The sequence below is a fragment of the Pieris brassicae genome, chromosome 8 (assembly GCF_905147105.1).
Source record: "Pieris brassicae chromosome 8, ilPieBrab1.1, whole genome shotgun sequence".
In the NCBI taxonomy this organism is placed as follows: Eukaryota; Metazoa; Arthropoda; class Insecta; order Lepidoptera; family Pieridae; genus Pieris; species Pieris brassicae.
The window spans coordinates 15,250,045-15,463,867 of record NC_059672.1 but is presented as its reverse complement, the minus strand read 5'-3'; the positions used below and the strand labels follow the sequence as shown (position 1 = coordinate 15,463,867).

Genomic DNA, 213,823 nt, shown 5'->3' with positions numbered 1-213,823 from the left:
GACCTCCTACCGCACTCTACCTCCTAGCTCCTACACGGTTCTTTCCAATTGTTACGGCTACAAAAACTCGCTGTAAAACTGAAATAATTCGTCCCGCTGGGTTCACACTCAACGTTACAACCGTAAATATTGAGTTATAGTTGATTTTGGTTTTTACAATAGCGTACTTGCATATGGTGTATTGTTTAGGAAGACAAATGCATACTTTTGTTATTGAATAATAAGTTTCACGATAAAGAAACTAGGAATAATTTTAAATATACTCGTAGTAAAAACGCAGTCATCAATACTTATTTCAACCTTATTTACCTACTTGTGTAAGAGATGTAAAATTTTGTCATTCTATTTGTCAATTGTTTTTTAGAACTCCTAAGTCCATATAATATATCCTACGTATACCGTTTTAATATTATTTTTGTATGTATGTAGGTACGTCTATTTGTTTTCAATAGATATCCTGTTTGTCCTAGGTTTGTGGTCCATATAAAAACAAATTTACTTCAAACACGAATCTTCTGATTTTCTTAAAATATTTTTAGGTACCTCCTGAACTCACTGTTATATATATGTACGACCATATTTTATATAACATATTGAAAAAAGTAGATAATAGAGTAACAACTATTTATTTAAAAAGACCGTCTGTAACGATAGCAGAAAATAAAAAAAAGCATAATCGTTTTTTAACCGACTATGAAAAAAGCGAAAGAGATTATTTGTGATAATATTTTTTTCAATAAACGAAATTAACTCAACAAACGATTTTGAGACTGTGAAGACCTAATTATTTTTAATTCTCAGCGATTCTGTTTTGATAAAATACTCAAGATTTATGTAATTAGGTCCATATATATATATGGACCGAGGTCTTGAAAGGTTTATGAGCAGAATTAAAATGCACCCAAATGTATGCATGAATTAGTCTTCAGATAAATATTACTAATACCATTAGCAAGGTTCCACTAAAAGCGTTATAATTTATAAAATAATTATACCTACTAACCATAACATAAAAATATCAGTCAATCATTTTTATTTTAACTTATTTTTTACGTACATTAAACTATTAAATCACTTTATAATGTTTTTTATTATTTATACCTTTAGTGAAAAAATATATAAACATCTGGTATTTTGTAATAAATAAAACAAATACTTATTGATAAACCTTAACAAAATAATAATCTATGGTAGGTTTCATGGAGTCTGTTAAAAAGATTTTTTTAAATCTACCATAGATTATTGTTTGAATAACATTTATGAAAATGTTAAAAAATAATAGATTTAAAATATATAGTAGGTACCTAGCACTGTAATACTCTAAACTCCTGTCTTCCCGTCTTCCCTGTCATCCATGCCTGTTTCTTCAGATTTTGAATGTTTTACATCTTTTAGTTTTCATATCTCTGGCTCATAGACAGTTTTATTCTATAAACAGAATATTTAAAAATTAACTAATGGAACGTGTAACCCAGTAACATTATTTTAAAGCGCCATCTCTTAGCGAGTAGAATTAAAATATCTATTGGATATCAGATATTCTATTAATTTACAAATATATCAAAGGACAAACATAATTAAGAAGTTAAGTTAGTAAATTGATTCATAATTCGATTAAAAAGTGTAATTCTGGTAACTCGACATATTTAAGCATTATCATTGATTCATCTTCGATCAATGTAATACATATGAAGCAAAAATGTTTGTATCTTTGAAGACACTCATTTTTCGACTACTGGCTTAAATTGAAAAATTATTTGCTACAAATTAAAGCCAGCAAACTGTAGAATATGAGTGTTTTTATTCAATAAAAAAATAATTACATTAAAAATAATTAAAAAATCATCGCAGATTTGATAAAGTTATTGAAAATTTTAGTTTCAAAAGCCTGGTTCATGAATCACCCGGGACAAATGATTATATATATTTATATAAGGATACGAAACATTGGTTGAAAAACAAGGAAAAGTTCTAAGTACAAATTCTAGACTATTCTTTTTTTACGTTAATATAACATAGTACACGCAAAATAAATGAGAAAAGACGAACAAAGACAACTATTCTTATTGAAAATGACATGTCATTTATTCGAGTAACTTACAAGAAACAATTTGACGATATAAGTATAACTCATAGACCGTCGGTTCTTTTAAGAGGCTCGCCTGAAGTTAAGTCATGGCACCCATAGCCAGAAAACAGTGCGTTTTACCTTTTTAGAGTTGCTATGCTCCATTCATAAACTCTCGGATTACATCGGAACTACCTTGAGGAGCGGTCGGGGCGTGTGTATGTTCAGCTAGGAAGTAACGCAATACCTGGTAAGTGTGCCACAGACATATTGAGATAAGGTTATTTTCTAAATAAAAAAGGCATTTATTGCTATTTTATACCTTGTACAAAGTAGTTAAAAACGATATAAATATTTACAATTACAATGAAAATAACTTCATGAAACGCTACATTTATAAGTAATTGAAGACCAAAACACTTTAAATCAGACACCTTCCCCATCTTATAACCGAGTTTCCTTGAGCACTTAATATCATCCACCCTCTTTAGAGACATGGAACCTTGTCAAACGAATCAACATAGGAATACTCTCTTCTCAGAAGTACCCGTTTTCTTCGACAGAGTTCTAATCATTTGAAAGGATGTATTGAGCGGTTTTTGAGACGACAAAATTATTGAATATTTTCTCATCAAAAGGAAATGCGGTAAGCGAAGATTTTATTTAAATTTCGAGGGTTGTTCCCAATTGAACCATAGGTATGACTTGTTGTGTTGAGTTCTTATTATGATAATGATTTATAACTTCATAAAAAACATCCTTAAAAAATCCTTTAGTGATACGAAGTATCTAAAATTTGTCTTTACGTTAATCAAATAATAAAATTAAAAAGAACTATCCATCCCAATGTTTAGTAGATACCACATATACCTACTCGGAATTATAAGCTTGTTAAATTGAACGTGGTTATCTCAGGAACTGCTAAATTGAAAACATTTGGTGTTGTACATTGAAGGAAGATATTGTAATTGAATTAACCCAGGTAAACCACAGGGTACAGATATAATAATTGTGTTAATCGCTTTGAGAGAATTCTTAAAAATATTTTCAGAAAGAAAAAATCGGTTCGTATAGACCTTCTTCATAAATCACTATTCTTCATAAATAACTGTGTAGTATAGATCTAACAGACGATGGAGGGTTTTTTGAAAGTACAGATAAAACATTAATATTTTTTGGGTAGCTTAATTAATCGACAGTCAGCCTTATAAAGATAATATATCGCGCGTAAAAATATTAATATCAGATGACAAAAGGACACACGTTAACTCATTTAGCTCCGGACCTATATTTAAATTCACTTTATTGCAATAGGAAAGAGACTGCATTGTGCAAGCTTTATTAAAATATCGCGATCTTTTCCAGGCAACACTAAATTCCAAGTTTATTGTGCCAAGATTAGTAAACTCGGATTTACCTAGTCATTATTATTATGTCGTATTAAATCCTAATCGTAATCATTAACATTTACAATGCGTAGTAAGAGTACGACTTCTGTGGTGTATAAATTTTATCCTTTATTCTTATAAGCATTTTTATATTAAACTTATGATACGCTTTAGTATATGACACGAAAACGACGGTGCATTTCGTTTGATTGTGATTGGTCCAACACACCAACGCTACATACGTTATAGTACGCCTGTTTTGTCAACACAAACGCACTTCGAATCTTGCGCTTATATTCTCATCCCCTAGGATCGGTTGATTTGGCCACGAGGAACGACTCAATACAATGCAAATGTAATGTTTAGGATGAGGCCAGAAAACCGTCGCTTTACTACGATTAATTCCTTAAATCGAATAGCTATAGTAATAGAAAAGACACATTGTGTGGAAAACGTAAGTACTCCGGAGTATTTGAAACTTAACGAACATGGTAAACTATACTAATTGTATTGAAAGGCATAATTACGATTGTCTTTTGTTAACATAGCTTTTACACATTAAGAAAACACTTTTTAAACGGATTGAAGCTATGTATTATTAGAATAAACTTATAATTATTTACATCTTTCTTCTTCTTCACAGCGTGCGTGGTCACCGTGACCTTAAAAAGTGTTTTCTTAATAATTACGATTACTTGAAACTCCGCTGAGTTTGTCGAATTGTCTAACTCCAATGTATTACTGATCGGCTTGATTCCCTCTACGCACAGACATTGCGTTTCTTTGCGTTTTCTATAAAGTGTACTACGATGAGTGTTCTAGAATTATTTGGTATGATCCCTCCTGCCTCGTTTCAACACGACACGAGCCGTATCAATTCAAAATTTCATAAACATCACCTTGATAGCTGGAAGTTCTTTTGCGAACTAGTGAACTATGGAATCGATTCCTGGTGGGGGTCTTCCCTGAAAGACACGATCTCCACCTATGCAAAGTGCAAAGTTTTTGTAATGGAGGCAAACGGGCAGTAGGTTCACCTGATGTTAAGTGATACCGCCGCCCATGGAAACTCAGATTACCGGAAGGCTCGCAAGTGCGGCTATTCAAGAATTGATGCGCTCTTTTCTTGAAGGACCCTAAGTCGAATTGGTTTGGAAACACTTCAGTGGGCAGCTGGTTCCATGGTACTCTCTCTCCCTCAAAGGCCGGCAACGCACCCACTAAAAATGGGCGTCCATGGGCTGCCATGACTGCCGTTTTAGGGCGTCCTATAGGCTCGTTTTCTGGTTGGCTAAGTGATTATTAATAGTTTAGTGCGCTCCATGTAAAACCATAGGAATAAGAGTAGTAGAAAAGTTACTACGCTCCGAACCGTGGATACTATGAATTTTTTGAATTGAATTGATTTTTTTTTCAATTTATAGACGCGATTAGAGTTTTCCGAAAATGCCTAATTTTACATTACTTCTATAACATATTACTCTGGCTAATAGAGGTGCCTAATTGTGTTACAAAAAATGCGTTAAATTTTGTAATAAATTACCGCATTATTTCTTCACGCTCCAAACAAAGACGGTATATAATAATTGTTTCTTGTTTATCAGTATTGCATTAACACTACATTTTTTGTTTATAAAATTGTTTTCATATAAAAAACATTATTGTGTAATCATTAAAATAAGTGGCATTTTCGTCCTTTAGCCGCTTCGTTTGTTATGTCAAAGTGGCTGGCGTTAATATAACAGCATCTTATTGCGTAATATCGCTAACTCCCCGGCTTCGGGCGCCAGCCTGCTTCATACAGCCGGATTAGAAGCCCTCTAAATGCGACGATTTTAACCAACACCTAATTTGATAAATGAACACGCAACATAATTATACTTTCTAATTAAAAAAACATTTGTTAACGCGTAGAACATAGTTGCGCGGCACTCTGTAACTGTGTATTCTGATATACTTTTTTCCCCTGTTGTAGTTGGGATTGCTATCGGTGTGTTGGGTACTCTGCAACTCCAACAGCAGTGATCCTGCTATCAACTTCAAGTTCTTGTATAGATCTAGTGCTTTCAATATTTGTAGCAATGATATTGCTATCTTGTGATCACGTAGTTCGAAAACTAAAGAGACATTTATATCATTTCGTTATAATCTTGCAGTGTGATGCATGTTCTAAATTGCGAGTGCTATACTAGTTAAGGCTGTTATTTCAACTAACATGTCATACAATATTTACTTATAAAAAAAAATATCTTCAAACTTATTCCGGCTCGACGTTATTTGCGCAACAATCTTTTATAAGTAAAACGTTTAGTTGAACTTAGTCCAGACCAACATATACGTAATCATCGTACGTACGTACGTATCATCTCCGTATTAGGATCCAAACGAAATTACCAACATGCATCGCTTAAATATACAATACATCCTTAGACAGAAGGAATCGATTATGATGTCTAATTATGATTGTAGTGTATGTGACACACAATAAGGAGAAACATTAATAATCTGTTTTTAATATTTCTAAGAACTAGACGCCTGTCTTGACATTTATAGTATGGGAAAAATGTCTATGAATAATGTAGCATTCTAATGGCGAAACGGTCCAGCACTTTTTCAGTTTATATGTCACAAACGTACCGTAAAAAACTTCAATTTTTGTATGAGTATAGAGTAAGTCAAGGGTGTATATAAGCATCTGTTTCGCTATATAGGTGCCATGGCACAATAGTTTCCTGCAGAAGAAGGTAGAATAAAACACTATCTATTTGTTTATTTAAGACAAAATATGGTTTTTCGTCAAATATGTTAGTGCTGTGATAAAACGAAATCTCTAAAACGCTTCATTAACAGTGCATAGTCTTATGTCAAAGGTGGCTTGTATCTTGCAGTTTATACTAAACAGATACTTACATTAACAATGAAATATTCCTAATAAACAGTAATTAACTACTGAAATAAGTCAAATCTAACAACAACTTATTCGGCTTTATGATTTTGTCATAGGAGAGTTTGTCTCAGTCCGGGCTGTTTCGACTCTGAATCTTCCTAAGGAGAAGCGATGAAATTGAAAAACCTCGTCTCTGGGTCGCATTTGTAACACACAAACGCCAGGAACGGCAATAATCATTTCATTAACAAGTATTAATCGGAGCTTATACGCCGGCTTGTAAGAACAAGTTATTTTTATACCGGATTTTCGAAGAAGCCTCTGTGGGTGGGCTTAGATATTACCATCTTTTTTGCGTATCGCTGCAACCTTATATCCTCGTAATAAGGTATACATCCGCATGATTTGAGGCGTTTCAATTGGTAATATGCGTTTTAGAGCAATCATCAGGATTTTATTGATAGGATAAAAACGCTGCAACAGAAGTTATGGGAGAGTTAAATTATGTTTTGTGAAAGAATAGGTCTTGTTATATGACCTAAGTTAAGTCGAAGTTTCGTGGTACAACTGATGATAACCAAATATATTTAACAGATCTATTACTGAACAAAACGTATACACATAACTAAATAATTAACATAACATACAATTTTGTTTACCATGTTTTTAAAATAACACGTAATCTTTAATTAAAATTTTATTAGAGGTACTAAATTAGTAAAGTTTACAATAGCCAAAAACAATTGAAAAAAGTTGTCGTAAAATTATAATTGGTTTCAATTTACAATGGTATCATATATCACCTTACATCATATGAATGATAACTTTATATCACCTTATTTAACCACATTTGAGCTTTATATCTCTCCATTCGCGGTTTTATTTTTTTCGTCGTTCGTCTAGAACCGTGAATCTAGACTAGTCTCATTGTTCTCAACAAATGTTGTCTGCATTAGAGGTACTTATATTCTTTATGGAGTCTATCATTTGACGGCTTTGGTATATTTAGGGTTCCAATTTATTGTTAGCACTGCTGGCTTGATTGTTTCAGCGCACGCCTCTCATCCCTGAAGTAATAGGTTCAACTCTCGGCTGGGCACCAACATAAATCTGAGGCCCAGACCTAAAAACGTTGCAGCGATACTGATTTATTTATTTTAATATAATATCATTTTGTCTTTGGTTTTCCTAAAAAAGATTTTTATTCGTTACTATGTGTATCTAAAGGTAAAAATATGAAAACTAGCTTTTTATACTTCTTTAATTCATTTTTTTAATTTTTTTCAACTACAGTCGATATTTGATTTTTGTAATAAGTATATAAACACCAGATGACCAGGTTGACTTCGTATTTTTAAAAAAGATTGGACTTCACACTACAACTATGAAACAGAAATGTCTGCAGGCATATGTTATGTTATTTCTAGCTAGGAACAGTTTTCATTTGATTATTTTATTATATTTTTAATGTGTATATGTATTTTGTAATATAACGTCTTTTTGTATGTAGGCAACAGATAGGTTTTAGCTTAAAGTTAGTCCCTGACTTAATAATATATTTGACAACTTTTTTTGAATTGAGACTAATAATTAAAATAAGCTGCAATAACTACTATTATCTGTATTTTTTCTTGTTGTGGTATTTATTGTAATCATTAGAGATAATTATTTTTTGGTAATTACTATCCTATACTATTTATAAGATATGTTTTGGATTCTTATATCATTGTGCAAGTTGCAACGTTATATATATAAATTTTGTGGTTATATTGACGTTTGTAATAATATGTTTTGTATACTAGAACATTATTTATTTCTCCCAGTACAATACTTAAAAAATTGACTCATCTAAATGAATCCACAAGCATCTTAATATTGATAGTACAGTCCTAAATACGGCGACATTGATTGCCTTAGCTCGCTTAAAGGACTACATAACCATGCGAATGCAATCCAACTTATTGATACAACAAGAACAAGACGCCTAAAGGGAACTAAACCTTTTGCGTTAATAAACCAAATGTAGTGAAGTGCCAGTGCGGTATCTTAGACACCCGAACATAGTTGCAAAATAATATAGAACACTAAGACTCTTAATGAATATTACCTTAGTTTAATTCATTAGTATTGTAGAAAATTAAGTCATAATATTACTTATTAGCCCATAACTATTGTAAAGGCTAGATTGTAATTCATGTAAAGTCGCACTCTTTATAGTGAAATTTATTTTAGGAAAAATAATTATATCTTAGACTAAGCATCAGAAAAAAATGGACTATAAAATATTTAACATCTAGATTACTAATTTACACTAACTAGGAGCTTAAAGATAGGACTGTGTTGGGATGTCTGCACTTTCAAACGGTCCTATTATTATCTTACTGTCAGACCGGCGAAGGCACCTTTTACGTCAATGTGTAGTTTTGTGTTATAACATGTGCGGAACTAAGCGTTTATACTTACTTATTTAAGTATTTGTCAATGTAACTGTCAAAGCGTACCATAGAGTAAGTATGTATATATTAATAGGCCCTGCAACTTAAATCAGCCTTCAAGAGCTGTCGACTCCTATTTGACATATTTGAAAGTGTTCAATACCTATTATTATTTATAATGTTTCAATAAATTGATCTTGGTAGCAATAAAATAGGCAACAATAAATCGACTAAAGAAATATTACTTTATTTTGAAAAAGGTATAAATTATCCTTTAAAATCGATATATTTATTTATTAACACTTCGTTACATTACAATTTAAAGAAAATGAACATAATTAAATCAAAACTGGCGGCCTTATCGCTTTAGAGCGATCTATTCCAGGCAACCACTATTATAGTACTAATATTAAATTACTAGGTACCTTACGAGGTGCACTTAAAATAAGTTCTAAGTCTTTATTATTAACGTTGCTTTTATCTATCCTAGTAACTTCGTGGTTTGGGAATACAATGTAAGGAAACCGGAAACGAGCAGTTGTCTGCCTTCCTAAGTTCCTAGAGATTAGAACTAGGCATATCATATCCAACTAATATTACTTGTATAGTACAAAAATATGAATATACCCGTAATGGGGCAAGATGAATTATCATGTATCTTATTGGCTTAAATTATCAAAGATTAGCATAGGTATTGATTACATTGCGATCTTCTTTTACCTAAATGGATCGCGATCGAAGAAGGCGTTAAAACACTATTTCACCAACAGACCCTTTGGAGGTCTCGGTTTGTATGTCGGTGTTAAAGTAAAATGTGTTTATTTCTATAAAAACATGACACGGGGCGATAATAATAGGTAGTACAGTACGCATTTCTTATTTATACTAAGACATGGACGACCAACAGAACGTACAATCGAGTTTGAATTAAATTAACACTCAATTCATAATTCTCTTCATAACTCCCGTGTCGAATTGATGTTCTGCCAAGAGGGTACCACTTCAAGCGGTATAATGGCGGATAGTATTACGTCAGATGTACGGAAAGGAGGTATAAGGCGCTTTCTATAAAAAAAAACAATTACGTCGTTCGTTCCGTATTTGATTTTTTTATATCTAATGTTCCTAAATCAAAATTTGTTATATGCATGGTTAAAACCTCATAGCTCTTGATTTTCGGCCTTTGTTCTCTATTAACTACAAATAAATAACTATAATAAAACGAATCAGATGTCGAAGTTTTAAAATAATCTTATCCCTAATATATACATTATATACAGTTGTAATTATATGTGTAAGATTTCAAAATAAGACAGTGTGTTGTAAAAATAGTAATTGTAATTTATTTTTATCGTAATGCGCAAAAACTTTGTGGTTGAATAAATATATATGTTATTATTAAGTATGAAAGTCTAATTGAATATACTCTTCACTTTACTTTTAAAACATTGCCACAGATTTCTGATTATCTAAGTAACTTAAAATTACCTTAACTGACAACTGAGGCTTATTTATATAGTTTTATATCGTAATAGTTTTTGTAATATAAGATTTAAATTTTGAGAAATTTATTTCGTTATGTCAGAGGGTGGGGCTTTTAATTATTCTTAAAACGTAATTAAGCGGAAAGTGTTTTAGTTTAAGATTTTAAAAAGATACATAAATAATTCAAAAGTAAAATAAATAATACTTAATTATCTTTTCTTTCGTCGGTTTGATGAAATTTGCCTCCCTTTATTCGTTTATTATACAAAAACGAACCACTATAAACAACTCTAGTATTTAAAGCTGTTTGCAGTGTTTTCTGAAATTCAATCTATAATGTACCTTGAAGCATGCGTCGTTTCATATGAAGACCTCTCGAGACCTAGGGGAGACTTCTAAGAGAAAAACCCATAAGTTATAACCAAGTAGTTCCTAATTTAACACAATTATAGTTCATATTACTTTGGATTAAAACTTCTTTTTGGTTATATATGTGCAAAAAACTATTTCAGGCGTAAGAATTTGTTTGAACGTGTTTTGTTTATTTGAATTATAAAACGGCTGTTGACTCCCATTTCCATCAAACTAAGCTTAAAATTAATATAATAAAATATATATTGTTCTGCAAGTATTATTATCATGGAGTAAAAAGATCATAATACTTGAAAATATTGATCTTACATTGTCAGCGCCATCTTGTGAAGAGTGGCGCACAACTAAACAAGAATGATTTATAACCGCGGTCGACATTTAAGTTTAATTAAAACATTAGCAATTAATGAATATTTATAAGTAAACATGACATCTCAAGGTCGATCAAGATTACTATAAATAGTTTCCAATAGATTGTATCGCATAGTTACTATTAAATATACCTGCCTATAATTAAGACAAAAAATAACTGAATAACACTCTACGCTTACATCTTAATAATCGATTATAAATATAGTTGAAGTAAGTGGAATATGCTATTTATACCTTTAAGTATAGTCTTCAGGCAGATCTTTTGATATATGATAGTAAGGTTATCACTCACATCTATTTTAAAAAAAGAAATTAAAACTATCATGAATAAAAACATTCAAGTTAGCTAACTCGTGACGAACGAACCTGCCTATATACTACTAAAACTTTTTATTAATTAATTGATTACCTATAAAAAATTACTTCAGTATTAATTTGAATAAATAGTATTTAACTATTTTTTAGTAAGTACTTTATTTCATCGATCTAAAATAATAATTTTAACAAAACACACACGCACATAGTGCAAAACACACATTTTTGGCGTTATAAACTCAACATATCTACTATAGAATTGGACTTTTATTTTACACAAAAATCATGCGATACAAATATTGCACACGGTGACAGCGTAAAAAACAAAATAAAAACCAACTCCATTCTATTTTATTTTGCTGTCGGAAACTGCGCGCGCATCGTGGCCCGGCGCCCGCGCACAAAACGAACAAAAACTGACGTCATACAAGTGAGCGAGAGAGACAGCCGTCACACTCAATTGTATGCGCAAGAATGAGATAAAGGTATTATGGGCGTTTCGCTATCGAATTTCTCATCCAATTAATGCTCAGTGGGCTTCCATATAGGCGTGGCATTTGTGATCCACGCTAATAGGGATCGAGCGAAATGATCTATAGATCTTGTGCCACCGTTGCATATTGCATTGTTATCGTTAATATTTAAGGTTATTTAATTTTAAAATGATGTCTGAATATATTTTCGTTAAAATAATGAATTGTTTTTATTTTATTAGTGATTTTATTGATATGGCGCTTGGGTATCTTTGGACTTGGAAGTTATTTAATATTTTGTCACTCTTCAAGAATGGCAAAAACTTACCAGTATGTATTGATTTTATAAAATTCTGCATTACTTATGACTTTTTTACTAATAATGATTATTAAAAAAATCGATAATATTCCCAATGAATAAACAGATACTTAAATTGGTTTAATTAACTAGGGAATAGACTAGTTTAATGTAATTCATATGCAAAATTATATCGTTTGACAGATGCTAGGGTGGGGGATGTGTTGACGCAATTCAAATATTGATGTAAAATGTCTATACATTAAACCCAGAACATAAAGTGTACCTATCCAAATAATTGTGTAGGTATATTCGGATAAAATTAATGGGAACTACGATTGGCCTCACAATCAAAAATTCAAGTTATTCGAAGTACCAATAGTGGGAGCGCTGCAACCACAATAGTATCGATTACCTCTTAAAACAATTTTTTGCTGGCAACATTCATTTTCCACATCTGTCGTCACTCAATAGCTTAGTATTGTCACTGGCAATACTAAATTACAATAGCATTCGGATAAAGGACCCTTCGCGAGGTTTGCTTATTAAAAATGGAAAAATCCGATCGGTTTTATGGATTACCAATTAATTGATATTTCTATGAATATATAGAGAGGTTTATGATTAAAAAAGATATTATTACTTCTTCATAGTTAAAGTAAATAAATATATTTATTCCGCACATTTATGGCATAATTTTTAAACAAGTTAACCAGCGGAGAGTCTTAATAATATAGTCTTTTCATCTTCATGTATTATGTTCTAACAAACATGACCGTTTCGGATATGTACGGACGGGAGGTTTGCCAGATGACATCGCCACCCAAGCTCACACAGCCTAGACTAGAATAGATAAACGAATTAATAACATTCAAAATAATTTATTAACGTATAAAGCAGGCTCTTAGTGTACGTATAAAAGGCAGTAACAAACTGGGAAAGACTATTTCTATTTTGTGGTGCATAGTTTTCATAGGGCGGTGTCAGTTTTAAATTTCATAGGTCCCTGTGGCCTATTTAACCTTAAGTATCAAATATCTGTGCAGCCATATAGTAGCAAGGGTCTTGCTAAGAAATTATGTTACCTATGATTTGTAACATAAACGGTTTTAGAATAGTAAATCGAAACGTATAATTACATTAATATGTCGTGTTTCAATGACGTATACGTGTTAAATTATAAGTAATTTACAATACCACTAATGTGGACGCTGTACCTAGATTAAAGAATTTAATAAAAATACAAAAAACCCATCCACAAACTAACCATGCAAGTGTGTTGCATTTACAGTTTCATAGAAGACTCAACGACGAAATTTACTTCAATAGATCGTACAGAAATTTGCATAGGTATAAGAAATATGCTATAGCGTAGGGGTTAAGATGTAATCGAAGTATATTAGCTTTATCGAGGTATCAAACTATTTTTATATTTATACTGGATTGGGTACTAACGAAACATGACGTGACTAGACTGTCAGGAGAGCGGTTGAAAATGTTAGATTTTAGATTAACGTATTAATTTAAATTATATTTAAAAGCCGATCGACGAATAATGTGTAAAAAACTAGTCATTTAATTCAGAATATTAATTGTTCCCGTAATATATGTAGCCATTTAAAATGCTAAATGTTGCTATGTTAATAAGTTTGGTTTACAATTTAGTTTATGTAAGCCCAAGTAGTGTGTAATGAATAAAATATTTTAGTTTATAGTCGTTAATTAATAATAAAATATCGGTTTTGTTTAGGTAAAATTTGTATTAAAATAACCCAAACAAAAAGTTTTATTCGGTATAATAATGGGGGTTGGTAGGCTGGTGTCTTAAAATAATAGTAAAATAAAATCCATTTGACCGAAGAACCTCCATATTCGGGATTATACCTAGGTACTTATCATTATTTCTTTATCCCTGAGTTACACGTCACACGGCAGAATCCATTTAAGATGATATCTGAATATATCGTCTTTAGAATGAATTCTTTCATTCTTTAAAGGATTTTGTTAATCTTTGAACTCGTCGTTTTAGTTATATTTTTATATTTAGTTATATTTTCTTACTCTCGAACATGGCATGGCAATCTTGCATTCATTTTATTTAGTGATGATATGTTTCAATAATATTCATGTATTGTAGATAGAATAATCTCTGTAAATTAAAAATATGTCGTGTTATTCTACATTAGCTAACATAATTATGGGATAAGGATTAGTATAAGTCTTGGTCAAGTAAATGACCGTGGTTTCGCTTAAGATTTACAAGATTATCTTGGCCGAGAAAACTAGAGAAAGTGTTACGTCGGCTAACGCGTATAATTCAACTCATAAACTCTCCAGATTGTTAATAAATTAAAACCCCAGAAATACATTACACAACAAGTGACCCAATTAGTAATTTATATAAAAACCCAGTGGTATATTTCAAATACTTACTTCGTGGCACTAGATGGCGTTAATATGACAGCATATTTATTTAATATCAATACTAATTATAATAGTATTGTCTTTTGTTAAAATAGCTTTGACACATTAAGAAAAACACTTTTTGAACGGATTAAAGTTATGTATTATTTTTAAAACTTATAGTTATTTACATAATTCTAAATTTTAAATTTTTGAAGAGGAAAGGTGTTAAATGTCAATGTTCAGTCACCGAGACCACGCACACTGAAAAGTACGCGAAACGTCGGAAAAAAAATTAAAATTTAGAATTATGTAAATAACTATAAGTTTTAAAAATAATACATAGCTTTAATCTGTACAAAAAGTGTTTTTTTTTACTAATTATAATGTCAAATAGTTATGTGTCAACTAGATGTAACAATAAAGCCTCATGTAGAGTCTTATTGCCTCCGGATGTGAAATGTGTTTATATAAAATGTTTAGCTACTTTTTCTGTACTTGGATATTCTCCTTAATGTATTACTAATAAAAAGTTAGTGCTGACACGTAGTCTAGGTTCCAAGTAACACACGGTCTTCAGAAAATCCGTACGCAGAGCAGCACCGGTGCGAAACATTAAACAAAATTAATATTTATATTACCTGAAATTCTCAAACGGCCGCCCGCATAGGGAACAAATGGTTCCACTTCCCGTAATTACGTGTAATTCTATACTCCACACTAACAGCCGCTTAATTACAACTTGTCCTGTATTCATTTGGGTTTATAATGCGATCTAATACCTAAGAAAGCGTTGTGTGAAAGCGTTTTTGGTATATATTACTATTTTGTTTTGTACGTTGCGTTTACGAATTTGCTAATAGCAGCTGTGCTGATCTTTTTATTATCTAAGCTGATAAAATCTTATATATTTTTAATTATTGGTAATAACATTTTAAGTGTAAAGTGAAAAAATGGCTAGGATAGATAACATGGGATTTACACCACTAACATCGGTGACCATGGGCTGAGGCAGCTGCCTTTTATGGCTGCCCGTAACCTCCTTTGCCCCTCTTAATTATTTTTTTAGTTTGTCTATATTAAATATAAACTATTGGGTAATTTTGGAAATTATCGAAACACAAAAAGATTGTTTGCCCTAAAACATTAACACGACGTCCTTGATCGACACATTTAAACAATTTCGGATTCTCGAAGTATAATTTCATCTATTGATTTATGTATAGCGTGAACGGAAAATTTATTACCTTGTAATGGCTCTGATCTTACCACGACATAGGTATATGTGAAGGTTTGATAAAACCATTTGTAACCCATGAAATAATGTAATAAAACTATCGATTTAGTTATCAATCTAACGCCAAGAGTTGTAGCACCACTGTTCTATTTTTTACTATTATATTCCATACTATACTCGTAATAGTTGTTTAACTCAAAAATTTATAGAACTATTCTGTGCTACTTAGCAGCGATTTGTCTCAATTCTGATATCGAATTTTACATTCTTTAAAAGCTTATTAAGGGAATCACATTGTAGATAGATATCTAATCATTGTTCGTTAGTAGGTACTGAGTCATCAATTCTTTTACATCTACTTTAGCTTACCGAATTACCTTATTCATAAAGGAATTTTATTGAAAGATTTTAACGAATTGTCTCTTTCTATTAAATTGTCTAAACGTTAGGTTTAAATAACTAGTTAAATAAGTGTTTGCCCCAATAATTTCTCGCTAATTAATAATTGTAATTACGAAAGTATCTAAAAGAGCAAAAGGATTTGAATTTTAACGATAATACTAACTTAAATCTCAAAGTTACATAAACCAATATATACGATTTATCTAGTGTTAAATACGTTTTTTTATATATTGTCATACAAAGCGCTGTCTTAACTCTGAATATTTGAGGATTCTATACGATGTCACAGAGTTACACGATCTAAGTTAGTTAGTGAAAGTACAAAAATTTGAGTAATCGAATATATCCATACATCAATTAAGCAAGGGTACCTTCCTTACTTTGCGGTTATTAACACGATAATACATCTAATCCATTAAAAAACTCTCACCCACAGGAACTTTACAAAAAGCTAAATTCACATTGAAAAACTTACCGCAGCTGTCAATATATTCAAATCGATTAGTTCCTCGCTAATATTCAAAAATATAAACACAACAACGGGGAAGGAAGTTGTAACCGCAAGGAACAAGCGAGGCACATCCCTAATTACGATTTAACTGTAATTTTGCGGCATCCGAGGGCATATTTAAAAAGATCACGGCATTGTGACGGCAGGATAACTACAAATCAAACAATATTTACGGGCTACTTATCCTTTGTGCTCCCGTGGGCTCGTTGAGGTTCTAGTAAAAATTACCTAATAAGCGGGAAGTGGTTAGGGGTGTATGACCTCTCTTTGTAATTTTTAACCAGATGGCGTGAATGATGACAATAGCGTACTGACAGATTATGATTTGAGACGTTAAAGAGTATAATTATATAATATCTAACTACTGTCCCATTTCTGCATCCGTCTCATTCAAGATTTTACTCTAAATTAAAGATCTAATGGGACTTATGCCGATGCATGTTTTTGCTCGTCCTCATTCGTCGATGTTCTTAGTGTCTTTATCTTACGAAGAAAATAAATGATTAGTTAGTTAGTTGAGAATCGCACGTTTAACTACTAAGCTAAAAGTGTGTTTGTGTTACATACTCAATAAATGAAGGAGTTAATACAGTTCGAGTGCTTTAAAGCGTGTGTGGTCACGGTGAAGCACGCGAAACGTCAGAAAAATTTAAAATTATGTAAAATAATTATAAGTTTAACATAAAACATAGCTTCAATCCGGTAAAAAACGGTTTTCTTTCAATGTGTAAAAGCTATGTTAACAAAAGATAATACTATGAGTTAATACAATTTACGCATTATTTTATTGTCTAGGCCTCAAATTTCTGTATCTGTTTCATGATCATTTGTCAATCTAATAGGTAGGTCATCAGCCTCCTGTGCCTGACACGCACCGTTGAATTTTTGGGTCTATTACGCAAGCCGGTTTCTTCACGATGTCTTCCTTCACCGTTCGAGCGAATGTTACATGCCCACATAGACAAAGTCCATTGGTGCACACATAGAACCTAATCTAACCTTAAATTAGAATTAATTAAAAATATTTATGAATGAACTCTGTTATAACTCAATAAGTATAACATGAAACCCCTTGAATTTAAATTATTGAAACGTATTTTACCCTGTTTTAAAAAATATAATTTTTTAAAGACTGACGTGGGCAATGGTTAACATGAGTCCTGGTTGCTTTTTCACAAGCGTTCTTCAACATGCGTGACGATTCTAGTGTAGGTACTTAAGAAAGCAAACCGTCATTCATTCCATTATTTTTATTATCTAGCTGACTTCAAATTTCAAGGATAGTTATAAAGAAAAATATAAATGAAGCAAAAATTATAATATAAAAATATGAAATAATTAAAATACAAAATATATGAAATAATATGTAATATACTTACTAGAATTACGCAATATGTTACTACTACCATGAATGAGGTTAACTGGTAACTAGTCTACACTAATGTTACAAAGACGCAAAGCTTGCTCTTCGGTAAACGTGTTAATATCAGAATCCAGTATAGGTTATATACATATAATACTGGATTCGAATGTAGGTCTCGAATTGAAAAGTTAATTTGTATTGTAGTTCATTCATCAATATTATTATACGCTTCAACGTAAGCAATGCTTGTTAGTGTAAAATTCAAAATAAATCCAGTGATTATCGTGATGGCATAAAAATATGAACGAGGCTGTAAAGAGAATTGTTGGGAAATATTGATAACCGCTGGAGGGGTGCTGAGTCGATGGTCAATTAATATTAACTTGGAATCTGTGGGATTCCGCGCCGCTGTCCGAATTTTATAGCGGCGGGCGCCACCCAAGCCGCGGAAAACAGAAATATATGGAGTCTGTATTACAATCTTATCGGAGATCAAAATACCATTATTTCTTTGTAATATTATCTGAAGTAGAAGTCCGAAGTAAGTTTAATTGTTCTACAAATAGCTATAGGGCAACATGGATATAGTAATGTATTTAATTACGCCGATCTCAAAGCGGATTTTGACTTGAATTTTGATGCCAAACGTAATATATATCATTCTATTGTTATAAACTAACCTAAAAGTAGTTACATTGGTATGTTTATAGGCAATTCGGAATTTACTGGACTGATTTTAAAATATCTTTCACCAATAATAAACTAGATTCCTTCCTAGGGTAGAGAAAGTAGGTAGGTGAAAGATATATTTGTATTGTTGTGATTAATAATTATTGTGTTTTCAACATCCTGGTGAAGAGATTTATTAGCTTTTTATTTTTCTCAAAGAAGAAATAGACATTTATTCCTTATAATGTAAAAGAGTACTATTTATACCACACTTTTGACAACTATTATAAATACCTTAATTGTTCTTATTATTATGATATTATAACATTTGCATGCGTATTTTTATACGGCTGATTGAGCAGCTTTTTTATAATTAATCAATCTGAATGTAACTCGTTTTTAAATAAACGGTGTATTATTATTAGGGATAGAAATGCTTTGTTTTTTCTTAATATAAAACAGTGCCTCCACAGCACTACTGTCCGGTCTTCGGCGCCTAGGCCTCAGCGAGCGGCGTGCTGTTAGTCCGTGCTCCATTATTTATACACGTACAACATTAAATATTACAAACGTACCGCCTCAACCACGCACGATCATCGCACGACCGTCCATCTGCCGTTTTCATGTCACGACGTATTTAAGCTCCTCTTAACTCTCGAAGGGCACCAACTTCAGACTGAAAATAATTTTTTTTTTGAAAACTTGAATAATTCAAACTATAAGGACCCATGGACACTCTCAATGACAGAGGGCTCGCAAGTACTTTGCCGGCCTTTCCAGAATTTGTACGCTCTCTTTTTGAAGGACCCTAAGTGTACGCAAAAACTGTCTTAAAAAACGTTCAGTTATGATACGACGGTCGTCGAGGTGATACGGGGGGAATTTCGTACTCTACCTCGACTTTCGATGATGAAACTCAGCAGCAGGTATTAATCCGAACAACTCCTCTACACACCTTTCTAGTAAATGCGGTAAAAGATACAGAAAGAGTCCACATCTCTACGCCAAGGGATCAGGCCGCTCGGAATTGTTTTTAGGCCTATTTGTTTTAACTGTTAGGATCATTTTGACTCTTAATTTAAATATTAATTACCTAAGGAATGTAATTTACATATATTTTGTGTTTGCCAAAACGTACGACCTTGTCCATCTTGATATTTATCTGCGCTACCGGACTGTGACAGACATATCTACCCCAATCTTACAAACAGTTTTAGGCTAATGTTATACAGATATTATTAACACACACTTTTGCGGTATATAACGTACTTAACACAAACATAAAACGATTTCATAAACTGTTACACTGACTGTGTGGGCCTATATTCAGGATGCTCCCTTCCCTCGGTGAAATAATATGCGCTGGTTCGGCTGTCGCGTGTCAGTATAATAATAAAAGGAATCCTATAATCGATAAAACTAAAACTAGCAGTTACCATCAACGGTGGCGTATCACACTCCAAACACTGGATCCTTCAATGATGAATCTAAAAAAAGTAAATGCTATACGGTATACGGTATATATTTAGTGCGCACGCTACAGCTGTTACAATTTTACTCCCTTGCGCCATTACGCCGGGACACCACCTCCCATCTCCGGTTCGTGTGCAAAGTCAAATCGATAATTGTCATCCTTCCTTGATTATGATTAGCGCGAACACTGACAATGTAACACAAAGCCACAAACATACATTATAATAGACTAGTAGATTGGCTTATAACATCTAATAAGTGTAGCTATTAAGCAGCATAATTTATGTATTTTTGACATATTTTTAATGATCACTATGTAAACCTTTTTTTTAAACTAAAAATGCAACTTTTGCACAAACAAAGCTGATCTATGGTCCATATTATTTTAGATAAATTCTTTGCAAATACCGCAAGTGTTGGCAATTAAAGTTTTCAACATGCAAGAAAGTAACACAGGTAGCCGTTCAAAGTTATTCGATCGTAAGCTTACACAATCAAGTAACGTTACTAAAATGTAATTTGAGTTGCACCGACAAAGGAACAACATATAACGGTTAGTTGGATGAATAAGTAAATTAAAAATAACTTTAGGATAGCCGCCATTTTAAATCTCTTTCTATTAATGCTTACAGCGAATATATTAGGCAACTTGCCTGAGGGCGAAAGTCCGTGCCCGTGCTAAGGAATCAAAAAGAAACCGTCTTATACGCCAAAGAGTGTGGCAGGCGTAAACGCTGATTTATGTTCCTATATACCGCCCTTACTGATACCTATTATCTGTGTAATATGAGACATTATATCTATACATGACCACAAAAGCTAATTTGAAAAAAGATCAACCCATGTCAATGTCAAATGTCATGTGGGGAATGAGTTAAAACTTTGTAAGTTAATGAGATAAAAGAGGAATCAGAATTGTTGTGTTATACAAAATTCATTTTCAAAGAAACAGGTGAAATTTGTGTTATGAATTTCGTCTACCTATATCACTTAATTGGCTAACTGAAGTTATTAATTTGAAAAATCTCAAATTAATTGAATTTAAAATGTAATTGAAATTGTAACAAATAAACTAGTAGAGCTACAACCTTTTGAGGTTTGAGACTCAGATTTCTGTAACTGTTTCGTGATCATTTTTTTTTCAAGGCAACTGGAATAGGCCAGCCTTCTGTGCCTGACACACGGCGTCGACTTCTTGGATCGCAATGTACGCACCCGTAAGAGCGAGTGTTAAAAGCACAGTCGTGGTTTGAACCTACGACCTTAGAAACGGGAACCAACTCAAGAAAATGTAACAGGAAAAATACAATGTTTAGCTATTGTTATTTTGAGTAAAATAATGTGAATTTAACTTTACTGTATTATTTAGGGCAATTCCTTTTTCAGTATAAAAATTTAATTAGGCCTGCGTTTAGGCCTAAACATTACCGACTGTAATTTTTCTGGGAGCCCTACAGTATTAGCAAACATCCAGAAATGCCTAAGATTTGGAACACGTTTCTCAGATAGTTTTATTTGAAATATTCGTAACTACTTGACATGACTAACACATAACAATCGTCCATTTGATTCAGACTGCTGCACATCATAACTACTTTAGGCGTATCTAATATAATTATGCAAATGTGTGTGAATTTTTGATAGACACAAAGCTGTGCTACTAATCAATAACTATCCAGTGATATTGTATGGATATTGTTTATGGAAGACAGTGTCGAATTTGCTTGGCAAATTTGCAAATTGGCAAATTGGAAAGTGAAAAACCAAGACAAAAATAATGCATCATCCATATAAAAAGTATTTCATGTCTTAATGACAAATCTAATATTTATATAGTTAATAATTTATTTACTGCGTGACAACCATGAAACAATATAAAAATATTTCTTAATACATCACCATCAAAAAACATTGAAAAAGAAATTTCATTCACGATTCAACAGCTGTATGTTCTTAATTTAAATTTTCATGTTCTATCAAAATTTAAATTATTTGCAAAACAAGAGCAGCCTCTCGTTATATAACCTATAGAACCTAAACTAATTATATTAGAATAGATGGTTGTAACGTGACACACTACGCCTACTTGTTCCTACTATATTTAACTCTTATCGTATATTGAAAGCCCATTCTAATCCTCAAATAATCTTACGCCGACCAATAGCAGCATCGATCGATCAAAGAACACTGGTTAGGTGTTAAATTTAACACCTAACGTATTCACATGAAAATAGGCCTTAGTTTTATAACGTTATGTTACAAATTCCCTTGTTATAATAAACACAATAGAATTTTTCACACACGCGAAATGACGTTGTATCCAAAGTGAATAGAGTTCAAAATTAATCACATTCTTTGAGAATTACGTTACAGTCAAGGCGTCAATTTTCACACCTTATTCACGCAGCCGAATTTCAATTCTCTGTATTTGCGAGAAGGTCTATTATTTGGGAACATATGTTAACTTTTATGGCTTTTCAGTTGGAATACCAAAGGTGTCGAGTTTCTCGCGTCGGGTGTGAAGGGTCGTAATGGCGGAATCTCATTGGTCATCCAGACGTTGATTATTGAGATATGGACTATGTCTAGTATCCATTGGGCACAGGATTGCAATTCAATAAGCTACTTAAAAACACTACCATGGACCTTAAAAATATTCGGTTTTATTAAAGACCTATGTAGGTAAGTGAATTAGATTTTTTTTTAGTTTTTAAAGCGATAGACAATATCTTAGCACACTTATATTAATGTAACCTCTCAATAACCGCTTATAATATTATTATATTGCTCATTATATTTAACGTCAAATTAAATTAAATTATAAATTTTCTTCATTAAAATGCTAAACCTGCATCTAAAATATCTGAAGGCAAGTCTCACAAAAGGAGAACACGAAATCTGTCGAGTTTATATCTAGCCTCTATAAATACCAGTTCTCAGTAAGAGTGCGATCAATCTCAGTCATATCTTCATCTCACGTTTGTCGTGTCACGACCGCGGCACTAGAAATAGGCGGCAATTCGATGACATTTGCGTGGCCATAGATTATAAATGTTGTTTTTTTAAACGTCAAGTTTAAAGTGCCAGTATTAAAAGCACATGAGTACTTTTTATTTTTAATTTAGACATGTTTATTATCTGCTTTAGTGTCTTAATTTACATCCACAGCTCAGGTAGATTGAAATATAAATAAAAGTATGTTAGTTAGTTATAAATTAAAGTTTATTACCTTTATTTTGATTATCATTGGAATACGTTATGTTACTGTTGAAAATCCTTCCATGAAGGACTAGCTTACTTAGCAGTCATATACGAAGTTTAACTCGGAAAAATACAAAAAATATTATTTATTTAACTACGTATAAATAAAGCCTAGTAAGACCTAAGTATTTTAAAACAACTAATACCTTCAAAGTTCAACCGACATTCAGTACATTTAATCAAAAGCACTTCCATTCATTCCTCTAATGCCTTAAAATTCCCCTTACAATATCCTAGTAGTAAGTCACGCTTACGAGATAAAGGCACAAAGGGGGGTGGATCAATTTCCAGGGGGAAGGGGGCGGTAATCGTCTTACCGGACCTCAGTGCTACGTGGACAATGCTCAAAGCTATCTACTATATTTGTAGGAATCTCTTAAATACTCAGAGCTAAGTACAAATGGTTAGGTGAATTGCTATGGTTGAATAAGTAAAGATATTAAGAGGATGTTATAATGCGTCATATCAAAACCATTGTTTCATTGTGTTTATACAAATAAATAAATATACCATTGAACATTTTTAATTTTATGTAGAGGTGTTGAGTCTTCTGTATCTACAGATCGATTTTTTCCTCACCATGTATGCCGTCAACGTACGTGCAAGTGTTAAATGTGCACAAAGATAACGTCCATTGGAGCACGCCGGAGCCGGAGTTCGGACCTGCTCAGGGATGAAGATCGAATGCTCCTATTTACAATAAAAACTACGCAAGCTTAGGTGTAATAAATATATGTCTATAAGAAACTTATTTAGAATTGTTCCTGTTATTCCAATATAATAATCTCAAATTAAAATGATTAAATAAAGTACTAAAATTGACACTCAAACACCCGTGAGACAGTCGCGTACACAATTGTATAGCACATTTTTCGTAATTCGGAAGAAACGCGTTCATGTGGAGTGTATCTCTAGGGCTGGTAGCATTACGTTCTTAAATAGCATTTGAAGATTATGTCTAAGATTACACTATTTGCCAACAATACATTATGAATTTTAAAATAATTTAAGAGAAAAGCCATTGTAATATAAAAAAGCTTTTCTACCTAAAAGTAACTTTTGAGTTTAACAGGAATGTTTCTATTAAATGCGTATTGCCCTCTAAACAATATTTCGAATCAAGATAATGTCCTATGAAATTGAAGTAAAAAATATTAAACGAACAGAACCATGTTGTTTTATAGTATAATAGTACAACCTGTGGAAATAGAAATACTATGTTCATTTATAAAAAAACTGAATATACTGATTTGACAGCCCTAAGCTTACACAAGCCACAAACGTGCGGAGGAATCCAGGGGGAGCCACCCATACGACGTCCTGTCACTGACAAATGGCCCGGAGGAGGACTCGACCCCAACACCCTCTATATGTACGCTATATCTTTACGTACTAGTTGAAAAACCTGGCTTTCGATGAGTATTGAAACATTTCGATTCACGAAGGTACTGTACAAATAATATTATTGGTACTGTAAAAGTATGAAGAAAAGAATAATTCCTTGATACTACCTCCCTAATCGTACCCAAAGGAAACAGGAAAGGTCTTAGAATATTTAAAATTGGAATAAAGCATGTTTTCTTGATAGTGGTATCGAGAGATTGTCAGTGACTCGCGCTAAGTGACTAACGCCAAGGAAAATTTAAAAATGGAATTTATTTATCAACCGCGATTGACACAATTTTGAAACTCCAATTTTCCCCTATTTGCGTCCTCTTACTACTTCTATATATACATAGTTCCAAATACGAATATTAAATTATTAATGTAGATAAACGAAGCTCAGTAACATACAGACAAATTCCCAAAAACATACATACAGAGTAGGGTGCTATAATTTCATAGGACGGGCGTCGGTCGTCGCTTATCTCGGGCGCTGGCTGCAGGCGCCGCAAACATCGCCTGTGAACCACCCCCACCCACAACCCCCAACGGATATTGGGAATTCCGATATACCACATATTTTAAGTTCCAACAGACCGATACTCGGCTAAGTGAAATTAATCGCGTCTCATGTAACACCAAAAACAAAACAAATATCCAATTAAATTCCAGTTTCTACTGATTTTGTTGTCTTCGTATTTGTAATTTGATAAGGGTAAATGTTCAAACTGACGTAACACGAAGTAACTATCTCTTATTTTTCGGCTTAATAGTTCTAGTCACGGTCATATAAACAGACAAATAGTTAAAAAATATATAAATACATAAAGGTATCAACTATCTGCTGTATCTAGAATGTGTAACAATTATGTATGTCGAGCATAATTATGGTATTAATAAAAAGTATTGTATTAAAAAACAGCGTCCTTGCTAAACAGTACTATAAGTACTTACTTCTACTAACCTTTTTAAGACTAATCCTATAATTAAAGCCAAAACTTACGATTGTCTTTATTATGATATGACAAGATTATGCATAAATAGTACCATAGATATTTCATATTTTACAAAACACTTGTAATCTTGATATTAAGTTGCACTCTCCCTAATACACCTCCATCAAATATTATTGTCTTAGATATGTGGACGTATATATCTAAAAACGCTGATATCAATACAGTATAAAACGTCTAGCCAATATAAAATATGAATGTAAAAAAGTTGATTATTCTATATCTGTGGTGACTTGGTGCAAAATCTTTCATTTTTCGTCTGTGGTCCTTTTACGATTCTACTATCTATAATAGACCCGTATCTATAATAATAATTAAATAGTTATAAGAAATGACAGCCACGATAAGAAAAAAACAAGGCGTTGATGATTTATTTATCGTGTTTAAAACTATCTATGAAAATTCTAGTAAACTATTATTTATTATACTAACAAGTTAATATCAAAATAAATGTTCTAATGAATGAGGTTCTAAAGTATACACAAATAACCATTATTTTTGATAAAGCATTTACGATACAAAAATATGTGAATAATGTGCAAAAGTTAGGATTCAACAAAAATCTATTGAATATTTTAATAGCCGGCAACGCATTCGCTAACCATTATTGACTATTGTATGAACTTACTAATCTCTGCTCATACTCAGAATACGTTGGAAGTAACAATCAATTTAGCCATCGTAAGAATTTAAGAAAGTTAACCGTACATCGAAATACCATTACAAAAGAAAAACACTAATCAAAAGGTTTTTCACTGATACATTCAGTCTAAAACTTATTAAATTAAAACCGAATATACGTTTCTATTAATCCATGATTAATTATTTTTATTACTATGTACGTAAATAAAATTAAATATTGTAAATACAAATAAATATTTCGAACGTCATTTGTTATTCATAGCGTATATTTTATAGTATACAACGTAACGGGTAAGCTGTTAAATCGTCAACCGATTGAAGATAGCCCTTGACAATGGAGGAAATCTCAACTTCTCAAGGAAGAGGGTAATTAGGAGGGTTTTAGAGATTCAAATAACCCGCTGTCTCCCCTCAAACCATTGAAACATGGTAATGACATTGAAGGGGCTGGTAATGACGTTTTAGAATTGGAAAGCGTTTGTTTTTGATAATAGGTTTTGTTATAACAATCTGTTAGCTAGTGATGTTGTTTGATGTCCGATAACACAATGGTGCACGTTCTTTGCTTTATATGACGAGTAGCTTATATAGCACTGTTATTAACCACTAAGTCATGTAAGCAAAATAGTATAAAACAGGAGAAAAATAAAATATATGATTACAAGGGATGTAATGGCGGTCTACCTCTAAAAGCAGTTTAATCCAAATATAAAGAAATTCGTTTGGTCAATAATACAAGAAGTCGTATGTCGTATAGACGAAAACATATACTAGACTATCAAAGAACGGTCACCATGGCGTCATTTGACAAGCTGATTCGTTACTCTTAAGATTACCTCTTTATATTAGTTTGATTTTGAAATAAGTCTATCTATACATACATAACATCTGTAATTTTATTTTTAAAATTTTGTTTCACTTTACCCTAAGAGCTTTGGTTGCCTGGAAGATATCGCTTGTTTGCAATAAGGCTGCCCATGGCTACCTTGATTTATGCTATCTGAATGTATATGTATCAAATTTGTTTTGCGACAAAGTGTTAATAAATAAATAATGTATGAATGTAGACTAAATACAGTAAGACATTTTACAGGTCCAAGATATGCCGGTTTCCTCTTTCACCTAGCGAGTGCAAAATTCAAAATGACAAAGAGTCCATAGGTGCAGACAGGGATCGAACCTACGACCATAAGGATGAGAGTATCTTAAGCTATCAACTCACTCAATGTGAGCAACACACAGTTACAATGAAAAAGTAAAACTTTCACAATACTTTGCCAAAAGTACTTCAAAATGTTCTAAATAAGAAACTTTACTCACATAAACCACATTCCGAGATCGATGTGTTAATTTTCCTCAGAAAACCCTGAACTGTGACGTCATCACTACGCTACTTCTACTTGAGCCATCAGCTACGTAAGTATGGAGTTGATTTTTGGGAAATTAAACCATTTTCAGACAAGCTAAGAAGAATGTTGTACCTATTATTGACTAGAAGAGACTAGTTCATGACCATGCATTTCTCAATCGTAAAAGAAGTGATCAACAAACCGTTTCATAGACATAGTTAAAAGTTTAAACTAATAATAATCAATGGCGCTACAACCTTTTTAGGTCTGGGCTTTAGATTTCTGTATCTGTTTTATGATCGTTTTTGAATTGAATAGGCAAGTAGGTGATCAGCCTTCTGTGCTTACCTTACACACACCGTCGACTTTTTGGGTCTAAGGCAAGCCGGTTTCCTTCGCCGTTCGAGTTAATGTTAAATGCGCACATAGTAAGAAATTCCATTGGTGCACAGCCGGGAATCGAACGTTTAAACTATATCAAATAAAATGAAATAAATACTTTTTGTGATTACGGAATTATTTAAAATAATTATAAGATTTTGTTTAGTATAAGAGAACTACATAGAAACCACATACAAAAATAATTTTGTGGAATCGAATGAAAGAAGTATAAACTTCTTTCGTTCGATTCCAATACGTTTCAGCACGGTCATGGTATGAAAAAATGCGATTGAATTTAGGAATCTAAACTCATCAGCGTCTCAACTGGTATTATTAACCGTCTGTAGTACGATAGATACAAGATTATTTAAATTTACAATATTTACTACTGTCCGTATCAAATTTTAAACTCTGTGTAAATACTTACTTTAATTTATTATAACACTTACATGACAAAAAATGTTCAGTCTACCTAATTTATCTTTGAATGTTCAACGTCTTTAACATTTTTTCATTAAATAGAAAACCTACTTTGGTTAGACACCTATATTAATGTTTTTTACTAATATTTTGGTATGTAAACATCACTCGTTATTTATTATCATTTAATGGTTTACGTTTTCTATTTAATGAAAAAATGTTAAAATGCTAATACTTAATGCAAATCCTAATACTTATTAGCATTTGATTTGATAAAATTGACAAACATAAGGTCTTTTTAAGACTTTCAGTAGCGATCCCGATCTTGACAACGTATTCCACGCGTTTTCAATGATGCGATATAAGCGCTACGGATATTAAGAAAACTACGTCGGACTTAAAAAAACCTCGGGATTGGTATCGCTGGCGCTGGATGTTGAAGAAGAAAGAGTACGGACGCAGTTATAATATAAATTATTTCATCATTTAAAATAATGTAGCTAGGGGATCGGATAATCGTCAGTCTCTTCAAGATCTCATTTTAAATGATTCAATAAAGAATTTAATAGTAATCACTTGTCACAATATTTGCACTCTCTCGTAATCGTACTCAAACTGAATTGTACTGTTTAGTCTGGCTTCGAGAAGATTCCGCTCTACCCTCTCTTTGCTTTTCAATAACCTAGAAAATTCTCTTCTATTCTGAATCTTCCTTAATAATATGGGTATAACCAGTACTGAAAACGGGTTTGCCTGAAAACTGTACCATTGGACTATACTTGCTCTGTAAAAGCCTGAAAAAATGTTTGACCCACCTGAAAACGAGGGTAACAATTTTCTGGTAGATATGTGATAGACGCTCTCTTGAAACGTCAAAACGTCATAACGTCTTTAAGCTGTATAAAAATCGAGAAACATTTCATTCAACCTCGGAAATACAAGCCTCGAAATGTTCGTAACGATAATAAGATCCTTTTCCATACTTGCTTATCATGTTTTTTCCGTGATACTAACTGCCGCCAGTTAAGCGAAATTACTTTATCTCCTCACCTCGGATCACGGTTTCACACCCCCTTGACCCCCCCTTGGCCCGCCTCTTGGTCATTAATAGGGCTTAGGGGGTGATTCTTCTTAAGTAAGGTGGAAGAGACGGAATTCTAACCCCAAAGTCAAAAGCCTAAGAAACTCATAGTTGTTTTTATTACAATGATAATTGTTATGATATTGTTAATTTCGAAAATAATTAGCCTATTAGTTATTGTACATTGTATATTTATGCTTTTTCGTGTGGCGACGTAGAGATGCAGATAAGGCAAAGAGAGAAATACTTGGAGTGAAAATGTAAATCTCAAGACTAAACCCGATGGAGGCCCGCTGTGTGTCTGCCCCATCCAGGGGTCATTAAATTCAGTAAAAATTCAATGTCGCGACGAGTACAACATCTAAATTTCATACAAAAACGTCTGGATCGGTATCGCTATTGGAAATTACAGAGTAAGGGCGCTGTTTTTTGTATTTATCCTTAAAATCTTGAAAAAATCCCGACTGCCACAAAAACAAAAGTCAGCGCCAAACTATACTCAATTAATGCAAAAATGTTTTGACTTTAGGTACTTACGAATACTTAAATTTCATTCACTTCTTGAATTACATAAGCAAAACGACAAGAAAATCCTATCACAATATTGTCTTACATCACTTAAGCGAGCTGGATTTTAGACTTTACATTTACGTTACAAATGAAGTTCAGTGACTCAGAATCATGAACTTTATTTAATCACAAATTACAAAAAAATATTTATGTAAATGCATTGGTAGGCAACTATAATATATATATGGTTATATATTATGTATACAGAGGAAGGACATATAGGAGGATTTATATAGCAAAGAAGTAGTATTTAAATGTGTATTAACACACACATTTAAAGAAAGTTTCAAAACAAATACAATTCAATGTATGTTTAGTAATTACTTAAAAACAATGCTTTCTTAGCTGGTAAGGATCTACCTCGTATGTAGTGTTATTAGTTATGCCAATACGCCCTCGGTAGCCATTCTAATACGGCCTTGTGGGAACTACCTGGGGTGATGTAAGTGAGAATTGATCACCCAGTCTCTGAATAGGAAAGTCCTTGGTGTGGGTCGCATCCTAAATACTACTTGCGGGGCGTAAATGCATTATATTCGGGGTGGTAGCCCCAAACATAATAACAATGTTAGAAGAATAATAACATTTTTAAATTGAAATTAAACAGTCCTTGATAAGTAGACATGCATACATTATTAAGTATAAGTATAAAAATAATAGAATATTATTATAAAAATTTCCGTCGTTGGAAAAATGCTTATAGCATATAGCGGAAGTCATAGGGTCGATGCTTGGAGAAAAAACAGCACAATGTATACTAAGTACAGTACAACTTTTGAGCAGCGAAAAAGGTAAATTACCTAGTAAAATGTTAAATTAGCTTAAAAATAGTAGTATAATATAAAAAAACGCCTATCTTGGGTTTTGAATGTATTGTGGGTAGTACACTTTCTGTACAGTGGTGTGATTTTCCGAGCAATTTCTCTCAGTAGCGGGTCAAGAGAGCGTGCTAAAGACGGCTAATGTATGAGCCTCAGCTGACGTCATCACACATACAGGATTTGATATTATAGAGATAAACTACGATTTATAAATGTTTAAATTAAATGTTATTTAAAAAATAACCCAAATAGAATTCTCTCAGTTCTGACGCTCTTTATAGTATAGTATATATTAAACATCACTGCAAACTTACAAAAGTTAACCTGAGGTAACTTAAGATAACCTCGCAAACATCACCTTCACAACATTTAATACAGAACTGCTTTCATGCAACAAGGTTTAGTAAAATGGCGGGCTGAGTCCATTATCATTTGATTTCTCTCTCAAATTCAAGATTTAACATTAGAGAAAGCGGCCAAACTGACTAGCCGATAGGCGAACGAAGTGGACTTAAAGATTCATATTGACCTCGTACACTTATCGTTTTTAAACTTAGGATAATTCTATACTTGAAATACTCGTAGAGCTCTGTACGAAAGTGGTCTTTACGTGAAATAAAGGCTGGAAGCTGCCTACGCCTCAGTAAGCCCAAATAACAGACATGTCTTACGCGATACTCACATTGCTCTATATAAAGGTACTTAAATATCATTTTAACTTTTCGCTCACTTTATTCTTGAGACAAGGCCAAGAAGTTAACTACACCGTTATCATTTCATTATCTATATATATGTTGTTTATTTCTATATATTTATCTTAGTTAATAAACTTAGATTGTGTAACTGTCCATCAAAGTACAGCTGTAAGATTCGACAAAAAAAAATACGTAAAAAGTATTTTTTGTTAAGTAATATTTGTAGTAAAACTTCTTTATCGGCGCTGTTAAAAAATTTACTGTCACATTTGTCGGTTACGCGTCACATTTTTCCGTTACACATATTTTTCTTGATTGACCACGGTTGATTCAAAGAGATACGGAGCCATTTATAACAAAAATATATAATAACGTTAACAATGATAGTAATAATTCCATTACAATTAATGAAATTCTGTAATAATCTTAGTAGTAATAAGGTACAATGAAATAATTGTATTATTTGTATTCATGTCTATGATAATAAAAGCCTTTTGTTAAATTTTATCTTATTTAACCAATTCCTGTAATGTTGCATATAGTAGATCATTAAGATCATAAAGAAGTTTCTCTTCTTACGTGTGTACACTACTACACGCACACATTTTTATTTACTCTCAATACTATGGCAGTCGGACGCTAATATCTCATAATATAATTGTTTTAGGTAACGTATGTATATAAATAAATATATAAAACAAAAACACATCGTTGTTTCGCTAAACAGTCTCAATTATCTTCGACTATGTACCCTTTAATACATCAATGTATGAAAATTGTCTACCTACGTAATAGCAGAAAAAATGTCGCAAACCCAAGCAGGTGCGTTTAAATTCAATTATATAAGTACAAATTGAGCAAACTCATTTTTTCATCGAAAACTGGTCTTCAAATGACGAATTAATCTCTCTAGTATTTTTAAAAGCAACGAGCCGTTACAAATTGTAACGACGTTTCGGTAGTTTGTATACAATTGTCCACCGGAACGAATATATTATAATTTGTGCGCTATAATAAATAAATTCAGTAAATGTTAGAAATTAAGAAGAACAGACGCGTTGACCTGTCTGTCTTTGATAAATCTTATTAAACCAGTAATATTTATGTTTTTAAAATTCTAATAGGAAGAGATAACATATTTCTGCGTGTCTTTCATAGATAATATAGGATTAGCCTGCTGCGTTTGACACATTGTCACTGTCAGGTATAAGATATCCTGCTTTGCTTCATGATGTTGATGTTGTTGGCCGTATTTACATTGGTGCAGGATCAATAGGGTGTTATTTGGAGAATTGCTAAATGAACATACACACTGTTCGAAAACACTAAGAATTTTAGTATTTCTATTTCTATAACGGTAGAAATTTGGGGTTGCTTGGTTCTGAGTCTTCAGTCATCACTGTTGTTGATAAAAGGGTTTCCAAGATATACAATAATATGATTTTGTAAATAATATAGAGCTAGTAATTCAAAACTAAATAATGTTTTTTTCATGTACGTTCAACTTCTCGAACGATTTAAACAAAAAAGTTTCAAATGTCAAATTGGCCATTCGATCGTTCAACCAAAGGTACATTAACAATATTTACAGATGAACAAATAGACTTACATGTTTAAATATCCGGCTAAACTGTTTTTTGCACGGCTTAAACCAATTTTACAATAAAAGGCGCAGATTAGAAAAGGTTGCATTTGTCAAATTGCTAATTCAATCGAACGCTGTGTGACAATTCCAAAGTCGCCATTTTATCGTAAAGGGATCAGTGCAATTTTTTGTTATGGCAACTGTGTGCACTTAATTTGAAGTCAGAATTCTCTTACACGAATTCACAATGTCTACTGAAATATCTACACTCTTATATATTTACAATAGATAAGTATGTTGAAAAGACGTCTAAGCCTACAGATACAATATATTATAAATTGTGATTATCTGTCTCGTGTATAAGACACTAGCAAAAAAATTTCAAACCCTAAAATCTAATTGATACTATAATCATTCAAAGGACTAAATATTTTATATCATGACAACATTGGGAAATGAAAATAAAAAAGTTACGGAATGTTAACAGACATTTAAATAAAGAACATCGCGGGCGCGTTGGCGCCATTCGTTTAGTTTTTTAGAAGCCAAGATTCAATTTGCTGGTGATCATTCTTTGACGGTCCAAACAACATCAGGTTATCATTTTAATCAATTTGATAAATATGTTAGTGATTCATTTTGATTTATATCTAGTCATGTACGCACTTTTACAACAATTAATTTTATTGACTAGATTCAAGAATTAAAATCTATTTTTCAACATCAAAAGATTTCCCGCTTTAATGTAGCACTCAATGAAACTAATTAAACATTAAAATTAAATTTCACAAGCATTTCATAAGCCAATAAAGATAAATACATATCATTAATAATACACTTTTATATCTACTTAGTTTGAATAAAATTGGTACTAAATGCGTTATAAATAAGGATGTTACTAGAACAAACATTTTGTATAGTCTGTAATTTTATTAGTGCTTCATACACTTTACAAGGTATTTTATCGTAGTATGAGACCGGTATGTGTGGACGCAGCAGGATACGATATATTCTGTAGACCACCCGTTCATAATGTAGGTGTTCGTACGAAAATATTTAATCTATGCCACTAGATTAACTGATATAAAAGTCTAATTCTAAAGGCATTTACCGTGACTTGATATTTCGGCGATGTAAATTCTTGATCCATTTATAATGAACTGCCAAAACTGGCTAAGATTGGGACAGAGATTTTCATACTTAATTTATTTATTTTCAATCTTTATAAATGTTACAATATACATTTTTAATTTGTAATATAATATTTTTTTCTTGTTACTCTTTATCCGAACTTCGTTCAATATCATTGATCGGGGACCCTTCAAGGATAAAGGTCTTCTCCAGCTTTTTCCACATTTCTCTATCCATAGCTTTCTTTGTTCATTCGCTTTTATGCCTTCTGTCCATCTTTTTCTAGGGCATTTTCTTCTCCATTTTCCCCTTGAAATTTTCCTTAATTAATTAATTAATAAAGAACGAAGTCAGAAATATAGAAAATTTGGCATACTTCATTGTCTTATATAAATGTGTTCTCTATAAATATCTCCTTAGTTAGTAGTAGTAGTAGTTTTCATTAATCAATGGTAACAAGAAACAAGGCCTTTAAAATAGGAATGTGGTAAAATACCGGCGCCTACAGTCTAAAAACGCCATTACTAAGCAATTAAAGTGAAATTAAAAAATCGGTTCTTTGAAAATTCTAAATTGTCCATTTTGCTATCGATCCGAAAAACGAGTTCCAAGTATCTATGTTTCCCGAAGCTTAGCGCGCGTGACTTTTGATTTGCCGACAAACGCATGCCGCTCCCACGTGGCCACAGATTATGCATATCATAACAGTTTATGAGCACGACTTTACAGATTATTCGAACATCAGTTTAAAGTATATCATTCGTTTGTTGATTTAATGCTTAATGCCATAAGATTCAGAGTTTATAGTCGCAATGTTCCTACGCATAACACGAGAGTAGTCTGGAGTAACTATCTAAAAATATTGACATTGTGTAACCTACCTATAAATTTTTAAAGGGTTATGTAATATTCAGGTATTAATCACTAATATTATGGTGAAAACAAAATCTTACACATTTTGCTTTCCTTCGTTATTTCTTCTTCGTAAAAGCAAAGCCGTGTGGCTTGGCTTTTACTTCCTTGGCACCCCTAGTGGTGATCTTTTAGTCCAATTATAACTCAATTTATTGTTAAATTTAGCAGGTCACAGAAACCTTTGTAAACAAGAAAACCGCTTGCATTCATAGGTTGAAAATTAGATTTTATTAGAAAATTGAAGTATTTTATTTTCTGTTCATTATTTTATTGGAAACTTAAACTGTATAGTGTACTTAATATTATGTATAGAGAGGATGTCCGAATAATAACTTTTAAATTATATATGTAATAATATATCAGTATAAAGCTATATAAGACACTTCAAAGTTTCTTCGTCTAGTGTTGGAAATAATTCAAATTTAGAACAACTAAAAAATACTTGCCAGAAACATTGACACGACTACTGTTGGTGTTCGAATGTAGAAAAATGAATAAATACATAAATAAGTTCAAGTCAGACGAATAGAAATAAATAAATACGAACGGAGGCTACTGGCGCCACGGACACCGCCGCGCGCGCTTTTCTTGTTGTCAGATGTGTGGACAGGAAAGATTGTAGAGAGGCCTTATAAGAAATTAACGTTTATAACTCTAACATTTGAAGTTAAAAGATGATTTTTCAAGTTAAGAATTTTATTAATTTCGGGGTGGTAAGAATGTAACTGCATATAGGTTCTTATTTCGTAACAGAAAAGGCTGCCCGATAAAATGTATTTTTAACTAGGTATTCAAGTATTTTTATATGCTCAATCTACTTTGATATTGAATAAATATGGACATAGATGAAAATCTTGGTATTTTTTTAAATGTCTAAGCCCTGCTTAGAAATAGCTTGTATTAATAAGACCGGTCCATTCAATGAAAAAACATGACGGCTCCATTTCCCCTCTGTCCAACACAAGTTCATCCGATTTATAATCGCAATATCGTATTTGTATAAAAACAATAGCCTTATTATTGGTTCAGAGTCGTGTAGACAATTTGGTTTTGGTTTATTTTGACGGGCGACCATGATACTTCTGCTAAAAACTATAGGATTTCGCTTAACACGCATTCTTTTCAAATCTTAAGATCTAGCGATGAAATGATAATTTTTCGTGTATGTTTCTTTAAATACAATACTAATTGGACTCCCACTGAAACCAATCTGTACATAAGGTAGGGTATCAAGTAATAAAATATTTACGGTTCAAGGTACTTATTATAGTATAGATTTGATGTTTGATTTAAAGGCCACACACCTTAATGGCCAATATATATATATATGGTAGCATACATAGATTTTAGCTAATAATTAGAAGCGCAAACCAAATGTCACACACTTGTAGCCAAAACGAGCCCTTTAGTTTTTTCCACACGAATATTGTAATACATCTGCTGATGTCATGTAGAACATGGTGTTATGGTTGGAGCTTCTTACAAACGTTGTGTAATCCAAAAAAAAACTTGGCGATTAAAAAGAGTGGCGGAGAGTTTATTGCCAGTTCTTCTCTTCCGTTCTACGTCCTTGATTTGAGAATTGGCAATAACTGTAAAATTAGAAGCATTTAATGTATATTCATTTCTTATTGACGTTCATAAGTGTACATTGTGTTACCTATATGAATAAATGATTTTGGACTTTGACTACATTCTTGTTCCCAATGTCCGAAATGTCCACTACACTATTAGTGTCACTTATATTTAAGAACCCTTGAATAAGCCAAGTTAGTTTTTTATTAGCGTCGAAACCCCACTACTCCTAATTTTGAAGCTTATGTCTTAAACAATTAAAGTTAGTTGACCAGCTTGAAGCAAAGAGTTTATCAAACAGCCGCCACCAAAATTACTTTTAGCTTGACCTGACACTTACGGTGAACTTACGTTCGTTAATAATTTTTGTCTAACATCGTATATGTGGAGGAGAAAAGTAAATACTTTAAAAACCAGACTTAGCTTTGACTCAGGGTTTTGAATTTAGTCAATAAAACAACTGAATATTAACGACATTAATTATCATAACTTCGATTAATTCAAAGTTCAACAGTAATAAATAAGTGTAAATATTTTGTTACTCAATTATATAATAATTTGTGTTTTATATTCATTAAAGAAGTATATTTTTTTATTTAAAGAAACTTGGTTACTTTTAGGAGTCAAATTAATACTATAGATTCACCACTAACAAAACACACCTAAAAATTTGAATTATAAAATCGACGGTGCTACTAAATTATTGGGGTCTGGGCCTCAGATTTCTGCATCTGTATTTATGATATTCATTTGTTAATCAAATAGGCAAGTAGGCGATCAGCCTTCTAAACTTGGCACTTGGCTTTTTTAGGTAGGTAAGGCAAGCCCTCGGCCCTATGCGAATGTTGCGAATGCGCACATAGAAAGAAGGTCCACTGATGCACAGCCGGGGATCGAAGCTACGACCTCAGGGATGTGTGTTGCAATCTGAAGGCACTAGGCCTACACTATCACACCTCTTCACACATCTATAAGTACATCAACACAATTCTAATTTAGAAGTAACTATGACGGTATACGTTATCAAATCACGTCAAGTTTAAAGATAAGCTGTTTGTACTGACACTGTGACTGACATTTTAAAAGGCTTGTTGATGTAGTCATGAATATCGACTAATGCAAACGTCAATAGTTCGGCCATTTTTACATTAATAATAAAACACTATCGCGGTATAAAGTACACCACTTAACCCTACCGCAGCAACCCTTCATCTATAATTCTACAAACCCACGGGCGTTAATGTCACGCCTCTACTACTTATTAGAACAACGCTTAAGACCACCAAACAGAAGTAGCAAAATGCACTCTATTTCAACGATATAAGGTTCATTTTCCAACATCAAAAATATGGGGAGAATGGGGTAATATCGCACATGAAGAATGAGTCGTCAGGTGCAATGATTTTGTTTGTGCTCTATTACAAGGTGGTAAGGTTCGCACGTTCCGATGTAAATTAAAAAAATGCCTAAGCATAGGTGACAATCGTGACGCCATGTTGTTTTAGTGGGAAGGGGGGGATGTGGGGTGTCTAAGAGGTTTAAGCCGCTAATTGGCTCAAGTTAGTTAAACTATAAATCGATACTTAGTTTTTATTCATGAAGTCGACTAAGTTGACCGTTCCAGAATAGTTATTCGAGAGATTTACTGTTCTAGGTTTTAATTAACGCGTGCCTTAGTGCATTGGCGTAATTATATTTATTAAGTAGATTTATTGAGCACTTTCAGCTATTTATGCTTTGAATAAGTTTATGGCTCGTTTATATACAATATCCATAATAATTATACAATGCTCGTCTAGTTAATTGAACTTGTACTTTAAACACAACTAGGACTTCATCTGCTTCAATATTGTAAAATTACGAAGGAGAGATATATTTTAAGTACCTGTATAAACGCCTTCATCTAAAACAGGAAGGTAAGATAATTTTTAATAATCAATTTCATTACCATATGTTAACAAGTCTATTTAACAAGGGCACAGATCATGCATATATTTACTATAGTTAAAGAAAATGAAAGTATGATATAAAAAAGTAACATGGATGCGAAGTATTTCGAGTACTAATTTGAAGCTCAAGTTGGGTCGGCACTTAAAGGCAATCGGCTGTGCAAGCCTCTATATTAGGCTATGTTAGCCCGCCTCACTCTCTCGACTCCGTCGCCATGACACCTCTGCTGTCCAGTCGATACTACGAATTCTCGATTTAAAATATGGGTATTCTATGTTCAAAAACCGCAATATACAAGAACGATTAACATTTTGAATATAGAACGTAGGAGAAGATCGAAAAAGTTCAGTCGCTTGTGCAATGGTACACATATCTTTAGACTGTGCAATTGGCTGGAGAAAAAAACGAACGTGAGTCTATGCGGTATGTTAGATAGACCAGCCAAGCCGGAAATTGAATAATATTAAGAACTCTGTCGTATTTAAGATAGCAATAGCGACTAATTTAAATGCCTAAAGGCTAATTCTAGCCGAGCACGTCTATATATGAAATGCTTTAAAAACTAATTATGTTAAAACATAACTGGTAAACGATTAAAGGTATGTAAATTTAAGCGTAAATAATTGACGTGTATAATGCATACAGATGATTACGAAGTGATTTTTCAAAAGACTTCAGAATCAGCACCAGCTTAGTGGGATCTGTTTAAATTCAAAATATAATGTAAATTTCATATATTCTAAATCTACTGCAAAAGCGATAGAAATGTTGAAATTCAGTTATGTGATTTTCCGTAGTAATTTAACACGGGTCAGCAGGGGGTAAGACGGGGGTGGGTAGGGGTGAGTTGTGACCCAAGGCACGGCGTTTGACAGTCCGCATTGCTGCAGAGCCCTCGGAGTTTATTGGAATTGTACCGTTAATCTTAGGTGCTATTGCTGTTATTCGCTCTTGAACAAATCCCTATTATTTAGTGGTAATGAAAAACGATACAAGTAGTCCTTCTCTTTACAGTCAGAATACTAAAATTAATAAATATATTTCAGATAAAACAATTTAAACGCACTATTACAGTATCTATGCCTTTTTTGGCAAAGGCTTGAAATACTGCTTATTCTGCTCTGTGTAACTCCATATCTTTGTCATTTAAGCATCGTGGTGTTACAGACCTATATGGGTCTTTGTTTCCACCAGTACTTTCCGTCACCAACAAGTCTTGGCTTTTTGAGATTTTCAGGCCCTGGCAACGGAGTTTCGGCCTTCCTCTTTTTATAGGATCACATAGTTTATATATTATTTAATAGTGACTTAAATTTACACATTGACGGTTTTATGAATATATATTCAATACTTAAAGAATGTTTAAACACTTTTATTTACTTTCAAAGTTACTAGTTTTATTATGAGTAATTCTTCTACTGCTTCCAGATGAAAATCTATCGAGTTATACAAAAACTGTGTGTGAGAGAATGTTAAGTAGCTTTTAATATTATATGAAGCTTATTAAAGTCTTAAGTCTTGTATAGCGACCTCTAGAATCACCCAGATTAATAACTGATGCATCCTACATAGTACATGGGAAGTACATGGCATAATTATTTTTTATCAGTGATCAGGTGTGTCTTTAACGTTTTAACATTGTCTGAAATCGACAAAAAGAAACGGGTATAAGTATCTCTTGTGCTTGTTACAATTTGATTCTAGATTTATATTTAGAGGAATACAATAACAATATATAAACCTGTACTATTCAAAGTCATTGCAAAATGCGCAATTCTGCACATTCACACACTGCGGACCGTTTGACCTGTTAATTGTGGCAGTCAACTAGTAATTGACCGCATCGCTTCCTACTTAGCGTGGACCACCCATCCCGTCATACGTCATTCAAAGCCACATTGAGAATACCAATAGGAATAACTAACACGCAGATATCTCTTTCACTAAAGATTTTAAGATAATACATTTTGAAGAAAAAAAAACATTTTTTCTACTCTGTTGTTTTTTGCAACATTTTATATGGCCAACTAACTAAAAAATAAAAATAGTTTAATGATCATTCCAATTGTGTCAATGTAATATGCAAGTTTGTGATCAGCTTCCTATGCCTGACAGTTGCCGTTGACTTTTTGGGTCTAAGCCAAGCCTGACGATGTTTTCCTTCACCGTTTGTTCACACCGTTAAGTTTACTGCGCACATAGAAAAAACGTCCATTGGTGCACAGGCGGGCTCGAACCTACGACCTCAGAGATGAGAGTCGTCCGCTAAAACCACTTGGCCAACACTTCTATATCTAACTAACTGATCTGAAATTACCGTGCTTCATGTGCTCTTTTCTTCATCATGTGTTTTTTTTACTTTGCTTTGTTCTATTAGTTTTGTCTAAGTGACATTATGTCCTATGTAGTTTTGCACTTCTTGCGCTCATTTTAATTGTACTGTAATTCTACTGCAACGAATTCTTTATAAAATTAAATAAATTAATATGTTTTAAGGTGTTTATAAGATAATTCATTTTTGAACGAAAACTTCGAACGAACGAACAAATGCATTGCAAAAATGTTCAGAAGATGTTTTACATTTAAATTAATTATCTGTTACTAACTTGAATAAAAGCAGTGTTTAGAGCAGTGTTGGCCTAGTGGATTCAGCGTGCGACTCTCATCCCTGAGGTCGTAGGTTCTATCCAGGCTGTGCACCAATGGATTTTTTACTATGTGCGCATTTAACATTAGCTCGAACGGTGAAGTAAAACTTCGTGAGTAAACCGGCTTGCCTTAGACCCATAAAGTCGACGGTGTGTGTCAGGCACAGAAGGCTGATCACCTATTTGCCTATTCAATTAACAAACGATCATGAAACAGATACAGAAATCTGAGGCCCAGACCTAAAAGGTTGTAGCGTCACTGATGAACTAGAATAAAATCTTCTAAAACGACTCGTTATAAAGAATAGATCAGCGAGCTTATCACTTATTTTCAAATCCTACGAAGATATATGTTTCATAAACTATAGAACATCACTTTTTGAATCACCGAACTGTCATTTCCCATCAGAAGTATATCAAGAACATGATAAAATGTCAATCAAATAACCAAGTCGGCTACCAATTAAAGGTAACCGGTGTAGTTTACACAATCTAACATTTTGTAATAGGAAACTGTTTATGATATCTGTGATGATACAACCTTTTTTTTGGTATCTTAAGAAGCTGGAAAGATTTGGTTGACGTTTTGACAAACCAATTAACTATTTCTTTTTTCCTTTCTTAGATTGTGTCGATGTTTACGAATGTTACAGTTTATGTATTTCAGTGACTATCGACAAATGTCGAACTGTATTCAGCTAGACTTTATTAACTCAGAGATAATATTAGATTATAATTAATAGTTTTTGAGTTTGTTACAAAAATAAAATTCTTTCCTCTTATTAGTATAGATCTATAACGCTTCTGTGGCTTGGAAGGTACAACAACTGACTATAGTGTTACACCCGAAGAAACTTCTAAAGACGTAACGATGATGACAAACTTTCCTCAAAAATTTATCAATGTAGCAAAAATCTTATTATTCCACTAGAGATTAATGACTTCGTACAAAATGTTACTAACCCGTGACATTGTTTGCGTGGAATTAGAATAATGTAGTATATTATTATTACACAACATTTTGTTTCTTGTGTATCTTGCAATAAATTCGTAGTTTTTGGTATATTGGCGAAAGAATTGTTCATTTAAAATAGTAAACACATTGCGTTTAACGTACACTCTCAAAATTTGTTGAACCCAAATAAGGACGAAGTTAGTATTTAAAATACTCTGAAACTAAAGTAAAATATTTAATTCTTCAAGTACGACCTTTTAAAATAGATAATCTTGCACACAATCTACACGATATTTTATAGAAAAAAAATTAACTTCGAAGTTAAAAAGCTATTAAAACACACAACAGATGTATCAAAATAATGATCTATCCACAGATTAAGTTACGTCAAACGTCACCGCATCGAAAAGAAGTATCTATATCATTGAAAGCGAACAAGCGTAAAGAGTACAGTTTTGGTGAAAGGACCTACGTTTGTTAACAGTCGACTTGATAATCCGAACATCTACAAGATGCCGCCCTTTGATTTATTAATGAGGTTTGGGCGCCGCTTGGCGCCATAAAAGACTTCAAACTGGGAATGTCCAAATGTAAAGATAATCTTAATTATCAAGATTTTGCTATAACATTATTAGCGATTTCTTGCTGATCATATACTTATGGTATAATCTTTTCATTTTACATTTAAAAGATTACGTTTAAGTATTTGAGACTATATTTTATTGCACACTACCTGAATTTACAAGGGTCATAATTTAATTTCTTTATTCATAATTTGTTACAAAAAGGATCTTGTTTTTACAGATTTGGCATATGTAAGCATTTATACGTGTATTCAATAAAACGAGTAGTTCTAATAGAACCCTAAATTATGTATAAGGTTTGAGAATCTCAATCAGGAACAAGATAAAGGAGATAGTTGCATTGATTCGACTGGATCTTTTTAACAAATAAACGCCGACAGACGGTCACATTCCTACTGAGCCATGGAATGGCGGACATATTCATTAGTTCCAGCTCAAATTTGTCACGCAAAAAGTGGTATTAGTTAAAATTCGTGTTTTCGGAAATACCTATTGTTTAAAGGAATTTACATGTTTTAGTTAAACGTTCAGTTTCCAGGAATAGAGTTAATTTAGTTTGGTTTTGCTCTTTATCTTATCTATAGATTTATAGAAATACACAACACAGGTGAGGTTTCTGGTATGGCTGTTATCTTAACGAACTTGCTATATTTATATTAAACTACCGAACCTGTCAAAAAAGAAAAACTGTATTGGGTTTTCTGAAGTCGTTTCATATATTTCGCCAGTCACATACGAGCTTAGTTATATGATTTAGGAGGAAGTTAACAAAGGCAGGTGATATCAAAAATACCACTAAATGTTCAATTTACTGTATAATTTGCTCTTACATTACATATTAGATGTTACTTCAGATTAGGTCACTTAAAAGTAGCAATGTAATCATTTCGCATACAAAATATCGCTTATTCATCGGCAACAACCCAATAAATTCCATCGAAATATTCATCCGAAAGCTTTACCATATCGGTGAAGTGAGCGAGACAAATACTTTTCGCCATACAAACGAAAGAGATAGATAACATTAAATTTACCCACGCGAAAGTAGACTAAGATAGCGTTATATGGAAATTCAGGTGTGCGAATGAAATAGTGTAAACCTGGGTGGCCACCCCCCATGGCTGGCCGATGACCATAAAAATGAGTTTAAAATTGAAACATCAATATAATAAGCAATCAACGGACTCTGAGCGGACCTAATTATAGGTACAGGGGGAATATAAATTACTTGAAAAGATACAGATTGATTTGAATTGTTGCGATATTTGTTTTCACTAATTCAAGGGAAATAATGATGCTTATCCCTTTGAATATTAATTTTCTCATAGTTCCAGTCGCCTGGCATATTATTGTTATTTTGGATTTTTAAGGATCTACTCAAGATGATTTCAAGACAAAGAAAAACATGTATTTCTCATTAAGAAAACACTTTTTAAACGTATTGATGCTATGTATTATTATTACAAAGTCACCGTGACCACGCACACTGTAAACCACGCGAAACGTCGGAAAATTTAAAATTATGTAAATAATTATAAGTTTATAATCATAATAAATCCGTTTAAAAAGTGTTTTCTTAATGTGTAAAAGCCATGTTAACAAAAGACAATACTATGTATTTCTCATTCATAGTAATTACGATAGAGGACGCTAGTATTATTATTACTTATTACGTTTACGAGTATAAAAAGTTTGTGTTGCCTTATAAGCGATTCTCAATGGTATGTGATTGATAAGTGATCCAAGTGAATAGACACGTATTACTGTGAAACCTCCTAGAGCGACCACTAGAGTCAATCATGAAAGCTTTAAATTCAATGAAGAAAAAGTATCAATACAAAAATCTTTCATTGAATAGGACAGGAGACAAAAGTGCAGGTCAACTTAACTTAACTAGAGTTAAGTGAGCACCATCGCCCATTGTGAGCATATAATGCTGAAGAAGGAGGCTGCTGAGTGATTGAGGAAAAGGTCTGGGGGTTGTACGTAGACTGGCCGGTGGTTCAAGGCTGGGGTATCGGTCTCGAGTAGCCCGGAACTACGGATTGAGCTCTATGTCAATTTATAAGAGGCCCCTTGGGTATAATGCCTTGGCGAACCCTGCGGGCCTATCTTAAGGGCGTGTCTTGGGCTGAGGCCTTTGAATGTAGACCCAGCACCAATTCCCAGCGTCAGGCTCGACATCCAAGGAATTTTTACCTCATTTAAAGAAAGAAGCACCGCCGCCGATAAAAGCCTGTACCTTCAAGAAAGTGGTCCGCTCTTCTCCCTTAACAGTTCGGAAGTGCTTGGAGTCGCAGCTGGTGGATAATGCGCCAAATTATTAACACAGTAGATAGAGAATTACTGAACATGAAACTAACAACTGCTCATAACAGTGATCTTAACCTACATTTATCCCTAAAGTTGCCAAAGGTATAATCAAATGTAAGGAACACCCTATAAAGTGTGGCCGTCATAACATAATCTATATGATTTGTAACCCAGACAGTAGGTGATGTCTTTTTTCACCATTTTGACTTAACGAACACAGAATATTGTTTGAGATATGATTTATTATCTTATTTCCTATTTGAAAAAACCTTTTTGGGTGGTTTAGTTGTGTAAATATTTATGCGAAATATTAATTGGTATTAAGCAGGTAGAACGCGTTTCGAACTCTGACTTAGCTAAAACTTTCAACTAAAATATTCTTTCGTCTCTTTCTACCATTTTTGTCTTTCGCTATGATGAAAAGGGAGAGATGTGTACTTAAGTTATAGGTAACCTTGATAAATATTAACATGCTTTTTCATAGTCTAGTGAGGTGGGTAATGTTTACTTAAGTTACGACACACAAATGTAGTAAATTTTTGAACTAATATTATATATATATTATAATAACATTAGTTATTATTTATACGCAAATTTAAATAAAACCATGGTTACGTCACACTGTTTTTTTGGTATTTGCCGGATTTGTTTATAGTTATTAGTTATTAGTTATTATAGTTATTATTTGTTATAGTATTAGTTATATAGTTTTAATTAGTTTATAGTTTTCTAAGTTTAATGTATAGTACAGAATTCTATTAAATAAGTTTTCAATAAATTCGGTTTATTTCGAAAAAAAATGACCTACAATATTATTATTATTTGTTATTGTCACAAGGACTGATATTATTCATGACTTCGTCTTGGTTATGTTTCAGCGACCCGTCTTCCGACTTCGCATGGGCAACCGTGACCCGTAAACCTTAAAAAAATATCCCTCATGAATTATTCTAGATATTAGTGAAACCCGTAATAAGCAGCTTTTGAGTTTATCGCGAGAATTCTCGACAAGAACAGGTTTCTTGCATCGGCTATCTATGGCGCATCAGTGTTTAAATTTGTTTACGACGTTTTACGTGCAATTTTAAATCGTTTGAATGGTTTGATTGTTATAAATTTACAGTTTATATGTCACTGGCCTTAGTATATATATATTTGTGTTAATGATTTAATTATGTTCGACGTCCTGGTGGTTAGAAAAACTGTGCACAGTTTGTGTTTGTTTGTTTGTTTGTTTTTTTTTTTTTTTTTATCAACTTCCTTTATATTAAGAACACTTATACAACAATAAATAAATAAAAAATCTCGCGACATTTTAAAGCTCTCTAACTCAATCGTATAGCTCTCAACATTAAAGCAGCGATCGTAAGAAATGTTTTCTCTCGACTCCTTTTTCTTAGAACCAAGAAAAAGTATATGTATATATCAGATAGCCTATGATATATAAAAATACTTACTATACTCAGAAATAAAATGGCTTCGTTGTAGTAAAATCATCATCAAAATCGGTGGAGAGATGACCCGAGATGACCCCCTACAACCTCACAAACTTTGACTCTTTTTAATATTAGTACAGATTTACTCATTCACTTTAAAGCATGGATAGTCCTGTTCTTAATTGCGCTGGGAACAGTTCTAAATGTTAGGATTCCCATAAATTATATTATCAGTGATAATAGCACGCTTAGACCACCTCTGACTTTGAGATAAGATGTTTGATATCCTGGGTGGCGGAGCAAATAGTCTAAGAGTACTGAACAATTTTCCGAAAAAAAAAGATTTGTTGTCAATTTTTTTCATCTTCATCTTTTCGTTTACTGTATCACTAGAGGTTGGTCGTCAATGTCGTGAAGCGTGTCTTGTCTTGTGCCAGGAACAGGAACTCTTCTGCGCTTGGAGTATCTATGCACGCCCTAACGATTCAAAGCCGTGATTAATTGTATTTTTAACATGCATTAAAAGAATCAACTGACTGTATGTTTTTTGGATTATTTAGAGTATATTTGGCAACTGTTTGTTTGTTATATATTCAATAAATAAGAATTGAATATACATAAGTTTTATTTATTATACATAGTAAAGATGAGTCTTCAAAGGACTGTAGCAAGTGTCTCTTAGTCTCTTTCTACTTCGTCGGGAAGACGTCATATTATAAAACCTAACGATCTAATCGTTGCATCAAGATATTTACTGAAATACTGTATAGTGTTCTAACTAATACTGTTGCTTATTTATAAATACTACTGAAATTGCTAGGAGATCCCGGTAGAACAAAAGGGGCCATAAGTATTACGAGAGCTTTGCTTACTTTTGCTGTCAAGAGGAAGGGGTTGGGGGGATAAAAGGCAGTAAACCTGCTTACATAATACTTGAACGGCCCCAAAGACCTTCAGAGGGTCAGTGTGGGGCATACTGGTAGTTGGAGGTGGCTTTCGTTCAGAAATGGATCATAAAAGAGACTGAAAACGATTATGACTTCACCTCAAACCTCTTGTGACAAATTAAATTGAATTCATAAATTATTTCAATCCTAGTCCTCCCAAGATAATTAAAAGCGTTAGATATAACTATATCCACAAAACAAAACCATAGTAAAATTACATTGTCTATGTCTCTTGTGCTATAAATGAGTACCAATGTATGTCGATGGATATCAAAATTGCCGACTCGTGACTTAACCAATAGTAATGTCTCTTTTTGTACCGAGTTTACAGAGCTTCGTTTCGCTACGAGCATTCGTTATGGTTAACGGCCAATTCGAAGGTATGTGATGATGTCATTAATGAAATCATCAGATAAAGGATTACAACGATCGTTCTAAATCTATTTTAAGTTACGATAAAATATTAAACGTAAAATCAAATATTAAAAACATATTATTCGAAACTATACCTTATAGACAAAATGCGTAATTTTGCACACATTGCGCGCTTCCGCTTCTACCTCACGAAGACAGGGTTGTATAACTACTAGGCCAACACTTGCTCTTTAAGCTTGTACGTATATAACAAGGGCACATTTCTATAACATTCACACAGTTTTAAAACTTAAATTAACTCATTCCATTCAAGTTCATAGCAATATCAATTAAGTTCTTATCCCATAACTAGCTTTCTCAAGCAATAAGAGTGAATATAAAATAATATGTATATAATTAGTGCACATAAATCACGTAAATAGACGTCGATAGAGCCCACAGCGGTGGCTGGGAGTAATCAGCGTATTATCACCTGCGGGTGGAACAGGAAACATTAGGAGAGGCTAAAATGCCAAATTCTTATTTTTGTGAATTCTTCTAACTGCTTTAAATTATTACTTATGAAATAGTTATTGGGGGGTCAATCTGCCGATCATTATGTGATATATTTGTATTTTATTTCAACTTTAACATAAAGCTACATATAGTAAATTTTAACAATAATATTGAACTATGTATTTCTCTAGTAGAAAATTCGTTTCAAAACGTGTGCAATATCATTCGTATTTTAATTAGTTTGGATATAGAGAATCAATCGAATCCAAATCAAGATCAGAATAAAATCGAAACCCAAAACAAAGTAGAGAATTGCTCCTCAGGTAGATTCTATGATATATCTTTTTATTTTGCAAACTAAAACATGCTTTTTAAATTAGGTAGAGGCTAAATGGACATTTTTTGTCTTCACTAACATAGTCTGCCAAATATACTTACTAAGCTTTAGAAACAATAATTATATTTGTTAACAAATCGTTTTATTTAAAAATTATGGAATGTGTATTAGATGCTGAACATAATAAATTATCGGTAATCATAATAAATATATTGCGCAATGAAACAATTGTTCAAGGAAGTCTCCATTACTCTGTGCGCTTAAACAAACTCTCGTTCGTGACTCAAATCTCATCTCATTATAGTTTGGTGTGCGTTTTAAAAGAATAAATAATTTGTAGAGCGCGGCAAATTGACGTGTAATCATAGTGTTAGGATTGTTAGCGGGAAATACAGATATTATAGCTCGCTAGCTGGGTGTTCGTGTGATTTGTTGTCAATTGTCGAAGATGAGATTTCACAGCTGTCATTTGTTTTTTGGATTAAGAATAACTTTTACGTGAACATTTATTTTGCTATTTCAAATATCATAAACATTATTTTATTAAACTAGACTCAGTACAACTCTTACGAAAGAAAACACTTTATTATACATTATAAAACAAGATTTGTATTTCAAAGAGAAAGTGTCCTAGTCGCCTACAAGATTCCCTGTGTCGTGGACTAGTCCATTTGGCATATTAATGTTTTTAGGTACTTGACGTAATTATATAACTAAACTACTCTTGCACGAGAGGAATGCTTTCGGCTTTCGGCATAGCACAGGTTGAGATGTTGTTTTAGTTTGTAAGTCAATGTATAAAGTTTTGAAACGACAGTGAAAATTATGTTTTTAAGTAAGTGTTTAAAGATGAATGTGCCTCTGAAAGAGGACAAGCGCTGGCCGTTACAATTAGTGCGTTGTTTATATGTCTGGGTTGTGTTGTTTTTATACATATTTAATTTATGTAATGCAATGCTAAATCAAATTAATATTAAATATCTCAGCACAAATTCTATTTATGAAATGTAAAATCTACGATCTGATTCGTTTTTCTTCCTTTATTTTTTTGCGTTAAACGTAGATGTATTAATAAACACACAATTCGGCTATTAAAATACTTTTAAATCGTAAAATATATACGTTATACTTGTATAGCTGATTCAACTAATCATAAAAGGCAGTAGCAGATAGAGGGAGGCCTGGACGTAAGCGTGGTTGAAGAATCTTAGACAATAGTTAAATTTACTTACTAAAATATACTTAAATTCAAAATTCTTTAGTTGCTTAGCTATGTACTAGCAATTCAGATTGAGGCCACCCTAGCAAGTCAGAGCTAAGCACAAAACCATTGTTCAGAGGCATGGTATCCCAAATTAAAGTAGCCACGATGACCACCAACCTTCGAAAGTAGATGGCACTATAAGAAATATTTTTTATCAGGGCGTAGGTATATCTCATGTCCCAACTAGGAGTATAATGTGCTCCTCACTGTAAGTTTGCGAGGTCAGGGGTGGGCACTGGGCACATTGTTCGCACGACACGCACTGACGGACCATTACGCACTACTTTATGTATGGACAGCAAAACAAGCCGTTAGTTAAACATTATTAATGGGTGTGAGTGGGCTCTTTACGAATATAAAATTCATACATTCGTAACTTATACTAAATATGTTTGTCTTGTATGCAAATATGATATAATGCTATTTACTAATGAATTTATAATACATTACTTCACATTATTTATTTACAATATTCAATTCAATCGACCCGTTGTGGTTCAGGTATTGATAAAGATATATAATTATTTAAGATAATTACGATACATTACACAAATATGTTTAAGGGTGACGAAATAAAACTTAAGTTAGATTTAATAATAACAAAAGAAGAATTAAAAAAACTTTGATTAACTTGTTTTGCTAACGATACCCTGCAATCGCCGCTTATTTTCACTTACATTAGTTTAGTGAAGGATAGTATAAATGAAATATGTGCGCTGTTCGCGTGACGTCTCCATCCCTTTGACGTGAGGGCCGAAACCCATTTAGGTGATTGGATTTTTTTATTATCTAGTCTCTAGTGCATATGGAGCGTTCTCTATTTAAAATATTGAGGTAAAAGGTCAAAGAGGTTTTATATGTTTTATAATCTGTGGCGTCGTAATGGCGGCACGTTCTTACTCATTGACGGTTTTACGGATAAATAAAATAAATATTAAGTTAGCTTAACTTTATTGGTAAAAACCTAAGTACTAAATTTTCATTTATATTCAATATAATTTAAACAACAAAAGTCATAAATTTAATAATAAAAAGATGATTTCTCTATTAACACATTTAATATCAAAATTTCGCAAATTAAGCTTCTCCCTACGGTCCAATGTTTTCAAAATTATCTGAAAACTACCAATAAATTATATCCAATTGTCGCAAACCAGTTTTCATTTGTAAATATTTATTGCGTTTACAAAATGAAAGGGTGTCTGTCTGACACGTGACGAGCAAACCCTTACCACCAGAATCACTTGACCCCTGTCACCCCAAGCAAATAGTCCAAAGAACGAATACACTCATGACTATGCATCATAATATTCGAAATATCGTGGTTATTTCATTATAATTTTACGTCTAAAACTATAAGCTCAAACTTCTTGTAATCCATTAGAATTGCGTGATGTTAATATGTTTATAAAAAAAATACATTAAACTTTGCAAAACCTTCGTATTATCTATAGGTCAATTTACGCTGGACAGTGTTAGGAAAGATTTGCTTTAATTCGTTTAAAATTTATCACTGCTTGTTTGGCTTTGGTGGTCTTTATGACAGGATAATAAAGTTTATGATTTCTGGTCGTTGTAAATCGTCAATTATCGTGTTCTTGTTGTAACACGAAATATCCATTTGACAAATGCTTTTAAAATGTTAATTTTATTAGTTTATGTACTAATTAGTACAAGTTTGAGAACTGATTACTAAATGGTATGCTAGACTACCTGCTCTTCAGACACTTTCTTTGGTGCTTTTGTATTATTATTATATATATGAATTTAATATTTCCACCAGGACTAGTGATGTTGATAGTTATGGAGGAATGAAGTTACTGCTCTTCTACTATAAGGAGGATCCTCAACCATTCTGGATTGACGGAAGGTCGCAGTGTTAGCCACGAAGGAGAAGTTGTTTTATTATCCTTAGTGGTAATAACTTCGATAGCGCGTTTCAGGGTATGACGTCATTGCATAAATGTAGCTGTAGATTGCTAGTGTAGGCAAAATCTTTATTTCATTGCTTCAGAAAGTATGTGATCGATAAATGAGATAAAACCAGTTGTCTTCTGTTCTATTTCCTGTTTGACCTATTTTGTGTGTGATTTTAACCTCAAAACAATCTCAACTTCTTTCTCAAAGAAACCAGATGATACAAAAGGGCTTGGAGTTTAGTTAGGGAAAAATATATAACTTGATTTAAATGAATACCTCCTCCAGGCTACATGGAATAACTGCGGGATTTATTGATTTATTCATTAATAGCGATATTGCAACTCATATTCCATAAAAAGTTGGGGAATGACAAGTCGAGGGGAGACTAGACAAATTATTTTTCATAATAACATCAGCGTCAACGGCGCGTGACCGTGTATTATTTTTTGCACGTCCACCCTTAGGCGCTGTCTGCAAGGAACTGAGATACCGGAAGTTGTAAAATAGTGATTTGTTACGCACGCGCCGCGGCGTCTGACGGTACATCCGGTGTGGCTGTAATGATGCTAGATGCGAATTGCCGCCAAATTTTTAGCAATGTCACCCTTCTTCCACAGATTACTTACATTAGCAGTTATTCCAGTTCCAGAAATCGGTGTTCACTGGTGTTTTTTTAACGCTGTAATTTCAAATACTACGACCCTCATTTATTCAAATATCCAGACCTCCAATATAACGCCCATAAATAAATGCTATGAGCACTGAGCTACTGAGATGGTAGGACTCTTGTTATATAGTACGTAATTGATAAAACCTGACCTCTCGTTTTGTATCTACCGTGTTGTTTATAAATCCGGTATGTTTCAACTATCAGGTGACCCCACTCACTCATTCACAGCACGTCACTGCGCTTTGTTCCCCAAAATATGTGCTTCCAAAACGAGGAACTTCCAGTATTGCCGGTCCTGTGCCACTTGCAGCCAATTCCTAGCTTTCAGCTACTTCAGATCGTCCTCCAATTTGTCGATCGAGGAGTATGTGAGGCGGCCTACTGAACCAGCTGACCGCAGTAAAATGTGCACGTAAAAAACTTTATCGTTACGTGACCGAATATATACTATAACCGAGCGGGTTGCGTACAATTTATATTAAGTCTGCGCTTGTGTCTAATGTATTGTATAAGTGAATTTTATTCCAATACGATCAAGCATGGTTAAAATATTCAGTTTAAACTCTACATAACGACACTGAAGGGACTGTTCATATTTTGACGTCACAAAGAATTCTCGTTTAATGGAAGAAAGGAAAATATAGACAAAGTATTTATGAAATTATTGTTGGGCACTTAAAAATGGGACATTTTTGAATCTTTGCAACACTGTTACATCTATCAAAGTAATTACGTACACTGTTCTTCTAATTTTCTTATTAACGGGCTAAAGAAGTTCCCACTACAACCAAACAAGTGTAATTGATAATGGTATGATTGATACAAAGTTAAATTTAATATCTGATAGGTAATCTTGGAATGTAAATTAGTCGGTCTTTGAAATTTAGGTTGGAAAAATCTTTACTTTATTTATAATAATACCATATCAATAATCTTACACTTAGATTATTTGGAATTATGCATAACAATCTCCAATTTTAATGTTTGTACTGACACATAAATTACCATCTATTTATACTATTAAGATCGGAAGGCTGTTTTCTAGGAATTAGTAATGTTAGAAATGACTTCTCTGTTAATTAAACTTTACCGTAACTATTGTTTATATGTTATTCCAAATCTATTAATTCGTTTAACGGCCTAATAGCTTTTATTACTCGATTCAAAGATTCCGAACTTGTGCTGCCGGCTCATCAATCTAAGCATTTATAGGATAAAACCGGTGAACCTCGCCTCCATTCAATGAGTATTTAAAGTTCTTATAATTAAATAATTGCTAGAAAATTAAAAAGACCTTTTACTCGCTTCCTATTTAGCAATCAGCATTTAGCAGTTGACAAAAGTACAATAAGAGTGAAATCTCAAGCTTCCGTTTTATATTTACATGTAATTTGTTGAGCAATGTTGGCCTAGTGGCTTCAGAGTGCGACTTTTATCCCTGAGGTCGTAGGTTCGATCCCCGGCTGTGCACCAATGGATGTTCTTTCTATGTGCGCATTTAACTAATGTTAACTAAATAAAATCGAACGGTGAAGGAAAACATCGTGAGGACCTTAGACCCAAAAAGTCGACGTTGTGTGTAAGGCACAGAAGGCTGATCACCTACTTGCCTATTCAATTCACAAACGATCATGAAACAGATACAGAAATCTGAAGCACAGACCTAAAAGGTTGTACCGTCATTGATTTATTTAATTTGTTGAACAAAACAACAGATATTTTCATAATTCAGAGATAACAATCATGTGTTCTGTTTGTGGCGGGACCCAGTTAAACCCTGGACAAAAGTTATAACACTAGTTACTGAGACCAAATAAAGGATACATGTCACAATTAAAAAGTTTCCCTCCATTTGCCCATAACAAATAAGCAAGTGATGTCAGGGTTGCGCAAATAGACGAAAATAGGAGATTATTCACATAATTCTATGTTCTGTGATTATAGAACCTGCATATTGTGAATTGATTTTATGAACTTAGGTATAACTAGACACGAAGAGATCAGAAGACTGCGATTGTTTTTTTTTCAATTCTGTGTTGATAAAAACGAATCACTATATAAAAATATAATTTACGCATTCATTGTTATGCATGTGTGTGTGCCTGTCATATCACACACATATTTACGATGAGTTAATAAAACTATATTTGACTACGGTTTTTTTATTGACACAATTTATCAAAAATAAAATGGAAACAATAACAATTCTAAAAAATTTTTCAAACGTTTAAAAATATACGATTGTATTTTCGTTCTGTTGTGTGAATAAAGATGCTTTGTGTTTACGTTAGCGGTTGGGCAAATAGCAAAAATGTTGGGTCAGTAACGAACCAGTAATCCGATTCGGAATGGTCAGTTGTGAAGTTTCGATCGGCAATCAACTGAGACAACAGATCTGTTTCGTGGGCAAACAAACACACACTTGTTTGTTCTACGTATTGTAACTGATTTACCAGTTTTTCGTATAAAGGGAATTGTTTGGTGAACAACTTTTTGATAAGAGTTTATGCCACAATACATTGTTTTAACAACGTACAATGTTACAATACTGTTCGTATAATTAGTAAGATATGGTGTTCTTTAGAAAAAAAATTACAAAACCGGCTCAGTACTTTTTGAAGGTAATTGTCTGGAAGCTTTTATAGGACGGCATCCGCCAAGTTTTTTAGGACTGTAGCAGTAGGTAGGTACCATACCGATCGTTTAATTAGTAAAATATGATGTTCTTTAAAAAAAATAATGAAACCGGCTCAGTACTTTGGGAGCTTTTTTAGAAGGTCATCAGCCAAGTTTTTTGGGATTAGATACCATACTGATTGTTTAATTAGTAAAATATGGTGCTCTTTAGAAAAATAATTAGTAAAACCGGCTCAGTACTTTTAAAAGGTAAGGTCAGGAAGCTTTTATAGAAGATCATAAGCGAAGTTTTACTAAAATGTTGACTATAGCTAACTTCAGGGTGTCGGATTTTTGAGACGATGTGCGCGCGCATCGTTAAAAATTACTCTCTTAATTTTTCCCTAACGCGCCTAAAGAAGTATAACTTCAAAAATTTATGAAACTTACTACTTTTAGAAGGTAAAACACTGGTAGTATTTAGTTAATATTGTAGTTAGAAGTTTAATATATTTATTATTTTTGTTTTATTTTCGAATATAAATATTGTAACATTTACTGCAAAAAATGCATTATACTATAAACTAGTGCGTTTATTGAGGAGAAAGCAGACCTAATCCTTGGTACCTGTCGAGTAGGAGATTCTGTGATGGTAACTCTTTTGCAATACGGCAGAATCATTTTGATAAATTGTAAAAAGACTTAATTAATAGGACCCTACACCGAGATTGTACTCCTATAAATCTACAAATTTGACAAGCACTTTGAAGAATCTTAAAAACAGCATTCATTTACAATTTTTTTCTCCGTACACAAAACATTGCGTATTAACTATTCATTGGGCGGTATAGCAAAGAGACTCATGCAAAAACACAAATACAGCGATTGATATATCCGCCTAATTTGACTATAAGAACCGCGGGAATGTCATATCGCATTCACTAAACAAGCCTTTGAGGCAACGACGCGTATCCGGTAATTCATCGCAGACAAAACGAGGATTTTTTTAAGATCTTTCCAATTAAATGCGAACTAAAGAGCTTAAGTGATGGGGGTCTGGAGTGGCAGTAAATCAGTTTAGTGGGTTTTAATTATCGTAATCAGGATGCTCGTTTTACTCCTTTGTTGTTTAATTTGCGTGCTCTGGAATTTTACCAACTTTTTTTCTTCTTTAGAATACAGTCTTTTTCTATGATAATTAGCACGGCGGGTAATACGCGTTTCTAGTTTAAAATACTAATAGACTAGATATCTGCCAGCCACACCCAAATTCATGTTTCTTCCACAACCATTTTTTTTTTAATTGACTTACTCTGCTGCCGCTTATAGTAAACTATATCAGTTTATATTCAGGATAAAATTGGGGTTTCCGAATATTAAGTATTAGAACCTATAATTCGATTAAGAGCAATCAGCATTCGCGAGTTGGTGACGAACCTCGTAGGAAAACACAGCATTCCTTCAAAAAACTGCGACTTGGAACTGGTCATCTTGTGCTGAAATGTGCGTAACAGGATAATGTTCTGTCCGTGAATTATATAACTATGTTTGCTCTCTCTGCAATAAAGGTAAAATTAAAGTCAACAATGAATATAAATGTATTCTAACAATAGACCTCCATAGCATTCATTACAAGCAAATTATCACTAAACGAGAACAAAAGCCTTATAACACTACAATTATGCACAATTTACTTGTTTTTCTAGTTATAAATTAGCATTAGCGTTAAAGCTATACTAAACTGGAATATTATTTTTAGTCACGATTTTTTTAAAACATTTGTGACTTACTTTTAATAACATCAGATAATCTCAATAATAATTTTGGTAGGATAAGTTGTGTTAAATTCAAACGTAGAATCTTGTTAGTTTAACTTTTTTTCTTTTAGGTTGTCAAGTTACTTAATTACTATAAAACCAGGCTATTTACTCTAGGTATATTGAGATTGCTCGTCGTATTTTACTATAGAACAACCAATCTAACAGCCAATACGTAGGTCCTCTTACTTTAGTTAAGTGTGTGTTTTTCTTAGATGTTCATCCAGTTTTGTGTGTCCATTAACTGTTTTGGAAAAATCATTTCCTTAAATCTATTGATAAATAGATGCTGACTTCATGTGTTTAGCAAAAACAGTAATTTTTATTTATTACCTATATCACGTTATGAAATAATTTATCTATGTAAATTTCAAGTTCGATTAGACACTTGTCGTGATTTAATTCAATCCATTAAGTAACGTAATTCACAAATCGTTTTTCCATTGTATTTTTATCTGTATCACGTTATGAAATCATTTGTCTATGTAAATTACAAATTCGATTAGAAACTTGTAGTTTTTCACTTTACCTGCTTCCTATGATGATACTTTAATGTTCTCAATACTAGGTCTAATTCACAAATCCCAGAAAACTAAAAAGATACATCAAGCTTTTATCATAACCCTTGTTCGCTAGCGCCTTAACGTGTTCTCTCACGTGCGACTAATATACTTTCAGAAGTGACGGTTATGGCTCAAACAGAATGTATGATGTTTTTACCTGTTCAAGCCGTTTCTTTGAATCGACCTGTTTTATACCTACTTGGAATAAGTAACTGGTGTAGTGATGGCTTGTGATGCGTCAAATAGGCTTCTATTTTAACCAGTTAGTATCAAAAATGTGTGACTTTATTAGCCGTAAAGTAAAGATTTTGGGGGTTCAATTAATCAAAAATTATCCTGGGAGCAGCATGTTATTGATGTTAGCCGTAAATTGTACGGTGCCTCCAGTATCCTTCGAAGTAATTTTGGTTCTAAAACCTCACTGGCACAATTTCCCCTCATACCACTACTAGATTACGCCGATTCTTGCCCTCCCGTTTCAACGGAATTATTTAATAAACTGGATAGTCTCCCAAAATTTCTGTACACGTTTTATATTCGGTCGAAGAAAGTACGCCCGTATATCTGCGTTCCGTAATCGGCTAGGCTGCTTATCCATTCGTCAGCGATGTGATGCTCGCGTTCTGTAGGTAACTCTTATATTCCAACCCATTCTTGGTGAATCCTATAAGGTCTCTGCAGTGAGGCTATGATATTCACTTCCCGTAAATCGTAAAATATAAGTCAAAACATTTGGTATGTTTTGACTCTCTGGGTCAAGGTCTCTGGAGTAAAAGTAACCATTTCCATAAATCATCACCCTTGTGGCTTTCATATTAGGTTTAAATACATTTTTATTTACAATATTAAAGAACAACTTATATTAATCGAGACTTATTTACTTGAGTAGAGACTCAAGGGCGGTTTAAGTACACAGGCGCCAATTAAAGAATTAAGTTTACGCCTAATTGATAAAGCCGGAGACCCCAGAGCTGGTAGTTTCTTCGCTCAACGAATAAGTAACGCAATCCAGCAACCAAATGTTGCCAGCATTAAAGGTACACTGCCACAGGGACCAAACTTTTTAAATTTATTTAAATTTTCTATTTATTAATTTTCAATTATTATTATTACCTAACCAACCAAATATATTTAACACCCAAGGAGATGAATTAGCAAATAATCTTAATAAAGCATGAATGTATGGCAAATTAATTTTCGGTGTCTAAAATAATTGTCACTCGTGAGAATATCAAGTGATTGTACAAACGCAAACAATTCATCCCCCAAGATAATTTATACGAAGCTCCCTAGCGGAAGTAGCCGGCCGCCATTTTGGCTGCACGCGGCAGGAAGTGAGCGCACGCGCATCGAACGTCATATCCGGTTGACATCTAGCTGTTGTGAAAGATTTTGAAAAATCACAAATGTGTCGTTAAATTTAGTGTTAAATTAATGGATATTAGGGATAAGTGGCTCTACGATTTGAAATATTTGTCTACTAGGTTAATCTTTAGTAAATTACGTCCTTATTACTTACCAGTTGTATAAACAATCTTTAAATTATTGGTATTAATAATGTCTTCTTTGTTTATCTATATTAGAATTGAGAATATCTCATTCACAATCGAATCATTCATTACGATCCTATACAATCGAATGTAGTAGAATAAATTAGATAGTTAGCGAATCAGCAATCATTCTCTCGAATATTGCATTATCATTATTGTGGTATTACGATAGCCTGATTGAATTCCATCTGTTGCTTGGCTAAGGCGATTAGGTGTGAGGTAACAAAAATACGAAATGCTAATATAATACAGCTTTATTGTAATTAATTATATTTTTGCTCGTTTATTTACAAAAGAGACAGACCGGAAATGATATCTACAACTCCCAACGTTTCTTACACATTGATGTAAACATAGAATAAAAGAATGACTAAAAAGCTTTCCTCCTGAACCCTCGCACTTTCAGTTGAGAGCAGTTTATCACAGTATCTACTATCCACAAATTGCGACGCTGTACATTCCAATATAAATCTTCTATTGAAAGAAACCTACCCTCACATTCAGAGGTCCTTTCAACGGGGACAAACATACAGACGGTAAACAAACACTCAACAGTCAAGAGATCAAAGCGCGATATCATAGAGAACACGGTTTAATTTGGTGCCAATGCCAACTGTCAGGACGCCATTTTGTAAGTTTTCGCGGTATTTTTACATGGCCAATTTTTGGATGTCGCAAGTAAATTCGAGTTAAGAACTGACATTTTGTATTGATTGATTATTATATTTTTAGATAAAAGTTACCAATATTATCTAATTAAGAATAAGATGTATGATATATGGATTGATCTCTGGATCACTATGGTTTAATACATTGATAATATAGTTTATAGCTTCAGGCTCCACACAGTTTTTCATATTAAAAGGAGGATTTTTTTAAGAATTTTGTAATTTAAGAATACGTGCAAGAGCATGACTTCGTCCTCGCGAAGTATACTAAAATATTCAGTATCCAGAATGAGGCTGCAATTCACTGTTAGTGTGAATGTGTGCTTTTCACACAAAAGCTGACACAAGGAAGTGCTAAGTGTTCATTGACTGTAGTGTTAATGAGTTTTAACTATTTAACACTAGGGAGACAAAATTAGGGATGAATATTGTGCTATTGAAATACCTAGGTAGTTTTTATAGTTTATACACAAAGACATACATATTTTTAACATTGTTTAGGGATTGATCCCATTATACTTAACTATTTTTCGTTTAAAAATAACTCTTAATAATACCATATCCAAAGGACATGTAATGTAGAATGAAAATCGAGGTAATATTATCTAATTTCAGTACACAATTATATAATATGATATTATAAGAATTCAGAAAAATTAACTAACAAATGACACTGTGTAAATTAGATTTGCGTGCACTATCTATGTATTACATTTATAAGGTATCGGAAGTAAAACCATAGAAAATCTAAAACCTATGTAGCCATTTTTAAAACTGCGTAGACACAATGTTAAACGTCAAAATATGACAACTGAAAATAGTTACGTATGTGAGAACTATGTATTTAAAACTGGTCTGGCCGTAAATACTGTTACATAAAAACTACATTTTTTTGTAGTTGGCAGTAGAATAGTAGAAAAAAAATATTGAAAACTTCTGCCAAAGTGTAGCAAAATACAGTCTTGGATAGTGTTGTAAAATCTCTCTGCAATACACTTTTAAAAATATACATTGGACTTTGCAGCAGGATTCTGTACCTGGTCACAAGGCACGAACTACCCAAGCCTTGCTTGAAACCAAATTTCCGGATAAGAGCTGAAAACTGGACCTCACCTAGCCCAGACCTCAACCCTTTACACTTTAAATTATGGTCAGTTATAGAGAACATGACCTGCTCTAAAGGACGACATTGAGTCTCTTAAAAAATCTTTGGAGCAAGCAGTGGCGAAATTTCCCTTGGAAACAGTGCGTAAATCTATAGATACGTGGTCAAATAGATTAAAGGCCTGCCTAAAAGCCAAAGGTGGCCATTTCGAAAAGAATATTGTTTTATTTTTACTGAGATTTTATTAAATATGTAGGTATAAATTTTAATAATGTTACATTACTTCATTTAAAAAAATGCATTTTCGTTTGTAACAGAAATTACGGCTGGACTGGGTATAATAGAAAATATCTATATGTCTTCCGCGCCAAATTCTGTTTCTGTCTTAATAAACTCACTCGAAAATCACACTTTAATTAGTTACGATGATTCGATGTAACGAAACCATTGTAAAATAAGAAATTCTAGAAAAAAAGATTAAAATGGTTTAGTTTTTATGAGCTATGGCCTTGTTAGAGACAAAGGCTTTCTTTTCTTTCTTTTGTACAACTATAAAATATTCAAAAAGTACCAATTTGTTCGTCTTACATTGTAAAAATATGCTGTAGAACTAAGAACTACGAACAATTTTTATGTCTTTTGTGATTCAATTCAAGTTTTCAGCTAAAAATAGTGTCATTTTCTATTGTCTATGAGTATTCTTGAAAAAGTCGTTTTTAGTTCACCCCTAGGGCGCTAGTACCCGTAGCTTTTCAGTAATTGTAAAATTTCTAGGTGACTATAAAGAAACTATTAAAATAGATCCAAGCGATGTTTTAAGTGAATATACTAATCATAAACGTTACTACGAAAATTACATTACGCGTATTTTACAGACTGTCAAGTTAACATTTAAAAAATCAATATTTTCTTTACTTAACATTTTTTATTATTTTAACTTGTATTTATAATATTATCTGTTGTTTTCTGAATAAAAAAATAATCTTGTTACATGGACATGTTTTTTAAGTTCACCTTAAAAAGCTGTAGCATTACTACACCGTTAATTGTAGGAAGCGTTTTCCCTCCAATTAACTTTCTTTTTAATAGCGCCATCTAGTGGACCACTTCAACTGCTATCTCAATTTCAAAATCCAATTTTCGAAATCATTCTATTGAATTTGGAGATGTTAAAATTGTCGAAGCTACTCCTTGAGAGACAATATCCCTTTTAAAATTCACAAATTCACCGAGTTAAGAGGCAATTAGTTATGAAATGTTACTCTTTTTAAAACCCCAACTTGAATGCATCTTCCAAAATACCGAGACGCTTGACATAAGTGTCATTCTGTCATTCTGACAATGGAAGCCATCCAAAAATTCTGCGCCTCAATTCATAACCAACCCTTTTTCTTGGACGAGTGTTTATTAGGGAGTATACATTATCAGTAATTGGTTTTTCGATGGGTTTGCTTTTGTGTCTCAGAAAAATTAAGCATGTCATACATTTGTCTATGGATCGTCGCTTTAACGTTGAATGCGCTGCGTCAAGTTGCGTGAGTCTTTTATCTGTGGAGATTTTAACGAAGGCTCCATTATATATGGTATTTAAATTGCAACATAAATTCTAGATTACCAATTAGGATAAAACTCTAAAGCTGACTGAAAACTATCTATTTGCGTCAAGTGGTAGTAGTGCAAAACATGTTATGAAGTGCTACTTTGGTGCAGGCTATTGAGATGGCTTCCATAGAATTTTTCTAGCTTATGAAATTTATGTTTACATTATGCTCGTTGATAGTTATACTAAATTTATTGTTACGTAGCAAATAAATAAGTAGGAATTAAGCGCTGTGATTATAACAGCACTTGAGGAGCATAGACAATTGTCGATTGACACAATTGACAAGATAACCTGCGAAAACCTTTTGCAATAAGGATATAAATAAATCGATCTAACGTCAAATTATTATAAAAGTTATAATTTTATTTAACTAAAAGTGGATTAATAACCAATTATTACTTTGTTATTTTAAAGAAGCTATATTGCAACAATAGCTATGTTTAAATCTACATGCATCGATTGTGACTCTCCCATACTTGTTACGATAAAAAATACCCATAAATGTATGCATTAATTTGTACTTCACAAATTTCTATACCAATAAAAGCGGTCAACCCACTATAGGTACAACAGAATGTATTATATAACATTCAAAACTATTACAGCGACAGACCACATGGTATAACATAGTTAATCGCACAATATATATATATATCAAAAGAAGCCATTATAAATAAAACCAAATTTTTTAATACAATTTCTCATTTACATTTTTCCCAATTTACATATGTCTTGTATCGATTGCTTTCTACTTGTAAATTTTAAAAACAACTTGCAACAATTTCGCATGTGCCAGGAAAAAATAACTGGTATAAATTAAAATAAATAATTCTTCGTACGACCGAAAAAAATTTGTTATAATTAAAATCGTTCAGCGACATTAACCTGGTTACTCGCGTAATTAAAAATAATCTAGGGTTGTCGAAAATTGTTAATATAGGATAAGTACATTTCTTTCTGAAATAATATAATGTATATTTAAATACAATTTCGATATTTAATTAAATATTTAATATCAGATTATTTATTTGTTTACAACAATTTGGCTTCTATAGTAAATATAAATTTTAGTAGAAATCAATAATAACCTTTGCTTGAATAAATAATAAAAAATACTCTTCAAATTTTTAACCACTACCTTCGTTTTTTTAAGTAATTTAAAAGATTCGATTTGAATTACGAAAAATGAACCTATAAAATTTAGGAAACGATGAAACGTCAAGTGTTGTGTTATTCATGAGCGCAATACCCAGGATAATTGAATCTTATGCTTTTATTTTAGGACTTTGGCCTGTAGATAAACCTACACCCTGCTTAAGACTTTAAAAGGCGACAACCCTAAGCATTGCCCAAGTACACATGTCGAGTTAATAAATACCGTGGAGTAGAGATAAGAATCCGTGTTGAACTGACATGTGGTATTTATCAGAATTATTGCCACTAATTGCGTTTGTATGAATGTATGGCGCGGTGGTATGTGTAACGACTAACAAACCCATACGATTTGTCTAGCCATTGATTTCACAACCCTACGAACATCTTATTTGTTAATAGATTCATCTTGCAGATTCGACTTTCGTTTGCTGAAACAAATGTACTGTCGTAAATCTTAAATGTTTGAAATGAGAATTTACAGTTCATAATAAGTGACTCAGTGAGATCTCTGTAATAGGTGAATTATTTTTATGACAATCGAGTTGTTGCAATATAACAATAGTAGTGGCTATTCCCTAGACCACACACATAGCGCCTAAACTATGGTTAAATATGTGTATTGGAATTTTATTCTACAAATCAGTAATAAATTAAATCTATTAGTTAAATAGAACTCTCCTTTTTATAGTTTTCTCACGTTATAAGACTCTCAGATCTATGACCAAGTACGTAATTTCACGTATTACACGTAAACACTTAGAAAAACAATACATTTTTACATACTAAGTCTACGAATCTTGATTAACAAACATTTTAATTACACTTCACTTTATTTGTAGAATATTCATTAATATACCTAAGAAGATGCTAAACATTATGTAGGTAAAATGTAATATTTACAGTATTGTTAACATAGTAATAATAATAATGAAAAATCGATAAATAGAAAATTAAATCAAATTTAAAAAGTTTGGTTCCTGTGGCAGTGTACCATTTATGATGGCAGCATTTCCCTGCTGTATTGCGATATTTATTCGTTGAACAAGGTCTACGGTACTACCTACCAGGCGCCTAGTTAAATCTTTAAATAGCTAAATTTGATCGCAATGTCAAATTAAATGCTTCTGGTATGTCATACCCATATTCCAGTCATTACGCAATTTATTCGTAATATTAGCGCGTTTAACAAATTCAAAAGGGCATTAAAGATACAAGTCAGAGTTAACTGACATTGTGACTAAAATTGGGACGGCTAAGGGCGACGTGTATCTCGCTCGTATATATATACATATTACATATTTGAAATGAGAAATAAAATTATTACAAAATAATACCGGATTTTTTAAGTTTAAATGTCCTAGATATGTATGAGGCCTTTTGTTTTTTATTAAAAGTTATACTCATCTGATCTTAAGAGACACCGCTGCCCATAGACACCCACATTTCCAAAGGGCTAGTTGCCGGCCTTTTATGAATCGCTCTTTTCTTGAAGGACTCTACGTCAAATTGGTTCGGAAATACTAAAGTGGGAAGCGAGCGGATTATTACATATATTGTAATGTAATTATCTAGTAACGCTCTAACTCTCATTTGTCTTAGCCTTAATTTTCTGCTTCATTCACTTTTCTTGGTTGGCTTTTTTCTGATTTTTTGGAACATATACATGTATATCAACGTACGATTTGTTGCGCTGAAAAATCCATTAACACAACCGAGGTTTGAAGACACGACCTCTGTGTTGAAAATCGCACGATCAACCACTTACTTATACTGCATACAATATTTACAAATTATATATAAAATATAAATTTGGTGGACTGTCTATTGCGAAAGCGATATTGGTAAAACAAGAGAGACTTTCGAAACGTTGGTAATGAAGGTGGCTCAATGAGTTATTGTAATGTAAATACATAATCTACAGTTGTTTGTGATTTATAACTTCTGCTATATAAAAACGGGCTTTAAGCTTGTAGGCATTTAAGTCATTATGAAGTTCCTTTTAAGCGTTATTACTTTGACCTACTAGAATTATATGAAGTTAAAAGCTCGTGTAACTAAGTTATGGCTATGTTACAGCGCGATCATATAATCGGTCACTTCATTGCATGAAAAAAATATTTCATAAAGAGAAGGATTTGGTTTTAACACATACTATTGGGTTAGATATTAGATTCAAATGTCATTAATTCAAAATTGTCAGTTGAAATTATCTGGGCATTTCATAAATTAACCAATATTTTCATGAATAAGTTTGTACGTTCACGACAGCTGTATTTGCATAAAGATTTCATTTACGTTTATGGCAATGTGTTGTTACTTTAAAAACGGTGCTATCTCTCTCTCACTTTTATATAATTATTATAATTTTGATTCATATAAAAAGTTATTGCAAAGTCGTCATACTTCATTATAAATTCCACGACAAAAGTATAAAATATTAAGGGGAAGGAGTCTAAATCATTTAATATATTCTAATTAGGATAATCTCCCCTGGTTTAGTTGATTGTAGTAGGTTGGTCCAGCCCTCTTCAAGTTTTCAAATAAATGTCGATCAGAATTTACAATTAATTATTTTCTAAATTATTTCACACAATTAACAACTCTGCCAAGAATTAATAAATAATGTAAACGAATCAATCATATTTTTATACTGTTACTAAAGTAGATTATAAATTAATACAATTCTTGCTAGTACTTGTTATCTATATAAGGTCCAACAAATTAATTTAACGCCTTCAAATGTGAACACAAATATATAATTATTGTCTTGGTATATATTGTTTATCTAATTTGATCAAAGTTAATAATTAATATATTGTAAGGCACTGCCGGTCCTTAACACCGCGACCGGCCATGTCGTCCAGCAAGTCATGTCCCACTCCGAATCGTCTGAAAAGAGGGCGTGTCCCGCACGCGATATGAAAAATTACATAAATCATATTGCTACCGTGAGTCAAGAATATTAATAGCTTTCCTTTATAATTTCTTGGATATCAAAGGTAATAAAGGACTATAGGATTATATAATGCTTAATACTTGAACCACACTGTATTATATTTAAAACATATTTTGTTACATAGACTGATTTTTGTTCAGTATTGTTGATATATCAGCAAAATTCGTTAATTCATGAATAGGTCGTGCGTACCCATTGCAGTGAGGATTAAAAAATAATTATAATATCATATTTTCAAGCCTAATAAACGTTTTAATTAAAATAACTTCTTTCATTTGGAACCAAGTTTAAATCCCAAAATAAAATACAAGTTAAATAAATTTTATAATAACAGAGATTTTTTGTTGTACTTACTTATATTTAACCTAAACGATACATCAATTTGACCTTTTTCTCGATATGTCAATGTTAAACCACACAATGACGCGACAATTTTTAACAATAACTCGACGAAATGTAACCAAAACCGCATCCTGATACAAATGTAGCAGGTGGCAAGCGGAACTCTTAAGTAATTTATGTCATGAAGATTATTGAATATATACTAAAGACATACATGAATTATTAGGAATCAGTAGGAAAGTTTTTTTCTACAGTTAGAATAAAAAATAATATCGTGTGTCACTATCTAAGGTGTTGTAATATTTAACAAAATTGACACAAATATGTCTAAAAATGCACGCCCCATAGGAATCCTGGGGATAATAAAATACGTTAAATACAACGCAACTGCACGTCCTCTTAGACAATTAGATTAAAGTTTTAACTTTTAAGATTTAAGCTGATGCTTTCTCCGCTCAACGAATAAGTATCGTAAGGAAATGCTGCCGGCATTAAAAGTACACTGCCACAGAACCCAAACTTTTTAAATTTGTTTCAATTTTTTAATAGTATTATTACTATGTAGATTAAGAATATTGTAAAAACTATATATTTGTGTGTTGGATATGTATCGATTCCCTACATCAAGTTTTAACGCGTATGTTCAAAGTGTATGAAGGAGGTATAAGACTTATTTGTGAATGTTTGTTCCAAAATGGAATTCATTTTGCGAAGCCAAAAGACGCAGCACCACACTTGAACATTCAAAAATTATTATATATTATATTTCTAGACATATAACTTTACTGAGTAGTGTTGGTTTTAACGTGTTACTCATCCCTGGGGTCGTAGGTTCGAACCCCGACTGTGCAGCGGACTTTCTGTCTATGTGCGCGTTTTAAACTCGCTCGTACAGTGAGGGAAAACTTCGCGAGGAAACCTTTTCGGTCTAAGTGTCTAATACATCTTATCAATCGATTGAAAGATCTCGCAAACGTCACCAATTTCCAAGTTGGTGCTTTTGGGCCGATCCGGCTTAAACAATAAGAGTCATAATTCACTTTTGTTTATTTAGACGTCCCGTCTATTTGCTAAATATAGCGCTAGAGGAAAATTTTGCTCAACAACCATCGATATAAGAAAAGCCGTTTAGGAAAGTATCCTCTCTTAATCGTAATATACTATCCTCAATATGTGTTTAAATAACACCACAATAGCAAATCATAGAAACTGTTACTGCTGGAGCACGAGATAATAAAAATTGATAAATCGTTAGATAAAAATAATTTAGACCCTCGCAACACAGAAGTAAAGAGCTAAAACTAGAAACGGCATAAACGCCCAAATACCAGATTCTTCCTTTTGACCACAGTCAGCGAAGGGCTTGTCGAATTGTCAATGATTGCTGATCGGCTTGATTCTCTTTCAGAGACTTTGCTTCTCTTTGCTTTTTGTACAAAAAGTACGTACTATAGTGAGTGTTCTGAAGAATTATTTGAGTTGATCCCTCCTGCCTCATTTCCACACCATACGAACCGTAACAATGCAAAATTTCATCAACATAACCTTGACATAACATAAACTTCTTCCGCAGTTCCTTTTCACAAAACACTTTTTCTTTGAACTTGCGAACTGTGGAATTGACTCCCGGTGATAGTGACTGCCTTGAGAGATACGACCTCCAACTATTCGAAGTTAAGGGTTAATGACTGCCCTTTTTTGGCGACCCGTAGGCTTGTTTGCCCCCTTATAAACAAAAAGCACAGACGACAAGACATATTACTTATATATAAACAATAAAAAGGCTTAATGGAATTCTCGTCATTTGTTAAAAAAAAACAATATTTACCAAAGCCGATACACAATTCTACTTTCCCTACGATGGTACACCTAGCATTCAGACTTAGAAGATCCACCATCTAAGGATGATGGATTGATCCCTACGACCTCCTTTTCGCACAAGAATTGTAAAAGTAAGACCTTTGGCTTGAACAACGTTTCATATGCGTATTTGGAATTAAACGAATGTACGAACATACATCGATATCATAGATAGATTCCTATAGTATGCATTAGAAATCGTATTGGCTTAAAAAATCAAAGTATACTTCGTGCTTAGAGTACAGACGTCCTGAATAGTCAATTGAGCCTAAATACATACATACATATACACCATAGAAAGAAGCAAAAATGAATCTGTCTAAAATAATCTACATTCCATATGCTATATTTAATATTCAATTTAAAGAACCAAATATAGCGGAGTCTTCCAGCCGCATTAAATCCTTGTATTTGGAAGATAATAGCCGAAGCAAACAGTGCAGTTAACAAACATACATAGAGCGAGCCGCGGATACACTCGCAAACCCAATAAGGGTTGATTCGCTTGATTGCAATCAACCCCGCGTATCGGACGTGATATGAAAGAATAAATTGCTTTATTTCGCTTAAATGTTACCAGATACAACACTATAGCAACATCTGTTTTATTATTCCATATTATAAGCTGCATTGTTTTTACTATATTTCGCCTTGAACATGGGTGGAATCAAATTTCTAAGATTTCAGATTGGTTAAAGATAAACATACTCTGTCTATTAGATGTATTTAATCTACACCGCAATGTTTGAGACATTGAACTCCAGACAAAAGGGCCCCTAAGTAATATATTTGCTAATATCTTAAACTTAGAACCTGAAAACTTTAGAAGTTCGACATTCGACTTCAATAGGCACTATTTTCGATGGCATAATTCAAAACGAAGCTTTTATTTGTATAAAATTGATGATTTCACAATAACTTTGTCTTGCTTCCGTTTACTTAGTAAAAAGTATAACATACCTATAAGGTTTAATGGCAAATGAACAATTATTTTACGTGGCATATAAGGGACTGAAACACTCCGACGCAGCGAGTGTTTTACAAATTTATAGAACATTACAGCTAATTGTTACTTAGACAAAAAGGGTTAATTGAAAAAGCCCATGTTCAACTATCCATAACTAAAATTCTACGAATTTCGTAATACTTCGTGAAGGGAATATCAATACTCCTTGGTAATTACATCTTTCGAGAATTTTCTGCTCCGCAGTATTAAAAACTTAGTACTACTGGAGTCGGTTAATGCGTAAATAATGGTAAAAGTTAATTCATCAACTTTTATTTGTTTGGTTAATTATTTGCCAATTCGATAGTCCAAACATAAGAAAATTGATTAACTCGAGTAAATTCCTAAGTATTTTTGACATAAGTCAAGTACGTGGGAAATAGATATAAAAATAGAAAAAAAAAATAGTGTAATTTCTTTTTTCATTAAAGTTTATTTTGTTCATTTTTAAGAAATAAAAAGGCTTTTTTATTTTTATTTTTTATTATTAGTACTAAGTGCACGTTGCCATGGTAACTTGGGCTTATATCAATAAATTTAAAAGACCATAGTAATGTTTATACATACCTATATTTATAGATATTATGAAATGCGATCAAGTGATTCTATTAATTTTATTCTTAATATAAAAAATGCCACTAACTACAGCAATCAAATGACATTTGTTCTATGCAACCTATAATTTGCTATTAATTCTTACAAATTACGGACTCTTTTACAGTTAATTGTTTTCGCAACTGTCTTTGATCGTATGTCGCAAGATAATTGTTATTGTCATTTTGCAAGAGATCTTGGGTTTATTATTTATAGGTTTAGGGTTGTTTTTTATCATAAACAACTGACACGAGACAAAAGTAATTTTCTTTAAGAAACCCTGCCCCGTATGCGACAAGATATTCACAATTGTTCCATGTACCTCGTACGAACAAGAATTATCTTCGTAATTCACCAATATTTCGTGTTTTTACTAACTACAATACCAACTCACCAAAGAGGGCATGTAGAAATATTTTCGTAAGCGGTTTTTCTTTTATTTAGCAGTAATAAAAAAAATCTTTTAAATATTAAGTTATAGTTTAGTTTCATGATATTTATTAAAAGAACCGGTTCTTATTATCAATATTCTTGTCTTCAAAAGAGTTACAAGAAATTAAACTTGATAATTTAGATATAGCATGCTTCGGTATCAGATTTTCTTATACCTACATATGTATACCTCTTAATTCATGGTATATTAAATGTTCGACTCCGAGTAAGATATTCAGTGCGTAATCTAATTCGACCAACCAAGCGTATGCCTCAAATCAGCCGCGTTAAAAATTACACGCAATAAAATTATCAGCAAAAACTCCTCGGGGTGGAATTTTTTAGAGATAATAGGGTATAATTAGTGCTTGGCACGTCAGTGTGGTTAGGCATGATCGCCGTGCCTTGTGGTAACGTCAAATTGGTTGCATATGTCGTGTAACGGACTGCTAGCGCTATTGTCTGGCGTATTGTTACTTGCCTTTACGCTTTAACGTCAAAGTATTTATTGATTAAGCTTCGAACTAAATGTAGTATAAACTGTTACACTATATATAGTTCGAAGCTAGGCTAGGTACATAATTTAAGAGTTAAACTTTCAGCGAGTACACATTAAATCAGTAAAACATTTATTTATTTACAAAAATGCATACATTACAGTATCAGACCAATACAATAATTATGTTATATGTTCCCAATATATAAATATAGATTAAAATCTCTATAAATAACTGTATGAGCCAAGGTGTAAGCTTATTCCAGCTTTCTTAGTTTTATAAGTGTTAAATAAATCATCGGAGTTGTATGTCGCTCCGAATGTAAGCATTTATTATTTTGTTGTTGGTAAGTAGTTGATAAATAGTGAAAATAATATCTTCAATTATGTAACGCATCACGTTGACTCAGGAACCGTACAATGTTGAATCAATATTGAATAGTGTAATGGTCATTTGGTCAAATATTTAATTCTTAAAGCTTTACAATCCTTCCACAGTTATAATCTGGTGCAGAAGACAGTGTTCAGTAGAAGGAACACGCCAACAGTTCCAGTGATAGAGCCAGCATACTACTAACACAGAACACATCAACGCAAACAACAAATATCAACGGAATATGTAAATTGCTCTGATGCCTCTTTGTTGTACGTGTTTGTTTCATAGAACACGTTAATCGCAGGACTTATTTGTACTAGATTTGTTGATTTATCGAAGATTAGGTATATACACATAATAGTTCTAAATAAAATGAGTAAACTGCACATACATAGGTATGTAGAAATCCTTTGGCGATTTCTAATTTGTTTTTGACAATACCTCACAGCAAGCTGTGCTTCGAAATCGGGTTACAATTATCGACTTAAGGTTCTTCAATAAAAGAACGTACCAATTACTAAAAGGCCGTCAACGCACTCACGAAACCTCTGGCTTTTAGTGTCCATTGGCGCTGGTGTCACTTAGCATCGGGTGACTGTTTTGCCCCGTGTATTATAAAATATAAAAACAATTACAGTTACACGTTTGAGTCACATTTTCACAAATTTGGCGATTTAAATTACATATATTATATTTCAGTGCAATCAGATAATTAAAAATCCAATATCCCCATACAATCATTTGGTCAATTTGACAATTCAAGACCCTATTTTGAAAACATTTGTCGACAGGACCGGACCAAACAATTTCATAAGTGGCCAATGTTGCTCCCCCAAAATAAACTCAATTGAATAATATGTAGAGCTATTATTTGGGATGTCTGTTGTTTAGGTCAATAGACAATTGTTTAGATTAAAAAATAACAAATACGCAACACTATTATTTATATTCAACTAATTTAAAAATTGTATTTATCTTCACAAAGACTTTCAGAACAAAAATATAGTTTAGATATCAAATTGGTTACTAGGTAACTCTCCAGCTAAAGATAATGGTAAAAACATAAAAATTTTATATAAAATTTAGACAGTTGACAGGAAGAGATAATATCTAAACGTGACAAGGCCGCTCGATGCACACGTTTTATAATTTGTCGTTTTGAAAAAAGAACCCAATAAAATCAATGTATTTCCGAACCAACTCGACTTAGGGTTTCCCAGAAACTCCACAGAGAGTCTCCATCGTATTTCACCTCGCTTCAAGTCTTTGCCTCATCTGCAACTGTACGACGCCGGGTTTGCTTGGGATGGCCACGCCATTCCGCTTTCCTTGCGGGTTCTCTTCGGAGTGAATGGCCTGGGTTATACATTTCCAGTTGCGTCGCGTGATCTGGCTAATCGGGGTTCCTTGGCAGCGCTCCCAAAATTGTCGTTAGAGATCTGCTCGGGCCAGTAGATACCCAGAATACGGAGAAAATAACGGTTGACGAAGACTTAATGCGATGCGAAATGTCTTTAGTGACTTTCCACGTTTCACACCCATAGAGCAGCACAGATTTGACGTTGGATCCGAATAGTTTAACCTTGATTTGTTCGTCTTCTTTTTGTACCTACAGTTTGCCAAGGATCCAGCCTGGAACGATCGTATATGGAAATTATAGGTTTTTGTTTGCTTTCGAGTATAATTGGTAATTAATGGTGAAGAGTCGTTAGCTTTTTAAAGAAATTTCTAAAATAAACCGATTAACATTTTTCTTTGTTAAATAATCTGTAGGTACTGTCAACCCTTAACACTTAAGACCAGACTTAAAGAAAAGACTTAAAGAGGAACAATTTGCATTGCAAAATAACTCAATCAGTGAAGATTAAAAAATATTAGGTCTCAATCTATTCAATTTGTATCTGTTTAATATTCAAGTTCCTGTCTTCCTTGGACAGGGCACAGGGCGGCTCCTTTGATGCTATGGTACGAGAAATATATGGTACTGGATACACAGAAATTTGTAATATTCGTTTGATATAGGTTAAATATAAAGATAGTTTTCTATTACTAGCATTTAAATAGTAATTATACGTACTATGTTTACAATTTTAAAAAGTATGCCCAACACTTGAAACGTTCGAGTTTGTTTTAGATAATATACTTGGTACTTGATTGCCTTTTTATAATCGAGTACAGTATAATAAAGGGAAATTTAACGTCAAAGTATTTAGTAGTAGGAAATTTTAATTGGAGTTTTCTTTCATTAATTATTGATTTGATTTATTGTTCTAAATATAAAAATAGTATTTCAATAATAATGTAATTGCGTATTACAGTTTAAGAATGATGAAACATTTTTGATAGCTTTCAAATTAATTTAATATAGGTCCATTGTGTGTATTGTGAATCCTATGCAATAAAGTGTATATTAAACTTGCAACAAAGTATAAACAAGCCTTTGAATAATAATTTACTAGTAATTACATATGGATAACGTAATTTCATATAGATTTACATACCGTCTATTTCTTTTCCATGCATGACATCCTGACATTACCACCTGTATAGGAAACTTTGTGGAAACCGCCTGACATCTCGATAGGTAATGAATGTATGGGAGCAAGAATGCTTGTTAATTCTATGTTTACATAAATTAATGTGCATCAATAGTGATTTATTCATTGACAATATTTTTGATTAGTTGACTTCAGGAATAATTTGTTATCTCGAAAGTATACCACAGATAAAAAATGCCGTAGACCTCTTACGTCACAGTTAATGTCGAGTGACTATATTAGATAGTAATATTTGTAAGCATTGTGTAGTCTATTTTTATCTCTATATATATAAAATTCTCGTGTCACAATGTTTGTTCCCATACTCCTCCTCCTCCTTCAGTTCAGTAATTCTGAGAATCGGCTACTATCTGTATATCCACCTCAAAATATTTTTTGTGTATTTCTAGTAAAAAAATTTATATGTAATAGGATGCAAACGGCAAGGAGTCTCACCTGTTGTTAAGTGATACCGCCGCCCATGGACACTCACATTTTCAGAAGGTTCGCAAGTGCCTTGCCAGCCTTTCAAGCATTGGTACGCTCTTTTCTTGAAGGACCCTAAGCATTTATATAGCATACAAAAATATATACAACCCTTAATTGTCACGATCAAAACCTATTTTTGATTATAGTAGATAGGTTATTTTTATTGAACTAAAAAAATGTTTCCTCGAAATAATGCACATGGCAAAACGACGTTTGCCGGCCAGCTAGTATTCCATATCTTAGGATTTCTGCGAATAATGTCACTAATATTGTTTAAGAAGCGAAAGTAAATAGTAATGAGATGTTAAATTAAATATAATTAAAGTAAAGGCATGAATTGATTAATCAGCCTATTTCTAAGTTTATTCTGGATTATCTGCATACCTTTACATTTGGTATGGCTTTGGTACATAAACTAATAAACATTATTATTCAGAGATGGTTTTAAGCGTGTCTTCATTTAAACATGTAGCACCCGTTCTTGGCGAGATCACGATCATTAATAGTATATATTAGCAATCTAAAATATGCCTTAACATTTTACAATAGAGTCTAATATCATATGAAAACATCCAGAGCTACTTACGGTGTTTTATAAATATGTCATCACGTTTTGACCTTAGGGTAATTTTTATAATCTGTGACAATATAATAATGCTTATCTGCGCAAGACACCAAAATCGTGAGAGATAATGGTCAGTGACCATTTTAAATATAATAAGTAGTGTTTAGGAACGTAGCGATCACGTACGTTTACGAAATTAAAACAATACTGTTATTACTAAAAACTACGGTAAGATTTGGACTAAGAGAGAACTCTTACGATATATATTAAATTTCAACACGTTGACGTTAGGAAGTCATTCTTAGCGGTAACTCTCAATACTGTGACAAAGTGCTCATTCGTCCTGTCAAATTGTTCTTACCTTGTGACTCAGTTCAAACAGCGAGTGTTCCGTTAAAACAGTCACCGTAATAAAACTAATTTAGTTTTAAAACGAAAACGAAAAGATGTCCAACGGGCTGGACTAAACTTGAGATCTATAGTGAAGAGAACACCGGACCAGGACCATTCTGAAAAGAGTAAGCAGAGAAGAATATAGTTTTATACCGACATGTTTTTTACGTGTATGAGGTACCACAAGACACCACCTCCTCAATTGCCAGCGTCTACCCAATGTTTGATATACCTATAATTAATATTTAATTGAGTATACACAATCAGAGCAGTGTTGGCCTAGTGTGTGGCTTCAACGTGCGACCCTCATCCCTGAAGTCGTAGGATCGAGCCCCGATTGTGCTCCAATGGACTTTCTATAACATTCCGTAACACGCCTGTGACATTGGCTCGTATGGTGAAGGAAACCATGGTGAAGAAACCGGCTTGCTTTAGGTCTAAAAAGTAGACGGCGTGTGGCAGGATCAGGAGGTTGATCACGCACGTTATTAGATTGATAAATTATCATGAACTTCTTCTGCTTTTTCTTATCCGGTACACTCTTCACAGAGCGGTCGTGATCGCTATGTAGTAGTGGTATTAGAAGGGGCAGGTGTGATGCGCTTCACGAAGTATCGCCATTGTTACCGATTAGGGGTCATCCTGCTGCACTCATTGAGTGAGCCTTCTACGGCAGACTTGATCTGGTCAGTCCAACGCGTTGGTGACTTACCGCGCGGTCTAGTGTCTTCCACCTTCCCTTGGACAACAAGAGATTCTATGGACTGATCACCACGCCTCGTCTGTTATTTTAAATGCTCATCTTCATTAAATAAATGCATCTTATACTGCGTCCGCTTTTTAGTATATCATAATGGCATAAAAGTTATAAACAATATAAGTTATTATTATAGTTTGTATTTTGTTGTCATATTTATCTGCTATAAATAATCATTAAACCTACACATAAACAATGTACGTATTGATGGAAAAAATGCTATAGAAAATCCAGTTTCCAAAACCAACAATTTAAAATAATAATATGCAGTATAGTTTGCACACACGGGTCTTCTATATTCTTGTTGAAATTTAATATAACTAATTTAGGGCTGAAAATTCATCACAAGATAGCTTAAACATTTGAATCAATGTATCGATCCGTCAACACTGTAGCGACATCTATTGTTGAATAGATTTAAAATAAATGTAATTCTTAATATGAAATGTATTTGTTTCCGAATTAAACGACATAGACCTAAATTAAGTGATCTTATAGTGTGATTTTGCATTAGTACATTTTTCAGTCCTGAATTTGCTTTCTTTAGCTTTCCTAAGTAAACACTCAATCTCTTTTTAAATCGTGATCGTGATCGTGATGTAGATTTATTTTTGCTTTAAGTAGGTACATTGGTATAAGGATATTTTTCAAGACCTATATTCAATCGGTAACCTGATCTCCCAAGCTTTTTTAAATATATAGTACAAGTGTAGTATATATATATACTACACTATATTATTATATATATATAATAATACATTTACTACACTTGTTGTACTTAATGGCAACAATACCTATATACCTGCTACATCCAGGAAGTTCTGCATTTTCTGCTTTAAGGCAATATCAAATTTTTACTTAGGTATCTGGTACAGCACTTTTTTTGGGCTTTGACATATTCTTGTTTAAAAGTGTTTTGTTAAAAATTTTACTTTACCCAATATTTACTACATAATACTATTGAAAGCTTGAAAGAGACCATTTTCATTCTATCGATCTCTCTCTTGTAGAAATATTGTAGTTATTCTACTAATGTTGATATACTTAAAAGAAAATGCAATTAATTGATTAGCAGCTGTAAATGCTAGTCATTATTTAAGTAAAAAATTTATAAGTATATCAGAGTAGGCACCAATTCGCTAATATACTATTAAATATAGCGACATCTAGTGACAAATTAAAACAACGTTATTATATTGTAGAATAGCGCATGCGCTGATGTAGTACTAAGTGTAATTATGTCTGCTAGATGTCACTACTAACTATGTTATAAAATCGTTTAAAAAGCTGTCCATAGATGTCTGTAGTATACATATATACATTTAATTACGCTTATTTACTATACAATAAACAATTTAGTCAAGCTTGTTAACTGTTTTTATTTATTCAATTATACTGTTGTTGGGTATTACACCATAACAAACCCACATTAAATTGGGAGGATGTCGTTTATTCACTCTATTAACTATATAATTGACTCGAATTTGGCCAATTCAACTTCTTAAAACAAAATTTATGGGGGTTTATAAACATACATTCCATAAATTTTGTTGTTTAATTTTACAGATTTGTGCAAAAATGATGCGCAGAAGTAACTATGAAGTCTACTGCTAAAAGTAAGTACATGCGCAAACTTTCTTTAAACCACGCATCAATCTACGTCAAGATAATCGTATTTGTTTTCATTAGTTTTCCATACAAAAAAAACAGTTTTGATATTAAAAAGAGCGGCAGAGAGTTTTGCCAGTTCTTTTCAAACACTCAACAACTGTGATTTAAGAACTAGCAATCTATTTATATGAAGTTATTTATATAAAAAAATAACTACAGGAATATTATGTAAACTAGTTTAACAGTAAGCTAAGGGTACTAATAATAATAACAAAATTACTTTCTTGTGTTCATTGCACAATATTGTTTCTAAAGTGTCATAATACAGTCACAATTTTTTACGTAATTATTACACAGTCTAACAGGCCAAATCATAGATAACCTTACGATCGATTTCACTGTGAAAATGTTCTAGAAAAATCATTGGTCTAAATTCTTAGTCGTACTTCTGTATCCCCTTAATCATTTATTAATTTTGTAAGAAAAAGCTAGTCCTATAAAACAATTAGAATTATTTTAGCAGTTAAACGAGCCTTTGCATAGTAATCCAAACTATATCTTTAGGTATATTAAAATGTAGCTTTCGTTAAATATTAATCGGTTAAGGTAGAAATAAAATTAAATATTGCCAACTTATATTTTTATGATTCATTTATGATATGTATGTTACTTAGAATAAGTATAATAACTAGGTATGAATGTAAGGGTACATAGTTTTCCTTTAGATACAATATGATATATCTGAGGAAACCCCTAGTTTTCCTTTTACATATAAAATACCATGAAATTATGTCATATTTGAATTAGTGTATGGCACAAAACATTTCTTGGCAAACAAATGTCAATGACCTTACTGAAACGATCGACTTAATGATTTATAAAATCATTATTTTACGTTTAAGATGCGATAGAAAAAATAAAATAATACTTCGAATTTTGTTAAATAAATGATATAAAATGATAACAAAATAAATAAACATATTAAAATTAAATTATTGACATATAATTAAAACAAAAACACCAATAAAAGGTATGTATAGGCGCGAGTGACATGATAAAATAAAAACTAATCTTAATATTAAAATACACAATGAATGTATGTTATATTATTGTTCTTTCTTATGCTGTATATTCTTGTTGCTTTAATGTCAAAATATATTCACATTGATTAAAATTTTCGTCTTTTGTTTCTAACGCAAAAACATGGGTTGGGTTTGCATATTTACCTTTGAACATACGTATAGTAGAGTTTTATATAATTTCCAGGATTTAAATATTGTTGAAGGTAAAATGAACTCCTGACTCCAGGCTCACCGGATGTCAAATGTTACTGTCAAAGACCACTTTTGACCCTTTAATCAACAAAATTCTTAGGAAAACTTACATCTATATAAATATCAACAAATTGCACTAACAAGTCAGTATGAGAGTAGCAAAGGCCAGTGAGTGACCCCACGTAGTTATTATCTTCCATTAAAATGTTGCTCGTAATCTTTATATTGTGCGCCGTGTTCGGGCAAACTCTTGTCGCGCGTTCTCTTAACGACTTAAACTTCGAGAGGAAAAATATTCTAGATGATGAATTCGAAATGCAAGTTGGCGGACGCCTGCGTCTCACAGAGGATGAAGTCACGGCAAACGAAATCCTCATGCATTGGAAACGGTTAGAAATATCCCAAGCATTCAATAATCCTGAATACTCCAACTTCTCAAGACACTATTTCACCTATAAGCATCATATTGACAAGTCAAATGTCTATCAAATTATACGGAAAATGCCGAAGGGCGCCGCGCTTCATGTTCACAGCACCCTCATGCTGAGTACCGATCGTGTAATGGAGCTAACATACGAGGACCACTTATACGCTTGCTTCGCGAATTCAGAATTACACTTACAATTCTCCACAACTGTTCCCAAACGGCCTTGCCCAGTTGAGTGGCGTCTTTTGAGCGAATTAAGAAATGAATCAGCTGACGTCACTGCCTTTGATATGGAGCTAAGGAAATACTTTAGTTTGTTTATAAATGACGACGATGTTATCACAAATGGCGATATTAACTATACGTGGGATAGATTTAACAAAATCTGTAGAACTATAAAGTATTTGATATCATACAGACCTGTTAGGGAGAAACATTTCTATGCAGGCTTAAAAGAGTTTTACGATGACAACATAAGATATATCGAGGTAAGAAGCGGATTAGCAAAACTATATGAATTAAATGGCACCGAACACGATCCTACTTACTTGGCTCATCTGTTTAATAGAGTCTCGAAGAAGTTTAAAGAAGATCATCCCGACTTCTGCGGAATAAAACTGATTGTTACGCGGTGGCGCGGTATCAACATGGAGCAAATGCAAGAAGTGATCGATGTCGCTCGTCAAGTGAAAAAGGAATTGCCCGATCTCTTTGCCGGATTCGATTTAGTGGGGCAGGAAGATAAGGGCAAACCTCTGAAAGATTTTCTTCCCCTTCTAGCTGCTCAGGACGACTTGCAATACTATTTCCATGGCGGTGAAACAAATTGGTCTGGAACTTCAACCGATGAGAATTTAGTGGATGCGATACTGCTTGGTTCAAACAGAATAGGCCATGGTTACGCATTAATCAAGCACCCAGCTCTAATGGCAGCAGTGAAACAGAGAGACATAGCAATAGAAGTGAATGTGATATCCAATACTGTGTTATCGTTAGTAAGTGATGTCCGAAACCATCCGCTGGCTGCCTATTTGGCTTTAGGCTTGCCTGTGATTATATCCAGCGATGATCCAGGGGTGTGGGGGGCAGATCCTTTATCCCATGACTATTATGTTACATTCACACGTGTAGCTAGCAAGAAAACCGATTTGCGACTTTTAAAACAGTTAGCTATAAATTCTATTAGGTATAGTGCATTGGATGATGAAGGTAAAACGTCAATGTTTCGACTTTTTCACAAAAATTGGTTGGAGTTCATACAAAATGTAACAGCGGAGAATAGTTTTACAGACACGGTTAAATAGACACAAAGCTATAATTCAATATGACTATATAAGGACTAAAGTAGGTGTAAAAGTGAATTTAAAATATGGATATGTTAGGGTCACAGAGATCGTCTTATCGTGTCCGATCAAAAATGTTTACTTGTATAAATTATTTATTAAGATATAAACGCAATTATAGTACAAATTATATGCAATATTTCTAACTTAGTAAGATTCCAGGTGTCGTGTAGAAATCAGAACATTACCTATGAACAACTTGCCAGCCAGTGGACTGTGTATAAATTTATATGTTATAAATGTCAAGTATCTGTATAGTATAGGTAGTATATATATTAGCTGGCTGCAGTAGATAACGAAATATATGCGAGGATGACGCCTAAGAACGTAACAACCCTACGGGTCCCGACGCCCTACATATGTGTCACCAGTTGGTAAATGTTCAAGTGAAATTTGAACAGCAAAGGCTATTACCACTTAGTGGTTTTGGGAACGTTTAGGTCTTGGATTCGACCCCGTGAAAATTATCTCTGTATTCAAGAAAACATGAAATATGTTATGTACATACAACGCAATACGCAACTTGTGCCCTCCTTTTCACGGTCATAAATACGTGAATTAGTCATGGACTTCCTTAGGCATTTGATGACAGCTGAACTTGCGGACTCAATATAATTAAGAGGTCTTCCCATAATTGGTCACACGTTGAGTATTTTCATTTAATTACAATCTACTGGCGGTTCTGACTTCACTCATGGTTTTCATGGTTTTCGTTGAAAGGTTTCTTTACAGGCTTACGCAATGTAGCGAGATTCGCATAAACCAATAACTCTTTACAAATACAAATCAATAACTCTTTTGGCAATGAGAATATATATTTATTGCATCTTTCACATTAATAAGTTCGGTAAAAGCGAATAGCTAATAGGTTTTCTGTGGCAAAATTTACAAAATCTATAACAAATGTAATATCCAACTTCGTATCTGGATGTATCGGAAACGCGGACATTGAAAATGTTTCGTTCCAATTTGTGTTTTCAAATAGAAAAGCTGTCTGAACTTATCGTATTATAAAAACTACATTTTTGAAATATTGGCACACACGACATGGGTGACTTTTATGGATGTCAAACATCCTGTTTTTAAGTCATGACAAACATACAAAACCTTTTTCGTGTTAATATCGGTGTCAGTAATACTGGTTAGATTCAGCAATTAGTGAAGGCGCCGAATCGTCAACCACAATTAATTTTTAGTACAATTTGTCACAGCGTATCTTTGAAGATCACCGGTGCATGCGCATGTCAATATTTGAAGCGTGTAATGGAATTAAAACAGTCCACATGTCTGCAACTAATCTATACATACCTATATAATAAAATAGTCTGACGTCCTATTTCAACAGCAAGAGGAAAGATAAAACATTTTTGTTTTTGTATGTTGTCTACTTGTCCTATTGTAGGGAATTGAAGGCTTGAATTGTTCAATAAAGGTTTTCTATGTCTGTCTGTTTCATTACGTGTATATACGTCTATTTGGTTATTATTTAGTTTCATGTGAACCCACCGCTATTTTATAATTGAATTACGCTTCTATTGCTTTTTAAGTAATTATTCTATTTATATAATGTTATAAAATTAATTTCATCGTATTATTATTATAGATTATAATTATAGTATAAATTAGGAGTTTACGTACCTTTCACAATATATAAGTGTAGACAATTTTTAAAATTTGAAAAATATAAAAAACAATTTAAAAAATATAATTGGGGTTCCTTATTAGCATCGTTATAAGTCGTAACGTTGTAAGTCACAGTTTCATTAATGACTTTATTTTAACTTTGTCTTTGGTTTACGCCAGTTTACTTAACATTTTCAAAAACTGTTTTAATTAAACACTACTTTATCTCATTAGTAATTGGGATTGAATCTAATAATTAGGAAAAGGTCATATGATAATACGGAATAATAAACATTATTTTATAAAGATAAAACATTAGAATGGCGCCAAAAATGCCACAGATTAGTAGGGATTTGAATATGTCATTGACTTTAGAAATGGCGCAGTCTAAATAATTATAATGAAAACTGCTTGATTTTGTTTAAACAATAGATATTAAACTGAAATGAACCATTAAAATTATTTATTCAGTTTAAATGATGTTTATATTAATAAAATATCTATAATGAATAAATAAGATCCTCTAATACATAATATAATATGATTGTCGCTCAATAATACTATATAAGATAAGATTAAAGGTTATTAAATATTATTTATGCGCACTTATTAAAAAATGGTATCTTGGCTTTCTTATCTTAAATATTATGAATCAGGAATTCAGAATTCAGGAAAATCTATTATTTCTTGCTAAAATAAAACTACAAATAATAACGGGATATATTTATTTGACTTGGGTTCACATAATACCAGTACTTGTGTTTACTTTTAAGTTAAGAATATAAATCCATATAAAAGATAAATTACTATTAACAAACATTTTTTTAGATACTGAAACAATTATTTTATACCGTTGGTACTACTAGAACATGAAGCAGAAGTCAAGTTGCTTTATATTAAACGGGGGAGATATTTGGCAAAAAGTATAAATTAGGTTAATACATGACAATCTTTCGAAAACTCATCGCAACTGTTATCAAATTTGTTTATCGCATAATTACATTGTTAGATTATAATGGTACAACATCAAAAAAATATTTATCTAAATTTAGGGGAAAGATTAGAAAGTAAAAATAGAACAATTCAATTAATAAGGCTACTGCATAACAGTATCTTTTTACACATAAAAGATACTGATTTTAATGTTATTAGTATAGAATTAGAATAATTAATCAAGCTTTAAATTGTAACTACTCTCACAAATGATTTGTCTGAATGTTGTGAATAAATCTAGCCCATCGGATATCAAACTCGTGAACAATTTTATCTTTATTAGAGTATGTGCTATAATAAAGAGAATTCAAAGCTAACTTTTTGAGAAGTCGAAGATCTGCATGTCGACTGGCCACTCCTACAAAAGTTACAAAAAAATCCAGAGACAATGGATCAGCTCCCCATATCCCAGGGTCATCACTAGCTAGCACCACAGGCAAGCCTTGAGCAATAAAACTAGCCAACGGGTGATTTCTCATATCTTCGACCAACTTTAAGACTACATTAGAGATCACGTTACCTTCTATAGCTATGTTCCTTTTTTTAACTTCCTCTATCAGTACCGGATGTTTGATCAAAGCAAATGCGTGCCCTATACGGCGAGCATTGAGCACTATAGCATCTACTAAATTCTCATCTGAACTTGTTCCGTACCAATTAGTTTCTCCTGCGTGAAAGAAAAAGTCAATATCCTCTGCTTCAGTACTCAATTCTTTAAGAAAATCTTTTATTGGCCTCCCTAAATCCTCCTGTCCCACTAAGTCGAATCCGGCAAAAATATCTGCGTACTCTCTCTTCATGATTTTAGCTTTCTGCAAATATTCTTTAACAGTTTCCGGTTGAACTGATCTTAAAGGAGCAAATATTATCTTTGCACCGAAAAAATCTGGATAGTCTTTAGAAAATCTGTCTATAACCCTCTTGTACGACGCAAGTGTTTCCATTTCATCATACACGTTGCCGTCCAAATCATAGAGGCCAGGTAGAACACTTCTAATTTCAAGATACATGACATTGTCTTCTCTTAGAGCTTTTAATGTATCGTAGAAATATTGCTCCCACACAGGTTCATATGTAAACAAATCAGTGGTGCGTATAAAGTAATTTTGAAATTGTTCCCAGACAATGTTTATATCCGTATATATCTCACTGTGATCATCAATGACGAGAGTAAAGTACTTTTTAAGGTTTTCATCGAATTTTTCAACATTCCCCGAAGAATATCTGGCATCTCTCATTAATTGCCATTGCGTTGAACAATCTGTTGTCGGTAACTCCCTTGCAAATAAAAATTTAACCGACTCCTCTTCAAAACAGACGTATAGATTTTCCAAATAAGTCAATGTCACGACGTAGTCGGGGCTTAGCATACCTGTATCATGTGCGTGAAGCAATGCACCTTTCGGCATTTGTTTTATAATTTTAAATAGCTGTGTGTGCTGCACTTCATCCTTATAATCAAAAAAATGTTTCGAATAATTAAAATGTTGTGGGTGCGTAAAGCCAAAGTCGACTTCGTCTCTTTTTAACTCCATAATATATTCATTTACCTGTTCTTCAGCATCACCTAATTCTAAATCATTTCCAAGCATCATATTTAACTCTCTTTCTAACAACTGTGTCCTTTGAAATAACGCACTTTCGTATTCATTGTGTGACTCCACCGTCACCAGTACGGCAACCAAGAAAATAACTATTAAAGCACACATAGCTATAAATAAACTAATGTTTGTATAATTACGTTCACTTTTTAACAACATTTATCTAGTGCAAGGTTGTCACAACAAAGGTGTACCGTCGGGGATAAAAAATAAGTTAATGTCAGCGTATCACTTACATAATCGATTGCCTTTGTAATTAAATTCCAAGATATGTAATCATTACGTAGTACTGGTAGATATACCTTTGATATATTTCTTTAAAGTTTGGTAAAAATATGCCACTGATACGGACCGTTTGTGTTATGTTTACTATTTGATTTTGCTTATCGACGTGCAACTGGTTCGTTCACAAAACAACTAGTACACCATTAGCTCGGACGTATGAATACTGTAATAAAATTAACTTATTGATGATTAACGGTGATGACTCAAAACATTATTATTTATGGAGGATAAATACAGCATTTGAAAAGGTAGATAAATAGTAAAGATCATGTTAAAATATATGCTTATTCTTAAAAAAAATCCTTTAAAACTAAACAATTTGAAACATTATTTGTTGATTTGGTATATAAGAATATTTTTGTGACATTCTTAAATTGGAAAAGACATGACAGCAGGCCTTGTCACTTTTAAGAAACCTTCTTCTAATAAGATGTAAACGAAAACTAGTTTTGCATCACTTTATTTCTATTACATTATTCGACTAGACATGATTTTATTAAAATTATTGCACAGTAATGTAGTTTTTAGTTTCGACACTACTTTACAAAAAGGATCTCTAAAAGTAGCTATGGTTCTAAAAAACCTTATTAAACTCAAGAAATCAACTCTAGTAGGTAGGTATGCTGAAGTTTTTAATGCAATAAAAATACAGCAAATAAATATTATAATTAAGAAACTAGCTTTTACAATTAATGAAAGAGTTTTGCCTTATTTAAAGACGTGTAATGTAAACCTTTTTGAAACCTCTTTTATTTAAAAAATGTTTTATTATGTTTATTTTTAAACATTGACACGAGAGTGTGGCAAAACATATTCAATAGTCTCATGTATTTATTGACAGAAGTAAACATTCACTTATCAAAGTCTCACAACAAGTAATAAAGAGAAAACATTATTTGAATAAAAGACTGTTTCACTTTTCTCTCATAAAAAGTCTTTGAAGGTTTATAATTCTATAGTCTATAGATATGGATTAGTTATATTTGTGTTTGTATCACAAATGTCCAAGCACAGAAAACGTAAACGGTAACATATCCATAGTTCTAGATAAGTAATACCGCGCGTAATGTTATGTATATGCGAAAATAACCTACGTACAATAAAAATACAACTCACGTCCGGTGTGAAGTTTATTGTATAATAATAGTAAATTATATTTAATGCTTTAAATAATAATTTTAAACTCTCTTTAATTAAATATTTATGACGTACCTTCAATATATTTATATTAGGCATGTTAGCAGTGGCGTAACAACAGGTTGGGAGGGCTGGCAAAATACCACGGGCCCCCGACCCAAGAGGCCCAAAAGACCGCGAGCTCAAAAAAATGTTATTTTTATTTTAGCTAGCGAATAGATGATGAATGAATTGAGATATTATGTTCTATGGATGAATGCAACACGCATTGGACTAGCGTGGAGACTACAAACCATTCCCTCTCGCCTAAGAGAGGAGTTATTATTGTGGCATTAATGGGCCATATACAACGTGTAATTGAGTACGCTGAAAATCTCGAAGTTTATTAAAATTAAATTGAGTACCTACATACAACGTGAGGATTTTTACTGATAGGGCCCCATCAATAGAAATTGCCACGGGCCCCAGATAGTATAGTTACGCCATTGCATATAAGTCACTTATAGTCTATATATATATATAAGTCTCAGACTCAACCCACTGCAAATGTCGAGTAAGTATATACTTGTCAAGACGTTCGTGCCAATTTATCAAATTAATTTTTGAAATATATAATTTTTTTTAATATATTCCATTTAAAACATACAGCGGACTCCAAGAAAAGTAAAGTTGTAGAAAAATTGTTTCGTTGTTGATCCTTCTTTTATTTATCCTAGTCAATATAAGTAAGTATCAAAACGTAACAATTCATAAACATTTATTATTTACTATCAGCGCAATCGCGACTAATATTAAGCATACACAAATTTCAGTCATAATAAGAAGTGTTAGTGAATACTTATACTATTCAGTAGGTAAAATTTGCTTTAAAAAGACTGTGAATAAAATTGTCATATGCATTAGAGAATTCGTATCTTTCAAATGAGACCAAATGTTCCCTTGTTCACGTGAAAGGGGTGTCGCCCGGAGTCATTTAGAGATTAAAGTTTAGGTGCGAGTTCACATCGAAACATCCCAATATCATATATGAGTTGCAGGTCGCAGCCATATTTTTACTTTTTATAAATGCGTACAGCGGGGCGGTTCTATTCTAAAGTGGCACTTAAGCCTTCCCCAACCCTTTCGTTGCATAAAATCAGCATGGCGGATGAGACGGCCTTTATTTCTTTTCAGATTTATTTTTTAGTTTCTTTATAGCGTTGCTTTGAAAACGAAACCCCTTTTAGACGCCGCTAGCTGTAATTTACACCAGTACCGAGTGAGTTTTAGTAAATTTCATCGTTTAAAACGGCTATAGAAATTGCGGGCATTATGCGAGATCGTTTTGGCTGCTCTTAAAAAGATCTTTTTTTCATTTTTAATTACGTGGGTACTTAGAGTTGTTTAAATTTAGTCGTTTTACTGGAGCTGCAGTAAATTAGCTTTTGCCACATAGAATGCAAAATGCTGGTTCTTTTAACGAGAAATAAAGGATTTTTAAATGGCGAACTAACGAGTCGAAATTGTTATTTAAAAGGTAATTTAGATCCGACGCAGTTCTTGACTCAACTTAAAATTTGAATAAATATTATCTGTTAACTAAGTAAATAAAAATGCAACACTTTTAATTTTAGAATTAATTTATAAACAACCGAGCATTTTCATTGCTTTTATGAATTTAGTCAAAGCCCAAAACTATATCTAATGATTTTCTAAAGACTAGGATAATCAACGTAAATAAAAAGGGACCGGACTTATATTTTTTTTTCAAACGGCTAATGCAATCCTCCATAATACTACATAACATGGTCCCACAACAAAAGTGTTTTTTGCAGATAAATAACTTCCGAAACTGCTTATCGTAGTTCAACCATGCATTGTCCGAACTCCCAATGATATCAGTATCCGGTCAATATTCAACTGAGCAACACTGAGTCCTGTGGTCACCATGTGGTTATTATTAGTAACTTCATTGTTCCACATTTGCCTTGCATCGGACTATCAATCCAAACGAGCAAAAATATTATATGATGAGTCAATCCAAATGATAGGAGGAAAAATAATTCTTACCGATAAGGAATCAGCCGTAAACAACTGCTTAATGCGACACAAGTTCGAAGAGGTCGACTATGGCTTAGATAACCCCCAATATTATAATTTTTCACGACATTTCTTCACATACAAAGACAAAATACGGAATTCAAAAGTCTATAGAATAATACGGGACATGCCTAAAGGAGCCGCACTACACATTCACGACATGGGAATACTAGATCCAGATTATGTCTTAAATATCACTTATATGGATAACCTTTTTGTTTGTTTTGAAGAGTCCGATGTGAATTTAAAATTCGCCGACAAACCGCCGAACACCGACTGCAACTGGCAATTGATGAAAGAAGCGAGGGAATCCTCAGGAAATATCACAATGTTTGATGAGAATTTATCGAAACATTTCACAATATGTGTACACGACCCCGATGTAATTTATCCGAGCATCAAAGAGGTGTGGGACGCATTCACTGGGTATTTCAAAAGGGTCGCCTCGATGATGTCCTACAGACCTGTGTGGGAGCAATACTTTTACGACGTATTAAAGAAATTTAGGAACGATAACATAATGTACGTGGAGGTGCGAAGCGTCCTTTTGAACTTGTACGAATTAGACGGTACAGTCTACGAACCTTTAATAACAGCGAAGACATATCAAAAATCATATAAACGTTTTATGAAGGACTACCCCGATTTTATTGGTGCCAAACTTATTTATGCGCCTCCGAGGAATATAGACATATATAAATTAGATGAGTATTTGAAGTTAGCATACAAAATCAAGGCACATATGCCTGAATTCTTTGCTGGTTTCGACTTAGTAGGCCAAGAAGCGACAGGAAGCCCGTTAGTTGAATTTATACCACAATTAGAGTCGGCCGAAAACGATTTTAATTATTTTTTCCACGCGGGCGAAACAAATTGGTATGGTACATTAGTGGATCAGAATTTGGTTGATGCCGTTTTGCTTGGAGCAAAGAGAATTGGACACGCATACGCCTTAACGAAGCATCCGGTAGTGATGAAGCTGGTGATGGAAAATGATATTGGTATAGAAGTGAATGTGATATCAAATGCTGTGTTAGGGCTTGTACGGGATGTGAGAAATCATCCTTTGAGTACGTTTATAGCTCAAGGACTTCCAGTGGTGTTGTCTAGTGATGACCCAGGAGTCTGGGAAGCGGATCCATTGTCTGATGACTTCTACGTGACATTCGTTGGCGTGGCTAGCCGTCTCGCAGATCTAAGGCTACTGAAACAGCTTGCTTTAAACTCTTTAAAATATAGCGTCTTGGATGTTGATGCCAAAAAGATCGCTATAAAAAAGTTCAACCGCCGTTGGACTGAATTTATTGATAATTTTAAGTGTACTAATTATTAAATTGAATTATCAGCGTTATTATATTAATATACTGTGTCAATACAGACAAATAATACAAATAATTAAAAGTATTGGGGTATTGTTATTTACAACATGATTTGAAGTTTCGAGTGCTTTACACAGTGAGTTTCTGCTAGAAAGTATGTAATATTAGCCTACCTACTAAATTCGGTGCCGGTATAAAAGTTTTGTATGTGATTGTCACGTAATCCAATAACTATTATAATTACTATGACATTTTTGTGAAATAATAAGCAAAACTATCTTAGTAATAATACTATCCAATACAGAGCATAGTATCTACATGCTGTCAACAAGAGCCAGCAATCGTTTCTTTTCTCTCGTAAGTATCGTAAGAATATCTTTTGCAGTATTTATAAAAAAAAACTCCCTTGCAACTTCCATCCCTATTTAAAAAGTCTACAGATACGTACGTCTACTTCTAGGTTGTAGTATATGCACAAGAAAAAAATCAAATGTATATAGACCACTAACGAATATAAACATACCGAGACAATGACTTCGTTACGAGGGAACGTTGAGAGCGTCACTTCACGATATCCTACTCTTAAATATTTTATAATCTACAATTTCATACTTTATGACCTTGCATCAGAGACTCATTTTGAATAAAATAGATAAGTATACTTTCACAGAGTGCGTCTACTTTGAAAGCAATCTAGGCCTCTAATTCCTATGTGTCTTAAGGGTCTTGTGGATGTAAAATATACGCTATGTAATTCTCTTTGACTATCACTATCCTGGTGAATCATAAGAGAATTTACAATCAACATAATATTACATAGTGTTCTTAAGTTTAGAAGACCTTGATGGGATGTTTTTTACATTAAAAAGGGTTTCGTTATAATAGGAAATTTTAGTAGGCTTTCCCTTATATCAAGATTGAGGATTAACCTAGATAAATGGCACCGCACAATTCTAATACAACCTATATATTTATTTTCCTAGTAATTAAGAAATAACCTTTCCATTTGAACTAGTTATAACCGGTAAAACTCCTATTCTAAACATTTTAAATACCTACATACATAATAATGGGACTCAAATTATTTTTAGGCAGAACGGCGGATTTAAGCTTTGAACATTGAACAAAAACCAGTAGTACCTATGGTGGTACCCCAAATTTTTGAGTTACTGATTTGAAACTCTAGTCTAAACACTTAAGAAAGTTCTAAGAAAATAACATTAAATAAGTTGTTAAATTATAATTATGTATTTATTACAACTTACATTTATAATGTGACGGACATTATAAATATAAACAAGTACCTACTTAACATAAATTATTAGGTATGCGACAGGCCACCACATCCGTAACAAAGGATTTCTTCCAGGCAACCCTAGTAAGACAAAAAGATTACTGAATACTAATATGTGCATAAGTAAATTAAAAAAACAAAATTATCAGTAACAATGAAAAATTACCAAAAAGCCAATCTTTCTGTAGAAGATTTTTAAATGATGTTTATATAGGGGTAGCCAATTGTAGTGTATTCCACAACTTTATAGCGGAGATCCTAAACGATTTTCCTAAAAAGGATGATGAGCTGTGAGATGGAATTTGCAAAATGCATTTCTCAGATAAGCGTAACATATGCCAATAAAGACCTAAGTAATTCAATTAATTTTTAATATAAGAGGGTTTGAAAGGATTGAGTATAGAAGGTGAAGGATGAACTTAACGCATAAGTCTGCGGAATTTAGACACATGATCATATTTTCTAAAACCAAAAGCAGATGTTCTGCAGGCGATCGATCTTATCAAAAGCAGCTGTTCATTCATATCAGAAGTTTATGTGTCCGCGTACGCGCGTTATACTTCGAATAGGAAGGAAATTGGAAAGACGTCTCAGAGCATTAGAAGTGGCGTTTAAATTACATTATAATGTTAATAAACATCATAAATGAAATAAAGTAATAATAATTGTAATAATATTTTATACATTAAATAGGTACCATTTTGTATGTAGGCATAGTCTTATCTATTTTTTACCTAATATTTGCATAGACTGCTGGTAATGGTACTTCGATTTTGTTTAAATGTATTCGGGTTTCTGACTGTTCATTATTTTAATAATCGGGTTTCCACGTAGCACGTGGCGTTTAGGTACCTCATATTCCTTAATTCACACGCGTGGGGCGTGGTGTAATTTTCCAAGACCATTCCTTAGTAAGGTTCCTATAACCTAATTAGGGTTTTATTGAACGTGGGTAACACTGAAAATGTTTAGAACCAGTTAGAAACATTTCTAATTAAAACTTTTTTGAACTCTTTGGTAACCTAATGTAATATATTGCATTCATTTGTCATTTGTTTTTGTGAGTTGGCGGCAAATCTCAAATTTATTATGACTTTCGTTGTTGGCTTACTTAATAACAAAGCTATGATAGGCTGCGATCAGTTTTCTTAATGAAGTCCCATCTCAATGATGATCCGCGTGAGGGACGTCCTTTAACAGCGACTACTGTAGATAACATCAGCGCTATGTGATGCATGATAGAGGAAGATAAGAGGGTGACCTATGACCAGACACGGGCATGCCTAGGCATTGGTATGTTCAAAAAATATTACACGAACATTTAGGCGTCAGGAAGCTTTGTACCAGATGGATTCCCAATACTTTAACCGACGACCAGAAACACCTTTGCACGGGCTGGTGAATAATTGACTATGGCAGATGTCGAGATAATGGGTCATCCGCCATACAGTCCTGACCTGGCGCCCTCCTTTCATTTATTCCCAACTAAAGATAAAATTCGAGGTATTCGCTTTACAAGCCCTGAAGATGCATTGAAAGCGTACGAAAATGCCATAGAAGAGAAGCCCTAAGGAAGAATGGGCCCACTGCTTTTCTGTCGCTTCATCGAATGCGACGATATGTAGAGACGAACGGATATTACCTCGAAAAACAATAAAAGTATTGGCATCTTTCTACATTAAGCCCTTTTTCATTTTCTAAACATTTTCAGTGTAACATAGGTATCATCTAATCTTTTAAATAAATGTTGACCATTTAGTCGACTCTCACAATCCACCACCAAAAACGCAGAAATAAATTACATATTCATTTTTTAATTTTCGGTAACTGTTCCCTTTACTAAGAAAACCTCAATCTGCAGGGTCCAGCTAGAGTAGTTTTTCTCTTTGTATTTTGGATGTACATTTTGTGCTATGGCAGATAGTCACAAAGCTACTTGACAATTGAAATGTTAGATTATCCTTTAACAGAACTTAACAATAAAATAATTTCACTTTATCATTTAAAAAAATTATATCCATAGTTATCATATTTTAATTATGAAAACAAAACCTAATACAGCTTATTACTTCAGTATTGCAATTTTCTAATTTTCTTTTATAAAATTAATTATGATGAGAGCCAGAATAGAAAATATTTTTTTACTTACTACTTTTTACATAACATTTCCTTGCTTTATTTTATTTAAGGATTCTGTGACTAGCTGATATTATGTATAATTGTTTATAATAATAAAAAAAATATGTTATTAAACAAATCTTTACACTATAAGAAACAACAGCAAAAAAACAAACAATCATTTCTAAACTCTTTAAAATAAATTAACATTATTGAACTTAATATCTGATAATACTAACAGAATATACTATCCTTTCAGTCTATAGAAAGTTTTGAAGTCCTTTAAGTAAAACAGTAAATAGCATAAAATATAATGTTACCAATTACAAAGTAATTCAATATAATACAAGTTTATAACTTAAACAATAATAACTAATCTTCTCCTGCTGGTACAGCATCTTCCAGTCTTTTTATATATTTTACTCGGAGCTCAGTCACTGCATCTCCTTTTAACTGATCCTAAAACATATGAAAGGTATTGGTAACATTTTAAATACCTACCTGTCTAAAGATTAAATTGGATTAAGTTGCCATAACTGTGATCGCACTTCAATAAAATATATATGATAAGGTCTTGTGCCAACCATATTTGTAACTTCTTCAAATATAATGTAATAATTACACCTGCCTAGCTTTATTCATGGTAAGAGGAAGACAGAAATATGTGGCTTTTTACTGGTGAGTGTAAAAAGATACTTTCTAAAACCTCACAAACTTAATGTTTTATTATTAGTTGACATACAATTTCAAGCATAATAATGTTTTTAAGTAACTAACCTAATTTTACCATTTCAATTATTACATTATTAATTTACCTGTATAAACCAGCATTGAACATCGAGCTGAACCATTTGCAATGCACCTCGAATAGCCCCAGGAATAAGAGCACAGTATTTAAGACCATTATTTGGCATCTCAACCCATTCGCTGAGTGGGCACTGGTCCCAGACTAGAGAAAATTCATCCCCAGAACTACTCCAGCTAGTTACTGTTGGCTGCATGTTAAGGTAAAGTCTGAAAATTATAGTACATCATTAGATTTAATATTCTTAATTTTTGTGCTTTGTCTTTATCAAGAGTACATATTTCGCCAGAGTAAGTGACTACAGCTTAAAACCATTCTGAAAACTATCTACAGCTAATAACACTTATAAAGACTCACCGAAACGCCTGTTGTATTTTATCTGCTGTCTCTCTCATTTCCATGCACCTGTTAGATCCAGTCCTAGCTAAAAAATCTTCAATTAAACGTACTCCCATATTATAACCAATTCGTTCTAACTGTTTATTAACATCATCTGGATTATCTATTTCTTTTAACATTTGTGAGACGAGGGCGCCGTATGTTAGGGTTAAAAGTTCGGAGTTCTAAAACAAAGATTTAATAGGCTTACATGAACATTAAAATAACAATTCCTACATATTAATAATTCTACTTACAACTTTCTTAGCATCAAGCCTTGATGTTTGGCGGGACATTCTGATTCCGAGACAAAATTAATTAGTTACTTATGACGTTTATTTAATAATGCAGTTAAATACAAATATTAAATTGTACAATAATTTATTTTATAGAACGGATTTAAGAATTAAGATTTAACAATTAATGTTTATCGATCTCTATTTTCTACAGATATTCTTTTAAAACCATAGATCATACGAAGCGATAAACCACAGTTTTTTTTGTCAGATTTTGTGGCCACAGAAACATATATAACAGATGACAAACGACTACAAATTATAATATAAACATTCCTTAGAAATGTTATTAATATGTACATTTTTTTCCAATCAATAAAAACAGTAACAACATTTTAAATTATTCTGAAACTGTTTGTTTTCGAATTAAAAAAATATTATTTTTAAAATATAGCTGACACTATATTATATATAACTTCATTTGTGCACAGTCTGTTATAAGTTGTGTTGTGCACAATGTATAGATTATAATGTTAAACAGATTAATACATTAGAATGTGTATGTGCATTTAAAATAACTGTTATTTAACTATTAACCAAATGTCTATGATTTGAAATTGTACTTTTTCAATATTTTAGAGCGTCTGTTGACTGTAGATTGTAAATCTTTGAATAAATATAATTTCCTTGTTTTTAAAACACGTTTATTGACTTTCAGAAATATTTAAATCTAATTTTTTGCTTGTGTTTATAAATGAAATAGGAATTAGACTTCAAGATGGATTTATGGTGATCTACTTAAATTGATGGTATCAACTATCAACGATTGACGAAATACGAAGTGATGGATGATCAACAAATTGTTAACGATGGGACCAATCATGATGATGTTAATTCTGAAGATCATAAAACTTCAGCAGTGAATAGCCTAATATTAGAGTACTACAAAAAATTTGGCAAGAAACGCGATTTAGAGCAGTTTTTTTCGTTATCAACAGCCCAAAGTGAAATAAGGGATCCTAGCAGTTTATTTTGGAGGAAAATAAAGGCTTTGAGTGACTCCTCTGATTCTGGAGATAAAAGAAGTGAATCATCTACAGAGCTGTGTAAAATATCTATCAGATGCTCTGTTGCAGATAATAGCTCAAAACTTCAGGTATTATAATAATATAATTACTACAGCCATACAAAATATCATTGTATGCATATAATATTTCATATTACAGAAAGAGGCCAGTAAAGTGAGTGATGCAGACTCCCCACCAATTATTACAGAGGTTCATGAATATAGACATTCTGATAATGAATCAGTAAAATCTGAGGATGTTCATTCCCTCAAATGTAAGTCACCTTTCACATGCAATATCTTCTTACCATGTCAGACAATAATTCACTTCAAAAAATATATTTATAGTTTCAATGAATTTTTGCAAATAAAACTGTATAAATATAGTTTTTTTATTACTTTTTATTTTAACTATGTTAGCTATTAAATTTGTATCAATTACAATTATTACAGAAAATATGTTTATTAAATTATTATATTTCTAGCTGTGGATGGTACCCTGGATTTATCTACAAATAAACCAAATTCCCCAACAAGCAGTGTTACCTCTCAAAGGAGACTAGAATGGGACTCTTTAGCTGATGTTGGTTATGGAAATGAAAGTGATCAGAAAATGTCAGCATCAAGTCTTAGTACACTAGAAAGATTAGCATTGCAACAACAGTATTGTATAAATGATACGCAACAGAGCAATTTAGGCCTTCCTACTGCACATTCCACTCCATTTGAACTAAATAATGGGGTAAACAACAGATCAAAATACAAAAAAGATCTAAGTAAAAAAACTACAAAAATTTCTAGTAAAGAAGTAGATTTTATTGAAATGACTTTACCACAAATTCCTGAAACTAATCAAGCAATCAATTTAAATTTAACAAAACATATAACATTTAATGTTGATAAAAAAGGTGAAGTTAATGTTGAAAAAATAGCAAAAAATGTTTCTAGTTCACCTGAAAAAGTATCTGTTGGAACTTATATAATACCAGAGGTTAAATTGGACAAAGAAATACAAACAACTTTAACTAAAGAAAAGACTCAGGAACATGACAACTATAGAAAGAATCCCGTTTGTGTTAATTTAAATTCATTGAAAAAAAAGTGTAGAAAGAAAAAATTAAGAAAAGTTAAAAGTAAATCACGGCTCTCCAAGGAAATAAAAGTTCTTAATAAATCAATTGTTAAGGATAGGAGTGGGGAACAGATTTCAGCTGCAGAAAGTTTTGAATATATGCCTGGGCATATTTACAACCAAACCCATATCAGCAATATCAATGAGGGCAGAAGATCTATCCCAAAAAAAGATAATAAATCTAGCCTCGAAACAAGTACAGGACACACTACAGACTCAAGTAAAGATAAAAATTCGTTTTCGAAGGATTTAGAAAAAAGCATTGATCTATTAAAAATAACACTAAAGAGAGGTAATGCAGATGATGAGATAAAAAAGAAACTTATCAAAGAAATTGTACAACGACTCTTAAAAACAAGATATAAAGATGATGATAGCTCAGACTTTCTTTCTGGCTTAAGTTTTGACAGTAAGAAATTAGATTTAGGCTGCACCAGTACTAGTAGTACCTCAGAGGGTAGAGGATATAAACCAAAGAAATCAATATTACGTGTTGAAAAATTTAATTCTAATTTACCATCAACATCGCAAAGTACACCTAATTTACCATCAACTATCAAATGTGAAGTAGGCAAGGCACATGGTACTTCTATAACAGATTCTGACCAATCTAAAGATGCCAAAACATCTTCAGAAGAACTTTACCAAAAATACCTTAAAGCACTTAAAAGAGAACAAGCATACAAGGAACATTTAAAAATTAAAGAAGCTCTATTTAAACAAAAACTAGTTGGCTCTGATCCAAAAATTAACCAAGATGTCAAATCTCAAAATAAGATAAAAGATTTAATGAAAGACTTAGTTAGGAATAACTATGATGATGGTTCTGGTGATGCAAGCAAATTGGAAGGAGGCTCACTTAATAATATAAACTTCAATCAGAGCAATTCAATAAGAAAACAAAAAAGCCATTCAGTATTCACTTTATCCTCAGGGACATCAAGTCAACAGAAAACAAATACAAAAAAAACAGATATAGGTACTACAACTACGAGAAGTAGTAAGAATGAACACCACTACTGTTGTTGCCCAATTCATATTCATAAAGTTGGTGTAACAGATAGTTCTGTACAGGTAAATATCTTATCAAACAATGAAATGCACCCAGACTTTCAACATCATAAACATAAATGTAGTGATAAAACTATTACGTCGGCAAACATTGAAAATAATATCAAAAGAAATGAAATAAAATATGTTTGTTTATGTAAAGAGACTAATTCACAAGGAGTACCTGATAATATTCTAATTTACAAATGTTCCCGATTGGATAATGATCACAAAACCGAAAATATGTTACAGCAATCACCGCATTGTACTAATGCAAAGTGTTCTAATAAAAAAGTTTCTCAAATTAACCATAAAGTGTTGGAAACCACATCTGGTAGAGAACAAAATTTCCCAAAACAAAGTTTAAATATTCAAGAAAGTTCAAGTTCAAAATCGTCACAAACTAATTTGGACTTAGACGTAATATTGCGTCAAAAATGTAGTGACAAATGTGGGTCTTTCACATCAACTGGTCAAGATCCTCTGCAAATAGAAATAAATCAAAAAAGAAAATCACCAATTTTAAAACTTAAAAGAGTTCATGAAGCTATAAGATGGACACAAACTGATATCAGTATTAATCCAAAAATCTCAGATCCATCCTTCTCTGACATTAGTATAATTGACAAAAAAGACTGTGCGAAGCTAGTTAGTGAACAATGTAAAGAAGTTTCGCTGGAGAATATTAAGACAAGTTCCGATGAAATGACTGAACTGATCACTGATAGTTCATCAAAGGGTTTAAACATAAACTCATCAACAAAATTGAGTCCAGATGATGAATATAAGAAAGCTGATAAACAAATACAATCAGATATTGATATAGGGAATGTAAATAACATTGGAAATCAGTGTGATTTACAGAAAAAACTAAACTATTCTATTCCAATAGAAGGTACTAACATGACATTGAAAGTAAGTTTAGGTGATAGAGAAACGCCTGATGTAAATACTCAAAGTAACCTTTACAAAAGACCAATACTTAAAACAACGGAGGCTTTGACACATAAACCTACAACTTCACGCAATCCAACTTGCCTATTGCAAGAATGTTCTGTTGGAGTACAATCAACAGAAAATTATATTTTAGATGAATATTATAATCAGGCAGCTGCTTGTGCCTCTAAAGCTTGTGAAGAGGTTTTGAATAGAAGAGGTACAGAATCAAAATCGGAAATGACTACTCAAATTCGTATTCTAGATAAATGTCACACTTATCCAAAAGGGGATAAATCCAATCTATTTAAAGTCCTTCAACATTCAAATACTGATACCAGGAAATTAGATAAGGTATCCCATGTTACATTTGATGAACTAAAAATAAATTTTGCCAATGGTTCTGCTATTCCAATTAATCCCAAGACAGAAAATATGAATGATTCACAAAAAGTTACTGAAGATATTAATTTGACAAGTTCTTCAGACAAAACAGCAGAAAACTGTAAAGAGTCTCAGAGTTCAAAAACCATATCTGATAGTGAATGCCAAACTAAATCAAAGAGTTCCAGTACTAGTCGTGAAGCTGAAGAAATCAATGATCCTTTGATTGATTTAATACAAAATATTACAAAGAGATATTCTAAAAAAGAAACTGAAAAAAGTAAAAGAAAGAAGTGTTTTAAAGAAATTATTACTGTTCTAAACTATTTATTAGACACTGAAGAAAGTTCTGACCAAAGAGTATCTACTGAGAATACTGAAATTATTAACCAAAGAGAACCTCAAAAGAAAGAATTCACTGACAAGGCAGTGCAGTTTTCAAACTCTAAAAAGGACATCAAACTATCAGATCCTACTTCATCTGACCTTCCCACAACTTCTACTGATTCAACAGCATGCCATGTATTAAATAAGATAAAAAAAGAATGTGAAAAATATCATCAAAAGCGCTGCAAATCTCACCATAGAAAAGTTGAGGAATCTAGTAGCACATCTATGAACTGCCATCATCGTCGAGAGCATTGTCATTGTAATGGAGGGTATAAGTGCAAGCAAAAACAATTTGAAAAAAACAAAAAAAAATGTCTTGCATATAACCTGATTGTGCAATCGGATAGTTTGGCCAGTGAAGAGACAATTTGCGAAAATAAAAACCGTCCCCTTCGGAATATAATAGTAAAAGTGCCTAAAAAGAAATACGAAAATATGCCACTAAAAGAAATGTGTGCTAAGTTGGATAGAGAAGTCCCGCATTGCTCAAGAGTATATAGATCGAAAAGTCTTCCAAATGATAGTGAAGTTTCAAGTACAGAGGACATGATAAGGCAAACCCAAACGTTCACAGTAAGAGAGTATCTGGAGAGGAATCGTCCAGACTTTGTTGAGAAATGCTCTCAACGCCAAAACTGCCTGAAGATGATCAACGAAACTAGGTAATTATTTTTATGTTACAGGAATATATAAGAAGACGCTAAAATCGAGAACTTTTAAGGTCGTTCCGATTTAAGATTTAAGTATGTTGGCCTCAAAAGTTTCGACGATATATTTTATTATTATTATTTCCAGCGGGTCAAAAGATACCTCTCCTAGAATGAATATGATTATTGTGCACACACCCAAATGTAATACAAACCCGTGTATAAGAAAATGTACCATGTATTGCAGAGGTAATTTTTACACAAATAACAATATAAATTAATTATCTATTTAAATATATAATAGAGAGTATTTAAATTTTTTTAATTGGATATATAGCAATCCTAGTTTGTATGTTCTAGGAGGATCCACTAATTGCAATACTTGTATCAGTCAATATAAAAATCAACAATGTGTACAAAATGACATGTCTAGAGTTGGTAAGTTTTTTGAATAAAGAATATCAATAGAACTTTTTTACTCTAACCAATTATTCTTTTCGTCAATAGATATTGATATAGTATGTATTATATTTGGGTGTGTTATCCATTAGTCGTCGCATTCATAAAAATTCAAGCTATTGTAGAATGTCAAATAACGTCGTATGTTTCGTCGATTATTCTTCATTAGGCGATTAGACGTTATTTCTAGCCTTTTATGTATAGTACGTGGTAGATTTTTAAGTATTTCCGGGTTCCTCATCGATTTCATAAAGAAGCAAGTGTTGTATTGAGCTCATAGAAATACAAATCCAAGAATGCAGAGCCTAGGGTTCGAACACAAAGTGAAGCTTACCCAGCTTGAAGCCTAGTGACCTGGCTGACATTGCTCTATGTAACGTAGATAACGTATCACGTTTTACGAAATAACAATGCGTTTACACTCAAATCTACTAAATTCGGCGAATTTTATTTCGTAATATGATTTTAGTTATACTCAGGTAAACCATATAAAATAAACCAGTAAGCTATCTTTGTGAAACGTATATTTTAAATAACATTTGACGAATAAAAGCAATCACGTCCCAGTTCTTACTTGAATCGCTTGTATTATTCTATAGCAGAAACATAGCATAGAAGCATCAAACGCTTTGATCACGTGTTTTTTTTTTAAATTTTACTTTAACGTCTTTGTGTTCCAGTACCAACGAACGGGCAGCCAAGCGTAAGTTGCTGTCAATGCAGGTGGGCCAGCAACAAACACTGAGTGGTATGTCTGATGCAGGATTAAGAGTTTTTGCCGCGCAACTTGGAAAACAGCTGCGAACTAAGAAGCGTATGTTATTTTACTTTATATAATATATTTTAGTAGCCTTATTCATAAATTTACTCAATCTGTTAATATGTTTGGTTACAATATAATCTGTTATTACATTAATTTAGTCTAGTGCTCACTTACTCACAAAATATTTTGTATCTAATGTTAAAATGTTATTACAGTCGCACCAAAATTTATAAGTGAACGAGATATGAAGAAACATTCTGAGAAAATTTACAAGACGCTGCCGGAAGTTGTAAATAAAAAAGAACAAATGAAAAAAGAATGCGTCAAGAAAACTAATTTGTTACTGGCAAGCATTTTTAAAAAGGTATGATAAAATTTGCATTAAACTCTAGTAGATTTCTATGCGTACACTAGTGTTCCATTAAATGTTTCAAAAGGAGGCTTGCGAAGCAGACATCCGTAACCATGAGCCCTAACATTGGGAGATTTTGTGGTGGCAACACTTTTGCAATTTGAAATGCGCTAGATTGCCGAATAGAATGTGTTTTACTTGCGCCAATATCGTTGTGTCGAGGAGGCTTTTGCAGCTTGCGTGGCAGTGCCACGACCCAACTACTTAGTAAATTATACAAATCCGCGATAGTAATTCTACACCAAGTGTTACGAAAGAAATGGCATGTCTCGTTCGGCAAAAACCTCAACTAGAGGAAATCTTCGCCATGTTAAAATTGTGACATTATCTCTTAAGTAAATTTTAATATTCGCAGTTGAAACACTTCCGGAAGTTTCAGATGCGTAATATTCTGAAATAAGTGTTTTCCTTGTCGGCAAAATTTCATATTATGTAGAGGTTACAGATGCGCTTTCGCAGCTTGCGTGGTATCGCCGCAAGTCCCATGCCATATGCAAAAAAGAAAATCGCTAGACAATACAGAAAACTTTGTGAAATTAAACATTGACGGTTACACATATGAAAATGAAAATGTTCGCAAAAATTTCCGCCCGCGAGTACTTTTACTTTTAAAATACTTTTAATTGGGTAATTTGCTGTTTCTGAGAGTTTTCATTTATCTGTTTCCATGTCATGTCATTTTTGTCGCTTCCCTATTCATTGATTACCTATTACTCGTAAATTTTTAATTATTGTTAGTTTTTACTTTCACACTTGGTATCCATTGTAAGTGGTCAATAAGTTGTTTCAATCCTTTTAAGTTCCATAAGTTTTCGCTATTCTATATTTTAATATTTCAAGTATGCTAATCGTAATAGGATTACTCCTAGATGTTTCTTTTTTAATGAAATTTCATTGAATTTCTTCTTTAAAAAAACCTATTCAAATCTGAACTGTGAAAGTTGATAATGAGTAAATTTTATAAATACAGATGACGTTTACGTCTATATTTATTGTTTGTAACTAATTCAATTATCGTTTTCTTTATTACAGAATCTACAAAAGAAGACACTGCAGGGTGCTGTAAATTTGTCAAATTATAGTACAATAATAAAAATTTAATGTAATTTTGTATTTATTAAGTCAGTTTGACTGTTTTTCTGGTTAATAAAATTTATTTTTTTACTACTATTTGAAATTATTTCTTAGTCTGATAAAAAGTACTAAATAAATCTAAACATGCGTCTCTCCTTAATGTTATTAGTGTTATACTTGTGATATAAGTACTTTCGTAGAAAAATATAAGTATTGATTTAGTTTTTTGAATAAGTAGGTATAAACATGAGTTTCTACGTATTTACGAAAATTTCTTTTTAATTTTATAAAATTATTTTTACGAATAAATCTCGACATGCATACCCTTTGATAACGATATTTAATCTCAAGTTTTAAATCCATATATATGTAGCGATGAATACAGATATAATATAAAAAAATCATTCTAATGTTGTAATTTTGATGGTTAGAGTTCAGAGTTGTCATTGTCAATCAAATGTCAACCGTCAGGCTTTGATCAATGAAACTTTAAAAATAATGATTTGTGAGAGAAAGAAGAAACTGCTACGATACTACTATGATTAAATATTTTCTAATTTCTTGAATTAGATATGTATATTATATCAAAACGAGTTTAAATACAGCTACGAGAAATGGACGAAAACGATTTCTTTAGACAGACAGTCCAACACTTAGCGAGATGTCTTTCCTCCTTGAATCCAACACCTTGGGAGAAGGTACTGTAATTTATTTTGTAATATTGTTTACTAGATATTGTAATTGTATACGTCTGACTGATTCCTTCATTATTCAGTAATAAAACTAATCACAACATGTACACTTTATTACCTGTTTGTTTAAGTACTAGAATATATGACCTCACCTAATTATGACATAAGCATTATAGTTAGATTTAAGTAAAAAAAATTGAACATAATGTGATTTCAATATTGATGACAAAGGTTATCTACCTTCGTGATTATTACATTTATTAAATGCAATACTAAATTTAAACTAATATTATATAATGTTTTAAAATTGAAACAGTAAAATTAATTTAAAAAAAAAAAACATTTATTGAAAAGTAGAGGTTTTTACCTAAGTTCTCAAAAAAAATAATTTTAGAAAAATATGTGTTTGTAGGTGACATAAGTTGCAGCTGATGTGTAAATTATACTTCCAGGTGAACACATTATTTATGTTATGTCCTCAAGTCAGCTCACCATTTGTGGTAACTTCAAGGAGTCAGGAAGCTAGCATAGCACTTGGTCTTTACTTCCTTCAGAGTGGATTGCAACATCAAGAAAAACTCTTGCCTTATTTCCTAAAAGTATTAAAATGTCTTACAAATGCACAATTCCAGGAACCTATGTGTAGAATTAAGTCTGGCGATCGTGAGTATGCAATAAATAGTATTACAAATTCAAGGGCAGGGCCATTTTATTAATCATTCTTTGTATATTTTACTTTGAAGTTAAAGTAATTATTAATGACATGTAACTCATATTAAACATGATAATAAATGTTTTTTATTTGTATTTGTTTTCAGGAATCCCTATGTCTGAGAAATTCAGCTTCTGTTTAAATACACTTCTCTCAGATGTTGCATCAAAAAATCCATCTCTACGTGAAGAAATCATCACTGCTCAAATAGAGCTTATGTCAAATCTCACTAAAATTGTAATCACCTGTTTTGAAAGTAAAGATTACAATAATACATCAAAACTTCAGTTATGTAAGAGTACAGTGCCAATTCTTATAGGACTTGCAAGGTCTATGGGTAGATATCCAACTGTTGAACCATCTTTACTATGCAGATTATTCCCGCAACCTAGTAGTCCAGTTCGATCTAAAGAACCAGAACCTAACTTTGAATATGCTACATTAGATAAGAAGAGACGATTTAACCAATTCCGACCAATTATTCCTCGATCATTATCTGGAAATTTAAATCCAAATACAGAGACAATCATAGAAAATGGTTCAGATACAGTTGACAGTGGGCGTGGGACTCTAAAGAGAAGTTCTTTACAAAGCTATCACTCAGTACCTTATGACCCTACAACATATTTCTTTCATAAGTTTGGATCTAGCTTTAACCAGTTTCCATACATGAGATTTCCTGAATCTCCAGAAAAGAGGATTGGTGTCCCATTTTATGTAACATATCTACAATCAATTTTATCATTAGCAAAGAAATTGTTGACAAGAGATTTATTAGCATTTTTGGATGAGGAGGCAGAAGATATTCATGCATCGGGACAAATTCAAGTAAGTTGATGTAATCCGGCAGTAAATAGTATTAGTCAATGATTACTGGCAAAATTGTTAGCAAAGTTAGCCTCCAATAATAGTTTAATAGTGTACTATTATTTTTATTGGACCTATTGATGTTACAGGTATTTCCATACAAGTCATTTTCTGAAACATTAAATCTAGTCATGGTAACATTGCTACGTGATATTTTACAAAACCAAAAAGACCTACCAGGACCATTTACAAAGGATGTACAGGTAAAGTTTATATATTTTAATTATGATTTATAGTTCATTTCATATATGTTATTATAAATTGAAAAAGTAATATAGGTAACACTGAAAATGTTTAGCAATAATAAAAAACGCTTTAATGTAGAAAGTTGCCAATACTTTTATTGTTTTTCGAAGTAATCTACGTTCCTCTCTACACATGGTCGCATTTGATTGAACCCCTGAGAAAAGCAGTAGGCCCATGCTTCCTTAGGGGTCTTCTATGCCATTTTCGTACGCTTTCACCGCATCTTCAGGGCTCGTGAAGGACGTCCCTCACGCGGATCATCATTGAGATTGCTACGTCCATGCTTAAACTTGTTAAACCTATTGTTAATAGTAGCACGAGATGGGGTTTCATTAAGAAATGCCTTTCATAGCTTTGTTATAGAATAAGCCCACAACGAAAGTCATAACAAATCATTGACCGAACATTTTGTCGCGTTAGGTTAATTTTCACGTGTGACAAGAGTTTTAGATTTGCCGCCAACTCACAAAAACAAATGAGAAATGAATGCCATGCAATGTAGTATACATTAAATTGAAATTCAAAAAAACTGGCCAGTTCTAAACATTTTCAGTGTTATCCACATAGCTTTTTTATGCAAATGTTCTGGTGCAGATTGGTGTCAATTTGGTCAATAGCATCAATTAGATTAATTTCTTACAGATCTATTTTAAGAACTGTTATTATTTGAATAGACATTATACTTGTACAGCATGGAGATGCTAATTTTTAACCTTAATAGTAAATAATTAAATAAAGAATAGTCTTAATATATATTTTGCAGGAATTTGTTAAATGTTTGTTCCTAAGTGGTCAAACAGAGTTACAGAGTAGGCACCATGATGCTTCTGAGAAGGAGGATAGAGAAACAAACTTTGCTACTGTGAATAAATTTAAAGTCAATGTTATGGCTAATTCAGCCTGCGTTGATCTCTTAGTATGGGCTATTGGAGATGAGACAGGTAAATATTTTGTCCGTTGCTTGATCTTGTTTAAAATTGTGAAGAGTCATACATTTTGATATACTTTAAAGTGGTATCATATCATAATATATATATATATTGAAAATATGTTGTGCTATTAAAAAATTACGGACCAACTAATATTCTTGAAAACAATTGATCTTAATGCCACAATTTAATCTGTGTAATTTAAAAAAAAAATGGCCTCTTTAAAAAACCTCAATTCAGTTCATATTCTATGCAGCACTACAATGACATTATTTATTAAAGCAGTCTTATCCAGAAACTTTGTATCGTTAAGCTATATATATGTCTATTTTTATTTTCAAATGTATATGAGTGAAAGGATCAAAACATCCAGATATTTGAGGCTTATATGTTTATGAAAAAGTTCTATACATCTCTTTTCAATCAGAGATTTTCATTTCTCTTATAAATATGTAGCTTCTTAATATATATTTTATTGGTTATAACAGTGGATGACGACTATGACGTGCCAGCCCTTATAAATGCTCTTACAATATTAATAGGTATAATTTTTAGGAGTGAGTTTTCCCTATTGACTAAAACAATCCTCATCTGATATTTAGGATAGAGATTTTTTATGTGATTCCAGTATTGTGTTGTGACAGATGTGACAAAATTCAAACTTACGACATATCTAATGCTTTCTTGTGTGTTTTTAGATTTAGAAAATTAAATCACAATTTCCCTAGTCATCAGTATTGTTTTTCAGCATTTTAAAAATACTAACAAACCAATCATTTCCTAATTATTTGCATTTATTTCCTTGTAAAATGTTTCGTTTCCTGAGCAAACTTTTTGGAACATATAATTGAAGTTTTATAAAAGCAATTTCGTTATGGAAACTTTAAAAAATCTATTATATATTTCCAGGAGCGGATTCACTTTGTGGTCGATTGACAGAGAAAATTAATTCCAATCATAATCATAAATTAATCTTGGCTCACATGCCATTGCTCATGGTTTGCTTAGAGGTAAGTGGCCAAGGAAGACTACTACGTCACATTTTAATTATGCAATAAAATAAAAAAAAATAAAAAAATCAATGGCGCTACAACATTTTTAGGTCTTGGCCTCAGATTTCTGTATCTGTTTCATGATCATTTGTTAATCGAATTGGCAAGTAGGTGAGCAGCCTTCTGTGCCTGATGCACTCGACTTTTTGGGTCTAAGGCAAGCCGGTTTGCTCACGATGTTTTCCTTCACCGTTCGAGCGAGTGTTAAATGCGCACTTAGAAAGAAAATCCATTGGTGCACAGCCGAAGATCGAACCTACGTCCTCAGGGATTAGAGTCGCACACTGTAGCCACTAGGCCAACTATACTCTATGCAATAAAATACTAAAGAAAATAAAATAATTTGCATTACTTTTTGTTTCAGGGTCTCGGTAAATTGGCAACAAAATTCCCTACTATAGCAAATACTTCAATTTATTGTCTCCGAGATTTTCTCGTCACTCCATCTCCTATTCTGTTTAAACTCCACAAGCTAGAACTAGAAAGATCTGGGAAAGATCATATAAAAGGTACATTTGTAACTTTAAATTCGTTTGAGAGGACCATAAAATCAAGTAACATGTTTAGTGAGAATCAAATACTAGTTTGTTTACCACGTATAGTATATTGAGTATTTTACTTAGAAATAAATACAATTTGAAATTTATAGCGTTGCTGCTTGGAAACTAATTATCAAAAGCGTTTGCGTTCAGTCTTATTCATGATTTCGATGTTAGGAATCACTTCTAAAGCAGCTGTTCCGATAAGCAACAGTGTATGCTAAAATAAATAATTAAAGTTTCAGTTCAAACCAAAGAACCCGGAGTAACAGATACGGGTGCACCCACAAAGTCAACTCCCTTCGAAAAGCTTCGAGATGCAGCCATAGAGAATCTGTGTGTTGCTCTGGATGCCGCATTATCTGTGGATCCATATTGTGTTCCCGCGCTTGTTGGTTCTGTCAGTAACAGACTGTTTACCGCTGAAACTAGTGACAGGTATACTGTTATAATTTTAATGTATTTCGTTAATAACTAAATTATTCAAGTTAAATATTATTTTAAAGTTTTTGAGTAGTAGCAACGTTTTTAAAAAAACATTTTACATGGACAAGAACCTAGGAAATTAATTAATTTTTCCTCACATAAAAATTTTCTTTATTTGTAAAGTAAAGATCAAAATTTAAATAAAATGTAAATTTATTAAATCTGTAAGGTTTTAAACATCAATATTTTTTTGTTCAGTGAATCCTCGTTAATCAGCACAAATATTGTGATTATGCTGGGCCATGTAGCAGTTGCGTTAAAAGATACACCAAAAACTACAGAGACAATATTACAATTCTTCCAACAACGGTGAGTATTTATTACATTAAAAAAATTGTCGTTCTAAATTCAAAAGTTTGACGTTTTTCTTTATTTTAGGTTATGCCGATCACCGTCTTCCTTGGACACGTTGATAGTGGACCAGCTCGGGTGTATGGCCCTTGCGAGTCCCGAAGGTCCAGCACACGATGAAATCATGCGAATGTTCACTGTTATCACGGTGGAGGCAGCCAGTGCTTCTTACCAGCATACTGATGACAGGAAACAATACCGGTAAGTTTTAACCTATGCTGATAATTAAGTAATAGGCATTGAAATGGTAATAAATATTCACTTTGATTCAAATTTATAACAATAATACTATTAACTTTATAATATATTATATTAACTTATTTTTTTAGTTTTAGTACTGTGTGGATCAAAGCGTAGTTGGCGATTTAACTAAAACTTGAAATAAAAATGCATTTAATGCAAAAAAATGTGTGTACTATTGTACACACGTAAGAAGTGAAACTTCTTTATGACTTTATTTTTCTAAAAATGATCTACTATATGCAACTTTACAGAAATTGGTTACATAAAGTTCAATTAGATAAAGTTTAACGAAAGGCTTTTATTACCATAGACATGAATACAAATAATACAATTATTTCATTTTACCTTACTACTGAGATTTTTACAGAATTTAATTAATTGTAATAGAATTATTACTATCATTGTTATCGTTATTATATATTTTCGTTATTAATGGCTTCGAATCTCTTCGAATCAACCGTGGTAGGGACAAGAAAAAGAAGGCGCGTAACCGAAAAATGTGACGCGTAACCGAAAAGTGTGACGGTATTTTTTTGCCAACGCCGATAAAGAAGTTCCACTTCAATAATAAAGATGTGTTGGTATTCGTTTTATACTATGATCATTTTACTTTCAGAAATTAAATATTCCAGACAATTTCGGTAGGTAGAATGATGAGTTCAAAAAATTAGATCTCCGTTTAAAACTTTGTAATATTTCTAGACATGTGTCCGGTGCGGTTCTAAACGCTCTTGCGAATATAGCGGCAAATGTAAGAGGAACAAATGCTCGACATGAACTATTGATACGTCTATTGGAATTGTTCGTTCAACTTGGCCTTGGAGGAGAAAGGGCTACGGATCGATCACCAGCGCCGGTTTTAAAAGCGTCAGGAAGTGCGGGAAATTTGGGTGTGCTTATTCCAGTTATAGCGGTACGAATATATTATAATAATATCTTCATCTACGTAATATATAAATATTTTCAATTTAAACCTATACAGTAAGTTATTATAGTATGAAAAACTTAAATGGGCAAATTTGGAACTAGTAGCTCATATATGGGACCCCTATAATACATACTGATTTGCTCATCCTGTTATAACATTAAAAATAGTGATAACATAAAAAGTATCTCATATTTAGTTTTTCTCCTACAGGTTCTAGTCAAACGATTGCCACCCATAAGAAACCCAAAACCTCGATTGCATAAGCTTTTCAAAGACTTTTGGCTATACTGCGTAGTAATGGGATTTACAGCAGCTGAATCAGGTGAATAGAGATTTATTTATATATTTTATAAATTGTTTTAATTGCTCGATTTTCAACTCGACTCTTTATAGAATAAAAGCACTTTCCATTGAACGTATGCACATGACCTGTGCTCTATTGTATGTGGACGAGTTAAATTATGTTATTGTCATTTTAACTATTACTGTGAATTGTATTCTTGCTAGGATCAATAGTTTCAGAGCTAAAAAACATAAATATTTTGTTGTTAAATTTTTCTCGTCCGCCATCTTGAAATTATTTGTCTATACTCAAATTTTTATTATTGTCTCTTCTATGGCCAATCCTGTAGCTATGCGAAAGCGTGAGTAAACATGCTTTTAGAGTTGTTTTAGAATCCATGTATTTGTGTTGTTGTTCATGTAGTTTTGAAACATATGGAGGCGAGGGGATTGGCTCCCAATTGGTTACTTTAAAGATATCTGGAATATTCTCTGCATTTTTACGTGTAATATAGAAATTTTACTGTCCAGTAGTATGTGTGTCTTCTATCATTGCAATATAGTATAGTTGATTGAGTTATCGCTTTTCTTTTACTGAGTTTAGCTATGTTGTTCGAGTTGTAAGGACATTGAGCGTTTCATTAAACTTCAAATGAATTGATGAGAAAATGAAATGTTCGTGGCTAGCCATGTTCTAGTAGTTGTATTTTCGGCTTTTTGTAATTTCTATTATGAAGTAATATTTTATAATTTTATTATAACCAAAACAATTAGTTCGTTACGACTATATATATCGAAATAGAATAGAATATTTCGTCTTGTTCATAGTCGTTTCATAAGGATAAAAACGTCATTGTTTCAAATAAGATTAAATATTAAAATTGTCATTAGTTGAATTAACGAATATGAATGGGCGTGCTTTTGATTTTTTTTTGTACAGAAATATCTGATGTGAGTTTTTCATTGTTGCCTAATACTAATTACGCATATGAGCATGTAAAAAACATCTCACAGAATATTTGATATAGAAAAGTCCTAACAAAAGTTTTCTATAGGTCTATGGCCGCAAGAATGGTATGCGGGAGTAAAAGAGATAGCGGCGAAATCACCTTACCTTGTCTCTCAAACGTCGTTGCGTTCCGAAATGCGAACGTATCAGTACACGTCAGCTGTCAGAAATGACTCGGTATCAATAAATGAGTTGCAAGAATTGAAAACGCAGATTTTGAATCTGTTAGACCATCAACCGGATGTTACAGTGATTGTTAATAAGTTGACGTTTGCGCCGTGTATGTATCTACTCAGCGTTTATTGGCTGGAATCCTTAAGGTATATTATTTATGAACCGTTTCCCATACTAGACAATTGACATTTCTTTTTTATATTTGGCTACTTAGTAATATAGAAAACACTTTTTAAACGGATTGAAGCTATGTATTATTATTATAAACGTATAATTATTTACATTTTTTTCCGACGTTTCGCGTGTTTACAGCGTGCGTGGTCACGGTTAAAATTATGTAAATAATTATAAGTTTATAATAATAATACATAGCTTCAATCCGTTCAAAAAGTGTTTTCTAAATGTGTAAAAGCTATGTTAACAAAAGGCAATACTATGTACTTAGTAAGTCCTGATCATTTGAATTATCTTGAGTACTAATAAACCTTGTATTTATAGGGAATTGTAGATTATCAATAAAATTGACATAGTAGAGTCGTGATACTCGAAACTATAAAATAATTATTTATACAAACATCAGGTTTTGTAAGGCTTTTTATTTTAGAGTATCCAACTCACCAGAACCAAGTTTACAACCAATTATTGAGTATTTGAGTGATACAGCACTACAGAAAGAAAAGAGTGGTATGTGGCAATGTGTTGCCAGGTATGTTATAATTATAATATAAACTAAAATATTCATTTAATATTCAATGAAATTGTACCTAATTTGGTTTGCATCAGAATGCACTTTTTAACGAGACATCTACACAAATATTTTATTATATATTTTTTTAATATGTAGACAATATACAGTCTGTAGTATATCTAGAAATACTGAACTGGTTTTTAATTATTATTCATAAATTTGAATTGAATATTTGTTTTTTAGCGTTGGCGATAAAGTATTCCAGAAATTCTTGGACGTCATGTCGGCAAAGGTTAAAGATGAATCTCGAGAAAGGGAATTGGAGTTGCACGCGCAATTTTTGCTTGTCAACTTCAATCACATACATAAACAAATAAGAAGAGTCGCTGATAAGTGGCTGGCTGGACTTGTTGATAGATTTCCACATCTATTATGGAATTGTCGGGTAAAGCCATACTTAATAATAAAAATACTAAACTTCAGTGGATTAGAACGTCTTTTGTTATTTTTTCTTGGACATATTTATGACTTACGGAGCTTATACTTAAGTCACGACTGTGATTTGTACCCTAAGGTTACTTAACAATATTTCCTTTCATCACCTCTAAGAGTCGAACGTTTGATAATACGCAAAATATACCACTTGCTAGCATCTTTTTTCGTACTTACGAAATGGATTTTCAAAGTTAGTTATTGACCTAATAATATATTAGTCAAATGTGTTTATATATCAGACTGATTTTCTTTAATTACCATACTTTTATATGTTCTTTTTATAGGTTCTTTGGTCGATGTTAGATATATTACAAGTACTGAGCTTCAGTTTGGACTTGGATGAAAATCAAGAGACGCCGCTACTTAAAGTACCGGATACTGACTTTACATTGCAACTCCAAGATACGCTGGAAGGGAGAGAGGTATAAAATAAACAACAAAATACTAAAAATAATTAATGATAACATTCAGAGCATGTCAAATAATTTATTGGCGCGCAGGAGTCATTCTTAAAATAAATCTACTCAGAATCTTACCTTTAGTGATGGAGCGAAACTTAAGGTAAATTTTAAGTGTACATTACTGATAATTATCGTGTATTATAGTTCAAATTTTTCAATAGGACCAAATTAGTCCTAATAAATCACTCAAATTAAGTAATTCATTCGGTCCTTCCAAATCTAATACATACACACAAATTATTGAGATTTTTTACTTGATCGTTGGGAATTATTTAATAGTCGGGTTAAATACATATGTGTTTATAATAATTAAATGTTACAGAGTATTGTGAAAGACTTCGCAGACAGATGCCACGGGATCGTGCAAGAGGCTATGAAATGGGCGCCGCAGTCCACGAGGTCACATTTGCAGGAATATTTGAATCAGGTATGTAATTATAAAGACATATTAAGAAGGTTAATATTTTGTCACTACTGGGTATAATAAGGCTTATTTGAATCATGTAGTTATGAAATGGGATATACCATGTAGATACAGATTTTTTTTATATTTCTATATACATATATAGGTATTATATGAAACGATGAAGCGTGTTATATACCCTTTACGATAAGTTGACAATTCATAAGAAAAAGAAGTTCCTCAGATGTTTTACAGATTATTTATTTATTAAAGTTTACCTCATCATACATTATAATATATTTACAGTATATGTTACAAGCTATCTTTTCTAAAGTGACTGTACGAGCCAAGGCTGTAAATTTTGCTCACTAAGGCTTACTTAGTTTTATAAGCGTGATGATCCCTATGTACATGCCAAGGTTCGTACATTTTGCTCTTTTACAATCGTAACAATTTCCTATGTTTGTACGTGCCATGGCTGTACATTTTGATCACTTATAAGCGTGACGATTTCCCAAATCGTCGGAGTTACACCCCGAGAGCATAGCCAGACGTATACACTCTCTTTGACTGTTAAAATTGTATTCATTCGGAACATAGCAATTAGCACGTCGTTATTGCGCTCATATTCTATTGTAACACGCGAGTGGTTAATATAGAATATGAACGCAATAACAATAAACCTCTATTATTTAAAGCACCCCGATGACCCAGGAACCGTACATTTTGGTCCTTCGAGCCGGATATGAACCAGCGACCTATTTATTTTTGTAAACATAAATGTAAGAAAAAAATAAAATACAATAAAAATATTCGTATTTTTGCTTATTGTTAAGCAAAAAATTACCAGCAAAACAGCGGAATAGGTATAAGATAGGCACTTAACAACTTACAATACATCGATTTAAATTGATTTTTGGACACTATAGAACTTTAATTTATGTTTTTCAGGTTCCCAATTCGACCCTCTGGCATCACTGCGGACTAGCCCTTGCAATAAATGCCTTACTGGGCGCAGCCGGTCTAAATAGAATGTCGGCCCCCCTACCACGAGCGGCGTTAGACAAACGACCACCCTGTGTCACGCAGGATTCAGCAGCGTTACTCGCTGTTGTATCGCAACGGAGTCGCTATGTTGGAGAGGTGAGTTACGTGGTAGGCGGGTTCTATACAATCGTAAACAACACCAAAAACATTCAACGGTAATTACGTTCGGTGGCGATTTTTTGTATCGAGATAAATATATAGTTTAAATAAAAAAATTGTTTGAAGCTGGGTAACAACTGACTTTAATGGTTTAAAATATGAGGTTAGAACTAACCCAAAATTAGGGCATGCGACGCTACCAAAAACAAACTTGGCTTATCTAACGGTTCTTAAATCTAAATGACACTTATGTTATTGGACATTATAGGAAACAAGAATGTTAAAATAATATAAGTGTGGTGAAAACTAAAGGGCTCATATTGGCTTCTATTGTGATGATTGTTTACGTTTATAATTAGTAACTAAAATTTTTATATGTAATTTAACTAAAGTTTGGTTACATAACTCGGTTAATAACACAGTTACATTTATTTTCGAGTGGTTTACACCCCTTGACTAAGCCCATCATAACAGCAATATTATCTTTAATTTAATTCCAAAAATTAAAATAATCGTCATATAATAAAGCTATCCTGCCGTGCCTAACTTCTTTTTAGAGAAGTGGTAATCCGAAATAACTGCCCAAATTCCAAGTAAGAATTTAGATTTATATGAATAAAAAAAACATTGCATTAATTTAAACAATTTTTACTCATATCTTCATTAATATGAATTATTGCATCGTGTTTGCGCTGTTCATTAAAGGTTGCTGGTTCAGTGTCAGCGGAAGGCGGTGGGGAAGCGGCCTTATGGCGCGTTGGGAGTCGATTACTCACAACATTAAAGGAGGCCAGTTCTAGTGGTAGTGAAACAGCCCACAGGATCGCTCTGTGGCGCTGCACGGCACTTCTAGTACACGCAACGACGTTCTCTACGGGCGCTAGTTCCGCGTCGTCGACCGCCCGGTCTTTATTGCATAGTGTTGGTGAGTTAAGTTTGGTTGGGTTAGAACGGCTTTCTTTATCTCATTGATGGATAACTTTATATAAAGACTAGTTGCCCGCGCGAACTTCGTTTCTCCTTTATGTGGTTTTAGTTAGCCATAATACCGTGACACGAAATAATAATTTCACTGTATTATCGTCACTATAATTTGAATTTGATTTACACTTCGGTCTAAGTAACACGTTGTGGGCTATGCTAACACCAAAAATTAAAAAAAATAATTGAATTTCACGCTATGTCGTTTAATACAAGTAAATTTAATTTATACTTTCGCCTCAATAACACGTGGTAATCATGACATTGAATTGTAGCTTATATGACACGTTTGTCGGTTTACCATAGCAGTGCCATCTATTGATTACTTTCTCAAACCAGTCGAAAAGTATTGACATCTGTTAAAATCTTTTGGAGTAAACATATAATTGTGACTGTCAATTAATTGTAGACAAATAATTTGCAATAAAATAAAATTGCATCTATAATTAAAAATCTAAGCAATCCTATCTCTTAAGTTGGACCAGACTGCTCATGGTGTGCCAATTTAATTTAAAATCGGTTATGTAGTTTAGGAGTCCATCGCGGATAAACATCGTGACATGAGATTTATATATATTAACAAGATAGTGACTTTTTATTAGCTAACTGTGAACATTATGAGGTACATTTCGCAAAGGAGAAGTTGTTGGTATTTGAGACGTTTTGAATTGAAAAAAATATTATAGTTAATTTTATAATATTATCTAACCGTTTTTTTTTTATATTTACGTAGCATGGTCACAAGTGGACATCTTCACGGAAGATGCAGTGACGTCAGCAGTGGAGTGTTGGCAATGGCTGACCACGTCCAGACCGGATTTAGAGTTGAGGCTTATGCAGGAAATATTTGCGGCTTGGCAAAGTACCGTTGATAGAAAAATGGGTCTTTTTTCCAAGCAAATTACGGAGATCAGTCCACTTGCAGCATATGAAGGTATTATTTATTAATGCAGCTTATAATCGCCAATCTTCTATACAAACACAGACTAACTTTAAGCTTCTAATACCTTAACTCCCGTTGCGTACTTATAATAGAAGATGCTAGTTTTAGTACGTACAGGAATTTATATATAGAGTTCTTGTTTGATATTTAAAAAAAAACGTATATAAGTATATTACAATAACAGTAAACCAAAATTCTATATGATATTTTTTTAAGAACATTTTCCTTCTGTTCTAAGTTATTGATTCCTTGAAATATCTATATACATAGTGACAATCTTTTACAAATTAAGAAAAACACTTTTTGAACGGATTAAAGCTATGTATTATTATTAAATACTTATAATTATTTACATAATTCTAAATTTTAAATTTTTTTCGACGTTTCGCGTGCTTTTCAGCGTGCGTGGTCACGGTGACTGAAGACAAAAGGTGTTAAATGTCAAAAGTATCACAGCTGCAGAGAAAGTTGTTTTATCTATATTTATTGCCCCAAAGTCTAATCTTTTACAAGTTTTTTTATTACTAGTTATTGCCACAGTTATAATATAAGATATTGCAATCACAAAGATAATGACGCTCTTGAAAATCAGCTGCGAACTTACTTATATTACCGCCTACTAAAAATATTTTTCAGGTGCCAAATTAGAACCACGTCCACCATTCGTAGCTCCGCATGGAGTGTGGGTGAGGTACTTGTGTGAAGTGGCAGAAACGGCTAAATACAACAGTTTGGAAAAAGTAGAGATGCTGGCCAGTCTTTTGCATAGGTGAATTGCATTTACTTACGCGATTACTAGGAGTTTGATTCGTAAAAATCTAAATTCTTTAACTGCCTGATACATCTTGGCTTTATTAAAATACAGTATGTTTTGTTTATATTTTTCATAAATTTGTTATGCAGGATTTTTTTAGGCATTTTTAGTCCTGCATTTCGTACACACGTTCGTCAGTTCACTTTATCTTCTAAATAATATTATATTTCAGAACCCTACCAATTACAGTGGGTGATGTACGAGATCACATAAATAGACATGTCGATGCCGTTGGAGTACGATTCAAGTGAGTTTTTGATGTTTATGAAGGTTATTTAGGATTATAATTTTTTTTCAATTCGCCTTCCATCCTGTCGGCCAATTCTTAAAAGGAAGGCAACGCTAAGTGCACTAACATTAACTACTGGCATACTGCGTCCATGGGCAGTGTCTTTAACTATAATTGATATATTGTTCTCAGTATTCTCAGGTGACATACACACACGCACCCTTCTAACACTTACTCAAACACGCGTACATACCCTCTCCCATTATCACACTCACAATAAAATAAAAAAGATACAATATCTAATCATTTAAAGAAATAGAATTTGAATATTATAAGGATTTAGTTATCAAGATATCGGTTTAAGTTAACACAAGAAAAATATTTTTTAATTAAGAGTTTATAAAATTTTCAGACTTCTATCTTGCGGTCTGTCCCTACTGCAAGGTGACATTCTGCCTCGATCTCTTGCCCGGAATATCCTAAGAGAAAGAGTTTATAGCGCATGCCTCGACTACTTTTGTCGAGGCCTGCAATGCCCTTCAAAAGGTTCCAGAGAGTTAAGAGAAGACATAATTTCTCTTATTAAATTCTGGCAACTGATGCATTCCGACAAGAAATACTTGAAGAGCAGTGATATTGGAGGTAATGGTTTTGGAATACAATATATTATAATATTTCAGGTTGTCAACTCCATTTTTGACTTAATAACTTTTTTTATATAGTAATGTAACATTTACAACAGGTAGGTATATAAGGAAACTAGAGCAGTGGCTGAGAGTAACTTATCTAAAAGATATTTTTTTCAAAATAAAAGATTGTTGTTGTTCTTGTTTTATATTATGAGTAACATAAAAGTTATTGAGTCAATGATGAAGTTCTAATACTAAGTCGAAGATATTAACAATCTAAGTATGTTTCAATTGACCGGCTTGTTGCATACTGTTAATTTTTATTTGAGTATTTGCAAAATTTCCTCTACTTCCAAGTGGTTTTGGGCGTTTAGTCTAAGATTAAGAAAAAACCTCTTTAACAGGGCTTGCATGCCATCAGACAACTTACGTAATGCTCTACAAATATATGAGTTCATGCTGTTCGGAAGGAACTGGCTACCTTAACACAGGTACAAGCTAGGACGCCAGAGCCTCGCTACACTGTATCTAAAAAGTGCTTATTAATCTTTGTACGTAGTTCAGTACGTATACGTGTACGCTCTTTAATATAATACAAATAGTCGCCTTTTGCTATGTCTTTCAAAACATTTATATAAAATCCAAAAACTAAAAGTTCTTTATTCATAATAGTTGTGCACGTTTACGTATACGCAAGCCCTGTGACGTTTTACAATTTCACGTGTTGTAATATAGTCAAGTTTAATTTATTTAATTTTTATTTATTTGTTTTCAGCTGACTTTGAACTTATGCATGGACCGAGCAACCAGAGCCTCTATACATCAAATTCACCCACAGACAACAGATCTTCAGTGAACAGTAATGACATTGGAAATCGACAGACAACAGGCTGGATAAATACTGTAAGTATTATTTTAGTGGTCTGTGTCTAATGATCAGATAAATTGAAAATATTTCTTTTTTATTTTAAATGTTTTTATCCGAGATCAAAAAGGAGGTCTGTTGAACTTGTTATGGCATAATTTACATTTGAATGATATTTGGATATAATTTACACTTTCAAATACATGTGTTAAATTACATAAGTGTTTGTATGTTTGTCCACGATTTTCATAGACAACTAAGTCATATCGTGATGTAAGGAATATCAACTATATGAAAGTGCAGTCTATGTTAAGGAATATCAACTATATGAAAGTGCAGTCTAAGTTTTTGTGGCACGCATCTCTGGTTTTTTATAAATATAATAATAAATCAGTGGCGCTTCAACCTTTTCTGTGTAGATCTCAGATTTCTGAATCTGTTTTATGTTCATTTGTGATTCTAATATGCATGTAGGTGATCAGCCTCATGTGCCTGACACACGCCGTCAACTTTTTGGGTCTGGCCACTTTCGTCACGATGTTCCTTTACCGTTCAAGCTATTGTTGAATGCGCACATAGAGAGAAAGTCCATTGGTGCAGGCACTAGGCCTTTGCTTGAATTTTTATAGCTGCTATTTTGTAATACGTCGAAATTAAAGCAGAAGTATTCTAAAAGATTTCACGTTACTCTATACAAACTGGTATAGATATATTAGACCATTCATGGAACCATAGATACCATAGAGACCTTACCAATAATTTAAATAACGAACACTATCCAGGTTCCGATGTCGACAACGACATTGAGTAGTGGTGCGGGTAGCATCGCCGGAAAACGGTCCAATAGAAGTGTAAAGCCGCCAGCCAAGTCACAAGATCCCTTCGTGAAAGATTATGTTCGAAAACGAAACCTTATCCTGGAGTTAATGGTATGTTAGTAATCTATGATACACAGACATAGACATCTATGATACATGTTGACTGTATATTCTGCAAGTCTCAATAGAGGTAAGGCGCCGTGGCCGAGTAGGCCTGGAGTTTATATATCCGACCTCTTTGTTTTTTTTTAAATTATTATTTCTAATATAATAAACTAACTCGTGGATATCTTAAAATATGTACACAGTCGCGAGCAATTACTGACCGTTTCCTTTGCGATTACTTTGTTTTTTTTTATTAAGCTAATATTGTTTTAGTATTATTTATTATTTGGAACTAGTGGCACTGCAGCTCTTACCCTCAGATAACTGTATCTGTTTCGTGATCATTTGTTTTTTCTTCTAATAAGTAGGTGATCAGCCTTCTGTGCCTGGCCCGTCTACTTTTTGGGTCTAAGGCAAGCCGGTTTCCTCACAATTTTTTTGTTCATCGTACAAGCAGTTGGGAGATGGACCCTACGACTTTAGGGATGAAAGTGGCGCGCTGAAACCAACACTGTTACTTATTATATTCGATAACGACTCAGTTAAATTGTGTCGTACTTAAAAAAAAATTATATGTGTGTCAAGTCGTTATATATAAAAAATTAATAACACAATGATTACTACTACTACGTATATAATGTATTTTCAGGCAGTAGAAATCGAGTTCCTAGTGACATGGCATAATCCTCACAGTAGACCCGAGCAAGCGATTCCGGGTGAGGATAATATAACAACGTGGAGATCCAAGCCAAATACAGAAAGGACGTGGCGGGATTACACGAAATTGGCTTGGGAAATAAGTCCAACTTTGGCTGTGTTCTTACCTGAAAGGTAGGTGCGTTGTTGTCTTGGCTAATGCTTGACGAGGAACTACCCTCCAATTTTGATATTTTTTACCAACACCTGTAGGAATTCTTTTCAATGAATTTTACACTATATTCCGTTACAATTACTAATTAATAGTTTAATTACGTGTAGGTATGTACAGGGACATATTATTAACTAATAATAATATAAAATGAATCTTGCTATCTCGCTCTTACAACATAATTAATAACATTGATGAGAATATTGATAGATTTTACAGTAATCTTCATACTTACCGTAACTTTGTTTATCTCTTAATCAAGTTTAAGTTTTTTTTTATTTTATATAATATTTTTATTTTATTGTATATTTAAAGTTTTCTTGCTAGTTTGAAATTTTTATGTTCTAATATAATTGATGTGTATGTGTGTAAAATTGTGATGTCATATTTTCGTGGATATTTCAAGCGTTGTTGTTTTAATACTTAAAAATCATATAATGTACCTTGATATAACCAATTTGGGTGTATCCCTCCAAATTTAGAAGGAATCAAGATACCCAAGACACCAATACAGGGTTTTTAGGGGTTATGTTATTCAAGAAATTGATTTGTTTTTATTTAAAAAAATCCCACGCTTTTATACAATTAATATTAAACCTAGAATATACCAATAAACTAAACTCCAAAATCGGAATAACAGCTATTTATATTTAAATGTATTTTAAATTACACCTCAAACTGAGTATTCAATAGAAGCTGTATGTATTTTAAATGATGTTTAGTGTTATATAAAGTTTATCCTATATATATAACATTTTGTAAATTTTAAAACCATATTTGGCGTTTTAAAAGCGGTTCATATTGTCCGTTCTACGTCCTTGATTTGACAGTAAATGTAAATTTAAAAGCATATTTTTACTGACCTGAATATATGATATTTTGATTTTGTTTATAATTTAAATATCTTTTCAGGTTGAAAAACGACAGTATAGTCTCAGAGATAAAGCGTAAAGTCCAGTCACACCCAACATCGGTGTGCCACGTGCCTCAAGCTCTTAAATATCTCGTCACTACTGAAACTCTACTCAATGATGCGCATGAGGTAATAATTTGTTTTAAAAAATCTTGTAATGTTACTTCCATGATTTTTGACAAAATACCAAAAATCATGTGTATTATATGCAGCTCGTTTGCCTTTTTAGGTTAAATTCAGTTGAAAAGACAATTTTTTTAATTATGTTTAATTGTTTCTAGCTAAGGTTTTAGTACCATACCATTATATTTTTAATCAAAAGTCATTAGGGCCGGAACGGATTCAGAGTCGAGAGTATGACTCTCATATAAGTCCTGACTTACATGGACCTTACAATACGTTTCGGGCTCAAGAACCATGAGAAAAAACCCAGTGATCATTTTTTTTTTGTTTTTAATATGAAAATTTAAATAATATATTTAATCTTCAGCTCGTACATATGGTGACCTGGGCGCGAGTAAGTCCCGTTGAGGCTCTATCATACTTCAGTCGTCAATATCCACCACATCCGTTATCTGCTCAGGCGGCCGTGTCCACACTTACGTCCTACCCGTCTTCGGCAGTACTGCTGTACATTCCTCAGTTAGTACAGGCATTACGTCATGATACTGTAAGTAATTAGGTTTTATTTTTATATTGATGCATTTATCCATTTTCACAGTATATATATTTTGAATTATATATTTATTACAATAATGATACAAGGTTATATATCAATCTCGCTTTACGATAATGGTGTGCGGTAAAATTTTCTATTGACTTAAAACAGTATTAACATATTTTTCTACACAAAATTTTGTTTTACTTTAGACAATTATGTTTAAATTTAATTAATTATTAAAATATATATGATACGATACAAAGCTAATTTCTAAACAAATAATTCTTAATTATCCAAATAGAATAAAGATGTATACAGGCTACTACTTTTTATCGTCAATTTTAAATTGTCATACACGTTTTTTGCACGTCTTTTCAAATCAAAACCCGTTACAATTCTCAATTATAATATATGGTCCTTCGAGCCGGATAAGACCCAGTGATATGGATACAGCCCACTACACAAAACTTAATAAATACACGTCAAATACTGTATTTGTGGTAAGTGTCATATTAATTATAAATGCAATCTTACACTAGTATTTTTTCAGATGGGTTATGTTTCGGAACTAATAAAATCATTGGCAAAGAAATCTCAAGTTGTCGCTCATCAACTTATATGGAACATGCACACTAATATGTACACTGATGAAGAAATGCATAATAAAGACAGTGAGTTTTATTCAATTCCGTTTTGTTTATGTATATAAAAATCAACCTTACTGAAACGGTTTATGCATGATATTTTAATACATTTTCACAAGTAGACATTTCATGTAAAATACAAACCAAACAAGAATTAAGTGTCATACTATTATATTATTAAAGGATATGGACGAAATACGAATATATAATTTGCGTTTCCCAAATCTTTTTGCATGGCGTTTAAAGACGTTAACTGAACCTTAGCATCAATTATATCCAATATGAGTTTATATGCTTATTTTTTATTTTATTAAAGTATTCCTACAGCTACTCATTAAACAATATTCAAACAATAACATTATACACGAAAGCCAAAAACGGAATACACATATAAACATAAAGCACAGTTTTACCTATTTATACAAAAAATATAACAAAGTACAAATTCATACTAAATTCTATATTATAAGTTCTAAGATTCATTGATCATTATAATAAATATTTAACATAAAGGAAGAATAACAAAGCCATACATTATTTGTACATCTTCCGTCTGTATTGTCATATTCTATAATATATTAATTGGACTGGACTTGACCGTATAAAACTAGCGATATAGTAGTGTCTGTTATCATGGTTACTCTAGGTACCATACCTATGGTTACTATACTGTACTGACTAGATATTATATTACTGAATTTGTTTTCTTCGCTTTAAATTATTTAATGTGACTTGTACTTTGTCCATTTTTTTTGTATTTTTCTGTACTTTATTTTTACTTTTTGCCATAAATTGTAAATATTTTTTTAGCCGCATTATACGACATATTAGAGGCGTTAACCAAGAATATAGTGGATTGTCTTTCTGGGCCGGCTAAAGCATTCCATGAAAGGGAGTTTGATTTCTTTAGTCAAATAACAAATATTAGTGGAATCATACGACCTTATCCTAAAGGAGCTGAAAGAAAAGCAGCGTGTTTGGAAGCCCTTAAGAATGTTAAGGTATATCAATTATTGGATAATATATATTATTTTGTATTAGTCAGTTAAAAAATATATAAAATAATATATTTGGTCTTTCAATAAAATCACGAGATTTGATTCAAAACCTTCGTTTTTAATTTATGTTCGTAAGACCGTCTTATTTAAACAATAGATTTTCTAAATATATTAAATAAAAATTATGTTACGCTTACGGGATATTATAACAGTGAATAGATAAGTTAATCATTAAAAATAATTGTTTCAGGTCCAACCCGGATGTTATCTGCCATCAAACCCCGACTCTATGGTCATTGACATAGACTATAAAAGCGGTATGTATTTCAACATGAGTGTAACGTATTAGTGTTCTCTGTTTAGCTTTCTTATGCCAAGGACAATAATGTTTTTGACATTCCAAAGTTGGCATTTTTACGGTTTGTGCTAAGTCTCGACTCTAATTTTCTGTTTCATCGCGGAAATTTGACATTTGTCGGTATAACACATTGATTAACAAATTTAAAGCGGTAAAGAGAATTTAACAATTAATTGTTGTTAAAAGCAAACAGTTAAAAACTCGAGCCGAGTTTTTCTTCGCCGGTACTGTGTAATTCCCAATAGCAATTGCAATCACGACTTTAATATTCAGTGTTTGTACCGAAGTTGCGATATTAGGCCTATTGATTTTAATTATATCGAAATTGCATACATACATGGCCGGCAGCTGAAATTCGTACTACCGTCGCCATTTTTAAATGTCATACTGGTATTGTCTTTGTGCGTACAATAAATAATTTTACTATCTACCAACATCTAATTTTGTCCTTGCTTATTAATTACAATATCTTAAAAGATATTATATTTATATTAAAGGTAACATAGCCTATCATATCAGTTGTTCCTAAGTTTGTGTCATATTAATTTAGGCCTAGATCTGTATTTTCTAGATACCAGTATACATTGTTTTATTAAGACATTTGAATAAATTATGAAATTAAAAAATAATTTATAGCCTGCATGACTTCAAATATCTGCCCTTATAATAGTTAATTTTTATTAACGGGCAATACTAATATCCATGTAAATAAAATTATGTGGCACTGTACGTAGCGGTCGATATTCCGATTGAAACGTAATCTTGCATAGATATCATTTTGCCGGCCCGTTTTGTGGTTTTAAATATATACATAAACAAAATAACTTTTATTAAAACAATATAAACATATTAAAATATTCTATAACTATGTAATTTATCATACGTATTGAATCAGATGTATGTACGTATGATCAAGTTGGTATCGACATGTATCATAACATATTATTTTCATATCATTCCTTTCAGGTACTCCTATGCAAAGTGCGGCTAAGGCTCCGTACTTAGCGCGGTTCAGAGTAAGAAAGTACGGAATATCCGAGATGGAAACTGTTGCTATGGCCATCGCCTCTGGGGAGGACCCACCCACTGTAAGTACATTTCATAATAACTTTCGCTTCAACTATATATACAGCTTTAATATCAAACCGATAAATAAAATTCGCTGGAATTGCGCAAATTTTTGGAACAAGTTGTTCTAGTCGTTACAACTACAAAATGATCCTATGTAACTTTTGAATAGACCCCCTTAACAATTAAATTGCCCCCCTGTGGGGCATGTGTCCCGTGTTGGGAAACCCTGTTTCAGATAGTAAGTAGGTATACTGGAATGTGCAATATAAATTATCCCTTATCAAACTTCTTTAATAGTGATCGTAGTTAGTGATATACTTTATCGGATCAATACCTGCAGCTGAGTTTCATCATCGGACGTCGAGGCAGAATACAAAATGCCACCCGTATCACCTCGACGTCCGCTGTTCCACGATTGATATGTGGAACCAGCTGCCCACTGATATTTCCGAACCAATTCGACTTAGAGTCCTTTAAGAAAAGAGCGTACCAATTCTTAAAAGGCCGGCAACGCACTCGCGACCCCTCTGGTATTGATAGTGTTCATGGGCGGCGGTATCACTTAACATCAGATGAGCACGTACTTTTTTTTATAGAACAGGGGGCAACCCTGTTCTATAAAAAAAAGTACACACTCAATCTTTCGAAGAATACAGTTATATAATTAATTTAATAAATTCGCGTTTATGTCAGTAATTTTATTTATTAAAATTATTATTAAAGTCAGTCAAGTATCAATATTAAAGTTGACACAGTTCATAAATCATTTACAGGAGGAAGGCAAAGACAGGTATACGTCAATAGCTCAGGAGACGTGGCAAGCGGCTATATTCAAAGTGGGCGACGATGTACGACAAGACATGCTCGCATTGCAAGTTATATCACTATTCAAGAATATCTTCCAACAAGTGGGGTTAAATCTCTATCTGTTTCCTTATAAAGTCGTTGCCACTGCGCCTGGGGTGAGTCGGAAATTTATATAAATATTTAAAATCATTTCTTGACATTATTATTAAGTTTTTACTTGAAACATCTAATACATAAGATGAGGTCTTCATATTTCATAATTTAAAAAATATTTTGTCTAAAAATTACTGTTGATAAAAATCTATTTCAATATTCAGAAACTGAACGGATATTTCGAACGACGAACAATACTTATTGATATAGAAATAATAGTTTTTACTAATATTACACAAAGTTTGACCTTTCCAGTGTGGTGTGATTGAATGTGTGCCAAATGCAAGATCTAGAGATCAATTAGGTAGACAGACAGACATCGGAATGTATGAATACTTTATTGCTACATATGGTGATGAGGCTACTAGAGAATTTCAGGTACGTATTTATATTTAATATAACTAAATCTCTCCATGTGTGCGGTCGTGGCGACTCTTGAGACTAGCCATTAAAGCAGGAGAAATAATGAAGTAGAATTACTCTAGGAAGTAGAACATAAATTTTAATATTATTTTAACAAAACATTAATACATGAAATTCCAAATAACTTTTTAGAACAGATCCTTTGAAATGACGACTGCTTTATATAGCTCGCCCAAGATATTTTAATATTTGTTCCAATTAATGGCCATAGTCAGATTTTTGTATTACTATTTTATTCTTACTTAATTTTTAAAAGGTACACAATGATTGCATATATACATAGTTTAGGAACCACTGACAAATAAAAAATGTGTTGAATCATTTATCTATTAAACCTATATAACACCAGACTGAAATGAAAATATTTGTAATGTCGGTAATTATTATATAATCAAAGGCGTAGTATGGGCGAGTGAAACTGGAAAAAAGTCTTTGCTAATCTTTTTAAAACCAAATTATTTATTATACAAGATGCTTATAGGGAGCTGCAACTATCACCATGCTTCACATGACATCGTATTAATAAATAAGTGGGGTATGGCTGTGCTGTAACAAGGCCATGCATTGTACGTTTATTCGTTTATGTAACGGGTTACGTTTTCGATAGTCGATAGATTTTGACGACGTATACTTTAACGAACATCGAAGCTTCTTTATTGACGTTCATAAGTGCACATTGTGTTACCTATATAAATAAATGATTTTTGACTTTGACTTCTCCAAATCAAAAGTTAAAGTAAAGCGAATCTCGATACGCAGCAAAATATCCACGAAAATATCAGCATTTTATTTTGCTTCCATCGTGTGATGCGACTTTGTTCTCTCTCGTAAAGAATTCTATTTCCTTTAAGTTTATTAAATTTTGGATATAGAGTATAGATTCAAAACTACACAAGCCAACTATATTCCCCAATTTTGATATCATTAGGGTTTTTGAATTGCGCCGTATAGTAGAAAATTTAAAGATGTATTTCCGACAAAACAAACGTTTAGTTTGACTGTAAACATAGCAAAACACGAGCACGCTGCCAAAACTAATGAAATATGCTCTCGAGACTGTTATTATTAATTTAAAAATAATGCAAAATTTTCAGGCGGCGAGGCGTTGTTTTGTCACTTCAATGGCGGCGTACAGCGTGATAGGATTTCTCTTGCAGATCAAAGATCGACACAACGGTAACATCATGCTGGACACCGACGGTCATATTATACACATCGGTTAGTATTTCAATTTATATTTATATAGCTTTAATAGTATTACAAACTGACACATGACTTAATAAAAAAAAATGCAGAAATGTACAGGTTTTTTTAAGTCTCAAGTCTTGAACAGTATCTACAATTAAAGTAATATTGTAGTACTGTACTTAGTTCTTAGTTCTATTTGAAACTTCTATAACTTTCTTCTTTTCGTTTAACATATACCAAAATTTTAAATAATGTTAATAGTGCCTTACAGCAAAGGTACTAAGTAGATTTGATAGTCTTCCATTTACTAAATGGAAGACTATCAAATCAAGTTATTTAACATTAAAACATGTAAATATTTGTTTATTTGAAGTGCCACGTGTCACCGAAGTTGTTTTTTACTATTTCTGTTGAATTCGTCAATTTCCATTTTAAGTCTGTAATGAATAAATCTGTTAAAAAGGTTTTAATTAAATGCACATTAATGTCTATTATGTAAACCAAACAATATAACTATCATACAAAGTGAATAACATGATTAACGTCTTATTATAAATCGAATAAAAATTATTTTTCGAATAAAGAATCGAATCGAATAAAAGAATTTCAAACTTTAGACCATGTTTTTCATTTCTTTTTGTAGAGTTATGATAACGCTACGATGGAAGAAGACAGAAGAGTACTTTCGTTATAACGTTATTATGACTGATTTATCATTTACTATTATTATTAATGAGAAAACTATTACTCCTTTTTTCAGACTTCGGCTTCATGTTCGAATCGTCACCAGGTGGAAATCTAGGCTTTGAGCCAGATATTAAATTGACAGATGAAATGGTTATGGTGATGGGTGGGAAAATGGAAGCACCCGCATTCCGGTGGTTCTGCGAGCTTTGTGTTCAAGCGTTCCTTGCTGTTAGGTATGTATTATTAGAAAGGAAATAATTACGATCAAAATTGTTTTCCTTCATTCAAAGTCATTCCAAATATTCTGTAAAAGATTTTATTGTTTAAATTGTGAACTTAATTAAAATTTCGATAATGTTGATATTAATTTTTTTTCAGGCCATACCAAGAAGCAATAATATCTATGGTATCGCTTATGCTAGATACAGGGTTACCATGCTTCAGAGGTCAGACTATTCGCCAACTACGATCACGCTTTGCGCCAAATTCTACAGAAAAAGAGGCGGCCGCGTACATGCAATCAGTTATAAGAAACTCCTTCCTCAACTTCAGAACGCGAACATACGACATGATTCAGTATTACCAAAACCAAATTCCTTATTAAATTCATATGGGTTTCTACATTGCTATATGGTACTAGTACTTATAAAAGGCCACAAAAGAAATACCTCTGACTGAAATGAATATAAACTACTCTTATATAAGAATATTTGGAGTGTCGTCAAACAAATCAGAAGTATAATCGAAAGTCGTAGTCCTATTATCTGTGAACTAGTTGTTTTATGTTAGTCTGTGCGGATTGAAAACTGACCTCATATTTAAAATGGCAGCAGTGCTAAATTACCTTTTTTGTTGATATCCATAATGTCAATACGAACACAAATCCCTTTCACAAATATTTGAATTAGGGTACCATGTTAAAATTGTTTTAAGCATAACAGATGCGCGGTTTCCGCTTCCCGTATAGACTCGAACAGAGATTAACAAAAATAATAATTTGGCAATGATTATTGGTCACGCCAATTAATTCTTTAGTATCACTTAAAAGTTAAAAGGATTTATGAAAATAATAGGTTTTGGTATAATTTAGGTAAGCTATGACTATTTTACCATGTACCTATATACCTACTCTAGCCATAACTTCTGTGAGAATAGTTTCAGGACATGTACAACAATAACTCGATATATTGGACATGCACTAAACTTCGCGTCTTGTTTAATTACGATAAAACAAGATCAACGTATAGTTCCAAGAGTTTGCGACCGTCCTATTTTATACTTTTTTTGGCAGTGTAAGTTGACGTTACTAGTAAGACGTGCAGAACATGCAGTTGGTACAACCTTTCCGAGTATCTTGAATATGCCTAACTCGACCTATAAGTTATCGAAGGTCTTTCGACGGATCGTAAAACTTTTTACATTTCAATATGGAATATGAGTTATTCCGGAAATAATTGAGGATTGATCATACCAAAATCGTTTGAAAATTTCTGTATAATTCAAAATGATTTCAACTGAAGGATTGTATTGGATACATAGCTATCTGATTAAAGGATAAGTTACACGGTCATAATTTTGACATTGACAAGGCAGATGTCTCCTTTATCATTCCATTATAACAACAAAAAAGTATTATAGTTTATTTTTATTAGCAGAGGGACTTAATTCGAAAATCATAAAGGGCTTCAATTTAATTATTTTTAAGTTTACGGCACATATTCTGGGTATAGTTTAGTTTTAAATCTTTAATTATTTGGAACTATCGCCTCGCTATTGATTTTTTTATTTTACCTTTATTTTTTAAGGTATGCAAGTTTAAACTATATGAACTGTTTTCTATTTGATTCATTATATTAAAGATGATTGTAATGTTTACGAAATTGTACGTACTTACGCAAATGTTAGGAAACTATGTTGGATTCATCATAGATAATGGTGATAGTATTTCATATAAGTCGTGAGCAAAGCATAATATATGTAAAAATTCTTATCTGTATCTAAATATCAAGCACTCCAGCGGATTGACAATACCTTGATCTTTTTATGTCAAAGATAAAAATTATTACCTTTTGTCTTTATAAAAATGTAAAATTATTTAGGCTGCGGATTATTTTCTCGTTAAGAATTCTTAACATATGTAACCTTTATAGAAAAAATAGCTTGGTTCCGTGTTTTATTCAGTGATTTGTATCGAAGTTAATATACGGTTATTATATAATTTAAGAAGTGAAATGTATGCTTATATAAGTTTGACTGCTAAACTTTTGTGTCGACTTTCACAAAATTTTAGGATTTCCAGAAAAAGATAATTTTATAAGGAAGGCTAAGGGCGCCATTTATTTGTAGATACATTATTTATAGTTCCAATTGTTGATCATGTTGATATTCTATTAAATTATAAGAATTACTAACTAGTAAATGTAATATTGATTCCTAAGTCGTTTATCTTGTCTTTTAGATTTTATTGTGGCAACCCTGTTACCTTTCTTAATTTGATGTTTCGTGATTGAAACAAATTGTTTATTGTTACCATATAACTATTTAAGTGATTTATTGTCATTGGTAAAATGTGTAACAGGGTTGCCGCTGTGTATACCAATATTAATGTTTCGGACATTCCTCATATAAATGTTTAGTAAATTGTTGTTGGTATTAAATTATATATGGTAAAGGAAGACGTATTGTTTTATTAAATGGACTAGAAACATAAATTTGACATTGATATTATAATCTGTAGAGGAGGCATCACAAACAATAATTATGTAATTACTTCACAGAGGCGTGCTTCCATGCCCGCGTGGAAGGTAGAGTCAAATATGACGTAACAAGTGCGTCATAATTTTTATATGTACTATAGTATATAGTAGTAGTGTTGGTATACTGCCGTTTGCTGAGATAGTAAAAAAATCTTATTTACCACATGTATTTAAAAATGATAAATAAAATTCTAATTTCTTTATACATTTTTTAACTTTACTTATATCTAGTGATGGAAGATGACTATTATCATGCTCGGGAAACTTTCTTGAAAAATCTCCTTTACTTCTTGCTTCTGTTTTGATTTTAGACTTGGATTTTGCATTAGAAAAAATATCGATCAAATCAGAAATTGCTGACTTTGTGTAAAAAAGTGAATTTTCTTCATTTGGTCCTTGATATAACAAAAATGTGTCATGGCGCATAATTTCAAGACTTTCTTCATCTGTTTCAATAAGAACACTCTGAAAAGAAAATACATAGAATTTCTTGTTCAGCTTTTATCTAGCATTTTGTTTAAAGAAGATTTTGGGTGGAGTTAATGAGATTGTTTCAAAAAGCACATAGCGTTTAGAATGAAACTTGGCAAGATTTTAGTGAAGAAATATATATAGTAGTAGCTATCTAATGATAAACTTTGCTTGAAAGTTTAATAAGACTTTTACCTGTAAGCATTTTTGTGTCACTGCTTCTACAGCTAAGTCAGGTTCCTCAAAGTTGCTATTGCTGTTTAAACTGTCACATATATTTAATATACATACTACAGCCTCCACTGGTTCAACCTCACCATTGAAATACCGCATAACAAATGAATATGCAGCAAGTACATTAATTATATTAACTCTAATAGATGGAGCAGGTTTAACATTCTGAAAGAATTTGTAAATTTTTATAATTTTACAATTATGAATCAACTTACATAAAATATGTATATTCAACTTAAATAAAATATGTATAGATGTTCTTATCCTATCTTATTAATAATATAAATAAAAACTTCCCTTCCTCTGAAGCAAATAAATACCCTAAATATTTTTTATTTAAATTTGACTCTACAAATCAAAAAATACATTTAGAAATTGCACCTCTGTAAGTCTAAATTTTAGGAGTTAAATCATATATATCTGAAGTTCTTGGTAAGTTGAAAACTCATAAACTTGATTTTTTTGCAATTCCCTTCACATTCAAGTAATAGAGATTACACTGTAGTGACAACTTACCGTTAGTGTACTGAATTTAGGAACTACTTTGATAATAGGACACTTGTTTAAGATATTTTCCTCATTATTTGGTTGCTGCAAATCTTCAACCAATTTCTTTTCTTTTCTATACATCCACCAGGGCTCCCAATGAGGCACAATATCTCCTACAGTACTTCCATTTAATAATGATTGAAATTCATTGCGTTCATCATTAGTCAATGCACTCCATAAAGAATCTGCATCATCTAGTTTAATATTCTGTAATCTGGTGGGTAAATCAATTTCATTATCATCATCGGAGTCTAGGAACTCTTCTTCAGGTTCCAGTTCCTCATTTTGCATTCTATTTAAGATTTCTATCATTTTACTTTTGGAGTCATCATCAACTGTATTTAAAGCTAATTCTTTGCTTACACACTCTTTGTAAAAGTTTTCTGAGCATTCTAAATGTCTATCTGATTTATAACAGTCAAGGGAGCAGTAAAATACTTCACAACGTGGACAACAATACCTGCCTTGATTTTTCTCACATCTAAAACAAATTGGTAATTAACTTAAATAAAACTGTAATTGAAAGAACACGAAAATTATTAATTAGGAAACTTACAAGCCGCATAACCCACGATTCTTTTTCCTACTATCTTCTTCAGACATTTTCCACTATGTATTTTACCAGATACTCTTGAATTTCTAAGAAATTCTTTAAATTTTCATATACAAGAGTTATTTGAATACTTAATTTGTAATTTCAACAGTATATTATAAATAGTGAAACCCTATTCGACACCGAACCCGGAAATCGGAATCGTAAAGCATTTATATTCAATTAAATTTTATATTTAAGTACGCTCAAGCAATAGTAACTTCAAATTTGACAACTGGCAATGATTGTAAAAATTTGAGTATTGACTTGTTGTTTTGAATTATGATAATAGACGGGAGTATGCTACATGAGTGTGAGTATAAGTGACATGTGAGTCTGACAGTTGAAAAATTATTGATATAAAAATAACAAAATAGCGGGATTGTCCTAAAATCGAAATATATAAAACTAAGTTTTAAGTTTTATTAAATTTAATATTGATAAATATGGAAGTATTTAATACTCTGTTGTTTTAAACCACTTAAGAATATTCTATTGTAAATTGTTAACGTTGTAAATACTACTGATCTAGAATGTCATCGCCTGAAATAATTGACGATTTTTATGGGGTTTATTTATTGTACAACATAAATCCTAAGTACAAAGGGCGAACCTACATTGGGTATACTAGGGATCCGCTTAGAAGAATTATGCAGCATAATAGAGGCACTTGGGCTGGTGGAGCTCACCAGACAAATAATAAAGGCCCTTGGTATGTATAATTAGTAACTGAGTGAGGGTAAAAATAATATCTTATCTAAATTGAGGTTTCATAAGTTAAAAAGTGAGACCAAGAAGTTTCAAAAAACTTATTCTTTAAAGATACAATTTATGTTACAGGAAAATGGTGTTAATAGTTCATGGGTTTCCAAATAACATTTCTGCATTAAGGGTAGGCAAAATTGAGACTTGCACCTCTTTATATATTTCTTACAGGAATATATATTCTTATAATTTTCTAGATTTTGTAAATGTATAATTTACATTGATGCATTAATTAACTACATTTAATGTTTTCCATTTTGTGTTATCATCTTTTTTTTTAGTTTGAATGGGCATGGCAGAATCCGACTAAAACAATAAGATTGCAACATTTAGACCTTAAAAAATTACCAAGAAAGGAAACTGAGATACAATTTAAAATCAGGGTTTTATCAGAAATGCTGAGAGTAGGCCCATGGTATCGTCTACCTTTAATCATTCAATGGCTGGAACATGACTTTTACAAAGACTTTCCTGTAAGTATAATAGAAACAAATTTTGAATTTATTTTATTGTAATAAAATATATACTATTTGTCTTTACAATATTTTAGTATAAGTTGAGTTAGATTAATTAAAACATTTATAACTTGCAAGTAGGCACTCACTCATACATTATTATAAATGTATTCTGATTTCCTTATTAGTTTAGTAGTTACAGCCAACTATAAAGGCAGAGGTCTTGGCTCCCAGATGGCGCCAAAAATATTTTTATGCCTTAAGTTCAGTGGTACCACTGACTCAAAACATACCTCGGATGACCATATAAACATGTGTCCTTCGTTTGAATGTCTCTCTTACCTACGTAAATCTTACACTCATTCTTTCATCGGAGTGTAAGATTTACAGACCTGAGAGTGTACTTGTGTTTCTGCACACCCACATGCATGATTGAACCTCCGGTATAAATGACGATGTGAATAAAGATTTGCTACCAAGGGTGCATTTGCCCAGAGAACATTGTTTTAATATAACTTGTACTATATTTAAAAAAATATGGTTTATTAGACCCATTTTCCTTTGTCTTAATATGTCAAGTGTTAGTTATCAGTAACAGAGTTGACTTAACGACTTGATTTATTTCTGATAATGGGATTAATCAGCCCTTCCTTGTAACTTTTTATTACGATTATCGATAATTGCAAATTAACTAATATTTGAAGGTCGTTAAACAATCCGTCAATATATAGTAGTAATAATATATTATTATGTACTTATTATTAATATAATAATTTCAGCCAGAACGAAAACCGCCAGGCCACATTATAACCAGTTTTGGTCCAGTTAAAAGCAGAAACCACAGAGTCTCCCAAGCTCTTTCAACATTCGAAGTTTGTCAGATTTGTTTCGAATATATTTACGATAATAAGGAACTTAAATGTGTGAATGAAAAATGTAATTTATTAGCACACTTAGCTTGTTTGGCCGAATTTTTTTTGTCTCCTGGAGAATATGTTCCAATTGAAGGTTCTTGTCCAAAATGTAAAATTATTTTAAAATGGGGTGTTTTGATACGAAAAATGAAAGGACGTAATTATGTTGAAGATACGGAGTCAGAAGTGGTCAACGAAGAGCAGATTTCACAGGATAAAATGTTTGTTGATAATAATTCGTGGTTTCTTGATTGTAATGATGATTTATGATGACGATGAATATAAATTAAATTTAATATTTCCGATTGTCAGTTTTTTTTAAGTTTTCCTTATTCTTAATATTTACTTTTTTTGCCTGCTGAGATGTTGTCATAGAAGGTAGACTAAAGATATAGCAAGAGATAAAAAGCACCGCGTTTATCACCATTGTTACGATGTTTTTTGTATACAAAAACGTTTCTGATAATCATGGTAACAGATACGGTAGTTGGTGTCTTGAGACGTCGCGTTATAATTTTTTTATAAGATAGGGGGGCGAACGAGCCTACTGGACGGGCTTAAAAGACATCCATGGACAACAATTTGATAAGCTTACCCAATGGATAAGCCTCTTTTTTTTAATATATAATTTTCTTCTTTTCTTGGGAATACTCCTACTAAGAGCCAATTAAATAGTATAATAAAGAACATCATACTTTTATCTTCTCTCAGCACTGAAAATAAAATCTCTTTATTTTCAGTTGCTTATATCTTTTCACTAAAAGAATTTTAATGCATAAATCTTAAGATATAACATTAAGATGAGAATGCGATGAATAATAAATGTTGCTTCTTGATAATTATATCTGCGTGACGAAGAGCGTTACACTCGATTGGTGTCAAATTACGTTTTGCATTTACGTGCTTTCACTGTCGCATGACGCATTCACAAGCCATCTAATGTGTTTTAAGCCGTGTCATAAAACAAGATCATTGGCAAGGTCCATACATTTTATTAATACAGTAGGTATTGTTCTGTAAAAGCAGATTCTTATAGGATAATAAGTGAACCTCAAATTTCGTAATAACCTAGACTGGTTTATCTTACACTGTTCGGAAAACATTACGTGTAGTTTATTAAACACATTTTGAAGCAATTTTATTTCTATAAGTGTAAGTGACAGACGTAGATAGATAATTTTATTGTTTATGTAAGTTTCACACATGTATGTATAGGAATATTAAAATATAAACAAAATATTTTGTATACATGTACTTTAAAAACCTTATTAAAATACAGATATATTGCCTACCAGGTACACAGTCGCTTGGTATTATGATAAAAAATACTTAGTAATAATATAAATAATTGTCTTAAGTCGTAAGTAGAACCGAGAAAGTACAATACTTACTTATTAAAATAAATTACCTAATAGAAAATATTATTTACAGTACATTTCAGGCCCTTAATTCTAGCGATATGAACTTAACTAAGAATAAATTACAAAGGGTTCAGTTTAGAAATTTAAAATTAATGCAAAGAGTATTTGGTAAGTTAAATATAAAGTAAACAGCACAATTATAGTCAATAGCCACTCTTATATAAATAATTTACTACATACCAATCCTACTTATGTATAAACTCAATAATCATCAAATATTCCACCATCGTCATCATCATCAAAATCATCATCGTCGTCAGCTCCGGGGGGTACGAACGCACCGTTTAATATTCCACTTACAGGCTCTTCAAAGCCCAGCACTTTAGCCATACCGTACACTACTCTCATCACAAGTAATCGTGTAAAATCAACAGGAGACGTCTCTTTACGTTGTAAAACTAATTGTTTTTCCGTTGGGTAATCCATTTTTCGAGTCTTACATTCACATACGTATATACAAAATAGTATCGCACAGATAATTAAGTAACGTTTCATTTTCCCGCCAATGTTTTATTTTTCTATTTAAGCAGTGAAAATCACTGCATAATATTCGAAATGCCAAGTTGTAGACTAGCTAACGGAATGTCGCACGAGTGAATGAGGACTCTGGTGTAAACTTTTAAAGCAGGGAGGTGTCACCAGAATTGTATGTCACACCAATATGTATATGGATAACTGTCCTCAGCACGTTGCGACCTGAGAGCATAACGATCTTTACTGTTATTTGTCCATGGCCGTGAAATCGTGGAGAGTCATCAGATTAAGTTTGTGATTCGGTTAATGACATTATTATGTAACTTATGTCTCTTCTCTGTCTTTAGTTGCATGTTATGTTATGGATATTGTAATTGTCCTGTAATATGTATACTATAAGAGCAGTACTTTCGATAATTTTTAGAATAAAATGTTTCGGTCTGTTGACTTCTCACTGGGCCTTCTCACCAGAATACCGGCGCAGCTTTGTTAATTAATAATAAGATTTTTTCTAAAGTAAAACCGGCTACAATTAATCAAAAATTGTATTCTATATAAGTTTTATTTCTTCGTTTAAAACAGTAATTTGCATATTTATTGAGGATAAATGTATTGTTTAAATTGCTTCATGGCCTTACTGAATCAAACATACCGCATAGCATAAAAATGTTTCTATTATCTGTGGCTATTATAATGTCACTTCTTATTTGGCGGGAAAAGGTGATTGAATTTATTGGCTTGTCGATTTGGTATCAAATACGCTGGTGAAAGTAAAATCAAAGTAGGACAGCCTGGTTTTCGTTTTGATGTAAATATTCATTGCTATGCAATACGGGGCATTGCATCTCGTATACCAATGAATATGGACTAAACCGGACCTAACCTTCATTATATTTTAAATATGTATGTATAAATCTTGGTGGAATATTAATGAGGGTAAATACATATAAACCAGTACGCTCAGAGAAAACCTAACTTTGAAGGATCGTCTTTTTTATTTTGGTAGGTAGGATCAAAAGTTATGATTGCAAAATTTTATGATAAAATGTACCTATTGGAATATTTTCCCACGTGGCGTCGTTTGTTATGCACAACTATTCTGAATTCTCCTAGGTATAGTCTGGTAAGCATTTCAACTAGGCTCGATAATATTGGGATGCTTCCGCTTCTGGACTGTGTTTTAGTTGTATCTGTTTAGTCTAATTGTTTTTTTTAAGTTAATTTTAAAAGCAGAAAGAAGTTTATTTTACGTATAGTTTATGTAATATTTAATGTACATGTAAAATTTTAGTGATCAATCTCAAAAGTATAAAAATTTAAAAACCAATCGCTTATGTTTTTTTGCTTTTCTTATCCTTTAAATATATCTAAATGTTGACCAAGGTGATACAAAGAGTTGCTAGTTTCAAATTCTTATCCTTTGTATTAAAAAGTGGTTCGGAAGTAAGGGTTACGTATACGTATAGGATTAGGTGTGGATGTAACTTACGATCATACGTTGTGATTGTCGTCGGTACAAATACTAGTACATAGCACATGAAACGGCACATACTTGAATTATTCAACGCCTTCGGCCCGGAAGTCCTAAGTTTTATTTTCTAGGGAATATACAATATAAAATAAATTTTCCGGTTATAAATACACGGAATTGAGTCTGTTTATCTTCTAACAAATATGTACAACATTTTATTGTCTTTCACGAACATAGTATTGGTTTGCATCTTCACTAAGGCGTTCTTTATATTTAACTTATTACTAATTTAAAACATGTATTCTATAAGCTAAGCTAATTTGTTGGCGTCTGCTTGTGTTGTTAGCTTATTGGTCAAGGCCTAGTCAACGCTTTTTTTCGTTATTCTTCATTATAAATACAAAGTATTAGATGTAAATAGACGAGGTGAATAATCGTGTTAAATAAACAGATGTTCTTGTACTCGACTAACTAGTTATAAACAAGATATTTGCTGCCCCGTGGCCAGTGGTCGTGGAGCTTTTGTTACGAGATGTTACCTCCGTTCGCCGTTGTTGTGCTTTTGTTTCAGGTAAGTGGTATTCGATTAGGTCGGCAGATTGAGAAAAAAAATATTTATATTGCTTATTACTACCTTTACGTGTCAGTTTATTTCTTTAAGTAGACCAAACATTAAAATGTAGTACAAGTTCTAAATCTTGAGTTTTAAAACTGTTCAAGGGTACTTACTCTGTGTCTAATTTTATGTACTAAACTATTAGTTAAAACAATAATTTTTCTTCATTATGTAAATAGTATAGAGAGTTCGTTAACCTTGGAAAACTACAGTTTTGAAACCCCCTAAACTTGAGATTTAAATATACATAACAGTACATAGTGCACAGGTTTGTATCTAAACTTAATTCCAGTAACTATTTGTCAATTTGCATAAAATTTAATTACTGTATATTGCATTGACGAATTTCAAACTGAATTCTTATTGAAATACTGTGAATCAAAGTCGAGTCCGTTTTTAATTCGGCTACCTATACAGAAACGATTTCTTGTAGATTTCATAATAATTACTACATCGAAAGAAGAAAGAAGGCTGTAGGTATAATACGAGTATGTAAATATGTACTAAAACCAAAGAAACATCAAATATTTTGTCCATGTCCTTGTGTTTGAAAACAAAATAACGTGAATTGCACGCAAAATTTAAATATTCAAATATTCTTGGTTTCAAAATCAAGCATAAAAAATAACAAAGACGAGTTAAAGTAATTACGTGGCACAGGTATTGAATAATCTTTAGACAATTTCCGTATAATTGCGTTCCTATGAATCAAACAATCTTTTGTTGTTATTTATATTTTTTCTAATGTTTGAAATGTATACTCTCTGAATGGAATAAAAAAATTATTTTATATTTTAAATACGCGTTCAAAGTATAGCCTGTGTTATCTTATTGTATCTTAATAATCACTAAATCCACTTTATTTTATTAATTTAAAAATAATAAATAATTAATAAGGTAATTTGTTTTCACTCATAATTTTACTTTATATAATTAAGGGACCTTGACATCTTCACAAAATCGATAATTAATGTTTTCTGGTTCTTCGTGAAATCATTAGAAGTAATTAAATATTTATTAAACTTCTAAAAAATTAGCTGCAGCTCTCGCTCATGCTTCTGCTACTGTTAGTATAATACACCGTAATTTATTAAACTATAGAATAGAACTGTTCCTAAGTAGGATAGTTTTATTATCTGAAAAGAAATCTGTATAATAATTATGATGGGGACAAATATTTTAAAAAAAATTGGAACATAATATTTTAGCAGTGTTGGCCTAGTGGCTTCATCGTGAGACTTTCATCCCTGAGGTCGTAAGTTCGATCCCCGGCTGTGCACCAATGGACTTTCTTTCTATGTGCTCTTTTAACACTCGCTCGAACCGTGAAGGAAAATATCGTGAGGAAACCGGCTTGCCGTAGACCTAAAAAGTCGACGGCGTGCGTCAGGCACAGAAGGTTGATCACCTACTTGCCTATTAGATTAACAAATGATCATGAAACAGATACAGAAATCTGAGGCCCAGACCTAAAAAAGGTTGTAGCGCCATTGATTTTTTATTTTTTTTCCAGGTGGCAATCGCTGCAATAGCGCCAACCATCCAATTGAATGATGGGAACACGATCCCTGTAGTGGCTCTGGGAACTGGTCGAGGTACAGCTAAAGAGGTAGGACAGACATATCTATATAATCTATTACTTTATGAAATTTAAATTAGCTGACTCTTATGATAAAAGCATTATATTACAAAAAAATATATATAACAGTGGTACAACCTTTCTTGGCATCAAATTTTATCTGTTTTATAGTATTTTTTATGTCTAATAGGTAGAAGACAAACCACCTGTATTCTGTGTCTAGGACGTAGTCGACTTTTCAGGTTTTAGCCATGCAACCTGCATGCAATCCTTACGAAGTTTTCCTACACTGTTCCAGCGTATCCTAAATAGGCACATAGAAAGTTAAGCCCATACTCAAAAATACTCGAAATAACTTTATGCATATAGGTAATCAAGTATACATATAAACGTCAACGAAAAGATTATTAATTGATTCAATATTTACGTTTACTACCAGTTCGCAAGTCAAGGATGTAGAGCGGACAAGAGGAACTGGCAAGAAACTCTCCGCCACTATTTTTAATCGCTAAGTTTTAAGTCATACAATCCCAAGGATTACGATCATTTAAATATTCATCAAATTTATAAAAAGCTTAATTGATTAATTTACATTTAACGATTGGCCATGAATTTATTGTGATAATTGTCTAATTTCCCTTGGGCGCTTTTTGTAAAAACGACTACAATTTCCATATAAGGACTGGTTTATCTTCTGTATCGCCTGGTTGGTCATACGCTTAAATTATTCACCATTTGTTTTTAAATCGTTTTTTTTATACATACAACAAGGCTATAAGATTATATAGACCGGCTGATAATGTCATAATATTTAATTTCTTAAACTTATTACGTACCGATTCCCTTGGGAAAACACAACAAATGCCCGAACAGTCTGCTGCTGTACAGCTGGGCTTTGTATCTACAACCTCAGGGATGAGAGACTCATTAATTTTGAATTAAAAAATTCATTTTTTTATGATACAACATACAAAAATACAACCCTTAATTGTCACCCCTCTACGATCAACTCCTATTTTTATTATAATAGATAGTTAGATTTATTTAACTAAAAAATGTTTCCTATAAATAATATACATGACAAAACGACGTTTGCCGGGTCAGCTTGTATTTTATATATATCATATGCAATTATATCTCGTACGGAACTTGCGCTATGATATATTTGCTTTTTAACCATGTTACTAATTAAAGAATATAAATTAATTAATGACTTATAAATTTGTGACATAAAATTACGAATATTATATGTTAATGTTACAATTAATGACACAGTAACTATTCAACTGCACTAAATTTAAATATCGATATATCGATCGATAGAAGTGCAAAACTGGCGAACTTATTTGATACGACTAATTGCATATATTTACAAAATTATATTATTCTAGGTTGTCCATGTAATCAAAAAGATTACTGTCCAATTATAGTGACGTAACAAGGTTGTCAACACAAAAAATGAATTATCACTGCAGCGACCTAAAATCCCACGACAAAGTGATTTACAGGAATTGAAATGTATCTGAGATTAAGTGGTTCATGCCATAGTTACACTCCATTGTAAACGATTTTATTTTATACATTTTTCAGTCAGAGTCGGTAGACGAAGTCCGTCAAGCGGTTTATTGGGCAATTCAGGCAGGTTATAGACACATAGATACGGCAGCAATATATTTTGACGAAGAGCAGGTCGGCCAGGGCATTGCGCAGGCGATTGCTGACAAACTCGTTAGTAGAGGAGACCTTTTCGTTACCACAAAGGTTTGTATTATAAAAAAAAATATTATTGGATCTAAACATATATTTTTTATATAAGTATATCTATTTAAGAATTTCGTCACAAGGAACTTTCATAGTTGATGATAGAGACATGGAATAGGTAGTAATTATCTAATTAATGTTTCTTGTTCTTAAATATATGTTATTTATATTTAGGCTTTTAAATATAGTATGTTATACCTTTTAAAATCCCGTACAGATACAATTTCGACTTAAATATACGTTTTGTGATTTATTTATAACAAATACAGTAATTTTAAGTCAAATGGTTATATTTAATGTAATAATTCAAATTTCAGAAATACATTATAATTAAGCAATTTTATAAGTGATATTTATTCTTGTTAATTTATAGTCAAGAGAATCTAAAAGTAAGGTGTGTTAATATAATAATAACTACGAACGGAAGATCTCAAATTAATAATTTTCAGTTATGGAATGACAAACATCGTCAAGACCAAGTGGTGCCAGCTTTAAAGGATTCTCTGAAGAAACTCGGCCTGGATTACGTTGACTTATACCTCATTCATTTCCCAGTCGCCACCAAAGTGAGTTTTTAAGATGGTTTTAATAGTCCCAGACTCATTGGTTAAGAATTAAGTTACGTAATTTTTTTAAATATTTATCATAATCGGATCATAATCTAGCATTAATTCTTGAATGCATAGTTATTTAGATAAATAATGTAATTCGTTAAAAAATATTAATAATTATGTAATAGGCAACCTAAACCTTTGTGCCTCCTACAACTGTTTCGTATTTATTAACTAAAACCATTATTCGTAAACTCATCAAAACTTTTCCAATAACATATGTAAATAGCCCGTCCTCATGTTGGAAACATACTTATGTTTCTAAGAAAACATAATTCCCCTTTGATCGTTTGGTTTTCACATTCATACGAGTTTCTTGAAATGATGTTTACAAACTACGTAAACATTGTAAACTCGCCTTTTATTGAAATTACTGGTACTTTATTATTCTTTGAAAGTTTCTGATACCATGAATTTTTTTTGCAATAATTGTCTTGTAAGTATTTCTAACTACATAATATTATTATAAACATTCAATATAGATTCGTTATTCTTTCGCGTTATGTTTGTTCATTTATTTTGTATCGTAATTTTCATTAATCTTAGAAAGATTAATATAACAGCCAGCTATATCGGCTGCTTCAAAGAATTTGATCAGTTGTACGTCAGTATTACCTAGTAAATTTCTCCTGCCAATTCATTGTATGTATAACATAACATAACATTAGAAATGTGTCGATGCGACGTCGCGACCTAGGGTTGACGCCGTTGATAGTATTTGTACAACAATTATCAGTGATCAATTAAATAATGTAATTTCTACACAATTAATCTTGTGATCTTAAGCCTGAGCATGGAAATATATTTAACCCTAGGATCCTCCTTTTGTGTAAAAATCTAAAAACATAAACTCAATTGAACCTCAATTCAATCCCACACACTATACTAATTACCCTGGAAACAATCAATGTGTAAGATTTGGGAACACTTTTAACTAAAAAAAATACCTGCGTCGGGTTCCCAGCTCTTCCATAATAAACTTAATTATCAATTTCTTATAATATATATAAAAGATGTAATTAAATTTTATATATTATATATATTTTACTTTTATTTATTTATTTTTTGTTTTTATTTTTATAACTGTTTTCAACACACGTGAGTGAGTGTGTGTGTCTTCATCCAAAAACAGATACAAATATACTAATTTGATATTGTTTGTGTTAAACTAAACTATGATTACAATGTTTATGATCATTTTATGATTATTATCAAAATATACTGTGTACGAAGTGAAGTATGCTAACAAGAAATTTTCGAGACTAACAACTGATAATATTATTATATCTGTTTCACAGTTTTTTAGAGAGAGATAGTCGCAAATATAATGCATTTGTGTTCAAAAATCGATTTACTCCAGGCAATTTAAATAACCATTAGCCCTTGCAATATACAGACGTTATTCTGATTGCTTTGATCTAAATGTATATTTCTTTCTAAGTATCATCATCATCATTAGGAGAATGAAAACGCCTATTTTTTGCTAGTAGATATAAAGGCTTTCACGCTTTTAAATATGAAATAAGGTCATGTATCTGTATGTAAGTAACTAAACTTATTTACCAATCGCCCGATGATAGTTTAGTAATTTAGCGATTTGCGTTTATTAAGATTTTACAATAAATGCTTAATATTCCATTTCACCTGATTTTGCTCAAATTTATTTATTTATTACAAAAATACATACATTATCCTTAATATCCCAATACGATAAAGTCGAGACAAACACAAGGTATATAATATTAAACAAATTGTATACATTAACACAATATCGCTACTGTGAATTCAATCTGCGAAAATAATATATGTCGATAGTGTCGGGGTTGCATTCAGTAGGCGCAACGACTTTGATAACAGGGATCTGTGCAACAGACTGTGTCTGGTATCGTAAATTAGCTAGGCCTTATCCTATACGTACAAAGAAATCCAGTTCTTGGAGTGCACTTGGGTTCATTATCTGTTTCCATCATAGACAAGTACGTAATCAGTTTTATGTACGTTATATACGCCGTTGATTTTTGAGCCCTCTCGTAACGTTTACTCATAGTATTTTCGGCAACGTCCATCCATTGTATATATGACACACAGAAGTCACAGGTTGATTAATCTCACGCTGTAAGATCCAGTTGAGATTTAGCGCTATCTGTGACGTAGGTAAAAAATACAGGTTTCTAATGTTTGTTTCTCTTGTGATACAACTGATATATTAAACAGTTCTCATTTCACTTGCACTGGACGTGCTTGACATGGCAGTCGAGCGTTTAAATGAGAGCTAAATGCTTTTTGTTTGAAATCAGATTTAATTGAGTCAAAATTATTCTTCTAGGCAGATGGCTCCCCAGATAACGTCGATTTCACAGAAACATGGAAGGGTATGGAGCAGGCAAAACAACTTGGTCTGACGCGTTCAATTGGAGTGTCAAACTTTAATATGTCACAAATTGACCGACTCATATCGACTGCAAAAATCTGGCCAGCGATCAATGAAATTGAGGTAATTATTAACAGTGTCTCGATATTTATTATTAATTTGATTATATTTTAAATTATTTTTTGAAATAACAAATACTTAAATCAATGTGTCAATAAATAATTTTACGATATAATGTCGACTACAAAATTTACGGAATGAAATTACAGTGTAAACTGCATGTAACGTCCCTCGATTTATCGACAGACCCCCTAAACCGTCGAAGTCAATTGGCTTTGGTTGGTTTACTTTGTCTTCCATACAATGATACTCTCTACATAGCATTACAACCACTCTAATAACGACAATAATTGAGTAATAAAGCACTTTTTAAGTTGCTAAAATAAGCTTTTTTGGCGCTTTTTATCCTCTAGTCCGCAATAAACTCGACTGGCGGCATCATACATACGAACTTTGTAAGAAATTCGTTCTTTTGCTTTCAAATTGGAAATGCTTGCACGTGTAGACTGTTGTTGACCATGACTAATAGATAGGATAAGATCATGGATTATCAGCACGTCTTGCTTCTCCATTTAGAGATAAGTTTCTATAACGCCATAAAAATCACAGTCCAAATCTAGTTATTCACGCCTTTTTATTAGATTGAGTCTCAAGTACCAGATATAAGATTGTAGAATATAATTTCAGGTTAACCCAACCCTTACTCAAGAGCATTTTATTAGCTACCTCCAAAGCAAGGGTATAGTGCCAATGGGCTACAGTCCATTTGGCTTTCTGGTCTCCAGAAAGATGGAATCCACACCACCTCCAAGGGCTGACGACCCAGAATTGGTCAAAATGGCACAAAAGTATGGCAAGACGACCTCGCAGATCGTACTCCGATACTTGGTAAGTATTCTTAGCGGTAACTGCTGCTGTATATTAAGAGCAAAGTTGGCGAATATGGAACGAAAATATCATTTTTGACAAAAAAGTTGTTCTAAAAAGATGAATTAACTATTATTTTGTTTTTTTTGTACGTATTAACGTTTGTAAAACCATACCACATTTTTTTGTTTTTAGGCTGCTGCATAAAAGATAATAAATCACAAACTCACTGTAATTCAGAAATTATAAAAAAAAATATATCAATAAATTCGAAGTCCAGACAGACACGTCAGAGTGATATTAAATCACCAATAAAATACAAATAAAGTAATTTTATTTGTCTTTTGGTAAGATTAACTTGGATATTTTTGTTTCAGATCGACAGGAGCATAATTCCGATTCCGAAATCCACAAACCAAAACCGCATTGCTCAGAACATAGATTTGTTCGATTTCAGCCTAACAAAGGATGAAATAGCTATAATTAGCCGTTTCAATAAAAATATTCGCGTCATAAACCCCGTTAATTGGAAGGATTATCCTAACTATCCCTTTGTAGAATATTAATAATGTTTTATATTTAAAAAATGGTTTTATTATTTTCTGTCTTTCTTCCTTCCGAAACATTTTGCAACCTCTTCATTATTGTTCGAGAGATAGAGAGCCTGTAAAAATACTAGTAATACTTAGGGCGTTAAGAAATCCTCCGTTTTTTTACACAAACGTATATATTTAATAAAATAGGTATTATATTTAAGGGGTTGAAATTATTTTATATAGTTCATCATCTAAATATGAAAATAGACCATTAGCTAATCTAAAATTTGTGGATGTTGGGTGCTCGGGACTATTCAAATTTTACCTTAATAATTATGTTTAATAACACGAAATTTTTGAATTCACTAACATACTTATTTATGGAGTAAAAATTATCGGTGTTACCTAGTTTTTTATTAAATTAAGCACAATAATCCAATGCATACACGTCACATGTAAAAATCTTATTTTGTAGAGTCTATCAAAGTGGATTCAAGTAGAATATTAATTGATGTCGCTATTGAACAACGTAATCAAACCCAGAAATACCGATAGTACACTAACATACTATTTAGGTAAAATCTTAAAGCGTATGCAATTGTAACTAGCGTAATACAATCTTCGTTTAAAAACGAGAATTATGTAGTTTTATCGGATGTACCTTACAGTTTTGCTTACTGCCTATATTATCTAATCTCATCTATTGGAATATAATAGTAAGTCGATGACATCAAACGTATGAATGGCTCCAATATTGGAATGTAGTTTAATCAAATCAATTATATGTATAGAATTTACGCGCCTGGCGGGAAAAATTGTTAGTTGTTTACACAGGCTTCGTCGAATTGACCCGTAACGTAGACAATAATATTATAACATTGTACCTAATGCAAGGTGGTTATATTTTTTATCTTTAATATTTTGTTTTATTTACGCCTTCAAACCTTACGATTCTCCATAATAGATTATAACTGCTACAGCACTTGTAATGCATGCATAACACATTTGTATTAAAAATATTTAGCATTCCCATCCCCTACTCAAAAAAATAATTTTAATTGTTGCTTAACATCGTTATGTCTTGTCTATGATAATGATGATATCTATGGTAATGTCTTTTTATAATCACGCATTAAAGTTTCCAAATCATTACGATGTTGTCATTACCTCGGAAGTAATGAACACGAAAACATAATATAGAAATATTTCTTAACACATCGTTTACGCCAACTCCAAATAGAACGCGACTATTACATTTCTTCGTAATATTTTTAGCTAAAGTAGTACTGAGAATATTTAAAAGGGGACTCCATGATATAAACAAATTGTTACGGACATGCATCATAAAAGTAAGATAGTAATTTACATAATTTTAGTGCTTACTCATATAATATATAAATTCTAAAATATACGTATACTGCTAAAAGTTATTTGTTAGCGGTTCACGTATTCCCTTAAACAATACGGAAGGATGAAAACACTAGACTAGATACCAGACATCAGTCAACGAATATTCCGAATAAATAATTTCCATTTTTTATTAGATATGCTAATTTAATTATTTATTCTCTCTGCTTGTTCCAGAACACTGCAAAATGGATAAGGTATTCGGGTTCACATAGTTCCCGTACGTAAATATATGGATGTGGATAAAATTCCAAAGCACTTGGTACGCTCTTATCGCTACTAAACTTAAAGTAAAAATGTCTATATATACCACAATATATTAAATACATTTATTATTAGTAAAATTGATTGTGTTGTTTTATTTTTATATTTTCATGTCCATTCCCGCCCCTTGTATTATGTCATATAGTAGGTATGCACCATTTATGGCCTTAGCCCTTAGATTTAAGTATTAAATTGTCGCTGTCAAATGTCAATAGACAGTAAGCTTTTTGTCTTTACTGATAATCTACTGATTTATGTATCTATATAATGATAAAAAAGATGAATTATGGTTTTTTATCGTCTTAAAATCGCATCAAAGTATATCTTATAATTGTTAATCGCTATAAAAAACATTTTTAATCTTATAATAACGTAAGTATTCATCGGTTTTGTTTTTTATTCAACTTAAACATTAACATCCTCATATTCGTAAAATTGTCACTATATTTAATCAAATAACACAAAACGTATAATATACGTTTGGTGTAGCGTGACTTCAGATTTATTGTAATTGGTGTTAGTCGTTAAAGACAGTCGCGTGTGTTTTAAAGAGTTTTGTTAGAGAATGTCAGCTTCACATGATGCGTTTACAACAGTAGATGAAGGAAACATTGAAAGGCATAGAAATATTAAAGACCTGTGGTGGGACCCTCATGGCTGCACCGTGACCTTACACAGCTTGAACCATCGCAGGTATATCAACAGGTTTTAGAGAAACACAATTTTGAAGTTATTTAAAAAAAACTGTGTCAATGCTTTACGTTTTTATTTATTTATTTTATTACGTCTTTGTTGCATAGTAGGTTTTACCGATTTGTTTTTTCTAGATTTCGAACTCCCATGTTTATAACAGTTTCTTTAAATATTTAAGCGAAATATAGATTTTTTTTATCGATAATTATTGTTTAAGAGTACCATACATTAGAGATGGACTTGTATCAAAAGACGAAATTTTGAAATTATCAAAACCCCTGGCAAACAAGAAAATATTGGAAGTAGGCTGTGGAGGAGGCATTTTATCAGAGGTAATCCTACATCTCAAAATAAAATTAACCTTTATCTAAATATCTTATGTTTGAAATTAATAATTTTCAATACCAAATATACGCCTGGTTAGTGGCAATTATAACAGGTGTTTTGGAAATGTGTATAGAATCCAAGCGAAAGTATTGATTTGCATCTAATTCTCTCGTGTAATAAACAGTTTTAAGCGATAAATATTATCGGAAATTATACATACCTTTGTAATAGTCATCATATATTTCGAACGACAAAGTTATCATTTGAAGAACCCAAATGGAAAAGGCTCGGAGTTAATTAGTTAACTTAATTCTTTAGGGATTAGCGAAAATAGGAGCCCAAGTTACTGGGATAGACCCGTGTCAGGAATTAATTGACTTAGCAACTGAACACACGAGCGTATTTCCATTAGTAGCAGACAATAGGCCAAAATACTACTGCACAACAATCGAGGTAAGTCTCATTTATAAATATCCGGAGATTAAATCTTCAAAATGTAATAAATATTCATTCTTAGGGTCGATACCTAATAACATTTTGCTACATGCAAGTGTAATTTGTAAGAAACATTAAGTGTAGAATATATTTTTTTAGGATCATGCCCAAAATCACCGCAACTATTACGACGCCGTGGTCGCTTCAGAAGTGTTAGACCATGTAGTGAACAAAGAGCTGTTTTTAAAGCTATGCATAGAAACCCTAAAACCCGGTGGTAAAATATTCATAACAGCGCCAAATAGAACATTGTCAGCGAGAATAGGTGTTTTCTTTTCGGAAAATGTATTTGGTTGCGCCGCAAAGGGAATACACGATTATGGAAAATTTATAACCCCAGTGGAAGTTACAAAGATTTTGGAAAAGAGTAAGTTAAATTATTTAATAAGTGTATTTAAATGATTGATACTTAATAAAAACACGAAGGCATAGACGCGTGATCACGTTATTGCCTTCAAAAATAAAAATATCAGTGAAGCATTTGTTAGTTTTGTATCAAGACAGGAAAAAGTGTTTCTTTTTTGTTTATAAAAGACACATTAGAGAAACCTCTAAATAGTTTTTATTAAATATAGGTGTATTTATTTATTCCTGAATTCTTAACCTAAAAGGGCTAAGTTTAGGCCAGTAAAAAGGAAGAACGCTTGTTTTGTGAATGCTACTAAATACGTTTATTTTCAGATAACTGTGAAGTCAACAACACTTGCGGACTAATTTACTACCCCTACATCGAAATCTGGCAATGGGTATTTTTTGAATCTATGTGGTATGCCATTCAAGCAACGAAAATTGACTAGGTTTAACATATATTAAGAATAATTTTTCATAAAATTATTTTAAGGATATTTAATAAAGGCATCGGAAGTAACTTTTCTCGTTATGATTTTAATGAAGAAATTGTTTGGAGATGCTGAAAAATGTATTACCCTCCAGTTGGTACACAAAAATCCTACTTTTATTAACTAATTCTGAACAAATTTCTTTATTTATTGCAAAAATAGAACCATCCAACAAATAGAAGAAATAAAAATAAATTTGATTGTATTTGTGTAAATAATATTATAAATAATAATTACATATATACAAACATGATAGCAAAACGATACATAATAAAATATTAAGAAGATCACACATAAGAAGACGCCATAAATACTAATAATTATATCAATAAAAAAAGATGTCGGAAGTCGGCTTTTACAGATACACAATTCTTGATTTGTGATTCGGTTTAGATATTAATTTTGTTTATGAACTTATCATAAACAAAATAAAAATAAGTATATATGATATTATTTGATATCAAGCTAGAAAGAAGTTGTCAAAGATGTATCTGATTTAGACGCTTTAATTTTCGAGAAATTATTATAACTTTTTGCTATGTTTCATTTATAACATATACTTTTTGTGATTCTTTATTTTAATCAAGATATTAAAAAATGCAATGAAGTTATTTTGTTAAATATGTTATTAAATACTTTAGCAAATTATAACCTTGATTTTATCATAGGAGATGAATAATTTATGAAATGTTTTTGCGATGTCGTTCATTAAAATATTGAAGGCGCCGAGTAAATTATTTAAAAAAGATGTTATAACATTTTTAACAATTCGACGTCATGATTTAGGCGGTAAGTGGTTTATTATGTAAGTATTTGCCCGTGACTTGGACAACTTGGATATAACATCTACCGATAATATACTTTTTTTGAGTAACATATGTGTATTCCGAATTATTTATGTACCAAATTGATCAAGATCGGTTCAAGCATTCTGCCTTAATTAATTTGCACTGATAACATTCTCATGCCACTCACTGCTCATGTTTGCGGCTGGCGTCTCAAAATCAGAATACCAATAGGCTGTATGAGTCTTCACTCTTAGTTAAAAACGAAACTTAACTAGCTTAACTTCATTTATCCGGGAACTATGGGCATCGAATCATCATTCTAGTTTATTCTTGCAGTGCTAGACAACAAACTCTACTACATAGCCGTAAAGCCAACAGCATCAATTTCAGTGCTCAGACAAAAAGTGTGGCATCTATTAGATCTGCCAGATTATTGCGATGAGATTATTAAACTAGAATCGGAGGATGGCAAAGAGCTACCGTTGACATATCTGCGTACTGGAAATGAACCACAACATCCTTACATTTTAGAAGTGTGGTTACCAGGAAACCAGTCATGTACGCCAATTAATACCCTAACATCATAGTATTAAATTGTATAACACATAGGTTCGATTTACACACAGTGTACATCCATTAGAAAACCGAAAGCCCTTACCCTTACCCTTACTATACCCTTGAAATCCCATCTCATAACTCCTTTCTTGGCGATTCCTTTAAGGTCTCTGCAGTTAGGCTATGGAATTCACTTCCCGTCCCTATTCGCTTAGCTCCTTCTCTATCTTCCTTTAAATTTCTACTGTACAAACATTACCTGTCCACATCGTATCCCTAACTTTCTTACAAACTACTAAGTGACGTGAGACTTACCTTAAATTATCGTGATTTATGTGTATTTTTACTTTCTATTTTAATGTATCATCTTTTTAGTTTAGTTTGTTTTTTTTGTTCCTGTTTAGTTTTGTCTTAATAAATGTGTATAACATGTATTTTTGCACTACTTGCCAATCTTATGTAATTTAATACATAGGTAGGTAGGTAGGTAGGTGGACTCAATTTCCGCACTTAGACACGTAGTCGGTCCGTTGTGCGTAAAAGCCCTGGCTAATTTTATAGCCAGCCCAACTCCTTCCAGAAGCACAGAAGTCTCCCGGGCACTTCACAGGCTTCGCGGAGCGACCTCACTGTTCCGAGGATTTTTGTACGTTGATTAGCCACAGCCTCGCATTCCAGGACTACGTGGGTGACTGATTCCTCTGCGCTGAAACAGCCTCTGCACAAGGGGCTGTCTGTTGCGCCTAGGACGAAAAGATGTTTGTTAAGGAGACAATGGCCCGTGATTGTCCCTATGATTGTTTTGAGATTGGTTCTGTTCAGGTTTAGAAGTCGCTTAGTAAGTTGCGGGTTCACAGCCGGCAGAGCCATTTTGGACTGTTTGCAATCTACACTTCGCGACCATCGTTGATTCTGGAGTACAGTGGATCTCTGGCGAATCCAGGTTCGAACTAGCGAGAAGGGCAAGGGGAGGAGCGGATGCGGGCCAGCAGGTATCATACCAGAGCCTCTTCTCGCAAGCTCGTCGGCTGCATCGTTGCCGAGAGAGCCACTGTGTCCCTTAATCCACTGTAAGGTAACTCTATTTGTTAGAGCTATTGCCTCCAGTGCTTCGTGACACTCCAGTATTAATTTGCTGTTTGTGTTTTCGTTACCGAGCGCCATCAGCACGGATGCACTGTCCGATATGAGCTTAATGTAAAAGTCATTGACTCCCATCCGCTGTACGGCTCTGGCTGCTTCGGTTAGAGCGACACATTCACATTGGAAGATTGTGCTTTGTGTGCCCAGAGGTAGGTGTATGTTGATGTTGAGATCAAAGGAGAAAATACCAGCGCCTGAGCCACACCCTGTTTTTGAACCATCAGTGTATATACGTAGCTCATTCAGGGGCGACTGATCTTGCTCCTCTTCTCTCGGTTGTATAAGATATTTCTTGTTGAATATTAATTGATTAGTGATTCTGTCACATGGCGCAGCTATAAGAGGTTGGTACTCTATTGCCCTGTTGAGAATCACTGTGTGTGAACTGTAGTGGTTTTTTCCCCATAGGTCCAATACCATAAGCCTGATGGCCACTAGTGCCGCCCCCTGCTGTATGTGTAGGTCTAGAGGTAAGATTTGCAGGGCTATCTCCATTGCTGCGGTCGGAGTTGTTCTCATACAACCGCTAGCAGCGGACAAGGCAAGCCTTTGGAAGCGTCCCAGTTTCGTGATCGCCATTTGAAGTTCAGATCTTGGCCACCAAACCAGGGCTCCATAGGCCAGCATTGGCCTGATTATGGCAGTGTATAGCCATAATGTTATTTTAGGCGATAAGCCCCATTTCACGCCTAGCATCTTTTTGCATTGATAGAAGGCGATCGTTGCTTTGCTCAGTTTGTGTTCTAGGTGTTTGTTCCAGAGCAGTTTACTGTCCAGAATCACACCCAAGTACTTTATTTCATTTTTGAGTTTGAGTTGTGTGTTGAAGAGTTTTGGAAGCCTGTGTGGTCCCAGAACCCTCCGGTTTGTAAAGAGTATTAACTCTGTTTTTGATGGGTTGACAGATAGCTCGTGCTTGTTGCACCATCTCTCAATTACTTTGAAAGCCCTTCCCATGAGATCGCATAGGGTACTTTCAAAGCTTCCCGATATCAAGATAGCTATGTCGTCCGCATAACCCACTGTGTAGAGGTTGCCAGCGTTGTGTTCTGTGATGAGCTCGTTAACTACGAGGTTCCACAGTAGCGGCGATAAGACACCACCTTGCGGACAGCCTCTGCTGACAATGCCCCGTGTCGTGGAATTAACAGTGAACTGTATAGCTCGTTGTTTTAGCATGTTGTTTATCCACCCTATCAGGGTTGATGATACTCCACATGTAACGAGTGCTCTGGTAATGCTTGTGAAGTTTGTTTTGTCAAAAGCGCCTTCGATGTCAATAAATGCACCAAGGGTTGACTGTTTTAACTTCAGGGAGTCGCCAATGCGAGACACAACGTTGTGGAGTGATGAATCCGTTGACTTGCCTGGGCTGTAGGCATGTTGATTTGGGTGCAGGAATTTGGATAGCGATACCTAGCTACGTATTTCCAGATCTCCAAGCCTCTCCATTGTTTTTAACAGGAAAGATGTGAGGCTTATGGGTCTGAAGGATTTCGCCTGGGTATAGTCCTCTCTGCCTGGTTTTGGGATGAATATTATTTTCACTTCCCTCCATTTCAAAGGTATGTAGCGGTGGGCTATACATGCTCGGAAGATTGAGACAAGATAGTCCACCAAAAGGTTTCCACTCCATCTTAGTAGGCCTGGGAAGATGCCATCCAGGCCAGCCGCTTTGAATGGTAGGAGGGAGTTGATTGCCCATGTTACTTTTTCATTTGTGATTATTTTGTGAGTTACATTCCAGTCTGAGTCGGTGGTGGCTCTTTCTGAGTAGGGTTGCCATGCTTGGTCGTTGGCAATTATGCAGCCTGGAAAGTGTGTTTCCATCAGTGGTTCACATGTTTCTGCATCGGTTTTTGTAAATGATTTATCAGGTTTTTTAAGACAACCGATTGAGTGATAAGGCTCACTAGAGAGGCATGATTTCACTCTGGTTGCCTGGTTGTTGCTTTCAATGCTGGTGCAGAAGTGTCTCCAGCACTCTTGCTTCCTAGAACGTAAAAGTTTTTTGAATCGTCTTCTCGCGATTGTGTACTTGTCCCAGTCGGCAGGTAAACGGGTATTTCCTGCTCTATTGAACAGCTTCCTGACCTTCTTTCGGTGTCTCTCCAGTTCGGGGCACCACCAGTTATGTCTACTCCCCCACCTAGGCATGGTAAGGGGACACGACCGTTCAAAGCTGGTCTGGAGTAGGGACGTTAGGTTATTTACATGTTTGTCTATGTCTTGTACATCAATGGTGGTTGGTATTGTTAGTTTGCTTACCTCTGAGCCGATTATACTGTAAAATTTTACTGAATCAGTTCTCCGAGGTATGCGTCGTGGTTGTGGTTTAGGTAGCTCCCTTTGATTGTAAAGCGGATCCACCTGTGATCTGAACATGATAGCTCTCTGGAGACATGCCAATCCTGTATGTGATCTGACAGACCAGAGGTCACCATTGTTAGATCGATTATGGTTTGCGAGCGTGCGTTGATAAAGGTTGGTTCAGAGCTGCTGTTTGCTAAGATAAGATTATTGCTAAGAATGAAGTTAAGCATATTCTCACCTCGAGCGTTGGTATTTGCATTACCCCATAGCGTGTGGTGCGCGTTGGAGTCTGCTGCGATTATAAGCTCCAGTTTCTCCCTCTCACAGTAGTCAGCCAGAAGGCCGAGTTCTGGAGTGGGCACGTCCTCGTCACCCGGTAAGTAGGACGCCAGGACGATGTCTGGATGTGCGTCCCTAGGTAACCTAATGGTTGTAAGGTCCCTTGAACACAGTTCGTTAATTAGGTATGCTGGTACATGTTTAGGTATGATAATGCAGGTTCTTGGGTTACTTACTGAGGTATCCAGCAAAAGTTTACCACCGGTGTTACCCAGGCCGCATACCTTGCCATTCCTGATCCACGGCTCCTGGATCGCGGCAATGGTCTTCGGGTTGGTCTCCAGCAGTCTGCGTAGTGAAGCCGACGCTGTTTGGCTGTGCTGGAGGTTGGTCTGGATAAGGTCAGTCCGGTTAGGGGGAGGAGCGCAAACAGCTGTCGCTGAATTCACTCCCCCCTGTCTCCTGAAAGAACTCGTCATCCGAGGTTAGTTGCACCGGTGAGGGTGGTTGTTGAACTGTCTCCATGGGGACGTTTACCTCGGCAACCGCGGCTATCTCCGTCGTTGACGAGGGCGGCTTTGGCCCCGAGGATCCCGTCCCCGATGTACTGGCAGTAGTTACTGTGGCGGCAGCTACCACTGAGGGTTCATCCTTTTCCAGAATTCGGATATAGATGTTCCCCATCAGATAGTAGATGCGGCGTTCGTGTGCCTTGATCTTTGAGATCTCATATTCCGGAACACGAAGGAACAAAGATACGCCTGTCGGGTCCTGTGTTCTACGTTCGTGAGTCAGGGTCCAAGATCTGATGTTTAGGTGGCGGTTTTGCCTGGTGATCAGTTTCCGTAAAGTTTCCGTGCACTCTGAACGCCGTGAACTCTGGAACATGCAGTAAGCACGGCACCTTCTTCGGAATGTCTGACTGAGGCCGTACCACCAGTTTGGTGTCCGGTATCGGATTGTTGATGACATCGCATGCTCCGGTAAGCCATCCCAGCGTGTAGGTATCCTCGCACCAAGTTTTGAGGACACCATCTGAGAAGTGGGCTCTTCCCCGGAATCTGATGTCGTTGGGTTCAGTTGCTAGGGTAGCTTCAAGATCCGCCATGAGCTCATCTTGGATTTTACCCTCGATTTGTAGGCGGATGTTATCTGCCTGTTCTTGTGTCATGTCTATAAAGGGCTCAGTCATCACGGCAACACAAAGCTCGTTGGCTTTGTAGGATGCTGCTGCTTCCGCGTAACTGGCCGAGGCCCCTGACTCCAGCCGGAGTTTGTTAGGTTTGACCCTTTTACTCTCCCCAGTCGGTGTCACGGTTTCCTCTGGCCGATCGCGTTTCTGGCCCTTTCTTTGTTGTTTGGTTTGGTTTGGGTTTTTGGTTTGGTAACCCCCTCTAGGTTCTTTACCGCACCTAGAGCCAATAGGCTTGAGCGCGGCAGAGGACCCAGTCGGCTTCGGTGCCCTTTTCCCGCGTCCTGCAGGTAACCGCGGGGCAGTTCCAGGATTCTCAGGTATCCTCTGAGAGCCGGTAATCAGCTGTTGCTGTTCCGTCGCTCTTTTGGCCTTCCTGAGCCGTCGCCTTTTTGAGGAGCTTAGGACCATTCTGGGAGTCGATTCCTGAATCGCTGATTTCAGGGCCGACATGTCCATGGTCGAGGTTTGTGCACTGGACGTGCTCACCGTCGCAGCCTCGGTCTTCCGCATCGATCTTGCTTCGGATGCCCCCCCTATGGACGCAAACATTGCTGTATCATCCTTCGGAGTTGCTATCTTCTGCTCGAACGACGCAGTCAGCCTGGCCGCAACAGTGGACGCATCCTCGTGTGGTGGTGTATGAGATACCATTGGAGTGGGCACGGTTAAGGGTGCATCCCGGTTTGGCGCTTCCTCAGCCGCTGCCCTCTCCTTTGGTGCCTCGGACGCTGCCCTATTGGGAGCATCCGTTTGCGAGATAGGGGCATCAGAGTATCGTGTCACTGGTGACTTGCACCTCAACACGTCCTGCGACGTAACCCTGTTTATGTAAGTTTTAGGCGCATCTGTGGATGCAGCCTTTTGTTGGTTTGTGTGTTTTGTCTCTTTATCCATGTGGTGGTATGAATTAGATTCACCGTCGGAGCTCTCCACCCGCCACGGAGCCCTCAAGTCGGGGACGTCCCTTGCTCAGCAAGCGACGTCAGAGCTACTCCTTCGGTATAGAGTCAGCGTGTAGAGGGGCAGGCGCGTCCGCACGCCACAAGAGAGTACGGAGCTGTTCGCATCCCGAGACGATGATGCAAACTCACCCCGAGTCCCGTGCCACGCCGACGCCCCCCCCACCCACACCCCGACTCTCGCTTGGTAGCCCTCTTACGGGATACCACAGCCGGTTGACCGTGGTCAGCTAATGCACGGCCTCCCGTGTGAGGGGAAATCCAGACCAAAGAGGTGTGTTGTGTGCAGCGCACAACTGTACCGGCGCACTACTCCACTCAACCTCCAGGACTCCTTCATCCCCCCGTACGGGTCCCCGCGCACGGCACAGACACGCGGGAGGTCATTTACTGTCCACCGTCCTTTTATTTTGGATGATGAACTCGCAAGGACATGACCTCTACATCCCTGCAAAAGTTCGCTTGGTGGTTTTAGTTACGTCTAATACATAGGGTATTAGACCAAAAACAGGGTTGGCAACCTCGGGAAGGCAACCACCAAACTTGCCTTGGGGATCACAGCGACCTGCGCTACCCCCAAGACCACACCTCCCTACCCATCAGAAGGATGTGGTAGGGTGGGTTTGCACCTATGCTACCATGCTAATGCAAGCATGTCGTGCTGGAAACCGTAGAAGCATAGATCCAAACCCAACCCCAATTTTTAATACATTTAATACATTTTTTTCTTACTCACTTCTACTCACAGTGGTTGCCTGGAAGAGATCGCTCGAAAGCGATAAGGCCGCCAGTTGCCCTCCTTTTGATTTAATTATGTTTAATTTTTTTTTTTATTTATTGTACTGTAACGAAGTGTAAATAAATAAAAGCGGGGAAATGTTTTCTTCGTTTTTGAGATTTGGTTACGATACTATTAAAACGTTGTATATGTTTCATTATTATTATTAGTCAGACTTTTTTGTCGTGGTATAACCCACACACATATTACAAACTATGTTACTGATGAAATAGTTTATTCAGGTGTCCTCAAGTTAATAGCTATAATTACAAATACGCATTGCTTATAAATTGTCTTGAAACATTATTATCGTAAAGTAATTGGTAAAAAATAACATAAACATACAAACATACTAAACCATGTAAATAGTAATGTAATCGGTATGACGTAATACTGTTTGGTTTACACATTTAAATAATAATTCCCACTTTATACCTATGTAAAATCAAATTTATCATCGACGCAAAAAGGCCTCACGTTTAAATTTTTTGTAGATACTTCTGGATTCCATAAGAACATGTTAACAATGGGCGATAGTAGTATACTTAACCGAAACAGTTCAAGTGGCACCGAATTTGAAGAGAAAATCCACAATGATAGTAGTGCAAAGTCAACTGGTAAACTTTTAGTTTCAAAAATATATTCTATTTTATATACATATTTATAGTTTAGAAAGTATATGAGGCAAAATATTAACTATAATAAGAGCTGTATTTTTAAGCAGTGTTGTTGTGGCTCAGCGGTATCATGCCTAAGGCCGTAAGTTCGATCCCGGCTGTAAACTAATGGGCTTTCTATGTGCTCGCTTAACACTATCTTGGTAGGAAACCGACGTGACTTCGACCCAAAAAGTTAAGTTTGTGTGGCTGGTCTAATTGCCTTTTAGAAATAGCTAATGATCACATCAATGTTCAATCTGAGGCACAGACTTAATAAAGGTTATAGCGCCACTGGATTTTTTGTTTTACGTTTTACATGAAACAGAATTACGTATATAGATTCTGATTAATAATTTAAATAACCTTTCAGGTACACCAATTTCTAAGACAACGGCAATAAATACGAAGAACGCAAACACTTTGCCTTCAGATTGCAAAAACGAAGTTGGTTCAAAGATTTCATCGACATCGCTCTTCTTTAAATTACATGGAAGGAAAAGTCGTGATAACTTCACTAATATTTTACTCAAAATTCAAAATGATCTCATCGTGTTGAGTAACAAGTTATCAAATTTGGAAAATAAAATACAAATTTAAATAAAACTTTATGAAAAATATAACTGATTTATTTTCAACATAGCCGTGTACAAACAAATTATCTACTAGCATAGCCCTACACGATACTTAAATTGGTATATACAAAATGTACAAATTGTAAATACGACTATAACTTAATTATATAAATTTTCCCGTTTTGAAGAGGTAAAGTGTATCGCGTGACTAGCCAAAAATACACCGCAAGTCATAAATATCACTGCATATACAATTTCAATAAATAATTTGCGCTAAGTTTTTTATACAAAAGTAGGCACAGGGTCATTCATCATTTCAAATATACACTTTTCGTTTCATATATTGACACTTAAACGGAAGCACAACGATTTGTGTTGTAGAAGCACATATTCCATTTCTCTCGTACTGTTAAATAGATTGCGTAGAAATAGAGGACCCAAAGAGACCAAAGGTACTTTATACTTAATAATTGTCGTTTCACTTGAGAATTTTCGTCCTGTAATAAAAATACTCATTAATATTGTTAATTTAATTTAATAAGCGTATTAAAAAAAGCCTGTAAAGGAATATAATTATAAGAAAAAAATCACTCTACATCTAAATAGATGTTGATTTAGAATCTCACGCAAGTCACCTCAAAGTTACAAGACCATTATGCTATTTGACTAATGTTATGTAACAACTAGAGTAGATTATAGTTATTAATACCAGAATGATAATATTGGCCAATGAACACCCAAAACTTGATTTCACTATCTAATTACAATTTTATTGTATCACCAAAGAAACAAAAATTCATATTTTACTAACAATCGTAAGAAATTTTAAATATAATTTAAAGCTGTATTGCATATATACCATTGGCTCTTTTTAATTTGAACTCACAAGAATTATAAAACGCATGAGCATTCTTATTTTAAATTCAAGTCAGGAACAAGGAACTCAATATATTGTATCTACGCTAAAGCATACTTTGAATGTAAATTAGTATGGACTGTATAACAGACCTTTATATTTATTTGAATTTTAAATTATGAAAGCCACCTGAGGCATGAACTGCTTATAAATTAAGATTTTTTTAACATTTTTTTTTGATAGTGTAATCATTTTAGTTAGTTATCATATTAGTTAATAGTTAAATGTTCTTTGAGCTACAGAATTACAAATACTAACCTTTAATTCCAGCTTATAAACACTTTCAGTGCAACACTTTGTCATAATCATAAAACCACACATTCTATCTTGCATTTCCAATGAATACTCGATACTTCGTATCAAATCGTTTGTCTTCATAATAAGTAGAGCTTGCCGGTCTACATACTCTAAACATTGAGAGACACGATTTAAGAAATTGGGTAACTCATTTTGAAATGTAACTTTCTGAAAAGACAATTAAAATTAACAAAAATTCCATAATTAAAATCTTGGTCCTCTTTAAAAAATGAAAAACCTCAGATGCTGATGGCTTCGTTATGTCAATGCCCTTCATAATGACATCCCAAGGCCTTCCTGCTACCATACAAGCAAACAGCCCATACAAATCCTCGTTAATGCCCAGTTTTCCAGAATAGAATTTTATAGCCTCTTTGTCTTTTGCAATTATTGAGAGCCACAATTTTGAGTAGTGGTAACGAAATTTGTCTGACAATTGCTGAAACAATATTTACTGATGACTTCTTTTGATTTCATTAAATTGAATTCATTCTGTTTAATATTTTACACTATTATTCTAGTGTAAGTGACACAACAATTAAATGTATTTTGTAAAATAATTCTAAATTTTTCACATTAAAAAAAAATATCTTATCAATATTTATTCTTAATAAATTTACTGCACTTACCGCATATAGACCATGGTCCAATAAACAAATTGTTACTTCTTTATCTCCAGGTTCTTTTTTAACAATAATATTACCAGGATGTGGATCACTGTGTACAAAACCAGTAACAAATATCATATGTGAATATAGGTCACCTAATTTTGTACATAAGTCAGTTCTACTAATATTGTGACTCTACAAATGAAAATAATATATTAATAAAATAAGACATTTTAAACAATTGGAGATATACATATATATACATTACTAGGCCTATTAAGAATTCTAGATAAAACAAAAAAAAACTATTCATACTGTTTACATATATTATTAACCATTACTGTAAGGATTTTCCCTCCTATTAAGAACTTCTGAAATATACTTACATCAATATATTTAACATCATTAACTTGGCCTCCAGTGAGATATTCCATGACAAGAACTCGTTCTGTACTAAATTCCCAGAATATCTTTGGTACTTTCAACCAGGTATAGTTTTTAAATACTTCTGCAACTTTTTCAGCATTCCTACCTTCTTCCATGAAATCAAGTTCTTTGGCAATATTTTTTTTAGTTTCATCAACCAACCATTGCATTTGAAAATCAGGAAAAACTTTTGACATTATATTTATAAGGAGTTCCATCCATTTGAGGTCAACGGTAGTGTTTTTTCTAACATAACTATGTTGAACTTTAACAGCTACTTCTGTTCCATCCTTTAACCTTGCTCTATGAACTTGCGCAAGTGATGCAGTACCAAGAGGTTCAGGGTCAAATTCAGTAAAAATTTCAGCAGGCTGAAACACATAAATAAAAATTTATGAAAAAACAAATTGATTTGAAATAATATGCAGAAATATGAATCAAGACTTATCATAGTAACAATAATTTTTTTTATTAAATTAATTCTAAAACCATTAAGTTCCTTACATCCTGCTTTAGGTCCTCCTTTAAAACTTTATATAGCTCTTCGACAGTGTTTCTTGGTGCATCTTTATGTAAAATTTTCATTGTAGTTACATATTCAGAGGGTAACAAGTATTCTAGAGCACCAACATGTTGTCCAACTTTAATGTATACACCTTTATTTGATTTACATAATTCAAGTAGTTTCTCTGCTCCCAATTTATGAGCCTCACTTCGCACTTTCAAATATTCCTCTGATGTTTTATCCCAATTCTTACCATAAAGCATTGATTTATACATCTGACTAATTTCTAGAGCAGTTCGGGCAGCTCTAGTATGTCTCACTATGGGTAGAGAATTATAATCGGCGTCTGGGTAAATAGATGTTACAAATGCACCACCACCTATAGCTACACTCCCGTAAAGCCCATACTTTACTAAGCGTGATACGTTTCTCCTGAACATTATTATTTTTTATTAAGATATTCACATTACAGTTTATTGTTAATTTTAAATCCTGAATTGGAGAAATATACAATAAACGAGGAAACTCTCCGTAATCGTCACATTTCCTACCACAAAACACTGACTGAATACTAAAAGTCGTCATTCAATCATTCGCGCAATTTATACTACAGACAAGAAAGACTCATACCTCGTACATTACTTATATAATGTATTCTATGATACAGAGTGACAAACAATGTTATTGCAGCACGGCCTAACGATCTGGGAGTCTAGACAAGATGGCTTAACAGTAGTGTATGTAGAAAGTCGAAAACTAAATATGTATGAAAATGACAGCTCGTGTCGACAATCGGAAGCCCAAAAGAATGTCAGAAAAATTAGTACAGGTAAATATTTCTTACATGAACCTTTAAAGCTAGTTTTTTTTTAATTCGAACATCCTAGTTATATTCGATATCTTTTATTGATATTTATTTTGCATGTAAAGTTAATGAAATCATTCTTTAATTTGAAAAACACATGATGTAACTTGTAAGGTAAAGATACATGTTTGTTGTAAACTTTATACCATTTAAAATTGCATATAATCACAAAGTAAAATTATAGTGCATTTGTATATATCAGATGTGAAAGTAGACACTAATGAACATACTTAGAAGTTCTAAATATATTAGAAGCTATTGATATAATATTGATTTAAATTTATCAAATCAAGTGGATTTATTATATAAAATCTAGTGAACAATACTAAGTAATCGTAAGACATTTAGTATAAGTTAATATAGAGAAGTTTATCATAATATTGTTAATGAATGAGAAGTTTGAATCCAAGTCCCGTAGGAATTACTGACATTGTTTGATAATTAAAAACTTTAATTGACAATAAAGAACAAAGTAGCGAATTAACTATATTTTTAAGTTTAAAATAAAGTGAAAAGTTTTAATATTAATTTTACCTACTGAATAAACCTTGGAAGTATCTTAAACGAGTTTATTAGTTTTCTATTTGATCAACGTACTAACAAAATAAATATTTTCTCTTCAGAAAAAGAGAAGAGAATAAGATAACAACAAGTATTAACAGAAACCACCAATGTAGAAGTTGTATTAAAGTCTTAACTTTTCATTAATTTAAGTGTTATATTATGTACCTGAATTGAATTTTAAACATGAAAATGAATTGTCTCTGTTTATATAAATCCAATTTCAGTTAAACTTATGTAGTCATTTATAAAAGTTCGATCGACTTTCGACATAAACTACTGTTAAGCCATCTTGTCTAGACCCCCTGCGTTGCCGTTGACCGTGTCTTGAATCTTCATACCTCCATGTTACTTGACTTGAATTTATACCCGAAAATTTGGGGGTACTGACTTTTTTCCTTATTTATAAAAAATTGCTTTTACTTGGGTTGCCGTTTTCTAAACGAATGCGTTGAAAAAACTAACATAACGATAAAATTTTGAGGTTTGACCAGCTACTTCGTTAATAGATATATTATTTTTACATTATCAGCAGTATGTCTACTTTTTCAGATGCATGGTGTATTTTATTTATCAATCATTCATAAATAAAAGTGTTTGTCACACAAATGAAATAATTTATGAATATAGAATAAAAATTAAAAATAACAAATAAACTTAAAATATACTGTTGCATGAATTTTTAATTGAAAGTCATTAAGAGATAAAAAGATTAACGAGAATGGTTTAAGTATATAGTTTAACAAGGTATTTTGTAAATTTGTCGTAATATATAATAATAATGGTTGGACCTGTTGGAATAAGTTGCTACTTGGGACCGGAAGCGAGCAAAAGCAGGTACAGGCCTATATTTTATAATATTACTATAATGTATTCGTCAGTTCAGACCATTTAGCTTATATTACTATATACAGACACATACATAAGTTTATTTCTCTATGTATATATATTAAAAAAATACATAAATAAAAATTTAGAAGAAAGACATTAAACTGATATAGTCTGTGGATATTGGTAATGGAGAGTAGAATAGAACAAAGACAATGCCGCCATCTTCCTTTTATGAATGTTCCGTTTCCGTTGACAGTTCTTTTTAGCTAAAATCACCGAAAATGAAAGCTAAAGGCGAGGTAAGATTTTTAATTAAATGTAGTTGTTGCTTATAAATTGTAGTGATTGTTTTATATTAATTATAACAAAATATGTATACACGTAATACTTAGAGATTAATACATTTAACTTCCTTATGTGAATAAAGTGAAGTCCTGCTTGTATACAGTGCATGGTACACGTTGCCGCACTGCTTCATTAGTAATTTTCATGATAATTTAATTGAATTTGGTTGGTATGCTGATTATCTATATTATTATAAATGAAACTACTTATGTTCTTATTTGATTGTTGTTTTTTAACCTTCGAACATAAATAAATTTGTATGCATATTTTAGGTTATGTCATGTTGTCTATGTGTTGTAGCTTATTAATTTATTTCAGCCTCTCCAATGCTATATATGTTTTTTTTATAAATTGTATAGTTTACTTTAAATCAAATTTGATAATTTCAGTTGAAGGAATATGAAGTCATTGGCCGTAAGTTGCCATCGGACAGTGAGCCGAAGCCACCACTGTATAAAATGAGAATCTTCTCGCCAGACCAAATTGTAGCTAAGTCACGATTTTGGTACTTTTTAAGGCAACTGAAGAAGTTCAAAAAAACAACTGGAGAAATCGTTTCCATCCGGGTAAGTTTTTTTAAACTATTGTACGTAAAATAAAAAAAAAAACGCATTAATGTAAATGTATATATTCGAGTTACACATTGATCCATTATTAATACTTCTTGATACATGCTAATACGGTTTTATGACATTACTTATGTTACTAGATGCTTTGCGTTTTTTAGCTTTTGTGTAACTCCTCTTAAACGCTATTTCTGAAAAAATTTGATCTTAAAGAATTTGTTTTTACTATGAATGTTCATAATGTGTCCTTGCATAGGTTGAAGAATTATTCAAAAGTCAAATAATGAGTCAACATGAAAATTAGAAATTATGCTAGCCATAAGGCTAGCATAATTTCTAATTTTCTAAATTGTTTTGTCATACATTTTACTCTTTACTATGAACACACAAAATAAAAGAAAATATTTTTCCTTTTATATTTTTTATTAATTATCTATTGATAGTAGCAGTAAAGCTATTCGTAAGGCAATATCATACACTTTTTGGATTCAAACCTATAGTACAAAAAAAACTAGGATATTACTATTGCTGTAGTATTCATAGATTAATTTTCATTGTATAATTTTAGGAAATTCCAGAGAAAAGCCCTATCAAAATAAAAAACTTTGGTATATGGCTACGTTATGAGTCTCGCTCTGGCGTACACAACATGTACAGGGAGTACCGTGACTTATCCGTTGGGGGAGCAGTGACACAGTGCTACCGTGACATGGGAGCTAGACATAGAGCTCGGGCACACTCTATTCAGGTATGGTAGATATACCATTTTAACCTTAATGTTGTTAGATATGGAAAACAGTTTTACAATTGGAACTCAAATAATTTAGCTTATTTAAAAGAATAATGTAGAATTTTGATCATCCATGAATGTAATGTAATATTAATAAAATAATCATTTTCCTTAGATCATCAAAGTGGAGGTCATCAAGGCAGCTGCCTGCCGCAGACCTCAAGTGAAGCAATTCCACAACAGCCGTATCAGGTTCCCGCTCCCAAAGCGTGTGCACCAGTACAAGCGACTCAACACCTTTGCTTACAAGAGGCCCAGCACCTACTTCTTGTAATTTAACATTAGAATAAATATCACTTGATGTGGCAATGTTTTATTTTTATTGGTCTTTTTTAATTATGTCAATTATTATTCCATCTTACATTTCAAACTGATCTGATGATCATTATATTTAATCTTAAAGTGTGAATATCTTCTGACTAAGCAGAAATAATAATAATAAAATAATACCATTCTTTAGATATATGAAATTCTTGAAATTGTTATATTATAATTTCTAAGCTATTATTATTAATTCATTTTTTTTTAAACAAAATCTAATGTCATGAATTTACCAAATATTAAAAGCTTACTAAGCTGGATATATAAAACTGTCAAAATAAGCAAACACTTCCATCTTCTTATTGACACCTGAACCACCAACAATTGAATTGGACCCTTGTCTTCTAAATTGATTTGGTAATTTGTATATCTATAACTGGCTACAAAGTTATATAGAATATATCAATAATACAATCCAGACTCCATTAATGTATTGCCTCCAAGTAATTATCATCGATGCTGCTGATAAAATGTAGTAAATTCACAACTTTTCTTTCTTTTATAAAATGTTGACAAACTAATCTAAATCTTAATGTTTATATATTTATGTTTATACAGTAACTTAATACTAATACCATAGAAAACTGAACTAAAAACATAACAAGTAAAAAATTACAATCTAAACTATTTCATAACATTTTAAATAATGCAATTCTTGTGAATTGAGCCAGTGTGCAAAAAAAACATCTGTCTCACAAGCACAATATTTAGGGTGTGTAAGACACGCGTAAATGGTGCTTCTCTAAGTTCGTGGGCGCCCGAGGGATTGCGATCGCTTACCACGCCGAGAGTGATTATTTGGAACACGCAGCCCCAGTCTCTTTAACATTTCCGCATTATATATTTTGCCCCTAAGGAACTTAAAAAAATATAAAGTGATAGTAAGGTCCCTCGTTACCTCTAACTTGTTGTATCCCACCATACCCAAGACAAACAAAGTTGAATTTAGCATTTACAAAAATTCTAGTGGTCCTAAATTGCTTCCCTGTGTCACGCCAGACCAAGTGAAATATTTCTTAGATTTAATGCCATCAAATTCCACATACTGCTCCCTATCTGTCATGGGACTTGCCATAAACCGAATCAATGATGCAGTGAAGGCAACTTTGGCCAATTTCTGCAAGAGCACATCATTATCAACAATGGCAAATGCTTTTCGCATATCGAAGTAGGCTGCATCAACTTGTCCTCCACTATCTACAACTGGTACTATGCAAGTGTTAGCGGTAGTTGATCTAGTTCTTAGGGTAGGAAATTAAACACTTCAATGATGACTTAATTCACTATAATTTACTTCACTGATTTTACGTGAACTGTATAACTTCAAACTTGTCACAACCTCTTTTAAAATCACAACTCCCTCCTTCGACTCGACCATCCCACTTCAGGGAGATGGTCGAGTCAATTCGTAACAATTCGTAAACAACCGAACGAGTCAAATGAATAACTATTGCACATGCGCACTTGTAGCAAGATTCTTAAGAATATGTTACATAAAAATGTTTAGAATTTAATTAAATAAATATTAGGAGCTAACACAAGTCAAGAAGCTTAATAAGTTGCGTGGTGCTTCTTGCGGTTCGAAAACCATGTTGGGCGTCAGAGGGTTGAGAGCCTACCTGATCGAGAATGCACTTTTGAAGCGCTGACTCCATTACCTTCGCTGGTGTTGACAGAATTACAACCGGTCTATAATGGTCCACTTTGTCCACCTTTAGGCACCGGAACCACTTTGCTAATTTGAGGCAAAATCTTAACTAATAAAATCGAAAAGTTTTTGTTAGTTGATTTGTTTTTGTACTTGTGTCCTCTTGGGACACTTCTACCCCAGTCCGAGACTCCTCGTAGAAGAGTTTCGACTACAGTTTGTTTTGGTACCTACTCATCGACAACAGCCCGAGAAATACCTGCCCGGTCAGTGTTAAAAGTATCCCCAGTGCTGTCGTCTGCATAGCAATGAATGTTGCTAAGCTGCAACATATCATTGATAACTCTACGGGCGGCACGTTCTTGACTTGAAGGCGAACTAATCCGCATTATCTTTTGCTGTATGAGCCATCTTTCTGGTTCTTGGCAATTGTGGCAATGATGCGTGACAGAAGTTCGATTGGATCGCTTTAGCAAGAGTCACTTTAATTCCAGAAGAATACGAAGCAAGTTTGTACCTAACACGCGTGATGCGATCTACTTGGGCTGCCCTGATGATGTTTTTGCGACTTAGCAGCTTCAAGTCTTTTTTTGACTTGAAGGCGGAAACTTTACGGAGCTCAGGTTTAATAAGCAGCTTATTACTTTGTTGTAGTCACAAAAGACTGAGCAAGAAATAAACATAATATTCCATACAATGACGAATCACATCAGCGATATTGTCTGCACAGGCTTACGGGGTCCTCACAGGAAGAAGACGCGAATAAATTACGCATCTAATCTCTGCCCACCACCGACTTATGTCTCTACACTCTTCTCCAACCCTTAAAAAGTGTAATAGCAATCTCTTTTGCACTGTGTTTTTCTTCTTAGTTTATTTTTCTTAGTCAGTTATATTTTTTGGACTATTATATCTAGATTCTAGACTTTAGTTTAGAAACGTAATAAAAGACAATACAGTAATAAAATATTATATTTTACCCTACATATAAAGATTCTATAAACATAACTGTAGTCTTTACAACTATGAGATAAACTACAATTAAAAGAAAATATACGATCCCGAGTTAAAAAAAAATAAGTAGTAACTCTCATAAATTCTACGTTGTTGGTATAAGAATGCACAAGGTTCAACATATATACTCTTCGTGTATATCAATTACTAATAACAGCTATACAAGACTGATATATATAGTTTTATGAAAGTTGTGAGAAGAAATATCTGGTTACCAACTGGTGTATTGTCAACTGACAATCCATTGTAAATCGATTTAAAATTATTAATATGTTAAATCTAGTTATTTAAATTTAATTTTGACGTAAACTTTTGTCCGTATCTTGTATTCTACTAAATATATATATATTTAACATATCAGTCTTATAATATGCTATTTGAGAGAGAAAAATAAAGTGTTTTTGATTGATCTATATAAAGCTTTAAAAAGCATTATGGAGTTATCTAACTTATAAAGAATCATAAACATAATGAAAAATTATTTGTATACGTCAGTAGTGACACAAAACGTTCGGCTTCTAGAAATTATGAAATGTTTAATTTTTAAAGCCAATACTTAACGCTATAAAAAATAACAATTTGTATAGGTAGTCACTCTTTTAACAATCAAATTACAATATAACTACTATTTAATGGTATTAATATTAAACAATTTTTTGAGATACCATTTGATACGTATTTTGTAATAGATTCTACAAATTTGTGTGGCTTATGTATATATGTCGCAGTAAAGTAGTTAAATCAGAGTTAATTCAATCTCTAGACAGTTAATTAAAGATCGATATTCAATCCAGTCGCTAGTCATTTTGATTTAAATATAGCAGCGTCGAAAACGTTTCACTATCTGTCTAACCGTAAGATAGCGAGTTGATTAAAAATGTAAAACAAGACTCCGCCATGATTATTTCATTTGTTATTGTTATTTCGGTGTGATCGTGAAGAACTGAGAGCTTGGAAATTCCGTGTTTTGCTTTATTGTAAATGGTTAGGTTAGGTTAGTCTTGCTGCCTAGGAACGTTTAGGAAACTCGTTAAACGTTTCGTTCACTCACTTGTCTGACGGAACTTTAGCGACTTAATTGAATATCGATCTTTAATTTATTGTCTAGAGATTCAATTAACTCTCTGATTTAACTACTTTACTGCGACATATACATTAGATTACCGAAATAAATGCAGTCTATGTATATAGTAACCTAAAATGTGAATAAATAATAATAATAAATATCGTCATCAAATTTAGTTGAAAGTAGAGATTCAAGTTTATATTATATTGATAAATCATTTTGTATAGATACTAATTCAATAATAATATTGGTGACAAATAAGTATAGTTTCGTCATGAAGACATTTTTGAGAATTACATTGTTACTAATATTCTAACATTCTTATTAATTTAATTGTTTACTTTCTCTATTTTTAGCAAAACTTATTAACATACATACTATACTATTTATATAGGAATATTAAAAATATAAAAATGTTCTGCAGCAGGTGTGCCTTACCGCGAAAAAATTCGTGTCGTACAACTAATTAAATGGAAAATAGATGCGTTGGAGCTGTCCAAAATTTTAATTTAATCTAAAATTGCATTTGGCAAAGTCACTGATAAGTCTAAAAATCACCAATTCATATATCACATTTTTTATGCTAGACGATACAATATAGGAAAGAAATAACACAGACATATATAAATCAAAATTAATCTTTCGCATCAGTCCTGACCTTCGTTTTACTTTCATCGGCATCGGACATACTTTTATTGCCGGTACAACGATTCAAATTTCGCGCCTAAAAAAATAATGTAAACGCGCATATTGTTATATCTATGCCCGGGGAATCCCCGCGTTTTATTCAGTTTGTTGTCTCTCTCTGACCCGCTTAGTCTGCGCGTAGTTTGTTTTCGATACCAAATGAAATAAAATACAGAATTACAAAAATCTTATCAATATTAATTTTAATTATTGCTTTTTATTCTTAATTTTAATAATTAACCTTTAATCTCATTCAAAGTTTGTGACTGTTTATATATTTTTTAATAAAAGTAAAAAATACTTTAACTTGATATATTTAACCTTAATTTAATTTTAATGAACTAAGCGTTGCTATCGGTATCGGTGAGAACGCGTATCCATGCACCCCCAATTTTTAGAATCCCCTTAAAAACTAGAATATTATCCAATATGCGTCTCATATGCGCCGTGCGGTTACATATACGTGGTAAAATCAATTGATCTAATATTACACGTGGGTACGCGAAAAATTTAAGTCGAGAGAACTTTGAGGGCGAGTTTTGCAGCGGCGCGTTTTGCTTGAGCCTTGTTGGAACCAACGCCGTAATTGATGTGTCTATGCCCGTCGCGTGTGTATGAAACAGGAATCATCACTTTGGGAATACTATTCTCCGGAGTCGTCTTAGCTTCTCTGAAAACGTAACACGAAGATAAGGGAGGAGTGAAAAAGCAAAACTTTTTTTAATTAATAAAACATTCGATTGTAGACTAATACTGTGTTTGGTTAAGGCGAATGACACATTCATTGTTTATCAGACAATATTTTGATATTACACATATAGCCTAAATGTTGCAAAATGATTCAGGATTGCTTATTCTAATTCTCATAACGTGACGTTTTATATAAAAATATTAAGCGCATAATGTCTGAATCTAGGAATCATCGCAAGAGTGACCCCAATTTAACTAAAGCAATAAAAAGATATTTAAATTGTATATAAAAGCGTCGGAGTCGCTGTCGTTATTGTAAAATTACAAATAACATTAATATCAGTCCAAAGACAATTTCTGCAAACACTTTGTACTCGTCTTCATTAAGTCATTTCAAACATATTAATCGCGTTTCAAGTACTTTAAGCTCGACTTTTTTTTATAATAAACTACATACAGCCTTGATTGTGCACATCACAATATTTATTTCCTGGATGTTTTCTTAAATCTACCCTTGAATAAAGTATTATTGAATTTTATCCGTTGCAAGTTAGGTTTTAAAAATAATTACTTTTGTGCGAAATATTTGGTAATTAAGAACTTACCCAAAGCTAGCACATGCGTACATCATCTCCAATAAGACACGAACGGGCTGTTTGGGCACGCATTGCGAAAATGCAGCGATTTCTTTCCACATTATGCGATATACTACACGCCAAACTGTGGCTAAATCGCCATGACTATCAAGATATATCGCACCTATTAACGACTCGAATATGTCACTTAGAACCTGAAAGGAAAGTAGAAAAATTATGGCGAAATTGTTGAGCCGAGCGTTTTAAATTTATTTTAAGAAAACACAGCTCTTTATTAATAACATAAATATAAGAATGAATATAAAAGCCAAATATGTTCACAAATTAGTTTTTTTACGGTCGTAAAAAAATACATACAGGTATACTGTATAGTATATGAGCTAAGCTTTTTAAATATAAAATGGATACCACCATTTATGACAAAAAAACAGTTTGCAACAAGTCCTTCTTAAAATCTGATCTGATCTACTTGATTTTGTTTCTAGTGCAATTAATTGGGTAAATATGAAGTTTTTTTTAATATAATGTAAAATTTGAAATGTCATATTTCTTTGTATCTTTAAAGTTTAAAACGATAAGTTAAAAATACAATTGCTGAGACCATGAAACATTGCAGCAGTTTTGGCATCGAGAGTGTCCATGGGCGGCGGAATCACTTAACATTAAGGGAGCCTCCTGCCTGTTTGCCACCTGTTTTATATAAAAAAGTACATGCTGGCTTAGAGATACATTGTAAATTGTCATGTTCCGTGATTACCTTGGGTACTTCGATGTACTCTGCTATGCGGCATTCCTCTTCATCAATAAGGTAGAGTACATCTTCAGAAATATCATGGTTCCTTTGCTTCTGATGTTCTGCGAAGTTGATAATTGCTGTCTCCAGTGGCGGATTCAGCTCATAACATAGGAACCTGAAGTATTTAGAATATGTCTGCTACAAATTTGTAACTTTCGTGAAATTTTTAAACTTTGTTTGAAGAGTATATACTAAAAAACATATACATACATATAAGGTTGATTATTCTTCGCTAGAAAACGAATATGTACTCGAATTAATTACATTATTTACATAACTTGACGTGTTTGACGTGAGTGCTTTTCAGCAATCAGCAACTGTCAAATTGACAGAAAACTATTGATGTTATAATTAGAGTTTATTGTAATGTTACCATATTATTTATTGTTGATGGTTAATATTTTATTTAATAGCTGTAACTGGTAATTGGAGTGAAAAAAGAGCTTATGATTGGCCTAGAGGTACAGTCAAAAATTAAGCATAGCGGCAAGAGAACTGGCGAGACCCTTATTGGAATAAATATATATTATTACGTGTCATTTCATTTATTTACAAACCAAAATTATATACTTATTGTTTTTTCATACTAGTAAACAAAACGATTATTACAGCCAACCTATGTCACAACATAACAGACCGTTCTTTTTCCGCAGAATCTCTTTTGTGGGTTTTTCTTTATCGAATTACTGGTAAGTTGCTGTAATTATGGAAAAGAAGGTTAAGAAATTGTAATTATTTAATAGTTTTGCTTTGAAGGTTTTGGTAACAAATCCTGGGAATTGTTCAATGATTAGACAGTTACCTACTAAGCTAAGCCTAGTCAAGACATTGTCTATTATTTTCACATATACAAAAAATCAGGCGTGTATGCCTGAATACGTTGTAATTATTGACTCACTTGTGAAGACCCAACTTGACAACATACGCTGCAAACGTGACATTATTTACGAGCGCAGATCTTAAGTCTGTCAGCTCTCCGGGCTTAAGGTTGCCGCAGTTTTCAAATATGTGTGCGGTTATGAGGAAATCCAAGATAGCGTCGCCCAAAAACTCCAGACGCTCGTATGACCGAGTGCAGCGGTTGCGGATGTATGAAGGATGTGACAAAGCCTTAAAGATATAAATTTTTAGTTGTTTAAGCAATTGTTGGATGAGGATTATTAATGAAATGTTATGTTTAATTGCGTACATTTTTCTTGTCTCAATCTTGCACAAATAGTCTAATTTTATTTAATATTTAAAAAAAGTTTACTCTGGGATAGTGTAGCGTTTTAACAGTGGAATATTTTTAATCGGTTCATTTGAGTGTGTTGTTATTAACATAAATAATACAGATATCCATAAATTATATAGTTTTTCATAGACTACAAAAATTTTACTCATTTAAAGACAATAATAGATACTTCTTGGAAATTGTTTCATTTTTCGGCTATTGCACTTGACATTTTGAGTTTGAGATGAAAGAGTATAGAGTTTCTAGGTCAAAAATTAATTCAACAAACAAACAATTTATTTAGCAAAGTTACACTAACAAATTTCTGGATGATTTTATCAACTTCGTGTAAATTACTAGTTTTGCAGTGATTTCTTGTAGAATGTCATAAAAATATAATAAACACTTGTTTCTTTAACAGCAAATCTAAAATTTCCACACAACAAAAAATTAAGTAGCCTCCTAAACTAATCATTATTACCCATACAATTTAAGAAGGTTCTAGAAGGATTAATTTTCATACCTCTAGCAAAAGCGAAGGATCCTTAAACTTGTACTGTATGATGTTTTCAATGTCAACTCTCGTGTTGTTTAGCAAACGATTTATCTCGTTTTCGGTAGTTTTTCTCTGTTTTAACACTGTATCTACACCCCTCGAGAAGTATGTTAAGAAATTGTCCTGGAAACAAAACAAACATATATCCTTGCGATAATTCCTTAAAATAACTACAACAAAAAAGCAAATATATTTGAACAAAGGTTTAAAATTACATTTATAACCGAGACAAAAAGAAGAGTGGACCATACTGGCAGGTTATTTAAATTTTCGTTTTGATAGTGCAAAATATTAGTTAAATTAGAAAATATCAATGTAGAAAATCGTTATTGTTATACAATAGACTCTAACAAACCTACTAAACAGAATAAACTCGTTAAATTTAAATAAAAACACCGAGGTTATTTTATTCATTATTAAATTTAATAATTACCTGTTTTGGTATAATTCTAAGCCATTCCAATAACAAGCTGGCTGCCTCAATGCCTCCACTGAGCAGGTAGGTTCCAATTAGTGCTTCAACGCAATCTGCTACCGACTGTTATATACCAGAATAACCAATCAGTACCTCATCATTCTTATAAAAAACTATTTTGTATTTTTTTCATATACTAGCTGTAGACCGCTATACTCGTGTTAGTTCAATGTTGTGTGTGAGCCCAGTGAGTTGGACAGTCTACCAAGTCAATCGAAGATCTGTTTCTCCTAAACCGTATAACGCTTGGGGATCAGCAGTTCTCATAATTAATTTAAATTAGACACATCAGGAGAAATACTAAGTTTAGGTATTTAGGTATTGAATAATGTATGTGTCGTGTCATAATTAAATAAGTTGTGTTGTTTTCAATTTGATTAACAAGAATTTGAATTCCAACGCGAACGAAGACATGGACATTAGCCAGTCCAGTCAAACTATCATGAAAATAATTTTGTGTGAGATATTTTTTTTAATGTCTCAACCACATCTCGTACTCCATAACGAAACTATTTATTACGAACTCCCCAAAATCCTTCAAGGCACAAATACATTTCTACGTCTGTTCCATAATATATTTTTGTAATAATAAATCAACTTTCTATATCTTCCACACGAAATAAGTATAACATTAATTAAAGCACAATTCGAACTAATACACAAATAAAAATAGCATTTATATGTTAGCCGTTCCAATTAGGACGAGGTAAATACTATTTTGTAAGTTTCATTGATTCAAGACAAACAGGCGATTTGACTAGGAATATCATAAGAACGGGTTACAGAAAACAAATACTGTTTCGCCAGACTTCGAAACCGCTTTATTGATATGTCAAAAATATATAAAATTTTTGATCCTAATGGTATTTATTTACGGTGTATGTAACATAAAAATAGTATGTAACCTTGTCAGACACTGCTTGTGCCCCGATATACCGCTGCATTTCGTTTTGAACGCCACCTTCAGGTTCAGGTTCGGCCGGCCGCAGTTGAGACGTCGCCTCAATAAATCTATTTTGAATTAAATTCATGCTTCTATCTGACAGCTTTCCGCTCAACGCTTCCGAAGTTGGGAACTCCATTCCTATAAGAATTGATGGCCGGATCTGAAATCAATACAAGTCTTAGGTCAAGAACAAATGTTATAGATATAGTTAATCAAATACTAATTTCACTCGCGTAGCCTGATGCCATTCGAGTACATATATCACTGTCGCAGTAAAGTAGTTAAATCAGAGAGTTAATTGAATCTCTAGACAGGTAACTAAAGATTGATATTCAATCAAGTCGCTAGCATTTTGATTTAAATAAAGCAGCGTCGAAAACGTTTAACTATCTACCTGACCGAAAGCCAGCGTGTTGATTAATAATGTAAAACAAGACTCCGCCATAATTATTTCCTTTGTTATTGTTATTTCGGTGTGATCGTGAAGAACTGAGAGCTTGGAAATTCTGTGTTTTTTATTGTAAATGGTAAGGTTAGGTTAGTCTTGTTGCCTATGAACGTTTAGGACACTCGTTAAACGTTTCGTTACCTCACTTATCTGACGGAACTTTAGCGACTTGATTGAATATCGATCTTTTATTAACTGTCTAGAGATTCAATTAACTCTCTGATTTAACTACTTTACTGCGACATCACCACCACCATACGCTAACTTATTGAGAAGTTCTATTATAAATAATATACAAACAATATAATAGTTAATTTCGTAAATGGACGGTCCATTACAAAAAAAATAATGCGCCATTCGAATCCGAAGTTCCTGGATCAATGTTTTGTCATTTTACATTAATCTTTTTCATATGTACAATGTGTGCACACAATATAAATAATAATAAAAAAAAATAATCTATTCAAATTTTACGCAATTGTTGCGTGTTGTCAAAAATAGTGAACTCACGGTTTCGCGCAAAAAATTGTAAGCATAAGAAATGGGTACCGTTTGTTAAATAAATAAAAGTAATAAAAATTATAAACTATAATAAAAAATAACTACGAATTAAAATATGTATTACATTTTGTTTCGATTGTTTATGATTTCCTCATCCCTCGGCCGTAATATTAAAAATTATGATACTTTACCGAGCTATTAATAATATTTAATTAAAAATTATTTTTAACAGTTACAAGTACATATTTTTAATTTTAGTTATTACGATTAAGTGAACAATAAATAATAGAAGCATTTTTATTTTTCACGTTTATATTACTGTTTCGCTTAATCACGTTTAATTACATTCACGATAAATGTCAAAGTCGTTATATAATAAACATGTATCAATCGAGGCCTAAAATTTGGTCGAAACTTATTTTTACGTAGATCTAAATAAATGTTAAAGAAATATTCAGTATTTATACGAAAACAACATTTATAATAATTTATCATTATCTTAGAATATACCGGTGTCTGCAAGGTCGAGGCCGAATTCTAAATGCCCATAGACACACTAGTGACTAGACGCTCCTCGTGTCAATCCGCGGCTTGCATATCTCCATAATATAATTTCGGCCTCGCGAGCCGGCGCACGTGCCGGTTGTTAATTATTATAGTGACTTTTCCGCAAACTGTGCTACTTTAAAATTAATATAACGCTAAAACTGTTAAGGTATTTATAACTTGTAATATTTTTTATAGAATTAAATACATTTTACGATTTTACCCATCAGTTTTTTCCTCTTAAAAGTAGGTAGTAATCAATAAAAAACTTTCACGTGTCGTAAATATCGGAGTATTTTGTCCTAAATTTAAGATAAACGAATGTTTAGCGCGTAAAAGAAGCGGTCATCGGCCGTAAAGTACCGCATATGTAGTATTAAAAAATAACTGTAGCTTCAATGGACGGGAAAATCAGCACAATTCAGACACATATATACCTACACGCAATGTATATGACGGTTTTTAACTGTTTGTAATAATACGTTTTCAAGTTGGTAATTATTGTGATACTTTTAATAACACTTTGTCAGGCGATCAAGGGTGAATTGTCAAGAAAATTACATTTATTATAATCATAAAAATTATGACAGGTTATTAACTCCTAAATATTTTTAATAAAAAGAAACATAAAATATTACCGCTATGATTGTCACGTACAATTTCAAAAAAGGTAAATAGTAGGTAGCTTAGAAAATACTTTGAAAGATTTAATTGTATAAATATCTTAACGGGTGTTAAAATTTTTAAGCAGGCATAGAAAAACACACGTGTAGGTTGTTTTATTTATGTTAATATATTTAATCTAGCGGTTATTACCGTTTTGAAGTACAAATTCATTCATCGGTGAATGATCTTATACTAGTTGGTGGGTAAACAACACTACGAGTAATAAATACGGTTAAAGCGGAAGCGATAAACTTCAAATAATGAAATGGCTATAATGTTTGTATATATTAAGTTGAAATAAACTGTTATATTTATCATTATAACAAATATATATATATTTTAAGTAATTTTACCGCTACATGTATTGGGCAACCTATATAGCATTTTTAGTCTTAAAACCCGTCACCAATTAATATTATATGTTCAATCGCATAATGTGTAATCCGCATAAAATAAAGTGTCGCTGACGATAAAAATTAAACCTACGTTACAACATATAATTTATAAAATATTGATGATACATAAATATAATATTTATAAATAATACACGGCATTATTAATAGACCTATATTTTCGTTTAAAAAGAGGGAAGCGATATTTTTCTTTTAAAATATTAATTTTACAGATGTTGAGATCGATTATATTTTATGGTGCCCTCGTGGTTATGGCGTTAGCTATCGGATTTAAGGTGTATCTACGACACCCATCTCTATTGCCTCCAATGGATTTTGACCGCTGGTGGGGCGATGGCCCACGACCCGATGATGAAGACACATCTATACGACCCTTTGTTATTGTATTTAACGAATCGGTAAATCAATTTGTTTAGCTCTATTTTACTTTCTGGTTTGGTGTCTATGACGCTAGTAAAAGTGCTTTTTTCATAATTACTTATGTACGTTGTTACTTACTTTTGAAAATAATAGTTTTGTTGAACGAAAATTGCGTTATTAAACCACCAAAACCTACGTCTACTTTGGTTGTTTCACTAATATTATATTATGTACCAGATGGTAGAAGATTTGAAGAGTCGTCTGAGGAACAGACGCCCCTTCACACCACCCCTGTACGGAGCCCAATCCCAATATGGTATGAATACCAAATACTTGGATGAACTACTTACATTTTGGTCCGATGAATACAATTTTACGGAGAGAGCTAAAAGACTGAATAAATTTCCACATTACAAAACAACAATTCAGGGTCTCGACATTCATTTTATTCATGTGAAACCAAAGGGCAAAGGTAAGAAAGTACTGCCTTTGTTGATGCTACATGGTTGGCCCAGTTCTTCAAAGGAATTCGATAAGGTTATACCGATATTAACAAAACCCAAAGATGGATATGAGTTTGTATTCGAAGTTATTGCCGCCGATCTTCCTGGATTTGGCTTTTCGCAGGCAAGCTGTTTTTTAATTGTAAATTACAACGCTATACACAATTTAAGCTAATATCGAGTAACAATAAGCTAATTGTTACAGGGAACTCGCAAGCCCGGCCTGAGTCCTCTGCAAGTAGGCACAATTATGAGTAATCTAATGCGTCGTTTAGGACACAACATGTATTACATTCAAGCTGGGGACTGGGGTTCTCAGGTGGCGACCCATATGACGACCTTCATACCTCATGAAATTTTAGGGTAAATAATTTACATTCAAGGTAGAAGTAATTCAAACATTGTTGTACCTTTGTAATGGATTTCGTCCTTCGTCACATTCAAAACAAATTGATTTTATTTTTGTTTTTGTACGATTAGGTGTACAATCTTATATTGTTACATTTATCAGAATATAATTTTGCCATTATTAATAGCCAAATATCAACAAACACATTCTATACTATAGGTTTTTATAGGTATATTCATTCAAAGCGAACTTTTTATGTACTTAATGCATTTAGATTCTGTAAAAGTCCGTTTTTATGTAACAACTAGTAGATTGTTATGACATTTTGAAATGAATGTGATATTTCAGATTTCACACAAATATGCCAGTTTCCTCAAGACCAATCAGTTACGTAAAATATGTCATTGGATCTTTATTCCCAAGCCTCATAATGGATGAAAAGTACATCAACCGAATATATCCAATAAGAAAATTGTTTGATTATGTCCTGCGAGAAAGTGGTTACTTTCACTTACAAGCTACAAAACCAGACACAATTGGTAAGTCGTTCATTTTTTGCTTTAAGCGGTAAAAAAAGGATTTTAAAAAGCGGTTTTTTTTGTTGTTGTGTGCGTTCGAGGTCCGTTATTGACTTTAAAATTGCAATTTAATGTGTTACTCGACTATTATCGATTAATATTTATCTTCTTATCAAATGTCTATATTCATTTAAATATATTCTTAACCAACTTCTGCAATCAGAATGGTCATCTGACAAAATAAGATATTAAAATTCGCGCACTTACACTGAAGTAAAGAACGTAAGTGAAGCTGATTTCCGTGAAGATAATTAATAAAAGAGGAAATAAAAATACAAATTGAGGTAAAAATACTGTTCCGATATTACAGTATTTTAAATAAAAATATATTTTTGTAATCTAAAATCATTATTCTAAAAAATGTTTTTGGCTTGGTTAAAACTTAATTTTATTACTAAAAATTTTATTGATTTTGCACTAAAACCTGCCTCATTCGATGAACGATTGTGTTTTTGACATTCGAATTTTAAAATTACTACTTTACTATTAAATCATATACTAAGCGTATGCGCATTATTAATACACAAAAAAACAATAATAACGTCACTTCATTTTCACGTAAATTCAAAGAATAAAACAATACTGGTTATGGCATAGGCTCTAATCAAAAGGACATTGTGATTTCTATTACGAACTAAACAATGATTTCACTTAACTGATTAAGAAATGTGTCTGCCCCACTCATCTGGAGACGTAAACATACTTGATATCTGGTCGTATTACACACATAAGAGTACTAAATTTCATCGTGTTTATATATAAGAGATATTTCTGAAGCTACGTATCGCCTCAGAATCCTACTTATTCAAGCAAGTTATATATTTTCAGGAGTAGCACTATCCGATTCTCCAGCAGGACTAGCAGCATATACATTAGAGAAAATTGGTGTTTGCAGTAACAGGTATCAGTTGAACACACCCCACGGGGGGCTTGAAAACATTGACAGGAACGATTTGATGGATACTGTCACCATCGTATGGGCAAATGAGTGTATCGTGACCTCTATGAGGATGTACGCCGAGGCATTCGCTCATGAAGATGTATTTTTGATGCACAAGTAAGTATGTCAAGTGAGTTGGCCATGTTTGCGTGGTGGTAGAAAGTTTGCGAATGCACTTTTAGTAGGAATAAACCTAACAATATCTGAGTATTAAATAAATATGTCGAATTCATTTTGTGTGTGACTGAATGTGACTTGAGATTTGTACCCGTTAGGACACACTCACACACATTTTGAAGTCGAATCATTTTGGAATAAATTGATGGTTTTTCTTTTCCAGCCAATATAGGAACTACGTCATAATAATACCAACTAGGTAGTACAGTTACAGAAATGCAATATAATATATATTATCGAATCAGTTTAAGAATCAATTTACTTAAACAATTCTATGTTTGAATTAATAAATTTATTTTACAGCATTCCGACTCACGTGCCAACAGCTGCTATAAATTTCAAGCACGAAGTGGTGTATCAACCTGACTGGATATTACAGGACAAGTTTCTTAATCTTGTCCGATCCACTACGCACGATTTCGGGGGCCATTTTGCAGCCATGCAAACGCCGAAGGCATTGGCCTACGACGTCTTTGAATCAGTGAAGGAAATCATTAGGTTCAGACTTTATTATTAAGCGTGTGTACTTTTTTTTATTTTTGTATGTGTTTACTTTCGTATTTAGTTTTACTTTGAGTGTGTTTACTTTTGTATTTAATTTTTAAGTTAATAACAAGCGATACACATTGTCGCTGTATTCTCAGGTGTGAACAAACATCAAACATCTCAAACTCAACTGAGAAAACGTGAAAGTGTGAATTGTTTTGTGACAACATCGCTTATACCACCAAATATGTTTTTTAATTTGCTTTTTATTGTAATTATAAATTTCTTTTTGTTGCCGTCGTCGAGCATGATAACTCAACATCTACACGTATCAGAGCTTCCAGCTTCATGTGCCAAAATACCAGTTCCGCCGGGCGTAACTTACTTTCCATAAGTATTACAAATGAGATATTTCTAATGTTGGCAATTTATATGCCTACAGTCAGCGGGGGCAAAAGCCCAATAGACGACAAAATACGGGTCAATGCTCAGGTAGGAAGTGCTGATGGTACGGAAAAATACTATTCAATTTATTTATAGTCTCAAACCTAATAGTAATTAAGGAACGGTTTGAATGAATTCAGGAAGTCTACTAATTCTAAGGGCCAAATATCCTTTAAGTCTCATGTAGTGTCGCAATAAATTTGAGCGCAAAATGCGTTGAGGGCTAATATGATCGTTGTATTCAGCCAAACGGGCGAAATCTAGCTCTCTTAAACATTTCGATACTTTATAATAAGGGGTAGAGGTAGCTTGGTATTTAGGATTGGTGTGGCTTCTATAGTAAGCATTGAAACAGTTCCCTAATTACCATAGGTGTCAAGATTGAGACTTGAAGTATCGTGTTCACGTACTTTTAACACTTCGTATTTAAAGATTGGCCATCGAACCAACATAGTATATATACATTTATAGTATAGATACATTTAAGGTACATGCTAAGGAAAGGTCTGGCGTCTCTAGGATTTGTTGTATCTGTAAGAGCCACTGTCAATTTCAATTTTCACTGACAAGTACAGTAGGTTGTGTTACTTTTTAGCCACTGAACAATAAATGAAAACTGAATTATAATAATAACATTAATCTACTGTATTTTCAGTACTGTATTCTTAGCTAGCAGTACAATAAGATTTCTTTGGCAAGCTGGAAGCAAAATTATATTCAATGAAACATGCCCTAAGTATAACTGACAATTTGATAATACAGACACTGTGACGTGATTCCCTATTGACGAACCAAACAAAAATGTTTGGATTACATTGCTGTTGTGATTGACCCTCATATTAATTCTTAACAACCGGTACATCGACCGTTAGTAGATATTTGTTTAAAGTAACGGGTACAATTTGTACAAATAAAAACTTGCGATTATTATGCAAAGACACAGACTGATCTCTTTCTAGTATTATTTTCTTTATTATGTAATTATCATTCAATGCAATCAGGTAATAATATCGTTTTTGATAATTTTTTATAATGTAATGGCGTGATTATACATGGTGTTAGGGTTATTATTTATAATGTAAATTATAATTCGGCACAACAAATTGAAATAATTGAACTGAACAAAAAATAAAACATTCCAATGAGTTCTGTGAGATTTGTTTTTATATTCGTTCTAATTCATTTTTTTATGAGAGATTTAGGTAATTTCTTAGGGCGCCTTCAAATTTGCCGTAAAGTGCCGGGTCTGCGCGCTACTTTGTAAATCTATGTAAGTAAACAACGCGCGGTTGCAGCGCTACACCCGCGCTGCCACGACGCGGCACTTTGCGACAAATTTAAAGGCGTCTTTAAACTAACTCTTCAGACCTTTATCGCTTTGAAGTGGTAACTACTAACTTCCCAAGTACACTTGTCGTCTCTACCTAATAGAAGCTACGAGTCGGTGGTAATAAATATTAACGAAACAAATAATTGACCTTTGAACTGCGGGACAAAAGTATTTAATAAAATTTAAAATCAAAGATAAGATTGTCCATTATAAATTATCTTTTCCAAGTTAAATATAATTTGCCTTTTAAAATCTTATCATGTTAATCGCAAGAAAAATAAATATGATTTGCAATAATTATGTAAATATGTCAATAAAAATGCACCGTATACTGTTTTCTCATAATTCCATTAAAAACTAACTGTAGTTTAAGCAACTGTTAAATATGGTCATTCTGCGTCATCCTGTAAAAATTAGTTCTTCGAACATACAAGATTTTTATAACGCGAGTATATTTTTTGGTATCATGACTGCATTATATGCAGTTTATAGTTAACTTTAAGTACTTTAAACACAAAGACGTCAACTAAATATGAAGAAAGTGTTAGTACTAACCTTTCGTTCTTCAATGAAATTAATAACTTCTTGAGGAGCCAAAAATCCCGGCACCACAAAATCCATCCTCGGGCTGAATTGTTCGACTTTGATTCGCCCACCGAGACCAATTCGATTGCCGGCATAGAACAAATTCCTAAAATATTTTAATTTATTCTTTAATTCGGTAAGTTTATGATTCTTAGCTTCTCCACTTCCAGTTAGTTATGTTATTAAGCATAGCCTAGCCTCCGACCGCCTCGACGGTGGATTGCTCATATTTTGGCGAGATTAGTAGCGACCTCTACAAGATAATATATATGTCGCAGTTGTTACGAACGCTACGGCTGAATATCTTTCAGGTCGCTAGTAAAACCAAGCACTGTAGTTAAGAGGCAAGGCTAATTGAACGGCTTATTAAGTTAGTTGGCTGCTGTCATACACGAAAGTATATAAGTCAAGATTGAAATTAATTCAGAAAAACCATAACGCACCATCTATTTGTGAAAATAGTATTAAAAATCCGTTCGGTAGTTCTTGAGTTTATTGATATCATACACACGTGGACGAGGGAGATTTACTTTATAATATGGATAAAAATAAGATCACCTCCTTAGAGTGTCCCCAAGTCACATACTTTCACAAATTTGAAACATTCCAGAAAAATAATGAATATACCTATTTCCTATGAGGCGACCTTTAATATTCGTTAGCTGTCCTTCATTAAGCTTTGGAAACTTGTGGAATAGGTAAAGAGTCGCTGCGAATTTAAGGAAAGCGTCCCCAAGGGTCTCCACTCTCTCCAGGTTGAACGAATCATGAGAGTTGATGGTCGTGAGAGCTGCGAGGACGTCGCGCAATTCCGGGCCGTTGTTTGTCGCTTTACAAGACAAAAGGTGTATCTTGTCTGAATAGCTATAAACAAAGTATACACTCATATAAAAGTTTATGATTAAAAAATCTAAAATACAAGCCATTTCATAATCAGGTCTATATGTTAGACCTCTAACGTGCCGTGACTGGATAGCAAAATAATTGTAAACTGATTGAAAACGAATGTAACTAAAGCAAGTAACTAAAATAAACAAAAAAAAATTAAATACAAGACGTATTTTATGAGAATATGTATTAATGCTAGGTTTCATTTATGAAAAACTAACACTACAAACGGATGTATAGAAAATATAATTTAAATTCTACACAGTTCGTTTGTTCTCTTTTCTATTTATAACTAGTGAAACACAGTCCTATTAAGCTATGTCTCCGGCTATGATGGTATAATTTTCCTTTTGTGCCAATTAAAAAAACTAGACAAACCGCACGTTCATGTGTGAAACTTAACAAGTCATGCTCCACTGAGAGAATGAAAAAATCATGAGTGAAACGGACCGAGAAATGTCAGCCCACAAGCTGTAATAATTACTGTTAGTATTGAAATAATATCTCGAAGTAAAACGCTAATAAACCATATCTTAAGAGTACTTTTCTTTTCATTTGACTTTTTGTTATTATTTAAATCAAAATTTTTGTGTACATATGCATTCTTACGTGAGTGGGGGTGGCATTATAGCAGTGCCGATTGGTGGCCGATTTTTAGGCAAAGAAAAGTCCCTATTTTTCTCGTCATACAGAGGAGCCATGGCAAATGTGTCATAGCATTCGATATCCAGTAATGTAACTTCAGTAATATTTCGCTCTATGTCAATTGGTTCCGCGTTTTCCTAAAACAGACATATACGCTATATTCAACAATATTATTTTTTTATTAGTCAGAGTCAAATCATTCAGGGATCCAGTAAACCCAGTATCCCTATTAATAAAAGTCTAGTTTAATTTTTATGAAGAATATCGTAATGATCTAATAGTCGACATTACATTTACATAGCTGTACATAGATGTATATAGCTTCAATCCGTTCAAAAAGTGTTTTTCTTAATGTGTAAAAGCTATGTTAACAAAAGACAATACTAATAGTCGATATGTTTGTTAGGAATACAAACAACGGATACCTTTCTTTCAAAATATATTTTATTATTTTTACCCATCCGTTTATCGGTGTATCATATTTAATCTGTGGAGTACTTTTAGGTTAACTAAATAAAAATGATACATCATACCATCTATGTATATTGATATAGTGATGATATGATTGTGCAGGTGATTATAACTGTGCGAGAGAAAACTAGCTAATAAACAATTTGCAACACAAGCTAATACAAACCTCCCAAGCGTATTCCGCACTCATTTTCTTTTTCTGAAGCTGATAGAGACTCTCCTTCATCGATATCGATACAACAGGATCACTTATCCTACACAGATATGAAAATTAAATAATTAATGTATAAAAAAATAATAACAGTAATACTGATTATATTTGAGATGAGAGGTAATGATTTTGAGGTCGAGCTTAATTACTGTATTGATATAATTTTTGGTTCAAAAATGTTATGGTGGTAGATACAATCTAAAGTTTGCATATTGTACCACAAAAGCTGCATTTGTCTTAAAAGGTACAACATAAGTTACAAGTGACATTATGATTATAATTATAGTCAATTCTTATATTATTTTATCACAACATTATAATATATATTCCCTTGTGTTAATATCCATTTTACAATACCCAAACCTTTATATTTTGGCAACGTGCTGCAAAAACGCAAAACTACCTTGGACATGCGAGGCCGGTTACCCACTCGCAAGCCCTCTGGCATTAAGAATGTCCATGGGCGGCGGTACCACTTAACATCAGGTGGTTCTATAAAATAATAGTTAAGTCTAGCTTTAGTCGCTAAGGGTAAACCAACACTTTTAAGACGCCTTTAATTTCTCGTTAAGTCTCTCTGTACACAATTGCAGCAACATTTAATAATAATAATCCACTTTTCTTCTTCATTTAGTCCCTCCATTTATTCCCTGTTCATATTATACATACATACACCTGTACATATTAACACTGCATATATTTCTAATTCTTACATGATGTGATATAAATATATTCTTTTCTACTAATGATGTGAATTAAGCTTGTCATACAACCCAGCAGTATATGTTTTGTAGTAATTCCTTAAAGCGATTGGTTTAAAGGATATTAAATCGCAAAGATTTTGAAAATCTAACCTTGAATGAGGCGATCTACTCCGCTCTGGGGATGGAATATATTGTCTATTTTCTGTACGAAATTTTCTTTCTCTTGAATCTTCGTTGTAAAATACTTCACTGTAATAATGCTTTGCAAATTATTTGTGTCCTGTGATTGTGTTTATTGATTTAATTAAATATATTATTCTCTCCGTCATGTTTAGGTAATGAACAATTACTCGTATTTCGGACCAATATATTTTGTAAATCATAGAGCTTTCTGAAGATTTTTTCTGTCTAGTAATATTTTTAAAGCGACTCTTAAATATGCTCTGTCTCCTCCATTACAAGCAACAGTTGTTGTGAAACTTTTTCAATCAATGAAGCGATGTACTTCGCTCCAGCAAGGGACTAGATTTTCCGAACGCATTTTCCAATTATTGCTTTCTTCACCTTCACCATGTCCCTTTATATGATATTGGATTTATCAAATCTAAATCTTTAGTCTTATGGTTTAGGTTACTTTCTGTTACCCTCTCTTTGTGCGATTTGAAAATTTTAAATGATTTAGGATAGCCATTTCATACCTCAGCATACAATTGCAGATTTTATTGTTTCTTGTGTTCAGGCGTTTTAGTTTTGAAAAGCAATTACTCCGCTTAATGTGACATCGTTCGTAAACAATTCCAAAAACAAACCAATGAAGGATATTTTTATTAAACATACGATCTTAACGATTATAACATTCAGGTAGGTTTCATGCATTTCATTACCGCATCACGCTAAATAAAGTAACCGCCTGATTTACTAGCATATATAGACCAGAATACAGGTCTCCTTCATAAACGACTTATAATTTTAAAAGCTTGTTAAGCGCTGGTTTCCCAACCTCGTTTCCATATTTTAAGGAAAGACCATCGACAAACCCAAAAATAGAAAACGTGTCAGCCACAGAAGGCTGATCATTTACCGTCTAACAATACAAAAAAATATAATATATTGCAGTACACTTAAATGCAAATTAAGAGATATATTAGAAGAAAAGCTTACAAAAGCTTCTTTTAACTTTAACTGAATTAATCAATAATTATCATTTCATACAAATGATTGTATTAAATTATAATCCACATTAAAATCACGATTGTGTTTACAACTGAAAGGAATTCTTGTTGTCACTTCTACTCGGCACAAAATCATAGATAATAAATAAACATTTTTTTTAAATACCTGTCAATGCTGTTATTCGCTGCTGGCTCTTCTATTTGCGAGAGTAAGCTCTTTTTCGCTATATTAATATTTGTTTCAATGGGCAACCACTTTTTCCCTAAAGTTATTTAATACGTTAAGCGCCAGTCTTAGCAATTACCAATGTAATTCAGGTATATACTTATAAAAACTATATACATGGGATTTTTATTGGTAAGTCGTAAGATTGGCAATCAAAAAGTTAATAAGCGTTATTATAATACGGCAAATATTTTTTTTATTTAAATTCTAGATATTTATTTGACACTAAAGTGTGTCAATTTGTTAAGAAAAATCTCTCAAAGATAAAGATAAAAGTATGAAAGTAAGTAGACAAAATGGATTTTTACAAATATTAATATAAAAATATTTTTACTTACCTGTTTGTGGGTGAGGTTTACCATAATTTATATCTTTCGAAATTTGCGCACGCAATTCGTGAGCTACCAATAACATAGTTATTCTACAAAAGAAAATTAAAAAAAGATCTCTTTATATTTATTTATTATATAGCCTAAATTACTAAGTGCTATGACTAAAAGTTTATTCAATTACTTTAAAAAACTGACCCGAAGATCTTTTGTCCCGCTTACTTCGAAAAAATGGATAATTTTTTAAACATAAAAACCGCACGCACATTCGTCAAGCTAGTAATTTGCTAAGAAAACACTTTTGAAACGGATTGAAGCTATGTATTATTATTATAAACTTATAATTATTTACATAATTTTAAATTTTTCCGACGTTTCGCGTGCCAAAAAAGATAACGTCATCTTTTAGTCGATACCAACTCCGGGGAAATAAATACAGATAAGACAACTTTTTCTACAGCTGTGATACTTTTGACATTCAACGCCTTTTGTCTTCAGTCACCGTGACCACGCACGCTGTAAAGCACGCGAAATGTCGGAAAATTTTAAATTATGTAAATAATTATAAGTTTATATAGATAATAATACATAGCTTCAATTCGTTTAAAAAGTGTTTTCTTAATATGTAAAAGCTATATTAACAAAAGACAATACTATTAATTTGCTGTTTCCCCAGAATAATTAAGGAAAAAGTCAATTTTAATCTTATGCAAAACTTGAGAAAGTTTCAGAAAGATTTGCTGCAAAAAATACGAACACACTATATATATATATTACCTGTGTATTATACTGGGTAGCATATACGCCTTGTACCAAAGTACACTAGGAAAGTCGTATTTGGTACACAATTCAGGAACAAAGATCTCTTTAAAGGCTTTCGGCTTTTCATCGTCCTGCGCCAGCGCAACTAGCTTCATTTGTTTCTCAGATAGCGACTTAATTGTAGTGCCACGGGGCAATAAACAGTTCATTTTGGTATTTATTCTGACAACCTGAAATTATTGTTTAACTGTTAAGCTGTTTTCTTATCAATGATTTCTTATATAATTCTAAACTAATTTCTTATCAATATTTTACTTTGTTACTCAAAATACATAAAAGGCAATACTTTAAGATATAAAAACTTCTGTGTAACGCAGGATTGTTTTTGAGGCATTGTGTTAGTTTCATTATTACTAAAAAGACATACCTCCAACAATGGTTGATCTTGAGGACCCAAGAGCTGTAACTGATGTTTGTTTATGTAATAATCAGCGTATGTTTCGAATGAGTTGGTTACGAACTGAGATTGTGGTGTCATATATTCGAGCACTTTTGTCACAACGTATCTGTAATAATATAATACATATATATATATATATATATATATATATATAAGTATAGTAAATAGATATCACTATTTATAGATTATCTCGTGTCACTATTTAAAATAACAAAACTAAATCATGACTATTAAATGTTTGAATTATCATGTTTTAAGAAAATAGTTGTAGTGCTTGAATAAAAATTAACTAAAAAGTCAAAATAATTCGTCACATCGCTAACCATTATCTAGATATTTTATTATACTAGAATCCACTCAATAAAAAGAAACTCACAATAATTTGCGCTAAAAATGGTAGTACTACCTGAGTCGTGCTTTCGAACTCTTTTGTGTCACAGATCCAACCAAAAGTAACGACTAATATAAAGCTGAAGACTTTAACTGACTGTGTTAATCTCAGCTATATATGATAAAGTTTGTTTAAGAACGCTATAGTTATAACAAAAATGGAGGCGGCCTGGCAAAACATCTAGTAGAAAAAGAGAAATATAATAACTGTCTAACTCTGCCAGGATGATATATGTAGCGACTTTTTTGACATTTCCGGTAAAATGTTCTCCGTTCCTTTTGTGCAATTATACTGAGTTCCGGTATTGTTAATTCAAATAAAATATGGTCGAATTTACTCATTTTGTGCAACAAACAACTAAACTAGCAAGAACATTTTTGAAAAATGGCGCCAACCTTAAAAGTATACAAGCAGAGATTTTGTCCGACTGTGAACTTTTTGCAATGACAGGGTTTCCGCACTCGTAATGAAATATACTATAAACAATATTTCTAGATCTTATTAATACTTTAATTAATAATAATGAATGAGGTTATATATATAGAATGAGGGAATATTAGGTTTACCTGTCAGGAATCAGATAAGGTTTATACCACGGCGTAACGACTTTGCTGTGATGCGTTTCCCGCTTAGCTTTCGTTGACGCCCTTTTCTGTACGACAGTTTCGAAATTAATATTTCAGACATGTTTTTCAAGAATATCTAACTAAAATTAACCTTGCATCTCGCCAATTTACGTGTGCGTGTGGTAAATAAATCAATTGAGTTTATAAAAATATTTTCAAACATAAAGCGATCATAAAGCGAACTTGTCAAATTGTTGTTACGTTTGACAATAATCACATAAGCTTATTTTGTACCAGCTATAAATTTATTTTTTAAATACTTCAGTAATGTGTTTCGCCTATGTTACTCATCCTCATAACGAAATAATTTTAAAACCGGTCCGGTTTTTGGCTTTGTTCGTTAGAAACACACATAAAAATTTCAGCTTTATAATATTAAGAGCCAGCGATTTTCACGTAATACTTTTATAGCACTTATGTATGACCAAATTTAACAATGAACAATTCGTATTATAATCATGTACAGTCGTGGTCAACTAATTAGGGAAACTCCTTGGTTAAAGCGAATTGTGAATTAATTTTTTATTTTCCAACGAGTCTGAACCATATTCCATATCTCTTACATGTAAGTATAATTAGTCATTTATGTGCCCGATTATACAAACAATAACAACTTCTTAAACATTAAACCTCTTTACAGTATAGCTGATAGATTATCGTAGTGCTATTTGTTCAAATATTTCTGGCTGGCCATTTAATTAGGGACACTGAGATATTGCGTTCTATTTTCAAAATTTGAATCTCAATACTTTTTTACTTCTCTTATTGTTTCGTGGGAGTTTTGGCGGCAATCCCGATATTTATCTTAAGTTTTGAACAATATTTTTAAGAAAAATGGGTAAAAATAAAAGTTGCTATCCAACACTACGAAAAATTATCATGTAGTCGTTGTTGTCGAGCATGGTTGGCCATACCGTAGGATAGCAGAACATTTAAATTGTTCAAAAACTATGGTATACAATGCAGTGCAACATGTCAAACGCAATAACACAGATTTAAATGTGCCCAGAACAAAAAGATCGAGAAAAACAACTCCGCAAGAAGATAGAATAACCAGGTTAGCTAGAAAGATCCGTTTCTAGGCTCTATTTTAATTAAACACTAAGTGTCTGGGACAGACGAAAGAGCTGGTGTCTCAGCGAGGACCGTTCGACGACGTCTGGTAGAAGCAGGGTTGTTCGGAAGAGTGGCTCGCAAAGTACCGTTGTTGAAGAAAGAACATAGAAATGCTCGTTTGGCGTTTGCACGTAAATATGGACATTGGACCTACGCCCAATGGCAACATGTATTATTCTCTGACGAGACCAAGGTTAATTTGATTTCTTCAGATGGAAGGCAATACGTACGGCGTCCAGTAAAAGCGGAAATGTATCCAAGATTCACAAAAAAGCAGGTGAAACATGGCGGTGGAAACATTAAAATGTGGGGTTCATTTTCTGGACGTGGAGTGGGACCTGTGAGGAAAGTTCAGGGTAACTTAGACCAACATCAATACAAGGCAATATTGGAGGAAACGATGCTTCCCTATGCTGAAGAGCATCTGCCTATTATATGGACGTTTTAGCATGATAACGACCCGAAACATACCGCCCGTTCAGTCAAGTCGTTTCTTACCAGTCAGTCAGAATCGGTGCTAGATTGGCCAGCAAATAGCCCGGACCTTAACCCAATCGAGCACCTTTGGCACGAAATCAAGAAAAAAGTAGCCACTTATCGTACCACAACTTTAGATGAACTTAATGAAGCTTTTTGTGAGGCATGGGCAAACATTCCTGTCGAAACATGCCAGAAACTGATAATGTCTATGCCACATGGGTGTCAAACGGTAATTACTAACAAAGGTTTTGCTACGGGGTACTGATTTTACACGTAATAAAATGGAGCTGTTAAAGATATTATAATACTGCAGATTATTAGTTTTGTTTAACTCTATTTTTCATTATAGTTTACTGTCCTTAATTAAATGTCCAGCTACAGAATTATACCTTAAAATTGAAGACATATTCAACCTTTGATATTAAATACTTTTTTTCTATTTATTTATTATTTTATTTACAGCCATTTAAAGCATAATAATCGGACCAAATTATGCAAATACTAGTTACTGAAAAATCAATTGGGTTTTATATTTGTATGTACATAACCGGTTATTGTTCTTCACTATCTTGCATGTCCCTAATTAGTTGACCACGACTGTATATCTTTAGTCCAAATCTTAGGTCAGGATTCATAGTCAAGATTTCGTGGAGGCGAGGGATAGTAATGGCCAATGAGCCTAGCCTTTTATCCCTGATTTTATAAAAGTTTCAATACATTTTGAGTAATTTTAGAGTAGTTTAATAGGAGCACAAAATGTTATGGTAAAAAATCGTCTTAGAATTTGACATACAGAAGAAATAGCTCACGCTATCTCGACTCTGAATATTAGCCCTTAGTTATGATAAATCTGAAAAACAAAAAAAAACTAATATTTTAAAAATATGACGGTAGATGTTTGCAAAAATTTAAGTGGGTAGTTATTAAATTATTATCTTCAGATAGTCCACATTAATACATTTATATGAACAACTTTTATTGTAAAATAGATTCTAAATAATAAAATTAAAAACCTTGTCTGATGGTATCTCAATGGGTTCTATTTCAGTATGCGTCCGCATAACGTTCCAATCGATATCGAATCCGGTCTTTTTAATCGTAGGAACAACGTAGAGGCAATTCACAGATCCATCGAATATCACGAATTTCTTAGCAACCGCTAACAATTGATCGAATATGAAGAAATGGAATCTGAAAATTAATGATTCTGTATGATTAATATGACTTTTTTTTTAATAAATTGTCTGTAATAAGTAATTTTAGTCTAACCTAATATACCAAAAAGGATATTTAACATAAGCAAGTAGCCAATAACACTACTAAGTCTCTATTAAGGGGAACACACTCATGTGTACTATCTTTACCACTTACAACTGCTGAGCACTAAAGACAAACGTGCAATAACAATAACTCACTAATTCGAATGGTTTTGTCTTTTATAATCTTCTCACTAGGCCCGTATTGTCAAGAGGTTGAATAGCCTTGACATTCACGAATAATTATTATTTATTTATTAACACTTCGTTGCACATAATATAAAAAGTGAACATAATTAAGTTAAAAGGAGGGCAACTGGCGGCCTTATCGCTTTCGAGCGATCTCTTCCAGGCAACCACTATGAGAAGAGAAAAAAATGTATTAAATTAGATAAGGTAGACAAGAAGTGCAAAAATACACATTACACATAGTTATTAAGACAAAACTAAACAAAAATAAAAATAAACTAAAAAAGGATACATGAAAAATAATGTTATGAAATATATAAGGGAGCGCTCAAATATTACGTCACGCAATTTTTGGAGATTCTTGAAACGCACCGTAACGTTTTCTGTATCCAATAGTAAAACGGTTCGTGACCACCCCCAATGACTCTTTATACCAAAAACTTACCATTATGTTGTGTACAGTACTGGAAAGTTGAAAATAATATTAAAAATAACGCGTAATACAATCCCCCCCCCAAAATTTGTTACGTATATATATATATACTTGAACGCTCCCTAATGACCTATACATTAATAATGCTTTAGGTAGGTGCGTATATTCTGAGTATTCACCGTGAACCCAGAACCTTCGGAGTTTATTGAGTATTAAGACATGCTGGCGGTTTAAGTATAGATTCTTTAAAAAAAATATCGAAATTGAAGTCCCGTAACCAGTGACTTTTCTGTATTACTGATAATAGTTAATTGACAGGTGTATATTGCATGTATTGTTTTTTAAAATACATATTTTACATACATTTTAATATATTGTCAAAATACACTTACCGTTTAACCAATTGAAGCTGCGCTGTATCCAATGTAACGCAGGCATAATTCATTTGTATATTTGTCATAACTTGTCCAACTCTTAGATACATTGGAAAATCACATATATCCGGCAAAGGCTGCATTGTAAGGAACCCAAACCCTTCATCCATTTTTAAAAGGTCGTAAAGCGCTATTTCACGTGATTCAGTAGGTTTTGCGAAACTGACGTCTAGTTTTAGTAAATGCAAGTAGAATTTCTGTTTGCCTATAGATGGTAAAGCGTTGAAATAACTGGGATACTGTAATATAAATTATTTTATTTATTTATATAAATGATCTTAATGTAAAGGAAGTTGGTGGTTGGTGGTGCAAACACTGCACACAGTTTTTCTGTCCACCAGGACGTCGAACATATTTAAATCATTAACATATATACTAAGGCCAGTGACATATAAACTATAACATAACAATCAAACCATTAAAATTGCACGTAAAACGTCATAAACCAATTGAAACATTGACGCGCCATAGATAGCCGATGCAAGAAACCTGTTCTTGTCGAGAATTCTCATTCGAATACAGGATGAGTTCTTATATTCGAATATGTATTAAATGACGATAATGTCTGATTAGCATAATTTTTGTTATGCATAATTTATAATTGTTTGATTTACGTAATATTTTTTTAATTTAAATTTAATTTTCTATTTAACGTAAACGGGAATTTATTTTATTATTTATCGGCGTTCTCAGATAGTCTTTGAATATCAGTTAATGAATTTAATTATTTTTAGCTTTTTTTAGCACCCTTTACTGGGTGGAAAGGGTTTTGATGTTTTTTTAAGTATATAGAGCCTTGATATATGACAAATGAATGTCAAAATGAGACCCAGAAAAGATTGCATTGAATCTTTGTAAATCTTCTTCGGTTGTAGTACACTGGGTAAAAAAACATACCACTTTCTTGTGCTTGCGAACGCGTTTTTTTGTTCCAGCGAGTGGTGTCCCGTCTTTATTATCTTCTTTGGGGTCGTCCCATGGCCAATTAAGGAAACACTGCTTAATATCCTCTTGTTCGAATTTTATTTCTCTGAAATGTTTATATTCCTCTATTTTAGCTCTTGTTAAAACTTATTTAGTAAGGTACGGCTTTCCTTTTTGTGCTGAATGTCAACCGACAAAGCGATTATACGAAGTAATAATTCTTATTTACTACGCGACATTTCATTTATTCACCACAAATCTATACTTAGATTTTTTTCTACTTAGTATCGAAATGATTACTGTCGAATTATTATGACGTCAACGTAACAAAAAAGGTTATATAACACTGGATGTCAAATCATACGACAGGAAAGACTTTACAATAGTCTGTGTCGAAAGAGTTGAACACTATTGTAAAGAGACCAAAGATTATTACGGTATTTGTTGTCATGGTTACCATTCTCTTATATGAATTTCTTTGAAACGCACATACAATTCCACTATTTATGTCATAGATTTCAATTGATATGGACAAAACTGTACTAACATATGTTACATGTGAAAGAAATAATAGTTAATTTGTAAACTCACCCATATGTTTTTGGTAGAAGATGCTGATCAAATCCATTAGCTTCATATAACTTGATACAAGCTTTTAATGCGGCCGAACGCTTTGCCGTTTTTAGATTATTAAAGGGATCGCCCTGGAAAAGAAAATTTAACTACCAGTCTACGCAGAGAAAAGTTTTTTGTTTAAATCTTATTTTTTTATCGATTTTTACTCTTACTTGCCATTTTTGATGTATTTTTTATTATGTAAATCAATTGAGATTGGTTGAGTTTTTGCGAGAGTTGAAATCAATTTGCCATTGATTCTATTTTATTTTAAAAGTTTATAGAGTAACCAAATAATAGTTTACCTTAATTGGTTCTTTGATGGGACAAGCTATTGGCATCACGATGGTGATAACCGGGTTCGCTGGAACATATGTATCCACATATTCTAGTATCCACATCGGAGTGAGTAGAGTAAACTGGTCAGCAGGTAGGGTGGAACAGTACCGATGTAAGAGACTAATGGCTGATGTTGCGAACAGGCGATCTAAGACATAGAAATATATCAAATATTTTAGCAAACTTCGTGCACAACTGCGTGCGCGCACACGGTTCAAGTGGTGGACTCGTGTCGACGTGCTTAAAAAGCTTAAGCTTCCGCTTTTAAATGATCAAGAATATATTATTATTGGAAGCCCAAGCAAGACGCATATGTTAATTTATAGATTGTCCGTCATCTTTTACAGCTACGAGTATCTCAAAAGTCAAAAATCATTTATACATATGGGTAACACAATGTACACTTATGAATGTCAATAAAAATAAATATACATTAAATGCTTCTAATTTTACAATTACTGCCAGGTCTCAAATGAAGGACGTACAACGGAGAGAAGAACTGGCAATAAACTCTCCACCACTCTTTTTAATCGCCAAGTTTATTTTGTATTACAAAACGTAAATGGCGTGGCATGGCTTAAATAGGAGAACGCACTTACATTCTCGTTACAACACGCAAATACATAGTCAAAAATAAGTAACATCACCGCATACACGAATTCAACTACGACCAGTCACCACAAGTACCACCTATCCCTTTTGCCCAACACGCTCATATAAGAAATAAGTCAAGACTTGAAATAATTTTAGTAGGTAAATAAAAAGTAACGATCACAAATAATACTTATATAAACGTGCAATTGGCTTAATCAAATCTTTCTTAGATAACTAAAAAAACAACATTTTCCTGCCCGTCCATATTAGCAACTGTCGGCAGAAAGTCTTCTCAGTGAAAAAGTTCCTAAAGAAGTGTGCAAAACTTTGCGCGTAAAAAGTTACACACATCATTGCCGGTGGACACGCAGCAAAACGCGATACGCGCTCAGTGTTATGCTTGTTCTATACAAAATGTTTGTGAACAAATGTACCACACACTATTTTGGTGGAATTGTACCTTAGCATTAAACGGTAAAGTTCATAATTCTTTGTGGAATTTGTTCAAACGAAAAATTTAATTAGAATAGTGCGTCTCTGCAATGTATACTCGGAGTATAGAAAATCAAATTAAATATACATACATATACCAATGGCGGCAATGTATAAGTTCTGTGATCATCGTCGTCTTTTTAGGTCTGTGGTGTGCCGGTTTCCTCACGACGTTTTCTTTCATCGAGAACGAGTGTTAAATGCGCATATAGACAGAAATCCACTGGACACAGCCAGGGACCGAACCTACAACTCATGGGATGAGAGTCCCACGTTAAAACCACTAGGCCGACACTTCCCATAGAAATTCAAATCATAAAGATTATTTCGAAGATTTTCAATAGAAAATAGGTAAAAGAAACCCTAAAAATATACCGTGTAATTTGAGATCACAATTCATTTAGAAAAACCAAGAGCTGACCGTACCTCCCTCCTTTCTGGTTTCTTCTATCTATGGTTACCATAGTCATTTTGTATAATGATTTGATATACGGCTTTTTCTCTCAGCCTTTCCCTTACCCTCTGTCTTCTTTGCCGTTGAGTAAGGATGTCTATCGATTCCAATTTAGTGGCGTGGCATAAGTGATACATACCTGTATCTTATAATCCATAGTAAATGTAGCATAGCATACTAATAACATAAAGGTAGCATACATGGCCTACCAGCTGTTAGTAATTCTAATAAATCAGTATGTCTTCAGAGCCCGCCTTATATTTACGTATCAATAAGTTAACTATATTTATCTTAAGTATACTTACTCCCATTCGGCGTGACGAAAGGTGGTATATCATCATCATCATAAGCTGCCTGAACTTCCTCTTCAGTTGGCGACGCTCGATCTTTAGCATTACCCATAATTAACTGCAATGGACAGCAATTATCCAGGTTATCGTAGGAAATAAAATAATCCATCGATTTATGGATAAGATGTAGTTTTCTTACAGTTAAACTTTGAGCAAATGTTAATGGCGAGATATTTTTTTATAAATTGATCGGCATTGTCGTAAGTCTTGACGATTTACGCTAAGAATATACTTAGATTAGATCGGTAGCTAAGTTTACAACCTTTATTAGGAATTTAGCGACTAATTATTACTATAACTTAGACTTTAATAACTAAAATACTAAAATCTGTGTCTAATGGCAATAATATCTGTTCATGAGTTCTGCAGTCTGTGTTGAACATATAGACAGAAAGTATTTAAACTAACGTTGGCATAAAGTTAAAAGTATTGCCATAAATAATCTAACATTTCGATAAATCTATACATATTATGATTTAGATGAATAAAATAATATTTACTTGTAATTGAAATAAGCTATCGTTAAAACACAATAATTTATTAGCTTACCAGAAATGGCCAGCCTAATGAAACAATCTAAAACTAACCATTATGTGGTGTAAAGTACTGGAAAGTGTAAAATAATATTATCAATCCATGCCCCGCATCGTAACATTTTACAAGAGGAATCCCCCCCCCCCCAAATTCGTTACGTAATACTTGAACGCTCCCTTATAACTAGAGCGCATACGTATTTTCAGACTTAAACTGACCTGTTGAAGGCAATTTTCTAATTTCTGAAATCCATAATATTTACTTAGAAACTTAGCATTTTCTGATTCATTGACCATCATTATATATTTTGATTCCCGGTTCCTTGCGCGACCTATAAATACATCAACATCATACATTTTATTTGTTTTTTGAAAATATTATGTAGATAGTCTAGTAGGATAATGTACATAGTCCAGTCCAGTAATTTAACGGACCGTTCCAACCAAACACTAAATTCAAAATCATTTACTCATTGAGGTAACACAATATACACTTAACGTAAATAAATAAATACATATTAAATGCTTCCAATTGTACATTACTAATCCAGGGCGTAGAACGGACGAGAAGAACTGGCAATAAAATCTCCGCCACTCTTTTTATTTATCTTTTAAACAAGGAATTAGGAAGTCTTTTTTAATTACCTTTGCTTTGTACATATGAGCGATAGTCCAGCGGCAGGTCAAATCGCACAACCAGGGAGCATTGTGGTATATCCACACCCTCTTCTATCACACGTGTAGATATAAGGCAGTTCAAGTCCCTGTATAGAAATTGCTTATAAATGCGTAACCTTATACAAAGTATTTATTGTCTTTGGTTAACATAGCTTTTACACATTGAAAGAAAACAATTTTTTAACCGGATTAAAGCTATTTGTATTATTATAAACTTATAATTATTTTACATAATTTTAAATTTAAATTTTTCCGACGTTTCGCGTGCTTTACAGCGTGCGTGGTCACGGCGGAGACAAAATGTGTTGAATGTCAAAAAGTATCACAGCTGTAGAGAAAGTTGTGTTATCTGTATTTATTTCCCCGGAGTTGGTATCGACTAAAAGATGACGGGTTTTTGCAGAAATGACTCACGGTGTCCTCTATTTTATATATTATTGGATCCTAGGTGTTTGATAATTTTAGGCCGTTTTCTCTATTGAAATTGGGGTGTTTTTGTATTTTAATGGCTTCGCGTACCAATCTTGGGAATAATCTTTTTTCTTTCGCAAGTACTTTCGGTTGGTCAAAGTGTATGTAGTGATTAGGCCTATCTAGTGTGTGTTCACAGACTGCTGATTTTGTGTGTCGTCTATGTCTTATGTCCGCAATGTGTTCTTTGTGTCTGCTGGACATATTGCGTTTGCAAGACAGGCCACAGTCGCAATCCAGTTTGTATATACCTGCATCTTACAACGGGGTGTTATTTTTGATTGGTCTTAGGAATTGCTGAATCTTTCTTGTGCGGCATGAAAATTGTATAAATAGAAGCTCGTTTTAAGCTCGGAAAAAATTTAATTTAAAATTATGTAAAATAATTATAAGTTTATAATAATACAAATAGTTTTAATCCGTTTAAAAAATTGTTTTCTTTCAACCTTATACAATTCAACCACATTTTGTATGCGTTTTAATATTATTATATATTAAACAGCTTTCTAGTGGTTTATTATTTAATAACTTTTATTGTGTTTCATATAATCAAATAAAAACATAGGTTGCACGTACCTATTTTTAAATTTCAGCAACGCCTGATGACTGAGTTTCTTAGTATAATACTGTTCTCTCGTGTTATTATACGGGTTCACGTTAAAGCCCACAATAAAATCGTGTTTAAGAAAACCGAAATCTTGAGGATTTGAATCTTTTACGGCTTTAAGTAAATTGTATAAAATCTTTGAAGTGAACCGTTGCTGTGTAAATATGATTGCAGATAATGGTTTATCTGAAAAAACAACAAATGGCATAGATAACTAATTTACGCCGGCACGTTTACAGGTACAGTGTAAACTCTTTATAACGCATCAAAAGCACGTACGACAGTACTCTTTAGTACCTAATTGGTGTCGTTATCGGTGAGTGTAATGCTATATATAGTGTAAGGAAGACAAGTTAAACCAACCAAAACCAATTGATTTCGACGCTCTAGGGTTAGTCGTTAAATCGATGGACGTAAAATAGAGTTTACACTGTATTTACTTTTTAGGCACGCTAATAGACATTTATGATAGTTAAATAAATTGCTGTTGACAATAAACATGTTTCAGTTGACAGTCCGTTTTGGTAGGTAAACTAAAAAAAATTATATATAAAATATTTTTTTAATGTTACCGGGTCAGAAAGTTTCATAGAGATAACAAAATCACATTTAAAATCCAAATATTACAAGAAATTAGTACCTACAATTTAAACTACGACTTACATGTGGTCCATTGACAAGCGCCATTTTAAAAAAAGCTAGTTAAAAATCTAGCGTAATTGCACCGTTAACCATCTCTACTTAAATGCGTTCAAACCCGATCCAATAGATTTAATAACTTATATTAATAATAGAATAACAATAGAAACAATTATACGCTCCGTTCGAAGTCAACAAAACGTCATCAAACATTTACATAACTTGTAAAAATACCAAGTCTCGCAAGTCAACTTTTATATCGTAATATAATGCTAAAATTCAGGCTTCTAATCTTATCCACAAAGTTATAAGGGTCGAAAATGGACTTAACTATAAGAAAGGCTTTTTTGTTTAAGTTGGTGGGTACCATACCGTGCCCCGAGATCTCTAGTTCAGTACACGTTGACACTTGACATGTTACATGTCATATTATATCCGTTTGACCAATCACAATCGAAAGCATGTATCTTGTTTTTTTTATTAAAATCTTTACTGTTTGTATTTGGTATCTTACTACCGTGTTGCGTGATGTTTTACAAAGGAATATTTAAAAATAATTCTTACCGTTTTTGGTCAGTTTATATTCTTTCAAAATATTTAACAAAACCTTAATTTTAGGCGATGAATATTTAATAATCTTCGCATAGCCCTTTTCGTCTTCCATTTCATCTAATAATACGATTTTTGCCCTGAAAATTTTACACTAACATGAAATTTCTCTAACCTGGCATGGTACAATGAAAAGTAATACTATGTATAGATTAATATATGTATTCTATTCGAACTTCGCACGTTCGAAGCACGAGCGTCTTGTTTCAAGTACCATTTTAAGTTTTTATAACAAAGATGTATCGTTTTTTTTGCATTAAAGAATTTTAAATTCAAATTCATTGAATTCAATCACTGCAATGATTTATGAAATCTTGTCATACACAGCTTCTTACTTTCATGCTATAAAATATCTGAAATCTCTTTAGAAGCTAGTAAAAAGTATTTACTCTGTGCAGCCTGTTATAGTGAAGGTGTACAATAATTGTTCTTCTTCAGAAAATGCTCGTCGTTTTAGCCGTTCGAGTAATATTGTATACGCAATAATGCATAGGCTCCCACCGTACGCACCCAATTCGTCAATATGCAATGACATGGATTGAACCATATTCGCCACCTCCCGTTGAATCTAAAATTATTTATTTAATAAGATTAAAAATTAATAATTCATACAAACTAAATCAGCCTAATTAGTTCGGTTACTGCCGGCTATAGAATAAGACGTGACGGAAAGAGATGAATATTAAATAATACCTGAGGTCGAGAAGCCTATACAGGTACTTTTACCTTTAACAGGCAATAGTCTCATACAAACATGGAAAATGTCAATAGAAGAAAGACAATTATTTATTTATAACAATGAATAACTGTAACCTGTTTATGTATGAAGTTTTTTTGAGGAAATAACTAAAGATTATTGTTGTTTGATTAACTCAGAATATGACGTGATCGCAGTGACGGTTACCATATATTGTAGGTGTCGCTACAAGTTCATCTAAGAACACATTACAGTTACGTTGTACTTATTTTGTTACCTATTCGGAAATAGAGGATATCTCAAAATGTCCATCATTGTGTAAGTTTGAATAAGTTATCGGCCAGTTACTGAATTGATAACATCAGCATTTTTAAATAGCAGTACACTAAAGTCTTAATTAAGTTTTCATATTAGGCATACAAAATAAGACTCCTATAGCTGTCACTTAATCGAAAAGGCAGCTAGTATATCCGGAACTAGTTTAGGAGCTGATGCTACATCTGTGATTATATTAGATATGAGATGCCTGCTATATGAAAGTTAAAAAATAAAGCTTTGTGCCAGTGAACACTTTCAAAACGAAATTTTAGTACTGTTATAATTCTAAATATAAATCTTAAGCTAAAAACACCTAAACATTAATGTAGTCAGAATTAGCTTTGATAATTTAAGTTTAAGTGAAATTCTCAATTTAATTTCATATAAATGTTTTTTTATAGAACAGGGGCATTTGCCCCTGTTCTATTGAGGCAGCTGAGGCTGCCTATTTAGGCAGGTCAGGTCACTCACTTGATATTAAGTGATACTGCCTAATATAAGAATAGACTTCGTTGTCCGACTTTAAATAGTTAATACGCTCTTTTCTTGCAGTCAATTGGTTCGGAAATACCTCAACAACCGTTGGTTGGCTGGTTCCATATAGTGGTGGTGCAAGGCAAAAGTGCAAATCGCTCATTTAAACTAGGTTTCTTCTCTGCTTAGCAACATTAACAATATAACTAGACCTTATACTTATTAATTGGATTATATGGACCTTTTTAGGATTAGAAGTTATGTCCCGCTGTCCATGTTGCAATTGGATATTCTTTTGCACTACTGGTAATTGAAAGTTATGGATTAATTTCATCAGTCCAGCTAAAAGGTTCTTGGCTTCAGTCTTGCATGAAGAAGGGGTTGATGGGCAATAGATCTTTAAGATTTCTTGGGGATTTGTCGAGTGGCTAAAAACATAAGACGTTTAGACAAACGAAGCGAGAATTAATTCTATAGGCTAAAATTACAGTACGTAGTCATAAATTTTTCACCAATCAACTATTTGGCTACGATACTACCGGTTTTACGAAATTGTACTTGAGATTCAGACTTTTTCTCCTTAATATTGTAACCCACAGGTAGTTGGGCCTACATCAATTTCAATATAGGCTTCAAAGTCGCCCACAATAACAGAATAAGTAAGTCAGTGGCGCCACAACCTTTTTAGGTCTGGGCCTCAGATTTCTGTATCTGTTTCATGATCATTTGTTAATCTAATAGGCAAGTGGGTGATCAGCCTTCCGTACGGTACGGTACGAAGCCGGTTTCCTCACGATGTTTTCCTTCACCGTTCGAGCTAATGTTAAATGCGCACATAAAAAGACAGTCCACTGGTGCACAGCGGGGAATCGAACTTACGACCTCAGGGGTGAGAGTCGCACGCTGAAGCCACTAGACCAACACTGCTCCTACAATAACAGAATGGGTATACGATATACCTATTACGGGACAAAGAATATAAAGTTTTTATTTTCATATCTGGAAAATATTGAATTAATTAAAAATGTCTTGTAAAATATTTTATTGATCTATTATTTTGTTAACTGTTATTTATTCTCCTAACTCATTCAAGGAAGTGCATAGTTACAACTGCACATGTATTTGTAATTTATTTTAATAATTGTTAACTATGTTTATATTAAGATTCACATTCACTCAAACTGCGGCACTAACTTGGATAAATTCTTCACAGGTTGTAGTCAGATATAATTATTATATATATTTACTCACTCAAAGATCTCTTTTATATTTTCGTGAACTGTGGCTATAGTCGCTCGAAATGTTTTTTCCAGTTCCCTAAGAGTATCCTCAACTTTGTGTAACGTAACGTTACAATTTAGCAATGTCGCTGTTAAACCTATAACAAAGTAGGGCTTTTTAAAATCGACTGTATGATTTGCCTCATTAGTCTAGCGGTTAATGTCTTCAACTCCATATTCCAACGAGTCAAATTCAATAAATAATACTTTTTTAGTAGGAAATTAAGAAAAAAATCCAGTAAAAGCAAGCGACGAAATCATGTATCGGTGTATCGGCAACAAATCGAGAACATTTAGGATGACCTTAATGACATTTTTTTTTATATATTCTCATGCTGTAGATGTTATGCAGACTGATAAATAACATACCTATTACTCTTGGTAGTTCACCATGTAATCCTTCAAAATGCCTCATAATTAACCTCATTGGATGTTCATCAACAGCTTGGTGACATTCATCAAAAATTATTAAATTTATATCTTCAACCCTGATGTACTTGTGGGTGAGCATATCATGTAATATTTGAGAAGTCATTATAATCACCTGAAATTATATATTTTTTAGTTACAGACAACAGACATTCTAAGAAAATATTGTACAGCCTCATTCATTCAATTCTAATATCATGTCTCCATCAATTATTTATATTTGAGTGTCTCACACTTAGTATACAAATTCCTACATACATACATTTTGGCTTTTGACCAAACCAAGATTAACACATTATATGCTTACTTCATATTGAGCAAGCTCAGAGTCCCATTTACTTTTGTTCCAATAATCAAGTTGATCCTCTCCACTGTAGGCTCCAACAGTCACTGGACACATTTCTTCAATCACATGTTTCTAAAAAAAAATATGACAGAAACATTATTAAAACATGTTTTGGCAGGCCCTAAAAACTGTCTAAAAATCTATGTTGTTTTGTGTATGTTATGGACTTGCTAGACACCTAGTCCTAATAAAAAATAATTAATTAGCCCTATTGAATGAGTTGATTAAAATAAATATAGTTCTTAACTGTGAGACAAGATTATGTACGATGATTATGCACGCACTGGAATCTGAAGAAAATACAGTAGTTTTTCCCTTTATTATTAGTTATTTAAAAACAGTACAAGCACAAGACTAAAATATACATACTAATAAACATACTTAAACTGACCTAATTAATAAATATCTAATTTCCTTATATTAATAATAAGGTGCAACTAGAATTAATTTTTTAAAATTTAAATTTTTTAACTTGTAAATTTTGACTTTCAAAAGTGCCTTTTAATAGGCCTAATATAAATTATTAAACATTTTATTTAGTTCTGTGTTAATTGCCTAAAGGCAAGTGGAATTATGTCAAAATTACCACCACCTTTTAAGCTATTACTTTGTTGTTTTGTTAATATGTAGCCAAATAAAATATTGTTAAATTTATTTAATACTTAAAACTTCCTAACTAACCAATCATATAATTATATGAAAATTAATACATTACCTGTTGGTTGACCAAAGGCACTGTATTGACAAGAAAGAATGTTCTTTTACCACCTTCTCCCCATGGTTTTTTAATCTGATTCATAAATCTCTTAATAAGACGTCCAGCAATAAATGTTTTTCCTGAACCTAAATTATTTTATTAGTTTTCTTTATTAAAATGATAGCTAAGATTAATATTACATTACAGTTTTTACAATTTACATACCTGTTGGTAAATATATAATTGTATTTTTTGTTATACATATTTCTTCAAGTTGTACTTGATATAATCTTGGTTGTAACTTTTTTGATTGAGACTCCATAATGTTTTGTAAATTGTAACTAAAAGATAGACTATAGTATATAATAATTTAATTTATAGCTTAAAAATTAGTAATAAATGTGGTATATTACATCAGAAAACAGGGGTCAAGAGAATTTTAAAACAAAAGTTTATAAATGAATAATCGTCAAACATGGTCATAATATACTAAGACAATTAGATGTTATTATTACAAATAAAATATTAAAAATGAAACTATATACCGTCGAGTTCCATGAAATGGAACAACAGGATTTAAAAGTTGTATTATAAATGAATATAAAATAATTTCGTGGAAAAATCAACTAATAAGTTTTTAAATGCAACAACTCACAATTATTTTTCTCGCATCTAGTGGTGGCTCACGTTTAACGAGATTATTAACAAGATTCGCACTCGATTTGTATTTGTTTTGACATTGTCCAATTTGTTATCTTTATTCGTTCCATTTTACGGAATGCTAAATTTTTCTCATTTACTTGTACAAACAAATGCGCCTTCTTAAATAAGATTTTTTATTTTTCCTTTTTAATATTATTCAGTAAATACAAACAAATATTTTTCATTTGTAAGCATAATTAATTTAAAGTTGTTTATTTTGATTTTTTATTTAAATTCCATGTAATATAATGTATATTTAAAAATGCGTTCAATGAAACGTAATCACGAAGAATTATGTTGTCTATTCTTGGGCTATACCCACAACTTTAGAAACACCATTAACACGTGGCCAACTTAAGTTGGTTTAAACAATGTTACTGTATAGTGTATACTCGTTTCTGTATACTGTATTCTGCTTTGACGTATTTTTTACTCTGACAATTGAAATCAAAATATTGTGTTAGCTTAATAAAGTATTTGGTTCTGCAGGGCATGGGAGTCTTTGTTCTATTTTCAGTGGTGCCACTCGGTGGCAAATCACACTCCTGGTTTATACGTTCTTGCAAGGCGACCTCGCGTCGAAAGCGAGAATGTTTTAAGCATGGATCGACGCGGGAACATCTTGATGGAGTGGATGATGCCAATACCAGCAAATATAAAACTCTGCCTCCAGGTCCTTAAAACGAGATTAAGGCAAAGTCAGAACATATTGACAGATTTGGAAAGAGATTGGCTCACCTCTCTTTGGGGAGTCGACCCTTCTGGTCTCTCGCCAAAGCTGTCCAAGGGAATTTTTGTCAGTCCTCCTTAGTTCCACCACTCCACAGGGATGACTCGCTTGCCCCCACTGTGAAGGAGAAGGCTGGCTTCAGTACGACTTTTGCCGTGGTCGCTCAGCTGGTGACTTCCTTGTATACCAGGGTAGGCAAAGGTAATTGAGTCCAATGGGTAGGCGCTGGCGGTAAGTTTATACATAGCCAACGCCTTCAGTCGGGTGTGGCACAGAGCACTGCTTTCAAAGCTTCCAGCCTATGGGCTCCACGAGAAATTATGCAACTGGATTTCCAGCTTCTCGCTCAGAGAATCAAGGTCGTCATCGATGGAGCTTCACCGTTTGCAGCTCTACAAGACACAAATTCAGCCCCACTAGTAGTACTGTTCTCACCTTTCTTCTTCCCAGCACCAGCTCCTTCCACTTGACCGTATTCAAGGAAGAGAGATTCGAATAGTCACTTTCCAAGTGGCTTGATCCCTTGGCGTTACCTAGACATGTGGGATCTCTTTACATCTTCTACCATATTTACCATAGAGTGTTCAGAAGAGTTGTTCGGACTAATACCGGGAACTGACGTCAAGGTAGAATACAAAATAACATCCCTAGTACCTTGACGTCCATCGTTCCGTTCAGCTGCCCACTGAAGTATTTCCAAATCAATTTGACTTAGGGGCTTTCAAGAAAAGAGCATCACACTCGTGAGTCCTCTGGCATTGAGAGTGTCCATGGACAGCGATATCACTTAACATCAGGCGAGCGACCTGCCCATTTCCCCCCTGTTTAAAAAAATGTAAATTAAAAGTACAAGCACAGATACAAAACTAGCACTTTTTTGAGGACAGCCCGCTTTCGTTATGGACTATGGAGTATTTGAAATATAGCTTTGTAATCTACAAATCTGTCTTCTGAAATCTGTGGCCTGTATATATTTTCTTTACTATTAAATGTGAACTTTTAAGACTTGTAAGTTGTTATAATCAAATTTCAATTATTTACTAATAAGTAATCTGTGAATATAACCTAAAGAAATGAGGACATTGTTATTAATGAATGAATTAAATACAATTTCTTTCAAAGTTAAATTTTTTCCAATCCTTTTTTTATAGGTAAATTGGCAATGTACAAAAAAATAGGAAAACCTATAGACTATTATTACTCTAAGCAATGTATTTACTTAAGTTAATATAATATAAACGAAAAATAATGTGTTCTATAAAGGCGTACAACTATACAAATGTTATTTTAGTAATTTTTTTTGCATTGCTTAATATAGATCCAGTTTTACCTGGAGGTAAGTTACTACTTGACCATAATCTTTTTTCTGCTAGAAACTATATTGTACATTTATGGGTGATTTTTTTCAGCAAATGATTTGCATTTTCATGATGGGTCGTCGTCGGCTGATGTCATAGCCGGAGATATATTTTTTGAGATACTAGATCCGCAAGAGTTGCGTTACTCATATAGAATACGACCTGCCAAAGATTTTGGTGCAACTTTTGTAAGTTTAATATTTCTGTTTCTATTTTTACATTATATATTTTTCACATACAAATATTTCAATATTTTTTTTCAGAATGACAGCTTTCACATGAAGAAGGCAAGATTAGTACCTACCGTACCTATAAGCAGTTGTTCTGATCTTCACAATCAAGAAGATGTCTCTGGAAATATTGCTTTAGCTGAGAGAGGGTAGGTTTTGTACAATATTTAATAATATATAATAATATAAAAAATCTGGTAATGCTTATGGAAGTCAATAAGCATTTAATTCTTGTTCAGTTTAGCCAATACTCTTTAGTCAGTTTGTATCAATTCAGTTATTTGACTTTCACCTGTATTTAAGAATGCTCACTTCAGTCCTCCATTAGAAGAGAAATAACTATAAAGTTTTTTTTAGTGACTGCTCTTTTGTTTTTAAAACCGCCAAGGCTCAGCAAGCAGGCGCAAGGGCTATTATTATAACAGAGTCCGTTAACAAATGGGATGATCCATTGGATCATCTAATAGAAATGGTGGATGATAAGTAAGTAGAATACTGTTGTAGTAAAGTTCTTTAGTATGTATCTCTGTTGTGTGTGTGTGTCTGTTGCTTTTTAACAGTATTTCAGAATTCATAAAACAAGTCCTTTGAGGGAAATAAATTGAGAAATTTTATTGTCAGAATAGTTTTTGTAGAATTCTTGTTCCACTGAACAATTTGTTTTCTTGTAAGCTAGTAACATATTTTTCAAATTAAATGTTGTTGTTACGCCATACAAAATTTATTTTTAAACCTATTTTCAGAATGGACATAGATGTCAATATACCAGCAGCTTTTCTCTTAGGCCGTAATGGAGCTACTATTTTACGAACACTTAAAAAGTTACATATGAAGTATGCTATAGTAAACCTGCCGGTTAACATGACTTATGTTCCAATAAATAAAATGAACCAACCACCCTGGATAACATGGTAAATTTTATGTAATTTATTTTAATAACTTTTATCCTTATTTAGTTTATAATGTATATGTTGCAGCCAACTAGTTAAATGGCACTGTTTCGTTAAGCGGCTAGGCTGCTAATTGAATGGCTTTTTAGCTAGTTTGCTGCGACATATACATTTCAACAACAATACACTTTTTTATCATCTTGATTCATGGTTCTGAATATGATTAGTAAATTAAGACTATGATTCGATATCTGAAATAACTAGGAACTTGTCACAATATTTGATGCTTCAAATTTTGCTCACTTTTTATTTATTTTCTATGGACAATAAGCTAATAATAAAAGTTTGTTGACTTTCTATATTAAAGGTGTGTATTACAAATTTAAATAATTTTCTATAATTAATATTTACATTTAACAACTGGAATCTCATATATGAACTCTTTTACATTTTGAAGATATTATAAAGAGAACTATGACTATAATGAGTCTATATAATGAAAACCGTTAAATCTAATGAAAATGGTTAAACTTGCCATTCAGTGTTGTTTGTTCATTTTATCTTAAAAGATGACTAAACTGTGGACAAATAACAGCTATAAGTAAGGTTTGCAATAACGAAATTATTTTACTTATTATATTTATGTGTATGTTAAAATTGACACGAATTTTAAATGTTTCTAGGATTGGGTACCCTAGAAATTCTAGTCCTGTCAATTTATGTAAAATCTTAAGTTCATATAATATGGTTTTATGTAAATGACCCTTTGAGTAAAAATTATTTTACAGTCTAACAAGGACATTCTGGCCGTTAAAATAGGCAAGTGCATTATGTAAAACTAAATATGGTATATTCAAATAGGATCTATATTGATAAAATTCTATTATGTGCCTTGTGCGGCTGTAAAATATTATAACATTATTTTACTTGTGTGAAGTATAATTTATTACGTTAAAACATTCCCTGTATTGTATATAATGTGTGGTTTGTTAATATAAATTGTTTGAAAACTTTCTATTTTTTTTCACCTCAGCCATAAAAGCAACTGAAGTTTGGGTTCTCAACCAAGTGACTGTTGAATACAGAAAAAAACATAGTTGTCAATCATGGAGTGTAAATTTCATTTGTGAAGAAATTAGAGTAGTTAAGGTAAGGTGGACTCATTTTCCGCACTTAGACTCGTAATTGGTCTGTTGTGCGTTGAGTCCTGGCTAAATTAGCCTGCCTAACTCCTTCCAGAAGCACAGAAGTCTCCCGGGCACTTCACAGGGTTCGCGGAGCGCCCTCACTGTTCCGAGGATGACTACGTGGGTGACTGAT

The 213,823-nt window shown here is 32.9% G+C and overlaps 16 protein-coding genes across 25 annotated transcripts; 11 read left to right on the top strand and 5 right to left on the bottom strand.

Moving 5' to 3' along the window:
• Positions 1-79,774: 79,774 nt before the first annotated feature.
• LOC123713254 (adenosine deaminase 2-like) lies at positions 79,775-82,845 on the top strand. Its single transcript, XM_045666842.1, has one exon. It carries the CDS (start codon positions 79,837-79,839, stop codon positions 81,361-81,363), a length of 1,527 nt encoding a protein of 508 aa, XP_045522798.1. The 5' UTR covers positions 79,775-79,836; the 3' UTR covers positions 81,364-82,845.
• An 888-nt stretch (positions 82,846-83,733) lies between these two features.
• On the bottom strand, positions 83,734-86,277 carry LOC123713456 (adenosine deaminase 2-A-like). The gene has a single exon (XM_045667123.1). The coding sequence runs from the start codon at positions 85,776-85,778 to the stop codon at positions 84,222-84,224; it is 1,557 nt and encodes a 518-aa protein (XP_045523079.1). The 5' UTR covers positions 85,779-86,277; the 3' UTR covers positions 83,734-84,221.
• Positions 86,278-88,933: 2,656 nt separating this feature from the next.
• Positions 88,934-90,501, top strand: LOC123713755 (adenosine deaminase AGSA-like). Its single transcript, XM_045667579.1, has one exon. It carries the CDS (start codon positions 88,969-88,971, stop codon positions 90,451-90,453), a length of 1,485 nt encoding a protein of 494 aa, XP_045523535.1. The 5' UTR covers positions 88,934-88,968; the 3' UTR covers positions 90,454-90,501.
• A 3,573-nt stretch (positions 90,502-94,074) lies between these two features.
• LOC123713187 (trafficking protein particle complex subunit 3) lies at positions 94,075-95,485 on the bottom strand. Its single transcript, XM_045666739.1, has 4 exons — positions 95,292-95,485; positions 95,014-95,219; positions 94,667-94,865; positions 94,075-94,310 (listed from the first exon to the last, which is right to left on the bottom strand). Exons 1-4 carry the CDS (start codon positions 95,328-95,330, stop codon positions 94,224-94,226), a joined length of 531 nt encoding a protein of 176 aa, XP_045522695.1. The 5' UTR covers positions 95,331-95,485; the 3' UTR covers positions 94,075-94,223.
• Positions 95,486-95,921: 436 nt separating this feature from the next.
• Positions 95,922-103,679, top strand: LOC123712989. Of its 3 annotated transcripts, none has more exons than XR_006754147.1 (7): positions 95,922-96,426; positions 96,497-96,611; positions 96,822-100,890; positions 102,015-102,148; positions 102,313-102,461; positions 102,946-103,136; positions 103,542-103,679. XR_006754147.1 is itself a non-coding variant. In XM_045666434.1 (6 exons), exons 1-6 carry the CDS (start codon positions 96,115-96,117, stop codon positions 103,608-103,610), a joined length of 4,848 nt encoding a protein of 1,615 aa, XP_045522390.1. In that variant the 5' UTR covers positions 95,922-96,114; the 3' UTR covers positions 103,611-103,679. The 3 variants fall into 3 exon arrangements, 1 of the variants encoding a protein (XP_045522390.1); XR_006754148.1 differs by lacking the exons at positions 102,946-103,136; positions 103,542-103,679 and adding exons at positions 101,024-101,124; positions 101,236-101,313 and having other exon boundaries at positions 102,313-102,451; XM_045666434.1 differs by lacking the exon at positions 102,946-103,136.
• Positions 103,680-104,081: 402 nt separating this feature from the next.
• On the top strand, positions 104,082-132,118 carry LOC123713028 (phosphatidylinositol 4-kinase alpha). Of its 6 annotated transcripts, none has more exons than XM_045666500.1 (39): positions 104,082-104,281; positions 104,728-104,938; positions 105,094-105,815; positions 105,944-106,057; positions 106,864-107,041; positions 107,518-107,571; positions 107,939-108,039; positions 108,446-108,590; positions 108,866-109,058; positions 109,305-109,415; positions 109,485-109,658; positions 110,403-110,613; positions 110,839-110,950; positions 111,261-111,272; positions 111,966-112,239; positions 112,698-112,799; positions 113,025-113,226; positions 113,561-113,698; positions 114,060-114,164; positions 115,092-115,283; positions 115,992-116,211; positions 117,001-117,201; positions 117,847-117,979; positions 118,197-118,271; positions 118,666-118,895; positions 119,658-119,785; positions 120,530-120,676; positions 121,320-121,501; positions 122,451-122,580; positions 122,942-123,121; positions 123,663-123,783; positions 124,567-124,757; positions 125,005-125,071; positions 126,079-126,200; positions 126,957-127,145; positions 127,399-127,521; positions 128,661-128,784; positions 129,515-129,674; positions 129,820-132,118. In XM_045666500.1, the coding sequence occupies exons 1-39, from the start codon at positions 104,198-104,200 to the stop codon at positions 130,043-130,045; spliced, it is 6,384 nt and encodes a 2,127-aa protein (XP_045522456.1). In that variant the 5' UTR covers positions 104,082-104,197; the 3' UTR covers positions 130,046-132,118. The 6 variants fall into 6 exon arrangements, with proteins under 6 accessions (XP_045522456.1, XP_045522455.1, XP_045522458.1 ...); XM_045666499.1 differs by having other exon boundaries at positions 108,860-109,058; XM_045666502.1 differs by lacking the exon at positions 107,518-107,571 and having other exon boundaries at positions 108,860-109,058.
• Positions 132,119-132,188: 70 nt separating this feature from the next.
• LOC123713029 (zinc finger HIT domain-containing protein 2) lies at positions 132,189-134,237 on the bottom strand. Its single transcript, XM_045666506.1, has 4 exons — positions 134,008-134,237; positions 133,419-133,932; positions 132,864-133,067; positions 132,189-132,662 (listed from the first exon to the last, which is right to left on the bottom strand). Exons 1-4 carry the CDS (start codon positions 134,052-134,054, stop codon positions 132,351-132,353), a joined length of 1,077 nt encoding a protein of 358 aa, XP_045522462.1. The 5' UTR covers positions 134,055-134,237; the 3' UTR covers positions 132,189-132,350.
• Positions 134,238-134,357: 120 nt separating this feature from the next.
• On the top strand, positions 134,358-136,479 carry LOC123713031 (structure-specific endonuclease subunit SLX1 homolog). The gene is made up of 4 exons (XM_045666508.1): positions 134,358-134,755; positions 134,884-134,935; positions 135,090-135,281; positions 136,043-136,479. Exons 1-4 carry the CDS (start codon positions 134,577-134,579, stop codon positions 136,445-136,447), a joined length of 828 nt encoding a protein of 275 aa, XP_045522464.1. The 5' UTR covers positions 134,358-134,576; the 3' UTR covers positions 136,448-136,479.
• Positions 136,480-140,006: 3,527 nt separating this feature from the next.
• On the top strand, positions 140,007-148,125 carry LOC123713030 (aldo-keto reductase AKR2E4-like). Its single transcript, XM_045666507.1, has 7 exons — positions 140,007-140,114; positions 141,673-141,768; positions 143,329-143,499; positions 143,949-144,065; positions 146,437-146,604; positions 147,229-147,429; positions 147,786-148,125. The coding sequence occupies exons 1-7, from the start codon at positions 140,076-140,078 to the stop codon at positions 147,972-147,974; spliced, it is 981 nt and encodes a 326-aa protein (XP_045522463.1). The 5' UTR covers positions 140,007-140,075; the 3' UTR covers positions 147,975-148,125.
• Positions 148,126-150,146: 2,021 nt separating this feature from the next.
• LOC123713357 (ubiquinone biosynthesis O-methyltransferase, mitochondrial-like) lies at positions 150,147-151,990 on the top strand. The gene is made up of 5 exons (XM_045666969.1): positions 150,147-150,308; positions 150,526-150,640; positions 150,954-151,088; positions 151,230-151,497; positions 151,812-151,990. The coding sequence occupies exons 1-5, from the start codon at positions 150,181-150,183 to the stop codon at positions 151,925-151,927; spliced, it is 762 nt and encodes a 253-aa protein (XP_045522925.1). The 5' UTR covers positions 150,147-150,180; the 3' UTR covers positions 151,928-151,990.
• Positions 151,991-152,446: 456 nt separating this feature from the next.
• On the top strand, positions 152,447-161,253 carry LOC123713033. Its single transcript, XM_045666510.1, has 4 exons — positions 152,447-152,758; positions 153,094-153,315; positions 160,474-160,596; positions 161,009-161,253. The coding sequence occupies exons 1-4, from the start codon at positions 152,668-152,670 to the stop codon at positions 161,233-161,235; spliced, it is 663 nt and encodes a 220-aa protein (XP_045522466.1). The 5' UTR covers positions 152,447-152,667; the 3' UTR covers positions 161,236-161,253.
• Positions 161,254-161,378: 125 nt separating this feature from the next.
• Positions 161,379-164,639, bottom strand: LOC123713032 (aarF domain-containing kinase 1). The gene is made up of 6 exons (XM_045666509.1): positions 163,962-164,639; positions 163,418-163,828; positions 163,053-163,226; positions 162,662-162,862; positions 162,385-162,591; positions 161,379-161,707 (listed from the first exon to the last, which is right to left on the bottom strand). The coding sequence occupies exons 1-6, from the start codon at positions 164,400-164,402 to the stop codon at positions 161,561-161,563; spliced, it is 1,581 nt and encodes a 526-aa protein (XP_045522465.1). The 5' UTR covers positions 164,403-164,639; the 3' UTR covers positions 161,379-161,560.
• A 1,774-nt stretch (positions 164,640-166,413) lies between these two features.
• On the top strand, positions 166,414-168,229 carry LOC123713688 (60S ribosomal protein L18a). The gene is made up of 4 exons (XM_045667495.1): positions 166,414-166,518; positions 166,954-167,130; positions 167,699-167,878; positions 168,036-168,229. The coding sequence occupies exons 1-4, from the start codon at positions 166,501-166,503 to the stop codon at positions 168,192-168,194; spliced, it is 534 nt and encodes a 177-aa protein (XP_045523451.1). The 5' UTR covers positions 166,414-166,500; the 3' UTR covers positions 168,195-168,229.
• Positions 168,230-171,944: 3,715 nt separating this feature from the next.
• On the bottom strand, positions 171,945-209,324 carry LOC123713521 (endoribonuclease Dicer). Of its 2 annotated transcripts, XM_045667230.1 has the most exons (35): positions 209,249-209,324; positions 208,819-208,934; positions 208,612-208,739; positions 207,858-207,968; positions 207,491-207,665; positions 207,093-207,219; positions 206,083-206,269; positions 204,742-204,920; positions 204,308-204,432; positions 203,074-203,290; positions 201,994-202,112; positions 201,568-201,680; positions 200,771-200,873; positions 198,892-199,073; positions 198,563-198,675; positions 197,945-198,077; positions 197,006-197,286; positions 195,749-195,926; positions 193,080-193,165; positions 192,090-192,228; positions 191,678-191,892; positions 190,910-190,992; positions 190,512-190,608; positions 189,324-189,422; positions 188,425-188,512; positions 187,752-187,924; positions 186,882-187,118; positions 186,225-186,360; positions 177,888-178,088; positions 176,941-177,045; positions 176,475-176,630; positions 175,637-175,848; positions 174,700-174,853; positions 173,952-174,136; positions 171,945-173,326 (listed from the first exon to the last, which is right to left on the bottom strand). In XM_045667230.1, exons 2-35 carry the CDS (start codon positions 208,913-208,915, stop codon positions 173,167-173,169), a joined length of 5,094 nt encoding a protein of 1,697 aa, XP_045523186.1. In that variant the 5' UTR covers positions 208,916-208,934; positions 209,249-209,324; the 3' UTR covers positions 171,945-173,166. The 2 variants fall into 2 exon arrangements, with proteins under 2 accessions (XP_045523186.1, XP_045523187.1); XM_045667231.1 differs by lacking the exon at positions 189,324-189,422.
• On the top strand, positions 179,457-185,428 carry LOC123713522 (juvenile hormone epoxide hydrolase-like). Its single transcript, XM_045667232.1, has 7 exons — positions 179,457-179,592; positions 180,715-180,900; positions 181,100-181,489; positions 181,571-181,728; positions 182,063-182,253; positions 183,121-183,349; positions 183,713-185,428. Exons 2-7 carry the CDS (start codon positions 180,715-180,717, stop codon positions 183,924-183,926), a joined length of 1,368 nt encoding a protein of 455 aa, XP_045523188.1. The 5' UTR covers positions 179,457-179,592; the 3' UTR covers positions 183,927-185,428.
• A 1,679-nt stretch (positions 209,325-211,003) lies between the features above and the next one.
• On the top strand, positions 211,004-213,477 carry LOC123713777 (PRADC1-like protein). 2 transcript variants are annotated; one of them, XM_045667620.1, is made up of 6 exons: positions 211,004-211,033; positions 211,177-211,361; positions 211,435-211,571; positions 211,647-211,762; positions 211,971-212,096; positions 212,357-213,477. In XM_045667620.1, the coding sequence occupies exons 2-6, from the start codon at positions 211,274-211,276 to the stop codon at positions 212,526-212,528; spliced, it is 639 nt and encodes a 212-aa protein (XP_045523576.1). In that variant the 5' UTR covers positions 211,004-211,033; positions 211,177-211,273; the 3' UTR covers positions 212,529-213,477. The 2 variants fall into 2 exon arrangements, with proteins under 2 accessions (XP_045523576.1, XP_045523578.1); XM_045667622.1 differs by lacking the exon at positions 211,004-211,033 and having other exon boundaries at positions 211,081-211,361.
• Positions 213,478-213,823: the final 346 nt, after the last annotated feature.

Coding starts and splice junctions, on each gene's coding strand:
- LOC123713254 (XM_045666842.1), top strand. CDS start 79,837: ATGTTGCTCGTAATCTTTATATTGTGCGCCGTGTTCGGGCAAACTCTT.
- LOC123713456 (XM_045667123.1), bottom strand. CDS start 85,778: ATGTTGTTAAAAAGTGAACGTAATTATACAAACATTAGTTTATTTATA.
- LOC123713755 (XM_045667579.1), top strand. CDS start 88,969: ATGTGGTTATTATTAGTAACTTCATTGTTCCACATTTGCCTTGCATCG.
- LOC123713187 (XM_045666739.1), bottom strand. CDS start 95,330: ATGTCCCGCCAAACATCAAGGCTTGATGCTAAGAAAGTT. Junction 95,220..95,291: donor GGCTTGATGCTAAGAAAGTT/GTAAGTAGAATT, acceptor TCTTTGTTTTAG/AACTCCGAACTTTTAACCCT. Junction 94,866..95,013: donor AAAATACAACAGGCGTTTCG/GTGAGTCTTTAT, acceptor TATAATTTTCAG/ACTTTACCTTAACATGCAGC.
- LOC123712989 (XM_045666434.1), top strand. CDS start 96,115: ATGGATGATCAACAAATTGTTAACGATGGGACCAATCATGATGATGTT. Junction 100,891..102,014: donor AAGATGATCAACGAAACTAG/GTAATTATTTTT, acceptor TTTGTGTTCCAG/TACCAACGAACGGGCAGCCA. Junction 102,462..103,541: donor TGGCAAGCATTTTTAAAAAG/GTATGATAAAAT, acceptor TCTTTATTACAG/AATCTACAAAAGAAGACACT.
- LOC123713028 (XM_045666499.1), top strand. CDS start 104,198: ATGGACGAAAACGATTTCTTTAGACAGACAGTCCAACACTTAGCGAGA. Junction 116,212..117,000: donor GTCTTTATTGCATAGTGTTG/GTGAGTTAAGTT, acceptor ATATTTACGTAG/CATGGTCACAAGTGGACATC. Junction 121,502..122,450: donor GCTGTGTTCTTACCTGAAAG/GTAGGTGCGTTG, acceptor ATATCTTTTCAG/GTTGAAAAACGACAGTATAG.
- LOC123713029 (XM_045666506.1), bottom strand. CDS start 134,054: ATGTCTGAAGAAGATAGTAGGAAAAAGAATCGTGGGTTATGCGGCTT. Junction 133,933..134,007: donor AATCGTGGGTTATGCGGCTT/GTAAGTTTCCTA, acceptor AATTTGTTTTAG/ATGTGAGAAAAATCAAGGCA. Junction 132,663..132,863: donor TGACACAAAAATGCTTACAG/GTAAAAGTCTTA, acceptor TTTTCTTTTCAG/AGTGTTCTTATTGAAACAGA.
- LOC123713031 (XM_045666508.1), top strand. CDS start 134,577: ATGTCATCGCCTGAAATAATTGACGATTTTTATGGGGTTTATTTATTG. Junction 134,936..135,089: donor ATAACATTTCTGCATTAAGG/GTAGGCAAAATT, acceptor CTTTTTTTTTAG/TTTGAATGGGCATGGCAGAA. Junction 135,282..136,042: donor ACTTTTACAAAGACTTTCCT/GTAAGTATAATA, acceptor TAATAATTTCAG/CCAGAACGAAAACCGCCAGG.
- LOC123713030 (XM_045666507.1), top strand. CDS start 140,076: ATGTTACCTCCGTTCGCCGTTGTTGTGCTTTTGTTTCAG. Junction 141,769..143,328: donor GTCGAGGTACAGCTAAAGAG/GTAGGACAGACA, acceptor TACATTTTTCAG/TCAGAGTCGGTAGACGAAGT. Junction 144,066..146,436: donor ATTTCCCAGTCGCCACCAAA/GTGAGTTTTTAA, acceptor TTATTCTTCTAG/GCAGATGGCTCCCCAGATAA.
- LOC123713357 (XM_045666969.1), top strand. CDS start 150,181: ATGTCAGCTTCACATGATGCGTTTACAACAGTAGATGAAGGAAACATT. Junction 150,641..150,953: donor GAGGAGGCATTTTATCAGAG/GTAATCCTACAT, acceptor TTAATTCTTTAG/GGATTAGCGAAAATAGGAGC. Junction 151,498..151,811: donor TACAAAGATTTTGGAAAAGA/GTAAGTTAAATT, acceptor GTTTATTTTCAG/ATAACTGTGAAGTCAACAAC.
- LOC123713033 (XM_045666510.1), top strand. CDS start 152,668: ATGTCGTTCATTAAAATATTGAAGGCGCCGAGTAAATTATTTAAAAAA. Junction 152,759..153,093: donor TCGACGTCATGATTTAGGCG/GTAAGTGGTTTA, acceptor TTATTCTTGCAG/TGCTAGACAACAAACTCTAC. Junction 153,316..160,473: donor GTTACCAGGAAACCAGTCAT/GTACGCCAATTA, acceptor AATTTTTTGTAG/ATACTTCTGGATTCCATAAG.
- LOC123713032 (XM_045666509.1), bottom strand. CDS start 164,402: ATGTTCAGGAGAAACGTATCACGCTTAGTAAAGTATGGGCTTTACGGG. Junction 163,829..163,961: donor AGGAGGACCTAAAGCAGGAT/GTAAGGAACTTA, acceptor TATGTGTTTCAG/CCTGCTGAAATTTTTACTGA. Junction 162,592..162,661: donor CGAAGCCATCAGCATCTGAG/GTTTTTCATTTT, acceptor TTGTCTTTTCAG/AAAGTTACATTTCAAAATGA.
- LOC123713688 (XM_045667495.1), top strand. Junction 167,131..167,698: donor GAGAAATCGTTTCCATCCGG/GTAAGTTTTTTT, acceptor GTATAATTTTAG/GAAATTCCAGAGAAAAGCCC. Junction 167,879..168,035: donor CTCGGGCACACTCTATTCAG/GTATGGTAGATA, acceptor CATTTTCCTTAG/ATCATCAAAGTGGAGGTCAT.
- LOC123713522 (XM_045667232.1), top strand. CDS start 180,715: ATGTTGAGATCGATTATATTTTATGGTGCCCTCGTGGTTATGGCGTTA. Junction 180,901..181,099: donor TTATTGTATTTAACGAATCG/GTAAATCAATTT, acceptor ATTATGTACCAG/ATGGTAGAAGATTTGAAGAG. Junction 182,254..183,120: donor TACAAAACCAGACACAATTG/GTAAGTCGTTCA, acceptor ATATATTTTCAG/GAGTAGCACTATCCGATTCT.
- LOC123713521 (XM_045667230.1), bottom strand. CDS start 208,915: ATGGAGTCTCAATCAAAAAAGTTACAACCAAGATTATATCAAGTACAA. Junction 204,921..206,082: donor TAACTTCTAATCCTAAAAAG/GTCCATATAATC, acceptor AAATAATTTTAG/ATTCAACGGGAGGTGGCGAA. Junction 192,229..193,079: donor CCTTATCTGATTCCTGACAG/GTAAACCTAATA, acceptor ATATTATTACAG/ATACGTTGTGACAAAAGTGC.
- LOC123713777 (XM_045667620.1), top strand. CDS start 211,274: ATGTGTTCTATAAAGGCGTACAACTATACAAATGTTATTTTAGTAATT. Junction 211,572..211,646: donor AAGATTTTGGTGCAACTTTT/GTAAGTTTAATA, acceptor ATTTTTTTTCAG/AATGACAGCTTTCACATGAA. Junction 212,097..212,356: donor ATAGAAATGGTGGATGATAA/GTAAGTAGAATA, acceptor ACCTATTTTCAG/AATGGACATAGATGTCAATA.